Raw genomic sequence first — 288,358 nt, 5'->3', positions numbered from 1 at the left:
GAAGTAAACTATCACTGCAGCCCTCCACCAATTGGGCCTTTATGGCAGAGTGGCCCTACAGAAGCCTTTCTTCAGTGCAAGACATATGAAAGTCCGTATAGATTTTGCTAAATAAAAAAACACGAAGGACTCCCAGACTATGAGAAATAAGATTCTCTGGTCTGATGAGACGAAGATAGACCTTTATGGTGATAATTTTAAGCGGTATGCGTGGAGAAAACCAGGCACTGCTCATCACCTGCCCAATACAAGCCCAACAGTGAAACATGGTGGTGGCAGGATCGTGCTATGGGGGTGTTTTTCAGCTGCAGTGACAGGACCACTGGTTGCAACTGAAGGAAACATGAATGCGGCCAAGTACAGAGATATCCTGGATGAAAATCTCTTCCAGAGTGCTCTGGACCTCAGACTTGGCCAAAGGTTAACCTTCCAACAAAACAATGACCCTAAGCACACAGCTAAAATAACAAAGGAGTGGCTTCAGAACAACTCTGTGAACATTCTTGACTGGCCCAGCCAGAGCCCTGACCTAAACCCAATTGAGTATCTCTGGAGAGACCTGAAAATGGCTGTCCACCAACATTCACCATCCAACCTGACGGAACTGGAGAGGATCTGCAAGGAAGAATGGCAGAGGATCCCCAAATCCAGGTGTGAAAAACTTGCTGCATCATTCCCAAGGAGACTCATGGCTGTACTAGCTCAAACGGCTGCTTCTACTCAATACTGAGCAAAGGGTCTGAATACTTATGAGCATGTGATATTTCAGTTTTTCTTTTTGAATTTGCAAAAATTTCTACATTTCTGTTTTTTTTCAGTCAAGATGGGGTGCAGAGTGTACATTAATGAGAAAAAAATGAACTGTTTGGAATTTACCAAATGGCTGCAAAGAAACAAAGAGTGAAAAATTTAAAGGGGTCTGAATATTTTCGTACCCACTGTATAACACCCACCAGATCTCAGAGATGCCATATATACGCACGAAACCTTGGAGATTATACAGAACGCCGCACAACTGAGATCAGCACAAGGAAACAGTGTGGAGTGTGAACAATGACTCCGCTCCTGGTAGTCAGAATAATACAGTTTTTCTTGCTGTCCTGGCATTTGGATGTGAAGAATTTGACCTCTAAAAGGGAATGTAAGGGAATGAACCTGTGAGGAGCGGTGGTGGGGGGCTGGGAGGCGAGACAAAGAGTGAAGCCCCCTCCTTGTGCGGAGAGCAGCAGATGAGGTCATTCCGACATCCAAGACGATTCGGGATTTTCCCCCTAAAGTTTGCAGAGAGCAGGTCGTTCTCCTCTGCGGTAATTTGCTGTCTGTGCGGTCATCCATCGCATGCGTTTCACAGAGCAGACAATAGAACACTGAAAAAGTGCCGCCATACAATAAGAGGCCGTTATGCCGCACACAACAGAAAGTTGCCAATGCAGTGCTGATAGCAGAAATGGCTGCTGTTCGGCTGCCACCCAGCTTTCCAAAGATACAGAATGGCAAAAAGACGAATGTCGAGGTCCCCCCTTCCCAACTGATCTGTACATGAAGACTCGTCCAGCACTGAATTCAGCCACCCACAACACTATAGGAAATCCACACTGGTCAAAGAGATGCTGATTCGGCCTAATGCGGGTACATGGGGCCTGTAGACAGGTTATTATCAGACAAGGGGTTTCCTGGCCTCCGTGCTGACTGGAAATGACAAAAGGACGTAGAAATAGCCCCAAAAAATGTTAAGATCGAGCATTTCATATCCTGGCTGATCAAATACAAAGTCTCAGGGGAGGATGAACAGAAAGCACCGACACGTGCACAGCACAATGAGCGCCGCTCCGGCTGTGACCGAGGAAGCCACCATCTTCCTATAAAGCCTATAAATATAGGCCGTGCCTTTCATCCCACGGCGGGGCTGCTCCAGACACGCAGCCTTGTTTATGGAGATGCTGGGTGGATACTTCTGGTTTTCTCTTTCTTCTTCTCGCTGCTACATGAAAGGGCCCCAGTATATTGTTGCGATCTGTCCTCTGCTCTAATGCGCACATGACACACCTTAAAGGAAATCTGCCACCAGGTTTTAGCTGCCCTATCTGAGAGCAGTATGATGTAGAGACGGAGACCCTGAATCCAGTGATGTGTCACTTACTGGGCTGTTTGCTTTTGATTTGATAAAATCATTTTTCACTGCTGCAGATCTAGCAGAGCGCTGATGCAGAGCTGTTTATTAACAGGCCCAAGCAACTGATTGACAGCTTACTGTGTACACTGTGCATAGGCAAAAAGCTGCTAATCAGTGGTGGGAGCAGTGTTATACAAAGAACATGAATATGGAGGACTACATAGCACAAAACAACTAGTCCTCTGGTGATAATCTCCTGCTGATAACACAGATTTTTATCTAAATTACAGCAAGCAGCCCAGTAATTGAATATTTCTGGAATCAGGGTCTCAGATTAGGAGGTGAAAATCTGGTGACAAATTCCCCTTAAATTTATTACTAAAATCCATGTTAAACCTGTGTGGGAACATGTACATTCGACTGATCATCACTAAGCGACTCTGTGGTGTTCACAGCAACGAGCGCCCGATTTCATCCTTACGATCATGGAATGTGGCCATGTGTAATACTATCTCTGCGGCCAAATGTGAACAGACAGCAAAAAAATAAAATGCTGCAGTCATCACTTTTGCCATTCCTGTAAGATAATGGCGGCTGCATGTGACCGCCATTACTATTTATTTCCACTGCACATGGATGAGGTTTGGAAAAATAAGAATACACTGCAAATCCAAGCAAAAAAATCCACAGTGGAACCGCCAAATGTGAGCATACCCAGAGACTGCCTGGACCCGGTCACACACTCGAGACCCAGAAAAAGGGGCATGCATTAATACATATATGAAAAAAATGTAAAGAAAGTGACCAGGCGACTGTGCGGGGGTTGGGTGGGGTGGCTAGAAGGCACAGCAATGAATGCACACAATAAAGAAACCTGTTTTATTAGTCGGTAATTACTAGGACATCAGTAATTATACGTAGGTCATGACACATATTGCACATGATGCACTCCTAAGAGTAACAGGAGAGTCCAAATTTTACAAAAAAAAAATATGAGATCAGTAAAATGTCTCATTTACTAGAAGTCTGAGCCTCACTGGACCAAAGGAGGAGACGATTATGGCGCCAGATCTGCAATTAGGGAAGCAGGTTGGTCACCACTGATTGGCTGCAGCAGTCACATGCCCGTACGGGTGGAAACCAGCAGTATAGAGCCTGGCAAGGGACCAGGCAATGTTGGAAGAAAAGCAGAAGGAGATTGTCACCTTACCAATATCCTATTTTATTCTAAAAGGTTTGAAAAAAAACTTAAGAACGGACAATCCATTTAAATCAAATCCTGCACTGATGAACGGGATAAAAGGAAATGCGAATCCGTCTAGGGCCTGATCGGGGCACAACCAACAATCAGATCATGATACGGAGCCATAGTGCGGACAGTAACATTTCTCCATATTATGGACGCCATGTGAACGCGGCCCTACAGATGCCAGACCTGGATCACCTCACAGTTCTAGAGGACTGAACGTCGTCCTATAATTTGGTTCTTGGTGTTGCGGGCGTCAGAGAGGGGTGTATTCCAGCCTCAGATTCCACACTGATATCCCACATGCCGCGAAGAATGAAGGACACAGATCTGGGAGACGAATGATGGGAATTCCACATGTGCAAATGTTAATGCCGAGTAATGTAAGCAAATTGCCGAAGAACGCGCAGAAGGATTGGCTCCCACCGCAGATTATAGGAGGCGCCCTGCCTGTCAGGATACACCGCCAACAACCACCAGACGTCCAAGAGCCACCGAACCGAACACGTATCCGTTACCTGATTGGAGGCACTGAGCAGATGCCCAATTCCTGGTTTTAGATATTTTGCTACAAATGTATCAAATCGACAAGAGAAAATATTTACAATTGTAACGAAACATAGAAGGATTGCAGATCCAGGGCACAGTCACTCCAGAGAACCAGCACAATTACACTTCATTTATAGCGCCAACATAGTCTGCAGCGCTGTACAGCGATCGCCATCACTCACAATTTAATCAAGTGTGGGAGAAAACTAAGCAAACATTTGGATAGCATGCCAACTCCCAGCAGACTGCGCCCCTGGATGGAGTCGAGCTCAGGACCGATGCTGCAAGAACCCTCACGAAATTTGCCTTAACCGGAAAGAGACAACTATACATTCAGACGGCAAGGGATTTACAGCTGCATCACCCGTCACAGGTGTCAAACATCGGCCTGATCCCGTCTGCACAATCGATTCGATGACACGATCAAAAGTGATCGCAGCATCCAAGTGGTTAGGTATCTAAAAAGTCAACCTCATTTGAGGGTGTGAAGTGCGGGACCCTAAGGCCAACTTCAGGCGTCCACTTTTCATCCATAAAACATGGACCTGTGAGAGTCTAAGGTCACATGTACAAGTTTTTTTGTGGATTTGTTTCTTGCAGAACAAAAAAAAAAAAAAAAAAAAAAGCACCCATGTCCGTTTTTGAACCAAGTCATAAATCAAAATAATCTGTGGACGTGTGTCAGTGAAAATGATGGAGAGCGCACGGACGTCATCTATGCATGGCCTGTGTGCTGGCCGTATTTATCCTTGTAATGGACGGGAGACGCTTTGTCGCTTTTTGTGGGGCATCCAAAAAAAATAAAAAATCACCGTTGGTAAAAACAGACCAAACGCTGATGAAAACTACACCGACTAAGCTATCGCTATTCCAGGGCACAACCATATCACAAGGCCGCAGCCCGGTGCCACCTGACTAGGAGGTTTATCATCCTACATCATCGGAATAAATTAGGAGCACCCAGTCTGTAAGGCGTTTTACATGGGACTGCAGGTAAATCTAGTGCATTATAACTCTGCTTTCCAGAGCTGGTGAACACGTCAGTTCCTTTCTGCCGATCAATGACGAGGGGGATGACTCACAGACGACGTCATGTGACGCCAGTGAGAGATCCTGTCTTAATAACTCATTAGTCTGTGCCGGGAACATTAACATTCTGCGATTTCTGCCCATCAGGTTCCCCTTTCCGTCATTCTGTTTCTATAGAAACCGGTCACTGACATCATAGGACGGTACTTGAGTCTGGCAGAGATGCGAGCCACAGTAGCACCAATGGAGCCACCAGCAGCCAAGCAGGTGCCGGGGAACGTTTCATATGCAAAGTGACCATCCTGCTGCGAATCTGCGCTCATCAGCAGCGATCACAGGGTCCGGATAACACACCCAGCTAACCAGAATAATGTAGCAGAGCCAAATGTGTCACTAATGAAAATAGAGTCTGTCAATCTGCAGTCCTATGTAAATCCAGGCAGCAAACCATGAGCTGTGTCACTAAGTGCAAACCTACAAATATAGCAGAGTCAAGCTCATCACTGAGCGACATCCGTACCACGTCAGGACGTGTTCGGCCTTTGGTATATATGTAGCAAGGCCTTACTCAGGACTGCAGGTAATCCCACGCGTAGCCTTATATCAGTCATGATCTATTAGCAACCGATACACAGCTCTGTCCGTCCAACCAGACAATCCGATGTAGCAGAGGTGAAGACGCTGTCATCATTTCATTTCCCGCACGTTGGGATCAATAACCGGAATTATCTGCAATCCTATCCCGAAGCCACAAGGATTTATTGATTCCTCATTGTTATATAGATCAGAGCCGGGCAGCAGGAGAGAAGCTGACATCATACGGAGCGGCGCCAAGTGGCAAACTCAGCTCTGCTACATTTGTAGGCCAAATCTCACCATTATGGAGACTGATCTACATGGATAGATGTTAGACAAGTGGACAGATACGTACGAGATCGATCGATCGGTTGATCCATCACGTTTCCGGTTATTCCCCAGTTACCAGCCGGTGGCTGATAATAGCAGAGGGATGTGACATGATCAGGGAGGCCGGGGCCACGCACAGAGCTGCCATCTTGGGCTCTCACATAATATGGCTGCTGGAGCTGCCGAGATCCTGGCGGCAGACGTCGGCTCACACGATGGGGAAAAATATGCATAAGGGGAAGGACAGCGACGCAGGCAGAAAATGCACCAGCAGCCAAAGACGTGATAATGGATCACGGAGGGTTAATCCAGACGCTCACTGAGCAGAGAAGGGGTTAATACATTAATATCCACATCCCTGGGATACAAGGTGTTAACAGATTCCACGGAGAAAGGGTTAATATCTCCCCAAGGAAATGCAGGGAGAAGCCGCAGCTGACGCCCTGTAGTGTCTGCAGACCCCCAGTACAGAACACAGACCACCACCCCCAACATCCACCCCTGCAAGGGGGAGGGGGGGGGGGGGGGGGCTGCAAGGCAGGGGTTAAACGGGAGGACCCCAAACCGTACCCGCCATGATATCACCCGGCAGTGACGTCATATTCTGCACCCATCCATTATAACAGCCCAATAATAACCCTCCCCGCCTCCTGGGGTCGCAGCTGTCATCAGTATCGTGACAGAGGATTTCCCACGACAGAGGTGACGGCCTCCTTCCGCAGTGACGTCCCCTGATGTCACCCTGTTGTGCTCCAGTCAGGATGCCACACCCCGACCACTATCCCGATTCTCTTCAGCAATAGGACGAGCAGTCGCGACTTACCGTGGTCTGGGACAGTCATCCAACAGAAGGGAGCCCCGCCATGGAGTTACCGGGGGCACCAGGAGGACTGAGTCCGGGGTGTGCTGTAGCGTGAGGGTTTCCTGACCCGCCCGGGCCCCGATCCTTCCTCCTCGGCGGTCTAGCTCTAACTGAGGCCCCTATGCCGAGTGAAGACAGCGCCGGGACAGACGTTCTGCGTCACACGGCTGACAGAGGAAGCAGCCAATCGCTGAGCGCGGTATGGAAACAGCAGCCAGTCAGATTTAGGGAAGAAGAAGGGGCGTGGAGTTAGGATGACGTCGGCGGTTGCGGAGATTGAGAATGCGCCTACTGAGACCCCTAGCGGTGAGTGTGAGGAATGCAGGAGAGCTGCAGCATCAGCACCAGAAGAGGAGAAGCAGCACAGAGCAGCCTGGAAGAAGAGGCACAGCGCAGCCGAAGCCGAGAGGAAGAAGAGGCACTGAGCAGCCGAAAGGAAGAAGAGGCACAGCGCAGCCGAGAGGAAGAAGCTGGAGGAAGAGGCACAGAGCAGCCAGGAAGAAGAGGCACATAGCAGCCGAAAGGAAGCAGGAGGAAGAGACGCAGAGCAGCCAGGAGGAAGAGGCTGGAGGAAGAGGCACAGAGCAGCTGGGAAGAAGCACAGAACAGCCAGGAGGAAGAGGCACAGAACAGCCAGGAGGAAAAAGAGGCACTGAGCAGCAGAAAGGAAGAAGAGGCACAGAGCAGCCGAGAGGAAGAAAAGGGACAGAGCAGCTGAGAAGAAGAAGCGGCACAGAGCAGCCGAAAGGAAGCAGGAGGAAGAGGCACATAACTGCCAGGAGGAAGAGGCACAGAGAAGCCAGGAGGAAGAGGCACAGAGAAGCCAGGAGGAAGAGGCACAGAGAAGCCAGGAGGAAGAGGCACAGAGAAGCCAGGAGGAAGAAGCAGGAAGAAGAGGCACAGAGTAGCCGGGAAGAAGAGGCACAGAGCAGCCAGAAGGAAGAGGTAAAGAGCAGCAAGGAGGAAGAGGCTCAACGCAGCCGAAAAGAAGAAGCAGAAGGAAGAGGCACAGAGCAACCGAGAGGAAAAAGCAGAAAAAAGAGGAATAGAGCAGCCAAGAGGAAGAAGCAGGAGGAAGAGGCACAGAGAACCCGGGAGGAAGATGCAAAAGGAAAAGACACAGGGAAGCTGGGAGGAAGATGCACAGAGAAGTCGGGAGGAAGAGTTAAGAGGAAGAGGCACAGAGCAGCCGGGAGGAAGAAGCAGGAGGAAGAGGCAAAGAGCAACCGAGAGGAAGAAGCAGGAAGAAGAGACATAGAGCAGCCAAGATGAAGAAGCAGAAGGAAGAGACACAGAGCAGCCGAGAGAAAGAAGCAGGAGGAAGAGGCACAGAGCAGCCGAGAGGAAGAAGCAGTTGGAAGAGGCACATAACAACCGAGAGGAAGAAGCAGGAGGAAGAGGCACAGAGAACCTGGGAGGAAGATGCAAAAGAAAGGGACATAGCAGCCAGGAGGAAGATAGACAGAGTAGCAGGACAGAAGAGGCACAGAGAAGCTGGGGGAAGAGGAAGGAGGAAGAGGCACAGAGAAGCCAGGCGGAAGAGGAAAAAGGAAGAGGCGCAGAGCAGCCGCGAGGAAGAGGCACAGAGCAGCCGGGTGGAAGAAGCCGGAGGAAGAGGCACAGAGTGGCCGAGAGGAAGAAGCAGTAGGAAGAGGCACAGAGCAGCCAAGAGGAAGAAGCAGGAGGAAGAGGCACAGAGCAGCCGTGAGGAAGAGGCACAGAGCAACCGAGAGGAAGACGCAGGAAGAAGAGGCACAGAGCAGCCGAGATGAAGAGGCACAGAGCAGCTGAGAGGAGGAAGGCACAGAGCAGCCGAGAGGAAGAAGCAGGAGGAAGAGGCACAGAGCAGCCAAGAGGAAGAAACAGGAGGAAGAGGCACAGAGCAACCAATAGGAAGAAGCAGGAGGAAGAGACACAGAGCAGCCAGGAAGAAGAGGCACAGAGCCACCAGGAGGAAGAGTCCAGAGGAAGAGGCACAGAGCAACTGGAAAGAAGAGGCAGGAAGAAGCAGAAGGAAGAGGCAGAGCAGGCAAGAAGAAGAGACACAGAGCAGGAGAGAGAGGAAGAGGCATGAGAAAAAAAATCACAGCAGGAGAGAGGAATAGGGAGGAGAAAGAACCACAGAGCAGCTGGGAGAAAGAGTCACAAGAAGCCGGGAGTAAGAGGCAGGAGAGACAGAGCAGATGGGAGGAAGAGGCAGGAGGAATAAGCACAGAGCAGCCGGGAGGTAGAGGCAAGAGAAAGTGGCACAAAGCTGCCGGGACGAAGAGGCAGGAGGAAAAGGCACAGAGCAGGAGGGATGAAGAGGCAGAAGGAAGAGACACAGAGCAGATGGGATGAAGTGGCACAGAGCAGCTGGGAGGAAGAGGCTAGAGGAAGAGGCACAATGCTTCCGGGACAAAGAGGCAGGAGGAAAAGGCACAGCGCAGGAGGGAGGAAGAGGCGGAAGGAAGAGACACAGAGCAGATGGGAGGAAGAGGCACAGAGCAGCTAGGAGGAAGAAGCAGAAGGAAGGGGCACAGAGCAAGGAAGAGGCAGGAGGAAAAGACACAAACAGCAGGAGAGTGGAAGAGGCAGGAGAAAGAATCACAGAGCCGCCGGGAGGAAGATTAAAGAGGAAGAGACACAGAGCAGCTGGGAGGAAGAAGCACCGAGCAGTAGGGAGAAATAGGCACAGAGTAGACGAGAGGAAGAGGTAGGAGGAAAAAGGACCAAGCAGCTGTGAAGAAGTGGGACAGAGCAGGCAGGGAGGAAGTGGCACAGGGCAGGCAAGAGGAAGAGACACTTAGCAAGCAGAAGGAAAAGACACGGAGAAGAGGCACAGAACAACCGGGAGTAAGAGGCAGAAGGACAAGGCACAGAGCGGGCCAGAGGAAAAGGCACAGAGCGGGCAGGAGGAAAAGGCACAGAACGGGCGGGAGGAAAAGGCACAGAACGGGCGGGAGGAAAAGGCACAGAACAGGTGGGAGGAAGAGGTACAGACTAGTCAGGGGGAAGAGGCACAGACTAGTCGGGAGGAAAAGGCAGGAGAAAGAGAGACTCTCCAGAGAGACATAAAGCACAATAGGGTCTTATCCTAGTAGAATAGAGTAGGTAAACATATGAAATGCTCACCTGGCAGGAAGATGCACAGCGTAATTAGGAAGCGGCAGGAGGAAGAAGAGGCACAGAGCAGCCAGGAAGAAGAGGCAGGAGGAATAGGAACAGAGCAACCGGGAAGAAGAAGCTGGTGGTAAGGGCTAAGAGCAGCCAGGAAGAGGCAGGAGGAAACAGCACAAAGCAGCTGGGAAGAAGAGCAGGTAGAAGATACACAGATCAGCCACAAGGAAGAGAGATAGAGCAGCCGGGAGGAAGAGGCAAGAGAAAAAGTGACAGAACAGACAGGAGAAAGATACACAGACCAGCAGAGAAGCAGAGTCAGGGGAAGGAGCAACCGGGAAGGAGAGGCAGGAAGAAGAGGCACAGAGTAGCTACTAGAAAGAGGCAAAAGGAAGATACACCGCTGCCAGGAAAAAGAGACAGAGTATCCCGGAGGAAGAGGCAGGAAGGAGGAAGAGTGACAAAGCAGCTGGGAGGAAGAGGCAGGAGGAAGAGACACAGAGCATCTGTAAGGAAGAGGCATAGAGCAGGCAGGAGGAAGAGACCCAGAGCAGCCGGGAGCATCAGTCACAAGGAAGAAACCCAGAGCAGCCGGGAGCAACTGGAAGGAGGAAGAGACAGAGAGCAGACAGGAGTAACAAGCAGGAGGAAGAGACACAGAGCAGCCGGGAAGGAAGAGACACAGAGCAGCCATTAGAAAGAGGCAGAAACAAGAGACACAGAGCAATGAAGAGGAAGAGGCACAGAGCAGGCAGATGGAAGGAAGAGGAACAGAGAAGTCGGGAGGAAGAGGCAGGAGAAAGAGACACAGCAGGAGAGATTATCACAGAGCAGCCGGAAGGAAGAGGCAAGAGAAAGAGACACACAACAGCTGGGAGGAAAAGACACAGAACAGTTGAGAGGAAGAGACAGGAGAAAGAGGCACAGAACTACTGGGAGAAAGAGGCAAAGGAAGAGGTACAGAGTAGGGAAGAGGCAGGAGGATGAGATACAGACCAGGAGAGAAAAAGCAGAAGAAAAAGATACAGCAGGAGAGAGGAAGAGGCAGGAGAAAGAATCACAGAACAGCCGGGAGGAAGATTCAAGAGGAAGAGACACTCAGCATAGCTCCCAACCGTCCCAATTCTCTCGGGACAGTCCCGTTTTTGACCCCCACCCACGTTCCCGGGACTCTATTTTTCCCCGCACTGCACTGAGCTGCCACGCCCACCCATGCACCGACCACTTCCTCGCCCTCCCAGAGAGCCATCGCAGCCTGCAATGACGTCCTAGGCTGTTCTGTGGCTGTGTGCACAGGACCTGTGATGAGGTCACAGGAGGGGAGGAGTCAGGGGTCACATGATCAGGGGCCTCCTGTCTACACTCTGCAGGACTCTGCTGTGCTGGTTATCATGGTGCTGGATGAGGTGAAGTTTACATGTGGGGTCAGGAGGGGTTTACAGGGTGGTTGTAGCAGAGCTGTGTGTGTACAAGGTGTACGGAGCGGAGCCGCGTGTGTACAAGGTGTACGGAGCGGAGCCGCGCGTGTACGAGGTGTACGGAGCGGAGCAGCGCGTGTACGAGGTGTACGAAGCGGAGCCACGTGTACGAGGTGTACGGAGCGGAGCCGCGCGTGTACGAGGTGTACGGAGCGGAGCCGCGCGTGTACGAGGGGTACGGAGCGTAGCCGCGCGTGTACGAGGGGTACGGAGCGTAGCCGCGCGTGTACGAGGGGTACGGAGCGTAGCCGCGCGTGTACGAGGGGTACGGAGCGTAGCCGCGCGTGTACGAGGGGTACGGAGCGTAGCCGCATGTGTATGAGGTGTTCGGAAGGGAGCCGCGCGTGTACGAGGTGGAAAGAGCAGGGTGTACGGAGCGGAGCCGCACATGTACGAGGTGTATGGAGAAGAGCCGCGCGTGTACGATGTGTATGGAGCTGAGCCGTGCGTGTACGAGGTGTACGGAGCGGAGACGCGCGTGTACGAGGTGTACGGAACGGAGCCGCATGTGTACGAAGTGTATGGAGCGGAGCCGCGTGTGTACTTGGTATACGTAGCCGCGCGTATACGATGTGTATGGAGCGGAGCCGCATGTGTACGAAGTGGAGCCACGTGTGCACTTGGTGTACGGAGCGGAGCCGCGCGTGTATGATGTGGACGGAGCAGGGTGTATGGAGCGGAGCCGTGTGTGCACGAGGTGTACGGAGCGGAGCCGCACGTGTACGAGGTGTACAGAGCGGAGCCGTGTGTACGAAGTATACGGAGCAGAGCCATGTGTGTACAAGGTTATGGAGCCGAGCCGCGCATGTACGAGGTGTACGAAGCGGAGCCACACGTGTACGAGGTGTACGGAGCATAGCCGCGTGTGTACGAGGTGTTCGGAACGGACCCGCGCGTGTACGAGGTGGAAAGAGCAGGGTGTACGGCGTGGAGCCGCACGTGTACGAGGTGTACGGAGCAGAGCCGCGCGTGTACGATGTGTATGGAGCAGAGCTGTGCGTGTACGAGGTGTACGGAGCGGAGCTGTGCGTGTACGAGGTGTACGGAGCGGAGACGCGTGTGTATGAGGTGTACGGAACTGAGCTGCATGTGTACAGAGTGTATGGAGCGGAGCCGCGTGTGTACTTGGTGTACGTAGCCGCGCGTATACGATGTGGAGCCACGTGTGTGATTGGTGTACGGAGCGGAGCCACGTGTGTATTGGGTATGCGGAGCCGTGTGTGTGTGGGGTGTGTGGAGCGGAGCCGTGTGTGTACGAGGTGTATGGAGCCATATGTGTACAAGGTTATGGAGCCGAGCCGCGCATGTACGAGGTGTACGAAGCGGAGCCACACGTGTACGAGGTGTACGGAGCATAGCCGCGTGTGTACGAGGTGTTCGGAACGGACCCGCGCGTGTACGAGGTGGAAAGAGCAGGGTGTACGGCGTGGAGCCGCACGTGTACGAGGTGTACGGAGCAGAGCCGCGCGTGTACGATGTGTATGGAGCGGAGCTGTGCGTGTACGAGGTGTACAGAGCGGAGCTGTGCGTGTACGAGGTGTACGGAGCGGAGACGCGCGTGTATGAGGTGTACGGAGCGGAGCTGCATGTGTACAGAGTGTATGGAGCGGAGTCACGTGTGTACTTGGTGTACGTAGCCGCGCGTATACGATGTGGAGCCACGTGTGTGATTGGTGTACGGAGCGGAGCCACGTGTGTATGGGGTGTGTGGAGCGGAGCCGTGTGTGTACGAGGTGTATGGAGCCACGTGTGTACGAGGTGTACGGAGCGGAGCCGCACATAAATGAGGTGTACGGAGCGGAGCCGCGTGTGTACAAAGTGTACGGAGCGGAGCCGCGCGTATACGAGGTGTACGGAGCGGAGCCGCGCGTGTACGAGGTGTACGGAGCGGAGCCGCGCGTGTACGAGGTGTACGGAGCGGAGCCGCTCGTGTACGAGGTGTACGGAGCATAGCCGTGTGTGTACGAGGTGTTCGGAACGGAGCCGCGCGTGTACGAGGTGGAAAGAGCAGGGTGTACGGAGCGGAGCCGCACGTGTACGAGGTGTACGGAGCAGAGCCGCGCGTGTACGATGTGTATGGAGTGGAGCCGTGCGTGTATGAGGTGTACGGAGCGGAGACGCGCATGTACGAGGTGTACGGAACAGAGCCGCATGTATACGAAGTGTATGGAGCAGAGCCGCGTGTGTACTTGATGTACGTAGCCGTGCGTATATGATGTGTACGGAGCGGAGCCGCATGTGTACGAAGTGGAGCCACGTGTGTACTTGGTGTATGGAGCGGAGCCGCGCGTGTATGAGGTGGACGGAGCAGGGTGTATGGAGCGGAGCAGTGTGTGCACGAGGTGTACGGAGCGGAGCCGCACGTGTACGAGGTGTACGGAGCAGAGCCGTGTGTACGAAGTATACGGAGCAGAGCCGTGTGTGTACAAGGTCTATGGAGCCGAGCCGCGCATGTACGAGGTGTACGAAGCGGAGCCACACGTGTACGAGGTGTACGGAGCGGAGCTGCGCATGTACGAGGTGTACGGAGCGGAGCCGCGTGTGTACGAGGTGTTCGGAACGGAGCCGCGCGTGTACGAGGTGGAAAGAGCAGGGTGTACGGAGCGGAGCCGCACGTGTACGAGGTGTACGGAGCAGAGCCACGCGTGTACGATGTGTATGGAGCGGAGCCGTGCGTGTACGAGGTGTACGGAGCGGAGACGCGCGTGTACGAGGTGTACGGAACGGAGCCGCATGTGTACGAAGTGTATGGAGCGGAGCCGCGTGTGTACTTGGTGTACGTAGCCGCGCGTATACGATGTGTACGTAGCGGAGCCGCATGTGTACGAAGTGGAGCCACGTGTGTACTTGGTGTACGGAGCGGAGCCGCGCGTGTATGAGGTGGACGGAGCAGGGTGTATGGAGCGGAGCCGTGTGTGCACGAGGTGTACGGAGCGGAGCCGTGTGTGCACGAGGTGTACGGAGCGGAGCCGCACGTGTACGAGGTGTACAGAGCAGAGCCGTGTGTACGAAGTATACGGAGCAGAGCCGTATGTGTACAAGGTGTATGGAGCCGAGCTGCGCATGTACGAGGTGTACGGAGCGGAGCCGCGCGTATACGAGGTGTAGAGTGAAGCCGTGCGTGTACAGAGCAGAGCCGCGCATGTACGAGGTGTACGGAGCGGAGCCGTGTGTGTATGAGGTGTGTGGAGTGGAGTCGTGTGTGTACTTGGTGTACGGAGCGGAGCCACGTGTGTATTGGGTATGCGGAGCCGTGTGTGTATGGGGGTGTGTGGAGCGGAGCCGTGTGTGTACGGAGTGGAGCTATGTGTGTACGGGATGTGCGGAGCGAAGCCAAGTGTGTACGAGGCATACAAAGCAGGCTTTTCCCACGGACACAGGAGTACACGGCGGAGCACTTTAAAACTCGCACATGACGTTCCACCGGAAGTGACGTGCTGGAAGCTGACCGGAAATTAGGTAATTTAATGAAGAGATTGTGATGGAACCATGGAGACACTTCAGGGAATGCTTCAGATCCATCACCATGTCCTCCTCCGACAGCACGGACAGGTCGATCGCCGTGGAATCGGGGATGCCGGCCATGTGAGCGGATCATGATATGTCCTGCATCGGGAGGCTCAGCTGGGCATTACAATGGGAGCTGGGCTGCTATAGTATCTTTATAGAATCTTTATTTCTTTCTCTCTCTGTTTCTAATAATAATAATAATTTTATTTCTATAGCGCCGACATATTCCGCAGCACTTTACATTTCAGAGGGGATTTGTACAGACAATAGCCATTACAGCATATCAATAATCACATAGATCATAACAGATACCAAGAGGAATGAGGGCCCTGCTCGCAAGCTTACAATCTCTGTTCTTTCCTTCTCTCTTTCTGTTTCTTTCTTTCTCTGTTCTTTCTCTCTCTGTTTCTTTCTCTCTCTGTTCTTTCTTTCCCTCTGTTCTTTCTTTCTAAGCTTTCTTTTTTCTTTCTCTCTCTGTTCTTTCTTTCCCCTTTCTTTCTCTCTGTTCTTTCTCTTTCTTTACTTCTTTCTTTCTCTCTCTCTGTTCTTTCTCTGTCCTTTCTTTTGTTCCCCTCTTTCTTTCTCTCTATCTTTGTTCTTTCTTTCCCCTCTTTCTTTCTCTCTTCTTTCTTTCCACTCTTTCTTTCTTTCTATTGCTGTTCTTTCTTTCCCCTCTTTCTTTCTCTCTGTTCTCGTTCTCTCTCTCTATTCTTTCTTTCCCCTTTCTTTCTATCTGTTCTTTCTTTTCCCTGTTTCTTTCTCTCTATTGCTGTTCTTTCTCTTTCCCCTTTTTCTTTCTTTAGCTCTCCATCTGTTCTTTTTTTTCTGTCCCCTCTATCTTTCTCTATCTGTTCTTTCTTTCTCCTCTTTCTCTCTCTGTTCTTTCTTTTTCTCTCTCTGTTCTTTCTTTCTATCTGTTCTGTTTTTTTTTTCTTTCCCCTCTTTCTTTCCCATCTTTCTTTCTCTCTCTGTTCTTTTTTTCTGTCCCCTCTTTCTCTCTGTTCTTTCTTTCCCCTCTTTCTTTCTCTCTGTTCTTTCTTTCTCTTTCTTTCTTTTTCTCTATTCTTTCTTTCCCCTTTCTTTCGCTCTGTTCTTTCTTTCTCTTTCTTTCTTTTTCTCTGTTCTTTCCCCTCTTTCTCTATGTTCTTTCCCCCCTCTCTCTGTTCTTTCTTTCCCTCTCTTTCTCTTTCTCTCTGATCTTTTTCTCTCTCTAATCTTTCTATTTTCATTCTCTCTCTGTTCTTTCTTTGCCCTCTTTCTTTCTTTTCTTTCTTTCTTTACTTCTTTCTCTCTCCTTTCTTTCCCCTTTCTTTTGCTCTCCCTCTGTTCTTTTTTTCTGTCCCCTCTATCTCTGTTCTTTCTTTCGCTCTCTGTTCTTTCCCCTCTTTCTATCTGTTCTTTCTTCTTTCTCTCGCTGTCCTTTCTTCTGTCTGTTCTTCCTCTCTCTGTTCTTTCTTTCTCTCTCGCTCTTCCTTCTTTCTCTATCTCTGTTTTCTTTTATCTCTCTCTGTATTCTTTCTTTTCCTCAGTACCAGCCACTTCCTCAGTACCAGTCAGTGTGATCAGCAGTGCTAAATGGGTGCGGTTGGGTGTGGACTTGGGTGTGACTAGTTGTGAAATGTGTGTGGTACAGGGTGTGGCCTAAAATTTGCCTTTGTCCCTCTTTCCCTTCTTGAAAAGTTGGGAGGTATGGACACCGAGCAGCCGAGAGGAAGTGGCACAGAGTAGCCGGGAAGAAGAGGCAAGAGGAAGCGGCACAGAGCAGCCAGGAAGAAGAAGAGGCACAGAGAAGCCATTAGAATGAGACAAAAGGAAGAGACACTGCAGCCAGAAAGAAGAGAGGCAGAGTAGCCGAGAGGAAGAGGCACAGAGCAGGCAGGAGGAAGAGTAACAAAGCAGATGGGAGGAAGAGACAGAGCAGGCAGAAGGAAGAGAGGCTGTGGAGAGACACATAAAGCACAATAATCTTATCCTAGCAAAATAAAGTATAAATATATGGAATGCTCACCTGGCATGAAGAGGCAAAGAGCAGCCAGGTGGAAGAGGCACAGAGAAGCTATTAGGAAGTGGCAGGAGGAAGTGACAGAGCAGGCGGAAGGAAGAGAAAGAGCAGCTGGGGAGGAAGAGACACAGAGCAGCCGGGAGGAAGAGGCAAGAGAAAGAGGGACGAAGAAGCCAGGAGGAAGAGGAGCCAGGAAGACCAGCCCGGAGAAAGAGTCAGGAATAAAGGCAAAGAGCAGGCAGGAGCCAGAAGAAGTTGCAGTATCAGACTGCCATTACTACTTCAGGTGTAGTTGAACATATAAGATCTCAGTGTAAGGGAAAGGCCAGGAAGTCAGACTATCGTAGCAGAACAGGACAGCAGGCAATGGAAGTCATGGTGTAATCAAATTCTAAGTTTGCCTTTAATACTTCTATTATGCGGCTCTTACCCACTTTTCACCCCACACCATGGGTGGCACTAAGTGCACACTATGGTGCCCATCACCAGTCACACGCTGTTATGGGCCATAGCACAGTTTAAGTATACTGCAGACTGGTACAGTTTTCTCATTCTTTCTGTTCACAGCCATTTCAAGTTTTACACCTTGGAGGAATGAAGAATGTACTGTTTAATTCTTGTCTTTAGTATTCTTGCTGCAGTTCCCACCAGAAAAGTGAATCCTTGAACTGCAGTCAGTCTGGTATTGGCTAAAGTGAGTCTTAGGAATATTCCAGCGCTGCTCACATCCACATCAGGAGGTGAGCAGCACCGCAGTTGTAAAGTCTACAGATACCTGCTGGGATACATGCACACATGTAAGTATTGATCACCAATCCCATTCATTAAAATTGGCTGATGCATAATACTTGCCCCATTGTGCTTATCCAAGCAAGTGGCTGTACACGTGGCATCTGAGGTGCCACTCATGTCCTGGTGCCTGAATGACTCATTACCCCATGATTATGAAAGTAGGCACCGACTAGGATAAGGTACACGGCTTGCAAGGTGCAGTTAGAAATCCTGGAGTCATTAGTGGGAAAGAGCTCAGTATTCACAAAAAAACAGGAACCAAGAACTATCGCAAAACTAGGTTGGTGGAGTACAAGTACCAGTAGATAAATCCAAAAATCAAGACGAAAGTAGAGTCCAGTGGCACAGCTAAAGATAAGGTCAGAGTTTGAGTCACCCACAAGTTAAGTCGTGGTACCCTAGTGGTCTAGGATCAAATCCCCCTAAATGTCAAAATAGCATGCAAGGCTGGTAATCACATCTGCAATCATAATATCCTCACTGGAGGAGAAGCGAGCCACAAAGCCTCTTCCTTCTGATGTCCCAAGCAGCACCCAGTCACCTTCTTGACCATGACAGCACGTTTCCCAAGTATATGTGGAAGCTTTGATCCAGAACTACAAGACCCTTGTACCATGGTGCATGAAAAAACTGCCAAGCCAGCGTACAGAAACGCATAGGCAATACAACCAACGTCGGACTGGCATTCGCCCAAGTAGAAACGTTCCCACTTAGACCACGTCATAGATCTCTCATCCAGTCAAATCAGAACTCTTTCTTTGCACTAATGAGGGGCAAACACGTGTCTGCAAATGGAGGGTCTGTTTTGGCTTCTTATGTTAAGTCATGTGACAAGGCTCTTTTAAAAAGATGACATTGACTTTTAGGATTGCTACTTCCAATAGGTGGCACCAAGATTCAAGTCTTCTTTCTCTCTGAAGAGGCTACTTGCACATGGTTCATGAAGTGATTACTGTACCTCGATAGGTAATTCATACTGTCCACAGTTTTCCTGACAGTACAACGCCTGTCCATCAACAAGATTCTTCACATCCTCCTCTGATCCTTGCATCAGAACGATTCTTCATAACCTCCTCTGATCCTTGCATCAGAACGATTCTTCACATCCTCCTCTGACCGCTTACATTTATGTTTCTCTTCAATCTCTCTTCAGATCGTGGCATGAGAATAACGTGGCCATTTCAGTGCATAACCCATGGACACACTCAGGAGTAGGGCCATAATGGGGATTGTAGTGCTATAATGAGTAATAGAATTGCATCATGGACATGTACAGTAGTTGGGTCATGCTGGGAGTTGTAGTGTTCTTTGTATAGAATATCATATAGTTGTATTATGCTCATGTCCAGCAGTTACACATAAGCTTCTTATAATCGGCAGTGATGCAGGATCCAGCTCATATTAATGATCCGCCGGCTAAGTAACACTATGAGCCATTATAATTTCCAGCTGACATCATCACTAGTGACTTTACTAAATGAGCGCCACATAGAAAATCGCATCAAACTTTGATTAATGGCAGAGTTCAGTAATCTCCTCCTAACAATCCGAAGTCCATGACTCACTGTGAACATCGTGTATGTGACCTTACATAAAGCCGCACTTCATCATTGGGAAATGTTATACTGAAATCCTACATTACATTCAGAATTGAGAGTCCTCAGTGGTTGATACCTTTTAATGGCTAACTGAAAAGATGGTAACACATTGCAAGCTTTCGAGACTACTCAGGTCTCTTCATCAGGCTAGAATAATACAACATATGAAGAATCACAAACTGTATTTATACCCAAAACAGCGCAGAAATAACGCAATAGATGAGACAAGTGATGTGAAGCAGAATTGTCATTATGGGAGAGGGATAATTATCTGCTGGCTAACACGGTACAAAGATATATATCTTTCCTGTACATTACTTTTAGTGATACTTTTAAATAGCTAATTAAAAAAAGGGATAAAATACTTTTTTTTGCAAGTAAGAACAGCAGCTAAGCAGTGCTATAGTGTAAAGAATTGGGGATGGATACAGCAGCAGTCTCTAGTGACCCAGAACGTGAATATCAGAACTCCCCAGACATTTATGTGGAAAATGCATTTGTAGGGCGTGGGCAAAGGAGCAGAGTTCTCTCCATACAGGGCAGGTGGCGACTGCACTATGCAGCCAGCACCTGCCTCCAATCGCTGCTTTTTTATTATTCGCCCCTCTATTACTATCCAAAAATGGACATTTAAAAAATAAATAATTCTCAAAATATATAATTAATCCCTAAATTACATATTGTCAAGAAAGCAAGAATCAAAACTCTAATTGCCACTTTTAGTTAGCTACACCTCACCCCAAATAAGAGGTGATCAAATCAATCATTTGTACCGAACAATTATACAACTTAGCAATAAACAAGCCCTAAGTTGTAAGTTTTGGAAAATGGCAATACAAACTTTTTTTTATAAATGCAAAAGTTATTGGGGTACTGGGATTTAAAAAAAAAAAAAAAATGCAATTTGGTCTAGGAATTTTTAGAAGGACCTGCACTATCAACAGACTTTGCGTAAATCATTAAATCCGGGGAATATAAGAAACTTTGCAATGTATCAAAGTTCTTTTTCCACTTCTCACTGAACTCACCAAACACTCTAAAAACAAAAATTTCTCAACTTGTTCAAGAGAAGATATATTACCAAAACAGTGAAGTGTCGGGCTACACAAGTCAGTATTGCCTATGAAGAGGTGAGGGAATAAGCAAAGGGAGACACAGAAAGATCAAGCTGGGCTTTCTAACTAGTCTTTTACCTCAACTAAAGCTGGATTCATATCTACACTGCTCAGTACTGCTGTATAACATCTTCCAAGTCACTGATTCTTACTATGTGCTAACTAAAAAATGAAGAGCAGGAATACATCTAGCCGTGCTGTGTATGGGAAACCATGATATTCTTGATAGAAATTAGAATCGGGACTGAAACATGACGAGATAGTCTCAATTATTTTTTTTCTATTTTTTTCTTCTTTCTCTGGAGACAATTTGATTGACATGAGTCGAGAATTAAATACAACAGAAGAGGACATTATCACATTGTTCAGACTGTGCCGCAGTAAATGAGAAGACTTTAATGGGCCAAAATTCTTTAGTGTTTCAACGCTTTTCGTCACCTTTCTCAAAGTAAAACGCTGAATGAGAGCAAGATAAAATGTCTTCATATCGATAAGAAACCCATGGCTGGTCAGGGTATCCAGGCTCCGCTGTAAATGAAGGTCATGTCAAGTTTCAGTCACCCCCAGAAATTTAGAGTTTGGGGTGCTGTGTAGTAATAATCCCCAATGGCAAAAAAGTGTCTCAACTACTGGAAAGTGCAGATAATCATCAATGATATTTATTGGATCCATGTAACTGAAGAATGGAGACAAAGAGAATTGTCTCCACCTTTTATTTCTTCTTGACCATGAATTTTTGTGGTAGGTCATACCTATAACCACCATTATTTTTGGTTTTGGCAGTGGAATATGCTTCCTCCTGGACATTTAATAATGCAAAACGTCTCCTGATGCTCTAATGCACCAAGGAGCAGCTGTGTGAGGACAGACTTTATTGAAGGTATGAAAAATATGGAGGAAACTCTCAGAGTTCGTCCAAGAATTGCTATTACTTAACATAGGCTTAGACCTCATTCAAATGTCCATGTTTCACAGATACAACATGCATCCATTAGTCTATGGTGCACTTCTCGTGTCCATGTTGTTTCAGGACCAAGGGTCTGAAAAAAAAAAAAAATCACGGCATCATGCCCCAGATTACAGTCTTCCATACAAGTCTATGAAACCATAAATATCACGATCAGCACATGCATATCATCCGGGGGCCGCCGTTTTTAATATTGTACCGTAATTAGCTTTATTTTTTTTGTTTCTTACATGAAAATCGCAGATGACACTCACCAAACACTGATGAAAATCAGTCCGCACCCTTGGGAAAAACACCCTACACAAAACGGACTTCTGAACGAGGCGTTAGACTATGCAGGCTTGTTTAGACTGCAGCCATGGACACATATGTACTTACTAGTGATGAGCGAACATGCTTGCCACTACTCGGCACTTGCCCTAGTATCGCTATACTCGCGGTACTCGTCGAGCACCGAGCATTTCCGGGATTATTTGGCGGGAGCTCGGGTCTCCGCTCTGCAATTTTGGCACTCTTTAGCGTGCCAATCAACATGCAGGGATTGTCTTCCACGCACTGTAATGTCGCAGCCATCTTTGTTGTGGTATTACAGTGATTGGCTGGCCGTACAGCGTCATCAGGTCTATATCAGACATGGCGCTGCCCTGCTCGTCACAGTCACATCTGCAATTAGACAGTGTAGGGAGAGCAGCTGCTGAGATAGGGACAAATTTGTGCTTTTATTAGTTAGTGTTATACTATCATATAATCCACAAATCCAGCTAAATTCTGGGGTATATAGATTGCAGTGCTAGGTAGGCAGGGAAGGTATGTGCATATATACACATCAGTGCAAGGCATGCAGGCACTATATGTGGGTATATATAGTAGATATCATTGCATACATCAAAAGGGTGCATTAATGTCTGCTGCTGCTTATTACATATATACCTAGCTCCAGGTATCAGTGGCTAGGAATAATTTTTTTTGGCACCTTAATTCTGATTATTTTAATCCAAAGCAATCCAGACCCCCTTTTTTTCTCCATTTGCTTGTTGACACTGCAGACTACAGCCAGATTCTTTTAATACTACAGCGTGAAAATCCAGCAATTTTAAATGGCTTTGCCCATCCCAGGCATCACATCTGAGTGCGCAGAAAATTTTGTCATTTTTCGTGGTACTGTAGTATTTTTGGAGTGTCTTATCAAAAATTTTGACACCATTTTGCTGACAACAAAATATTTAGGTGCCCAAAAAAATGTTTTACCGGCCGGAGCAGCCCTTGGGATTTCTTTTACAATCACTTTTCTTATATTTTTTTGTTGCTTCTTTGTTCTTTTATCCTAATTGCTGGAGCAGAAAACTTTACCCTTCACCTCCACCGCATATCTCAGCAAGGACTTCATATCTACAAAGGTACCGCTCTCCTATTTCACTCTACATTATTGCAGGCACTATGTTTTTAACTGTTCATGGCCTGCCGCCTCTTTGACTCCTACACCCGCTGGAGTGCCAGGTGGTACTTTTATCTGTATCTCTTACTGCAGTAACAACTTTTTTTTTTCTTTTCTTTTACTTTTGTGTGTTTAGCCTCCCATAGGCTGTAGCTTTATATTAGTATATCTGCCGACGCTGTAGTGTGAACTGTTACTTTTATTTACACTGCTTTTGACAATATTACAGTCAATCCTTATTTGCATTTGTATTGTGACTTTCCTGCAGAACCCTCCAGAGGGGATTGTCTTGTACTAACTAGCTTTGAGGCACTAACAATATAGTCTTTTAGGGACCTTTTGAAGCCCTTTAACTATTACTGTTATTACTCTAAAAAACCTCTGCTATTAGTCAGATTCACAACGTCCTAATCAGTTTTATTCTTACTCATCCCCCCCTTCTGATACCACCCATATTTGAGTTTATCCAAGCGCACACTTTTTCTTGGTTGATTTACCAAAAAAATATTTATCTGCCAAAAAATATGCACCTGCTCAAAAAATATTTAGCTGCCCCAAAAAATATATTTAGCGGCCAAAAAAATATTTAGCTGGAAAAAAATATTTAGCTGCCGAAAAATATTTAGCTACTCCAAAAATATTTAGGTGCCAAAAAAATATTTAGCTGCCCAAAAAAATATTTAGGTACAGTTCATATATTTAACACTGTTTTGTCCGCCACACGCATCGCATATCATTGCGCTAAATATTTTACAATTTTAGTCCTCCAAATAATTTTTTTTCTAGTGTCATAGCCTACTTATTGACACAATTTTGGTGGACAAAAAAAATCAAGGCCACATATTTAACAGTGTGCTATCTCCGTCAGACGCCTGATCTATCTGTGGCCTACAAATTGTGCCATTTCAGGGCTACATTCCACTGTATTTGCTGTCTGTGACCCTATTTCTATACACTATTTTGGGGTACAAAATTTAAAAATACAGGCCACATATTGAACAGTCTGCTATCTCTGCTAAACGCCAGATCTATCTGTGGCCTACAAATTGTGGCATTTCAGATCTCCATGAAACATTTTGTTGCTGTGTGTTACCCTATTTCTATACCCTATTTTTCTGTCAAAAAAATAAATAAAGTCCACGACATGCCTCATGCATCTGTGGTCTACAAAATGTGGCATTTTAGGGCTCCATTCAACTGTTTTTTTTTTGCTGTGGCTTACCCTAGTTCTAAACACTATTTTGCTGTAAAAAAAAAAATACTTCTGTTTCAAATTGTTATGGCTGCTTCATGACTGTGTCTTAAATGCACCAAATACTACCACCATCATCTTCTTCTGCCTAGAGGCAGTTACTGTGTTGTACTCTGTCTCTGGATTATGAATGCAAAATCTTCTATATTAAATCATGACTGGAAGAGCCAGAGTAAGAGCACGTGGACGAGCACAGGGCCAGGACTCAAAACTACCATAGCCTGTTTTTCCTGGGCCGGATTATTACAATCCATCACTTACTAATATTGAACTTTTTGGACGAGGACGTCAAAAAGGAGCCCCTGCAGTTTCTAGAACAGAAGCTAGAGATTTTGACATTTCGGCTGGATTTCAAGATGTTTCAATTGGAGTGCGTCGTGGTCCAAGATGTGATTTCTATGATATGGGTGTTTCCACTAGACAATCCATCCAACATGTTATTGATTAAAATTCTGGTTTTGCTCACAACTCTATTCAGCTGTGCATAAACTATGTAAAATTGATAGCTAGACCCCAGTTGGTCATGTTGACTACAGTCCACAGATGTTATCTAGATCTCTGATCTCACCTGTACTTTACCAGCATGATGAATTAATAGGAAAAGTGTCATGATCCAGGTGGAATATGACAGAGTAAATGCACAAAGTAACCTTTTTTTTTTCCTTTGGCTTTGTGCCAAAGGTGGGTTTGCCCCCGGTGGCCATTAGGGTCATTGCACTGTGGTGATTTCAGTTAGTTTTCCCCCCGGTGGCCATTAGGGTCATTGCCATCTGGTTACCTTAGTTTGTGCACGTGATTATGTAACAGGTGTGATTGCTCTATAAAAGAGTATCAGGTGTGTTAATCACGGTTGGTGATAATGTCACGGTCACGCGCGGCTGGACACAGCGCCTCCAGCAGGGCAGATTTAGACGACACGCGTGACCCTGGATACACCGCTTCCAGTTGGGTGAATTGAAATAATAACACGTGCAGCTGGATACGCCGCCTCCAACAGGCGAATTTAGGTAATACACGTGACACGTAAATCTGGAAACCCCGACTCCAGTAAGGCGAATTTAAACAATAAGGGAAAACCTGGGTAACAATAACAACGGTGGGCCCTGCGATAGGGTACGGGGGGTTGGAGACCTCCTGCACTCCCCTGAGTCAGTGTCTCTAGAGTCCTAACGTTCAGGATACCATTTAACCCTAGCTCACCCTGCACCTAAACCCTCACTAGGGAATTGGTCGGCGCAGAAACTAATCCCACCACTGCACTTACCAAACATAAGGAAAAGTGACAAAACAGGGGAAACACCACTTAGCTTTGCTCTGTTGCTTACACTCCTAGCAACAGAGCCCACCACCTGCATGCATCTTTTCCTCCGACCGGGTCCAACACCATAGTGCAGCCTTGAAGCAACCAGAGTCCACCACCTGCGTGCAGCTGTCCAGAGACAAAGTCCAGCACGTGTCCAGCTTTTCTGCCAAAGAGTCCAGCATTTTGAGTCCAGATTTCCAGCGACAGAATCCAGCAAACTGAGTGCAGCTCTACACCGCAGCTGGCACTCCACCAAGTTTCGAAGGCATTCTTCACTGGCACCATAACTGCGACTCCACCAATCCATGCCAGCCCTCCTTGCAGACACCATAGCTGACACCCCAGGACTCTCACTGAGCTGCCTGTGACTATCAGCTCCACCCTTCACCCAGGCTTGCTTGCAACTGAGGACTTATCACCAACAGTGATTAACACACCTGATACTCTTTTATAGAGTAATCACACCTGTTACATAATGACGTGCACAAACTAAGGTAAACAGAGTGCAATGACCCTAATCGCCACCGGGGGGAAACTAACTGAAATCACCACAGTGCGATGACCCTAATGGCCACCGGGGGCAAAACCACCTTTGGCACACAGCCAAAGGAAAAAAAAAGGTTACTTTGTGCATTTACTCTGTCAGATCCCACGTGGATCATGACAAAAAGCACGTGGTTTTGCTGGAGCTGTTCTTTTCTTGCCAACTAAACTAAATAAGGTCAATGAGGAGGTTAGCTGCACATACAATGTAGAAATAGTAAAGATTACAATTACTTTCATCAATGAGTTACCACACACTTCACCAACTTGCTTTCACTTTTACAACATTATATTTCGAAGCATTGAAGAAGATGATGAATATATTATGAAACAAATAGATATGAATAATTATCACACAAATGATGTTACAGAAGTCTGAACATATACAAACTATTTGTGTGGCACTGAGTTACCACCGTAATTTTGAAGTATGAGACTAGTATCATCTTGTGAATTGATGTGAGCCACAAAGTCCTTCAAAGTGAAAGACTGGTCAGGATGAAATGTACAATTTGCTTGCAAAAATTAGAACATGCCTTCTATGATGCTTGCATTAAATAACTTATTGGCCAAATATGTACGGACTCAGGAAGACCGGGCTCCGGGTACCTGTGCTGCTGAATTGTCAAGGCTGCGTCCCGTTTCCCGGGGGAAGGAATAAGGGAACGGACAGGCCCAATTACCCAGGAAGAGGGGACGTATTTAGACAGGAAATCTGGTTGGAAGCTGAGGGAAAAAAACATGCAAAGTAGGAGTGAGTCCCCCTTTGACAGAGTGTGAGCAGCAAGGGGGCAGCGCACTACGCACCCAAAGCGCCTGCGCTGCGACAGACTGCAGCAGACAGACCCAGTGACCTAGAGGTAAGGGGTCGAGCATAAGAGAAAGCGGGCACGACAGCAGAGTTTTTTTGGCGGGGTCAAGAAGCGTGTAGGTTGTGCAGCGTGCTCCGTCCTTAGAGCACTGGCACCATGAAGGACTGTTCCCGTCAGCTCCCGCCGCTACAAGCAGTACTGCCAGAGAGCGAGGTGCCATGCGCTGTACAGAGAGCCAGTTCATGCCACGTGTCCAGCGTGGATAACCAATAATCATAAGGCACAGAGGAATGATGGAGGACGTTGGAAAGGTCAGCATGGTACTCCCTCAGCATCTTCCAAAACTTTGCACTCCTTATGAGAGTACCCCGTGCCTCAGGGCCAGGGCGATGGGAGGGTCTGAGAAAACTCTCCCATAACTTTGCCAGTGTTCCACTGCCTCTGCTGGATTGGAGTTGTGTCTCTCTCACCTGTACTCCTTTGTTGTCCAACGAACTGTGACCTCTGCCGTCAGCATTTTGAGGTGGGAATTTTTTTAATAATTCCACTAGAAGGGCCCTCTGGTACTGTAACATTTTTGTACACCTGTCTGATCATTTTAAATACACCCCTGTACTTTGTATCTCCCCCACCTAATTGTAGATTGTAAGCTCTCACAAGCAGGGTCGTTATCTTTTGATTTAATTATTGTATTATTTTTAACGTTGTTATTGTTACTTAGGACTTGTGATTGAAAATGTTAAACTGTAAATATGTTTTATGCTATATAAAAAATGATTAGTATTATTAGCACACAAAGAAGCGGGATGGTGATGCTAATTATGTCGTCATCACCTCTCTCCATCATGGTGGATTCCTCAAAGTTTTGGAGGATGTTACATATGTCTGACATCCATGTCCACTCCTGAGATCTTATGTGTAAAGTCTGAACTGAATGCCGATGGCCTTGTTGATGCTGGTAGTCAACAACTGCCCTCTTCTGCTCACAAATCCTTTCCAACATGTGCAGTGTAGAGTTCCAATGTGTGGGCACATCACACACCAGTCGGTGAGCCGGAAGTTGCAAATGCTGCTCAAGCACATCAAGGGCGGATGAAGCTGTTGCTGACTTTGTAAAATGGGCATGCAGGGCGGCGTACTTTCACAAGCAGATCCGGCAGCTTCGGGTCGCTTTTGAGAAACCGTTGAACAACGAGCTTTAGCACATGGGCCAGGCATGGCATGTGTGTGAGATCGCTTCTCCTAAGAGCCGCCACCAGGTTCCGGGCATTGTCACACACGACCATGCCTGGCTGTAGGTTCAGCCATAGATCTGCCTGCTCTTTCACAGCTGTCCACAACTCGTTAGCATTGTGCGGTTTATCATCTAAGCATATTCGCTTCAGTTCAGCCTGTTGAAGCTTGGCTGAGGCACTGCTGCAAGCTTGTGACTGATGTGGTCATTTCAGAGATGGAGGCTGAAGAGGAGGAGGAAAAGGTGCAGGAGATGTAGACTGTGGGGGCAACCCTGATTGACGTAGGGCCTGCAATTCTCGGCATCGGGAGGATGTGTTCCATTCCAAGGTCCGTCTGGGTCCCAGCTTCCACTGTTAACCTAGTGTGCCATCAGTCAGATGTACCATCCCTGCCCACAATCACTTGTCCACGTGTCCTTTCCCAGTAACAGCATGGTTGAGGGCCCGGGTAATGTAGTGGGACACGTTCTTGTGTAATGCTGTGACCCCAAACCGGGAGACATAGTGGCGGCTGGGGACAGAGTCCTTTTTTAAGACGGACGCCGAAAGCAGGTTAAAGTCAGTAGGGAATATGTTGTTCACCAGTAAGTCCTCTGATCTGACCGATCCATGTAAGCAGGAAACACAGCCACCCGTCGGCTGGGTGCATATATAAATCCAAAGAAAAAAAGAGTTGTGCTGGATCCTTGAATTAAAAATATCCTTGTTTTTATTAGAAAATAATTTTAAAAAATCACATCAGGGTAGACAGTAACTGGTTGACGCGTTTCGGCGGAAGCCTTAGTCGTTAAGGCTTCCGCCGAAACGCGTCCACCAGTTACTGTCTACCCTGATGTGATTTTTTTACATAATTTTCTAATAAAAACAAGGATATTTTTAATTCAAGGATCCAGCACAACTCTTTTTTTTTGCCGAATTCAGGTTGCAGAAAGCTTCCGTCTCCACGAGGCTAAAAGGCAATATTTCAAGCGCAAGCAGAAGAGAAATGTGTGAATTTATTACTGTGTTCTTTGGGGCTTTGACTGGATATTTCCGCTTGTGTTCGAAGGACTGGGGTATGAACAACTGAACGCTGTGCTGGTACAAGGATGTGGACGTGCTTGTTGACAGCGCTATTTGAGTTTGTGTACAACAGCAGATGCAGGGCAGGAGGCATCTTCGCATGCACCATGGACAGGGGATTTGCTTGCACGCACAACAGCGGAAGAAACAGAGGTATCACCCGCAGACACCGTTCCTGGAGCCTGTTGTTTGGCCCACAAGGTCGGGTGCTTTGATGCCATGTGCCTGATCATGCTGGTGGTGGACAGGCTGGAATTTTCGCTACCCCTGCTGATGCTGGCATAGCTGGTGGTGCAAATGGCCTGTTTGAGGTTATCGGCGGAGTCTTTAAAAAACCACCAGACTCGGGAACACCTAATAGTTGCACTGGCAACTTCCGTTGTGTTAGTGTTACAGGGACATTCAGTGTCTCCCTCTCCCACACCACCTCCTCACCTCGCCCCCTGTGTTTCAGAGGTTCCCCGGTTCAGTTCTAGAACCCCTACTCTACTCCATCTCCACCTTCGGCCTGTGACAGCTCATTGAATTCCACGGTTTGCAATATTATCTCTACGCTGGTGACACGCAGATCTAGCTATCTCGACCTGACATCACCTCTTTACTGACCAATATCACACAATGTCAGGCGGCTATTTCCTCCTTATTTTCTGCTCGCTTTCTAAAAGTGAACATGGACAAAACATAATTAATCATCATCTTTCAACCATCTCACTGTACCCCTCCACCAAAACTAACCATCAATATTAATGGCTGATCACTTTCCCCAGTGTCGCATGATCGGTGCCTCGGGGTGATCCTCGACTCTGCCCTCTTTTTCAAGCCACATATCCAAGCCCTTGCCTCCTCCTGCTGACTCCAAATCATCATTACATTCCTTGACCAACAAACTGCACAAACGATTTAGCACGCCTCCATCATCTCCCACCTCGACTATTGCAACCTTCTACTGTCTGGCCTCCCCTATAGCACTTTTGCACCACTACAATCTATCCTGAACTATGCTCCCCGACTAATTCACCTGTCTCCCTGTTATTCCCCATCCACAACATGTCTCCTACATAAATTTGTGACATGGTCTCCCTGGACTTACCTACACGCAACCTTCGGTCCTCTTAACATCTTCTCTACTCCCCTCTTATCTCTTCTTCCCTCAACCGCATACAAGAATTCTCCTGTGCTTCACCCATACTCTGTAACTCTCTACCCCAACACATCAGACTACCCTCTACCATGGACACATTCAAAATGAACCTGAAGAACAACCTATTCCGACAAGCCTACAACCTGCAGTGATTCTTGGTCTACTGAACCTCACGACATGCTCTACCCTCTCCTACTGTATCCATAGCCATCCCCTGTAGACTGTGAGCCCTCGTGGGAAGGGTCCTCTCTCTCCTTCTGTACTTGCGTGTGCCTTGTATTGCTCATGTTTAGTGTACTTATCTATGTTTGCCCCATTTTCACATGTAAAGCGCCATGGAATAAATGGCCATAAAAAAATGACTAATAATAATATAATCCACAACCTCGTCTTCTACTTCCCCACCCTGGTCCTTCTCCTGACTTTGACAATTGTGTCTAATCATTGTCCACCTCTTGTGATACATTTCCACCGTCACCTTTGTGTGACCGTGGTTGCTCAAATATTTGGGTAGCACTACATGCGATATCATCTTGCCCCACTTCAAGTGTACGATGCAAGAGGCCCGAATCTATAAATGGTAAAGTGAACAACTCTTGGAAGTGTCCAAGTGTGGGATCAGTTGTCTACAGGCAATCGGCATGGTGGGAGGAAGGAGGATCAGGGTGAGGAACATGCGGTCCAGACCCACGGATACTCAGACTTGACCGTGTGGAAGACAGGGTGCTGGTGGTAGCGGCAAAGTGACTGGAAACGTTATCCAACAAACAACCTTTTTACACTGGTGTGGCTTCAATACATGGTGTGCTGATGCGTTCCCCTAGTAATTATGACAGGAAGGTCGAGGGAGAAAATGTGGGTGTTTGTTGTGGCCCAATTTCAGCTTGCCAACAGCCTCAGCCTCTGCATGTACCATCACCAACACCTCCACTTTCCCGTCCCTTGACACATGCCTTGCCCCTTTTAAATGTACTACATTATTTTCCACGTTCACTCCAAATGTCAGAATTTTTAGCGAACAAACTTATATGTTATCCGTGTGTGCGTGAAACCCACAGATTAAAATATCTGGCCTGTAGTTAAAAATTTTTTTAGTCATCAAATTGTTGTCAATAACTTTAGTAAGAGACAGGAAAAACAGTTCAATGGAGGACTCAAATACCACAATTTGTAGCACACAGATAGATAAGGCGTCTGACAGAGACAGGCCACTCAAATATCTTGCCGGTATTTTGTTATTTTTGGGCCAGAAAAATTATGTGAATAACTAGGCTGAGACACAACCAAAAAATTCGATGTAGGCATGATACCTTATGCATATTAAAACAGAGCTTGGTCACCTCATAAAGCCTGAGAGATTAACCCTTTTTGTGCTGCCTGTGTATTTAAAATGACCAGTCCACGTAAAAATGGAGAGCACTTATATGAAAACGCACAATATATACGGTATCCCCATAGAAATGGCTTCTTAGTGGGATACCACACATCCTCCACATCTCTTCAGACACCACCACTAGAACACCAGGGTGAACGTGTTCCGTGATGCAACAGCCACGTTATTGTTTGCAAAGGGATGTTTGTGGACTCAGCAGAGTTCACCTACTGTTTCTTGTGTCTCCCACCCCCCTTCCAATGAGGAGTACAAATAAATATTAATTATTAAAAGATTATAGGGTTGTACAGGAAGAGCAAATAGATAGTCGTGGTATGGCACTGCGCCCTGTCAACACTAGAGTACCTTTTGTTTAATTACCAGCATTACATAAAAATTTTCAAATGCAGATGAAGTTGATAGAAACCACAATCTATGTCCTCTCAGCATTCCTCTGTACACATCTCTGTATTTTGATCACTATTAGCGTGATCTATTTCCCTTTTACATTTCTCGGTCTAAAGACCACAGATATGACAACATGCTTCAGACGCACGGCAATGAGTATGGCCTACGATAGAACAGTTCTGGATTACATTTTTACAGTGTGAAACATTAATTAGTCCTAAATAAAATTATTTCTCTAGAACACAGTCGGTGGACACTTGTTAATTCACCCCCCCATTTAGTGGAATATGAAGGTCGAGATCCATTTGTAGGAATTCAGATATTAAAGGTACTAAACAATAAACATTATCTTTTAAGTTTAAACAGATTATTGAAGACATTTAAACAAGTTATTCAACATTTATATAGCCTCCCTTGACAGAACAGTAGAACCATAATTGTGCTATATCACAATACTAGACCAAGGGGAAAACAGAAATTCTTGATGGCAATAACTCAACTGCCCCACGACAAAGGTGAAATGTACTACAATGCTGTGAACACGAAAAATTGTATACTATCTGATGTCAGACTCCTTCAGACTTCAACTACCTGCTGGTGTTCATCTCTGGGCCCATATGTGAAGTGTGAATGTTATTACAGTCTCCAAGTTGTGTTTGTGTCATCAGAGCTTGATCTCAAATGCAGGTGGTTAGATGATTGCTGATGACCCTGAAGATTTAAGGAGTGCTTTTAAGATAGTATCAGGATCAACTTCAGCTGGAGGATTTTAAGCAACAATGGAGGAGGAGGAGTTTGTGTTTCTTCAACATTAACTTTCCTTCTTTGATGGGGTGTCTGATGTTATCACACTACCATTCAAAGGAAGACTGCATTTCATTGGTTGTCCATCTAGGTATCTGTTGTTGTATTTTATGTAGGCACCAACTGCATCTTCCTTTCTTACAAACACAACCTCTGCAATTCCGAAACTCAACAAGCAGGTGCACTTCAAGGCATCGCATACACAAAAAAGCTCTACGCTATCTTCCTCGGTGACTTTTGGATGCAAATTATTAATGGTCATTGTTGTGCCTTCTAAAGAGCTAAAGACAGACTCTTTATGAGTGGTCCCTACTGATGAACTGGCCTCATTTGTGACAAGTGTCCGTGACACGTTGGTTACAGCCTTTGTGTGTAATAAAGGTGGTGGTTGGCGAAGTGTCTTGCTGAGTAGACATGGGAGCTGTGTATGCCTCATTCTGTAACACTTTAGAGGTAAAGTTTGCCCAAGAGAAAATGGATTTCCAGAAAATCACAACCTTTTTTGAACTTTGTTTACAGCTGTCATCTTCAGCTTATTGGTGGGGTTGTGTTAAAGTTCCAAGTTGTCATCAATACCATAATCATCCATATCTTCTAAAGAGGAAACGAGGATATCAGTTGTTTCCCAGGTTCTTTGTATCTACGTTTATTGACATTCCGTTAACAGTGTTCGTTACACTGGAACAAATATTTATCAGCTGTAACATTTGGATATTATTGGTAATATGTATGGGTGAAGATGAAGAATCTTGTGACATGGGTGTGTTGATAGTTCCAGCCGATGCACTCCTCTTTAAACTTAGTTTTTACCGAGCATCCATCAGTTTGTTTGATTTTCCTCCAACACTGATCTGCTTTGTATAATTCAGCATCTCACGAGCATGTTGCACTTTGCCCTTTATACAGACACGTGCATGTTTGGCAACATATTTCTTACGGGCATCTTGTATGCAGAGCTTCAGACGCGCATCTGTTACACCGATCTTCTGACAGGCATGAAACGCATTCTGCTAATTGGTGGTGGGCGGCTAAACGGCTAATCATTGTAGGCTGTATCCTGGATCTCATACCTCCCATAGCCGCCGCTGTTATTAATCCTGTACGTTCCCATTCCTGCCGTCACCATGCCCCTTTTCCTGATTACTTCATCCAACGACTCATCCGCCATATTTTTGCTAAAAACCTGCACCTTCCCTGCAGGAACTGTAGGAAACCACATTTCTGTTTTCCAGGGTGTTTATGATGTCCGTAAAAAAAAAAAAAAAAAAAAGGTTACACACTATGTTGATGTGTACCCCGCAGGGGGTAATGTTCGTCAGCCCATACACTTAGTGTATGGGCATTCCAAGTATAGGAGACCCGCTCCTTTGTAATGGGAAAAAAATTTATGAGGCCCTTCACCACGTAAATTCCAAGGGGAATTGGGGTACGTGCAAATGTGGGCCAGGCCTTGCATTCATTCCATGGGCAAACTTTATGGTAGTTAGAAAAAAAGTAATAATGGGAACTTTTGTTTCATGTGGCCATCCAGTACGTGGGTTCAAAGGCTTATTGGGGTGCGTGTAACTTTGTGGCAAGGTGGGCCTTGCATTCAATGCATAGGCTAACAGTATGGCAGTACGAAAAGAATAATGTGAACTTGTTTATCCTGTGGCCATCCAGTACGTGGATTCAAAGGCTTATTGAGGTGCATGTAACTTTGGTGCAGGGCAGGTCTTGCATTCAATGCATAGGCTATCAGTACGGAAGCACAAAATGTATAATGTGATTTTGGTTTTCCTGTGGCCGTCCAGTACATGGGTTCAAAGGCTTATTGGGGTGCGTGTAACTTTGGTACAGGGCAGGCCTTGCATTCAATGCGCAGGCTATCAGTATGGAAGCACAAAATGTATAATTTGATTTTGGTTTTCCTGTGGCCGTCCAGTACATGGGTTCAAAGGCTTATTGGGGTGCATGTAACTTTGGTGCAGGGCAGGCCTTGCATTCAATGCATAGGCCAACAGTATGGCAGTACCAAAAGAATAATGTGAACTTGGTTTTCCTGTGTCCATGCAGTCCGTGTGTTCAAAGGCTTATTGGGGTGCATGTGATTTTGTTGCAAGGTGGGTCTTGCATTCAGTGCATAAGCTAACAGCATGGCAGTACCAAAAGAATAATGTGAACTTGGTTTTCCTTTGGCCTTCCAGTTCGTGGGTTCAAAGGCTTATTGAGGTGCTTGTGACTTTGGTGCAGGAGGGGCCTTGCATTCAATGCATAAGCTAACAGTATGGAAGCACAAAATGTATAATGTGAACTTGGTTTTCCTGTGTCCGTCCAGTACATGGGTTCAAAGGCTTATTGGAGTGCATGTAACTTTGTGGCAAGGCAGGCCTTGCATTCAATGCATAGGCCAACAGTATGGCTGTACCAAAAGAATAATGTGAACTTGGTTTTCCTGTGGCCATCCAGTATGTGGGTTCAAGGGCTTATTGGGATGCATGTAAACTTTGGTGCAGGGTGGGCCTTGCATTGAATGCATAGGCTAACAGTATAGCAGTACCAAAAGAATAATGTGATCTTGGTTTTCCTTTGGCCACCAAGTACATAATTTCAAAGGGTTATTGGGGTGCATGTAACTTTGAGGCAGGGCAGGCCTTGCATTCAATGCATAGGCTAAGAGTATGGCAGTACAAATGAAAAATAATGGGAACTTTGGTTTCATGTGGCCATCCAGTACGTCTGTTCCAAGGGTTATTGGATGTGTGTAACTTTGGAGCAAGGCAGCCCTTGCATTCAATGCATAGGCAAACACTATGGAAGACTCACTTTCTTATAATGGGAACATTTTTTCAGGAGGACCCCCCTGTACGTCTCGTGAAAGGGGTATTTGGGTGTGTCCTAATTTTTGGCAGCCCAGCCACTCAATGCATAGGCAATAACAGTATAGGAGACCCACAATGGCTCTTTAAGAATAGTAATGACGACTGATGCCCATATAAAAATAGGCTTTGTGACTTTAAGAGTCACTCCTTCATAAATGAAACAAGATGTGTCTGATGATGTGTCACGCACCACATGGCCAGTTAAGGTTGTTAAATGCTACAATGACATTTCCCAGTAAATGCATTAGTATTGGTTGAAAGCAATGGTAACGTTGAAAAACGCATCAAAAACGCTACGTGTGAACATAGCCAAAGTGGTGGAAGAGCATTTTTTTTTTTGGGGGGGGGGGGGGGGTTATTCCTTTTGCCTTACATACAAATTATTACCCTAGAAAAGATGTCCCTTGACATATTGCCCTGTAAAATCCATCTTGGTTTCGTTTTTGTATGTTTTACTGTGCACCTGTTAAAGTGGCATCACACTCTGACAACAGTACCCTAGAAAGACCTCTGGGGGGGGGGGGGGGTTACAGCAAAAAAGCTTGGATTTCCCATAGACTATCAGTGGGCTCGTTGCTCGGGTACCAGAATATTCCAATTTGCTCGACCCGAGCAACGAGCACCCGAGCATTTTAGTGCTCGCTCATCACTAGTACTTACATATTTTTCCTTTATCATAAAGGACTGTAAATGGATTTTTTTTCAATTTTTCACAAACTGTGACCATAAAGAATAAATACAAAAGGGAAGACAGTTCCTTAACATTTTGTAAATATTCAGCAGTGCCAATGATGGCCGAGCATTTTTCACTTTTATCTACTTGTGTCACTGCAGATACGTCTTCCGCTCTGAATATCATGAAGGTGCAGGAAGGAGTTTTCCTGGAGTCTCCTGTTGTGAATTGGGCAGCGTCGCGTTATTAGTCTGCTCCGCATGTTAGATTGTGCCAGAAGCAGCCTCCCCGGTGACCCTTTTACTGTCAGAATGAGATCAATGCAGACTCTGGGCTGGGATTCTGTACAGGGGACGCTGAATGATTTTCATGCAAGCCGCTAATCTTTTATTTTGCAGTCACAAGCCACTAAACAGGGATTACACTCCCCCTGGTGTAGAGGGAATGGTTAATTGCTTCTTATAGAGAAGGATTTGTGTTTGTCCCGACTTGTAATAATATAAGCCTGTATGATCTCCCACCTTATCGCGCACAGCTTCTTCGTCCACATACAGTCACATGATAAATTAACCATTCCAGAATAGGGACACGTTCCGGCAAATAAATGCAATAACAAAAACAAATTCTTCATGGAATTTGCTGTAGAGATCAAGTCTGGCGTAAAGATGAGGGGTGCAAACCATACCCGTGACAAGTAGAGGACGCCTCATGCAACATGATGTCGAAAATACGACTACAACCTCTATCAGAATTACTAAAATTCATAAAATATGGTCCCAAAATTTATGCCATACAGATAAACCCCCCCCCCCCCCCCGAAAATAGAACAGCACAAATAGTTCCACCAATTAATGTCAATATCATATACTGACCCTTTATTAATCTGTATAATAACAGTGCCCACCAGAATGCCCTCGTGATCATGCTACAAAAAACTTAGGTTATGTTCACACTTGGCAGATTTGCCATAGACTTTACTCCACGCATTGCAAAAGGGAAATTCTCCAAAAGAAATCTCCTTTTAAAATCAGCACCGAATTTCCAATGCAAAATGTTGCCGGAGTGTGTAGATAAGATTTGTTGTAACTTTGTACTGCAGAGTCTGTGTGAACGTACAGGCCCCCATAGTAATAATGTCACCCCCCGGAGTCGATTTACCCACACCGGCAGCACAATATGGCAGCACAATATGGCAGCATTAACACTCACCGCACCTTCTCTACTTCATCCCTTTTCTGATCACCGATCCCCATGTATTCTCCGCTCCCACAGCCCAGCAGACAGAGGTATGAATCAGTCACTTCTCACTTAACTATTAATAATCGGGGCGAAGACTGCTTTGTTTTATAAAGGTCTCGGTGATGAATTTACTACTCAGAGAACCATTCATACACATGAGGCACAGACACAGAATTAGCTAGATTTAATACTGTCAGCACAATCAGCTCTGCTACATTCCACTGTAACAAAGTATACGGATAATACAGATACTACATCATCGCACATTAGTATGCATTAATGTTATAAAAATTCCTATGACTACAAAGTCAAATCTTCCTGCAAATATGTAAAAAAAAACAAAAACTAGCCTTAAAGGGGTTGTCTCATAAGGATGCTATGTGTACAGTGAGTGGGCCCTATGTCACGCAGACACTGAGGAGTTACTAGCACCATCTCCCACCAAAAATCCCCTAATGAGGAGCAAGATCGTATTCTAAAATGGGGTTTAAGCCTTAATATATACTGGCAACTGCCGTTACCCCACAAGTGTATCTATGGAGAATAATCTGTGGCCAGAGAAGGGTTAAACCTACTAAGAACACCAATCTCTAAAAGGTGTTTCTGAGGGTTAAAAAAAAATGCATGGAAAAGTGCAAGAAAAATAAATAGTGTTCTGGACACATTTATTTTTAGAAGTTAGAGGAAGTCATGGAATTTTTTTTCTTTTTAACGATAAACTTTTTATTAATTTTAATAAAGTCATATTTTACAACCATTTAGCCTCCGGTCATTGTACATCGTTACAATATCTTTCTCAATCATTTGACAGCTAAATATATTAATTTAACATAACTAAATATGGGAAAAAGAAGGGGGAAGGGAAGGGGTGATGGCGTCAGATTACTATACCGTACACTCACTGGCCACTTTATTAGGTACACCATGCTAGTAAGGGGTTGGACCCCCTTTTGCCTTCAGAACTGCCTCAATTCTTCGTGGCAGAGATTCAACAAGGTGCTGGAAGCATTCCTCAGAGATTTTGGACCATATTGACATGATGGCATCACACAGTTGGCGCAGATTTGTCGGCTGCACATCCCTGATGCGAATCTCCCGTTCCACCACATCCCAAAGATGCTCTATTGGATTGAGATCTGGTGACTGAGGAGGCCATTTGAGTACAGTAAACTCATTGTCATGTTCAAGAAACCAATCTGAGATGATTCGAGCTTTAGGACATGGCGCATTATCCTGCTGAAAGTAGCCATCAGATGTTGGGTACATTGTGGTCATAAAGGGATGGACATGGTCAGCAACAATACTCAGGTAGGCTGTGGCGTTGCAACGATGCTCAATTGGTACCAAGGGGCCCAAAGAGTGCCCAGAAAAAATTCCCCACACCATGACACCACCACCACCAGCCTGAACCGTTGATACAAGGCAGGATGGATCCATGCTTTCATGTTGTTTACGCCAAATTCTGACCCTACCATCCGAATGTCGCAGCAGAAATCGAGACTCATCAGACCAGGCAACGTTTTTCCAATCTTCTACTGTCCAATTTCGATGAGCTTGTGCAAATTGTAGCCTCAGTTTCCTGTTCTTAGCTGAGAGGAGTGGTACCCAGTGTGGTCTTCTGCTGCTGTAGCCCATCTGCCTCAAAGTTCGACGCACTGTGCGTTCAGAGATGCTCTTCTGGCCACCTTGGTTGTAACGGGTGGCAATTTGAGTCACTGTTGCCTTTCTATCAGCTCGAACCAGTCTGCCCATTCTCCTCTGACCTCTGGCATCAACATGGCATTTCCGGCCACAGAACTGCCGCTCCCTGGATTTTTTTTCTTTTTCGGACCATTCTCTGTAAACCCTAGAGATGGTTGTGCGTGAAAATCCCAGTAGATCAGCAGTTTCTGAAATTCTCAGACCAGCCCTTCTGGCACCAACAATCATGCCACGTTCAAAGGCACTCAAATCACCTTTCTTCCCCATACTGATGCTCGGTTTGAACTGCAGGAGATTGTCTTGACCATGTCTACATGCCTAAATGCACTGAGTTGCCGCCATGTGATTGGCTGATTAGAAATTAAGTCTTAACACACAGTTGGACAGGTGTACCTAATAAAGTGGCCAGTGAGTGTATATTACCATTAATAGCTCTATTACGTCTCTATGACCAGTGTTTAGCCTGAATGATAGCCAGCTGTCCCATCTCCTGAGATATGATATTGTATTATTGGTGGAGGAAGTAATTATCTTCTCTGATAAACAATTGTCATTCACCAAAGCCACGATCTCAGTCAATGATGGACATTGGGGGTTTTTCCATTATCCTGCGATTTTAATTCTAGAAGCTATAAGGATATGCGCAATCACTGTCCTGAACGCGCACAGAATTAAATCCAGGTCCATGGCCAGGAGTGCCTGCTCTTTCCCAATTTTCATTGGGATGTCACTAATTTGAGACACTAGGTGGGAGATTGCGTCCCAGAGCTGCTCCACCTTATGGCACTTCCACCAGACATGTAACATCGGCGTTGGCGTCTCCGCACCTCCAGCACACATCTGGGGAGCTGCGGTAGATCTTAGACAATCTGTATGGTGTGAAGTACCACCTGTACAGCAGCTTTCTGGCATTCTCCAGGTGACTGGTGCACTTAGAATGTGTCCCCATCATTGAGAAGGACGTCTGCCACTGAGATATTTGTGGAGATACGAGTCCAGAGCGGGGAACGTCTCCTCCAGCATATGGTTGTAGCTTATGGATAATGCTCTCATCTGCCGCTCTGGGGTAAGGAGCATTGTATATAGATTGGAGGGTAGTGAGATTATCTTTTTTTCCCTGTAGAAAATGTCTTATTTGTAGATATTTATAATGGTCTTTATATGGAAGGTGGTATTTCTCTCTGATCATAGAGAAGGATAACAATATTCCTTCTTTGTACGTGTCCCCCATCAGTAGGATTCCCAGTTACGAATCTGGAGGACCGGAATACACCTCTCTAAAGTCTCTATGGGGGTTTTAGAGAGCGCCTGTTTAATAGTATGCAGTTTGATTAGAATGCTCCACACTTCCACCGTTGGTAGCAGACACAGTTTTCTATCATCGCTGGGGTTAGGCCCGGTAAGGATACACGAGTAAAAAACCGATGCAACATTTGGGGATTTTGAGATGTTTCTCTATTTCTATCCAGTGTTCGTTATCCTCATCATTCCACATCGACCTCAGTTATTCAATATGGCTGCCCTATAATCTCTCACCACTGAGGGGCAGCCCAGACCTCCCCCTTATTGTGATACATAGTATGTCTGCTTTGATTTTCTGCTGTTTTTCCTGCCATATGTACTTTAGTACAATTGTTTGGAATTCTTTGAGCATTTTCACGGGGTCTGTGATAGGGAGATTGTGGAATACGTCAGGGCTGAGGAGTCGGTAAGCCAAACCTGCGACTCCGACTCCTCAATTTCCCTTCCACCGACTCCCACATATATTGCTTATATTTAAGTGAAAAATGTATTGTAGTACAATGTGAACATCATCAGACATTTAATCATTTTTATGATACAATAATCAAGACATTTAGATAGAACATAATATATATTTATTGGAATATAACTTTAGAACACAAAAAACTGTAATAAATTGTAAATATGTAATACACTATGTAATATCGATTATATAAATATATATTTTGTGTGTATATATATATATAAATAACACTATGTAATAAACTAAGTGGCAAAACATGGATTTTTGTGAGTACTCACCGTAAAATCCTTTTCTCCGAGATGCTCATAGGGGGACACAGACTGTGGGGTGTGTGCTACTGCCGTCTGGAGGCTGACACTAAGCATACAAAAAACAAGTTAGCTCCTCCTCCGCCGCATACACCCTCGCCCCGATAGCGGGCGGAAACCAGTTTAGTGCAAAAGCAGTAGGAGAACATCCAAAAATTAGCCTTAACGCAGAAAATCATATGTCTGAAAAAGGACCACCCTACATTAAATAAGAATTATACTAATTAAATAAACAAGAGCCAACTGGCTATCAGGGTGGGTGCTGTGTCCCCCAATGAGCGTCTCGGAGAAAAGGATTTTACGGTGAGTACTCACAAAAATCCATGTTTCTCCTTCATCTCATTGGGGGACACAGAGACTGTGGGACGTCCTAAAGCAGTCCCTGGGTGGGAGGACAACTCACCGATCCAAGCCGCATGCCCTCCTGTCTAAAGGTGTGCCACTGCTGCTTGGAGAATTTTCCTACCCAGGCTCGCATCCGACGAGGCCTGAGTATGCACATTGTAATGCTTACAAAAAGTGTGCAGGCTGGACCAGGTTGCTGCTTTGCATACCTGCTCTGCCGAAGCCTGGTGCCGAAGCGCCCAAGAGGCGCCCACTGCCCGAGTAGAGTGCGCCCCTATCCCTGTTGGAATCGGTGCGCCTCTAATACGGTAAGCCTCCTGAATAGTTAGGCGAATCCATCTGGCTATGGTTGATCGTGAGGCTGCGAGACCCTTCCTGCGCCCTTCAGGAATCACAAACAACGAGTCCGTCTGGTGAAAAGGTGCTGTCCTTGACACGTACCTCCTGAGAGCTCTTACCAGATCTAAAGAGTGGAGCGCCCTTTCCACTCTGTGTACTGGCGCTGGACAAAACGAAGGCAGAACAATGTCCTCATTAATATGGAAAGAGGACACGACCTTCGGCAGAAAAGGCGGCGGTGGTCTAAGGACTACTTTAGCCTTAAAAAAAAAAAGTCAGAAAAGGAGCTCTGCAAGATAATGCTCCTAACTCCGAGACCCGCCTAATGGAAGTTATGGCTATCTGGAGAGATATGACAATGAAATTTCCTGTAAGGGTTCAAACGGGGCTTCCTGTAGGACACCCAGGACCAGGTTAAGGTCCCAGGCGTCTATGGGTGCTCTATAGGGGGGCACCAAATGAGAGACCCCCTGAATGAACGTCCTGACCTGCATATTGGTAGCGATCTTTCGCTGAAAAAGGACCGACAAGGCCGAAATCTGCCTCCTAAGGGAACTTGGCGCCAACCCTGCGTCCAGGCCGGACTGCAGAAAAGCCAGGATGTTGGGTATCGAAAAGGATAATGGCGCAACCCCGTGTTCTCGACACCAATGAAAGAAAACCTTCCAAGTGTTATGATAAATTTTCGCCGAGGCCGGCTTCCGGGCGCTAACCATTGTCGCAACCACTTCACGCCCAAATCCCGCCTGGGTCAGAATCCAAGATTCAACGGCCATGCCGTCAAACACAGGGCCCCTAAGTTCGGGTGGCAGATCGACCCCTGAGACAGTAAGTCTGGCCGTTCCGGTAGACGCCAAGGCACGTCTGCGAGGAGCTGCACTAGATCCGCGTACCATACACGACGGGGCCAGTCCGGGGCCAGCAGAATTGCCGGGACCCCCTCTGTCTTGATCTTTCTGATGACCCTTGGGAGAAGCGGCAGTGGGGGAAACAGGTATGGGAGCCGAAACTGGCTCCAGGGTAGGACCAACGCATCCACCGCGATCGCTCGCGGGTCCTGAGACCGAGCGACAAACGTGCTCACCTTGGCGTTCTCCCTGGACACCATCAGATCCACGTCTGGAGTCCCCCACCGTTGGCAAATCTGCTGGAAGACCTCGGGGTGAAGGGACCATTCCCCGGCCGCGACGCCCTGTCGGCTTAGGAAATCTGCTGCCCAATTTTCCACACCTGGTATGTGAACTGCTGAGATTACCGAGTGGTGCCTCTCGGCCCAACGGAGCACATGCTCTATCTCGCGCATGGTTGCCCTGCTGCGCGTGCCTCCCTGGTGATTCACGTACGCCACTGCCGTGGCGTTGTCTGACTGAACTCGGACTGGGCGTCCTGCTAGCAAGTGCTGAAAACGCTGCAGCGCCAACCGCACCGCTCGAATCTCCAACAGGTTGATCGGCAGACGAGCCTCCTGAGGCGACCATTGCCCCTGGGCCGTGTGATGCCGGAAGATTGCCCCCCAGCCGAAAAGACTTGCATCGGTCGTGATCACCAACCAATGATCTGGGGGGAAAGGCTTCCCCTGACGAAGAGAGGAGTCGTGTGTCCACCATTGAAGCGCCCGTCGAACCTGAGAGGGCAACCTGCACTGATCGAGGGAGAACGAACTCCCATCCCAAGCCGCTAAGACAGCATGCTGCAGGGGACGGAGATGAAATTGAGCAAACGGAATTGCTTCCATCGCCACCACCATCCTTCCTAGAACCCTCATCCCGAACCGGATAGTGTGAGGGCCCGGTTGTTGAAGACTTCGGACTCCCTGCCGGAGCGCCCGAGCCTTGTCCTGAGGGAGAATTACCAACCCTCGGGAAGTGTCGAAAATCATCCCCAGGAATAAAATCCTCTGAGCTGGGGTAAGGGAAGATTTCTTCCCGTTGATCAACCATCCTAGGCGAGATAGGGTATCCAGTGTGATGCTCACATTCTCTTTGCATGCCCGAAAGGACGGCCCCTTTACTAAGAGGTCGTCTAAGTACGGCAAAACCACTATGCCCCGAGAATGTAGAACGGCCATGACGACCGCCATCACTTTCGTGAATATCCTGGGGGCCGCGGCCAACCCGAAAGTTAGGGCCACAAACTGAAAATGTCGGCTCTCGATTGCAAACCGAAGGAACCTTTGATGTGGGGGAAAAATAGGGATGTGCAGGTAGGCATCCTGGACATCGATCGAGGCCAAATATTCTCCGTGCTCCATGGACGATATGACTGACCGGAGAGATTCCATGCGAAAACGCATGACCCTGATGAACCTGTTCAGGAGCTTTAAGTCCAGAACCGGCCCTACTGTTCCGTCCTTCTTGGGGACTGCGAACAGATTGGAATAAAATCCTTGGGTCTTCTCGCACTCTGGTACAGGGACAATGACCCCGTTGCGCCGCAACACCTCGATGGCCCCTAGCAATGCCTCTGCCCGGGATTCCGTTTTGGGAAGCCGGGAAAGAAAAAATAGTCTTGGCGGATCTTTGACAAACTCTATTTTGTACCCGGAACACACTAATTCTGCCACCCAGGCGTCGCGCGCCACCGCGACCCAGACGCAGCAGAACCTGCGCAGACGTCCGCCTACTCTGCTGTCCTCGGGTACTGGATGCCTCGAGTCATTTCGCTGAGGGCTTCTGGGACCTGGCCCCCCTTGATCTGGGCGGGCGGCCCCGCATCCTACCCAGCGGGTTGGTTCTATACGTGACCTGACGCTCCTTGTCATGGTTATAGCGAGCTGGGGTGGAGGTACTGGCCGCTGCCATCCACCCGGGGGTGCGAAATGCTCGAAAGCGCGCCTGAGGTTGACGAAAAGGCGGCCTAATCCTTTGCTGTGGAAGGAAGCTGCTTTTTCCCCCTGTAGCATCTGAAATGAGCTTGTCTAATTTCTCCCCAAATAGCCGATTACCCTGAAAAGTTAGGGAAGTCAAAGACTTCTTAGAAATAGAATCAGCTCGCCATAACCTTAACCACAAGGCTCTCCTAATGGCGATTGCATTTGCTGCCGCTACAGCCGCGCCATTAGCCGCATCCAAGGATGCATTAATTAAAGTCACCCGCCATTGCGATCTGACTTGCTATCTCCGCCACTTCCGACGGCAAATCTCTATCCTGTAGGACCTTGTTTAAAGAATCTGACCATGACATCATGGCTTTGGCTACCCATGTTGCCGCAAAAGAAGGAAAGAGCGCTGATCCCGATGCTTCATACACCGAGCGAGCTAAACCTTCTATGAGTCGATCCGTGGGGTCCTTAATGGAAGAACCGCTAGGTACTGACAACAAGGACCTTGAAGCTAGGCGTGACACTAGGGGATCCACTACCGGAGATTCCGCTCATTTTTTACAAAGTTCCGATGCAAACGGATATCTCGTTTCCAGCGTTTTTTGTCCTGAAAAACGTTTGTCTGGACATTCCCTATGCCGCTGCACTATATCCTTGAACTCAGGATGAGTGCTAAATACTCTATATGGTCTCCTGGTCTTCTTAAAGGATACCTTATGACCTGCGGTTAGGGAGACATCATCGTCAATACCCAGAGTCTGATTGGCTGCTTCAATAAGACTGTCTACCGTCTCCCGGTACCCCGGGGTATCCAGGTCCAAGGACTCTTCCCAGTCATCACCTGAACTCTGCTCGCTCCCAGAAAATGGTGACGGTGAGCGAGATGCCGCACTCACGGATGCTGAGGCACCGGAGGGGCCAGGAGACACCGTACGGGCGCTTTTCCTGTGCGCCTGCCTAGAGAGTGTGCGGCCCCGGCAGGCCGGAGGCTCTTGTGAGGTGGATGACCCCTCCCAAACAGGCGAGCCGTCATCTCTACCCCTATCCGGGGCCTGAATGGTCTCAATCGCCTTCGTGAGCGAAACCATGGACCGAGAGTGATAACGCCCATTCTGGGGGATCCAGACCCCTGGGCTCTGTCACAGGGGAGGGCTCCTGGGCGCGTTCGGAGTCGCAGGCTTCACATAACTTAATAGTTTGCGCTCGTGGGAACATCACCCCACAGGAAACGCATGCGGCATAAAGGAACATGTGCGTTTTTCCTTTCCCAGACATACTGCTGGCATCGGCCCACACACAAAAAATCCCTTAAAGGTATGGGGGGGTAGGCGGAGGGGGAGGAGGGTACGGTGTAGTGCCCTAGTGTGGCTCCGGGACGGGGTAGCACTTACCCGCCCCTGCACGTCTCTCCCCGTGCTTCAGTTCACGCCTCACTCCTGGTAGGCTGCGATTCCTCTGTGATCGCGGCCTACCCTGCCTTGCCGCCGGGGCCTCAATTTAATCCGGCGCCTGCCCTGGAGATGGGGGGCGGCGCCAGAAATGACGTCACGCGTAGGGCGGCGCTTCCGCCCGCGGCCCAGGCCGAAGCCGCGGGCTAAATTTAGAAGCGGTCCGCCCGACCGCTACCCCGGCCGCCCGCCTCCCCATGCCCGGCTGACTACGGGGGGCGGCGCCGGAAATGACGTGCGCCCAGGGCGGCGCTTCCGCCTGCGGCCCAGCCCGAAGCCGCGGGCTAAATTTAGAAGCGGTCCGCCCGACCGCTACCCCATGCCTGACGGGGGGCGGCGCCGGAGAAGACATGCGCCCCGCGCCGAAGCCGCGGGCTAAATTAGAACCGGTCCGCCCGCCTTGGCACGCCGGCAGACCGATCTCTACCCCTCTACCTCGGCCATCTGGCTGCAGCTCCCCACAGTCTCCCGGCTGCGCCAATACCCGGAGGGAGGCGAAGCAGGTTAGAGGAGCGGAGGGAAAGGTGGGTGGGTGGGGGGGGGGGGGGGGGAAGGGGAAAGCGTGCCTTTCCGAAAACGCTGCCCAGGCCCCTCCACTCGCTCCAGCACATACCTGAGGTACTCTGTTTAAGACGGTGCAGGCACCCTAGCTCCGACCGCCTTGCCGGGGCGAGGAGAGGGACCGTCTGCCGCCATGCAGCACCGCCGTCATGCGTTGGTGGAGTCATGGGGGCCGCACAGACTAGTCTTGTGCCTCTGTGCAAGCCCATGGTTTCAATACCTAGGGGTGGACAGGGCTAAGTCTGGCCTAATGTCCCACGTCGCGGGAGAGGAAACGTGGAGGGATACTCGCACGTGGTCGCCCGATGCTGGTTTGGGGAAATCGGATCCTTTCAATAGGATGCGTTGCCCCTGTCTTATCTTCTTAAAACAAAAAAAAAAATAGATGTCTGGGGAAAAGTCCCAGATATGTCCCTCGGTGCGGGAAAGGATACGCGGAGGCGATACTCAACGCGTGCTCGCCCGTTGTTGGTTTGGGGAGATCGGACCCTTTCTATAGGATCCGTCGCCCCTGTCACATCTTCATGGTAAACTAGAAAAAATTAGTCTGGAGAGATCCAGACTGCGTGTGCCTCCATAAGACACTAAGCAAAAAAACTGGTTTCCGCCCGCTATCGGGGCGAGGGTGTATGCCGCGGAGGAGGAGCTAACTTGTTTTTTGTATGCCTAGTGTCAGCCTCCAGAAGGCAGTAGCACACCCCCCACAGTCTCTGTGTCCCCCAATGAGACGAAGGAGAAAAAAGAGTTTTCAACAAAAACATACTAAATAACATTTGTGCAGTCTATGAATTTGTTCTAAGAAATAGAATTGCCTCCATCAGATCCTCCTTCATAGATGACCTAAAATCTGACCTAATAATTTTAAGGCCAGAGAACAACCTCTCTACACCAACTTGGGTTGGAGGCAAAGCCGTAACCACATGGGCAACATCTCTAACAATTTCCTAGTATAAAGGAATTGCCTCATGCACAGTCAGTTTTGATGAACGGTTGAATTTTTCTCTCTCTTTGAGAGCAAGTGAAACATTTTGCTGTAATATGGTCAATCTGCTTGCTATAGGAGACAGAGTGAAATCTTTTTCCTTGCGGCAACGCTTTGCCTGCTCCATATCATCCAAATACTTGTCAAAGTCAAACTCCTCATCTGATGATGAAGATATGGCAGCAGTAGCACTGTCAGGACCCAAGTCCTCTTGCGCCTGGCAGGCCTACTGTAGGCCACTCATCCTAACTGCTACCTCAGTCAGAGCTTCTTTTCCTTTAGTAACCTTTTGATCATCAAGCAATATACGATGACTTGGGTCCACATAAACAGCTGCCATAAAAATTTTATTTTCCAATAGCTGTCTCTCTCTCCGTTTCATTGAAGCAGAAATGTCATCTGCGATTAAATCTCCTCTTTGGGACAGGCAAAATAGCAAGTTCTTCCACTCCCTTATGAAAATGCCAGGAGTTAAATCCTCAGCTTGTAATTTTTTAGTCACGGTAAATAGGTGATTAAGCAATTCCTTCAATTCAGCCACCTGTGTCCATTGACCTTCATTTAGGGTTACCTGAGGGTTCGCCGTATCTATAAGAAACGGTTTTAGCCAGGACCAAAACTAGGGGGGGCAGAATCTCATACTGCACACCTCAGCTGCTGCAGAACCTTATACTGCACACCCCTACACTTGAAAATAAAGCCTGCACCTTAAGATGTGGTGAATGCAGTCTATTTATTCCAACTAGCAATTGATGTTGATGTGTTACTGAAGATGAGCAATGCCTGTCCTGGGCGTCCTTTTGGGCAGCTATGAGGTGTACCTGACTAGTACTAAAAAAAAAAAAAAAAAAAAAGGAGTGTTAATCTGTGTGCCACCCGGCTTTCATTCTTTTTGGTACAGATAAGATATGGATAGACAGCTATGGATAAATGGATAGATAGAGCAAGAGCTATTGAAAACATTATCTATGAGCTCAAAAGCCTTTCAGGTGATGCAGTTTTTTAAAAAGCTGGTCTGCTTTTGCAGCTGAAAAACATATCCTCAAAACGCAGCAAAAACGCTGTGTGTGAATGTAGCCTTAGGTCAGGAATAGAACAGCCATTTATAAGACATTTCATAACTTTCCCAAATTCCTATGAAAAAATATTCAGCACATTCTGCATTGAACTACTGTACCCAATTTATTATATATTTTAGGAGTCGGACCATTTTATACCGACTCCACCAAAATGAGCTCCGACTCCGACAACACAGCCCTGGAATACGTACAATATTTGGGGATTATGAACATTTTTACGGACGCTATTCTTCCTAACCAGGACATGTCGTATTGCTTCATGCGCAGCATGTCGCCTTTGATCTTTTGTCTCAGAGCCTCATAATTTAGTGAGAGTATCCTATCTACTGAGGGGGTCAAGCGGATTCCAAGATAGGTAATATTTTCATTGTCCCATCTAAAGGGATATTTCACTTTTAGGTTTACAGCATGTGGTACGGAGGATGTGAGATTTAGAATTTAGGGATATTCAATTTATACTTGAGTAAAGGAGTCCATCACTTCCATTACTCTATTGAGTGACTCTCCGGGATGGATAAGGGATAAAAACAGGATTTTTGGGTTGCATACCGTAAAATCTGTTTCTCGGAGCCTTCATTGGGGGACACAGACCATGGGTGTATGCTGCTGCCACTAGGAGGCTGACACTATGCACAAAAAAAGGTTAGCTCCTCCTCCACAGTATACACCCCACCAACCGGCAGTAATTTCTTCAGTTAGTGAGAAAGCAGTAGGAGAAGCAACAAAATAGATTGAAACAGAACAGACAACTCAACTGTAACTAACAAACATAAGAACAGGAGTTGCAGAACATGGGAGGGTGCTGTGTCCCCCAATGAAGGCTCCGAGAAACAGATTTTACTGCAACCCAAAAATCCTGTTTTTTCTATCGCTTCATTGGGGGACACAGAGACCATGGGACGTCCCAAAGCAGTCCCTGGGGAGGGAAAGCAAACTTCCATCGGGCAAGCGGACTCACCACCGCTGCCTGCAGGATCCTTCTTCCTAGGCTGGCATCCGCCGTAGTGGACCCTGTAAAATTTCACAAACGTGTGAACAGATGACCAGGCTTCAGCCTTGCAAAGCTGCAGAGCAGAAGCTCTGTGGTGCACTGCCCAGGAGGCACCCACTGCCCGGGTAGAGTGAGCTCTAATTCCAGGAGGGGCCACTCGATGCTTGACCCAGTAGGCTTCCAAAATTGCCGATCTAATCCAGCAAGCAATAGTAACCTTGGAGGCCGGCTGACCTTTCCGCGCACCGTCTGGAATGACGAAGACAGTGTCTTCCGCAAGGGAGACGTCCTAGCTAGGTAGACCTTCATCGCCCTGACCAGGTCTAGCTTGTTCAAGGAGCGCTCAAGGGGATGAGTTGGACCCGGACAAAAAGACGGGAGAACAATATTCTCATTCGGGTGAAAGGTGGACACCACCTTAGGAAGAAAAGAGGGCAGAGGCCGCAAGACCACCTTATCCTGGTGGAGCACCAAGAAAGGGGAGCGACAAGAAAGGGCCGCCAATTCCGACACGCGCTGGATGGAGGTGATGGCCACCAGGAAGGCTACTTTCCAGGAGAGAAGGGATAGGGAAACTTCCCTGAGAGGTTCGAAGGGTGGACCTTGCAGAACCTCGAGAACCAGATTAAGATCCCATGGATCCACAGGCGCGAAGGTGCCGCATGAGCCACTCCCTGAAGAAAGGTCTTAACTTGGACGGGAGGCCAGCGTCTTGTGGAACAGAATGGAAAGCGCTGAGACTTGACCCTTTAAGGAACTGAGGGCAAGGCCCGCATCAAGGCCTGTCTGGAGAAATGCCAAGACAGAAGGGAGTGAGAAGGACATGGGCGGAATGTCATTGGCCTCGCACCAAGTGAAATAGGCCTTCCATGTACGATAATAAATCTTGGAAGACGGTGGCTTTCTAGCCCGGATCATGGTATGAATAACTCAATCCAAAAAACCTGATTGCCACGCCGTTAAATTGAGCGTCCGAGAATTGGGGTGGCAAATCGGACCTTGAGACAGCAGATCTGCCCTGTCTGGAAGCTTCCAGGGGGCGTCCGCCAGCAGGTTGACGATGTCCGCGAACCAAGATCTTCTGGGCCAATCCGGAGCGATCAGGATGACTGGAACCCCTTCCGCCTTGATTTTCTTCAACAGCTTGGGAAGAAGAGGAAGGGGAGGAAACAGGTAGGGGAGCTTGAACTGAGACCAGGGAATGATCAGAGCACCGGCGCCCACTGCAAGAGGATCTCGGGCCCTGGATACGAACTGTGGGACTTTCCTGTTCAGGCGAGATGCCAGTAGATCTACGTCCGGAGTCCCCCAACGGCGGCAAAGCTGATGAAAGACATCTGGATGTAAGGATCACTCTCCCGCCGCGAGAACCTCGCGGCTGAGAAAATTGGCGGCCCAGTTGTCCCGCCGGGAATGTGCACCGCGGATATCGCTGGGACTGATACCTCTGCCCAGTGAAGAATCCTAGACACTTCCGCTAGTGCTGAGGGACTCAGTGTTCCCCCTTGGTGGTTGACGTATACCACCGCTGTGGCATTGTCCGTCTGAATTCGGATTGGCTGACACTTGAGAAGCCTTTCCCAGTGAATGAGAGACACATAAATCGCCCGAATCTCGAGGACGTTGATAGACAGTGTTGTTTCTTGAGTCGACCACCGACCCTGAACAGTGTGATGGCGAAACACTGCACCCCAGCTGAGAAGAATGGCATCCGTTGTCACAATCTGCCAGTGAATCGGAAGGAATGATCGTCCCAGAAAGATATAGGTGACGTCAGCCACCAATTGAGGGACTGTTTGACCCGTGGCGAAAGGCGAATCGGACGATCCAGGGAAAGAACAGACCTGTTCCACCGTGACAGGATGGCCTGTTGAAGCGGTCTTGAGTGAAATTGGGCAAAGGGAACCGCTTCGGCCGTCGCCACCATCTTTCCCAAGACTTTCATGGCTGACCGTAGAGATGGAAGGCGTGTGCTCTGCAGTGATCGTACATCTCGCCGCAGAGGGATCATCTTCTCCTGTGGAAGAAAAACCCTTGAACGATGGGTGTCGAACAATAGGCCTAGAAACACAAGACGTTGTCTCGGAACCAGGCAGGACTTCTTTCTGTTGACGAGCCACACGAAATTGGACAGGGTGTCGAGAACGATGATAAGACTTTGTCGAGTCTGGTGAAAAGACGGAGCTTTGATTAGAATGTCGTCGAGGTACGGAAAGAGGACAAGACCTCTGATCCTCAACAATGCCATCAACGCTGCAATGATCTTTGTAAAAACTCTGGGCGCCGTGGCGAGACCGAACGGCAGGGCGACAAACTGGTAGTGGTCCTGATGAATCGCGAAACGTAGGAATTTCTGATGTCCGGAAAAGATGGGAACATGCAGATAGGCATCTTGAATGTCTATTGAGCACATGAATTCCTGCGCTTCCATGGAAGCGATTACAGAACTAAGACTCCATCCTGAAATGTCGTAGGCGGACCCTGCTGTTTCAGTAACTTGAGGTCCAGGATGGGCCAAACCACGCCCCCTTTTTTCGGTACTACAAACAGGTTTGAATAAAACCCTGTAAAGCGTTCTGACTCTGGAACGGGCACGATCACCCCGGAACTGAGGAGGGAGGCGATGGATGCAAAGAAACCCGGAACTAAGGCAGGATCTTTTGGAGGTCGGGACTCGAAAAAACGATCCCGGGGACGAGAAACAAACTCTATCTTGTATCCTGAGGATACAACTTCCCTGACCCAAGCGTCTTCTACTGAGGCAAGCTAGACGTCTCTGAAGAAAAGGAGTCGACCTCCTAGTTGGGAAGGCGGCTCGGGATTTTGATGATGGTCATGCTGATGTGGACCGTCCAGTTCTGGACCTGGAGGATCTGCCTTGGGAGGAGTGAGATCGCCAGGAGGGAGTGAGTCTAAAGGAGACTTTCTTCCTATCCTGGCGTGCTTGCGGCCTCTGTTGGTTAGAAAAGGTTTCTGCCGTAGCGAAGCGGCGGAAAGACCGAAAGGGCCGAAACTGACGCCTTGGAAGAGGTCTGCAAGGCTTGGACTGAGGAAGAAGGGAGCTTGTGCCTCCAGTAGCGTCCTTAATAATCTGGTCTAGCTGTGATGCAAATAGACACGCTCCCTGAAAAGGTAGATTGGTGAGGGACTTTTTTGAAGACAAATCCGCTTGCCAAGCCATGAGCCAAACTGTACGCCGGATAGCAATCACATTGCTGGACGCTTGAGCTGCGCAAGACGCGACTTCCAAGGAGGCAGAGAGCAGATAATCTCCTGCATGGGAAATCTGGTTGGCCAGTTCGGCCAATCGCTCTGGTTGGGCTCTATCTAGGATGCCCTGGCGGAGATCCTCCGCCCAAGTAACTATGGCCTTTGCTACCCAAGATGAAGCGAAAGCCGGGCTTAGCACCGTCGCAGCCGCTTCGAATGCCGACTTTGCTAAGGACTCTGTGATTCTATCGTTAGAATCGGCTAGCTTAGTTTCACACTAGCTTATTTTCCACGCAGCCCCTGCCGGTTCCCTGCCCGCCCCATCCGGTCATCGTCGCCTATCATCGCACACGGCTGCATGCGATCTGCGCACCCTATCTTTAGCATAGGGTGTGCAGACCGTGCGCTGGCAGGATTTTAGCGTGCGCTGCGCACTTTTGAAGGTGCGCCGAGCGCGCCAAAATGCAACATGGTGCGTTCGGCGCACCTTCAAAAGTGCGCAGCGCACGCTAAAACCCTAGTAGTGCACGGTCTGTGCACCCTATGCTAAAGATAGGGTGCGCAGATCGCATGCAGCTGTGTGCGATAGTAGGCGGCGATGACCGGATGGGGCGGGCAGGGAGCCGGCAGGGGGCAGGGCTTAGCGGCGATGTGCGCTGCATGGAAAATACGCTAGTATGAAACTAGCCTTAGAGACGCCACACCTGAAATCGGGAGGACCGTGTTGTTAGATAGTCTGGACGCTGGAGCGTCTACAGAGGGGGAAGCCGACAAGTTGTCGGTGAGCTCCTGAGAAAATGGATATAGCACGCCGAGGCGCTTCCCTCTTTGAAAGCGCCTGGTCGGATTTTCTCTTTCCCTGGTAAGGATCTTGCCAAACTCAGAGTTGGAGGCGAAGACTCCGGAAGGCGTTTCTGCCGTCTGAACGAAACCTCCTGATCTGAGGATTTCGCAGGGGAGTCTGTGATTTCGAAGGTGTGGTTAATCGCAGCAATGAGGTTCTGTACCGTAACCTTCATGTCCGCGTCATGGTCCGAATCCAGCTCTAAAATCTCTTTAGATGACGCCTCCAAGAACGCTTCGCCTGACTCGGGTGAGGAGGCACGGGAAGGCGACTGCTGGGAAGGACTATGTGGTGAGATGGGGCGAGGAGAGGATTCCGGCCGGAGATACTGTCTGGATCTTTTGCGGCTCCTGCTGACTGGCTCAAATGGGACCTCTCGAGACCTGCTAGGCCCTGTAGAAGAGTCCAGGGGCAACTTATCAAGAACGGCCACTAGGGACTGAGACACCCTGGTAAGGTCCGCCACTGATTGTGATAGAGAAGCCCAGCCAGGGATGGGGGTTTCACTCTCACGTGGAACAATGGATGGCTCCTGTGCAGCATCGGGCTGAATGGGATTGCTGCGGTCTAGGCAGAAGGGAGTGGACCTGAGGGAAGTTTGCGATTGCAAGAGGACCATGCAAAGAACTTGACTAAAGTGCAAGCGGGAGCCGGCTGACGGGCACGGTCAGGCTTAGAATTAGACATAATGAAGAAATGCCGGAAGGTTGGGGGACGGAAGGCAGAGGAGGGTGTCAGTCTGCAGTTGCAGAGTTACTCACGATCCGGTGTCCCCAAAAGTGCTGATACACGGCTCGTCTGAAGATGCAGGGCCCCAACAGAGAACGTGGAATCCCTCCGTGTCCGGCTGACAGGCTGAGAAGATGGCGGCAGCCTGAGGGAACAAGGAGAAACGCATGCCTTCAAACCAAGAAGATGGGCGGAGCTAGCCGCCGAGCCAAAGAAGGTACGGCCCGCTGCCCACCGTAGGCTGAGAGGCGGTGGGTGGTCCTAGAATGGGCGGGAGAAGCCCGCCTATGAGAGAGAGCGGGGGCGTGGCTGCAACGTCAGAGAAGGCCCGAAATGAAGCCGGGGACTAAATTAATGGCGGCGGCCGCCTGTCAGCGCGGAGGTCTCGCAGCGTCGCCGCGGCCACCTCCCTATCGCCGCCCGATTCCTGCGCTACCCCTGCCGAACTCCGAAGAAAGAAGGAGGTGGGGGAAGCGAAGAACAAGCGGCACAGAGACTCTACAGCACTCCCTCGGCGACCGCTCCCAAGAATCCTGAAACCGCCAGGGGGCCGAGACTTGGACTGCATACTCACCCTGTGATCCGTTTGCCATAAAGGTACCTGATATATACCACGCTGTCTGCGTCTTTTGTGGTATCCGCGCCTCATCCAACCGACAGGCTCTGGTAGGCGAGTGGGCGGGAGGCGAGGACCCTCTGGATCGCTGGCACGCACCCGTGCTAAGCCCTGGTCCTGCTAAGGAGAGCTATGAGGATACGGGGTGGCAGTACACACCGTACTCAGTCTCTTTGTGGGAGTACAGTTGTGACCATTCACACGGTATCCCTCCGGAAACCTGAAAAGGAACGACGCACATCGAGGTAGATAGGAGTCTAATGAAAAACCCGTGTCCACCTCCTACTGACACTAAGCTAAACTGAAGAAATTACTGCCGGTTGGTGGGGTGTATACTGCGGAGGAGCTAACCTTTTTTTGTGCATAGTGTCAGCCTCCTAGTGGCAGCAGCATACACCCATGGTCTCTGTCCCCCAATGAAGCGATAGAGAAATAATGTCGTCGGCAAGCAAACCGATTTTGTGCTCTACATTACTCTTTCAATGCATCCACAGTAACACTTTCTGGTATCCCCCTGAAGCGCAGATTGTTGCGTCTGGCGCGGTCAGTTTTAGAGCGGTGATCTCCTCATCTGCCTCATTATGAGCATCCACTAAGTGGTTGTGGTGAACTCCTCCAGCTTCTCCTCAGTGTGGGCTTTTCTGTCCCCAATGTGCACAATGTCCTTCTGTAGTGCAGTGAAGGCTGAGGTGATGTTGCTATGTAGAGCCTGCTTTAGATCGCCCAGCAGGGACTTTAGCGGCCTGTCATGGGAGTGGAGCTGTGCCCTGTGTCAGGTGCATATACTTGCGGTTTGTTGCCTGATGATTTCTCCGAGTAAAGATTTGCCCGACTCCTCCTGTGCCTGCTACATTCCGCTAATGCTCCTCTCCGGTGAGGTCTGACCCGGTGTCAGATCAGACACCCCAGAGCACTCCACACCGCTGGCAGCCACATGGTGAGTGCTGCAGCAGCCATCTTGGATTTTCTCAGGCACCGATACAAAGACCGTGATCCTGCTTGGCACTGTCCCCTGCTTCTGGTAGAGCGCCCCATCGATGCCCGGAGTGTGCCTGAGGCTCCGGTGAGCGTTGGTGCGGGTTTCTCCCACCGTTATCTACTGCTTTGAGATGTTAAAGGTCTGCAGAAGCACGGAGCTAATGCTGCCTGCGACCGCTCAGCTCCTCATCCGGACAGACCCCCCAAGTTATGGAAATCTATTAACTCCTGAAATAGGAAGACAAAATTGCAAATCTTGATAGTCACTGTTCCCACTTTGTTCTAGGATATGTGGACAAAAGTAAAATTTAGGCTCCACTAGCAAAAATGTGACTATTAAATGTAGGAAACTATGGATCTGGACTCCTAAAAGCAACTACACCTATTACAGATTCAGAAATTACCATTTTCAGATTTTTACCTCTTCATAAAGGGCCCTCTACCCTCCCAGGCTTTATGGATTTCTTTATGAATTTCCCGGACTGCCATCCAGCAATAGTGTCTGAATGTAACAGATTGTGAACGCATGAATTAGGAAATTTATGGATCAAACATCACAGGGCACAAAACCGCTTGAGTAATGAATGAGTGCTGCTTCAAAATCAAGTACCGTATTCATGCACCCCCTAATAACATGGTCATGCACCAGGCAGGACTGTGTGCATTATGTTTATATCCCTATGGCTCTGGACCCCTCCACTTGCCACCCTGTGGTACCTTGAATAATCGCTTTATTTTGCTGTCATTCTTCTATTACATAAAACTGCTGCATTGTTGCGTCCAAATGGAGCAAGACACAAATTTCCAAACAGAACCCAAGAAAAAGAAAAACCGTCTGTATGAGCGTAATGTCATAGAATCATAGAATCGTAGAGTTGGAAGGGACCTCCTGGGCCATCTGGTCCAACCCCCTGCTCAAAGCAGGATTCGCTAAATCATCCCAGTTAGATGTCTGTCCAGCCTCTGTTTGAAGACTTCCATTGAAGGAGAACTCACCACTTCTCGTGGCAGCCTGTTCCACTCATTGATCACTCTAACTGTCAAAAAGTTTTTTCTAATATCTAATCTGTGTCTCCTCCCATTCAGTTTCATCCCATTGCTTCTAGTCTTTCCTTGTGCAAATGAGAATAAAGTTGATCCTTCTACAATGTGACAGCCCTTTAGATATTTGTAGACAGCAATTAAGTCTCCTCTCAGTCTTCTCTTTTGCAAACTAAACATTCCCAAATCCTGCAACCTTTCCTCATAAGACAGGGTTTGTCACAGACGTCACCAATACACTGACAAGAGCTGGTATTCCTCCACGACGGAGCAGTGGCAGTCGGCCACTTCTGCAGGGAAATGACAAAAGAAAGAAAAATTCCATGTGATGAACCACACTGGGGAGCTAGTATTGTAATTTTTTTCCCAATTGATGGCAGATATTTCATTATATTTATACAGACTATATGAAGAAAAGGATGTTGTCCTAGAATCACCAAACCCAGACTCCATCAGATGCAGATAGAGAAGTGCGATCCGTCACTGCACAGAACACGTCTTCAAAAGTTCAATGGTGGCCGCTTTACACCACTCCATCCAACTCAGCATTGTGCTTGGTGATGTACGGCTGCATGCAGCTTCTCAGCCATGAAGCTGCCGGCAGTGGCGTAGTTTTTGTGCTGATGTTAATACCAGAGGAGGTCTGGACTCTGCAGTTATGGGGTCAGCAGAGCGGTGGTGACCTTTCTGCCCTCTGCTCCTCAGCCCCCTGGTCTGTAACATTACGGGGGCTCCACTTCGTGGCCGAGTTGCTGCGGTTCCTTTCACTTCTCAATGGAGATGGAGAATATACACCGGTGGGCGACAGGTAGTCATTTACATGGCATTTACCACAATTGGACATTTTCTTTTATGCAACCAGCATTGCTCTTCATGTGATAAGTTACACTAATACTATGGCTAGAGAGGAGTCTCGGTGCAGCCTCTGCTGCACACGGGGCGTCCTGGTGTTGTGAGATTAATGCAGCCTGGCCGACTCTGAGAACTGCAATAGCAAGAAAATGAAGATACGACACAATCTCTGCAATGTCATCATTTATTGTTTTTTTTTTTTTTCTTTTTTCCCTTCCCAGACTCCATAACTCATTGGGAAGTAGAAAGTAAATTCTGCAGGAAAAAAATGAAAATATAAGGAGAGGGAAAACACACGTCTTTTTTTTATCTCTTTTTACAAGTTTCATTTTAAAAGTTTCCTGCCATTCCACATGAAGAGAGTACAGGAATTCAAGTATGTCGTGGAGGGCAGTAATACAAAAAGATTTCGTAAAAAAAAAGAAAAAAGAAAAAAAAAAAAAAAAAAACAACAAACCTTTGCACATGCCAGTCCCCCTGGCACCAATCACTTTGGTAAGGCTAAATAATAGGTGCAAACAGATTTCACATACAGGGCAATTATCCTCTCACATGTAAGCAGGAGGATGGGGGGTGCAAAGTAACGCTGGGGTGTAACCTGGCAAACCGCTACCACCCTCGAATCGCAAGAAAGTCAGCAATTAAAAACAAATCCCAGTGCTGCTTTTTCGAAAAAAAAAAATAATAATAATTTTGCACATGAATGCATGAAGGAAAAATAGAAGGAAAAAAAAAAAAAAAAAAAAAGAAAGCCTCTAAAGCCTGTGATAAAACATCTGCAGTCGCTAAGCTTAAAACAAAATATATAAATATATATTTGGTAATATATATCATATATTATACAGCCATAGATCATAAAAGAGCGGTCCACAAATCAGACTTTGCTTCGGGTCCCAAAATTAGAACAGCGCATCTTGGAGGAAGGGACGTGGTTACGACGTGAGTGGCAAAGAAAAAAAATAGATCTCAGCCCAAATACGGATTTTCAGATATTTTCAATATCTTTTCAGCCTGGTGTCCTGGTGGGAAGAACAAAATGGGTGAAGGAAAACAAAAAAGAAAAAAAAAAAGAGGGATGTAGCAGCAAAAAAAAATACAAATAAAAAAAAAATATATTATATATAAAAACTGATACATTGTTGTAGTCAACTTGTCGCCAGCTTGTAGTGAAAGCTTGATGTTTCCCATCCGTCTGCTCTCTGGCATGGATGAGCCCGACGGTCTCCGGACTGTAGTTGTCAGCTTTTATTAAGAAAATATAATCCCCTTTTCATGTATTCCTCGCCGGGTGAGCTTCTTGTTGCGCGTGACATTAGTTAAATATATGTACAGAGTTTCATCTGCGGTGGTCTCCAAAATGACAAACCTCTCTGCGATTCACGGCCGCGTCATTGGTCGGCGCTCTGCTTCTCTCTCATCCATGCGTGGATCCTCTCCTTAAGTTCTGGCACTGAAACAAAAGTATTCAAAAAATTTTAAATTCTTGGGAAAAAATAATGTATAATACTTATCCTAAGCATAGGTGAGGAACTTGGGTATAACTGGTTGTCCAACCTCTGGCACATTTTACTTAAATGCATGTATTTGGGGCAAAAATTATTTTTCTACTTGGGTATCATTAAAGAGTCTGCCCCCCTTTTTTATTCCTCAATTTTGATGCGGTCATAAATCAGCTGAAGTGAGCTTTAAAAAAAAAAAAAAAAAAGCTGCAACTCTGGTCACACACTGGGAACAAGCTCACTGATGGATTCTCAGTTAACCCATTCTGCAGCTGGCAATAGACAATACAGCAGCTGTAGAAAGGAAAATGTGCAATTTATTGCAATTAAACACAATTACAAAAATTATTTTTAACTAGTAATACACTCATTTAAGAAAAAAAGTCCTCAAACAACCCATTTTAATGGTCAATCGAAGTGCATCAGTGGCTATGCATCCATGTATACTCCGCTACATTCATTCGCGATGGCACTGTCGGATCGAGCTGAGCGATGCATTTCGTTATCTCCAGTAGTCCCATAGATGGCTGCACCCATGCATAGTCTATCGTTCCTTTTCAAAGCCTTGGGAGTCTGAGCAGTTGGACCCCACACTAAGCAACATGTTATTGCCTGTACTTTGGATTGACCATATAAACAGATCAGACCTGTGTGGGGTGGAGATTTGGTCCTTTATTTAAATGTACAAATAAGAGACACCCCGCCCATAGTCAGTCTGGACGGTAACACCCTGATGAAGGCAACTAAAGCCATATTAAGACGGCTATATATCAGGTGTTCTAGGAAATGTGGCCATTAAATGCCTTTGTTAATGATTCAATTATTGGTCAGGAATGCAACTCCCTTACATGACAGATTACGGAGAGTCACTGCACCGATAAAACCGGCGGCAGACAAAGTAATGTGGGTCACAAAGTCTCCAGTGTAAATGAAGCACCTGTGACTGCTGCTCTGTTCACTTCTATGGGACAAGTTGCGATATCTTTGGACAGTGATAAAAGTATAACGCGAGACAACACATTGGGAAATAGTGTGCATCATACCTGGTTCAAGCATGTTCTCTGTGAGCGTTTGTCTATTGAAGGGATCTGTAGATGAATTAAGGAGGTGTCTCAGGATGATCGAGCGGTCCATGATGGTCCCAGACGGCAGTCTCACTGGCTCTGACATCAAAGTGTCCATCAGTGGATCTGGGTATGATTAACAAAACTCATTATTCTGTAAAAGCAGTGTGTAAAAATCCCAATATTTACCCCTAATAGACTGTCACCTACAGGTTGTGACACCAATCTGTAATCTGACGGGAGCTAGGGAGCAGCAAAAAGGCCCATAATAAGATTAAATTTCATGCATTTAAAGGGAATTTGACGTTAAGGCATATCCCTTTAACCAAAGTCATGTTGTTTAGATGCATTTGATGGATGCAAATTTCCTTTTAGTTCCCATGTAGACACATTATTTAAAGGGCCCTTTCCAAATAAATTCACTTTTACTTTATTTTATATTCCCTCTATACACTTGAACCTGCAATCGTTGGAATACTTGCACATACAACAATACTCCAGTATTACAATATGTACAAAAAATGGTGGTGACAGGTGCTTTCAGTAGGTCTCCGGCTGTCAAGGCAACATATCACTCCTTGATTGAGAGCGGCTTTTAAGAGGTTAAACAGCAGTGATCAGAGGAAGCTCTGAGGCAGCAATCCACACTCCGGCACCGAAAGCAAGACGTAGATATAAATCGCAAATCAGAAAGGGGTTAAATGACTTTAGTTAATGATGCAGAGACACCACTTAAGGCTTTCTGACATCACACTTATTTTTCCTAAGTAATAAAATACCTCTGAACTCATCAGGAGCATCACTATAGTCGATCTCTGCCCGGGCGTTTCGTGCCACAATCTCCTCCACCTTCTCCGCCAAGAGCTTGAACTTCTCGATGGCGATCGTAGATTTAATTCCGGCCTTCTTCATTTTGGATATAACCTCTTCAAAAAGATCTTTGCTATAGGATCTCTGGGGAAAAGGCACAAAGGCATTTGCTTTTGCTACTGGATCTACGACCATATCTGAGTGCTGAATGCCTGCAGATGGCTATCCATAGGCAAACAGACGTATGGTTGTCGTACAGACCTGGTCATCCGCTATGGCCTTTGCAAAACGAGCACAGTCTAAATGTAGGTAGATATCAGTGAGCTGATCCAGAAGTTTCTTTGGTTCAAAACCGTACTTCTCTGGGTTCTCTACCTTCAAGTCTCGACACTTCGGTCCACATAGCTGCTGCAGGTTAAAATTGAGCATGGCTGCTAACCGGGGACCAAGCTCCTGCAGAGTAAAGCAGAATATACACCGGCAAGGATTAGGGAGGAATACAACAGGATCCACAATCAGAAAATCAATGATGCAGCACTCACGGGTCTAAGGAACGGCTTTTGCACTTGTTTGGTAAGAATGTGGAACATCTCAACAGTCTCGGTGGCTAAAGCAAGATAGGACCGAGAGACGCGCTCATCTTGGGCCAGCTGGGACTGGCGTGCTTGCTGCTGATCCTGAAAAGAAAATGCAATGGTATCATAACTGCCTGCAACAATCATCAGGCTTCCTACGATATGACACCAGTACAGCACAGGGCACGCGAGAGCCTGATGCCACCAAGCTGTGCCCTCCTCCACTCCGAAAGCCCCATGACGCAGAAGGCAAATTGCATCGTGACACTAACCCGAGGCAGCTGATCCCAGTGCTCTTTGTTCCTCATCTCCTCTTGCATTTCATGGATTCGCTTTAGGGACTCTAAGCTTTCGTCCAGCAGGAAGGTGGTGTCATTAATCAGCATGTTTATGTATCGCACAAACTGCTTCCCCGAGCTGCAAATACAAGAACGTGTCAATATCGATCCTTACCCAAAAAGCAAAAAATCAATAAGGCAGCACAGCTAAACAGGTCATGACATTAGCAGATTTAGGAGACTAGATACATTGCTTATATTTTCTGCCACGTGAACACTCGGTTTTTCTTGCTTATTAATCGGTCATGCAAATGTTTCTACCAATATCAAGGCATTTCAATGACCTGCATTATGACGAGTAACACTGGGGTAATTGTGAGTGACGGCCTCCAAGCATCAAAACTCCAGATACAAACATGTCTGCTTTTAAGACCTTGATAAAATTTCAAGGAGCACCATGGATGTGATTATGTGAAGACAAATAGTGAACAGTTATATAAGGCGCATGAAATATGGGCCTATCTGGAACAAATAGTGTTAGATATGGAGAAAGTACACTGCTCAAAATAAAGGAAACACTCAAAACAATGTAACTCCAAGTCAATCACACTTCTGTGAAATCATCCTGTTCAGTTATGAAGGAACACTGATTGTGAATCAATTTCTCTGGCTGTTGTGCAAATGGAACAAAAAACAGGTAGAAATGATAGGCAATTAGCAAGACAACCCCTTTAAAGGAGTACTTCTGCAGGGGGTGACCACGGACCATTTTTCAGATCTCATCCTTATTGGCTATTTTGGTCACTTTTCCATTTTGTCATTGTTCTCAGAGATACAGTAGCATGAGGAGGTCACTAAAACCCACAAAGGTTGCTCAGATATTGCAGCTCATCCAGGATGGCACATCAACTGAGCTGTGGCAAGAAGGGTAGTGGTGTGTCAGCACAGTGTCCAGAGCATGGAGCAGGCACCAGTAGACAGGCCAGTACACCAGGAGACGTGGAAGGCAACATCCCAGCTGCGTGACCTCTACCTCCTCCTTTATGCAAGGAGGAACAAAAGCAGCATTGCCAGAGCCCTGCAAAATGACCTCCAGCAGGCCACTAACATCCATGTGTCTGCTCAAACTGTCAGAAACAGACACTAGAGGCTGGTAGGAGGGTCAGATGTCCTCAAGTGGATGTTGTGCTTATAGCTTAACACCGTGCAGGGCAATTAGCATTTGCCAGAGAACACCAAAATTAGCAGATTCAACATTGGCACCCTGTGCTCTTCAAGGATGAGAGCAGGTTCACACTGAACACATGTGACAGTCTGGAGACACTATGGAGAACATTCTGCTACCTGCAACATCCTCCAGCATGACCGGTCTTGGCAGTGAGTCAGTAATGGTGCGGGGAGCCATTTCTTTGGAGGTTTGCACAGTCCTCCATGTGCCAGCCAGAGTTACATTGACTGACACTGGGTACCAGGATGAGATCCTCAGACCCATTGTGAGACCATATTCAGGTGCACTGGGCCCTGGGGTTCTTATGATGCATGACAAAGCTAGGCCTCATGTGGCTGAAGTGTGTCAGCAGTTCCTGCATGATGAAGGCATTGAAGCTATGGACTGGCCTGCCCGTTCCCCAGACCTGAATCCAATTGAGCACATCTGGGACATCATGTCTCTATCCATCCACCAACCACAGACTGTCCAGAAGTTGACTGATGCTGTAATCCAGGTCTGGGAGGAGATTCCTCAGGAGAACATCCGTCGCCAGGAGTTGTAGGGAGGTCCTACAGGCACGTGGAGGCCACACATACTACTGAGCATCATTTCCTTTTCTTGAGGCATTTCCACTTACAGTTGGATCAGCCTGTAATTTGATTTTCCACTTTGATTTTGAGTATCCTTCATGGGATACTAATTTTGATTTACATTGATAATTTTCATGTTTTGTTGTTCTCAAGACATTCCACTATGTAATGAATAAAGATTTACAACTAGAATATTTCAGTGATATCTAACATGTGGTATTTTAGTGTTCCTTTTTTTTGTGTGTGTGTGCAGTGTATGTGGTAGGAAGTACTAAAGCTCCAGCAAACCAAGAGCAACTCTACTGCAGGCAAAACCTGCATAATGGAAGCTAAGCTGGCGGTAAAAGCAAACTACAAAAGTCCATTTGTATATGGGCAAAACAGGGGGCGTGGCTTGCAGGGGAGCGGAGCGGTCGTGTTCCTCGGGAGCTCCTGCTCTTCCCTACTCTAAGCTAACTAAAGATTATCAATTCGTGGAATATTTTAACTTCAGACCAAGAGCGGCATGCCTGGAAGAAGAATAAGCAAGAAGAGAACAGTTCCTGTGAGGAGGGATCGTGTGACAGGTCCAAGAAGCCTGGGGAGCTTGTCAGGCCCAAGCCTCCGTCGCACTGGAAGTAAACAAAGCAGGCCGATACTCCATGCAGTGGAATCAGGCGGCGGGAGCAGGAAAGAAGACTCTGGTGGAGACCGCCCGACAAGCTGGACATCAGCGGTGGGGTCCCCTCGGATTGGAGCAGTCCCAGACTCTATTGACATAGAGCAGGAGGAAAGCCGGGAGACCGCGGTGAGTGAAGCAGCCGCGCTGATGGAGCTCCTGCTCCGTCGCAGAGTGAATGTGTCGGGCGGTCTGCCGATCGACATAGGAGGGGTCCGGGTCCTTCTGACATCCGGGCTGACAATCGAACATGGATGACGGGGTCCCCTGGGCTTAGCGCGGTCCCAGCTTCAGCTGATGAAGAAAGCCGGGACACTGCAGTGTGCGTCGGGGCCGCCCGGCTGCAGGGGACTATCAGCGATGTAATTCCTTCTTCTCCGATACCTGGACTTCTTGGATCACCTTCCCACAGCCATAAGAGAATCCCGGGTATGTATGGAAATGCAGCCGATCGTCGCTTATTAGCATCGGAGCCCCCTGACCTTAGTGTGGTCTCGGCAACAGCGGTGGATGATTTTAGGAAGCATGAGGAGATTGCGGTAATAGCCGTGGGCCCACAGTTACAGGGGATTATCAATCATGAAGCTTCTGATCGCTCATTTATTGATTCTGATGGATCCCCAACCTACAGTGGGTATGTTACCAGTAATCTACGATATGATACAGTGGAGTTTTGGGCCCAGTGCCGCGGGCATAGGGGAAAGCCGGCTGTTACGGGGGAAACTGATGGTGGAGGGGACATCCATGCAGCTGCATATAATTTTAGGAGGATCTTTTAATAACAACAAAAGAGAACCATAGTCTCATATTCAGTCCGGTTATAGGGAGAATCTCCCCATTAATGCCTCTATTAAAGAGGTAAAACAATTAGGAAAGGACTCTACTCAGTTACTAAATGGGGAATTGAATGGGAAATTACTACTAGGTTACGGTGAGATCCATCCTTCTCCTGGAGACAATAATCATGTTGAATATCTAAATATTGTAAGGAGAAAATTAGTAGTGGATAATTGCACTAACGAGGGAAAGCAAGCTAACAGATCTATAATCCTATCGAATGGGGTACGGGAAGAATTACCTATAGTTTCTTTGGCAAAGGAGGAATTTAATGATGCTCCGTTTAAACATTATAATTATGTTAATTCAACAGCTACTGTCAAAGAGCTTATTACAGATGCCTGTAAAGTGTCAACTGACTGCTTAAATGCTTTTTTTGAAAAAAAAAACCCAGATGTAATGGACATCAGGATCCTCCTTTGGCACATATTTCTAAGGAGCTTCAAATTAGTGAGCAGCCAGACATAATTAACAATACAGATTGCGAATCAGACCTTTCTTCGGATAGCGGGGAGGATTCGGAAAGGGTTTTTTCAGAGGAATCATTGGGGGGGGAGATATTTACTAAAAATTCAGAAAACGACTTGACTGACGGGAGCGATCCTGATGAGGCTTCTTCGCTTGGCTCTTATTCATCGAAGGGTTCTGGTAATAATGGGGATAATAGAGACAAACTGATATTTCAAGCTGATAGACCTGTTATAGCCCAAAAGAAGTCTGAAGCGGGCTTTGAAGAGACTTTTCTTTATTAATATCCCGGTTTCTGAAGTCTATCCCACGGAAAATTTCCTAGTAAAGTTATGTAAAGCTTTTTTAACCTCTTTGAATAAACTGGGAATCAATAATGAGGGTAATTCAGGAACTGACGAAGTTAAAACATCAGAAAATCTAATTAAGCAACTTTTTAAAGATATATTATCAAAAATTGTTAAAGATATTGAAGAAAAATCTAACGGTACACCCGACATTTCTCTTCAAAAAGGGAAATCTATGTTTAAAAATCAGGAAGTCTCATGTTCTAAAGAAGTCTGATCTTCGTGAGGTCTCAAACTCTTTGATTAACATTCAGAAAGATATTGCCTCTTTTAGAAGCTGTTTAACAAACTATGAAGACATAAAAAGGAAAAATAACGTGAAAATTATGGGTATCCCTCAGTCGATTCAGTCATCCCGACTGAGAGAATATATCTTCTCAATGGTGTGCTATCTAATACCTGGAACTGAGAAGAAAAACTTCATTGCGAAAGCTTATAGGATTCGAAGGCCTTCTTCCTTGCCGTCTAACTTATCTAGCGATGTCATCGGCTCATTTTACCCTACATGGGTGAGGAATTCCCTCCTTGGAATTTCTAAGGAATCAATCTTCCTCTCATCACCATATAAGAATTTAATTTTCTTTAAAGATTTATCCTGGAATACTATATTAAAGCGTAGATCATTCCACCAAAAACAACTGAACTCCGACGTGCTGGAATAAATTATAACTGGTCCCATACGTCCACATTGCTCCTAAAATATGCCTCCAAGATAATTCACATCCAATCTCCAGAAGAGGGTGGTGACTTTCTAAAAAATGCCGGATTGATCTCTCACATATCTTCCTCCAACGCTTTCCATCCATCTGCGCAGGATCTTCGCCTTCATCATACCTGAACGCTGTGGACTACCAAGGGTTCTCGTTATAGTGGACTGTCGAAATTGGTCTCTCTTCGCATGGATTACAATCAATATTTACCTAAAAATAGTGACTTTAATGGTCTGTGGTTCGTATTTCACGAGTATAATTTGAGAATGAAGCTGAACTTTCCTCCATTTTTGGTCTATGGGTACTGGTGTACTCAGACCAGTCGCGACAAGTTTACATATAGATCATTATGAGGATATTTTGTAAGCATTTTGGCTAGATTATAATTACTTTTGAGCATCTCTGTTTATAAGCAGTTTATTAAGCGGAATTAATATTCTAAGCGGTTATATTTTTTTTCTTTACAGGTATATTGGTGTATGTATGCTTGTCTTATTACTTTCAGGGGTTTATTTAATCCCTAAAAACATTGAAAGACACAATACTGTTAGTTTATTGTCTTTTCTCTTCTTTATGGGGTTTGTTCAATCCCAATCATATCGAAGAGACACGACACTGTTAGTTATAGTTATGTACCTTAACTATTTCTTTATATATAACATTACTGTTATATTTTCCCTCCCCTTCCCTCCTTTTGTTTTGCCCTTTGTATGTCTTAATAAAGCAACTTAAACCCATTCCGAACCCCTTATCCTTCCCTTCCCTTTGTCAGGTATGTATAAATGTAACATCTACATTTAAATGTCTTTGCTAAATATTACTGTTATTTTTAAAATTTTAATAAAGTTATTTGGAAAATGGGCAAAACAGATTTGCTTCCCAGCCAATGCTTGTCAAGTAACAGTAATTAAAGACAATATGTCATCAAAATTTCACTCCCTTTCCAAGGCAAATCCAGCAATAGCTTTACATGGCCTCCATTAATGAAAAATCAGTGTTTGAATTGATAAGCATATGAGTCTGGAGGGCTACGGTAGATCTGAAGCCTCTCACTCCAGGTCTATGCCTTGTCCAGCGCCACCGCCTCCTGCTTGACCGACAGGTCCTTTGTCTGAAATCAAACAGCGAAGTGTGTCTGTCAGGCAGGAGGAGGAAAGAAATAGAGCTGGACTGAGGCTTTAGATGTAGCGTAACTCTTTAGACTCATTTGCGCATCAATTCAAATACTAAATTTCTCAGTAACGGATAACAGACCTGCCTTGTAAAGGGATTGCTGTACTTGTATTTGAAAGCGCATAAATTTGAATAAAAATAGTTTGGGAGACGATTCCCTTCAAGAGTATAAACACATTGAGCATGTACAAAGATGGCAGCCTACTAACCATGTAATTCTGCTGTATACTTGCTGGTTGCACAATCTTGAAGGTAAAACAGCAGTTCTATCCACTAAAAGACTAAGCATCTAAAATAGGGATTTTTGTGTACTCACCGTAAAATCCTTTTCTCCGAGCCAATCATTGGGGGACAGAGACAGTGGGTGTTATGCTGCTGGCCACTAGGAGGACACTAAGTAAACCAGAAAAAAGTTAGCTCCTCCCCTGCAGAATACACCCTCTCGCTGGCTGAGATTTCTCCAGATCGGTGAAAAAAGCAGTAGGAACATAAACAGTCAACAATAACCATAACTATGTCAAAACCTAAAAATGCTACAGTGAGCCAATAGGCTAAACAGGGGGGGTGCTGTGTCCCCCAATGACTGGCTCGGACAACGGATTTTACGATGAGTACACAAAAATCCCTATTTCTCCTACGCCTCATTGGGGACACAGACAGTGGAACGTCCTAAAGCAGTCCCTTGGTGGGGAGCATACATCTGCTAATATCCCATGTACCACTGAGTCAATACTGAGGTACTGCCGACTGCAGGCTGTGTCTGCCGAGAGCTGCGTCCGCAGGGGCCCGAGAATGAATTAGGCAATGTTTGTAAAGGTATGCAGGCTGGACCAAGTCGCAGCCTTGTGGAAAAGCCCGAGAATGAATTTGGTAATGTTTTGTAAAAATATGCAGACTGGACCAAGTCGCAACCTTGCAAATCTGTTCTGCAGAGGCCTGGTGCCGAATGGCCGAAGAGGCACCCACTGACCGGGTAGAGTGCGCCTTAATCCCCACTGGGACAGGCGCGTTCCTGACACAGTAGGATTCCTGAATCACCAAGCGAATCCACCTGGCTAGTGTTGCTTTTGACGCAGCTAGACCCTTCCTATGCCCCTCTGGAAGTATGAACAGGGCATCTGACTTGTGGGAGGGAGCCGTCCGCAAGATGTACCGTCTCAGCGCCCTAACCACATCCAGGGTGTGGAGGGCCTTCTCAATCCGATGGACTGGCGCCGGACAAAAGGAAGGCAAAACAATTTCCTCGTTGAGATGGAAAGAGGAGACGACCTTGGGCAGGAAGGACGGGGACGTCCTGAGAACTACCTTGTCCTGATGAAAATTCAGGAACGGAGAACGGCAGGACAGGGCTGCCAATTCCGGAACTCGTCTGATTGACGTAATTGCCCCTAGAAAGCCCACCTTCCAAGAGCGGATGGTCAGTGACACGTCCATCAGCGGTTCGAAAGGAGCCACCTGTAAGGCCTCGAGAACCAGGTTAAGGTCCCATGATTCCAATGGCCTTCTATAAGGAGGCGCCACATGGGAAACTGCCTAAATGAACGTCTTCACCTGAAGTTTAGTGGCAATTTTGCGTTGGAAAAGCACTGACAAGGCCGAAATATTGCCCTTGAGCGAGCTAAGCGCGAGGCCTGACTTTAATCCGGATTGAAGGAATTCAAATATGGCCGGAATGGAAAACACCACAGGTGATCGACCATGATCCTTGCACCATGAAAAGGTTTTCCACGTGCGGTGATAGATGCGAATGGACACAGGCTTCCTAGCACTAATCATGGTGGAAATCACGTCATGAGAGAACCTAGCCTGTGTTAAAATCCAGGATTCAACGGCCGCGCCGTCAAAGACAGGGCCCCGGAGCTCCGGCGGTAAATCGGGCCCTGCGAGAGTAGATCCATGCGATCTGGAAGTCGCCAGGGGACGTCGGCGACTAGGTGTATTAGTTCTGCATACCATGCTCGGTGTGGCCAATCTGGCTCAACTAGGATCACTGGTACTCCCTCCGCTCTGATCCTCTTGATGACCCTTGGAAGCAAAGGAAGGGGGGGGGGGGGGGGAGAGATGTACGGGAGCCGGAACCAGTGCCATGGCAGAACTAGGGCGTCCACTCCAATGGCGCATGGATCGCGCGATCGGGCAATGAACCAAGGAACCTTGCTGTTTAGTCTTGAGGCCATGAGATCCACATCCAGAGTCCCCCAAAGATGACAAATCTGCTGAAAGACTTCCGGATGAAGAGACCACTCTCCCGAGGCAATGCCTTGGCGACTGAGAAAATCTGCCGCTCAATTTTCTACGCCCGGGATGTGGATTGAGGAGATGGGCGAATGGTTGGTCTCGGCCCAATGGAGGATGTGACTCACTTCGTGCATGGCCATCCTGCTCCGGGTAACTCCCTGGCGGTTGATATAGGCTACAGCCGTGGCGTTGGATTGGATCTCGATGGGGTGACCTGCGAGGAGATGGTGGAAACTCCATAGAGCTAATCTGATAGCTCGCATCTCCAAAATGTTGATGGGGAGACGTGACTCTCGAGTTGACCAACGACCCTGTGCCGCGTGGTGACGAAAGACCGCACCCCAGCCGAGAAGACTTGTGTCGGTGGTTACTACCAACCATCTTACAGAAAGAAAAGACCTCCCTTGATTCAGGGAGGACCTCAGTGTCCACCACCTGAGGGCTTGCTTAACCCGTAGGGACAGAAGGATCTGACGATCCAGGGAGAACGGGTTGTTGTTCCAAGCTAACAGCAACACATGTTGTAAGGGACGGATATGAAACTGTGCAAATGGAACTGCTTCCATTGCTGCCACAATCTTTCCGAGAACTCTCATGCTGAAACGAATGGAGTGAGAAACCGCTTGGTAAAGAGTCCACGCTGCCTGTTGTAAGGCTTGGGTCTTTTCTGGAGGGAGAATGACCAACCCCGCAGGATGTGTCCAAGATCATTCCTAAAAAGGAAATCTGCTGAGCCAGTTTTGGGGAAGACTTTTCGAAGTTTATCTTCCACCCCAGGCGAGAAAGTGTATTTACTGTTATATCCACAGATTCCTCGCAGGCTGGAAGGGACGGACCCTTGATGAGCAGGTCGTCCAGATACGGTAACGCCACCACTCCCCAGAGTGGAGAATGGCCATGACAGCTGCCATGACCTTGGTAAAGACCCTGGGGGCGGTGGCGAGTCCGAAGGGCAAGGTAACGAACTGGAAGTGTTCCTCGTGAATTGCAAAACACAGGAACTGCTGGTGGGACGGGCAGATCGGAATGTGAAGGTCAGCGTCCTTGATGTCGATGGATGCTAGGAACTCTCCTTTTTCCATGGAAGTGACAACTGATCGAAGAGATTCCATTCGGAATCGCCGTACCTTGACAAACTGATTTAACAGTTTGAGATCCAGAATGGGTCGCATCGTCCCATCCTTTTTTGGAACCAAAAAAAGGTTTGAATAAAATCCCCTGAACCTTTCGTGATGAGGGACTGGAATGATGACTCCGTCCCTTAGCAGAGCCTGAACAGCCCGAAGAAGGTTCTTGTCTTTTTCTTGGGGGGAGAGGAAAGGAAAAAACGAGTTGGAGGGGGAGAAGAAAATTCTATCTTGTATCCGGAGGACACTAGCTCCCTGATCCACTTGTCGTGGACGACCGCGAGCCAGGTGTGGCTTAAGGAAAGTAGGCGACAGCCAACTTTGTCGGTGTCCGCCGGATACCGCAACAAGTCATTGGGTAGATCTATGATATCTGGCTCCACTAGATCCAGAATCCCTAGGCCTGGGTTTCCAAGAGCAGTTAGGTCTGTATGAGACCTGGGAGCCTCTGTCTCCGCACGGGGAGCGACCTGCTCCGGAAGGTAGAGGAGGACCAACCGGAATTGTTGCGAAAAGATCGAAAACGCGTCGGCTGTTGGTTGCGAAACGGTCGAACAGCCTTTTGTTGAAGGAATTAACTTTTTCCCCCGCTTGTATCAGAAATGAGCTGGTCCATTTTCTCCCCCCATTTGAAAGGGGAGAGAAGTCAAGGATCTTTTAGATGTGGCATCCGCCCACCAACCATGGAGCCACAGGGCTCTTCTAATGGAGATCGCATTAGTGGCAGTTTGAGCAGCGCAATTAGTGGCATCAAAAGAAGCATCTACTACAAAGTCCGCTGCGTGAATTATCTACCTGGTGACAGTGGTTGCCTCCGGAGGAAGATTGGTGCCCTGGAAGTAAGTAATCAAGACTTCGGCCCAAGCGGCCATTGCCTTAGTTACCCAAATTTCCACGAAAGATGGAAAAAGCGCTGCTCCTGAAGCTTCAAAAAACTGAACGGGCAAGGTAGTCAATTTGACGATCGGAGGGGTTTCTGACTGAGGAACCCTCAGAAACAGATAGGTGCGTTTTAGAAGCAAGACATGATGCAGGAGGGTCCACCGAAGGGGACTGTAACCAATCCTTCATTAGGTCTGGATCAAAAGGGTATTTAGCCTCAGACTTTTGCCCTGTGAACAGCTTATGTGGCCGATCCCTATGTTTCTGGACAATTTCCTTAAATACCGGATGGCTGGTAAATAACCTGCGCACACGATTGGTCCTCTTAAATGAGATAGGGTGTGCTGGAGAGGGGATATTTTCTGCATCCAACCTCAGAATCCTGTTGACTGATTCTATAAGAGAATCAAGCGACTCTTGATCAGTTGGGGGATTCTGAGGGGCTGACGTGTCAGATTCGAATTCAGAGCCGTGCTCGCTATGAACCTCAGGAGAGAAAGAGCGAGAGACAGGAGTCACCGATGCTGAGGCGTGAATGTGACTAGGGGACGCGTCATGGGTCCGCTTCCTAGAGACCTGACCATCCCTTGAACGAGTATGGTCCCTGCTGGTGGACAGTTCCCGGCCGATGCCAGAGCCCTCCTCGGGAGGTAAGGACGCTTTCTGACGAGTCCTCCCGGAAGGAGAATGTAGCCTGGGTCAGAGACTCCACAGATCGTGACAGGGACGCAGCCCACTCAGGGGTACTAAACGCAGGAGGCCCGTCAGCAGCGGCGGCGAGGGGCATTGGAGTGCAGGCCGAAGCACAGACCGGGGAGCAGGCCGGGACGCAGTCCGTGCAGAACGGATTAGTCAGTGCACTGGGTAAGGCAGACTTGCAAGTGGTACACACGGTAAAAAAAAAACAAAAAACAGTGTGCTTCTTAGAAGCCCGTTTAGCCTCCTTAGATTGAGACATAGCGCTCCTGAAAGGGTTAACGGCAGAGTCTGTCTGCAGCTGCAGGGAATGTGTCGGGAAGGGGTTAAGCTTTAATCTGAGGGCAGACGCAGCTTACCAACGTTCCTATGCTGTGTCCCCCGGGAGGAAAGCGGTGGCCGTGTGGTGTCACCCGGTATCTGGCTGTCCAGAGCAGGCTGAGGTAAAAGACACGGCCCCCGAGATTAGAACTGCACGTCTCGTAAGGAATGAGAGGCGCCAAGAGGAGGGGGCGGTGACGTTAGCGCGGGCAGCGCTATTCAAATTGCGTCCAAGTAGGCCGGAAAAGCCTGGGACTAAATTTTTGGCCTACCTGCGGTAGGCGCCGGGGGCGAGGAGGGGCGGCGCTAGCGAGGGCGGCGCTATTCAAATTGCGGCCTAATAGGCCAGAAAAGCCGTGGGGGATGCGACTGGGCACCAGTGTACCACCGCTGACGCCAAGTCAGCGCTTCTCCCGGGGACAAGGACCCGACCCCATACCTCCACTCCTGTGCTCAGGCAGGTCGCGCTGTCTGGGGTCTTCCAGCTGCAGGTGTCTCATCCTCTGGGCGATGTAGCAGAGCTGGAAGAGGTCTTAAAGGGGTATTGTTCAATCGATCCACCCTGTGGCAGGGGGATGGAGAGCTCTGGGGCTGATTCAGGGCATCCGAAAAGCGCTGCTAAAGTCCTCTCCATGCACTCCTGTGCTTCGTCCTGTTGCGCTTGCCCTCGTATCTGGGGTGTACCGACCGTAAGGGAACCATCGTCAAGAGGAATCAGCCCCATTCTTCACAGGAAAGTGTACAGGGAGGTATACTCCGCGTGCTTGCCTGTTGGTTCGGGGGAGAGTGGGCCGAAGAAAAGGAACCGTCGCCCCCTTCCCTCCGTTAATTAAAAAATAAAAATTTACAGAAAATCAAAAATTAAAATAAAAACGCCAAGTGCCTCCTATAGACACTAAGCAAGAACTGGAGAGATCTCAGCCAGCGAGAGGGTGTATACTGCAGGGGAGGAGCTAACTTTTTTTCTGGCTTACTTAGTGTCCTCCTAGTGGCCAGCAGCATAACACCCACTGTCTGTGTCCCCCAATGAGGCATAGGAGAAAGGGTAATTATGTTCTTAATAGGGGCAAAATTGAAAAGTGTTTGTAAAAACATGCAACTTTGCAATTTACTACTTATTAACCCCTTTCCAACCTTAGATGGCCTGATACTTACTGACCTGGGATGAATGGATACGTCCAGATTTTGCGCGCATAGACTCTGCACGTGTGATCGCCGCCGGGTGTCAGTTGATTCTGACAGATGACGCCCGGCACTCAGTGTCAGGAGCGGTCCCGAACTGCTCCCGGAACTTTAACCATTTAAAAGCTGAGATCGAACTCAATCGCAGCATTTCGGGAGCAGGCAGAGGGAAGAAAGACCCTCTGCCTTTGGATCGAAGACTCCGTGACATCTTCAAGAGTCCCGATCGTTGCCATGGTGACCCAATGTACTCATGTCAACACCCGTGTCACCAGAGCTAGCAAAGTTGCTTGATCATGCTTAGTGTATGATGAAGTTTGCCTGTCAGTGCAGTGCTGACAGCTTGCATAGATGTGTAAATTGACCCTTGAAGACAAGGATACTTGCGAGATAATACTAGGTAATCCTACTAATGGTTATACTGAGTCCCTATTGAAAATACTAGATAAAGGATTTGATAAGAGATTGATTGCTGAAAATTAATACAAATTCATGTCCCCGAAGTGTCCTACAATTCCGACATTATATGCCCTCCAAAAAGTGCACAAGGGTCTTAACACACCCCTTCCCTAAGGTGTGGGCATTTATATTATGTTATGATCCGCTGTAATCTCGCTGCCCTCACATGGCGGGATACATCGGACCGGCTACCGAAAATTGATGGTGTTTCAGTGGAAAAGGAAACACTATTGGGCTCGACCGATGTCAAAGTCCTTTATAGTAATGGGCCTCAAAGCCTTTGATTTTTATCTCAAGACAAGGGCTGCCTACTTTAACCGACACAATGATTTTGTGTTGGAGCTGATGAGTTTTATAATAACCCCAATTACTTTCTGTTCCACAGTAAGTACTTCCACCAGCGCAGGGAGACAGGCATGGGGTGCACCATCGTATGCCAATGACCTCCTGGGCTGGTGGGAGGAAACTGCCATGTTTCCTGGGGAAGACAGATGGTGGTAAGGGAAACTTTCGGCATGGCACCGGTACATAGACGATGTCCTTGCTATATGGAGAGAGTCGAAAGATGAATTTGGTAAGTTCATACAAGAACTTAATTGTCAATAGCATAGGTTTAAGATTCACATCAGAATGTAACCAACATGAACCTTTCCTTGACGTAAAAACAATGAACAGCCAGGGTCTTCTTCCTGAGCACCTGTATCTTTTAGAAGCCAACGGCCACAAAAGCCCTTCTTTGGTGGGACAGCCACCATTCGATCCCATGGAATAAGGGCATTACTAAGGGTCAATACTTAAGAGTTAGAAGAAATTGTTTGGAGATGGAAACCTTTAGAGATCAAGCATTTGACCTCAGATAAAGGTTTAGACAGCGAGGTTACCTTAAAGAGACACAAATTTTGGCAGACAAAAAAACCAGTAGATCAACGACTCATTTAGAATCATCGACAAACCAGATTTTTAGGATTCTGAAAAAATATTGGGGTATCCTTCAAGAAGAGGGTGATCTCGTAGATGCCATTCTAAGGGACCCAAAGGTCACATTTCAGAAAGCACAGTCTGTAAATGATCGGGGTTTGTACATATTCACTACATCAAACCAAAACCGGAAGGGGCCTGGCTTGATAGGATGATCTGTGGGACATATAGATGTGGTAGTTGCTCTTTCTGTAAGTGGGTTGTACCTTGTTAAAGCTTCACTAGTGATTCTACTGGAAAGAGATTTTTTATTAAAGATTTTGCAAACTAAGACCACAGGGGTTGTTTATATGGCTACGTGCCCCTACCCCTGAAACTATATAGGAAAATCTAAGCGGGAACTAAACAATTTTGCGTTTCCGTCCGGTAGCCGCACATGTCAAATCTCCGCATACAACGCATGTCCCTGCGCACCCAATGTTAAAGATAGGTACGCAGGAAAACGCAGGACGCATACAGAAGTAGGCGGAGATTCATGGAGGAAGAAGGCAGTCATCTGCAGCCCTCCTGAACGCTAGTGTGAAACTAGCCTAAGGGGTACTTCACACTAAGCGAGATCGCTAACGAGATCATTGATGAGTCATCGATTTTGTGACGCATCAGCGATCTCGCTGTGTGTAGCACGCATCAACGACAGGCCCTCCTGCCGGGTATCGCTGATCGTGCAGGGATGTCCTGGGCTATTTTTTGATCGTTGGTCTCCCGCTGGCCAGCATGCATCGCTGCGTGTGGCAGTGGGAGACCAACGGTCAGCGAGCTCCCAGTGCTGTAAGCAGACACTGGGAGCTGGTATCCAAGGTAAATAGCGGGTAACTAAGCGCGCGCGTCGCTTAGTTACCCGCTGTGTTCCTTGGATACCAGCTCCCAGCGCGAGCACGCTGGTATCCAGGGTACACAGCGGGTAACTAAGAGACTTAGTTACCCGCTATTTACACTGGTTACCAGCGTTCTCGCTGGTCCTGATCGCTAGTGAGTGTGCCTGTTTGAGAGCTCACCAGCGATCAAGTAGCGACGCACCAGTGATCCTGACCAGGTCGTATCGTTGTCGGGATGACTGGTGTGTCGTTTAGTGTAACGGGACACTAAGAAAAAGAGTTTATGAACAATTAGGCTATGCAAGACACGAAAGAGCCACCCCCATAGCACACGTTTGGGAATGTCATCAGGGAAATGGTGATGTTCTGTCATTCTGTGTTCTATAAGACGGGCAAAAATGGTAGACCAAGGGATTGGGATAGACATTTATTCCACAGAAAGAAACTCAGCGGATATTTAGGATGGAGTCAGTTGCCCCTAGGAATTAAACAATTAACTTTTTTTTTTATTTTAGGGACACCCTTACATCTGTATGCCCAAAAACCCTTTTACCTACTATCATATCTGGAAAGCCAGCCAAATCAGGCATACTCCTTATGAGAGGGATCATGCTGGTCACACTTGCCCTAACATGATCATCAGGGCCACTTGTGTCCCCCCAATGAAGCGATAGAGAAAGTATGTTTGTCTGAGGGGGTTTCTGAAGAGATTTTAGACTGGTGCCCTGAGAAATGTTACAAATTGGTCACGGAGATGGAATGCCACACATGCCATCTTACTCACATGGGTCGGACTGATGTCTAGCGCATGCGTAGCCTATATGCTATAATTGTTGACACTGACATGACTAGCGCATGCGCGATACAAGCTATGCTGACTATAAACCATTGGGCTGCATTAGCAACTGATCATGCGATGCATCGGGAAGTATAGACTTGCATGATGCTGAGCGCTGTCAAGAGACCTTTGGCGCGTGCATGACAGGATCATGTGGTAACGTGCCTTTGCGCGCAATATGAGACTTCACCTTATCCGTAAGTCTAGCGGTGCATTGTACTTGGATTTGCTGTGTGTGCTATGCGTATGCACAAGCCGCACCATTTGGTGACGCAGAGGAAGTGTTTTGGTGCAGCGCCTGTGCACTGCCCTATGAAGGACTTTTAGTGTCTATGTATCCATATGATATGCGCAGAACCCAATGTGGGATGAATTTTACGATATTTGGCGAGTGGACTCTTCTTCCTGCATCTATCCACCTGAATTAATGATGAATGGGTGGGATATTTAATCACTTCATGGAGTGCCATTAACCCAGACCTACATGCTACCAGGCTGCTACTCCATTCAGATGTCGAGATCATGGCACTACTTTTTCCTTGAGCCTCATGAGGAACTATATCATGGAAGGGAGACGCATTGAGGCCGTCTATGTACATTAGGATGCGGAAGATAAGTTTCACATTTCTGCTGGCTCCATGATTATATGCTACTAGCTATGAACCAGTTCTACGCCCGGGTGGCAAGCATTTTTATTCACCCCCCCCATCCTGGTATGCATGGTCCTCTCACCCCCCCCTATCCTGGTATGCATGGTCCTCTCACCCACCCCTATCCTGGTATGCATGGTCCTCTCACCCCCCCCTATCCTAGTATGCATGGTCCTCTCACCACCCCCCCCCCCATTCTGGTATGCATGGTCCTCTCACCCCCCCTATCCTGGTATGCATGGTCCTCTCACCCCCTCTATCCTGGTATGCATGGTCCTCTCACCTCCTCTATCCTGGTATGCATGGTCCTCTCACCTCCTCTATCCTGGTATGCATGGTCCGCTCACCCCCCCCCATCCTGGTATGCATGGTCCTCTCACCCCCCCATCCTGGTATGCATGGTCCTCTCACCGCCCCCCCCCATTCTGGTATGCAAGGTCCTCTCACCCCCCCCCATCCTTGTATGCATGGTCCTCTCACCTCCCCCCCCTATCCTGGTATGCATGGTCCTCTCACCCCCCCCCCCCATCCTGGTATGCATGGTCCTCACCCCCCCCCTTCCTGGTATGCATGGTCCTCTCACCCCCCCCCCCCCCCTATCCTGGTATGCATGGTCCTCTCACCCCCCCCCCCCATCCTGGTATGCATGGTCCTCTCACCCCCCCTATCCCGGTATGCATGGTCCTCTCACCCCCTCTATCCTGGTATGCATGGTCCTCTCATCCCCCCAATCCTGGTATGCATTGTCCCTTCACCCCCCAATCCTGGTATACATGGTCCCTTCACCCCCCTTTCGTGGTATGCATGGTTCCCTCACCCCCCAATACTGGTATGCATGGTCTCCTCACCCCCCCTTATATCCTGATATGTATGGTCCCCCTCACCCCTGTTAAACTACACACATAAAAAAAAAAAAAAAAAGATTTTTGTGATAAACTCACCGTAAAATCCTTTTCTCCGTGACGCTCATTGGGGGACACAGATACTGTGGGTGTATGCTTCTGCCGCTTGGAGGCTGACACTAAGTGAAAAAAAGAGGTTAGCTCCTCCTCCGCCGTATACATCCTCGCCCCCATTGCGGGCGGAAATCAGTTTGGTGCCAAAGCAGTAGGAGGACAACAAAATCAGCCTTATACAGGTACAACATGTCCAGAAAGAGACCACCCTAATATCACAAATAAATGCGTACTAAACAAAACAGACTCCAACTTGGCTATCAGGATGGGTGCTGGGTCCCCCAATGAGCGTCTCAGAGAAAAGGATTTTACGGTGAGTTTATCACAAAAATCCAGGTTTCTCCTTCGCCTCATTGGGGGACACAGATATTGTGGGACGTCCTAAAGTAGTCCCTGGGTAGGAGATTGACTCTCCGATCCAAGCTACATGCACAACTTGTTTAAAGGTGCGCCACCTCTGCTTGGAGAATCCTTCTACCCAGGCTCGCATCCGCTGAGGCCTGAGTATGGATATTATAATGCTTGGCAAATATGTGCAGGCTGGACCAGGTTGCTGCCTTGCAAACCAGTTCCGCCGAAGCCTGGTGCCAAAGCGCCCAAGAGGCGCCCACTGCCCGAGTAGAGTGCGCTCTGATCCCTGCTGGACTCGGCGTGCCTCTAATGTGGTAGGACTCCTGAATAGTCAAACAAATCCATCTGGTTATGGTCGATTTTGAGGCGAGTCCCTTCCTGCGCCCTTCGGGGAGCACGAACAGCGTGTCCGTCTGACGAAAGGGTGTCTTCCGCGACACGTACCTCTGGAGCGCTCTTACCAGGTCTAACGTGTGAAGAGCCTTTTCCACATGGTGCACCGGTGCTGGACAAAATGAAGGCAAGACAACATCCTCATTAATATGAAATGAGGACATGACTTTCAGCAGAAAAGGAGGGGCTGGTCTGAGCACCACCCTATCCTTATGGAAAGTGAGGAAAGGAGCTCAGCAGGATAGGGCCGCCAGCTTCGAAACCCGCCTGATAGAAGTTATGGCCACAAGGAACACCACCTTCCAGGAAAGGTACCTGAAAGAGACCTCCTGAAGAGGTTCAAAAGGACCTTCCTGCAGAACACTTAGGACCAGGTTAAGGTCCCAGGTGTCCATAGGCGCCCTATAGGGAGGTACCAAATGGGAGACTCCCTGGATGAAAGTCTTCACCTGCAAATTGGTAGCAATTCTACGCTAGAATAGAACAGATAAGGTCGATATTTGTCTCCCGAGGGAGCTTGGGGCTAACCCAGAGGCTAGACCTGACTGGAGAAAAGCCAAGATGTTGGGGATCGAGAATCTCAGTGGAGAGACACCCCGGTCTCGACACCAAGCAAAGAACACCTTCCTGGTGTGATGGTAAATTCGTGCTGAAGCAGGCTTCCTGGCGCTAACCATTGTAGCGACCACCTTGCTCCCAAAACCTGCCTGGGTTAGGATCAAAGATTCAACAGCCATGCCGTCAAATACAGGGCCCCCGAGTTCGGGTGGCAGATTGGCCCTTGAGAAAGTAGATCTGGGCGCCAAGGATCGGTAGACGCCAAGGGACGTCGGCGAGCAGCTACATTTGATCTGCGTACCACGCTCGACAGGGCCAGTCTGGGGCCAGCAGAATCGCCGGAACCCCCCTTCCGTCTTGATCTTTTTGATGACTCTCGGAAATCATGGCAGCGGGGAAATAGATATGGGAGGCAGAATCGGTTCCATGGCAGAATCAATGCATCCACAGCGATTGCCTGCGGGTCCCTGGCCCGAGCGACATATGTGGGCACCTTGGCTTCCAGAGTGAACGCCATCAGGTCCACATCCGGTGTTCCCCACAGTTGACAAATCAGCTGGAAGACCTTGGGATGCAGTGACCACTGTCTGGACGCAAGACCCTGCCGGCTGAGAAAGTCTGCCGCCCAATTTTCCACGCCCGGGATGTAGACTGCCGAAATCACCGAGTGGTTTGCTTCGGCCCATTGAAGCACGTGCACGTGGCATTGTCCGATTTAATTCGGACGGGGCAGCCTGCTAAGAAGTGATGAAACTGTCGCAGAGCCAGGCGAATTGCTCGTATCCCCAATAAGTTGATCGGGAGGCGGGCCTCCTGCGGAGACCATCGGCCCTGGGTCGTGTGGTGGCGAAACACCGCTCCCCAGCCGAGGAGACTGGCGTCGGTTGTCATCACCAACCAATGGTCTGGGGGGAAGGGTTTCCCCTGGGTCAGAGAGGAACTGGTCATCCACGACCCGAGTGACCGCCTGACTTGAGGGGACAATCGGCACCGCCAATCGAGCGTGAAATGATTCTTGTCCCAGGCTGACAAGAGGGCGCGCTGCAGAGGGCGAAGATGGAACTGGGTGAATGATATTGCTTTCATTGCTGCCCCCATTTTTCCTAGAATCCTCATCCCGAAACGGATGGTATGAGGGACTGTGAAAAATGAGGATGAATGAACTCATGGAGATCAACATCCAACACTGCGGAGACACCATCACATGTTTCTCAACGCAGTAATTCTAAAGCAAAGCCCCCATCCCTCTTCTACTAGGCATTGCTCCTACTGGCCAGTTTCCTACTCCACACTGATGAGGGGCAATACCCCGAAACAGCTGTCTGTGGATGGATACCATGTTTTGGCATAGGTGGTTTCCTTCATTGGAGACTGCCCTTCCTGTGGTTGTTCCTTCCCTGGGAAAGACCTGGCTATTCATTGCTTGTGTTGAGAAACATGTGATGGTGTCTCCGCGGCTTGCGTTTTGCATATTTCTAAATATTTCCCATAAGGGATGGGGGCTTTGCTCTAGAATCACTGCGTTGGAATGAGAGCGGCCCCTGCAGGCCGAAGGCTCTTGTGAGGTGGAGGTTCCCTCTAAGGCCGGCGAGCCACTGTCCCTGCCCCTATCTGGGGCCTGAAGGGACTCGATTGCCCTCGTAAGCGACGCCATGGACTGTGATAGGGCCCACTCTGGGGGGTTCAGGACCTCGGTCGTGGTCACAGGGGAGGGCTCCTGGGCGCGTTCGGACTCGCAGGCCTCGCATAATCGCTTGCTCTGCGCCCATGGAAACGCAGTCCGACAAGAGATGCATGCAGCGTAAAAAAAAGTGTGCATCTTTGCTTTTTTCGGACATGCTGTATCTGTCCGCTGCTGGGGAGGGAGCACCTTGTTTTCCCTGTAGCGTGGCCTCTCGGGCAGCACTTACCCCAGTTCTGTGCCCCCACGTGTCCTGGATGCCTCTTCACATCAAAATCGCGCGCCACAGCTGTGGGGCGGGCCTGGCAGCATATGGACCGCTCCAGGGGAGGTACTTCCAGCTCTGCGGCCTAGCCGCGCTCCGAAGCCGGGGACTAAATTTATTCACCGCCGCCCGGGCCTGAGGGGTGGGCCGCCGGAAGTGATGCGCGGCCCGTAGGTGGAACTTCCGGCCGCGGCCTAGCTCTGGCTAAAGCCGCAGCCTCAATTACCCACTGCCCGCAATGGGGGTGTGGGGGTGTGTGGACCTTCCACGGCGCCGAAAAATGGCGCTACTTACTGGTGCGGGCTACTGCTGCTGCCGCGCCCGCTGGCTAAGGGCTCCAGCCCTGGATTTTCGCTGCAGGAGCCCTCCCAGGCCATCTTCCTCTGACGACCCTCTTCGGCTCCCTGAGCTCAGGTATGTGGGGTGGGCCTCGAAAAATAGGATGGTGCAGGTACCCTAGATCCATCTAACCCCTTCAGGGGGTGAGGAGAGGGACCGATTTTATCTTTTTGACCACTCGTGGGATCAAGGCAAGAGGCGGGAACAGATAAGGAAGTTGGAACTGGGACCACGGAATTACTAGGGCATCGCATGCGACGGCTAGAGGGTCCGTGGACCTGGCTACGAAACGCGGAACTTTGTGGTTCATCCGAGATGCCATGAGATCGACGTCCGGGGTGCCCCAACGGTGGCATATCTGATTGAAGACTGGGGTGAAGGGACCATTCGTCAGACGCTAGGCATTGATGACTCAGAAAGTCGGCTGCCCAATTTTCCACCCCTGGAATGTGAACAGCGGAGATTGCCGGAACGTAACGTTCTGCCCAGCGCAGTATCCTGGCCACTTCTGACATTACTTGCTTGCTTCGCGTGCACCCCTGGTGGTTTATGTACGCCACAGCCGTGGCGTTGTCCGACTGAATACGGACCGGCTTGCCGGAGAGGAGAGGCTGCCAGTGAAGAAGGGCCAAGAAGATTGCTCTGATCTCCAGAAGAGCCTCCTGTGGATTCAAGCGTCCTTGGGCCGTTTTCTGAAGGAACACGGCTCCCCATCCTAGAAGGCTGGCATCGGTGGTGATGACTTTCCACTGAGTCGGAAGGAAGGACCTCCCATAGAGAACTGACGCTGGCATTGACCACCAAGTGAGTGATTGCCTCACTCTGAGAGGGAGGAGAATGGGACGGTCCAGGGACATCGTGGTCTTGTCCCAGGCTGAAAGCAGAGACAACTGGAGGGGGTGAAGATGAAATTGTGCAAAGGGCACTGCTTCCATGGAAGCCACCATCTTCCCCAGAACCTTCATGCAGGACTGAATGGGAGTTGGCCGTTTGAGGATTCTGATGCCCTTGGAAAGAGCCGCAAATTTTTCCCTCGGAAGAAACACCCGGGTTAGATTCGTGTCAAATTCCATGCCCAAAAAGGTCAGACGATAAGTGGGGATCAGAATGGACTTCTCCTTGTTGACTATCCATCCGAGGCGGCAAAGAGTGTCCAGGGTTATCTGAAGACTCTGAAGGCAGTCCTGACGGGACGAGCCCTTGATCAAGAGATCATCCAGATAAGGGATGATGAGGATCCCCCTGGAGCGAAGGATGGCCATGACGGTCGCCATCACCTTCGTGAAAACACAGGTAGCGGAAGCTAGGCCGAAGGGAAGAGCCGTGAACTGGTAGTGATCTTCCTGAATCACAAATCAAAGATATTTCTGATGTTGCACACAAACAGGAATGTGCAGATAGGCGTCCCGTATGTCCACAGAGCAGAGGAATTCCCCGGGCTCCATGGAGGCTATCACCGACCGAAGGGACTCCATTTTGAAATGAAGAATCTTCATGTGGCGATTGAGCAACTTAAGGTCCAGGATTAGACGAAGGGAGCCGTCTTTCTTCGGGACTTCGAAGAGATTTGAGTAGAACCCTGAAAACCGTTCGTTTGGAGGAACGGGAACAATCACTCCGGCGGAAAGGAGGGAGGAAATGGCCTGAAAAAACCCAGGAATCTGGGACCGCTGTCTCGGGGGTCCAGACAGGAAAAATCGTCTGTTCGGGGGGGGGGGGGAAGCAAATTCAATCTTGTAACCGGATGCGACGATTTCTCTGACCCAAGCGTCGTCAACAACAGACAGCCAAGCATCCACGAAAAAGGAAAGTCTGCCTCCCACCCTGGAAGAACTTCCAGGTGGGGGTGACCCGTCACTTGGAGGAAAACCTGCCGGAACTGGCGCCTGAAGACCTGGAGTATTCTCCTCTAGATCTCCAGCGGGGAGCGAGCTTGTAAGATGGTTTTTTCTGTTCCCGCTCTCTAGTGGCAGAGGGGCGATCTTGCTGGGCAGATCGGTCCGTGGAAGAGAAGGGACGAAAAGGCCTAAACGGCCGAAAACCCTTTCTATTAAAAAAACGTTTTGGTCGAGACTGGGGAAGAGAGGTGCTTTTACCACCAGTGGCATCGGAAATTATCTGATCCAGCTTGGCTACAAAGAGCCTAGAACTGTGGAATGGCAGATTAGTAAGGGACTTTTTTGAAGTGGTATCCGCATTCCATGACTTTAGCCAAAGGACTCGGCGTATAGCTACTATGTTGCTATTAACCCTTGCTACGCACCCGGCCGCGTCCAAGAAAGCGGCCAAAAGGTATTTACCGGCATGGTTAATCTGATCTGCCAGATCTGCCAACTCGTCTTGAGGAGCTGTCGCCAATATGCCCCTGCGAAGAATTTTTGCCCAAGCGGATATGACTTTCGCTACCCAGGCGGATGCGAAAATAGGACAGAGGGAGGCACCGGATGCCTCAAAAATTTACTTAGCCAGAGATTCAATCTGCCTGTCTGTAGGATCTTTAAGCGATGCCCCATCTGGAAGGGATAGAACCGTTTTAGAGGCTATCCGGGCAACTGGGGGATCCACCTCGGGAGCTTTGGTCCATTTTGCGAGCAGGTCTGCCTCAAAAGGGTACAGCACGTCTAAGTACTTGCGGCCTGAGAAACATTGCTCAGGACGCTCCCAGTGTTTGGACAAGATAGTATCGAACTCTGTGATTGGGAAAGGTTCGAGACGGAGGTCTTGCTCGTTTAAGGAGCACAGAGCATTCCTGAGGGGGAGCCTTATCTTGCTTAATTTTAAGGGTTTGAAAGATAGCCGAAATGAGACTATCGACCATGTCCCGTGTTTTAGAAACGTTGTCTGCTTCTGAACTAGATTCCGATTGAGAGTCATCGCCAGACTTGGGGTCGTCATCGGAGGAAGGGGAATGAAACCTGGCAGACTCAGAAGGACCCTGCGAGCTAGAGGACGAAGTAGACAGAGCTTGCTTCCTAGAGCTCCTGCCCTGTCTGTCTCTCCGAAGGTCGCGGTCAGGAGCGGAAGACTCACCCTGAGAGGCGGTCGGCGCACAGGTGGCAGTAGATAGCTGTGGTAATCGTTCTAAGACCTGGACCAGAGACTGAGAAACCTTAGTCAAGTCCAAGACTGACTAAGGAGTGGGGAGTGTCCTCAGCCCAGGACTCAGTGTGCTCCAGAGATGCAGACATAGTAGGAGAACTGCAGGACGGGCAGAAGGGGGACGACCGACCCGATGCCCACTTCTTTTTACAGTGCGCACAGGCGTATTGAGTAGCGGTGGGCCTGAAGCAGAGATCCCTTGAAGGGTTGGGCATAAGTAAAACTGCGCTGAGTGTCCGCAGTAGTTAGGGAAGAAACTGCAGAGGGGAGCTAATTTGAGCCTCAGAGCAGCGCCTACACAGATTCAGGCGAGCAGCAGAAGGCCGAAGTGTCCCCCAAGCAGCGCAGGAAGAGAAGTGAAGACCAGGAAATACTCGATAATGGGAGAAGGGGGCGGAGCTTAGCGGCTGAGCCGCGATTGGATAAAAGCGGTGGAGGGGCGCGGTAAAGAGGGGAGGCTGGCATATCAAAAAAGAAAGGAGCCCTGTGATGGGCTAGTAAAGGCGCTCAGAAAAACGCGCTCAGAACGGGGGAGGGAGCGCGCTGAGAGGGTTGAAACGAAAGTGAACCAAGGACACAGCAGCCCCGTACTGACATGTGCAGAAAGGAAGGAGCGCCGATATAACTGGTATTGCCCGTAAGGTACTTGCTGTGGCTGAGTAATGATCAATGTCCTGTGTCCCCTTGAAAGGTGCAGTGAGAGAGTGAGAGGCGCGCGGCTGTGAGATCGCCGCACGGCAGGCAGGGGAAAAGAGACGGGAAATTTAAACTCAGGGAGCCCAGTAAACGTTGCCTATGGTTTATCTGGAGATAATGCGGGGCTGGAGAGATCGTACAGGCACTTACCTGACATCCCTGAAGAGGATGACCACAGGGGCACACGAGGAGAAGGCAAGCCACTGGAGAGAATCCTCTGTACCCGCATCTTGCAGAAGACGGCGTAGACCTCCTGCGACCGCCATCTTCCTCTCAGCCCTGTACCGAGAGAGGGGTGAGGAGGGGGATTGGCAAGGACCAGCCACCTGTCCACAGCCCATAGCACCGGAAGGTGATAGGATAAAAGTCCTGCCTGCGGTACTGAGAGGTGCGATGTGGGTCACACCACACTGCTCGCTCAGCCGCCTGATATGGGAAATCAGGGTGATAGCTACACCCTGTTTCCCGACAGAGAACCTGAAAAATAAAAGAGAAAAGATTAAAAGGTTCGACTAAAACCCTAAAAGAAAAAAAGGAATTAAGAGCGGATGTGGGAAGATCCCGGTCCGCCTCCTACAGACACTAAGCACAAACTGAGGTGCTTGGTGCCTGTCGGTGGGTGTATACTGCGGGGAGGAGTTAATTTTCTTGTTTTTCATAGTGTCAGCCTCCTAGCAGCAGCAGCATACACCCATGGTAATCTGTGTCCCCCCCCAATAAGGCGATAAAGAAAAACATTTATACTCACCCTTCTTTCCTGTGCTCCACCGCTGTCACGTTCTGCTGGAAGCCGGGGGAGGAGTCTGGCGCCGGAGTACGCGCATGCCCATAGCGCTGTCCGGCGCCATATTGCTGAAAACACACTGCAAATGTGTATTCAATAAAATGGCGCCGGATCGAGCTATGCGCATGCGCGATTCTGGCCGCACTCCTGCCCCGGTCTCCGGCCGAAGAGAAGCGCCGCGGCAACGCTCCTCCCGGTCAGGTAAGTATGGCGCCCGAGATCACGGTATGTACGCATACCGCCATCTCCAGGGCGCCTTACACACTCCTCACCCATGGATGCCTCATTCTGTCTGGAGCCAGACTGCGCAGGCGCGTCGCGCTTGCGCAGTCAATAAAGGCTTCGGACAGAGTGACGCTTAGCCCGTTATATTATAGATTTTCTGCCTATGTCCAGGATAATTGCTTTATGAATGGACTGATGAGGATGTCCATTTTATGGAGTCATGCTTGTAACCATTGGCCAAGGAGGGAAATCAAAAGGGTTAGTTTAGGGATAGCAGTTAGTGAGCGGGGGGTGCCACAAGTTGTTGTTTGTCTGTTTGAAGAAATAATAAAAAGTTAGGGGCAGGTGGGTCTCATTCTAAAAACCAATGAGAAAATCTCCACTCCTGGATTACCTGAACAGCCAGTTTATATCACTGCTTTTGTTTTGGTTTGAAAACTGTCTGCCTCTCCCAGGTGGTGTAATGCCCTACAACTGTGAGATCTTTACCTGTGTAAATTAGGGGATTGTAGGGGTCACACAGTGCGAGTCACTGGTGAGCGGGGGGGGGGCGCCATATTGCATTTAAGATAGGGTGCCAACCTCCACAGTAACGGCCCCATCACACATACAGATGCACCAGCGATCCCGACAACGTTACGACCTTGTCAGGATCGCTGGTGCATCGCTACATGATCGCTGGTGACCTGCCAAACAGGCAGCTTCACCAGCGATCAGCACCAGCGAGGACGTTGGTCTCTAAGGTAAATATCGGGTTACGAAGCAGCGCTTGTCACTTAGTTACCCGATGTGTACCTTAGAAACCTGCGTGCTTGCGCTGGGAGCTGCCAGCATGCAGGTTTCTAAGGTACACATCGGGTAACTAAGTGACGCGCGCCGCTTAGTAACCCGATAATTACCTTAGAGATCAGCGCCTGCTTAGAGCGCTGGGAGTCTCGCTGATCGTCGGCTCCCGCTGCCACACGCAGCGATGCACGCTGGCCAGCGGGAGACCAGCGATCCAAAAATGGCCCAGGCCGATCGAACACGATCAGTGATACCCGGCGGAGGGGGGGGGGGCGGTCGCTGATCCCCGTCACACACAGCGATCTCGCTGGCGAGATCGCTGTGGCGTCGCGAGATCGCTGTGTGTGATGGGGCCTTAAGGCATGGTTGTCCTAGGGTGTCATAAGCCATAAGAATGAATAGCCAAAGCAGAGCACCACATGAAGACTCCCACCGGCCGCCCCGGAGCACGAGCATACCATTAACAGAAAACTGCAAATACAGATTAAACGACCACCACAAGTCAGATTTCATCACTAAATATCATCGTAATCAGTATAACTGCGCCGACCTGACACTGTCTGTAGGTTACCGAGCACAATCCTGCTGATAGGGGCACTTTAACCATTTTGTATGACATACAGTTGTGGCCAAAAGTATTGACACCCCTGCAATTCTGTCAGATAATACTCAGTTTCTTCCTGAAAATGATTGCAAACACAAAAGGTACCGTCACACTAAGCGATATCGCTAGCAATATCGCTATAACTTGTGACGTTATAGCGATATTGCTAGCGACATCGCTATGACTGATACTTACCTACGACCCGCTCCCCCGCTGGTTATCGCTGATCGCGAGAGAATGTCCTGGACTGTTTCTCGCCGTCAGCTTCCTGCGGCGCTTCCTGTGGAGAGACGAGCGTGGAGCCGGGCGGGAGGACGCAGGATCGCCTAGTGTGACAGGTAAGTAGCGACCCCCGTCCCCAGCGATGTCACTGGTGAGATCTGCCTGTGTGGCAGCTAACTAGCGACCACTTAGCGATGTACCAGCAATCCTGACCGCGTCATATCGCTGGTCGGGATCGCTGGTACATCGGTAAGTGTGACAGTACCTTTACAGGTGTTGGCAATAGCTAAATCATACTTGCAGCCAGTTGACATGGATTAAAGTTGACTCAACCTCTGTCCTGTGTCCTTGTGTGTACCACATTGAGCATGGAGAAAAGAAAGAAGACCAAAGAACTGTCTGAGGACTTGAGAAACCAAATTGTGAGGAAGCATGAGCAATCTCAAGGCTACAAGTCCATCTCCAAAGACCTGAATGTTCCTGTGTCTACCGTGCGCAGTGTCATCAAGAAGTTTAAAGCCCATGACACTGTGGCTAACCTCCCTAGATGTGGACGGAAAAGAAAAATTGACAAGAGATTTCAATGCAAGATTGTGCGGATGTTGGATAAAGAACCTCGACTATCCAAACAAGTTCAAGCTGCCCTGCAGTCCGAGGGTACAACAATGTCAACCCGTACTATCCGTCGGCATCTGAATGAAAAGGGACTGTATGGTAGGAGACCCAGGAAGACCCCACTTCTTACCCCGAGACATAAAAAAGCCAGGCTGGAGTCTGCCAAAACTTACCTGAAAAAGCCTAAAACGTTTTGGAAGAATCTTCTCTGGTCAGATGAGACAAAAGTAGAGCTTTTTGGGCAAAGGCATCAACATAGAGTTTACAGGAGAAAAAAAGGCATTCAAAGAAAAGAACACGGTCCCTACAGTCAAACATGGCGGAGGTTCCCTGATGTTTTGGGGTTGCTTTGCTGCCTCTGGCACTGGACTGCTTGACCGTGTGCATGGCATTATGAAGTCAGAAGACTACCAACAAATTTTGCAGCATAATGTAGGGCTGGGTCTCCCTCAGAGGTCATGGGTCTTCCAGTGCTTTGAGAGAAAGCACTGGAGACTTCTAAGGTGGCCAGCAATAAGTCCAGACCTGAATCCCATAGAACACCTGTGGAGAGATCTAAAAATGGCAGTTTGGAGAAGGCACCCTTCAAATATCAGGGATCTGGAGCAGTTTGCCAAAGAAGAATGGTCTAAAATTCCAGCAGCGCATTGTAAGAAACTCATTGATGGTTACCGGAAGCAGTTGGTCGCAGTTATTTTGGCTAAAGGTTGTGCAACCAAGTATTAGGCTGAGGGTGCCAATACTTTTGTCTAGCCCATTTTTGGAGTTTTGCGTGAAATGATCAATGTTTTGCTTTTTGCTTCATTCTCTTGTGTTTTTTCATTTAAGACAAATTAAATGAAGATAATACCAAAGAATGTGTTTGCAATCATTTTCAGGAAGAAACGGAGTATTATCTGACAGAATTGCAGGGGTGTCAATACTTTTGGCCACAACTGTATTTCTCTGTTTTAAGAGCATAAGAATTCAAAGTTTGAAAACATTTCCATTTTTTTCTTCATAAATAAACGCAAGTTATATAGAAGAAATTTCACAATACAATATGTCATGAAAAACACTCTCAGAATCGGTGGGCTACGTTGAAGAGTTCCATATGTCCCAAAGAGGTTGAAGCGCTACTCTGAAGCCGACAAGTTCACACTTTTTTTTTCTTCAGCACGTACTTCCTAGCTGCCGAGCTTCAGTGATCCTGCACTCCTCTGATACTGCGGAGGCAAAGATGCCTCTGCTCGCAGCCTCAAAGACTGCACCAGTGGCGCAACAAGTCTGAACTGTTACTGAAGCTAGACCACGCTGTTCCCCCGGAAAAAAGCCAGGAGGCCGGGGAGTAGTGGCCACTCCATCTTGACAGTTTAGACCAGCGGCCTGTCACGCTGCTGGCTAAAACTAAGCGCTTCTATAATGCTGCAATAAAAATCATTTTAATATTTGATCAGTTGTGAATTGTACATCATGTCTAGTAGGGATTTATCCATTAAAAAAAAAAAAAACTTGCCTTATACAATTCCAGGCTAACTCGTGGTTTTTATACTGAGCTACTTACTTGAATTCTTCCATAAATGTGCCGTGATGTGCCGGATTCTGCCAGAGGCTTTTAAAGATAGTGCTTATGTGGTAGCGGATGGTGAACTTATCGTAAAACTCACTGGTGGCACCCGTGTGCTCGACATCTGGGAAAGAGAAGCAGAAATGTTTACAGATAGCCCAGCCTGAGAAGAAGCAGGTCATGAGACCGAGCTTTTTTTTTTGTTAGAAAAGCATGCCAGTGCCCCCCGAAGCTATGGAGGAGCTGAGACAGAGAGAAGCAGAGAAAATCTGATTTCGCAAGTCAACATAGGGGAACTAATGGAGGGAATCGCTGTCGCAGAATCCATGAAAGAACTGTTCAAATGAACGCAAGGTCAAGGCATGCGAGGCTCACGCATCTCTCACATTCCCGGCCATTAGCTACTGAGGAGGCCACGAGATGTAGGAACCAAACATATACAACACCCAGCAACCAACAGGGACCTCCGCAAAATAATACGCCACACGTACATTAACACATAAATGTCGTGTGTTACTATAGATGGCATGTGCAGTGACATTAAAAAAATTAAAAATATACATATATACATATACACACACAGATTATATATATATATATATATATATATATATATATATATATATATATATATATATATATATATATATATATATCTATCTAACTATATCTCAGGATTTTTGGGTTGCTTACCGTAAAATCTGCTTCTCGAAGCCTTCATTGGGGGACACAGCACCCTCCCATGCTCTGAAATTCTTGTTCTTATGTTGTTTGGTGTTTACAGTTGAGTTGTCTGTTCTGTTTTCATTCTGTTTTGTTTCTTCTCCTACTGCTTTCTCACTAACTGTAGGTCTCTGTCTCCCCCAATGAAGGCTTTGAGAAACAGATTTTACGGTAAGCAACCCAAAAATCCTGTTTTCTCAGAGCCTTCATTGGGGGACACAGCACCCTCCCATGTTCTGCAACTCCTGTTCTTCTGTTGTTTGTTGGTTACAGTTGAGTTGTCTGTTGTGTTTTTACTCTATTTTGTTACTTCTCCTACTGCTTTCTCACTAACTGAGGAAACTAGTGCCGGTCGGTGGGGTGTATACTGCGGAGGAGGAGCTAACCTTTTTCTGTACATAGTGTCAGCCTCCTAGTGGCAGCAGCATACACCCATGGTTCCTGTGCCCCCATGGTTCCTGTGTCCCCCAATGAAGGCTCCGAGAAATCCTGTTTTCTCTATCGCTTCATTGGGGGACACAGACCATGGGACGTCCCAAAGCAGTCCCTGGGGAGGGAGAGGCAAACTTCCATTAGGTCTGAGGACTCACCACCGCCGCCTGCAGGATCCTTCTGCCTAGGCTGGCGTCCGCCGAAGCGTAGGTCTCTGTGTCCCCCAAGGAAACGATAGAGAAACAGATTTTACGGTAAGCAACCCAAAAATCCTGTTTTCTCTATTGCTTCATTGGGGGGACACAGGAACCATGGGACGTCGAAGCAAACTTCCATTAGGTCTGAGAACTCACCACCACCGCCTGCAAGATCCTTCTGCCTAGGCTGGTGTCCGCCGAAGCGTAGGTGTGGATCTTGTAAAATTTGGCAAACGTGTGGATTGAAGACCAGGTTGCAGCTTTGCAAAGCTGCAGCGCGGAAGCTCTGTGGCGCACCGCCCAGGAGGCGCCCACTGCCCGGGTAGAGTGAGCTCTAATCCCAGGGGGGGCACTCGATGCTTGACCCAGTAGACTTCCAAAATTGCCGATCTGATCCAGCGAGCAATAGTAGCCTTGGAGGCCGGCTGACCTTTCCACGCACCATCTGGAATGATGAAAAGTGATTCTGTCTTCCGCAAGGGAGTCGTCCTAGCCAGGTAGACCTTCATCGCCCTGACCAGGTCTAGCTTGTTCAAGGAGCGCTCAAGAGGGTGGATTGAACCCGGACAAAAGGACAGGAGAACAATATCCTCATTTAGGTGGAAAGTGGTCACCACCTTAGGAAGGAAGGCGGGGGCCGCAGGACCACCTTATCTTGGTGGAGTACCAAGAAAGGGGGGGGGGGGGGACAAGAAAGGGCCGCCAATTCTGACATGCGCCGGATGGAGGTGATGGCCACCAGAAAGGCTACTTTCCAGGAGAGAACGGACAGGGAAACTTCCCTGAGAGGTTCAAAGGGTGAACCTTGTAGAGCATCCAGGACCAGATTGAGATCCCATGGATCCACGGGTGCCGCATGAGTCACTCCCTGAAGAAAAGTCTTGACCTGCGGACGGGAGGACAACGTCTTCTGGAAAAGAATGGAAAGCGCCGAGACTTGACCCTTTAAAGAACTGAGGGCAAGGCCCGTAACTAGGCCTGGCTGGAGGAACGCCAGGATAGAAGGGAGTGAAAAGGACATGGGCGGAATGTCTATGGCCTCGCACCAAGTGAAATAGGCCTTCCACTTACGATAAATCCTGGAAGACGATGGCTTTCTAGCCCGGATCATGGTGTGAATAACCCGATCCGAAAAACCTGACCGTTTCAGAATCGCGGTCTCAACAGCCACGCCGTTAAATTGAGCGGCAGAGAATTGGGGTGGCAGACTGGACCTTGAGACAGCAGATCTGATCTGTCTGGAAGCTTCCAGGGGGCGCCCGCGAGAAGGTTGACTATGTCCGCGAACCAAGACCTTCTGGGCCAATCATCTGGAGCGATGAGGATGACTGGTACCCCCTTCCGCCTTGATTTTCTTCAACAGCTTGGGACGAAGAGGAAGGGGAGGGAACAGATAGGGGAGCTTGAACTGAGACCATGGAATGGTCAGAGCATCGGCGCCCACTGCGAGAGGATCTTGGGCCCTGGATACGAATTGTGGGACCTTCCTGTTCAGGCGAGACGCCAGCAGATCTACGTCCGGAGTCCCCCAACGACGGCAAAGCTGGTGAAAGACGTCTGGATGTAAGGACCACTCTGCCGCCGCGAGACCCTCACGGCTGAGAAAATCGGCGGCCCAGTTGTCCACACCGGGAATGTGCACCGCGGATATCGCTGGGACTGATACCTCTGCCCAGTGGAGAATCATGGACACTTCCGCTAGAGCCGAGGAATTCCGTGTCCCCCCTTGGTGGTTGACGTATGCCACTGCTGTGGCATTGTCTGTCTGAATCCAGATCGGCAGACCCCTGAGAAGCCTTTCCCAGTGAATGAGAGACAGATAAACCGCCGATATCTCGAGGACGTTGATCGGCAGAGTTGTTTCTTGAGTCGACCACCGACCCTGTACAGTCTGATTGCGAAACACTGCACCCCACCCGAGAAGGCTGGCGTCCATTGTCACAATCTTCTAGTGAATCGGAAGGAATGACCGGCCTAGTGAAATGAGAGGTGTCGTCAGCCACCAATTGAGGGACTGTTTGACCCGGGACGAGCGGCGAATTGGATGATCCAGGGAAAGGTCAGACCTGTTCCACCGAGACAGGATGGCCTGTTGAAGCGGTCTCGAGTGAAATTGAGCAAAGGGAATAGCTTCAGCCGTCGCCATCATCTTTCCCAAGACTTTCATGGCTGACTGGAAAGATGGAAGCTGGGGGCTCTGCAGCGATCGTACATCTCGCCGCAGAGAGATCATCTTCTCTTTGGGGAGAAAGACCCTCGGATTGACGTGTGTCGAACAATAAGCCTAGAAACACAAGACGTTGAGTCGGAACAAGGCAGGACTTCCTTTTGTTTACGAGCCGCCCGAATCTGGACAGGGTGTCGAGAACGATGGGAAGACTTTGGTGAGCCTGGGGAAAAGACGGAGCTTTGATTAGAATGTCGTCGAGGTACGGAAAGAGGACGAGACCACTGATCCTCAACAGGGCCATCAACGCCGCCATGATCTTTGCAAAAACTCTGGGCGTGGTGGCGAGACCGAACGGCAGGGCGACAAACTGGTAGTGGTCCTGATGAATAGCAAAACGCAGGAATTTCTGATGCCCGGGAAAGATGGGGACATGCAGATAGGCATCTTGAATGTCTATTGAGCACATGAATTCCTGCGCCTCCATGGAGGCGATTACTGAACGAAGGGACTCCATCCTGAAATGTCGCAGGCGGACCCTTTTGTTCAGTAATTTGAGATCCAGAATGAGCCGAACCGCGCCGCCTTTTTTCGGTAATACAAACAGGTTTGAATAAAACCCTGTGAATCGTTCTGTTTCGGAAGTGGGCACAATCACCCCGAAACTGAGAAGAGAGGCGATGGACGCAAAGAAACCCGGAACTAAGGCGGGGTCTTTTGGAGGTCGGGACTCGAAGAAGCGATCCCGGGGCCGAGAAACGATCTCTATCTTGTATCCAGAGGATACAACTTCCCTGACCCAAGCGTCTTCCACTGAGGCAAGCCAGACGTCTCTGAAGAAAGGGAGTCGGCCGCTCAGTTGGGAAGGCGCCTCAGAACTTTGTTGATAGTCATGCCGATGTGGACCATCCAGTTCTGGACCTGGAGGATCTGCCCTGGAAGGAGTGAGATCGCCAGGAGGGAGGGGGCCTAAAGGAGACCTTCTTCCTACCCTGGCGTGCTTGCGGTCTTTGTTGGTTGGAAAAAGGTTCTGCCGTTGCGACGCGGCGGAAAGACCGAAAGGGCCGAAACTGACGCCTTGGAGGGGGGGGTCTACGAGGCTTGGACTGAGGGAGAAGAGAACTTGTGCCCCCAGTGGCGTCTTTAATAATCTGGTCCAGCTGGGATCAGAAGAGACGCACTCCCTGAAAAGGCAGATTGGTAAGGGACTTTTTTGATGACAAATCCGCCTGCCAAGCCTTAAGCTGGAGTCACACTTAGCAACTTACCAGCGATCCCGACAACGATATCAACGTGTCAGGATCGCTGGTAAGTCGCTATGTGATCGCTGGTGAGCTGTCAAACAGACAGCTTCACCAGCGATTAGCACAGCGATGCCGAGCGCGCGGCATCGCTGTGTTCGTTAGCGCTGATGCCATGGATCCATGTAAAAAATAGAATTAAAATAAAAAATATTGTTATTCTCACCTTCCGATGTCCCGCGCAGCATTCACGCCTCTCTCCACGCTCCGGTCCCAGAAAGCCTTTGCGAGAATGACCGCGATGACGTCCGTTCTCGCGGGATCGCGTAGTCTCGCGGTCATTCTTGCAAAGGATTACTGGAACCGGGAGCATGGAGAGAGGCGGGAAGACTGCGCGGGACGCCGGAAGGTGAGCATAACAATATTTTTTTTTATTATTTTACAGCTGATCGCTGGTCTCCCGCAGCGATGCATGCTGGCCAGCGGGAGATCAGCGACGAAAAAAATGTCCAGAGGTTTCTTGCAGCGATCAGCGATACCGGCAGGGGAGCCGGTCGCTGATCGCTGTCACACACAGCGATCTCGCTGGTGAGATCGCTGTTGTCTCACAAAAGTTGTGACTCAGCAGCAATCTCGCTAGCGAGATTGCTATGTGTGACGGGGCCTTTAAGCCAAATTGTACGCCGGATTGAAACTACGTTGCTGGATGGTTGAGCTGTGCAAGATGCGGCATCTAAGGAGGCAGAGACCAAATATTCCCCTGCATGGGAGATCTGGTTGGATAGCTCGGCCAGTCGCTCCGGTTGGGCTCCATCAATAATGCCTTGGCGGAGATCCTCCGCCCAAGTAGCTATGGCCTTTGCTACCCAAGTGGAAGCAAAGACCGGACTTAGCACCATCGCAGCCGCTTCGAATGCTGACTTTGCTAAGGATTCTATGATCCAGTCGTTAGAATCCTTCAGAGACGCCACACCTGAAATCGGAAGGACCGTGTTGTTAGATAGTCTGGACACAGGAGCGTCCACAGAGGGGAAAGCCGACCAGTTGTCGGTGAGCTCTTGAGAAAATGGATACAGCACGCCGAGACGTTTCCCTCTTTGAAAGCGCCTAGTCGGATTTTCTCTTTCCCTGGTAAGGAGCTTATCAAACTCAGAGTGAGAAGCGAACACTCTGGAAGGTGCTTCTGCCCGTCTGAACGAAACATCCTGATCTGAGGGTTTCGCAGGGGAGTATGTGATCTCAAAAGTGTGGTTGAGCGCTGAAATGAGGTTCTGCAATGTAACCTTCATGTCCGCGGTATGGTCCGAATCCAGCTATAAAATTCCCTTTGGATGGCGCATCCAAGAACGCTTCGCATGACTCAGGTGAGGAGGCACGGGAAGAAGACTGCTGGGATGGACTATGTGGAGAGATGGGGAGAGGGGAGGATTCCAGCCGGAGATCCTGCCTGGGCCTTTTGCGGCTCACGCTGGCTGGTTCAGATGTAGCCTCTTGTGACCTGCTGGATCCTACAGAAGTGTCCAGGGGCAAATTATCAAGAACGGCCACTAGGGCCTGTGACACCATGGTGAGATCCGCCACAGGTTGTGATAGAGAAGAAGCCCACCCAGGAATGGGGGATTCACTGTCACGTGGAGCAATAGGGGGCTCCTGGGCGGCAGGTTCAATGGGATTGCTGCAGTCGAGACAGAGGGAGTGGACTGAACTGAGGGAAGTTTGCGTTTGCAAGAAGAACATGCAAAGTACTTGACTAAAGTGCAAGTGGAGGAAGGACAACGAGCACGATCAGGCTTAGAGTTAGACATAATGAAGGAAAGTCACTGAAGCAGTGCCGGAAGGTTGCGGGACAGGAGGCAGAGGAGGGCGTCAGTCTGCAGAGCTGTTCACGGTCCGGTGTCCTGTAGATGCTTCCAGCAAGCGATGCTGCATGGCTCGTCTGGACCTGCAGGGCCACAGATAGAGGAGACGGAGTCCGGCTGACAGGCTGAGAAAATGGAGGCAGCCTGAGAGGAGCAGGATAGAAAAGCGTGCGCTTCCTTGAGGAGACAGGGAGGAGTGGGCGGGGCTAACCGCAGTAAGGAGGCCGAAGATGGCGCCACCCGCTGCCAATAGGCAGGCTAGGAGTGGGTGGGCCGAGCGCCGCCTCAGGAACGCAGACACCGAGGGATAGAGCGGTGGGCGGGCCTAAAACGGGCAGGAGAGAAGCCCGCCTAAGGAAGAAGGTGGGGGCGTGGCCGCGACGCAGAGCAAGGCCCAAATTGAAGCCGGGGCCCGGAGTAAAAGCGGCAGCCGCCGGGAAGAGCGGGGTGGCGCTGAGACATCGCTGCACTGCCACGGCGACCACTCCCCAATGGATCCCTGCCTGAAGCCCGGCTGCAGAGATGAAATGAGAAGTGCAGCCAGGAAGGGAGGGGGGCAGGGTGAGGAAGAGGCTGCTGAGAGGAGCCGTGATACCTCGGGAGACATGCCACTCAGGGGTCCCATACTTACCCTCTACCTGTTCCTGTCTTCTGAGGGCAAAAACCTGTGGAGGAAGATGGTACCTTCATCATCTAGTGTAGAAGGATGTCCGCGTCTCTTCCAGACCGACAGGCTCTGGTGGGCGAGTGGGTGGGAGACGGGGGACGAGGACCAGTCTGGATTGCCTGACACGCATCTGTGCTAGGGGCTCTTGGTCCTGCTGTGGAGAGCTATGAGGATACGGGGTGGCAGTACACGCCGTACTCATTTGTGGGACTACAGATGTGACCATTCACTCTGTATCCATCCGGAAACCTGAAAAGAAACGACGCACACTGAGGTAGATATGGGTCTAATGAAAGGCCCGTGTCCACCTCCTACTCACACTAAGCTAAACTGAGGAAATTAGTGCCGGTCGGTGGGGTGTATACCGCGGAGGAGGAGCTAACCTTTTTCTGTACATAGTGTCAGCCTCCTAGTGGCAGCAGCATACACCCATGGTTCCTGTGCCCCCATGGTTCCTGTGCCCCCCAATGAAGCGATAGAGAAATTTTTATTCTGATATAAATCTTTTGGATTAGGAGAAGCATAAAATTCATGGGATTCCCATGCTTCGTCCTGTTGTAGTAAAAACTGTGCTGCCCCTCACTATACTGTTCCATTATACCCATCAATGAGACTGACCATGGTGAGCAGCCGTATGGTCCCCTTACCTGTGTAAAACTTCATCAGAGAGGGCACGAGAAGTTTGACTGACGAAGGGTGACCTTCGATCATCTCAAAAAATTTCTGAGTCCGATGCTGGATAGCCGGATTAGTCACAAACATAACCTCCACCAATTTGGCCACCAGGTACGGGTTTCGGATATAATTCTGGTTGCATAGCAGAACCACCAGGAACGTCGCAACATCCTGAGTACAGGACTCAAAGAGAACCTGAGGAGCATATCTGGGGAGAGAAACCAAAAAAAAAAATCAGTGAGCAAAGCCGCCCAAGCAAGATGTACAAAATCAATATAAAGAACATGAAGAGCATTGCACAAACATACAATTGAGACAAAGGTTTACTTACTGCACAATAAAAAACAAAAATTCAGCTACATCTTCTACATAAAACTCAGGCAGTGCAGCGAATGTCTTGGGAATGTCTGGGTTTAAAGGCAGCGTTACACTGGAAGAGAAAAAAAAAATAGACACATTCATTGCCAATTCAGACAAATTGAAGGATGGGGTTTTCCTAGTTTAACAATACAAATGACTGACTTGTTACTCTTTCCACTTTTGCCAAGTATATTTGGAGGGAAAGTCAAGGCAGCTGAAGGAAAACTGACCTTGGGTAAGCAGGCTCTACCATGCGTAATAAAAGTTGTATAACCATCCCGTAGAAATTGAGGCACCTTCTGAGGAAGTTTTCATCCAGTAACCCAGCATCGGCACAGGCCTTATAACGTACTAGTTTCTGCAGTAAGAACAGATCGAGGAATCTTTAACTTCAATGCATCGAAAACTAAATGAGGTTAATGCATTAGAAAACTGCACAAAGCAAAATGAGGGCAAAAAAAGAATCAAATGAAATAAAGTTAAAAAGGATCTGTCACTGCATAAATAAATTTATGAGTCTAAAGATAATTCTGAGTCTCTTCTCCGTCGAGTCGCTCTATTGCAGAGATAGTCACAATTACATTTGGAGCACAACATGTGAAATCTCAGCATGTAGCTCAAATGGGGGCTTCTTCAGAGTCTTCACCCCTCCCTCCCAGATGCTCCCAATTACAGCTCTGCAGCACCTGAGACTACTACATCAGCTGCAGAGCAGTGATTGACAGTGTCTGCGAGAGAGGGGTGAAGGCGCACACTCCCATAGAAAACTTTGAAGAAACGCCCAGTTGATTTATAAAACAGATTTCACATTCTGCACTGCAAAACAAATCTGAATATATCTGCAATGCAGCACAAAATGGTAAGGAGTAGCAGAATCACGGTAGCTCAGGGATTTTTACACGGTAATTAACAATTCTTTGGAGCAAGTGACTGCTCTTATTTAAAGTGGGTGAAACAATGAACACCGCTCTCTACAATATAATATATTCCGTAAAGATGTGAACAAACCTTGAGCTGAGTTTTACAGCGTTTTAGCATCTCTCTGTGCCTGGCAGCAAGTGGAGAATCTTTCCACTGACTTTCATTGTTCTTCAGCTCTTCCACTGTTCTAAGGTTGGTAAAAACATAAGGATCAAGACGGTATCCCTAAACTGCACACACTATATGCGACTACCGTGAACTTAATTTAGGCAGAATTGACGAAGGAGGCTTTTACACTGAAGAGCTGCTCACCGGTTCAGCTCACGAATGGCCCTTAATCGCCGGATATAACGGCGGCAGCTAGGCAGGATGGCGAGGTGATGAGCGTGCAAGGTCAGAAAGAAGCATTCTGTAGGGAACTTGGCCTCAGAAAACGAAGAAGAATCTTGATCTACACGAAAAAAAATATAAATTGATATACAATATTTATTGCAGTCACAAGTACAATGGTGAACTGTTCCATCCATTAAAAGGGTTGTCAGGAGCTGGTCATTTCCAGGTGAGCAACGCTGATGTCACATCTGTACATATCTGCCAGGATGTATAAAGGATCCGAGGCTGTGTGCAGACTTGAGGAAAACAGGATTTTTGGGTTGCTTACCGTAAAATCTGTTTCTCGGAGCCTTCATCGGGGGACACAGAGACCATGGGTGTATGCTGCTGCCACTAGGAGGCTGACACTATGCACAAAAAAGGTTAGCTCCTCCTCCACAGTGTACACCCCACCGACCGGCAGGAAATTCCTCAGTTAGTGAGAAAGCAGTAGGAGAAGTAACAGAATAGATTGAAAACAGAACAGACAACTCAACTGTAAACAACCAACCAACATAATAACAGGAGTTGTAGAACATGGGAGGGTGCTGTGTCCCCCAATGAAGGCTCCGAGAAACAGATTTTACGGTAAGCAACCCAAAAATCCTGTTTTCTCTGTCCCCTCATTGGGGGACACAGAGACCATGGGACGTCCCAAAGCAGTCCATGGGGTGGGAAAAACAAACTTCCATCAGGCCAGCGGACTCACTACCGCAGCCTGCAGGATCCTTCTACCTAGGCTGGCGTCCGCCGAAGCGTAGGTGTGGACCTTGAAGAATTTCACAAACGTGTGAACCGATGACCAGGTTGCAGCTTTGCAAAGCTGCAGCGCAGGAGGCACCCACTGCCTGGGTAGAGTGCGCTCTAATTCCCAGAGGGGCCGCTCGATGTTTGACCCGGTAGGCCTCCAAAATTGCAGATCTGACCCAGCGAGCAATAGTAGCTTTGGAGGCCGGCTGACCTTTTCGCACTCCATCTGGAATGATGAAGAGAGAGTCCGTCTTCCGCAAAGGAGTCGTCCTAGCTAGGTAGACCTTCATCACCCTGACCAAGTCCAGCTTGTTTAAGGAGCGCTCCCGAGGGTGAGTTCGACCCGGACAAAACGACGGGAGAACAATATCCTCATTCAGGTGGAAAGTGGACACCACTTTAGGAAGGAAAGAGGGTGGAGGCCGCAGAACTACCTTGTCCTGGTGGAGTACCAAGAAAGGAGAGCGGCAAGAGTGGGCTGCCAATTCCGACACACGCCGGATGGAGGTGATGGCTACTATGAAGGCTACTTTCCATGAAAGGAGAGATAGGGAAACCTTCCTGAGAGGTTGAAAGGGAGGACCTTGCAGGACCTCGAGAACCAGGTTAAGATCCCAAGGATCTACGGGCGCTCGGTACGGAGGAGCCGTATGAGCCACTCCTTGAAGGAAGGTTTTGACCTGAGGACGAGAGGCCAACGTCTTCTGGAATAAAATGGACAGCGCCGAAACTTGACCTTTTAAAGAGCTGAGGGCAAGGCCTGCATCAAGCCCTGCCTGAAGAAACGCCAGGACTGAAGGGAGCGAAAAACGCATGGGCGGAATGTCGTTGGCTTCGCACCAAGTGAAATAGGCTTTCCAAGAACGGTAATAAATTTTGGAAGACGATGGCTTTCTGGCCCGGATCATAGTATGAATAACTCGATCCGAAAAGCCTGATCGTTTCAAAACCTCGGTCTCAACAGCCACGCCGTTAAATTGAGCGGCCGAGAATTGGGGTGGCAAATCGGATCTTGAGACAGCAGATCTGCCCTGTTTGGAAGTTTCCAGGGGGCGTCTGCGAGAAGGTTGACGATGTCCGCGAACCAATCCCTTCTGGGCCAATTCGGGGCGAAGAGGATGACTGGAATTCCTTCCGCCTTGATTTTCTTCAGCAGCCTGGGAAGAAGAGGTAGGGGAGTTCGAACTGCGACCAAGTGATAGCCAGAGCGTAGATGCCCACCGCGAGAGGATCTCGAGCCCTGGATACAAACTGTGGAACTTTCCTGTTGAGGCGAGAAGCTAGCAGATCTACATCCGGGGTTCTCCAACGACGGCAAAACTGAAGAAATACTTCCGGATGTAGGGACCACTCTCCCGCCACGAGACCCTCGCGGCTGAGAAAATCGGCGTCCCAATTGTCCACGCCAGGAATGTGCACCGCGGATATTGCCGGGACTGAAACCTCCGCCCAATGAAGAATCTTGGACACTTGTGCCAGGGCTGAGACACTCCCTGTCCCTCCCTGGCGGTTGACATATGCCACCGCCGTGGCATTGTCTGTCTGAATCCGGATAGGCAGCCCCCTGAGAAGTCTCTCCCAGTGAACGAGACACAGATAAATCGCTCGTATCTCGAGGACGTTGATTGGCAGGGCTCACTCCTGAGTTGACCAACGACCCTGAACAGTGTGGTTGCGGAACACTGCCTCCGGCCGAGGAGGCTGGCATCCATTGTCACAATCTGCCAGTGAATGGGGAGGAATGACCGTCCTAGGGAGATGAGAGGAGACGTCAGCCACCAATTGAGGGACTGCTTGACACGGTTTGAAAGACGAAATGGGCGATCCAGGGAAAGGAAAGACCTGTTCCGCTGGGATAGGATGGCGAGTTGGAGAGGTCTGGAGTGAAATTGGGCAAAGGGAACCGCCTCTGTTGCCGCCACCATCTTTCCCAGGACTTTCATGGTCGTCCGGAGAGATGGAAGTCTCATGATCTGCAGCATTCGTACAACCCGTTGCAGGGAGCCAATTTTCTCTTGAGGGAGAAAAACCCTCGATCGACGAGTGTCGAACAATAGACCCAGAAACACAAGACATTGTGTCGGGACAAGACAGGACTTCTTTTTGTTGATGAGCCACCCGAAATTGGACAGGGTGTCTAGGACAATGGTAAGACTTTGGCGAGCTTTATGAAAGGATGGAGCGTTGATCAGAAAGTCGTCGAGGTACGGAAAAAGAACGAGACCTCTGATTCTCAACAAGGCCATCAACGCCGCCATGATCTCTGTAAATACTCTGGGTGCGGTGGCGAGACCGAACGGCAGTGCAACAAAATGGTAATGTTCCTGGCGAATCGCGAAACGCAGGAATTTCTGATGCCCGGAGAATATGGGAACATGTAGATAGGCATCTTGAATGTCTATTGAACACATGAACTCCTGCGTCTCCATTGAAGCGATTACCGACCGAAGAGACTCCATTCGGAAATGACGCAGTCGGACTCTCCTGTTGAGTAACTTGAGGTCCAAGATGGGGCGAACTGTCCCGCCTTTTTTCGGCACCACGAACAGGTTTGAATAAAACCCTTGTGAAACGTTCTGATTCGGGAACGGGCACAATCACCCCGGAACTGAGGAGAGAGGCGATGGATGCAAAGAACCCCGGAACTAAGGCTGGATCTTTTGGAGGACGGGACTCGAAGAAGTGATCCCGTGGACGAGAAATGAACTCTATCTTGTACCCTGAAGATACAACCTCCCTGACCCAAGCGTCCTCTACCGAGGCCAGCCAGACGTCCCTGAAGAAACGGAGTCGACCTCCCAATTGGGAAGGACCCTCAGGAGTTCGTTGATAGTCATGCTGACGTGGACCGTCCAGATCTGGACCTGGAGGGTCTGCCCTGGGAGGAGTGAGATCGCCAGGAGGGAATGGGTCTGAAGGACACCGTCTTTCTATCCTGGCGTGCCTGTGGTCTTTGTTGGTTAGAGAAGTTCTATGCCGTATTGAAGCGACGGTAAGACCGAAATGGCCGAAACTGACGCCTTGGCGGGGGTCTGCGAGGCTTGGACTGAGGGAGGAGAGAACTCGTGCCTCCAGTGGCGTCCTTAATAATCTGGTCCAGCTGGGACCCAAAGAGACGCGCTCCCTGAAAAGGCAGATTGGTAAGAGACTTTTTAGAAGACAAGTCCGCCTGCCAAGCCTTGAGCCAAATTCTACGTCGGATTGCCACTACGTTGCTTGACGCCTGAACAGCGCAAGACGCGGCATCCAAGGAAGCCGAAAGCAGATAAACCCCTGCATGGGAAATCTGGTTGGCCAGATCAGCCAATTGCTCTGGTTGGGCCTTATCTAGGATGCCCTTACGGAGATCCTCTGCCCAAGTGGCTATGGCCTTTGCCACCCAAGATGAGGCGAAGACTGGACATAGCGCCGCTGCAGCCGCTTCGAATGCTGACTTTGCCAAGGATTCTATAATTCTATCATTAGAATCCTTTAGTGACGCTACACCTGAAAGCGGGAGAACCGTGTTATTAGAAAGTCTGGACACAGGTACGTCCACCGATGGGGAAGCAGACCAGTTGTCAGTGAGCTCTTTAGCAAACAGATACAGCACTCCGAGGCGCTTCCCTCCTTTTAATCGCCTGGACGGATTTTCTTTTTCCCTGGCAAGGATCTTGCCAAACTCAGAGTGGAAAGCGAATACCCTGGATGGTGTTTCTGCCCGTCTGAACGAAACCTCCTGATCTGAGGATTTCGCAGGGGAGTCAGATATTTCGAAGGTGTGGTTAATCGACGCAATGAGGTTCTGTACCGTAACCTTCATGTCCGCGTCCTGGTCAGAATCCAGCTCTAAAATCCCTTCAGAAGACATATCCGAGAACGCTTCACCTGACTCGGGTGAGGAGGCACGGGGGGGCGACTGCTGGGAAGGACTAGGTGCAGATGAGAGGCCAGGAGAGGATTCCGGCCGGGGATCCTACCTGGGCCTTTTGCGGCTTATGCTAGCTGGCTCAGCTGGAACGTCTTGCGCCTGCTGGACCCTGCAGAAGTGTCCAGGGGCAACTTATCAAGAACGGCCACTAGGGACTGAGACACCCTGGTGAGGTCTGCCACAGATTGTGAAAGAGACAAGGCCCAGCCGGGGATGGGGGGTTCGATTTCACGTGGCGCAGTAGATGGCTCCTGGATGGCATCATGCTGAACGGGATTGCTGCAATCCAGGCAGAGAGGAATTTGCGATTGCAAGAGGAGCATGCGAAAAACTGGACTAGGGTTCTCGTGGGGGCTGGCGGACGGCCACGTTCAGACTTAGAATTAGGCATGGTGAAGGAAGAAAAGACGAAAACCTGCGGAAATGCTGGAAGGTTGGGGGACTGAAAGGCAGAGTAGGGTGTCAGTCTGCAGTTGCAGAACTACTCACGGTCCGGTGTCCCCGAAAGAAACGTATTAGGCTCTTGTAACTGGCCGGGGTCCGACAGGGAGCGCTCGCATCTGCTTTAGTCTCCGGGTGTCAGGCTGCAAAGATGGCGGCAGCCTGATATAAGGAAGCAAAAAACGCAGTTTTGGTGTAAGAAGAAAGGCGGAGCTAGCCGCCTGCACCAGAGGGAAGAACCACCTCCTCCCCCTCCCAGCCACAAGACTAGAGAGGCGGTGGGAGGGCTTAGGAACGGGCGGGAGCGCAGCCGGCCTATGATAATGAACGGGGGGCGTGGCCGCGACGGGTGCGAAGGCCCAAACTGAAGCCGGGGACTAAATTTGAAACGGCGGCCGCCTGTCAGCACGGGGCGGCGTGGAAGAACTGCGGCGCAGCCGCGTCCTCCCCTAAAGAAGACGCCACCATAGCCCTGCTCCCAGACGCAACCCTCGCAAGAATACCGGCGGTGGGGAGAAGAAGGCCCGCACCGCAGCCGGGGCCAAAAGGGATGCGGCGACCGTCGGAAGGCGCGAGCAGGCGAGAATCTGCGGCGCTACTTTGGCGCCGCTCCCAGGTCATTTTGAGGCTTCATGTTCCGGTGCTACAATAAAGGTACCTTCTGTATCCCACGCTGTCTGCTCATCTTCTACGTATTCGCGCCTCGTCCAACCGACAGGCTCTGGTGGGCGAGTGGGTGGGAGGCGGGGGGGGGCAAGGACCATCCGTTTTCGCTGGCACGTCACCTGTGCTGAGCCTGTGGTCCGCCCGGAGAACTAAGAGGATACGGGGTGACAGTACACGCCGTACTCATAGCCTCTTTGTGGGAGTACAGTTGTGACTGTTCACACTGTATCCCTCCTGAAACCTGAAAAGGAACGACGCACATCGAGGTAGATAGGGGTCTAATGAAAGACCCGTGTCCACCTCCTACTGACACTAAGCTAAACTGAGGAATTTCCTGCCGGTTGGTGGGGTGTACACTGTGGGAGAGGAGCTAACCTTTTTTGTGCATAGTGTCAGCCTCCTAGTGGCAGCAGCATACACCCATGGTCTCTGTGTCCCCCAATGTGGTGACAGAGAAATTAGCTTTGTGCACCTCCCGATCTGGAGGAGAGTGGAGCCAGACGACCTCTTTACTAATAAAATGAATTTCTTGTAACAAGGATATGACACTTACTTAAATCTGTCATCCAGATGGCGACCTCCTCCATTGTGGCTTTGATACGGGTCTCATCACTGAGTAACGTTATGCGACATTTTGGATGGAAAATATACATGGCGTCCACAGTCTCCAGCTTAATCTTGGTGCTGAGCTGCTGTAGCACCCAGAGGAAGTTCAGCATGAATCCATCTGTTGACACCAGCCTGTCATCTGTCTGTAATGCACAAAGAATTAGAATTAAAAACTGTGCTCGCTCCTAGAAGAAAGGTAATTGTGGACAGGTTTGTACCTGCATCTGTGCCTTCTTCATATTGCCATTGACTATGGCAGCCATGTAATTCAGTGCAGATTCCCTGGTCTCGCCATTTAGCAAAATACTGTGTAAAATCTTAAATAACTCTTGCTAGAAAAAAAATAAAAGACATGTAAGAAAGCCTTACAGCATTAAGCCTTATAGTGTTGCCCTCATCTGCTCACATCATTAACCTGTGCAGTGTATTGGCCTCCCGAAGATTCACTATTGATGAATTATTCTAGGGAAACATCATCAATATTAGAGTAATGGAAAGCCCCTCTAAGTGTATATTCAAAAAAGCGTTTCATCGCAGAAATTTAACAACGCTTCTCTACATTTTTCCCTTTGCATTACAAAAGGTGACATCTGCACCAAAAATTTACTGGCTTTTAAAATCAGCATCTCTGGTCAATTTACGCTGCAGAATTTATCCTCAGCATTTGGATGTGATTCAATGGTGGCAAATCCATAGCATATACGGCTCACGCAAAAACAAATGGGTTGTCCCATCATTGGGGCACAGCAATAACATAGTATCAGCGTACAATACTCACCCGTGCCGACTCCAAGTAATGTTGAAGGGACTGGCTGACCACTCGTGTGTTTTCCAGAGTAATTGCCGGACCAGAGAAGTATTTTTCTACAACTTTATTCTGTATGGAGATAGATTTATCCCGGTCATATAAAAAATATGCTACGTAAATCATCTGTGACCATTCAAGACAACGTAAAAAGTCAAAGTCACATCAAATAAAAGAAAACGTACGTCATCCTCAGCAAAGACGGAGAGGGTGAAGAACGAGCCAAGGTAGGAGAGACGCTGCAGCTCCCGGCCACTCGCAGGGCTCAGGGACTTGGGTAACCAGAGGGGCAGGGAGGCCATCTAAAATGCAATGTACTGCAATGAGGCGTATTATAATTCTATACAAAAATATAGGAGGCGCTGGACACATTACTGGATTCAGCATATATTTCTGAGAATAGTAAACAATTGAGAAAAATGGTAAAAAATATAATGAATCACTCACCAAGCAACAGATGGGATGAGTCTTTCCAAATTTAATCTCGCACAGTTCACCTAAAGCCTACAGAAAAGAGGAGACATCTCTGAAGTCCAAGAACTACAATCAACAATTTGCAACAGAAACCATTCCCAGTAAGAGAGCGCCGTCCATGTGCAGCAATCTGTGCAAATTAACAGACAAATCCTACAAAAGAATACTGCAGTAGCGGGAGAACCATGACAGCACGCTTATGCGAATACAAACGTGTCCGGCCTCGCTGTCATCACTGGGTGTGAATATTCAGAAAGTGGCACGGTCCTCACCATTAATGGGTATTTGAAGTTGTCACTATCCAAAGAACAATCTTTAGCTGCCAGTGCCAATCCTTGCAGAATTGGAATGAAGATCTGTGTACAAAAAAGGGGGCTATCTTAGGGTTTTATTAACGTGTCCGTGTAATGTATTGGCATCAACTTTTTATAAAGCAATCCTGAGGGGTGAAGGGCTCACGACTCCCCGTACCTGTTTGAACATGTCCTCGTCTTGGTAGGTCGTCCTTACGAGTTCTTGAATGAAGCCGAACGGCAGGTTCCTACAGAGCATATATGGCACCAGGAGAGACTGCTGCTGTACAGACCTGAACGAGAAAAAATTATTACATATGGAGAGCAGGACAACTGTGCACTCATTTATACTGATTTCCGTACATCGTAAGAGATCCACATATGGCACTTGTGTCCCTTTAAAGGGGTATTTGCTAACATGTACTGCTAGGAACAAGCATTAACATCCCGACGATGAAGGATTAACCTCTGGGACTTTGCAGATCCCATTGTTTCTGTCCACATCAGGTGGTGAACGGTGCACGGAAGTCAATGAATCTACAGATAGCTCCGGGATCTATGAACCATCAGCAAATATCATGCATGTGTCTAATTCTAATGAACGACACCCTTTCTTGTCTTGCACCCACCTTGGCTGGGTGAGTGCTCCCTGTAACACCAGAGCAGCATGGCAGATACACTGCGATCGAATGTTGCTCAGGAGCTGGCTCACATCTGGCTGACTGCACATCTGCAGGAAGAAACAGATCAGTATTATTTCTTCTGCATTCATTATATGGCTGCCACAATCCATGCAAACTACACAGAGCTGTGGTGCCATCCAGAGGCCGGAGGATGCACTTACAGCTCATCGCTGAAATTTTACCTTTGGTGCTTTCCTCTCCTCGATTCCCACTCTATCGAAGCACTCGATGAGGTAGTTGAGCATCTCGGTTTCTTTGCAAGTTTCTATAGTGAAGTGATCGCCGCACAACTCTGTACTACTATTTCCACTGCAGGAGAAAGAACTATATCAATGTAGTCTCAGATTTAATAAAAAAAAAAAATTCACAATCTTGGATCCTGAGCACAAGATCTTATAATTGCAGGGTTAACAGTATCAGTGAATCACATGAGGAAAAACAATATATTAATAAGATTAAATAAAACTAAGTTAGTGAGTAAAAGACGCCTGGAGAGTTAGTCTTTAGTTCACACAGCGGTTTAGTCATCTCCATCCAGTGTAAGAATACAGATAAGGACGCGTTCCCAAACTAAAGGGAAACTGGGGTCTGAAGGACAACAGGGTCACAGCCGGACCATTGCACAAAATGAGCATTTTTTTTTTTTTTTTTAACCTTTTGGGTCATCCCAAAATACATAAAGGGGAAAATGCTGCAAAAAAGAAAAAAATGCAATAGTCGACGCAAATGAATATTTTGGCGCGGGTACATGTAGGAAAGTGCAGCATTTCTGCACATAGGAGCGTGGCCTAGGGGTTTGTTCACATGTAGACAGCTTGCTGTGATTATGCCGCCTACTGCATTTATTACAGATAAATGTATTGCACATTTTACCCCCTTTCAATTGCAAAGGGTATATAGCTAGGAAAATCCCAATATATAGACAGTGCTCCGGTATAGAGATTCTCATAAATGTTATATATAAATGAAACGTGTTGTCCTGTAATTATTTTATTACCTCAATAAAGCAGATATTTATACAGTATATAATATCTATGAGAATCTCTATACGGGAGCGCTGGCTATATACTGGGATTTTCCTAGCTATCTATTGCTTTACCACGATGTCTGAGGGCCTTTTCAGTGTGCCCAGTCGGCCGAGATGCAGACCATTCCCCTTGGATTCCTGTCGGATCCCCTTTCAATGCTTAATTTTCGCCTTTGACTAAGTGAGTGCAATTATATAAGTGTGCAATTTACACCTAGTTTCTACTGCACTTAGATTGTTGTGCGGCGTTGTTCCCTTTTTTCCCTTATCATCAGGGTTGTTTGGATTCATAAATTGCAAAGGGTAAAATTTGTGAAACTTTTGTGATTTATGTGCAGAAATTTTCAGCAACTTAGGCCAGGTTCACATTGCATTAGAGCAGTCCGTTCAACGCATGCGTTAAACGGACAGCGCTAACACTACTGTTTTCTGATCGCGTTATGTGATTGCGCTTAGCAGTGACGGACCCTTGAATGCTGCAGACCGCGTCCGATGGTCCGTCACAGAATGATGGCACATCGCTAACGCATGCCGATTATGATATGCGTTAGCGATGCGCTCGGTTATAGCAGTCTAACGCATCCGTTACATAGCGTTAATGCCGCTAAATAACGGATGCGTTAAACGCAGCCCCCTAACGCAATATCAACCTGGCTTTATAGATGAGATTTGTTGTTAACGCACTTATCCCCCTGGTGTTAAAATACACTATGGATTTCTCCGTACGCAAACCCGAGAGAAAGAAGTCCATAACTACAGAACAGTCAGTTAAGATATTGCCGCACATTTTCCTGTGGATTTATAGCGGAATTCAATTCATCGCATGACTTTCCTGGCTGAAAAGATGGCAAAAAGAGGGATTTTGGGTTCTTACCGTAAAATCTCTTTCTTGGAGCCTTCATTGGGGGACACAGAATACCATGGGTGTATGCTGCTGCTGCTAGGAGGCTGACACTATGCAAAACAAGAAAATTAGCTCCTCCCCGGCAGTATACACCCACCGACAGGCACCAAGCACCTCAGTTGGTGAAAAAGCAGTAGGAGAAGCAACCAAAAACCATGAACATATGTACCAACCCAACAAGGGACTCGAAGACCCAGCACGGTACAACTTAAACAGGGAGGGTGCTGTGTCCCCCAATGAAGGCTCCAAGAAAGAGATTTTACTGTAAGAACCCAAAATCCCTCTTTCTTTATCGCCTTATTGGGGGACACAGAATACCATGGGACGTTCCAAAGCAGTCCCGAGGGTGGGAACAGCAATAAAAGGAACGACAGAAGGGCTTAGGTCGGCCGATGCGCAACCGCCGCCTGCAGAACCTTCCTACCAAGAGCTGCATCAGACGAGGCCTGGGTATGAACCCTGTAGAACCTCGCAAAGGTGTGCAAAGACGACCAGGTCGCGGCCCTGCAAAGTTGTGAGGCCGAAGCCTGGTGTCGCACAGCCCAAGAAGCCCGAACAGCCCGGGTGGGCTTTCACTCCCGGAGTGGGCCGTTTCTCCTGAAGTCGATAGGATTCCAGGATGGTAGACCGAATCCAGCGAGCAATAGTGGATTTGGAGGCCTGAAGACCTTTCCGGCGACCCTCAGAAATGAGAAGCAAGGAATCAGATTGGCGAAAAGAAGCGGACCTGGCAAGGTAAACACGCAAGGCTCTCACTACGTCCAGTTTGTGGAGCGACTTTTCCAGAGGATGAGCAGGCGCAGGACAAAACGAAGGAAGGACGATATCTTCGTTAATGTGAAAGGGAGATACCACTTTTGGAAGGAAGGAAGGAACTGGCCTGAGAACAACCTTATGTTGGTGGAGGATAAGGTACGGAGACGACAGGATAAGGCCGCCAGCTCAGAAACTCTCCTGATGGAAGTAATGGCGATTAGAAAAGACACCTGCCATGAAAGAAAAGACAGAGGGATGTCCTGGATTGGTTCGAACGGCGCCTTCTGGAGGGCGCCAAGAACAAGATTGAGATCCCATGGATCCATCGGAGAATGATGAGGAGGAGCCACATGGGCGACTCCTTGGAGAAAAGTCTTCACTTGCGGTAAGGAAGCTAGATCCTTCTGGAAGAGGATTGCTAGGGCAGACACCTGGCCTTTGAGAGTACTGAGGGATAGGCCCGCATCCAAACCAGATTGGAGGAAACGAAGAATGGATGGAATGGAGAATGACAGTGGAAGAACATCGTTATCATCGCTCAAACGGAAAAAGGCCTTCCAGTACCTATGGTAAATGCGGGAGGAAGCTGGCTTCCGAGCCTTGATCATGGTCTGAATGACCCGGCTGGAAAACCCTGAATCCTTCAGAATTGCGGCCTCAACGGCCATGCCGTTACACTCAGAGACTGAGAATTCTGGTGGTAAAGAGGGCCTAGCGAGAGAAGATCTGGACGGTCTGGAAGCCTCCAGGGGACGTCCACGAGCATGTTCACCAACTCCGCGTACCAAGGGCGTCTCGGCCAGTCTGGAGCCACTAGGATGACTGGGATGCCCTCTATCTTTTTGACCACTCTTGGAATGAGGACAAGGGGAGGAAACAGGTAAGGCAGCTGGAACTGGGACCACGGAATTACTAGGGCGTCGCAACCGACGGCTAGAGGATCCCTGGACCTGGCTACAAAGTGAGGAACTTTGTTGTTCATCCGAGATGCCATGAGAGCGACGTCCGGGGTGCCCCAACGCTGGCATATCTGACTGAAGACTGTGGGATGAAGGGACCATTCGCCTGACGCTAGACCTTGGCGACTCAAGAAGTCGGCTGCCCAATTTTCCACCCCTGTAATGTGAACAGCGGAGATCGCCGGAACGTAACGCTCTGCCCAGCGCAGTATCCTTGCCACTTCTGACATTACCTGCCTGCTTTGAGTACCGCCCTGGTGGTTTTTGTACGCCACAGCCGTGCCGTCTGACTGAACGCGGACTGGTTTGCCTACGAGGAGATGCTGCCATCGAAGGAGAGCAAGGAGGATTGCCCTGATCTCCAGAAGGTTGATGGGCAGAAGAGTCTCCTAGGCATTCCAGCGCCCTTGGGCCGTTTTCTGATGGTAAACCGCCCCCCATCCTAGGAGACTGGCATCGGTGGTGATGACCTGCCACCAAGGCGGAAGAAAAGACCTTCCGCGGAGAACTGATGCCGGCAATGCCCACCAAGTCAGCGATTGTCTGACTCTGAGCGGAAGAAGAATGGGGCGGTCCAGAGAAAACAAGGTCTTGTCCCAGACTGACAGGAGGAACAGTAGGAGATGGCGAGAGTGGAATTGTGCGAAGGGCACTGCTTCCATGGAAGCCATCATCTTCCCCAGGACCCTCATGCAGGACCGAAGGGACTTGATCCTCGAGCGTTGTAGGGACTGGATCCCTTTGGAAAGGGTTGAAAACTTGTCCCTCGGTAGAAACACCCGGGCTAGATTTGTGTCGAACTCCATGCCCAAAAAGGTCAGACGTTGGGTAGGGCGCAGGATGGACTTCTCGTTGACTATCCATCCGAGTCGGCTGAGGGCATCCAAGGTTATCCGAAGACTGTGAAGACAGTCTTGGCGGGACGAACCCTTGATCAGGAGATCGTCCAGGTAAGGAATGATAAGAATCCCTCTGGATCGAAGGATGGCCCTGACTGTTGCCATCACCTTCGTAAAGACACGGGGAGTGGAGGCTAGTCCAAAGGAAAGGGCCATGAACTGATAGTGATTGTCCTGAATCGCAAAGCGGAGGTATCTCTGATGCCGCAGAGAAATGGGGATGTGGAGGTAGCCATCCTGTATGTCCACAGAGCAGAGAAACTCTCCGGATCTTCACGTGGCGATTGAGCAACTTGAGGTCCAAAATTGGACGAAGAGAGCCGTCCTTTTTCGGGACTACGAAGAGATTTGAGTAGAACCCTAAAAACTGTTCGTTTGCAGGAACGGGAACGATGACCCCTGCGGAAAGGAGGGAGGAGACGGCCTGAAGGAACCCTGGAATCTGTGATCGCTGTCTTGGAGATCGAGACAGAAAGCAGCGACTGGGGGAGAAGAAAACTCGATTTTGTATCCGGATGTGATGATTTCCCTGACCCAAGCGTCGTTGATAATGGATAATCATGCGTCTTTGAAAGAGGAAAGTCTGCCTCCCACCCTGGAAAGATTTCCAGGTGGGGGTGACCCGTCACTTAGATGAAAATCTGCCGGATCGGGAGCTTGAGGACCTGGAGGGCTGGCCTCTGGATCTCCAGCGGGGAGCTGGCTTATAAGAAGGCTTTCTCCGGTCTCTGGAAGCAGGATGCCGGTACTGCTGGGATGAACCTTCTGCGGGAGAGGAGGGGCGAAAGGACCTAAATGGCCGAGAAGCCTTCCTGTTAAAGAACCTCTTAGGGCGGGACTGGGGAAGGGAAATGCTCTTTCCACCAGTGGCATCCGAGATTCGCATTCCACGACTTCAACCAAAGAATGCGGCGTATGGCTACTAAGTTGCTGTTAGCTCCTGCTACGCACCCAAAAGGTATTTGCCCGCATGACTAAATTGGTCTGCTAAATCCGCCAGCTCGTCCTGAGGAGCTGCTGCTGAAATGCGTTTGCGCAGAATCTTTGCCCAAGCCGAAATGACCTTCGCCACCCAAGCGGAGGCGAACATAGGACAGAGGGAAGCGTCGAATGCCTCAAAAATTGACTTAGCCAACAACTCTATTTGCCTGTCTGTTGGATCTTTAAGAGAGGCTCCGTCCGGACGGGAAAGAACCGTCTTAGAGGAAATCCGAGAAACTGGTGGATCTACCTCGGGAGCTTTGGTTCATTTCGTGACTAGATCTGCATCGAAGGGATATAGTACAACTGAGTACTTGCAGCCTGAAAAACGTTTCTCAGGACGTTGCCAGTGATTGGCTAAGGAAGTGTCGAACTCTTTGTGATTAGGAAAGGTTCGAGATGGAGGCCTCGCTTTCTTAAAGGAAACGGCATTCCTGAGGGGGTGCCTTATCTTCCTTTATCTTGAGAGTTTGGAATATAGCCGATATGAGACTATCTACCATATCCCGAGTTCTAGCTATGTTGTCCGCTTCTGAGTCAGATCCAGATTGGGAATCATCGTCTGACCTAGGATCGTCTGTTGAGGATGGAGACAAAGAGCGTAGCCTGGGAGAAGCGGAGGGACCCTGCGAACTGGAAGAAGAGCCAGACAGGACCCGCTTCCTAGAGCCCCTACCCGGCTTGTCCGTCTGAGGGTCGCGGTCAGGTGCTGGCGACTCACCTTGAGAGGCGGTCGGCGCACAGGTGGCTGCAGATAGCTGGGGGAGATCAGAGACCGACAGACATCGCCACGGCCCACTCAGGGGGTGGGGTGCTCTCAACCCGGGGCTTGGAGTGCTCCTGAGGGGCAGATATGGAGGAAGGGCTGCAGGACGGACAGAAGGGAGACGACTGACCTGATACCCACTTCTTTTTACAGCGCGCGCAGGCGTATTGAATAGCGGTGGGTCCTAGAGGAGAGAGCCCCTGCAGGATTGGGCATATGTCAAAGGGGTAGAAACACTGCCTGATGTGGAACTGCGGAGGGGAGCTAATTCTAGCGTCAGCTGAAGCAGCGCCGAGCCTACCGAGGTTCAGATGCAGAAAAACCAGCGTTGTGTCCCCCAGGAAGAAATCTTGTGAAGAGAGAGGCAGGAAGAGACGCTAGCGGTGGGCGGGGCTTAATCGCCAAGCCCTGATTGGAAGAGGACCGAGGAGGGGGCGCGGTAAATGTCCCACTGACAGGGTTGAAGTGAAAGCAGCCCTGTGATATGCTGTAAAAGTGCGCGAAGAAAGCGCGCGCAGGGAGAGGGGAGAAGCTTCCTTAACTTTTTTTTTTTTTAAACGAAAGTGAAAGTGCTCCCTCTGCCCTCATGAGCGACGGTGCGCCCGGAGCAAAGAAACCACAGGGACAGGACCCACAGAGACCGGGAGGCCACAGGGATAGGAAAGTCATAGGGACAGGGCAGCCACCGGGTAGGATGCTGCATGTGGAGGCCACCGCTGAACCCCCCGATGATAAGCGCGTCTAACAGCGCTTGGAGAAGGAAACTGGCGGGAAATTCAAAAAGGGGTACTGATCCTGATAGCGTGGTGCAGGGCTGTATTTTAATACAGCGCAGTACTGGCTGTAACGCTGCAGGGCTGATGGGTCGGCTAGGGTCCATATTTGAGAGCGGGGCTGGAGGGGACATCTGGATCCGCTTACCTGACGTTCTTGAGGAGGATGACCGCAGGGGCCCACGATAGCCAGCAGGCCGCTGGGAGAAACGATCCTCAGTACCCGCACTATGTCAGTATGGTGCAGAAGACGGCTCATGGTAGGGGAAACGTCACCGCTGGCGACCGCCGTCTTCCTCTCAGCCCTGTCCCGGGAGAGGGGTGAGGAGGGTACTCTGCTAGGACCGGCCACCGTTATAAGCCCATAGCACCCGAGGGTGATAGGGGACGGTCCTGCCTGCGGTCCTGAGAGTTGCGATGTGGGCAATACCACATTGCTCGCTCAGCCGCATTAATAGGAAAAGCAGGATGAACTCACATCCCGTTTCCTGATGCTGTATCTGGAAAAGAAAGGGGAAATCATTAAAAAACACAACTAAAACCTGAAAAGAAAAGGATTAAATGCGGATCTGGGGAGATCCCGGTCCGCCTCCTACAGACACTAAGCACAAACTGAGGTGCTTGGTGCCTGTCGGTGGGTGTATACTGCCGGGGAGGAGCTAATTTTCTTGTTTTGCATAGTGTCAGCCTCCTAGCAGCAGCAGCATACACCCATGGTATTCTGTGTCCCCCAATAAGGCGATAAAGAAATGTGATTTATCATCAGTTCTGATCTCGATAACATGCATAAGATGTTACGCTTTTTTTTGGAAAGAGAGTCATCTCGTTCTCATCGTGGTGGTTGGACTAATCAGGAGCAGATCTGCTTTACCCGTAACAATATAGATTTATTATACTTTTTCCCCAGATGTACGTTTCAGAGCTATGCATCCACCTCCATTTCTGGAGAATTTTTTTACATCCTGACTTCTTCCTTTGTAATAATTTCCTCAAAAGCACATTTGGCCCCTAAAAGTAGCATGCGGCCCAGATAGAAAGCCCACTCATATACAAAAACGCCAACGCATTGGACAGGCACAGCAAATGGTATGTGAGAGTTAGTGAGCGGGTGGGCACATCCACATGCCGCATGGCAAGTACCTGGACCCAAAGTGCAAACTAGAGAAATCCTCTTCATCGCTCTCCTCGTCACTGCTGTCCTCAGCCTCGTTGACGTGGGTGAGGAAGAGGAGGGACAGAGGGTTGTCATACGCACTGGCACAACATGAAAACACAGTCAATAACTGGGAGGGTGGGAAGATATGAAGAGCCAAATATAAGGGTGGCAGCAGTACGTCCCATCTGTCTACCTCTATATACATTAGTACTGGAGGCCGACAGACGGCACCAGATAACCCTACGGCATTGGCGTCTGGAGGATAGCTACAAATTAACTGAATGGCACCGGGTATTTAATTCTGACACTAAATACAATCCAGTCTCACACAGTGCATGCAACGGCACTGCAAACCCCAGCAAGCACAGAGGTAGTGAACATGACACAAAGCACGACCCCAATCTGTAAAGCCACACACAGCTCGGGTTTTGTTTTCGCTGCCATTATCCAGACCGCCAGCTGGAATGTGAGAAACCTTTTACCAAACACAGAGGAAATGTGTGCAAGTGGGTGACAACCTTTGTAAGAGTGATAACAGAAGCCATATTGGTTGTCAGTACATGGCAAACTAGACAAAGAAAATGATGCGTATTGTGCAGCAAACCTATGGCACATTTAGACTCAAATTACATACATCCTTGCCCCCCCAAAAAACAGCAGAGATGGACGCAGCCTGGGGTCTACAGTACACCCCTCTCCTACAACATCCTTGTCTTATAATAAGGATGATGGCATTTCCATCATCATAAGAGGTGCAAATTATAATCTGAGATTTCAGCTACCATGCAGATTTCTCATGCTTCAGAAATCAGTCAGTTAAGAGAACAGACAACATACAGGGGCCATGCACACACCAGCAACCTGCAGAGAAAATACCTAGCGGGAATCCGGTTTTGCCTCGGGGACACTCTGGGAGATAACAGAGACCTCCGTCTAGGTGAGCTTGCCGGCACGGCTCGAGGACTGCTGGACAAAGTGCGAGGGCTGGGTGACAGGTGCAAGACAGGGGAGAGGCTGGAAGTCCTTGGGCTGGAAGGAATGGGCACTGGCCCTGAATGGGTGACAGTGTAAGGCCAATAATGAGGGGAGGACGATGCATGGCCTATGGATGGGCTTGGCGGTATTGGCCGAGATTGCGCAGTGTTGCACGACTGGGCAATAGAAATGGATGGCAAGGGTGAGTGCGGCGCTGGCACAGGAGAAGTATTAACAGGACTAGCATCATAAAGACTGGATAAAGAGAGAAAAACAGGAAGTGAAAACAATGTTTAGACAGGAGCAAAAAAAAAAAAAGTAATAAATAGTGAATATTGTATAGGAGCTGACATGTTACCAGAATAAAAAAAACAGTAGTTTAATGGGGAAAAAAATAGATCAAAGTAGGATTTGCAGGAATTATTTCCCTCCAATCCTTTCAAAGTGTATAAAATATTTACTGATTACAGTTTTTCCCATTTTCAAGGGCTGCTCCAGTCTTCTTCAGGACCACAAAACCTCAGCTCAGTCTTCACGGATCACACAGAGGTTTATGTGCAGAGCGGAGGTCACTTTTTCCATTCAAGTCATTGTGAGTCAACAAAGCTCCTGTGTGGGTACGTGGGCCAGCAGGGGACCGGAGTGGCAATGAAAACCGGAGAAGACGACGATTGCTAAGCATTTAAATACACTTATACTACATTGCATATAGATTTAAAGAAAGAAAAACGTGCGGTGATTGAGACCCAAAACTTCACAAGAACAGATCTCAAGATCCAAGTGTGACACTTACGGATTGCATATCCCCGCTACTTACAGTTAAAGAGGATTGTCTGGCGCCATTCACTTCCGCATAAAGAGGTGGGCAGCGTTGAGAACGTTTCATTTGCACATACTTGTATAGCCGTGTGCACATTACCTGTCGATCATGCACGAGACGAGTCACGGCAGATGCAACGTCAGTCCCAATGTGCAAGTGAGTAGCACCAAGAAATGTCAACTCTCGTTAAATATCTGTACCAGTAAATACTTTAATGCCTAAATAAATAATCCTGGAACATCTTTTCTTAGAACTCTGGATTGTAGTTCTCCTCTATTATTCTTCCTGGTAATGTATAATAAATTGACAAATAGGTGTAAATTTCTCTTGTCAATAGAGAGAGTTCCTGCACAGTAGGATACCTACAATCAATTTCTTCCACCTCAGCGTAAAGAAAAACCCCACTAACATGGGGAATGCTATCAGCCACTTGTATACATAAATTGGCATTACTACGAGGAATAACAGAGGAATGGGACATCACCGGGATCTATGAAGAGATGCTCAGTTTTGTTTTATGCTAATATTTCCTAATGTCAGGCAAGGTTGCAGGTCTTCTTTAAAGGGGTTGCCTAACTAAAGACAACACTCGGGGTCTTCCTTCCAGCAAACATCTGATTTAACCCGGGGAAGATGTCCAGTTGCTGAAGGGGAAATGTTAAAAAAAAAAAAAATAAAATGATTGACTAGGTAATACATAATTAGGCAGGATAATTAGTAAAAGCTACTAATTATTACTGTCTCTCCTTCCTAGGTGGGAGATCGTCCTCTGTGCCATATTATGTGCCCTAATAGAGAACGGAGAGGGGTTGTTTTCATGAGACAATTCCCTTAATGTCACAACAGACTGCTTGATCCCTCCTAGTGACTCCATTATTCTCTGGCAGATTTGGATCAAGGTGACATTTTCTGTAATTACAAGTTGCAGGAACACAATAGAAAATATTTTAATTCTGGAGGTGCGATGGTGTTACTACAGATGACCCTGTAACAATATCCTACAGGCTGACTCCACTTGCCTCGATAAGGAGCTGGCACCAAAGGATCCGGAGTTACATAACATGGGGCTGGTGCCAGGTGTAGACCCAGTGTTCAGCAATAAAGTCTTCTCTGGGATTCGCGTGGCTGCAATTGGCTGCGACGTTGCGGTCAAGCTGGCAAAAGGGTTGTCGTCCTTAGATTGCGAGGACATCATCAGGACTTCCATTAAAATCTGCCCTATTAAGTCTTTAAAATTGGAGAAGACTGCGGAAAAAAAGAGTTAGTAAACCGTAACTGAACATCAGGTAATCACTAAAAGCTGCAACGGCATGAGTTTAGTCAAAGTTCAATTTTGGAGGCGAGATGTATGCTACAGACTTAAAGGAAGCAGAATTGGAACCAGCACAAATAGCAAACAGCTTTTGAAGATCCGGCCAGTGAGCAGTAGCCGGCCAGCTCTTCCCAGCGCCGCTGCAAGTGATGGACAGGTTTCTCCCTCGCATGTACATAGGGAGAGACTTGTTCATCTCCGGAAGAAACGCTGGGAAGAGCTAGATGCGATTCATCCACGGCTTTGGCAGCATGAATTGTCTGACAGGTTGCCTTTAAAAGAGGTTGTCCAAGATCAGAAAAACATGTCTGCTTTCTATTAGACATAGCATCACCCTTAACCAGAGATTTTGAGAAATTACCGTGTCTGGTATCACAATTCAGCCCTATAGAAGTGAATGCAGCTGCAATATCATGCACAAACCATGGTAAGAGGAGGAACTCCTTCGGAAAGAAATCAGCCATGTTTTCTAATTATGGACAACTCAGTTACCCCTTCATTACCCAGCCTATTTTGACCTTAATGACCTGGCCATTTTTTGCAATTCTGACCAGTGTCCCTTTATGAGGTAATAACTCAGGAACGCATCATAGCGATTCAGAGATTGTTTTTTCGTGACATATTGGGCTTCATGTTAGTGGTAAATTTAGGTCGGTTTATTTGTGAAAAAAACGGAAATTTGGCGAAAATTTTGAAAATTTCGCAATTGTCAAATTTTGAATTTTTATTCTGTTAAACCAGAGAGTTATGTGACACAAAATAGTTACTAAATAACATTTCCCACATGTCTACTTTACATCAGCACAATTTTGGAAACAAAATTTTTTTTTGTTAGGACGTTATAAGGGTTAAAACTTGACCAGCGATTTCTCATTTTTACAACAAAATTTACAAAACCATTTTTTTAGGGACCACCTCACATTTGAAGTCACTTTGAGGGGTCTATATGGCAGAAAACACCCAAAAGTGACACCATTCTAAAAACTGCACCCCTCAAGCTACTCAAAACTACATTCAAGAAGATTATTAACCCTTCAGGTGCTTCACAGGAACTAAAGCAACGTGGAAGGAAAAAATGGTCATTTTAATTTTTCCAACATAAATTTTCTTTTAGCATCAATTTTTTCATTTTTACATGAGTAACAAGATAAAATGGATCCTAAATTTTGTTGGGCAATTTCTACTGAGTACAACGATACCTCATATGTGGTCATAAACCACTGTTTGGGCGCACGGCAGGGCTCAGAAGGGAAGAAGCGCCATTTGACTTTTTGAATGAAAAATATGCTTGAATATTTAGCGGTTGCCATGTCGAGTTTGGAAAGCCACTGTGCGCCTAAACATTGGAGCTCCCCCACAAGTGACCCCATTTCGGAAACTAGATCCTCCAAGGAACTTATCTAGATGCATAGTGAGCACTTTGAGCCCCCAGGTGCTTCACAAATTGATCCGTAAAAAAAAAAAGTACTTTTTTTTTTTCTTCACAAAAATTTTATTTAGCCTCAGTTTTTTCATTTTCACATGGGCAACAGGATAAAATGGACCCTAAAATCTCAGCATCTCTGAGGAAGGAATCCGGTGATTCCGAAACGCGTAAGATAGCTTTTTGGTCTTTTTTGCGCTCACTAGCCAGTCACGTGGTGCTCCGCGTGACCGTGACGTCACGCAAGGTCCTGCACGTTTTGCTACCTTGCCGGCTTTTGAATTCTATTCGCGCGGTTATACTCGCTGGGTGTCGGCGGCGGTCACGCGATTAGAAGGACGCTTGCTACCGGCCGGAGCAGCGTCCAATACCTGCATTTTCCAACTGAGCTTCAACGTTCTAAAGCTTACCACCGTCAGCATCACTACTGCTTGCATCGTCACCTCTGCACCGGGACCCTGCTTGAGGAAGGAGTCTTCCACTAGTTCCTAATTCATCGGAACGAAGGTATCGTTATATACATTTTGTGAACCAGTCCCACTGTGGACATTTCCTTGCAACGTCTGAACGGTATTACCCCTGGTGTGAGAAGGGGAGAAGTGTCCTGTGTGTGTCTATACACTGTGTGCGTCTACACACTGTTTGTTCAGGATTTTTTTCTGCTAGCGCAAATTACTTATTTTTATTAATTGACTTTTACTGTTGGACAAATTGGGTGGTTGTTGTCCATATTTGCAGCTGCAGGCATTATCACCTAGGAACTTGCGCCTTTGTGCATATGTTTTTAAGGACCCTAAAATTTGTTGGGCAATTTCTCCTGAGCACACCAATACCTCATATGTGGTCATAAACCACTGTTTGGGCGCACGGCAGGGCCCGGAAGGGAAGGAGCGCCATTTGACTTTTTGATTGGAAAATTAGCTCCAATCGTTAGTGGACACAATGTCGCGTTTGGAGAGCCCCTGTGTACCTAAACATTGGAACTCCCCCACAAGTGACCCCATTTTGGAAACTAGACCCCCCAAAGGAATTTATCTAGATGTGTGGTGAGCACTTTGAACCCCCAAGTGCTTCACAGAAGTTTAACGCAGAGCAGTGAAAATAAAAAATGATTTTTTTTTTTTTTTTGCGCAAAAATGATTTTTTTTTTAGCCCGCTATTTTTTATTTTCACAAGACTAACAGGACAAATTTGACAACAAAAGTTGCTATGCAATTTGTCCTGAGTACACCGATACCCCATATGTGGGGGGGAACCACTGTTTGGGAGCATGGGAGAGCTCAGAAGCGAAGGAGCGCCATTTTGGAATGCAGACTTTGATGGAAAGTTCTGCGTGCGTCATGTTGCATTTGCAGAGCCCCTGATGTGCCTAAACCGTAGAAACCCCCCCACAAGTGACCCCATTTTGGAAACTAGAACCCCTAAGGAACTTATCTAGATGTGTAGTGAGCAGGGCTGTGGATTCGGAGTCGGAGTCGGAGTTAGTTTTGGCTGGAGTCGGAGTTGGTAGAAATGTATCGACTCCAGCTTTAAAAAAAAATGTATTAATATTTCATAATTGAACTTTCATATGAATTTTATAAATGTTACTCAAATATATATGTTCTATCAAACTATGAACAACAGTGATAAGCAGTTCTGCTGGAGATAGAGACATTTCTTACTTCTTGTGTGTCACTGTTCTCCACTGCCCTTATCTAATCTTATACTTGGTTAACTCATGCTGCCCCAACCCCCCTACTTACAATGTATGAAACTGAAAGTGAAAATGTGTTGCAAATTCTTAGTAGTAAAGCTCCTCCTCTAGACTAGATCATACTAGGTGTGCATCTTCCAAGCATCTCACAGCTGCCTGCTACTCAGAAGAGGAAGACTGTGAGAAGTATTATCCTTTCAACAAACTCTGCATCAGTTAACTGTGAGTACATGAGGAATAATAACAGTATTACTGACCACTATATCAGTTGTACGACCTGGCAATAATTTTGTACAATTGTTTTTAGGAAAAACAATTGTCATTTGGATTGTGAATGCAGAATTAAAAACCTGAGAATGTCAAAGAAGCATCACATTAAATCAGCTGTATTTGAACATTTCACCATCACTCAAGATAGAAAACATTATGTCTGTCAGTGTATGACAAATGATCCAGACGAAAACAAATGCTGTGAAGCCAAGATGAGTGCATATTCAGGCAAAGATAAAAATGCTCCTACCAGAGCTTCTAATCTAAAGAGACATTTACAGCACTTTTATCCAGAAGTACTGTAAGCAGTGGATGAGAAAGACTGCATCCAAACCAATGAACCAGTGCCCAGCTCTTCCAGCCAAACAAAGGAGCAGAGAACTTTGCAGCCATCAGTTGCAAGATATTTTGTCAGTGACAAAGTTACTGTGACAATGACAGTAGATACATTTAAAAAACAGATCATAGAGCTTGTTGTAAAGGATAGTGTGCCTATTTCATTATTTTCACGACCAGCTTTTGTGTGTCTGAATGGGGAAATGGCCCGCAAGCTTGGTGTTTCTCTGGAGAGAGAGAGTATTAGAAAATTAGTAATCGAAGAAGCTTTTAAACAAAAGGAAGAACTTAAAAAAACTCTCAAGGGACGCTTTCTGTTTCTTAAAATGGATGCCTGCACACGTCACAGAGTGAACTATTTTGCCATCAATGTCCGATTTGTTTGTGACAAAAATGAAATAGTTACCAAGACATTGGCAGTAAAAGACACCAAAGCTCATCACACCAGTGAGTTTCTCCAGGTCTTGGTGGAAAAGTTTCTGCAAGACTATGAACTTAAAAAAGAGCAAGTTCTTTCTGTCGTAACTGACAATGCTTCAAATATAAGTACTATTAAGCTAAAGAATGAGAGTAATGATGGTGACCAGCAGCTAGAAGAACATTCTGGGTCCACAGACACAGAAATGTTTGAAATAGAGGAACACAGTATTGTAACTGAGGAGCAAACTGAAGTTGCTTCAGATGAACAGCAACATGATAGTTTAGATGATCTTGTTGAAACTGTGTCAATATGTTCTTTCATTCATCACATGCGCTGTGTTGTGCATACGCTACAGCTGGCTATAAGAGACAGTCTGCAAGAAGGACATGCTGCTGCACTGATTGGCAAGGTGAGAAAATTGGCTACTGTTGCCAGAACCCCTAAAGTTGACTCAATTTTGAAGAGACGTGCTGGAAAAGGGGCAATTATTGATGAAGCCACACGATGGGGCAGTACTTACTTAATGATTCAGCGCTTGGTTGAACTGAAAACCTTTCTTGTAGACATGGCTAACCCTCAACTGACGCTAAATGAAAGTCAGTGGAATCAGGTGACTGAGCTGGAAAAATTGCTAGAGCACCCATTTACAGTGACTAAAAAATTACAAGCAGAGGTCTTAACTCCAGGTATTTTCTTAAAGGAGTGGAAGAACCTGATGTTTCGCCTGTCCCAAAGAGGAGGGTTAATTGCAAGTGGCATTGCTACATCAATGAAACGGAGAGAGGAGCTACTATTACAAAATAACATTCTTTTGGCAGCTGTTTATGTAGACCCAATGCATCGGATTCTTCTAGATGATCAACAGCTAAGTAAAGGAAAAGAAGCTCTGTTTGAAATAGCAGTAAGGATGAAAGGGTTGCAGAACAGTCAGGAGGAACAAGAAGAATTTGGTCGTCCTGCCACATCTTCACCCTCATCATCAACTGATGAAGAATTTAATTTCGAAAAATATTTGGATCACAAGGACCGTGCAAAGCGTTCCCGCATAGAAGAAGAGTCATCCCCATCAAGGATCACAGCCAGTACATTTCAGCAGAATTTTTCATGTGCACTAAAAGAAATTGAGAAATTTGACCGTTCATCAAAAATAACAGTGCAACAAGCGATTCCTCTGTATCCTGACATTGTCAGCGATGTTGCCCGAGTGGTTACTGCTTTGCCACCAACACAAGTTAGTGTAGAGAGGTTGTTCTCTGCTCTCAAAATAATTAGATCAGATTTGAGGGCATCCATGAAGGAGGATCTGACAGAGGCAATACTTTTTCTGAGGACAAATTTATAGATTTCTTCTTATTAACTGCATAAAAGTGTTTATTGCATATTTACTTACAGTTTAGAAAAGTTTATAAAAGTTATTTGCTATATTCTAACTGTATTCTAATAAATGTAGTTTTTGCTCTAAGTGGTCTGATTACTTATATGATGGTGAGAAACTGAATAAGCACGATGTTTAATATTTTACAACAGTAAATTTGTTGTTATGAATTGGCCATTTATGAAGGAGTCGGAGCCGGAGTCGGAGTTGGAGCCTGATAAAATCCAGGAGTCGGAGTCGCAACTGTGGCTTACCGACTCCACAGCCCTGGTAGTGAGCTCTCTGAACCTCCAAGTGTTTCACAGAAGTTTATAAAGCAGAGCCGTGAAAATAAAAAATATTTTTTTCCTCAAAAAATGATTTTTAGTCCACTATTTTTTATTTTCACAAGGGTAACAGGATAAATTGGACCCCAAAAGGTGTTGTCCAGTTTGTCCCGAGTACGCTGGTACCCAATATGTGGGGGTGGGGACCACTGATTGGGTACATGTTGGGGCTCGGAAGGGAAGTAGTGACGTTTTGAAATGCCGACTTGATGGAATGGTCTGCGGGTGTCATGTTATGCTTGCAGAGCCCCTGATGTACAGTCATGGCCAAAAGTTTAGAGAATGACACAAATATTATATTTTCACATGATCTGCTGGCCTCTGGTTTTTATGTGTGTTTGTCAGATGTTTTTATCACATACAGAAATATAATTGCAATCATATTATGAGTAGCAAAAGATTATATTGACAGTTAGAATGAGCTAATGCAGCAAGTCAATATTTGCAGTGTTGACCCTTCTTCTTCAGGACCTCAGCAATTCTCCCTGGCATGCTCTCAATCAACTTCTGGATCAAATCCTGACTGATAGCAGTCCATTCTTGCAAAATCAATGCTTTTATTTTGTCTGAATTTGAAGGTTTTTGTTTGGCCACCCGTCTCTTGATGATTGACCACAAGTTCTCAATGGGATTAAGATATGGGGAGTTTCCAGGCCATGGTCCCAAAATCTCTATGTTTTGTTCCCTGAGCCATTTAGTTATCACCTTTGCTTTATGGCAAGGTGCTCCATCATGTTGAAAAAGGCATTGTTGATCGCCAAACTGCTCTTGGACGGTTGGGAGAAGTTGCTCTTGGAGGACATTCTGGTACCATTCTTTATTCATGGCTGTGTTTTTAGGCAAGACTGAGAGAGAGCCCATTCCCTTGGCTGAGAAGCAACCCCACACATGAATGGTTTCAGGATGCTTGACAGTTGGCATGAGACAAGACTGGTGGTAGCGCTCACCTGGTCTTCTCCAAATAAGCCGTTTTCCAGATGTCCCAAACAATCGAAAAGGGGATTCATCAGAGAAAATGACTTTACCCCAGTCCTCAGCAGTCCACTCCCTGTACCTCTTGCAGAATATTAGTCTGTCCATGATGTTTTTTCTGGAGAGAAGTGGCTTCTTTGCTGCCCTCCTTGAGACCAGGCCTTGCTCCAAGAGTCTCCGCCTCACAGTGCGTGCAGATGCACTCACACCTGCCTGCTGCCATTTCTGAGCAAGCTCTGCACTGCTGGTAGCCCGATCCCGCAGCTGAAACACTTTTAAGAGACGGTCCTGGCGCTTGCTGGTTTTTCTTGGGCGCCATGGAGCCTTTTTGGCAATAAGGGAACCTCTCTCCTTCAAGTTCTTGATGATGCGATAGATTGTTGACTGAGGTGCAATCTTTCTAGCTGCGATACTCTTCCCTGTTAGGCCATTTTTGTGCAGTGCAATGATGACTGCACGTGTTTCTTTCGAGATAACCATGGTTAACCCCTTCACGACCTTTGACGCCACGTAGGCGTCATGAAAAGTCGTGTCAGAACGACCCATGACGCCTATGTGGCGTCATGACTTTAAAGCCCCCCCTGCGGGTCGGGTGACCTAGGTCACTGAAAGGTCACCCGACCCGCAGATACAGGGGGCTTTGTTCTTCGCCACAGGGGGTGTGGCTTCGCCCCCACGTGGCTACGATCGCTCTGCTTGGCTGTTAAAAGTGAAACAGCCAATCAGAGCGATAGTAATATTTCATCAATGAAAATTGATGAAATATTACAATCCAGCCATGGCCGATGCTGCTGTAGCATCGGACATGGCTGGAGACACCGATTCCACCCCCCCCACCGGCGATCGCCCCCCCCGCAACTGAATGACAGCGGCGATCTGCCGCCGCTGTCATCATCTGCCCCCCCTCCCATTCCCTCCGCTCCCCGCCAGCTTCCGATCCCCCCCTCACCCACTCTCACCTCCCCCGGCACCTTCTAAGTCCCCCTGTCGCTCCCGGTGTCCGGCGGGTCTGGTTCATGGGCGCCGCCATCTTAGAAAATGGCGGGCGCATGCGCAGTGCGCCCGCCCGAATCTGCCGGCTGCAGATTCCATTCTTTCATTTTGATCGCTCTCACAGTGATCAAAATGAAAGAAAAAGTAAATAAACCCCCCGATTATCACCCCCATAGGTAGGCAGAACTAATAAAATAAAGAAAATATTTTTATTTTTCCATTAGGGTTAGGGTTGAAAAGAGGGTTAGGGTTAGGGTTGAAAAGAGGGTTAGGGTTGAAAAGAGGGCTAGGGTTAGGGTTGAAAAGAGGGTTTGGGTTAGGGTTGAAAAGAGGGTTAGGGTTGGGGTTGAAAAGAGGGTTAGGGTTGGGGTTGGAAAGAGGGTTAGGGTTGGAAAGAGGGTTAGGGTTGGAAAGAGGGTTAGGGTTGGAAAGAGGGTTAGGGTTGGAAAGAGGGTTAGGGTTGGAAAGAGGGTTAGGGTTGGAAAGAGGGTTAGGGTTGGAAAGAGGGTTAGGGTTGGAAAGAGGGTTAGGGTTGGAAAGAGGGTTAGGGTTGGAAAGAGGGTTAGGGTTGGAAAGAGGGTTAGGGTTGGAAAGAGGGTTAGGGTTGGAAAGAGGGTTAGGGTTAGGGTTGGAATTAGGGTTAGGGTTGGAATTAGGGTTAGGGTTGGAATTAGGGTTAGGGTTGGAATTAGGGTTAGGGTTGGAATTAGGGTTAGAATTAGGGTTGGAATTAGGGATGTGTTGGGGTTAGGGCTGTGGTTAGGGGTGTGTTGCGGTTAGGGTTGGAGTTAGAATTGAGGGGTTTCCACTGTTTAGGCACATCAGGGGGTCGCCAAACGCGACATGGTGCAACCATTGATTCCAGCCAATTTTGCGTTCAAAAAGTCAAACGGTGCTCCCTCCCTTCCAAGCCCTGACGTGTGCCCAAACAGTGGTTTACCCCAACATATGGGGTATCAGCGTACTCAGGAAAAATTGCACAACAACTTTTGGGGACTAATTTCTCGTGTTACCCTTGGGAAAATAAAAAATTGGGGGCTAAAAAATTATTTTTGTGGAAAAAAATGATTTTTTCATTTTCACGTCTCTGCATTATAAACTTCTGTGAAGCACTTGGGGGGTTCAAAGTGCTCACAACACATCTTACATACGTTCCTTGGAAGGTCTAGTTTCCAAAATGGGGTCACTTGTGGGGGGTTTACACTGTTTAGGCACATCAGGGGCTCTGCAAACGTAATGACGACCGCAGACTATTCCATCAAAGTCTGCATTTCAAAACGTCACTACTTCCATTCCGAGCCTTGACGTGTGCCCAAACAATGGTTCCCCCCCCACATATGGGGTACCAGCGTACTCAGGACAAACTGGACAACAACTTTTGGGGTCCAATTTCTCCTGTTACCCTTGTGAAAATAAAAAATTGCGGGCTAAAAAATCATTTTTTGAGGAAAAAAAAGATTTTTTATTTTCACGGTTCTGCGTTATAAACTTCTGTGAAGCACTTGGGGGTTCAAAGTGCTGCTCACCACACATCTAGATAAGTTCCTTGGGGGGTCTAGTTTCCAAAATGGGGTCACTTGTGGGGGGTTTCCACAGTTTAGGTACATCAAGGGCTCTGCAAATGTAACATGATGCCCGCAGACCATTCCATCAAAGTCTGCATACCAAAACGTCACTACTTCCCTTCCGAGCCCTGACGTGTGCCCATACAGTGGTCATCCCCCACATATGGGGTATCAGCGTACTCAGGACAAACTGGACAACAACTTTTGGGGTCCAATTTCTCCTGTTACCCTTGTGAGAAAAAAAATTGCGTGCTAAAATTCATTTTTTTTGAGGGAAAAAAGGAGATTTTTGTGTACTCACCGTAAAATCTTTCTCTTAGCCTTTAATTGGGGGACACAGAACCTTGGGTGTTATGCTGCTGTCCACTAGGAGGCGACACTATGCATAATCTGAAAAAGATTAACTTTGGCTCCTCCTCTGCAGTATACACCCCTGGACGGCGTCAGCCTTCTCCAGTTTTGTGCCAAAGCATAAGGAGGAACGTAACCAAATAACGTAACCATGCCTGTAAGAAGGCTACTATGTACGAGCTCAAAGAACAATATGAGAACTCAACAGGAAACAACGGCCCGTAAGGGCAACAGGGTGGGAGCTGTGTCCCCCAATTAAAGGCTAAGAGAAAGAGATTTTACGGTGAGTACACAAAAATCTCCTTTACTCTGTCGCCTAATTGGGGGACACAGAACCTTGGGACGTCCCAAAGCAGTCCCTGGGTGGGAAGCACTGGACGAATATTGTGCTGACAGTCCCCTAGACTTGGGGTACTGCCGCCTGCAGAACCAGTCTACCCAGGCTCGCATCCGCTGAGGACTGGGTATGAACACTGTAGTGTTTCGTAAACGTGTGTAGGCTAGTCCAAGTGGCCGCCTTGCACACTTGTTGTGCCGAAGCCTGATGCCGAATGACCCAGGAGGCCCCTACTGCCCGTGTAGAGTGTGCCGTGATACCGGCCGGAAGAGGGGAACTGTTAAGTCGGTAGGCCTCATGTATGGTGGACTTGATCCACCTGGCAAGGGTAGCCTTGGAAGCCGGCAACCCCTTGCGACTACCTTCCGGAAGAATGAAGAGGGAATCGGATTTCCCGGAAAGGTGCAGTCCTGGACACGTAAATCCGCAATGCTCTGACTAGGTCAAGCGTATGCAGAGCCTTCTCCACTCTATGGACCGGAACCGGGCAAAGGGAAGGCAGTGAAATCTCTTCATTAAGGTGAAAGTTGGACACAACCTTCGGAAGGAAGGATGGTACCGTGCGGAGAACCACCTTGTCCTGGTGAAAGGCTAGGAAAGGTCGTCTGCAGGAAAGTGCTGACAATTCCGACACTCTGCGTAATGAGGTGATAGCCACTAGAAAAACCACTTTCTGAGACAGAATGGAGAGTGGAACTCCTCTAAGAGGTTCGAAGGGTGGAGCTTGCAATGCTGTCAGGACCAGATTGAGGTCCCATGTATCCAGCGGACATTTGTAGGGAGGAACCAATCGGGAAACTCCCTGGATGAAAGTCCTTACTTGCGGTTTAATAGCAATGCGCTTTTGAAAAAGGACTGAAAGCGCCGACACCTGACTCTTAAGCGAACTTAAAGATAGCTTGGCATCTAGGCCCGATTGAAGAAAACCTAGTACCATCGGGAGGGAATAAGGGAGTGGGACTTGTCCATGAGATTCGCACCAAGAAAAGAAAGCTCTCCAGGTACGATAATAGAGCTTGGCGGAGGCAGGCTTCCTTGCCCTGATCATAGTTGCAATGACTGCCGGTGAAAAACCTGCCTGGGTTAGAATCCAGGTTTCAAGGGCCATGCCCTCAAATTGAGAGCCCCTGAATTCTGGTGGAAGAACGGACCTTGAGACAGAAGGTCGTGACGGTCGGGTAGACGCCAGGGGGCGTCTGCCGTAAGTTGGACGATGTCGGCGTACCAAGTACGTCTGGGCCAGTCTGGCGCGATGAGGATGGTCGGAACTCCCTCTTGCTTGATCTTCCTCACGACCCTGGCGATTAGGGGGAGGGGTGGAAAAATGTACAGGAGTCGGAACTGGGACCAGTTCTGGACCAGGGCATCCGCTCCGAGCGACCGCGGGTCGTGTGTCCTGGCCATGAAATTGGGAACCTTGGTATTGAGATGGGATGCCATTAGGTCCACATCCGGGGTTCCCCAGCGTTGACAGATCTGGTAAAAAAAATCTCGGGATGGAGAGACCACTCCCCCGAGTCCATTCCTTGCCTGCTGAGGAAGTCGGCTTCCCAGTTTTCTACACCCGGAATGTGTACTGCAGAAAGTACCGACCTTGTGTCTTACGCCCAGCGGAGGATATGAGCCACTTCTCTCATCGCCTGGGCGCTGCGGGTCCCGCCTTGGTGGTTCACGTATGCCACAGCCGTGGCATTGTCCGACTGTATCCGTATGTGCGAGGCTGCAAGCAAGTGATGAAATGCTCTCAGTGCCAAGAGAATGGCCCTGATTTCCAGAACATTGATAGGCAATGTCACTTCCATCGGTGACCACTTGCCCTGTGCCCTGTGATGTAGGTGCACCGCCCCCCAGCCTGTCAGGCTTGCATCGGTAGTCAGGATCTTCCATTGTCCTGAGAGGAATGGCTTCCCTCGTGTAAGCGAGTTTGGTTTGAGCCACCAATGCAGGGACCTCCTGGTTGATGACGTCAACCTGAACTCCCTGTCTAGGGAGAGAGGGTTCCTGTCCCAAGATCTGAGTATGGCTAGTTGAAGGACCCTGAGGTGAAACTGGGCAAATGGCACTGCCTCTATTGCTGCTGCCATCCTGCCGAGGATTCTCATGGCAAACCGGAGAGATCGAGGAGGACTGCGAAGGAGTGTGCGAACTCCCAGACGGATGGCCAGTGTCTTGTCCTTGGGAAGGAGCACCAGGCCCCTGGCGGTGTCGAATACCATTCCCAGGAATGTTAGAGTCCGAGTTGGGATGGTCGACGATTTCTGTAGGTTGACTAGCCATCCCAGGCGACTCAGAGTGTCTAGAGTGATTGAGACACTGACCTCGCAGTCTTTGAAAGTGGGAGACTTGACGAGGAGGTCGTCCAGGTACGAGACGACTAGGATGCCTCTTGAGTGCAGGACGTCCATGGTGGCCGCCATGACTTTGGTGAACGTTCTTGGAGCCGTGGCGAGTCCGAACGGAAGGGCGACAAACTGGTAGTGGTTTTGGTTGACCGCGAACCTGAGAAACCTTTGGTGGGCGGGAGCAATTGGTATGTGGAGATACGCATCCTGTATGTCTATGGAGGCGAGGTATTCTCCCTGCTCCATGGATGCAATGATGGAGCGGAGGGACTCCATGCGGAAATGACGGACCCGTACGTAATTGTTGAGCTGTTTTAGGTCCAGTATGGGTCGGACGCCGCCTCCTTTCTTGGGGACTACGAACAAATTTGAGTAGAATCCTCGGAATCTCTCGTTTGCGGGAACCGGCACCACAACTCCTGATTGAAGGAGAGAGGAAACCGCTTGGTGGAAAACACGAGCCTTTTCTGGTGGTGTTGGAGGAACAGAAAGGAAGAACCGGTTCGGTGGAACGGAAGTGAACTCTATCTTGTATCCGGAAGACACTATTTCCCTGACCCACCTGTCTTCTGTAATAGGCAGCCAGACTTGCTGAAAGAGTAAAAGTCGGCCGCCTACTGGTGGGGTGTCTTCCGGAGGTCTCGAGTCATGATGAAGTGAAGTTCTGAGGCTTTCCTCCCTTGGGTCTCGCTTGGCCTGCTTTCGACTGCCAAGCCCTGTCCGGTCGCTGCTGCGTCCGTGGGTTGTCTCTGCGTGGAGAACGGTTGCGGTTTTGCACTGGGCGCGAAACGGACCAGCCCGAGGAATTCCGAAAGGATCGGAATCGCGTCTGGTTTCTTCGTTTAAACGTGCGTTTCGGTTTTAGTTGAGGGAGAGAGGTACTCTTACCCCCAGTGGCATTGGCTATCATGGTGTCCAACTTTTCGCCGAAAAGTCTTCCAGTAAAATACGGAAGTCGCGTGAGGGACTTCTTTCAGGCCGCATCCGCTTTCCATTCTCGCAGCCAGAGGATGCGTCGGATCGTGATGGCGTTTGATGAAAAAAAGGAAAAAAACGGAAGAAAAAAGGTGTGCCTCCTTGCGACACTAAGCAAAAACTGGAGAAGGCTGACGCCGTCCAGGGGTGTATACTGCAGAGGAGGAGCCAAAGTTAATCTTTTTCAGATTATGCATAGTGTCGCCTCCTAGTGGACAGCAGCATAACACCCAAGGTTCTGTGTCCCCCAATTAGGCGACAGAGTAAAATGATTTTTTATTTTCACGGCTCTGCATTATAAACTTCTGTGAAGCACTTGGGGGTTCAAGGTGCTCACCACACATCTAGATGAGTTCCTTGGGGGGGTCTAGTTTCCAAAATGGGGTCACTTGTGGGGGGTTTCTACTGTTTAGGCACACAGGGGCTCAGCAAATGTAACATGACGCCCGCAGACCATTCCATCAAAGTCAGCATTTCAAAATGTCACTACTTCCCTGCTGAGCCCCAACGTGTGCCCAAACAGTGGTTCCCCCCCACATATGGGGTACCAGCATACTCAGGACAAACTGGACAACAACTTTTGGGGTCCAATTTATCCTAGTACCCTTGTGAAAATAAAAAATTGCCAACTAAAAAAATTTTTTTTTAGGAAAAAAAAAGATTTTTTATTTTCACTGCTCTGCATTATAAACTTCTGTGAATCACCTGGGGGTTCAAAGTGCTCACTATGCATCTAGATAAGTTCCTTAGGGGGTCTAGTTTCCAAAATGGGGTCATTTGTGGGGGAGCTCCAAAGTTTAGGCACACAGGGGCTCTCCAAACACGACATGGTGTCCGCTAACGATTGGAGCTAATTTTCATTTCAAAAAGTCAAATGGCGCTCATTCCCTTCTGCACCCTGCCGTGCACCCAAACAGTGCCCCCCCCCCACATATGGGGTACCAGCATACTCAGGACAAACTGGACAACAACTTTTGGGGTCCAATTTCTCCTGTTACCCTTGTGAAAATAAAAAATAGCGTGCTAAAAAATCATTTTTGAGGAAAAAAAAATGATTTTTTATTTTCACTGCTCTATGTTATAAACTTTTGTGAAGCACTTGGGGGTTCAAAGTGCTCACTACACATCTAGATAAGTTCATTAAGGGGTCTAGTTTCCAAAATGGTGTCACTTGTGGGGGGGAGCTCCAATGTTTAGGCACACAGGGGCTCTCCAAACGCGACATGGTGTCCGATAACGATTGGAGCGAATTTTCCATTCAAAAAGTCAAATGGCGCTCCTTCCCTTCCGGGCCCTGCCGTGCACCCAAACAGTGGTTTATGACCACATATGAGGTATCGATGTACTCAGGAGAAATTGCCCAACAAATTTTAGGATCCATTTTATCCTGTTGCCCATGTGAAAATGAAAAAACTGAGGCTAAAAGATAATTTTTGTGAAAAAAAGTACTTTTTTTTTTTTTACGGATCAATTTGAGAAGCACCTGGGGGTTCAAAGTGATCACTATGCATCTAGATAAGTTCCTTGGGGGGTCTAGTTTCCAAAATGGGGTCACTTGTGGGGGAGCTCCAGTGTTTAGGCACACAGCGACTCTCCAAACGCGACATGGCAAGCGCTAAATATTCCAGCATATTTTCCATTCAAAAAGTCAAATGGCACTCCTTCCCTTCTGAGCCCTGCCGTGCGCCCAAACAGTGGTTTTTGACCACATATGAGGTATCGGTGTACTCAGGGGAAATTGCCCAACAAATTTTAGGATCCATTTTATCCTGTTGCCCATGTGAAAATGAAGAAATTGATGCTGAAAGAAAATTTTGGTTGGAAAAATTAAAATGTCCTTTTTTTCCTTCCATGTTGCTTTAGTTCCTGTGAAACACCTAAAGGGTTAATAATCTTCTTGAATGTAGTTTTGAGTAGCTTGAGGGGTGCAGTTTTTAGAATGGTGTCACTTTTGGGTATTTTCTGCCATATAGACCCCTCAAAGTGACTTCAAATGTGAGGTGGTCCCTAAAAAAAATGGTTTTGTAAATTCTGTTGTAAAAATGAGAAATCACTGGTCAACTTTTAACCCTTATAACTTCCTAACAAAAAAATATTTTGCTTCCAAAATTGTGCTGATGTAAAGTAGACATGTGGGAAATGTTATTTAGTAACTATTTTGTGTCACATAACTCTCTAGTTTAACAGAATAAAAATTCAAAATTTGAAAATTGCGAAATTTTCAAAATTTTCGCCAAATTTCTGATTTTTTCACAAATAAACGCAAAAATTATCGATCTAAATTTACCACTAACATGAAGCCCAATATGTCACGAAAAAACAATCTCAGAATCGCTAGGATGCGTTGAAGCGTTCCAGAGTTATTACCTCATAAAGGGACACTGGTCAGAATTGCAAAAAATGGCCAGGTCATTAAGGTCAAAATAGGCTGGGTCATGAAGGGGTTAACAGAAGAGAAACAATGATGCCAAGCACCAGCCTCCTTTTAAAGTGTCCAGTGGTGTCATTCTTACTTAATCATGACAGATTGATCTCCAGCCCTGTCCTCATCAACACCCACACCTGTGTTAATGGAGCAATCACTGAAACGATGTTAGCTGATCCTTTTAAGGCAGGGCTGCAATGATGTTGAAATGTGTTTTGGGGGATAAAGTTCATTTTCTAGGCAAATATTGACTTTGCAAGTAATTGCTGTTAAGCTGATCACTCTTTATAACATTCTGGAGTATATGCAAATTGCCATTAGAAAAAATGAAGCAGTAGACTTTGTAAAAATTAATATTTGTGTTATTCTCTAAACTTTTGGCCATGACTGTACCTCAACAGTGGAAACCCCCCACAAGTGACCCCATTTTGGAAACTAGACCACCCAAGGAACTAATCTAGATGTGTGGTGAGCACTTTGAACCCCAAAGTGCTTCACAGAAGTTTATAACGCAGAGCCGTGAAAATATTTTTTTTTCCCACAAAAATAATTTAACCCCCAATTTTTTATTTTCCCATGGGTAACAGGAGAAATTAGACCCCCAAAGTTATTGTGCAATTTTTCCTGAGTACGCTGATACCCCATATGTGGGGGTAAACCACTGTTTGGGCACACGTTGGGGCTCGAAATGGAGGGAGCACTGTTTAACTTTTTGAACGCAAAATTGGCTGGAATAAATGGTGGCGCCAAGTCGCGTTTGGAGACCCCGTGATGTGCCTAAACACTGAAAACCCCTCAATTCTATCTCCAACCCTAACCCCAAAACACCCCTAACCCTAATCACAACCCTAACCACAAGCCTAACCGTAATCCCAACCCCAACCAACCCCTAACCACAACCCTAATTCCAGCCCTAACCCCAACCCTAACCCTAATTCCAACCCTAACCCTAATTCTAACCCTAACGGAAAAATAAAAATATTTTCTTTATTTTATTATTTGCCCCTACCTATGGGGGTGATAAGGGGGGCGGTGATTTACTTTTTTTTTTTTTATTTTGATCACTGTGAAAGTGATCAAAATAAATGAATGAATCTGCTGTATAATAATGAATAATGCTGTAGATAAGCCCCCAATCCAAACTGCAAAAGAAGAAAAATAAGTTTTATTATACTCATTTGCAGGGCAGTCCGGTCCGATGGGTGTCACAGGTCCTGGTCCTGTGCCTTACATCTTCTTGCGATGCTGCCCTCCTGCTTGCTTCATAGCTCCCAGGCATCGTGTTCCTGCGCAGGCGTACTTATCTGCCCAGTTGAGGCCAGAGCAAAGTACTGCAGCGCGCAGAAGCCAGGAAAGGTCAGAGAGACCCCAGCGCCTGCGCACAGTACATTCCTCTGCCCTCAACAGGGTACATAAGTACACCTGCGCAGGATCGCGATGCCGGAGAGCCACGAAGCAAGCAGGTGGGCGGCATCACAAGAAGATGGGAGATGCCGGACCCGGACCTGCGCCACCCACGGGACCGGATCGCAGTATCATAAAACTTATTTTTCTTCTCTTGCAGGCCGGATCAGGCGCTTATCTACAGCATTATAGAATGCTGTATATAAGGCAGTGGCCGTATCTTATATCGGCCACACCGGGTTACAGGTTCGCTTTAGGCAATCATATCCTAGCCCTATGCGGTCACTCAAGGTCCGTATACATGGGTAAATTCCTAATGAGCATTGATCGGTGCGCCTTTCAAGGCCAATTCACAAAAGCCAATGTTTATGATAATACCACACGCATGTTATCAGCAGCACAGCCCCTATGTACAAAGGAAGACAAGCTGATAACCGATGATTTACTGGCCTGTAAAAATGACCCGATTAGCTGACTAAGGAGAATTTTCCTGAGCAAAGGAATGTTTGCACGAAAGGACCATCGGAAGCAAGCTGAAGTTATAAGAACCTTTACTAAGATGAGAATTACACCTCTAAATCATCCGTATCCTGGTTTATTGTTTACCTTCTTTAGAGTTTTGCTTGAATTGAGCAGATAGAGACCTCAGGAAAACAACATCTCTGTCTCTGTCTTTCCAAGATACTCTGAAGATTTTGCAGACCAGCTGCAGTGACTGTTCTTCAGATACCTCAGATCCTGAAGAGGACTCCTGCAAAAGATGGAGGCACCAAATGATTAAACAGGAAGAAAACACCCCAGCTGTCCAGTATGTACACTGCATAGATGTGTACTTTTCAGTTTTGTCCTGTAGATTGATGCAACACACGCAAAATTAGCTCCCTCATCGTCCTCTGTGCTCATCGACCTGCAGATCCGAGAGTCTACCCTACCTTATCATTAAGGCTTCTCTTCTCCCTGCGATCGCTCTCGTCTACCTCCATGTTCTCGATCCCTGAGTCTACATCCACCTGGGACATGCTGAAAAACAAGGAACAGGAAATGAGGTCTTCTTCAGATTGATGTGAAGTGCATTAACATAATGAAAAGTTGTGTTCCTCAATAGAATTTTACTAAATGTAAGGAGCTTAAACTAGAGTGGACTGTGGATATTAGACTGATTCTGCCGCCACATAGTAATGATGCAGAACCACAGGCAGGATGAATCAGAGCAGGGATGCGTCACTGCAATCATGTGTTTTAGGGCTCATGCAGGCGTCTGTGTAACAGTCTGAGCATGGATTGCAAAGCACGGACTGGACGCAGGACTCCTGACCTGAATGTGACCACTTTATATAATTCTATGAGGCTGTCGTGCTTCGATCAGGAAACTGGCGACCATGTTGCTCAGACACCTGCATGAGCTGTTACTCTGAAAAGCTGTGGTGTTTCAGAGAAAACATGCAGGCGTGTTCCCATGTGTGAATAAGGAGAGACCTGTCAGTCTAGGGGAGGAGTTGTTGGGGACAGTTCTCGGACTAGTCATTCAAGATGCATATTCCCTGTCCGATATCTCCAAGTGTTTTCTTGCAGCGTTGCAGAGTCAAGCCCCCGTCACACACAGCGAGATCGCTGCTGAGTCACAAGTTTTGTGACGCAACAGCGATCTCACCAGCGATATCGCTGTGTGTGACACTTCTCAGCGACCGGCCCCCCCGCCGGGTATCGCTGATCGTGCTCGAATGGCCTGGACATTTTCTTGATCGTTGGTCTCCCGCTAGCCAGCACGCATCGCTGCGTGTGGCAGGAGGGAGACCAGCGATCTGGTAACCAAGGTAAACATCGGGTTTCTAAGCACCTTGGTTACCAGCGCGCTGGTGCAGGGAGCTGGTAACCAAGGTGAACATTGGGTTTCTAAGCGCCGCGAGGCACTTAGAAACCCGATGTTTGCCTTGGTTACCAGCCCCCTGCACCAGCGCGCTGGTATCTTAACGTACACTGCAGGTAACTAAGTGACGTGCGCCGCTTGTTACCCGCGTGTCGCTGTCCTGATCGCTGCTGAGATCTGCCTGTTTGCAGCTCACCAGCGATCATGTAGCGACACCAGCGATCCTGACAAGTTCATATAGTTGTCGGGAAGGCTGGTGAGTCGCTATGTGTGATGGGGCCCTAAGATCCTGACAAGTTCATATCGTTGTCGGGATCGCTGGTGAGTCGCTATGTGTGACGGGGCCCTAAGACATACACAGCGGCAATAGCTCAGACTCTGTTTCATGCTGAGTGGGTTTGAGCAGCATGAACCAGCAGACGAGGTCCTTTTACTTATAATAACCACTACTGAGTTCTACCTTTTTTCACAGGCAACGCTGTCGATGTCCATGCTCTGAGAACGAGACAGGGACTGGGACTGTGTTTCGAGGCTATTCGATGGGGAACTGCTGAGCGAGCTGACGCCTTCGCTACTCTGACTCCGGTGGGCCACCCCTGGAACAGAGCACAGGACAAAATTAGCAAGAAAAGACAATAAATCCTAACTTTTATTGCTGCAAAGAAGAAAAACTAAGACCTGCAACTTCTCTACGACTTTAGACGTATCCATAATTATATTACCTATATATACTGTACATAAAAATGTGTATCAAGCCCTCCCACTCCGCATAGCCACACTCACTCCACACGCAATGAGTGTGTGTGTGTCAAGTCCCGGCCACTCCACAGGCAATGTGTATGTGTGTATCAAGCTCCGCCCACTCCACACGCAAAGCCCTGTATAAGCACTGGACTATGAGATAGAGGAGATGTATGATGGGTATATGGGATAGAGGATATGTATGATGGGTATATGGGCACTGGACTATGAGATGGAGGATATGTATGATGGGTATATGGGCACTGGACTATGGGATGGAGGATATGATGGGTATATGGGACTATGGGATGGAGGATATGTATGATGGGTATATGGGCACGGGACTATGGGATGGATGATATGTATGACGGGTATAACATTTGATATCACCACGTCAAGAACAAACCGATCTATAAAGCTGTTCCACTAGTTAAACCCTTTAGTGAATGTAAAAAAAAAAAAAAAAAAAATTAAATTAGAGAAAAAAAACAGAGGGAAAAATCAATGCGTTATAATGCCGAACAAATAGTGGAATAAAATGCAATCAAAAGACAAATGTAAATAATGGTACCGCTTTAAGGCTGAAAACGTTGTCTTGTCCAGCAAAAAAAAAAAAAAAAAAGTCTTCACGGCTCCATCAGTCAAAAAATAAAAAAAAGTTATAGCTCTCTGAATAAAGTGATGCAAAAATAATTTTTTTTATATAAAAGTTATTTTGTAAAAGCGCTAAAACAAAAAAAATGATAAGTATAAATGGGGAATTACTGTAATTACACTGACCTGAGGAATATAGCTGTCTTATTAATTTTACCATACAAGGAACGGCAAAAAAAAAATTCCTGAATTGTTGCAAAAATGGTACCAGTAAAATGTCAACTCGTCCCGCAAAAAAGAGGGATTTTGGGTTCTTACCGTAAAATCTCTTTCTTGGAGCCTTCATTGGGGGACACAGAATACCATGGGTGTATGCTGCTGCTGCTAGGAGGCTGACACTATGCAAAAACAAGAAAATTAGCTCCTCCCCGGCAGTATACACCCACCGACAGGCACCAAGTACCTCAGTTGGTGAGAAAGCAGTAGGAGAAGCAACCAAAAACTCTCAACATATGTACCAACCCAACAAGGGAGTCGAAGACCCAACACGGTACAACTTAAAACAGGGAGGGTGCCGTGTCCCCCAATGAAGGCTCCAAGAAAGATTTTACGTTAAGATCCCAAAATCCCTCTTTATCGCTTCATTGGGGGACACAAATTACCATGGGACGTTCCAAAGCAGTCCCGAGGGTGGGAACAGCAATAAAGGAACGAAATAAGGAAGGGCTTAGGTTGGTCGATGTGCCACCGCCGCCTGCAGAACCTTCCTATCAAAAGCTGCATCAGATGAGGCCTGGGTATGAACCATGTAGAACCTTGCGAAAGTGTGCACAGACGACCAGGTCGCGGCTCTGCAAAGTTGCAAGGCCGAAGCCTGGTGTCACACAGCCCAAGAAGCCCCTACAGCCCGGGTGGAGTGGGCTCTCACACCCGGAGGGGGCTGTTTTTCCTGAAGTCGGTAGGCTTCCAGAATGGTAGAACGAATCCAGCGAGCGATTGTGGATTTTGATGCCAGAAACCCTTTCCGGCGACCTTCAGAGATGACAAGCAGGGAGTCGGATTGGCGAAACGAAGCGGTTCTGGCACGGTAGACACGCAAGGCTGTCACTACATCCAGTTTGTGGAGCGACTTTTCAAGAGAGTGAGCAGACGCAGGACAAAACGAGGGAAGGACGATATCCTCGTTAATGTGGAACGGGGATACCACTTTTGGAAGGAAGGAGGGAACTGGCCTGAGAACGACCTTATCCTGGTGGAGGATTAGGTACGGGGAACGACAGGATAAAGCCGCCAACTCATGTAATGGCGATTAGGAAAGCCACCTTCCATGAGAGAAGGGACAGAGGAGAGCACCAAGAACGAGATTCAGATCCCACGCATCTATTGGAGAATGATGAGAAGCCACATGGGCGACTCCTTGGAGAAAAGTCTTCACCTGCGGTAAGGAGGCCAGATCCTTCTGAAAGAGAATCGCCAGAGCAGATAACTGGCCTTTGAGGGTACCGAGGGACAGCCCCGCATCCAAAGAGGACTGGAGGAAGCCAAGTATGGATGGAATGGAGAATGATAATGGAAAAACATCGTTATCGTCGCACCATCGGAAAAAAGCCTTCCAGTACCTATGGTAAATGCGGGAGGAGGCTGGCTTCCTAGCTCTGATCATGGTTTGAATGACCCGGCTGGAAAAACCTGATTCCCTCAGAATCGCGGCCTCAACGGCCATGCCGTTAAACTAAGAGACTGAGAATTCTGGTGGTAAAGGGGGCCTTGTGAGTGAAGATCTGGATGATCTGGAAGCCTCCAGGGGTCGTCCGCGAGCATATTCACCAACTCCGCATACCAAGGTCGTCGTGGCCAGTCTGGAGCCACCAGAATTACTGGGATGCCTTCTGACTTAATCTTCTTGACCACCCTTGGGATCAGGGCAAGGGGAGGAAACAGGTAAGGCAGTTGGAACTGGGACCAAGGAATTACCAGGGCGTCGCAACCGACAGCTAGAGGATCCCTTGACCTGGCTACAAAGTGAGGAACTTTGTTGTTCATCAGAGATGCCATGAGGTCGACGTCTGGGGTGCTCCAACGCTGGCATATCTGATTGAAGACCGTGGGGTGAAGGGACCATTCGCCTGACGCTAGACCCTGGCGACTTAGGAAGTCGGCTACCCAATTTTCCACCCCTGGAATGTGAACGGCGGAGATCGCCGGAACGTGACGCTCTGCCCAACGCAGTATCTTCGCCACCTCTGACATTACCTGCCTACTGTGAGTACCGCCCTGGTGGTTTATGTATGCCATGGCCGTGGCGTTGTCTGATTAAATGCGGACTGGATTGCCTACGAGGAGAGGCTGCCAACGGAGGAGAGCAAGAAAGATTGCTCCGATTTCCAGAAGGTTAATGGGAAGGAGAGTCTCCTGGGCGTTCCAGCGCCCTTGGGCCGTTTTCCGATGGAAAACCGCCCCCCATCCTAGGAGACTGGCATCGGTGGTGATGACTTGCCACTGAGGCAGAAGAAAGGACCTTCCCTGGAGAACTGACGCCGGCAATGTCCATCAAGTCAGCGATTGCCTTACTCTGAGTGGAAGGAGAATGGGACGGTCCAGAGAAACTGAGGTCTTGTCCCAGACTGAAAGGAGGAACAGCTGGAGAGGGCGAGTGTGAAATTGTGCGAAAGGCACTGCTTCCATGGAAGCTATCATCTTCCCGAGGACCCTCATGCAGGACCGAAGGGGAATGGGCCTTGAACGTTTTAGGGATCGGATTCCCTTGCAAAGGGCTGAACATTTGTCCCTTGGTAGAAACATCCGGGCATGGTTCGTGTCGAATTCCAAGCCTAGAAAGGTCAGATGCTGAGTAGGGTGCATGATAGACTTCTCTTTGTTGACTACCCATCCGAGGCGGTTGAGAGTATTCAGTGTTATCTGAAGACTCTGAAGACCGTATTGACGGGACGAGCCCTTGATCAAGAGGTCGTCCAGATAAGGGATGATGAGAATACCCCTGGAGCGAAGAATAGCCCTGACTGTTGCCATCACCTTCGTAAATACCCAGGGAGCGAAGCTAGGCCGAAGGGAAGGGCCGTGAACTGATAGTGGCTGTCCTGAATCGCAAAGCGGAGATATCGCTGATGTTGCAAACACACAGGGATGTGAAGATAAGCATCCTGTATGTCCACAGAACAGAGAAACTCCCCGGGTTCCATTGAGGCTTTCACCGAGCGCAGGGACTCCATCTTGAAGTGGAGGATCCTTATGTGGCGGTTGAGCAACTTGAGGTCCAAGATTGGACGAAGGGAGCCGTCTTTTTTGGGAACTACGAAAAGATTCGAGTAGAACCCTGAAAACCGTTCGTTTGAAGGAACAGGAACGACAACTCCGGCGGAAAGAAGGGAGGAAACAGCTTGAAGGAATCCTGGAATCTGGGACAGCTGTCTGGGGGATCGCGACAGGAAGAAGCGCCTGTTTGGGGTGGGAAGAAAATTCGATTTGGTATCTTGAAATGATGATTTCCCTGACCCAAGCGTCGTCAACAACAGACAGCCATGCGTCCATGAAAGAGGAAAGTCTGCCGCCCACCCTGGAAAAATTTCCAGGTGGGGTTGACCCGTCACTTTGAAGAAAATCTACCGGAACGGGAACCCGAGGACCTGGAGGGTTGGCCTCTTGATTTCCACGATGGTTTTCTGCGATCTCTGGAAACAGAGGACCGGTCCTGCTGGGATGATCCTTCTGCTGAAGGGAAGGGACGAAAGGACCTAAACGGCCGAGGAGCCTTTCTGTTGAAAAAGCGTCTAGGCCGAGACTGGGGAAGAGAGGTACTCTTACCCCCAGTGGCATCGGAGATTATCTGATCCAGCTTGGCGCCAAAGAATCTAGAGCCGTGAAATGCCAGGTTAGTGAGCGACTTCTTGGAGGTGGTGTCCGCACTCCAACACTTCAACCAAAGGATACGGCGTATAGCTACTATGTTGCTGTTAGCTCTTGCTACACACCCGGCCGCATCTAAGGAGGCGGCCAAAAGGTATTTACCCGCATAATTAATTTGGTCTGCCAGATCTGCCAACTCGTCCTGAGGGGCAGATGACAGGATGCCCCTGCGAAGAATTTTTGCCCAAGCTGAAATGACTTTTGCCACCCAGGCAGAAGCGAAAATAGGGCAGAGAGAGGCGCCAAATGCCTCAAAAATTGATTTAGCCAAAGATTCTATTTGTCTGTCGGTTGGATCTTTAAGGGATGCCCCGTCCGGAAGGGATAGAACCGTCATAGAGGATAGACGGGAAACTGGTGGGTCCACTTCAGGAGCTTTCGTCCATTTTGTAAGAAGGTCCGCATCGAATGGATACAGGACGTCTAAGTACCTGCGGCCTGAGAAGTGCTTCTCAGGGTGTTCCCAGTGTTGGGATAAAGTAGTCTCAAACTCTTTGTGATTAGGAAAGGTTCGGGAGGGAGGTTTTGCTCGTTTAAAGGGGACGGAGCCGTCCTGAAGAGGAGCTTTATCTTCCTTTATTTTGAGCGTTTTGAAAATGGCCGATATGAGACTATCGACCATGTCCTGAGTCTTAGACATGTTATCTGTGTCCGAGTCAGATCCCAATTGAGAGTCATTGTCTGACCTAAGGTAGTCTTCCGACGAGGGAGATGAGGAAAGCAGCCTGGGTGGAACGGACGGACCTTACGAACTGGAAGGCGAGCTAGAAATAACGCGCTTCCTAGAAATCCTACCCGGCTTGTCCTTGTGGAGGTCGCGGTCAGGTGCAGAGGTGGTTGGACCACAGGTTGCTGAAGATAGTTGAGGAAGCCGTTCTAAGACCTGGACCAGGGACTGAGATACTTTAGTTAGGTCAGAAACCAACTGAGACATTGCTACAGCCCACTCTGGAGGGGGTGCACTCATCCCGGGACTCGGGGTACTCCGGTGGGGCAGACATCACGGAAGGACAGCAGGACGGGCAGAATGGAGACAACTGACCTGACGCCCACTTTTTGCAGCGCGTGCAGGCGTAGTGGGTAGCGGTGGGTCTAGTGTAAGGAGCCCTTGCAGGGTTGCTGCGGGAGCTAAAATTAGGGGCTCAGAAAAAAATAAGAGCCTACCGTGACCAGCACCGCTATTTGATGCACAGCAGATGTGTCCCCCAAGCTGAGATCCCTGGCGTGTCTCACACTAGGAATCAGAGAGGCGCAGGACCTTAGATATGGGCGGAGCTGGGCGGCAGCGTTGCGCGACTGGCTGTGACATGCGGGCGCCAACAAAGCGCGTGCTCTGCAGTGGGCATGCACCGGAGCACAATGGAAAGTGAAACCAGCGCAGCGCCGGTTTCTGCTCCCGGAGCCCTTGATCCTGGCGCGATGAGCCCGTGACGCCGCGGTGGAGAGGGAGGTAAGGGAGAGAGGCACCGCTGCCTGCTGCTTCAGAGAAGGGCACCCGGCGTGTGGGCTGAGAGGCGCGCGGCTGCAGAGAGGCGCGCGGCTGCAGAAGAATGGGCGGGAAATTCAAAGGAGACTCTGCTACCAGCCTTGTAAGGAGTGAGCATGGGACTGATGGTAGTCTTTAGGCTGCTTACCTGACGTCCACATGCTTCCTGAAGAGGATGACCACAGGGGCCCGCGATGAGGGGGGGCCGCTGGGAATAAATGTCCTCTGCACCGCACTATGTCCGAATAGTGCAGAAGACGGTGCCAAACTTTTCTGCACGAAGGGGATAGTCACCGCCGGTGACCGCCGTCTTCCTCTCAGCCCTGTCCCGGGAAAGGGGTGAGGAGGGGAATTGGCTAGGACCCGCCACCTGAAGTCAGCCCGTAGCACCCGAGGGTGGTAGGGAAAGGGTCCTGCCTGCGGTCCTGAGAGTTGCGATGTTGTTAACACCACATTACTCGATCAGCCAGATGATATGGGAAAGCAGGGTGAACATGTACCCCTTTTCCCGATGTAGAATCTGGAAAATAAATGGGAAAAGATTAATACACACACACACACACACACACACACACACACACACACAAAACCTAAAGAGAATCGATAGATGTGGATCTGGGGAGATCCAGGTCCGCCTCCTACAGACACTAAGCACAAACTGAGGTACTTGGTGCCTGTCGGTGGGTGTATACTGCCGGGGAGGAGCTAATTTTCTTGTTTTTGCACAGTGTCAGCCTCCTAGCAGCAGCAGCATACACCCATGGTAATCTGTGTCCCCCAACGAAGCGATAAAGAAAACAAGCCCTCAAATGACTGTCGGTCAAAACATGAAACAATTATAGCTCTCAAAATATGGTGATGCAAAAATTCGTAAAATGTGTCTTTTACTGTGTGACAGCAGGCAAACAAAAACAATATAAATCTGGTAACGCTGTAATCACACCGACCTGAAGAATAGTTGCCTAATCAATTATGCCGCACAAGCAATGGCGTAAAATATTAATAAAACCAAATCTTCAACTGCTGATTTGTTCATTCTGACTCCCAAAGATCGCAGTAAGGCTCGGCACACATTTTTCCTGCGCTCACACTGGGCATTCCATGTAAGGCTAAGTGCACACGTACCGGAACTCTCGCGGAAATTACCGCGAGAATTCCGGAATTCCATTCCGCGGGAAAATCGCATTTTAAATTCCCGCGGAAAACTAGCATTTTGCAAGCGTATTTAGCGTGCAAAATGCTAGCGTTTTCCAAGCGATCTGTAGCATCGCTTGGAGAACTGATTGACAGGTTGGTCACACTCGTGTTTGACAAGTGTGACCAACTTTTTACTACTGAGGCCGCCTATGCAGCATCAGTAGTAAAAGATAAAATGTAAAAAAAAAATAAAAAATACTGTTATTCTTACCTTCCGACGTCCCGCGCAGCCGTTCCCAGTAATCCTTTGCGAAAATGCCCGCGATGACGTCCGTTCTCGCGGGATCGCGATGTCTCGCGGTAATTCGCGATGACGTCGCGCGAATGACCGCGAGACTTCGCGATCCCGCGAGAACGGACGTCATCGCGGGCATTTTCGCAAAGGACTACTGGGAACGAGAGCGTGGAGAGAGGCGGGAAGGCTGCGCGGGACGTCGGAGGGTGAGAATACAATATTTTTTATTTTTAAATTCTATTTTTTACAGGGATATGGTACCCAAAGCCCGGAGGACAGTCTCCTCTCCTCCGGACCGTGGGTACCATCCGCAAATGTTCTGCTTACTTTCCGCATGGTGTGCACAGCCAATGCGAGAAGTAAGCGGAACAATGCATTCCTATGGGTGCGGGACCGCCGCGATTCCGCAAATTAATGAGCATGCTGCGGTTTTTACCGCGAAGCGATTCCGCCGCGGTAAAAACCGCAGCATTAGCACAGCATTGCGGAATCCCATAGGAATGCATGGGATGCTTATTTTTTGCGTTTTCGCGGCAAAATCGCGCGGTTAAAACAGCCGCGGAAACGCGAAAAAAACGCCACGTGTGAACTCAGCCTAAATATCTTAAATAGGCAATTCAGATGGAACCCTCAGCAGAAGACTCCCTGTAATGAAGCAGATGGAGGCACTGTAGACGCCTTCTGGCCTGTGATTCGGCGGTGTCCACCTAAGAAAATTGGCACCGCGGAACACAGGCCTAGGGGAGCCCAAAGTAACTTTGCTGCCTCATTATAGTGAGTGGATCCCTCGAGCGTTTAATCTCTATCACGTCACTCGGATATTTAAAGGGACACCACGATGTAAGAGCTCAGCGTAGAGTGCCGGATAAATGTGATCCCAAACGTTGTGTAAAATGTTCCCAATAAAAGCTTCAACTCAATCCACAAAAAAGCAAGTCCCTACTCAGTTCTGTGGTCTGTTAACAGAAATATAGGGGGCTTCCACTTTACTAAAGGCTCAGGAAAAGCAAAATGGGTCCTTGCTGCTCAAAAGAAATTCAGCAATTTCTGCACTCCCAAATCCAAATGATCCCCCTTCCTTCTGAGCCCCAGTGTCGCTAAACCGCAGTTAGTGTCCACGTTTGGCATTTCTGTAGCAATGAGAGACCGCCTAATTTACGGGTGCATCAGCTGGGCACAATGTATGTACGGACACTACAGCGACCGTTTGCAATTTGCACTCAGCAACATTCATTGCTGATGGCTTCTGGTAAACACTCCATGGAGTCAAAATCATCACTACATCTGTAGATAAATTCCCAAAGAGGTATAATTTAAAAAATGGGATCACTTGAGGGGAAATTCTGCTCTTCTAGCACTTAGGGGCTCTGTATATGGAGTCTGCAAACTATTCTAGAAAATTCTGCGCTCCAGGATGCCTCCTTTATAACAATACTGCTTAGCGATTCAGTGAGACTCGGGAGGGACTGCCAAAAGCACGCCATCCCTCCCGAGTCACTCAGTATAGCTAAGTAGAACTGTATAGCCACATATGGAGTATGTCTACATTCAGCAGAAATTGTGCTGCCATTTTTACCGATTTCCCAGAGTGAAAGTGTAAATTTTGGGGTAAAAATGTAATTATTTATTGTCCAATGGTTTAAAATTCTGTGATCCACCTGTGGTGTCAATATTATCACTGCACACAGAGGTGTAGTTTGTAAAATGGGGTCTCTTATTGGGTGGGGGAGGGGTTCTTCTGTTCTGGCTCCCCAGGAGGTCTGCCAATGTGACATGGCACGTTCAAATCAGTCCAGCAAAATGTGAACTCCAATATGGCGTGTAATGGAAATATTTGTAGGCGATGTAGGACCAGCAGTAAATTAGTATCTGTTCTTAGGGTCCCGTTACACACTTCAATGTCCCAGTGATTCCACCAACGATCCGATGTGAATGGGATCGCTGGGACATAGTTAGCTGATCGCTGGTGAGCTGTCACATAAGCAGACTCACCAGCGTTCAGGACCAGCGAGCACGCTAGTATCCAGGGTAAACAGTGGGTAACTAAGCGCCGCACGGCGCTTAGTTACCCACTGTTTACCCTGGATACCAGCTCCCAGTGTCTGCTGTATGGCGCTGGGAGCTCGCTGATCGTTGGTCTCTCGCTGTCACACGTAGCGATGTGTGCTGCCCAGCAGGAGACCAACAATAGATTTATGGCCCAGACCATTAGGCAACAATTAACGATTAGCCAACTGATCGTTTCTACGTGTCACAAGCAACGATGTCGTTCCGACATCGCTGCAACGTCGAACTGGTGACGTTGCAACGATATCGTTCACAATATCGCTGCGTGTAACGGGGCCTTTAGGCTGCAGCTCTTCACAAAAGGTCATAATCTATGTTATATATCGCAAAGGTAGCTTTCCTGGCCTCAGGGTCTCAGACCCCAGGGGGCCTTCCTGAGAACACAGAATTGAAAACATTTCACACCTCTGATGCCTTGAATGGGACCTATTTGCAGCCTGGCAATTTCTATTTACTATGGGAAAGAAAAGCTAAAGGTATTGTCACACTTAGCGATGTACCAGCGATCCTGACCAGCGATATGACGCGGTCAGGATCGCTGGTACATCGCTAAGTGGTCGCTAGTGAGCTGCCAAACAGGCAGATCTCACCAGCGACATCGCTGGGGACGGGGGTCGCTACTTACCTGTCACACCAGGCGATTCTGCGTCCTCCCGACCGGCTCCACGCTCGTCTCTCCACAAGAAGCCCAGCAGGAAGCTGACGACGAGAGACAGTCCTGGATGTTCTCGCGCGATCAGCAGCGGGTTGTAGGTAAGTATCACACACAGCGATATCGCTAGCTATATCGCTATAACGTCACAAGTTATAGCGATATTGCTAGCGATATCGCTTAGTGTGACAGTACCTTTAGACAAGAACCTTTAGAAAAATAATGTATTCATTGAGAAAGTAGCCATGGTCTAGTCACAAACCAGGAATTAGAATACTCACATGAGCGGCTGGTCTAGAAATCTGATCTCCAGGCTGAGTCTATAACTTGGGCCATACACAAAGAAAATTGTACACAGATTGAGGGCAGACAAGCTGATGTGATCCATTTCATATCCCCCCCCCTCAGGGAACAGAATACCAAACTGCAAAGTTTAGATATATCTGTAAGTTTCTCCTTTTGATTTTATTATTTATAAAGCACCATTGGTTCCATGGTGTTGTACATGAGAAGGGGTTACATACAAATTACAGATATCACTTACAGTAAACAAACTAACAATCACAGACTGATACAGAGGGGACCCTGCCCTTGGCGGGCTTACATTCTACAGGATGGTGTTTTACATATTTGTATATTTGTATGTCACTGTTTACTTCCATATTTTTGTATCCTTTTATAGTAAGCACTGTACCTTTTCTATTAAAGCTTAAAACTTTAATAAGTTTGAACCTTGTATTCTCTAAAAGAATCCATAGCCTTAGAGTGTGTGCTCCTAGTGATTGGCAGACAGTAGTAGTGGTACTTCCGGGACTCATCACCCATGTGTTCGGTGAGTGGTGGCAGCGTGTGTGAAGCGGGGCAGCGCGGTCTGTGTCGGGGTGTAATTTATGCTCCCATTGCAGAATAGGACAGAGGTTGAATGCTGGACTGAGTAAGAGAAGATAGATTAACCCTTGCAAGCACAACCCCAAGTCACGTGCTGAGAAGCCGGTACGTGACATGGCACTTCTTCCCTTCTGAACTTTGCACCATGCCTCAAAAGTAGTTTTCGACCACATATGTTATTGGCATACTAAAGAGAAATAGCACAACACATTTTGGGGTCAATTTTCTCCTGCTGTCATTGTGACAATAAAAAAGTGTGGCTAAAATTACATTTTTTGAGGGAAAAAAAACTTTATTTTCACGCCTCTACATTCTAAACTTCTGTGAAGCAGCTGGAGGTTCACGGCGCTCGCAACACATCTAGATACCGTATATACTTGTGTATAAGCCGAGTTTTCAGCACATTTTTTGTGCTGAAAATGCCCCCCTTGGCTTATACACAAGTCACTGTCCCAGAAGCCGTGAAGTAGGGAGTGCGGCGAGTCACAGGAGGCAGAAACCGGAGGTTGCTATTGTGCCCGCTGCTAAAGAGAAATGAATATTCACTGCACTGGCAATGAATATTCATTTCTTTTATAAACGCCCACAGCCTCCGGCTTCCAGCTGCTGCACAAAAAAAAAAAACAAAAAAAAAAAAAACACAAACTCCTACTTACCTTCCCTGCTCACCCTCACAGCATCCTGTTCCAGCTTCCAACAGTTCCAGTGGCCAAGCGATTATGTGTCCCCGTTGAGTGGAGAGAGGTGAATATTAGGGTTGATCAAATAGCTTCAGATAAGTGCTTATCCAAATAGCTTTAGCGCTTCCCGAATAGCTGCATTAGAAATCTGGATACCTGGAGCGCTCCCGATAATCAGCTCTTCGGCGCCGCAGCTACATGCGTCGCAGCTGTGTGACTGTGCCTATTTGTTGGGTTAGCCGTGGCGCCGAACAGATGATTAGTAGGAGCGCACAAACAAGAAGTATTCAGCTCACCCCTCTTCACTCCTGATCACACCTCCAACGCACGGAAACACCCTGACCCGGGTGTATAGTGCATGCACAACATAAAGAAGGATTTTTCCAGCGTCTCCAGGAGATAAAATAATAATTGCTTTATTGAGAATATAAAATCTTCATACCATCAGGTAAAAACGACATAAAGAGGCGTATGGAGGGGAGCAATTTCCTACGCGTTCCACCCTGAAAGGGCTTAATCATGGAATGATGGAATCATGGAATTAGTAGGAGCGCTCCAGGTATCCAGGTCAACCCAGCTATTCGATCAACCCTAGTGAATATTCATTACCTTAATGAGCAGGGGCACGTGATCGCTCGGCCGCAGGCATTGCTGGAAGTCCGAACAGGATGCTGCGAGGGTGCGTAATGAAAGTAGAAGGTTTTTTTTATGCTTTTCTCACGGGGGGGGGGGGCATGTATTCAAGGATAGGGATGAGGAACCATGCATACAAGGTTAGGGATGAGGAGCAATGCAGACAAGGACAGAGATATGGAGCCATGCATACAAGGATAGGGATGGGGAGCCACGCCGGGGATGTGAATTGCTGAGATGGAGGAAAGGTTGGTCTCGGCCCAATGGAGGATGTGACTCACTTCGTGCATGGCCATCTTGCTCCGAGTACCTCCCTGGCGGTTGATATACGCTACAGCCGTGGGATTGTCCGATTGGATCCTGATGGGGTGACCTGCGAGATGGTGGAAACTCCGTAGAGCCAATCTGATCGCTGGAATCTCTAAGATGTTGATGGGGAGACGTGATTCTTTGGTTGACCAACGACCCTGTGCCGTGTGCTGACGAAAGACCGCACCCCAGCCGCGAAGACTTGCGTCGGTTGTTACTATCAACCATCTTACTGGGAGAAAAGATCTTCCTTGATTCAGGGAGGACTTCAGAGTCCACCACTTGAGGGCTTGCCTGACCTGCATGGACAGAAGGATCCGACGGTCCAGGGAGAACGGGTTCTTGTCCCAAGATGACAGCAACTGGTGTTGTAAGGGACGCAGATGGAAATGTGCAAACGGAACTGCTTCCATGGCAGCTACCATTTTTCCAAGAACTCTCATGCTGAAACGAATGGAGTGAGAGGCTGGACGGGAAAGAGTTCGCACTGCCTGTTGTAAAGCTTGCGTCTTTTCTGGAGGGAGAATGACCAACCCGCGGGAAGTGTCCAAGATCATTCCTAAAAAGGAGATTTGCTGAGCCGGTTTTGGAGAAGACTTTTCGAAGTTTATCTTCCACCCCAGGCGTGAAAGTGTATTTACTGTGATCTCCACAGATTCTTCGCAGGCTGAAAGGGACGGACCCTTGATGAGCAGGTTGTCCAGATAAGGTAACACCCCCCACTCCCCAAGAGTGGAGAATGGCCATGACAGCCGCCATGACCTTGGTAAAGACCCTGGGGGCAGTGGCGAGTCCGAAGGGCAAGGCCATGAACTGGAAGTGTTCCTTGTGAATTGCAAAGCGCAGGAACTGCTGGTGAGACGGGCAGATCGGGATGTGAAGGTAAGCGTCCTTGATGTCGATGGATGCTAGGAAATCTTTCTCCATGAAAGCGACCACTGACCGGAGAGATTCCATTCGGAATTGCCGAACCGTGACAAACTGATTTAACAGTTTGAGATCCAGAAAGGGACGCATCGAGCAGTCTTTCTTTGGAACCACAAAAAGGTTTGAATAAAATCCTCTGAACCTTTGGTGATGAGGGACTGGATTGATGACGCCGTCCCTTAAGAGAGCTTGAACAGCCAGAAGAAAGGCTCTTGTCTTTCCTTTGGGTGGAGAGGAAAAACGAGTTGGAGAAGAATATTCTATCTTGTATCCGGAGGACACTAGCTCCCAGACCCACTTGTCGTGGACGACCGCGAGCCAGGTTTGGCTGAAGGAAAGTAGACGGCCGCCTACTTTGTCGGTGTCCGCCGGATACCGCAGCAAGTCATTGGGTAGATCTGAGACCTGGCTCCTTTGGAACCAGAAGCCCCAGGTCTGGGTTTCCACGGACAGTTAGGTCTGTACGAGACCTGGGAGCCTCTGTCCCCGCGCGAAGATGGACCTGATCCGGAAGAGAAGGTAGAGGAGGACCAAACGGAGTTGTTGCGAAAGGAACGAAAGCGCGCCGGCTGTTGGTTGTGAAACGGCCGAGCAGCTTTTTGTTGAGGGAGAAATTTACTCTTCCCCCCCGGTAGCATCAGAAATGAGTTGATCTAGTTTCTCTCCAAAAAGGCGACCTGTCTGAAACGGGAGAGAAGTCAAGGATCTTTTGGATGCGGCATCCGCCTGCCAGTAGCGGAGCCATAGGGCTCTTCTAATGGAGACCGCATTAGCGGCAGTTTGAGTTGGCGGCGTCAAAAGAGGCGCCCACTACGAAGTCCGCTGTGTGAATTATCTGCCTGGCGACGCGATTGCTTCCGGAGGAAGATTGGTGTCCTGGAAGGAGGTAATCAAGACCTCTGTCCAAGTGGCCATTGCTTTTGTGACCCAAATTGCTGCGAAAGATGGAAAAAGCGCTGCTCCTGAAGCTTCAAAAACTGAACGGGCAAGGTAGTCAATCCTATCGGAGGGATTTTTGATCGAGGACCCCTTGGACACAGACAGAAGTGTCTTTGAAGCCAGGCGCGATACAGGCGGGTCCACCGGAGGGGACTGTAATCAATCTTTCATTAGGTCTGGGTCAAAGGGGTATTTAGCCTGAATAGTCTTGTGCCCTGTGAATCGCTTATGCGGACGATCTCTATGTTGCTGAACCACATCCTTAAAATCCGGATGGCTGGTAAATAACCTACGCATGCGCTTGGTTTTCTTAAGAAAAATAGGATGTGTTGGAGCGGGAACATTATCCTCATCCAACTTCAGGATTTTGTTAACTGATTCTATAAGAGAATCAAGAGACTCTTGATCAGATGGAGGATTCTGAGGGGCTGACGTGTCAGAATCAAAATCGGAGTCGTGCTCGCTGAGAACTCCAGGAGAGGGAGAGCGAGAGACAGGAGCTGCAGAAGCGCGAACAGGGCTAGGGGAAGCGTTATGGGTCCGATTTCTAGAGCCCCGACCATCCCTTGACACGAGAACAGCCCCTGCTGGCGGACGGTTCCCTTTCAACGTCAGAGCTTTCCTCGGGGGGGCAAGGACGCCTTCTGGTTTAAAGAGCCCTCCCGAAAGGAGAATATAGCCTTGGTCAGAGACTCTACCGATCTTGACAGGGACGCAGCCCACTCAGGGGTACTAGACGCAGGAGACCCGTCGGCACCGGCAGCAGGGTGCGATTGGGCGAAGGCCGGGTCGCAGTCAGTGCAGAACGGATTAGTCTGTGCACTAGGTAAGCCAGCCTTGCAAGAGGTACACACAGTAAAAAAACGCAGTGTGCTTTTTAGCAACCCGCTTCGCTTCCTTAGATTGAGACATAGCGCTCCTGAAATGGTTAACGGCAGAGTCTGCTGCAGCTGCAGGGAACGTGCCGGGAAGGGGTTAAGCTTTGATCTGGGATAGATGCAGCTTACCTGGTCCTATCTTGTGTCCCCCGGGAGGAATGGCGGTGGCCCTGCGGTGACACCCGGTATCCGGCTGCTCACCTCACAGCTTGCTGAGGAAGAAGGATATGGCCCCCGAGATTAGGAGCGTGCGTCTCGTGCAGGCTGAGAGGCGCGGCGCCAATAGCGCGGGCGGCGCTATTCAAATTGAGGCCTAGTAGGCCTGAAAAGCTGGGGCCTGGATTTTTAACCTACCCGAGGTAGGCACCGGTGGGCAGGCTGGGGCGGCGCCAGTGGGCAGCGCCATTTAAATTGCGGCCTAGCAGGCCAGGAAGCCGGGGACTAAATTTTTCGCGCTACCCGCGGGGGGGTGCGACGGTGAGGGCCACGATGGACGCTGAGAAGGTGCACCGCCGCTGACTACATCAGCGCTACCCCCGGGGGACAGGACCCGACCCCATACCTCCACTCCAGCGATCAGCGCTGTTCGGTTCTCTATGCAGGCTCTCATCCTCCAGGATGAAGCAGAGCTGGAGGAGTTCTTAAAGGGGCCACGTGCTCAATCGACCCTCCCTATGATAGGGGGATGGAGAGCTATGGGGCTGATTCAGGGCGTATGTCGGTATCCAGCTGCTCTGTCCTGCTCCGGACGGGAACTTCCATCATCGCCAAAGGTAGAGGAATCAGCCCCAAAAACGTTGCAGGAAAGGGGAAAGGTACGTGAAGGGTTACTCCATGTGCTTGCCCTTTGTTGGTTCGGGGGAGAGGGCCGTAGAAAGGAACCGTCGCCCCCTTCACTCCGTTAATTAAAAAATAAAAATTTACAGAAAAATTCAAAATTACAATAAAAACGGTGGGGTCTGAAACCAGACCCAAGTGCCTCCTACAGACAATAAGCAAGAACTGGAGATATCTCATCCAGCTGCGGGGTGTATACTGCAGGGGAGGAGTTAACTTTTTTTCTTTCTGAATACTTAGTGTCCTCCTAGTGGCAGCAGCATAACACCCACTGTCTCTGTGTCCCCCAATGAGGCGTAGAAGAAATGATATTTATTAACCATTTTGTGGGATATGACTGATTTTAAGGCAGAAAAAATTGAAGTTTGAAAATTGCGAAATGTGTCAAATTTCAATTTTTAACAAATACAGTAAACACAAGTCATATCGAAGAAATGTTGCCACTATCATGAAGCACAACATGTCCCAAAAAAAAAAAATCTCAGAATCAGAAGAATCCATTGAAGATATACGCTCAAAGTGACAGTGGTCAGAGTTGTAAAAATAGGCCTGGACATTTTTGTGCAAACAGACTTGAGGTTTTAAAAAAAAAAAAAAGAAAAAAATTTCAATATTTCTGACAAATTATTGTAAATGCAGTGATGACGAATGGTAAACATTTTTTCACATCCCTGAAAACATGCTTTTATGGCCGGGGTCAGACTTGCGAGAAACTCGCATGAGTCTCGCACGTCAATAGCTGGCCCTGCCGCCGGCAGTCGGATCCGAGTGTGCGGCTGCATGTATTTCTATGCAGCTGAATTCTCCGGTCCCGAGTGCCAGCGACAGTGCCAGGTATTGACGTGCGAGACTCGTCAGAGTTTCTTGCAAGTCTGACCCCAGGCCTAACAATGTGTTCGCCTCATTTCTAGGAGGAGTTGTCCAAATCTGCTTTATTTACATAAAACAGGACAAGCCCTTTTTTCTTACATATAGTGCCACATAATTAATCTTGGCACAAAAGAATCAATGAATACAAAACAGCTTAGTCAGGCCTAAGCCGACAGTGCGCCAGCGATGATAATAATCTATTTATATAGCGCCAACATATTCCGCAGCGCTTTACAGTTTAACAGTTTCAAAACACAAGTCATGAGTAACAACGTTAACAATACAATACAGCGATCTGCAGGACTCGTATGAAGTAGCTCCGGGATATTAGAGCTGCATTCTCTGAATAGCAGGAGGATTTACAAGAGTTGTATAAAACCAGATTGATGGCCTATTTATAAACTTAATGCGGTATCTGCGTCGTGCATACACATGGCCGGGACACTAAGCAGCAGTGTGACCGCTCATCACGGTTAACTAATATGTAATGGAGCAGTGCCAAAAGCCGGAGACAGGACTCGTCAGCGGAGGTTTGGAGATGGAGGATGCCATGTGGATTTTAAAGGGAAAGCGCCCGTCATTAGTTCGTCCTCTTTGTAGGAGGATTCAGGCAGAACAACGGGACAGTGTGAACAGGGATTTAGATGGTGCTCGGTGCACACAGACGTCTTTTTATCAGTAAATCGATCACCCCAATTTAGTTCGCATTGTGAATTTTTATTTAGGTTTTCTTACCTAGTAATACAATTTTTCTCAACTTGTAATATGCAGCAACCTAAGGAGACAAGGACTGATTCAGACCTGTGCTAGGATAGCTGATCACTATCAAGTCGGTGGCGGTCCAGCTCCCACAGCAGCTGGATGTAAACAGGAACGGCTGGAACACAACAGCACCGCTCAATGTATAGTGGCCATTCTCTGTATTCCACCTCAGACCACATGTTCTTCAATAAGAGATGAGCCCCTGAGAACAGCCACAACACTGTGTACGAGCTGCGGTGTCCCGAATCAATACACTGTACATCTGGCGGCGGTGCCACTTGCTAACAGTTGATCGGTAGAGGCCGGCTGCCCTGATATTGCTCACCTGTCGCCAGTTCTGGAAACCCTTTTAATGTTGATTGGAAAAAAAAACAACGTGACTGACATAAGGAAGCAATCTGGCTACTCTGAGCCAGCGACCAGGATCAGGTACTGAGGCTTAGGGTATGTGCACACGCTGCGGATTCACCTGCGGGTTTTTTCCCGCGGAAACGCAGGTAAAACCGCAGGTAAAGTGACCTGCGGTTTTGCTGCGGTTTGGCCTGCGGTTTTGCCCTGCGGTTTCACACCTCTACTATGTTAAAGGTGTGAAACCGCAGCAGAATCCGCAGAAACAATTGACATGCTGCGGAAAAAAAAACGCAGCTTTTCCGCAGGTAAAAAACCGCAGCATGAGCACTGCGGTTTTGAAAACCCATAGGCTAACATGGTGAAGTACCATGTCTGCGGAACTGCTGCAGTTCTGCAGGGCCAAAACCGCAGCAGAACCGCAGCAAAACCGCAGCGTGTGCACATAGCCTTAACACACCACGTATCCAGCATCACTCATGGGAGCATCTGGAAACTCTCCTGACCAAGCACTATCAGACACGTGAAAAGGAAAAAAAAAAAAAAAGGAAGTGTCTGAACATCTGACCAAACCTGTGTTTCTGCTTCCACAGCTGTTTACATCCTAGAGAGCAGCCAGAGATGGTGCATTACCCTACAGCCACCCCCACCGGGACACAATGTTCTGTTTACACTGCTCACAGGAACATCCATTTTTAAACCTGCTCCTCCTCTAGGAACAGGATCACATCAATAGCAGCGGTTCGGGGGACACGCAAGATAGCGGTGTTGGGGGGGGGGGGGGGGGGGTGCAACAGGTACCCATGTTAAAAAAAAAATTGACGTTAAGAAAACTGCATCCACATATAATGCAAAAATAAGTGAATTTTTTTTTTGTTTCCAATGCATAAGGGAAAAAAGGCAAGATCCAGGTGCATCATGTGCATACTTTTCTGCAGATTCACGGAGTGAATTATCCACCACATCTGGACTTATGGCTGATTGTCCGCTATGATGTAACCCCAGCAGGATACTTGTATTCTACACCTCTGCACCAGGTCATCCTAAGCACAGATATCTGATAGAGGCAGATCCAACACATCTGGGGATTGGAGCCCCGTCTGATGACACTCAGTGAAAAGGTAGCCACATTTCGCCAGCTATTTAGAGCTCAATTCATGGCCGCACGAGACAGGACCCCTTTATTAGTCTCCAGCCAGGTGGACGGATTATAAATCCCAACTGAACATTGCAATATGAGTTGGTGCCGTCCATCCCACCCCCCATGTATTCAGGACACCGCTATTTACAATGCAGAGTCAGTTCTGCAGAATCAAATAGGTTATTGTAGAGATGTTTTGCAATAACATTACGGAGGGGAATTTTTAGCTCCAACCAGAATGATATCAGTAGCTGCAAAAGACCTCACCAATTCAATGTAATTAAATTGCAAACTAAAAAAAGCAATTATTTTTCTACTATTTTCCCTCCAGAGGGTCATACAGAGGACCATGCGATTCACAGAAATGCAGCAAGATGCAGACGTGTTATACACAATCTCCGCACCGTTGTAGTCTCCGCCGCAGTACCTGATGCTCCTATGGGTGAGGTAGCTGGGGTTATCCCCTGAACATTTAGGCCAAGCTGGTGGGACACACTGGGAACGGGTCCTGCTACTGGTGGTCCAGGTGGGTTCTCTCTTTGTGGAGATGTAAGAGGAGTCGTGGGCTGCGAAGAAGGCCCACCAGCAAGCCGAGCCAGGCGCCTTCGTCTAATCTGTAAATGTGAAAAGAAACATGGAGTAATGTACAAATGCTGAAGAGATCTCCGGTACTGACAGAAGCTGTAGGGTGGGTTTCTGTGGTATACATGGCCCCAATAACAGACCACCTCCCATAAGCAAGTATATACACAATACATATAAGTCCTGACAGGCCCCCTATAACTCCTCCTGGAAAAGCTTTCATTTTTATGAAGTTCTGTGCTGCACATGCACCAGAGCTGTAGGCACCAGGTACGTACAAATTACGGGACCAATAGCCTGCAATACTAGCGCTCATTACAGCTCAATAACTCCATGTGCATACAGACCATTTTGTGCAGGAACAAGTCTTAATTTCATGGCCCTTATACGATACCTAAATACGTCAGTCTCCAGTCTTCATTTTTGGCGCATACATACATAATAGCTAATGCATTTCACACGATAATAAAGGAACACTGTTTCCAAGCACAAAAATCAAGGTCCGCAGCGGAGTTGGGTACGATGCAATACTGGAAGAGGAAGCAACAAACCGCTTCTATACAGCTGTCCTCCTGCACCCTTAAGGGAAAATGTCAGGATGATTTTACTACTGAAACTAGTGCTATGGCTGTTACGGTCCTAGTACAGACACTAAGTAGTACTGTGATGTGCCAATGCTGAGAAATCTCACTTTAAAGCAACATGCAAATTAACCTGGAGGTAAATTAGGGCATGCCACTACACTAAGTGCATAAACACACCCACAAAGCACTTTCAGGCTAATTTGCATGTAGCTTCGACGTTCGATTTCTCAATAATGTCACATCGGATTATTAGAAGAGAGGTTTTTTTACTTCATAATTCATCATCAAATAAAAAGACAATAGTTACACAGCTTCATGTGCTTAGGCACTAGCATCATGGCTTCGGTGCCATTGCGGAATTAAAAAGGGGGGGCAGTTATTCCTCCTGAGGCAACAAGCAGAACATGCTATTTTTACAGTCAAAAGGAACCAGAAACATGGACAAATTAGCAAAAACACCAGTGTGCATAGAACTAAAAATGTTCAACACAAGAGTGTCTATGCCTACTGATTTTGAGAGAATTTGCAAAAAGGGGCACGTCAACCAGACGATTAATTTTGGATATATATCGGATACTAAATTGTCCTCAAGAGGGCCAAACAACTTTAACACCCTGACATGAGTAGATGGGAATCTATCATAGGGAGAAGAATATTACCCCTGGGTTGGCAGACCATATGGGAAAAAGTTTCCAAGTCATCTATTAGCACTCTCTACAAGGAAATTCAGTATAAAAATTAATGTTCTGGTATCATACCTCTGATTTCCTCCACAGGTTGAACCCCTAAACTCAAATTTGTGCTGTCGTTGTGGGTCTGAGGTAGGCACTCAATACCACATTTTATGGTCTTGTCCCAAGATTGTGGGTTTTTGGGATTATTATTATAGAGCCATTTATTCCATGACGCTTTACATGTGAAAAGGGGTATACATGATAAAAACGAGAAAAGTAATCTTAACATAAGTCACGACTGGTACAGGAGATAGGATTCTGCCAGCGAGAGCTCACAATCTACAAGGGATGAAGTAAGAATCTTGATAAATAGGGTTCTCTATGTAGAAGAGGGGATTGACTCGGCTATCTATTTGCCTAACGATCCTCCTAAAGGGATGGGGAAAAATTCAGCCAGATTGTTACTTCATATTCTTACTGCAGCTAGGTGTACGATTGCCCTTAACCAGAAGCAGTCTTCCCCTCCATCTCAGCAGCACTTATTGAATAGAAACAGCTGACATTCACAGGATTGAGTATATGATGGCTTTGATGGGAGCGAGAGTGGACAGTTTCGAATGTTTGGACCCCTTGGGATTACTACTGGGCTCAGAGAAATGGTTAAGGTTTATCCTGCCTCTTATCTTTTGGAACCTGCACTTTTCCCAATTCTTTACCCTTGTTGTGTACATCTTGTCTTGTGTTTTTGTGGGACTCATTCATTATTATTATTATTGTTGTTGTTTCACTCATTTAATTCTATAATGTGAATTTCAGTACATTGTATACTGGAGGTAGCTAACGGTGTCACTAGAAGTTTATGTTTATAGGATTGTCAGTTTTTCTGAACATAATGCTTGATTTTACTATGTGGCGCTCCAGTGCTAGAGGATGTATTAGAATATATTTGTATAACATTTCTTCACACCGGAGGCTTTCCTTGTTTAATTTGATTACTTTTTCTATCAAGATACTGACTTTCAATGTTTGTTCAGACTTGTGTCTAATTGTTAAACTAAAAATTCTCTCAATAAAAATTTACAGTTTTAAAAAAAAAAGTTCAACACCAGCACACAATCATGCAAAAAAATATATATGGTACATATATAATCATCGTAATCTGTGCAAGATGATGGCATTAGTGTTTTTTATAATCCTTATAGCTTTGCAGGCATTGTATAGTATCTGGTTACCGTTCTGCAGTGCAGAAGAAATGTGGAGACTTAATGAGTTAAAATACAAGGGGCTAATAGATTTGGGAATAAACCCACTGCCATACGGGATCACAAAGGTGTTCTCTACTGTGCTGTCCTCGAGACTGGTGAACGGGGCCGCATATAGCCGGCAGCGTGACTGCCCCGCATTGCTCAAGACTTGGATCCCAGATATTATTTCAGTCCTGTGGAAAGCATGTGACAGCGGATGCAAAGAATCACGCCATGTGTCACAGTGAACGCTGCATTCTGGGAGAGGGAATGCAAGTCACAGCGAAAAAGCAAGCGACAAAGGTTTCTTCAGGTCACCTTTATACACGGGATTTGTGCACCTCTTTTCTGCTCCTCTATTTCATCAGGGATAAATATGGGTCTATTGTTCGTTAGCGGACTGTTCATACATGTAGGGCGTTTGCTGCAGATTTTTACTAGGCCATGTGGACTTTCAAATTGGCATCAGGTCAATTCTTTTTGAGGAAATCCTTGCAACGCAACAATGCATATGTAACAATGATGCAGCTAATCACTAGCTGCAGCGTTCCGGCGACTGATGGAAAAGTGACATCACAGCTTCCTGTTTCTGCACAGACCACAAAGCGATCTGAGATGGATCAAGGCAGGTAACTGTCGGAGGCTGAATATATATATATATATATATATATATATATATATATATATATATATATATATATATATATATATATTTTAGCTGAAGAGCCCGGCGCTGCCCGGGCATAGTAACTAACTGTGGTTAGTTATAACAAATTATAATTATCCTCCATCCCATAGTCCCATGCCCATATACCCATCATACATATCCACCATCCCATAGTCCCATGCCCATATACCCATCATACATATTCTTCATCCCATAGTCCCATGCCCATATACCCATCATACATATCCTCCATCCCATAGTCCCATGCCCATATACCCATCATACATATCCACCATCCCATAGTCCCATGCCCATATACCCATCATACATATTCTTCATCCCATAGTCCCATGCCCATATACCCATCATACATATCCTCCATCCCATAGTCCCATGCCCATATACCCATCATACATATTCTTCATCTCATAGTCCCATGCCCATATACCCATCATACATATCCTCCATCCCATAGTCCCGTGCCTATATACCCATCATACATATACTCCATCCCATAGTCCTGTGCCCATATACCCATCATACATATCCGCCATCCCATAGTCCCGTGCCCAAATACCCGTCATACATATCCTCCATCCTATAGTCCAGTGACCATATACCCATCACACTTCCTCCATCCCATAGTCCCATGACCATATACATATCCGCCATCCCATAGTCCCGTGCCCATATACCCATCAAACATATCCTCCATCCCATAGTCCAATGCCCATATACATATCCGCCATCCCATAGTCCCGTGCCCATATACCCGTCATACATATCCTCCATCCTATAGTCCAGTGACCATATACCCATCACACATCCTCCATCCCATAGTCCCGTGCCCATATACATATCCGCCATCCCATAGTCCCGTGCCCTTATACCTGTCATACATATCCTCCATCCCATAGTCCACTGCAAAAATATACCCATCACACATCCTCCATCCCATAGTCCCGTTCCCATATACCCATCATACATATCCTCCATCCCATAGTCCGGTGCCCATATACTCACACACATCCTCCAATCCATAGTCAACCATTATGACATCATAATGAGCGGCGGCGGGGCTTGCAACCTTTTATGACATCAGCGTCGCCACGGCAACCATTGTGACATCATAATGAGGGGCGGGGCTTGACACGCACACACTGCTTCCCCAGTATGCAAATAGGGGCATTGTGACATCATAATGAGGGGCGGGGCTTGACGCGCACACACTTTTCCCCCCAGTATGTAGATAGGGGCAAAATTGTTTGGTGAATTGGAACGTGCGGGGTTAAAATTTCGCCTCACAACATAGCTTAGGACGCTCTCGGGGTCCAGACGTGTGACTGTGCCAAATTTTGTGGCTGTAGCTGCGACGGTGCGGATGCCTATCCCGGACATACACACACACACATACATACACACTTTGAGCTTTATATATTAGATATATATATATAATATATAAAGCTCAAAGTGTGTGTGTGTGTGTGTGTGTGTGTGTGTGTGTGTATGTGTATGTGTGTATGTCTGGGAAAGGCATCCGCACCGTCGCAGCTACAGCCACAAAATTAGGCACAGTCACACTTCTGGACCCCGAGAGCGTCCTAAGCTATGTTGTGAGGCGAAATTTTAACCCTGCACGTTCCAATTCACCAAACAATTTTGCCCCTATCTACATACTGGGGGGAAAAGTGTGTGCGCGTCAAGCCCCGCCCCTCATGTCGTCACAATGCCCCTATTTGCATACTGGGGAAGCAGTGTGTGCGTGTCAAGCCCCGCCCCTCATGATGTCACAATGGTTGCCATGGCGACGCTGATGTCATCAAAGGTTGCAAGCCCCGCCGCCGCTCATTATGATGTCATAATGGTTGACTATGGATTGGAGGATGTGTGATGGGTATATGGGCACTGGACTATGGGATGGAGGATATGTACGACGGGTATATGGGCACGGAACTATGAGATGGCGGATATGTATGATGGGTATATGGGCACGGGACTATTGGATGGAGAATATGTAAGATGGGTATATGGGCATGGGACTATGAGATGAAGGATGTGTGATTGGTATATGGGCACTCGACTATGGGATGGCGAATATGTATGATGGGTATATGGGCATGGGACTATGGGATGGAGAATATGTATGATGGATATATGGGCATGGGACTATGGGATGGAGGATGTGTGATGGGTATATGGGCACTCGACTATGGGATGGAGGATATGTATGATGGGTATATGGGCATGGGACTATGAGATGAAGGATGTGTGATGGGTATATGGGCACTTAACTATGGGATGGCGAACATGTATGATGGGTATATGGGCACGGGCCTATGGGATCGTGGATATGTATGATGGGTATATGGGCACGGGACTATGGGATGGAGGATGTGTGATGGGTATATGGGCACTGGACTATAGGATGGAGGATATGTATGACGGGTATATGGGCACGGAACTATGGGATGGCGGATATGTATGATGGGTATATGGGCACGGGACTATGGGATGGAGGATGTGTGATGGGTATATTGGCATGGGACTATGGGATGAAGGATAGGTATGACGGGTATATGGGCACGGGACTATGGGATGGAGGATGTATGATGGATATATTGGCATGGGACTATGGGATTGAGGATATGTACAGTGCCTACAAGTAGTATTCAACCCCCTGCAGATTTAGCAGGTTTGATAAGATGCAAATAAGTTAGAGCCTTCAAACTTCACACAAGAGCAGGATTTATTAACAGATGCATAAATCTTACAAACCAAAAAGTTATGTTGCTCAGTTAAATTTTAATAAATTTTAAACATACAAGTGTGGGTCAATTATTATTCAACCCCTAGGTTTAATATTTTGTGGAATAACCCTTGTTTGCAATTACAGCTAATAATCGTCTTTTATAAGACCTGATCAGGCCGGCACACGTCTCTGGAGTTATCTTGGCCCACTCCTCCATGCAGATCTTCTCCAAGTTATCTAGGTTCTTTGGGTGTCTCATGTGGACTTTAATCTTGAGCTCCTTCCACAAGTTTTCAATTGGGTTAAGGTCAGGAGACTGACTAGGCCACTCCAACACCTTGATTTTTAGCCTCTTGAACCAGGCCTTGGTTTTCTTGGCTGTGTGCTTTGGGTCACTGTCTTGTTCGAAGATGAAATGACGACCCATCTTAAGATCCTTGATGGAGGAGCGGAGGTTCTAGGCCAAAATCTCCAGGTAGGCCGTGCTATCCATCTTCCCATAGATGCGGACCAGATGGCCAGGCCCCTTGGCTGAGAAACAGCCCCACAGCATGATGCTGCCACCACCATGCTTGACTGTAGGGATGGTATTCTTGGGGTCGTATGCAGTGCCATCCAGTCTCCAAACGTCACGTGTGTGGTTGGCACCAAAGATCTCGATCTTGGTCTCATCAGACCAGAGAACCTTGAACCAGTCTGTCTCAGAGTCCTCCAAGTGATCATGAGCAAACTGTAGACAAGCCTTGACATGACGCTTTGAAAGTAAAGGTACCTTACGGGCTCGTCTGGAACGGAGACCATTGCGGTGGAGTACGTTACTTATGGTATTGACTGAAACCAATGTCCCCACTGCCATGAGATCTTCCCGGAGCTCCTTCCTTGTTGTCCTTGGGTTAGCCTTGACTCTTCGGACAAGCCTGGCCTCGGCACAGGAGGAAACTTTCAAAGGCTGTCCAGGCCGTGGAAGGCTAACAGTAGTTCCATAAGCCTTCCACTTCCGGATGATGCTCCCAACAGTGGAGACAGGTAGGCCCAACTCCTTGTAAAGGGTTTTGTACCCCTTGCCAGCCTTGTGACCCTCCACGATCTTGTCAATGATGGCCTTGGAATGCTCCTTTGTCTTTCCCATGTTGACCATGTATGAGTGCTGTTCACAAGTTTGGGGAGGGTCTTAAATAGTCAGAAAAGGCTGGAAAAAGAGATAATTAATCCAAACATGTGAAGCTCATTGTTCTTTGTGCCTGAAATACTTCTTAATACTTTAGGGGAACCAAACAGAATTCTGGTGGTTTGAGGGGTTGAATAATAAATGACCCTCTGAATAAACTTTTCACAATTTAAAAAAAAATTAAACAAAGAAATAACATTCTTTTTTGCTGCAGTGCATTTCACACTTCCAGGCTGTAAACCTGCTAAATCTGCAGGGGGTTGAATACTACTTGTAGGCACTGTATGATGGGTATATGGGCACGGGCCTATGGGATCGTGGATATGTATTATTATTATTATTATTATTTATTGTTATAGCGCCATTTATTCCATGGCGCTTTACATGTGAGGAGGGGTATACATAAAAACAAGTACAATAATCTTAAACAATACAAGTCATAACTGGTACAGGAGGAGAGAGGACCCTGCCCGCGAGGGCTCACAATCTTCAAGGGATGGGTGATAATACAGTAGGCGAGGGTAGAGCTGGTCGTGCAGCGGTTTGGTCGATCGGTGGTTACTGCAGGTTATAGGCTTGTCGGAAGAGGTGGGTCTTCAGGCTCTTTTTGAAGGTTTCGATGGTAGGTGAGAGTCTGATATGTTGTGGTAGAGAGTTCCAGAGTAGGGGTGATGCGCGAGAGAAATCTTGTATGCGATTGTGGGAAGAGGAGATAAGAGGGGAGTAGAGAAGGAGATCTTGTGAGGATCGGAGGTTGCGTGCAGGAAAGTACCGGGAGACGAGGTCACAGATGTATGGAGGAGACAAGTTGTGGATGGCTTTGTATGTCATGGTTAGGGTTTTGTAATGGAGTCTCTGGGAAATTGGGAGCCAGAAGTATGATGGGTATATGGGCACTGGACTATGGGATGGAGGATATGTATGATGGGTATATGGGCACGGGACTATGGGATGGCGGATATGTCTGATGGGTATATGGGTACGGGACTATGGGATGGAGGATGTGTGATGGGTATATGGGCATGGGACTATGAGATGAAGGATGTGTGATGGGTATATGGGCACTCGACTATGGGATGGCGAATATGTATGATGGGTATATGGGCATGGGACTATGGGATGGAGGATGTGTGATGGGTATATGGGCATGGGACTATGGGATGGAGGATGTGTGATGGGTATATGGGCACTCGACTATGGGATGGTGGATATGTATGATGGGTATATGGGATGGAGGATAATTATAATTTGCTATAACTAACCACAGTTAGTTACTGTGCCCGGGCAGCGCCGGGCTCTTCAGCTAGTGTATGTGTATATATATATATATATATATATATATATATATATATATATATTCAGCCTCCGACAGTTACCTGCCTTGATCCATCTCAGATCGCTTTGTGGTCTGTGCAGAAACAGGAAACACACATACATATATATATATATATATATATATATATATATATATATATATATACACACACACATACCAACCACTGGGCAAAATTTCAATTGTAACCCTTTTAATACGTGGTGTGAAAATAGCCTTTAGGAGGCTGAATTTCTCTTGCGACCCCCCCTCCCGAAACTAAACAAAGTAACTGACAAAGTTGGTAAACCTAAGAATAAGTCGTGGTTTATGGGCAGTTGTTTCTAAAGTGTACCTACACTGGAACTCACAATAAACACTTCCATAATCACGTGTAAGTGACAAGCGAGAAAGCAAAGTAGGTCACATAACAGGGACAGCAGTGCTTTACCTGGAGCGGCGCTGTAATTACCGGCATCAGTCACTGCACCGGCATGACTCACAGTTTATATCCAGAGCTCCAGCAGCCAATACAATAGTCCTCATGTCTGACATGCACCAGTATGGAAAAACACACTGCACTGGTGTCACTGGGAGAACAGCAGCCAAAATCCCTGTTATTTATTTCCTCTTCAACAAATCAATGCCGTGAGTAGCGTCTTACGGCTGTCAATCCTCATGTGATGCAGACTGGATGCACACGAACATAATGATCTGCCTTGTGAAGTCTCCCTATAACTTCATACTTAGGATTGTGGGGTGTAACCATCGAACAGATAATCACATGTTCTAGCAACATGCCATTACCGTTAAAAAAACAAACACTTAAGGGGTATTCCCATCTACAAGATCCTACCCAATATGTAGTAGGTGTAATAATTAATACTGGCAAATATTTCTAATTAGAAATGTATAGTTTTTCTGATTCGCTATGTCTCTTTCCTCATGTGTAGGCATTGCAGGACCTTGGGTATCCATGGTTACAGCCACTAGCAACTAGTTGTCACTATATCAGTGGTCGTAACAATGGATACCCAAGGTCCTGCACATGAGTAAAGAGACATAGCAAATCAGAAAAACTATACTACATTTTTAATTGGAGGCATTTGCTAATATTATTACACCTACTAAATATTGGGATAGGATCATCGAGATGGGAATACCCCTTTAACACCATTAACTATTGCCCCACTCACACTTATGCCTAAGTTTATACAAAAGTTTAAAGTGTTCTTCTAGATTCAGAAATCTTTCGACATTTCAGAAGTTGTAGTCTAAAGGCCCTTTTACATTTAGCGATGCACCAGCGATCCGACCAGCGATACGACCCGGTCAGGATCGTTGGTGCATCGCTAAATGGTCGCTAGTGAGCTTTCACACAAAGATCTCACAGCGATGCAGCAGCGACGCAGCGGACGATACTCACCTTTCACACACAGCGATCCTGGCGTCTTCCCACCCGCGTCTAGCATCGCTCGTCTCACACAGCAGGAAGCCCAACAGGAAGCAGACGACGAGAAATGGAGCCGCCCAATCTTGCGCGATCAGCGATGGACAGCGGGGGAGCCGGTCGGAGGTAAGTATCACACATAGCGATATCGCTATAACGTTACAAAACCAGTGACGTTTTAGCGATATTGCTAGCGATATCGCTATGTGTAAAACCCCCTTAAGGGTATGTGCACACGCTGTGGATTGGGGTGCAGATTTGGCCACGCGGATTTTGTAAAATCCGCAGGTAAATCTGGTCAAAAGACCTGCGGTTTTACCTGCGAATTAGCCTGCGGTTTTGTCCTTCGGTTTTTCATCTCCACAATGGAGGAGATGGCAAACCGCAGTGGAATCCGCAGAAAGAATTGACATGTCAATTCTTTCTGCGGTTTAGAAACCGCAGCAAAACCGAGTGGAAAAATCCGCACCGTCTGCACTGCGGTTTTTAATATCCATGGGATATTATGGTACTGTACACCGCAGCAAAAACTGCTGCGGATCTGCACCGGCCAAATCCGCTACGGAACCGCAGCAGAATCCGCAGCATGTGCACACACACCCTGAGATTCTGGGTGCTGAAAACCTAATGAAAACAAAAAGGGCAGAAGTGCCTCTATGTGAGTGGTGCGTTATCAGGGGGGTACAGGGCCTCCTTGGCTGCTCCTCAGAGACATCAGTTTGACAGTATAGGGACATCTTTACTTTTTATGAGGCCACACACTGCTTACACTCCTCTACCGGAGCAGATGTGAAAACAGCGCTCAGTTAGACACTTCTGCCAATCTGTCGAAACACCCGACCCCAGAAACAAAACTTAAGTGTTTTAACATGTCTGAAGTTTTCTGACCGTAGAAGTAAACTTTACCATTGTACTTCCCATACTACAAATACTAATAAAAATCAAATTTAATTCAGCATATCAGCTCACCGGACTCCCCAGGCCACATGTAGGAAAGAATGGTCTAAGTAATGACAGCATAGTTCCTATAAAACACTTTTCCCCTAAAAGATCAAATACCAGTGACGGCACACAGGCTCTCAAGCATATCAGGACAACTACACTTGTAAAGCCAGCTTCAGTAATCTATTGTGTTTTATAATAAGCCAACGGACCAGTCCCTCCACAGTCCCGATAGATGTGGCCCTGGTATCCATTCTTACGTGTAATCTGATGACCAGTCCCTCCATACAACCAAAAGCTGGGGCCCCCAACAGTATTTTTGCACTGTAACCGGCCGATGACTAGTCACTATCATAAACCCAATAGATGCGGCCCCTGGTAGTTATTCTAACTTGTAACCTGCCGATGACCAGTCCCCTCCATGGACCACATAGCCGTGGCCCCCAGTACTATTTCTGACCAATAACCAGGGAATGACCAGTCCTTTCATAGGCCTGATAGCTGGGGCCATTGGCAGCTATTCTGAGTTTCTGACCCATAAACTGACTAGCTTTTCCTACAACATCCTAATGTAAAGACAACAGGCCCTGAGTGCAAATCACACACCTAACAATGAACAGTGGGAAATTTCAGCTCTGTAGCCTGTAGAACTGTGAATGCAGCTCCTGGAGATAAGTTTGAAGCAAAAGACTATGCTCTGTGGCCAATTAATGGGAGGAATGGGGAGTCAATATGCAAACAATTGCAGAAATGTGACTTCAGATGCTAGAAAAATGATAATTACTTACCGGTAATTTGATTTTCCAGAGCCATGACAGCACCGCAGACATGAGAGATGGTATCCGCCCCAGAAAACCTGTAGCAGAGACATAAGAAGGCGGCAGCACCTCTCTCCTCAGTTTGTTTCAGAGTATGCAAAGGTAACTGTAACCGCCTTATTAGTTTATATACATGTTATATAACAGTGTCACTAATATTCACCTTCTTTTCCATATATATATATATATACACACACACACACACACAACCTTAAATTTTCTAGTGCACCACACAACCATCACCAAGATAGGGTGGGAACAATGCGGTGCCGTCATGGCTCTGGAAAATCAAATAACCGGTAATTATTTTTTCCCTTCCCCATGACAGCACCGCAGATATGAGAGGAAAGATAGATTAGACTCCTAGGGTGGGACAACAGCAGACAACACTTTTCTCCCAAAGGCCAGATTTGAGGGTCCTAGGTCTAGTCTATAGTGCCGGAAGAAAGTGGATGGTGAGGACCATACTGCTGCCTTACAAATCTGCTCAACCGAAGCATTTGCCCTTTCAGCCCAGGATGTGGCTATCGCTCTCGTAGAGTGAGCTGTTACACCCAGTGGGGGAGTCTGATCTAAAGAAGAATAAGCCAGTGCAATACCCATACGTAACCATCGTGCAATCGTTGACTTTGAAGCTTTCTTACCCCTGTTTGGCCCCTGAAAGGAGACAAAAAGGGCTGAAGACTGTCGCCATGATTTTGAGGCTTCTATATATTGAAGCAGGCAACGTCTGACATCTAGACAATGAAAGGTTTTTTCTCCCTGGGATTTGGGGTTTTGACAAAACGAGGGCAAAATTATCTCCTGCTCCCTGTGGAATTTGGAATTTACCTTCGGTAGGAAGGCCAGATCCGTTTTTATGATCACTCTATCATCCAAAAAGGTGGTATATTGTGGATTTACAGATATTGCCTGCAGCTCGCAGATACGCCGAGCTGAGGTTAGGGCCACCAGGAGTACTGTTTTTAGCGTTAGCGCCTTTATTGAGATGGAAGCAATAGGTTCAAATTGAGACGCTGTCAGTGCCCTTAATACTAAATTTAGATCCCAGGGAGCTACCTTATATGGTAATTTTGTGGGCCTGGATGTAAAGGAGGCCCGAATGAATCTATAGATCCATGGGTGATCAGCCAGTTTTTGATCAAACAACGCCCCCCAGGGCCGATACCTGCACCTTTAAGGTGCTTGTGGACAGTCCTTTTTCCAGTCCTTTCTGGAGGAACTCTAGGACCTATTTTATTGGTATTTTTTGGGCTGTCCCAGTCCATTGTCGGCCCGTGAACTGTAAGAATTTTTCCCAAATTTTTTGGTATTTACGTGAAGTTACCTCCTTTCTGCTAGCGAGCAGGGTGGTTACTAACGGGACTGAGAACACTTTTGCTAGAAGGAGTCCCCTCTCAAGTTCCACGCAGTGAGGTGCAGCCCATAAACCCGGGGATGTTCTACTGGGCCCTGGCATAGCAGACTTGGGGTATCTGGGAAGATCCATGGGTCCGAGATAGACATGCGTCTGAGCCACGTGAACCATGCCCTCTTCGGCCAGAAGGGCACAACCAGGATTATTCGAGCTTTGTCATGTCGGATCTTTTTCAAGACTACTGGAATCAATGGAAACGGGGGGGGAGACGCATAGGCCAGACGAAATCTCCACTGGTGTAGTAGCGAATCCACCCCCTCTGGCCATTCTCTTGGGTTTATTGAGTAGAACCTGTCCACTTTTCGATTTTCCCTGGTAGCAAATAGGTCTACCTCTGGTGTGTCCCAGGCAGAGCAGATTTCCCCAAATATTTTTTGATTTAGGGACCATTCTCCCTGGTGTAGTACATGCCGGTTTAAATAATCGGTCAGATAATTGTCTGCCCCTTTTAAATGTGTACCCGATAAGGATAGAAGATTGTTTTCTGCCCATGCAAATAATTCCCTGGCTTCTGTCATAAGGGTTGCCGACCTTATGCCCCCTTGTCTGTTTATGTATGCTATGACCGTGTTGTTGTCGGATAATATGGTGACATGTCTCCCTTGCAATTCTCGCTTTACTAGGGGAAGGGCTCGCCTTACAGCCGCCAGTTCTTTTAGATTTGAGGATGCATCCCTTATTCTGGGTTCCCACTGGCCCTGTAGGGTTCATTTCTCTATGTGTGCCCCCCAGCCACTCGGACTTGCGTCAGTGGTCAGTACCACCGAGTTTTGAGTAGTCCAAGGCACTGATCTGTTTAAGTTTTCGGTGCTCAGCCACCATTTTAATGACTCCTGCTCATGAGGTGAGAGAATGATCTCCCGGTTGAAATTGGAGGGACCCCTCTCCTGCTCGGATAGGATCTGCCACTGTAGTTCTCTCGTATGGGATTGTGCCCACCGGACCGCTGGGATTGTTGCTTGTTAACGTGCCCAGGAGTGACATTGCCTCTCTTACTGATATGGCTTGACCGGATTGTATCCGTTGTATTTTTTGTTGGATAGCCCCTATTTTCCTTTCTGGAAGAATGTATTGCTGTTTTAATGAGTCCAATAGAATTCCAAGGAATTTTTGTGACTGAACTGGAGTCTGGATTTTTTTAGATTGATCATCCAGCCTAACCTGGTCAATATTTCCAGGACCTTTGTAACTGCACTTTCGCAATTTTGCTTGTCGTTTGCTATAACGAGGAAATCGTCTAGATAGGGTACCAATAGGATATTTTCCCTCCTTATAAAAAACGCTACTTCCCTGATGAATTTTTGTAAATATACGAGGGGCTACTGATACCCCGAAGGGTAGGCACTGGTACTGGAGATGAGTGGGGACTTGAGCAATCTCTACTACCAATCTTAGATATTGTTGGTGTTCTCCCCATATTGGCACATGGTAATAGGCAACCCGGGTCGAGTAACTTTACTGCTGATCCCAAGGTCTCCATTTTGAATTTCTCTGTCCTGATGTATTGGTTCAGGGCTTTGAGATTGAATATGGTTCTTAGTGACCCATCTGGTTTTGGCGTGAGGAACAGAGTGCTGTAAAACCCTTTCCCTTCTTGATGATACGGTACTTTTATTAGTACCTCTTTTTGTATGAGGAGTTGAATCTCCTTTTCTAGCGTGGCCTGAATCTTTTTGGCTACCCGGGTCACTTTTACTCTTTGAGGTGGAAGGCTTAGAAAACGTAGTCGTAGGCCCCCAGCTAATAGGTCGGTTACCCACTTTGAGGCGGGCAATGCTACCCATTGATGGACAAAGAACCGAAGCCTTCCCCCAACCACCCTGGCGTCATTGCTTAGTATCGGGTCTCGGGGTGGTTTTACTAAAGAGGAATCCTTTCTCTTTTCCCCTCCAGGGTCTGCCCCGCGTGGCTCTATCGTCTGGCCGCCCTCGGGTCCCTCTATTTCCTGCTCCACGAAAGGACGAGCGAGCTTCAGTCCACCGACGCCTAGGGAAGGGGGGTGTAAACAGTTTTTTCTTATCTGACGCTTTTTCCAAAATTTCGTTCAATGCTTTCCCAAACAGGTATTGACCCTCACAAGGGACGGCGCAGAGTTTAACCTTTGACTGGAAGTCTGCCGACCAGTTTTTTAACCATAGTGCTCTGCGGCCTGAATTTGAAAGGGCGCATGCACGGGCGGCACCTGGGACGGAATCTACTGCGGCGTCAGCCAGGAATCCTGCTGCCTTCTGCAAGGAAGGTATTGCCTCCAGCAGTATCTCCCTTGGGCATTTATTACTAATTTGGTCACTTAATTCGTCTAACCACTCGACCATGGCACGTGCTGTACAAGTGGCGGCCACCCCCGGCTTAAACGACCAAGCCGATGCCTCCCAAGCAGATTTTAGAAAAGCGTCTGCTTTCTTGTCAAGGGGATCTTTTAAGGCGCCCATGTCCTCAAATTGCAATGCTATTCCTCTGGATGTACTAGCAATGGCAGAATCTAGTCTGGGTGCTTTTTCCCATTTATCGCATGCCTCCTCATCAAACGGGTATTTACGTTTGAGCGCCTGCGGTATGGACATTTTTTTGTTGGTTTTTATCCATTCCCTCTTGATTAAATTTAACAGGTTATCATGAAAGGAAAAAACCCTTCGTTTTTTCCCCTCAAGATTACTAAACATAGCATCTTGAATTGATTTTGGCTCTTTTGGCGTTTCCAGTCCCATTGTGGACCTTACAAGTTTTAGTAATTTCCCAATGTCCTCAGGTAGGAAATATGGACGACCCTTTTCCTCGTCCGAGGAATCCAGGTCCGAGTGTGAGGGCCCTATCTCTCCTTGCTCTTCCTCAGACTCTATGTCGGTAGTTACTGTATTTCTGTGGGAGGAAGAGGAGGAGGTGGGGCCGGGGGTGAAGCGAGTGTTACATCGGAGCTAAGTGTAGTCTGCTCCTTCAATTCATCTTTGATTGTCGACTTTACTTGATCCCGGATCATAGTTTTAATGCTCTGGAATAGGGATGGTGACTCTTCGGCCACTTTTAATGCATGAGCGAAAGTCGCTTCTCATAAGTTTTAGCTAGGGCCTTTTTGCATAATGCACACACCTTGTTCTTTTGTTTTGATGTGGCCTTTCCCTAAGGAAGACATACAAAGGGCAGTTGTTAATATAATGTGTTGTCTTACCAAGGCACTCACCCGGCCCTCTGGGTACCCCGGTGGCCTGTGGCTCTTCCTCCTGCGCGCGCATCTCGCCTTCAGCATCCATCTGCGCTCTGCTGCTGATCTGGCTCTGCTATTCTGGAGCCTGTATGCAGCTTCTCAGGAACCGGTGGCACCTGCCTTGCTTCCCTTTTTATGGAGGAGCGGTGTGCGCTTCTGGGACTGCTCCCTCCCGGAAGTGCCCAGTACACCGCTCCCCCGGCGTGTGACGTCACAGCCTGCGTCATGGTGGCCACGCCTCCCCCGACCCAGCCTCCCACTGGAGCGGCCGCCGGGGAGTCTCACGAGGAGGACATCATTCACAGCGCCCACCGAGCTGGGCCGATAGGCGCACGCCACCGTGCCCCGCTGCCATCCTCTCCTCGCGGACCTCGGCCTCCTGACTGGCTGATATCAGAGGGAGATCCCTCCGGAGGTACGGACTCTGCCCCCCTGGCATCCGCCTGCGGGAAACAGGAAACCAAACTGAGGAGAGAGGTGCCGCCCCCTTCTTATGTCTCTGCTACAGGTTTCCTGGGGGCGGATACCATCTCTCATGTCTGCGGTGCTGTCATGGGGAAGGGAAAATTGAGACAGCAATCTGTGGCTCTCAGGACATGCTGTGAGTTTTAGTTTTCCAACTGGGAAGGGAAACTTTTTTTTCCAAATGTTAAGTACAAGCTTCTGGTATTATATGCACTTTCCATGATCAGTAGATGACCTGGTCACCAGATAGGCATAATGTGGAGGAGATCCAGCTCTGGAGTCAGCGCCAAGAGCCAGGACCTGTTCTGCTAAAGGTGGGCACGTGACTGAAATCACATGGTCACTAATAACACCACAGGTCCTCCCGGGTCATCTGCTAACCAAATAATGATGCGATTCATTCAATTGTAATTGAATCTCTTCTTCTCGTCCGACTACATGCACTACCGACCCCATTCCCTCACATCTCCTCCAGTCGTCACAACTCACCTAACTATAATCTTTAATCTCTCCCTCTCCTCGGGCTTTTTACCATCCTCCTTCAAACACTATCGTTACTCCATTACTAAAGAAACCCGCTTTCGACCCATCCTGCACAAACAACTACAGACCAGTCTCCCCTTCATCTCTCCACTCACTCCCTCCTATAAACTTCACAGTCCGGCTTCCACCCCTACATTCGACTGAAACTACACTCAAAGTTAGACTTGTTTCACATTTGTGTAAGGAGGAGCTGCAGAGGGAAGCGGACTTCCTCTGTGAAGCTCCGCCCACTGCCGCACCTCCTCCGTCAGCTCCGCCTCTGTAAGCATGCGGCCTGCGTACCCTATCTTTAGCATTGGGTACGCAGGCCGTGCTGATGCATGCGGATGCCTCTGGTGACCAGGTCATCTACTGGTCATGGAAAGTGCATATAAACCAGAAGCTTGTACTTAACATTTGGAAAAAAAAGTTTCCCTTCCCTAAAGATAGGGTACACAGGCCGCATGCCGACGGAGCAAGAGCTGACTGGAGGTGTGGCCATGGGCGGAGCTTCATGGAGGAAGTCCACATCCCGATGCAGCTCCTCCATATGCAAATGTAAAACCAGCCTTACCAATGACCTTCTGACAGCAAAACTTAACGGTGACCACTCTCTGCTCATTCTTCTCGACCTTTCTGCAGCTTTCGACACTGTTGACCACCGTCTCCTACTATCTAGGCTCCAGTCACTAGGCATTAAGGACACTGCTCTCTCCTGGCTCTCTTCCTAGCTTTCTGACCGCTCCTTCAGTGTTTTGCTCACTGGCTCCACGTCATCTCCTCTTCCTCTCGCTGTTGGGGTAACCTCAGGGCTCAGTCCTTGGCCCCCTTCTCTTCTCTCTTTACATGGCCCCAACTGGACAGACTATCAGCAGATTTGGCTTTTAGTACTATCTTTATGCTGATGACACACAACTATACACGTCATCCCCTTTGGTCTCATCTGACCAGAGCCCCTTCTTCCACATGCTCTGTGTTCCATTCATGGCTTTTTGCAAAAGGAGCTCCTCGTGGTTTGCTTTAAAAAAGTCTTTCTGCTTGCCCCTCTTCCCTAAAGGCAGATCTGTGAAGTATACGACTAATAGCTACTCTGTGGACAGATTCACCCCGCTGAGCTGTGGATCTCTGCAGCTCCTTCAGTGACCATGGGCCTCCTGGCTGCTTCTCTAGTTAGTGCTTTCCCTGCTTTGTATGTCAAGTTAGGTGGACGGCCATGTCTTGGTAGGTTTGCAGTTGTGCCATACTCAATCCATTTTTGGATGATGGACTGAACACTGAACTGTGAGATATTCAGAGCTTGGGCTATTTTTTTTGTTCATATAACCTCACCCTGCTTTACTCTTCTCCAAAACTTTATCCGTGACCTGTCTGGTGTGTTCCTTGGTTTTCATGATTGTGTTTTGTTTGATAGTTTATGTTCTCAAGCATCTGAGGCCTGCAGTTATACTGAGAAGAAATTACACCGAGGTGGACTCAATTTCCTAACTATTTTACTCCTGGAGCCAATTGGTCACTCAAGATTTTATTTAGGATTAACAGACTACAGGCGACTGAATATAAATGTACACCACAATATATATATATTATTTAGAAAACCATGTATCCTTTCCTTTACACTTCACAAATAGTTACTTATCATATAAAAACCCAATAAAATAAATGTAAAGTTTGTGGGTATAACATGAAATAAAATGTGGAAAGGTCCACAGGGTATGAAAACTATCAAGGTACTGTATATAAGGGCAGTTTCACACGTCCAGATAATTCCGGTACCGGAAAAACCAGTACCGGAGGTATCCGTGTCCATGTGCATACGGAGGTCATCCGTGTGACATCCGTGTGCTATCCATATGTCCGTGTGTACCATCTGTGTGCTGTCCGTATGCTGTCCGTGTTTTTGAAAAATTATTTTTAATGTTAACCCTTTGACTTTTAAAAACGCACACGGACAGCGTCCGTGTGCGGTACGTGTTTACACGGACCCATTGACTTGTATGGGTCCGTGTGATCCGTGCTGTTGCACAAAAACAGACATGTCAGCGTGTTTTGCACACGGACACATGGTCCGTGAAAACATGCTGACATCTGCATAGACACATTCATGAGAATGTGGCTACGTGAGTCAGTGTCTCCGGTACGTGAGAAAACTGTCACTACACGTACCGGAGACACTGACGTGTGAAACTGGCCTAAAGGAAAGGAGCAGTATACCATAGAAACAAGGCAATAAGCACCCTTCAGGAAAGCTGGGTGATAACCCTTCACTGGCAGCAGCCATGTTGTTGGTCATCCACCTTTTCCAAAAGCAAAAAGGATAAAAGTGTTTTATATACAGTATAATAGGTATTTTTAAAGCTTTTCCTAGCCTACAAATGTTAGAAAAAATGTATAAAATGGTGTGTGTGTGTGGGGGGGGGGGGGGGGTAAACCCAACTGAGGCAGAGATGCTATGTCCTGCCACTAAATCTGTATCAGGACACCATTTATAAGCGCACAGGGGCTTAGATCTATTATAGCATATTACAGACCAGCATCAGATTACAGTACAGCATTATATCATATATGACACCCTATGCACCATATTACATATATTACAGCATTTCATGTTAGTCTACAACTATAATTTTATATACACTTATAGTCTAGTAGCTTATAGACTATAATATACTGTGCTATTAGTCTAGTCCTATATCATCCTATATTACAATACAGTAACAGTCTAGCACACTAATATATCATAGGACATAGCTTGCAAGCATGGTCCTCACTCCTTTTGTAAACTACCTTTTGTACACACACATTAAGCTCCGGCCCAAGACATTATACGTATCTATTACACCTCAGCCCAGGACTGTATAACACATATTACACTCCGGCCCAGGACATTATATGTATATATATTACACCTCAGCCCAGGTCCAGGCTCGGATTGGCCCACAGGGTAACAGGAGAATCCCCTGGTGGAGCCGTGGGCAGATCTGGGCCCCCAACCCCACTATATGGATAGTACTTGTCATAATTCACTTGATTCAGAAAAAAAAGCATCTCATCATTCACTAACCAAACTACCCAGTTTATTATTATATAGAGATATAGGTACATTTGTGAATGAGGGCAATGTAATATTTGTATACAGGTGAAAATGGGCCCCCAAAGCCATTGTTACTGGTGGGCCCTTGGCACCCAGTCCGACACTGCCCAGGTCTGTACATGACATTATATACACACACATATTACGCTCAGGCCCAGGACATATATGTATATATTACACCTCAGCCCAGGACTGTGCATGACTGACACACACAACCTGGTGGTCTTCTCACCTCGTCAGCGCTCAGCTCCTCCATGATTTTCCTTTTAATGGTGGCAGAGTTGTGGGCTCCGTGTGAGGGGCAGGAGGAGGGGGTGGCAGGGCCGGGGGCCTCCGGCTTCAGGGCTGCATTGTCTCCGGCAGAGTCTGGAGAGAATGATGGTGGATGAGGAGAGGAGCCGCTCTCTGCGCCGCCGCACACTACGCTCCTTCCGCTCAAACGCCGTGAGGTAACGCGAGCAGACCGGGGACACGGGGGCGGGGCCTGTACACCGGGAGCGGCGCCGCTTCACACACGATTATTCATCAAAACAACCGGGCGGCCATCTTGCGAGGAAGCTCATGTGACATCAGTAGACCCCACCCACCGAATGTAAGAGGTGGCCAATCAGCGAGCTAGAGAGGCGGGGAATGTGCTTATAGGGGTGTGGCCAATGTGAGACCGCAGATAGGGCAGAGAAAGGGGGGCCGCCTGGCAACAGGGGAAGAGTCGGGTGTCCATGGCAACCAGGCCTAGTCCTTCCTGTTCGGGGCCTAAATACAGTGTTGGGGGGTAACAGCCATTTTCTGCCAAGAACTCAGTGTAGATATAGTCATTGCTGTAGTATGCAGAGCAGAGAGTGTAGAGGTCAGCCAGGGCAGTAGTCCAAGAATCACCCACGTGCACACGGGTGATCCTTCTTGTTGGGTTGACGCTATATACAAGCAGGAGCCCAGAAAAAGTTCTTCCGTTGGCACCGTCAGTCCATCACCTCAAGCTTGTACCTGTGGGTACTCTGTCCCTAAGTGTGGCGTCCCCCTCCCATGGGCGAGCTGCCTGGCCCTAGAGCACCCTCCGTTGTGGCCTCCGCACCCGGTCCATCAGTCCATGGACCCATTATTCCTTCAAGGTCCAATCTTGCTATTCAGCAGAAGGGGCGCAACGAAAAAAACATAACAATTCACCGTTCTCTTTAGGCCGCAATTGCTCCAGTCTCTGGAGCACAACAGGGCTCCCTTGCCTGTGAGGACGCAGAATAGTCCTAAGTAGAGTTGAGCGACTTTGGTCGGATCGGGTTTCGTGAAACCCGACTGAAACAAAATTTGAGTCGGATGAAACTGGTCTGACTAGGGCAAAAAAAGTCGGCGTTTCGTCCGAAACCCGACCCCAATGTAAGTCAATGGGGAATAAAAGTTGGCATTGAGTGGATGAATGTCATCCGCTCAATGCCGACTTTTATTAGGCATTTCAGTAACATTCACAAAATCTTCATTTTTTTTTCTCTATGGTCACATCTGTTACATTCAAATCATCATCTTTCTTTGCGGTTCCTCCACAGTGCAAGGTAGCGGCATCCTGCCCACTACGCCACGTGTAGAGGTCAGCCGGGACAGTAGTCGTGGCTAAAGCTTATCTGGCTTTCCAGGCCCTGGCCTCCCTTTACATAAGAATCACGTTTCACTTTCGGGTTGCTTGCCTCTTCATTCTCTTCGCTGTCAGGGTTCTTCCTTTGCTCACTAAGGTCACCATTGGCCGTTTGTGGAATAACAGACACACAGTCCAGTTGTAACTCAAAATGCAAAACTTTACTCTCATAACTTCGCAGCACATCTAGGTTCAATACAACATCTTCAGCAGGTTTTAGATTACGTCACTTCAGCTTTCCCTTCACTTCTGTCCCTGACACACGACTCGAGATTGGGTTGTACCGCACTGTACGTTTTCTTGGCATCCTCCCTGTCCAGACTTACTGCCACCGGGTGTTCCTCAGCTGTTTCACCCCAGATCTGATGGCATCAGCCAAAGCTAAGACCTGCCACATGGTGAGTGACCCGCCCGTCTGTTCTGCCTTGTCCATTTCTGCAGCTTCACACATGTAGCTCCAACCTCTGTAACCCCTGCAGCTGTGCTGTTCCCCATACAATGGATGCCTGGACACTTCCTTGGTATCAACATTACGGGGTCTTACAGTTGCCCAGGCTAATAGCCCACCCAAGCTCTATGGGTTCCCTCGCCCTTCTGCCTCTGTTCATGAAGCTCCATTCCTCTAACCACAGTGACCCCTCCTACAGTTAACAATTTACACTATTGCTAAGCCTAAATCCTATGTTATACCCTCTATTTCCATCTATTGGTCCAATACTATTATTACTCTCTCCCTGTATTAGACATATTTAGAAACATATTTACACATTGAGAAGCAGCATACGATACGCATCAGCGATATATATAAATATACATTATGTACACTCCACACCGGGACATGTTTAGGGGCCCAGGACGGCTACTGTGAGCCACTTAAAAGAGGCCACACTGTTCCATGTTGAAGTGCAGTATGACTCCTGTGCACAGCCACATACATGAGCCTTAAAGGGGAGATCATGGAAATAAAGCAGCTGCAGTAAACATACCAACCATTGCTCATCTGTCTTGTCCTGCTCCAGTGCTCCTCCCTCCAGTCCTTGTCCTGGAGCCATGATGTCATGTACATCCGCATTAACCGTGCAGCCAATCAATGGTCACACGTGATGAGGCTAGTGATTGGCAGCAGTGATCACGTGTACTTAGGGGAACATTATTAGCACAGGTAAAGTAAACAAATACATGAAGCATTTATTGGGGGGGTCAGAGTTGTCAGTTACGTCACACCCCCCCACCCCATTACCCAGCAGTGTGTGGCGACCATGTCCACACCCTTTACCCACGCTCTGCTCTCCTTGCCCGTCATCTGCATCTAATGCCTCTGAAACCACATGTGCACACTTTGCCTCACCATTGTCAGGAAGACTGTGGACACGTTAAGCATATATTATTATAGCGCCTTTTATTCCATGGCGCTTTAAATGTGAGGAGCGGTATACATACAAGTACAGTAATCTTAAACAATACAAGGCACGACTGGTACAGGAGAGAGGACCCTGCCCACGAGGGCTCACAATCTACAAGGGATGGGTGAGGATACAGTAGGCGAGGGTAGAGCTGGTCGTGCATCGTGTTGGTGGATCAGTGGTTACTGCAGGTTGTAGGCTTGTCGGAAGAGGTAGGTTTTCAGGTTCTTTTTGAAGGTTTCCATGGTAGGCGAGAGTCTGATATGTTGTTGTAGAGAGTTCCAGAGTAAGGGAGATGCGCGGGAGAAGTCTTGTATGCGATTGTGGGAAGAGGAGATAAGAGGGGAGTGTAGAAGGAGATCTTGTGAGGATCGGAGGTTTCGTGCAGGTAAGTACCGGGAAACAAGGTCACAGATGTATGGAGGACGCAGGTTGTGGATGGCTTTGTATGTCATGGTTAGGGTTTTGAACTGGAGTATTTGGGTAATGGCGAGCCAGTGCAGGGATTGACTGAGGGGTGAGGCAGGGGGATTAGTCTGGCAGCAGAGTTTAGAATAGATTGGAGGGGTGCGAGAGTGTTAGAGGGGAGGTCACAGAGCAGGAGGTTGCAGTAGTCAAGGCTGGAGATGATGAGGGCATGGACTAGGGGTTTTGCAGATTCTTGGTTGAGGAATGTACGGATCCGTGAAATATTTTTGCGTTGAAGTCGGCAGGAAGTGGAAAGGGCTTGGATATGTGGTTTGACAGAGAGATCAGTGTCAAGGATAACCCCGAGGCAGCGAGCTTGTGGGACTGGAAAGACTGCGCAGCCATTTACTTTAATGGATAGATCCGTTGGGGTGGGGGGGTGTAAGGTGAGATGGGGGAAAGATGATTAATTCTGTTTTGTCCATATTAAGTTTTAAGCCGGAGTCACACATAGCGACTTACCAGCGATCCCGACAACGATATCCCTGGCAAAATTCACAAAAAAAAAAAAAAAAACCCACCTGCCTTTCTGCAATAGTTCGGAAAAAAAAAAAATATTCAAGGTCATCGCCTTCCTTAGAAGATGAGCAACTTTGTGCAGAGTATAAATCCAGCATCTACATTCCACAGTATATACCAGATGACTACAGATGTATATACACTAATAGAAGGCAGTGAAGATTACTAACAGGCGACATACGGCCTGCACCCCAGGGACTTCTGCCACCACCTCCCCCACCATGTGCCTGAAGGAGCAAAGTCCGCCGTGATTTACCATCTGAGCGTTATCATTTGTGCTTGTTGAGCACTGGCACATTCCTGTTGTAGGCCTACATTCTACAAGACTGAAAGTGCTAAAAAGGGAGTTTTCTGCTCCAACTGGAAGAATATTAAAATACTAGGTTGCAATGGCCATTTTGTCTTTATTGCCGGGGTGTTGGTGCTATTGATCAGGACTTATCTGAAAACGATCAATACCATCACCGTCCACACACAGACTGGACCACTGATGCCCAAAACCAACCTAAGGGCCCATTCAGTTTTAGTAAACCTTATGTGACTGTCACAGAGACTAATAAATGCACATTAGTCTACCTGGCTGGTCGCATATGAAAAAGATACGAATTTTACAAAAGTTGCAGTTTTGGGATATTACAGGGATTTTTTTTTTGAGAAGGTGGCACGAAAGTTGCATCACTTGTAAATTCTGAATCTAATCGCACCTGCAAGATACTTTCAAGGTAAAACCTTCCTGGCTGGAGATGATCAGCTTGGTGCCGCTGACTCACCGCCGCTATGTACAATGCAAATAGTGAGATGGTCAAACAGAAACAAATACCACAGGTCAATAAAGTTTCCAATAGTGACCTGAAGAGGCATCAGTCATTGTACTTGCAGTTCTTAGAGTGGGCCCTATATCCAGCAGCAAAAGAAAAACAAAAAAAAAACCACCAAACTATATATATATATATATATATATTATATAGAGAAATTTCTTATTTATACGTCACATCACAGAAGAGGCATTTGTGCAGAGAAGCGACAAAAGTTGATCTGTTCTGGTTGAGTATGTTATACTTGGAAGGGGCCCAGAATAGGGGAGACGGCGCCTTGACGGGACACACCCCACCAGAGTGCATATGCATACCACCTAACTATCCACAAACAGGGGTAAAACATGGAATTAAACCACAGCCCCCTCCATACTCTGACAGAAGACTCTGCATTAACAAAATTACTCAGTTATTTCAGATTCCCAAATGCTTTAATAGGCAACTTTAAAAAAAAAAAAAAAAAAATCCTTTTGTGAATATTTATAATCACTACAAGTGTCATACAGAGTCAGGAAATGAGCAAGAAATATAAATATACAGAACATTTATTGCATAGATACGTCTACTATCCAGAATCGATGGCGTGGGGGGTCTTCAGCCAGCCTCCTCCGCTCTTCTGTACACTTGCTTACACACCTGATCTTCACAGCTTAGTTCCTGCAGGATGGAAACAAATTAAAGCCCAAGACATTGTATTTTTTTGTTTTATCATAGAAGTCGATTGGTCCTGTAGGTTTTGCCGGCTATACTTTGCCTTTGAGAGGAGATGGCATTGCCAGGTATTACATGGCTGGCATGTAAGGGTTATGGGCATGTGGTATTATCCGCTGCAGAAGTTATCACAATGCCAAAGTTAGTTTGTGTTTCAATGGGTGAAAGAAAAATTGGCAGCACTGGTCAGCTTCAGCTATGGGGGTTTCTCTGGAGGGGGAGAGGGTGTAAAATCTAATCCTTAGCTCTGATACTGTAATAGAGAGTGCCCCCTCCGCCCCCCATAAGACCTCCTGCCGACAACTTTCAGGACCACATTCTTTTAGTAGTCTAAAGGTACTGTCACACTAAGCGATATCGCTAGCAATATCACTATAACTTGTGACGTTATAGCGATATCGCTGTGTCTGATACTTACCAACAACCCGCTCCCCCGCTGGTTATTGCTGATCGCGCGAGAACATTCAGGACAGCTTCTCATCGTCAGCTTCCTGTGGAGAGACAAGCGTGGAGCCGGGCGGACGTCAGGATAGCCTAGTGTGACAGGTAAGTAGCGACCCCTGTCCCCAGCGATGTTGCAGCTCACTACGACCACTTAGCGATCCTGACAGCGTCATATCGCTGGTCGGGATCACTGGTACATCGCTAAGTGTGACAGTACCTTAAGGCCATGTGCACACGTTGCTGATTCTGCTGCGTTTCAGGCTCTGCGGGTCCGCATCAGATTTAGATGTGTTGTACAGTACCATTGTTTTCAGTGGTAAACTGAGAACGCTGTGCACATGCTGCGGATTTTTCCACGCGGATTTGCTGAGGGTTCAAATCCGCAGCATGTCAATTCTTTGTGCGGAATCCGCAGCGGTTTCACACCTTCTCCATTGTAGAGGTGTGAAACCGCAGGTCTTTTGACCTGAGAATTTACCTGCGGAATTTTCTAAATCCGCGCAGAAAAATCCGCCACACCTAAAACTACGTGTGCACATAGCTTAAGGGCGAGTTTCCACTAAGCGCATTGCCTGCCCTTTGGATGGAGCGGAAACACAGCGCCGCCACCTGTTGTACACGCGGTGGTTCCAGATGTGCCCATTGAACGTCTCCACAAGGTAAACAGACAAGACATGCTGCTGTCTAAAGACAACGCGTGTCCGGTTTCAGGGGGGCGCGTCACCTGCGTATTAGGATGCATAGTGGAGACGGAATTTCATAAAATCCTGTCCACTATGCTGTAACATCTGAACCCTGCGGCAAGATGCAGCCTTCAACCCGCAGCTAATCCGGATGTAATCCAGAAAGTGGAAACATACCCTAAAAGATGTAATAAGATGAACCCCTTGAATTGCAATTTAACCCAAAGTGTACATAATAGACCCATATACTATTACTGAGGAGTCGCTTTTGCATCTCCAAATACGTCCTTTTTATAGCAATTTCTCTCCTCCACCAATAATGACATGTACATGTGATTCTGCAGGTGGAAGGCACTAATACATTTCGGGGTGCCTGCTGCACCATGAAGCCACCATCAAGCTTATGAGGGGCAAATCTACCCAGCAGCACGTGCATCAGCTGCCACCGTCCCTCCCCGTCCACCAGCATGGTGTCTTGGCATTTCACATCGGTGCGCAGCTATGCAGCAGAGGGAGCTCAGACAATATGAACCCCAAGGCTGATCACAATGCAATAGTCAGGTAGTAAGAGTTACCCAAAATGTAGTTATAGAAGAAAGAAAAACAGCCATAATACCCCTGCTTTGTAAAGTCACAGCAATTTTTGGACTTCTGTTATAGCCATGAACCAGGGAGATCAGTATGGGCAGCTCCATAAAGTGATATATTTTATTATAGAAGAGTAGGATTTTTTTTGGCGAATGGTCCCATTTTATCCTGGCAGTGTCATCACCATCATTTATCTGGATGCACCAGTAGGCAATACATACCAAATGTAGGTCATCACCATTGATCCAGTGTGTCCACCCTCGATTCTTCTTTTCTCCCTTCTGAACACAAGTGAGACGCCCATTGTCCAAGGTAACCAGACTCTGGGGAAAGAAATACAAGTTACATTAAGCAGCTGCCCCTTCCTACTAATCTACTTTTGAGATATGGCTGGAAATAAGTGCTCTACCCAATTCCCTAAAGCTTTGGTGTTCTACCTGCAGTGCTAGACTTTCACCTGATCCCGTAGCCCCCTTACACCACCTTATGACATATGCAAGCCAGAACAGAATTTTGAATGAAACCCTGTCACAGAGAAGAGATAGGATTGGAAAGTTTCTCCAAATTCAGGTAAGAAGTGATGGCACCAGACTAGAGATGGGATGCCCCCTGCTGGCCAGTAGTGAAACTGACCATGGATCACAGTGGATTTAATACATCCAGTATACAATCAGGACAAGTAGTACATCTTCAGCCCCTTCACATGTCTGTATGAAACTGGAGTCAGGGTTTATCTGGCATGCATAAAGAAAAAAAAAAAAAATAAATAATAATGTTATAAAGTATCTGCTATACTTTGCAATGTAAAAATAATAGTATGCAACACACATACATGTGAAGAGGGCCTTAAAAAGGGACTTGACTCTTTAGTTTATTTTTTCTCCTCTCCATGAGAGTCACAGGACATGGCTGGAAAGTAGAAGATGAAATACCGCACATTTGTTTTTTTAATGGCAGAAAAAATAAAAATGCACCATGTGAATGAGGTATTAGGCATGTCAGGTTTTGCTGTTCCTGTACAACACTGTTTCCGTCACCCACAATATAAGTGAGGAGGCATTCTGACTTTACCTTGCATTTCCGGTTATCCAGGCCCTTTGTGTCCTCATCAAACTCTTGTCCCAATGTGAACTGAACCAGATAACTGCGCAGGCTGCTCTGGGTCTGGATCTCGAATGAGTCTCCATTTTGGACGATGATTTTTTGAGGCTTGATTAGTTTTGCCAAGTTCCTGGTGACAATGTCAATACCTGTAAGCAGTAGAGAAGTTAAGATTCTGTGTTCTCCAGTCACCTTGGGTGTCAATCTCTCTGCTGGCTGTCAGCACCTCATACAGTCATAGGCTGCACGGTCCTGGTCCTGCACATAGTGACCTTTACGGCAAGTGACAGGTCCCTTTAAGGGTTTGTTACATTTGTGGATCCAGTGTCTGGTGTAACATGGAAGATCCTTGGTCCCATTGCAGAGTCAGGACACTAGTGTCTCATGTAGCAGAGGAGCCTTTAGGTTCCCCAGTGCAACAATTGGCCCTTCAGCTTTTACAAGGACAGGACAAAGGCACGTGCAGCTGCTCCCAGAGGATTAGAGCCACAAACACCAGGAGGAAAGCAGCCAAGAAATGGTTATTGAAAATATGAGAGAAAATATATATATATATATATATATATATATCCTTCGCTGGGTGCCACAAGCAGTGTGCTGGTAAATACTATCAGGCCATGGTCACACGTTGCGCTTTTGCAGTTTTTTTTTTTTTAAAGCACATTATCAGCTGTGTTATATAGTACCAGCATTTTTTTTGCAAAGTGCAGCATGTCACCTTCAGCATTTTTCACCCATTGAAAGCAATGGGCAGTGCACAAAACACAGGTATCAGGTTCTGCTGCCTCCTTAGTGCCAAGACAAGAGTTGATTTTTTTTAATGCACTAAACTTCATTAGCATACACAAGAGTCAAATGTACTTTGACAAAAACACGCTTTACTGCCAGGAGAGCTGGTTTTGCCTGCAGATAAGCAACATGTGAACAGAGCCTTAGAAGGGGGCAGATTCCATCCAGCAGCTATGAGTCAGATGAAGGCAATCTGTGCTTCTGTCATTGCACCAAGATAAAGACTCTGCCAGACAGCTCCTCTGTGCCACTGACTCAGCAAGACTTCACAGATTAGATCAGTTACAGAGAGAAGGAAAAAAAATAAAACCACACACAAAATTAAGTTTATATCTATCCATCAATACTAAACGCATTCCATCTAACAGTTCTTGCCTTGTCCTCCTTTTTTACTCTTGCTTATTAGGATCATGGATCCATATCAGAACTGTTGTAATTGTTGTGTTATCACTATTGTACCTTTTGGTGACATTAAAATTCTGTATTGATTCTTAATGGTATAAATGACAGATTCTCCTCCCTTCTTTAGGGTGTGGAGCAGTCAGCTAGGCTGTGGCCTCCTCCTGCCCTTTTCTCTCTGGTCCCATTTACCTTCACTTACTTCCATTACTGTGAACCATGGACAAGGAATTCACAGAATCACTAAGGGATTTTTTTTTTTTTGTTACTAATGTTGCAAGATAGTTTATTGCAACAGTCACAAGGCTTAATGCAATCAAGACCCCTGTGTCTGCTGTGGTGGGGGGCATCATGCCCTGCAGGGCCTTTGGCACATTGCAGGGGGGCACAGCACTGAAGGTTGCATTTAGGCAGGTGAATGCTCCAATGACCTGGAGTAACCTACAAACCTCTTAGGTCACACAGGTAACACCATGGCAGCAGCACCCCCTGGTGGAGACAACTACATGAGAAGTAAAGCTGCCAAATCTAGGGCAATGTGCCCTGAATGTCAGCACCCACTTACCCAGGCTCTGCAGGTAGCGGTCAAAGTTTTCATTGCTGACCATGTTCCAGGTGCCACTGAAGTCTTGAGGAGCCATGAGAGCTGTAGAGCCCCAGCACAGCCAGGCAGTTATATACTCAATGTGGAGGAGTGTCACAGCTCAGCAGGGAGGTCCACATACTAATCAGCTGATTTTAACCCTTTCTCTACAGCTTGTGCATGGATGGGGGTAAAACATTAGTGTCACTTTTCTCATGCAAAACATGATCTATCCAAATTGTATGTAAAGCTCAGAATTCACAGCAACCTTGTCACGCAAAGCATCAAAACCACACATGCATCCTAGATCCACTCTTTCCAGTCGAATATTAGCAACCACAGAATTGCGCAGGTAACCTACACTTTTAGGCCACGTTCGGCCGATGAGCTTTTTGGTGAGTTTTTGATGTTGCAGATTTTCTGCACCATTTCGCCACCTATTAAGCAACATATGTTACTTGCGTTTTTTTTTTTTTTTAAATCTGCAACATCAAAAACTCACCAAAAGCTCAGGGCAGTTTCACACGTCAGTGGCTCCGGTACGTGTAGTGACAGTTTTCTCACATAACCGAGACACTGACACACATAGACACATTCTAATGAATGTGTCTATGCAGATGTCAGCGTGTTTTCACGGACCGTGTGTCCGTGTGCAAAACACGCTGACATGTCCGTTTTTGTGCAACAGCACGGATCACACGGACCCATACAAGTCAATGGGTCCGTGTAAACATGTACCGCACACGGATGCTGTCCATGTGCTGTCCGTGTGCGTTTTTAAAAGTCAAAGGGTTAACATTGAAAATAATTTTTCAAAAACACGGACACGGACACACAGACAGCACACGGACAACACACGGATGGTACACACGGGCATACGGATAGCACACGGATGTCACACGGATGGCATACGTATGCACACGGATAGCTCCGGTACCGGAATTATCTGGACATGTGAAACTGCCCTCATTGTGTGAATGTAGCCTCAGGTTGGATTTGCACATCCATGTTTCATGGCCGGAGTATGGATGACGCCCGCAACAGCCACGCGTCTCCTGACCTGAACGTGACACAACCATATTCATCAGTCTGTCATTGCAGTCCGTACTTGCTCTGCTAAAAATCGGTGCATGACTCCATCCTCAGCTATTAACAGCACTCAATGGACTAAAGCTGGAGCTCAAGAGATAAATCAATAAGCGGCGTTATGGAAAGCATCAACGTGGCCTCAAAGAGTAATGACACAAGTCAGGAGAAGATGAGACATTTTGTAAAAGATCTTATCAGAAAAACATCTGCTTCTTTCTCCACTTATGATCCACTCAGATCTGTCTGCAGTGAGGGATCAAATTACACCTGCTGCCTATAGAAGTCTACGGAGAAGGGAGAGAGAAGGAGGTGGAAAGAGAAAGAGGCGATGAAGCACACAAAGAGAAAATGCTGAGACTTCTAGTGCTTAGAGCCTGGAGTGGGGAAAACTGCTAATGCTGGAAACAAGTCATATAATGGCCAGAAATAGTATTCGTATGTATTCTGCTCACGTATATGGCGCCATTAATTCCACAGCGTATAAAGTGAGTCATCTAAAAGGGACATTTTATCCTGTACCCTGTCATCATTATCTAGTACCCCAATTATCATTATCCTCTACCCCAAATATCATTATCCTGTACCCCGAGTGCTAGTTGTTATCCTTTACCCTTATCATTGCCCTTTACCCCCAGTGTCAGTGTCTTTATCCTCTACCACAAGTATCATTATCCTGTACCCCCAGTGTCAGTGACATTATCCTGTATCCCGAGTGCTAGCGTTGTTATCCTTTACCCTTATCACTGTCCTTTACCCCCAGTGTCAGTGTCATTATCCTCTACCAAGTATTATTATCCAGTACCCCTTTGTTGGCGTCATTACCCTGTACCCGTGTCAGTGTCATTATCCTCTACCCCAAGTATCATTATCCTGTACCCCCAGTGTCAGTGACATTATCCTGTACCCCAAGTATTAGTATCCAGTACCCCATTGTCGGTGTCATTACCCTGTACCCCCAGTGTCAGTGTCATTATCCTCTACCCCAAGTATCATTATCCTGTACCCCCAGTGTCAGTGACATTATCCTGTACCCTGAGTGCTAGCGTTGTTATCCTTTACCCTTATCATTATCCTTTACCCCCAGTGTCAGTGTCATTATCCTCTACCCCAAGTATTATTATCCAGTACCCTATTGTCTGTCATTACCCTGTACCCCCTGTCAGTGTCATTATCCTCTACCCCAAGTATCATTATTCTGTACCCCCAGTGTCAGTGAGATTATCCTGTATCCCGAGTGCTAGCGTTGTTATCCTTTACCCTTATCATTGTCCTTTACCCCAGTGTCAGTGTCATTATCCTCTACCCCAAGTATTATTATCCAGTACCCCATTGTCAGTGTCATTACCCTGTACCCCCAGTGTCAGTGTCATTATCCTCTACCCCAAGTATCATTATCCTGTACCCCCAGTGTCAGTGACATTATCCTGTACCCCGAGTATTATCCAGTACCCCATTGTCGGTGTCATTACCCTGTACCACTAGTGTCAGTGTCATTATCCTCTACCACAAGTATCATTCTCCTGCACCCTGAGTGTCAGTGTTGTTATCCTTTACCCTTATCATTGTCCTTTACCCCCAGTGTCAGTGTCATTATCCTTTACCCCAAGTATTATTATCCAGTACCCCATTGTCGGTGTCATTATCCTGTACCCGAGTGTCATTCTCCCAGACCTGCACATATACACTTTGCAGACACATTACACAGTATAAAAGCTCTTGTATATTCACATTGTGCCACTGACTTCTGCGGAGCTGTGATTCACCAGTTCTTGGTCACGTACAGCAGTGAATATTTGTTTGACCTGGTAAACATAGACAGTTGTGGCGTCTGCTCCACTTTGCACCATCGGCGGCTGCATGGTGTGAGAGGGCAGCGTACAATAGCCAATAGCAGAGCGTTCACACTGGCAGTAGAGACTTCATCCAGGGGTCACACAGGACTGATGTAACCCAAGGACGAATTGCAATTGTTAGTGTATAGAGCTGGACGCACCATCCAGCACCCGGCCTTCCTTATATCACCTCAGTAGTGATGTGATCCACCCAATGGAGAACTGGCATTACTAATAACAAGGGCCCGGTGCAGGGGCCACATGAGAAGACAATAGTAGTAGAAGTGATGCAAGATGGGTGGGGGCTTATTAGAGACCCCACAAATGGTTACTTGTCTAGACCTCAATGTTGCTCTCCTTGTTTCCGTTCTTGCAATTTTTGTATATTTGCATTATTTTGTGATCTGAAGTCGCATCCCGCTGTTTTTGTGTCAGTGACGTCAGCGACCATTGTATCCTGAGTACTGCCTGCTGATCCCCCGCTGTCACAGGAAATCCCCCACAAACCGCATGGATGAAGCTGCAGTCACGGGCACAGGCTAAGAAGCAACAAAGTCCCTTCGTGTACGGCCCACCCTCTGTACGATAGAAATGGAGGGTCAATGCACAGGGATATAATCCTATACTCAGTGCTGTCTGGGCACCATCATAGGGAACAGAAAGTCTTCCCCAAACTGATCCCACAAAGCTGGAAGCTACAATCATCTACAATGTCTTGTGCTGAAGCATTAACATTTTCCTTCCCTGGAGCTAAGGGGTCGAGGCTGCCCCCTGATAACAGCCCATAGCATTATCCTCCTCCACCATCTGTTCAGCGGGCTCAATGCAGTCAGGGGGTAACGCCCTCCTGGAATCACCAAACCCAGACTCTTCCAGAAAGAGAAGTGCGATCCGTCACTGCTCAGAACTCATCTCCTTCAGAGTCCAGTGCTGGCAGCTTAAGGGTGTGTGCACACGTTGCGGATTCTGCTACGGATCCGCAGCGGATTTGGCCGTGCGGATCAGCAGCAGTTTCTGCTGCGTTGTACAGTACTATTTTAGTCAATCTAAGATGGAAAACGCAGTGCAGACGTTGCGGATTTCCCAGATTTGCTGCGGATTTAAATCCGCAGCATGTCAATTCTTTGTGCGGATTCCGCAGCAGTTTGACACCTGTTCCATGACAGGTGTCAAACCGCAGGGGAAAACCACTGGCTAATCCGCAGTAAATCCGCAGATAAACGGCAGGTCATTGGACCTGCGGATTTTGTCAAATCTGCGAGGAAAAATCCGCAGCAGAATCCGCAACGTGCGCACACAGCCTTACACCACTCAATCCGACACTCGACATTGTGCTTGGTGATGTACGGCTGCATGCATCTGCTCAGCCATGAAGCTCCCGGTGGGGGCGCAGTGTTTGTGCTGATATGAGAGGAGGTCTGGACTCTGCAGTTATGGGGTCAGCAGAGCGTTGGTAAATTTTCTGCCCTCTGCTCCACAGCACTCGGCCTCCTGCTCTGTAACCTTATGGGGTCTCCACTTTGTGGCTGAGTTGCTGTGGTTCCTTCCATTTCTCCATAATATCACTCACAGGTGAAGGGGGAAGATTTAGGAGGAAAAATTGTCATGGACAGACTTGTTACCACAGCATTACGGAACCGCCGCTGGTATCAGTGAGCTCCGCACCACCCATTATGTCATGTTAGTAAACGCAGATGGCATGACGGGGGGTCGGGTGTTATACATCTGGGGCAATGGGAATGGATGCTGTGTGGAACACAGTCATGTTAGGGTTAAAGTAGAAATCATGAATGGACGCATGCAACACCCGGGCCAGACAGTGACCGTCCTGATCTGTCTGCCAGGACCGTGAGATCAGTAATCACATATTAACTAACAGACAGGATACTGTACAGAAGTTAGGGGGGTTAATCTCTCAGGTGTAACCCTTTGAATTCCAAGAATTCCCAATTTTTTTTTTTTTTAATATTACAATATTGATAGGATCAGGACAATAAATGAAGAATCAATCATCTCATTTATTTAAAGTTCACATAAAAGAAACAAAGTACCAAATCCTCCCCTCCTCTACAGCAGCAGGAGTCCAGCATTGTGATACTGTAACAATATCATGCGTAGTTACAGATGGGAACCCGAAACACGGAGGCGTCTAATCCTGTAACACCGGCACATCTGCATCTGAAGCAACTAAAGCACTAAGTGACCACAGCAACCTCCCATGTAACTTCATTTATGGCCTGAGGAAGGAAACGGCGACCACTCCACAGTATTAGCACCTACAATCAATAGTGCATCCACCGTACAGATAATATATCAATATAATCTACAGAAACATCGGAGTCACCGAGTACATGCATTACATCTCTCCAGAGCTGCACTCACTATTCTGCTGGTGGAGTCTGCGTGTTTAGGCTGCAACCCAGGATCAGTGCCGGATAAGTAATGTAATGTATGTACACAGTTACTGCACCAGCAGAATAGTGAGTGCAGCTCTGGAGTATAATACAGGATATGACTCAGGATCAGTAATGTGATGTATGTACACTGTGATTGCACCAGCAGAATAGTGAGTGCAGCTCTGGGGTATAATACAGGATGTAACTCAGGATCAGTAATGTAATGTATGTACACAGTGACTCCACCAGCAGAATAGTGAGTGCAGCTCTGGAGTATAATACAGGATGTAACTCAGGATCAGTAATGTAATGTATGTACACAGTGACTCCACCAGCAGAATAGTGAGTGCAGCTCTGGGGTATAATACATCAGTACAGGGTAAATAAAGCAGTGACAATATTTGCTGTAGATCATAGTTATATGTATCCTGTACAGTAGATAGTGGTCATATACTTAAAATATAGCACAGATTTTAGCGTTCTCCAACCCAAAAATAGTGTAACTTCCCCCCTCACGTGAGCCTCCCCCGGGTCTTATGCTGTTACATTTATGAGGACCTTTATGTGGCTTATACAGAAATGTCCATCAGCTCCTGGTAGCTCCGTGTGGCCCACACCTACCCTTTTAACCAGCTAAGTAGGGGGTTGGTTTGACCTCTAGAAGCAGATGGGCTCTTTCTATCATCTGTCTGGGGACACCAGAAGTAAGACCCAGGCAGCAATGAGGTAAAAGAAGCTCAAACCCTAAATCATAGGTATAAGAAAAATTGATTGTTTCTACTATGTGATCAACATATTTGGAGACTCCCAAACATTGCGGCAGTGACGGTGCGACGGGTCCATCATTCCTGTGGATTGGTGGAGTTTCTTAGAAAGGGTTCTAGGATGAGATTGGAGTTCTTCCCCTCGCTTTCCTCACTGTACAGGTCGTGTTTCTTGATGTAGTCCAGGACTGGGTCGGGCACCAGGTATCGCACGCTCATGCCCCTCCGCAGGGCTCGGCGCACCTTGGTGGAGGAGATATCGTTGGTAATCCACTCCTCCACCAGGTGGATATTGTCTCGGTGCTTCCACAGGACATCAGACTCGTAGATGAACTTGCTCGCATCGCTGCCCATCCTGGTAATGCAGACCAGACCGAACGACGACACAATTTCTACAACGTGTTCCGGTTTCCAAAGTTTCGGGACCCCGAGAGACTCAAGCATGTCGGCTCCACAAAGAAGCATAACTCTAGGTGGCGCTGAAAGAAAGAAAATACTGGGCAGCATCAGATCTGGGATATCTCCATCCATCCCTCACTCCCTGAAGATGGCTGGACCATCATTGTAAGGCTATGTGCACACGGTGCGGATTCTGCTGTGGAATTTTCCGCGCAGATTTTGCTAAATCTACAGGTAAAATGACCTGCGTTTTACCTGCTGTTTTAGTGCAGTTTTTGTGCGGATTTCCCCTGCAGATTTCTATAATGGAGCAGATGAAAAACTGCTGCAGAACTGCACAAAAGAAGTGACATGCTGCAGTTTTAAATCTGCACCAAATCTGCGTGGAAAAATCTGCAGCATGTGCACAGCGGTTTTTGTTTTACATAGCCTTAAATGGTACTGTACATCACTTGCAGTTCTGCTGCAGTTCTGCAGGGCCAAATCTGCTGCAGAACTGCACCAGAATCTGCACTGTGTGCACATACTCTAAATACATCATTGTAAATACACACCAGTACTTCGTATCTCCCCCACCTCATTGTAGATTGCAAGCTCTCTCGAGCAGGGTTGTCTAATTTTGCTTTAATTATTGTATTGTTAACGTTGTTACTTATGACTTGTGTTTTGAAACTGTTAGGCTATGTGCACACGTAGCGGAACTCTCGCGGAAGTTACCGCGAGAATTCCGGAATTCCATTCCGCGGGAAAAAAAATTGCATTTTAAATTCCCACGATTTTCCCGAGGAAAAACTAGCGATTTGCAAGCGTAATTAGCTTGCAGAATGCTAGCGTTTTCCAAGTGATCTGGAGCATCGCTTGGAGAACTGATTGACAGGTTGGTCACACTACTTGTGTGACCAACTTTTTACTACTGATGCCGCCTATGCAGCATCAGTAGTAAAAGATAAAATGTAAAAAATAATAAAAAACATTATTATTCTCACCTTCCGGCGTCCCGCGCAGCCTTCCCGCCTCTCTCCACGCTCCCGGTCCCAGTAATCCTTTGCGCGAATGACTGCGAGACATCGCGCTCCCGGGAGATCTCAACGTCATCGCAGTCATTCTCGCAAAGGATTACTGGGACCAGGAGCGTGGAGAGAGGCGGGAAGGCTGGGCGGGACTCCGGAAGGTGAGAATAACAATATTTTTTATTGTAATTCTATTTTTTACAGGGATATGGTACCCAGAGCCCAGAGGACAGTCTCCTCTCCTCCGGACCGTGGGTACCATCCGCAAATGTTCTGCTTACTTTTCGCATGGTGGACACAGCTACATGCAGAAAGTAAGCAGAACAATGCAATCCTATGGGTACGGGATCGCTGCGATTCCGCTAAATTAATGAGCATGCTGCGTTTTTTACTGCAAAGCGATTCCGCCGTGGAAAAAAACGCAGCATTAGCACAGCATTGCGGAATCCCATAGGATGCTTATTTTTCGCGTTTTCGCGGCGAAATCGCGCGTTTAAAACCGCGTAAATCGCTGCGGAATATGTTGGCGCTATATAAAGATTATTATTAGTTTATTATTTGTACAGAAATACACAATTATATTATAGCTGGAGTTGGAGCATGTTGGGGGTTGTAGTGTTCTGTATATACAGTATAACTCTACTGTGGCAGTCATATCAGAATCCATGTAATGTGGGATTCCGGTCCGTGTACCTCTACTCTCCGGACAGTAATAGTCGGGGACATCTTGGTTGACGTGATTTCTCTTCCTCTTCTGACCCTTTCTGTGCCACGGTTTCTTCTCCAGCACTCCAGTGTTAGCAGTACACGTCTGCAGCTGCTGGTAATGTCTGGTGAGGACAAACAGTAGCACGTTTCTTACCTTGTATATATTGTAAGGCAACGGTAGCACTGGTACGCAGTGAAGAGGCAGTGACCCACGAAATTCAAACACAAAAGTCTCTTTAATATGTTTCCTCACAGCATTAAAAGTCCAATCCACACAAGTGCCTATGATTTCAGTGCCTACAATTTCAGTGCCTACAACTTCAGTGCATATAACTAGTATCCATTTCACCATTTGCAGCATATATATATATATATATATATATATATATATATATTTATATATTTTATATGGCATCCTTCATTTTACAGACACTAAACACGCCAGTCTTCCTCTGACTAGTTCCCATGGGTGTCTATGCGCCGCATCCAAGACTATTCACACAGCATTACATGTTGCAGGCACTACACACGCTAGTCCTCCTCTGACTAGTTCCCGTGGGTGTCTTGCACCGCTGAATCACAGTCTCTTTACTCACACAGCCGTACACAGTCCAGGATATCCTCCGGATCGCAGCCAGGCACCATAACCGCCTATTTTGCAATCGTTACACACGCCAGTCTTCTTTCAGGCACAGGACATCCACCTCCGGGCACAGGACTGTCCACATCCGAGACCAGTCACCGTGGACGCTCTTGCATCTCTGTGTACACTGCGGGTTGCCAGGCCTCACTCTGGCCCTAACACAACTGAGACTGACTAAACATTCACTCAGTCTTACTCAGACCTCCTAACCCTTTCCTGCATGGCTTTTATCGCAGAAACCTGTGGCTTTCAGCCACATGGAAAACCTGGATCCGGAATGGAACAGACTGCACAAACTACTATCATACTGCAATCTGTTTCAAACACAACATCCAGAGCAGGTTTTCCCTACCTCTGCCTTGGACAATAACATGTCCAAGACTAAACACTTACTTTTATTATCAGTCTGCATTGCAGTCACAGCTACGCCCATGACTGCCTTGCACACCTATGGCCTTCATACACCTCCGTGCATATTCTGGGGAAACTACACAGCGACCTCTACCTGTGACATCGGTCACTGCTTCATCATTGCAATCCCAGCTACGCCTGTGACCGCAATGCATTCCAATAGCCTCAATATGCCTCAGTGCGTATTCTGGAGAAAACATACAGCGCTCCCTAGCTGTAACAGAGGTCACTGCCTCACAATATACAGTTGTGCTCAAACGTTTACATACTCCGGCATAATTTTTGCTTTCTTGGCCTTTTTTCAGAGAATATGAATGATAACACCAAACCTTTTTCTCCACTCATGGTTAGTGGTTGGGTGAAGCCATTTATTGTCAAACTAGTGTTTTCTCTTTTTAAATCATAATGACAACCCAAAACATCCAAATGACCCTGATCAAAAGTTCACTGATCAAAAGTAAACTTTTGATCAGGGTCATTTGGATGTTTTGGGTTGTCATTATGATTTAAAAAGAGAAAACACTAGTTTGACAATAAATGGCTTCACCCAACCACTAACCATGAGTGGAGAAAAAGTTTTGGTGTTATCATTCATATTCTCTGAAAAAAAAGGCCAAGAAAGCAAAACTTATGCTGGGGTATGTAAACTTTTGAGCACAACTGTATGTATATGACTGCGGACCAGTGACTGCTCCGTGCCCCCTTCTCTTACCTTAATGCCAGAGCGGTCTCTGTCCATTCCTTCTTCAAACATTCCCAGGGGTCCACCTCTATCCAGTCACAATTCTCAGTAGCCAGCTGAGCCATGGCCAGACGATGAGACCCCTCAACAAGCCCCTTCTTCTTATACCCATCACTCACTGGAGAGATAATACCTTTCACAACCTTGTATTTTCCTGCAAAAAAAAAGAAAAAAAACATGAAAGTATTTATCCTGACTTATCATACTCCAGAGCTGCACTCACTATTCTGCTGGTGCAGTCACTGTGTACATACATTACATTACTGATCCTGAATTACCTCCTGTATTATACCCCAGAGCTGCACTCACTATTCTGCTGGTGGAGTCACGGTGTACATACATTACATTACTGATCCTGAGTTACATCCTGTATTATACCCAACAGCTGCACTCACTATTCTGCTGGTGCAGTCACTGTGTACATACATTACTGATCCTGAGTTACATCCTGTATTATACTCCAGAGCTGCACTCTCTATTCTGCTGGTGCAGTCACTGTGTACATACATTACTGATCCTGAGTTACATCCTGCATTATACCCCAGAGCTGCACTCACTATTCTGCTGGTGCAGTCACTGTGTACATACATTACATTACTGATCCTGAGTTACCCCCTGTATTATACTCCAGAGCTGCACTCTCTATTCTGCTGGTGCAGTCACTGTGTACATACATTACTGATCCTGAGTTACATCCTGCATTATACCCCAGAGCTGCACTCACTATTCTGCTGGTGCAGTCACTGTGTACATACATTACATTACTGATCCTGAGTTACCCCCTGTATTATACTCCAGAGCTGCACTCTCTATTCTGCTGGTGCAGTCACTGTATACATACATTACTGATCCTGGGTTACCCCCTGTATTATACTCCAGAGGTGCACTCACTATTCTGCTGGTGGAACCATTCTGTATTATACCGCACGTATCTTCTTACCCTTCCCATGCAGATAGTCACGTGCCAATTCAAACAGTCTTAGGTGCATCACAGTGATAGGGTTAAAAGATCCTGTAGCAAGTAGTACAACCTCCATCCTCTCATCGGATTTCTCCATCACGTCTGCAGAATACTCGGATGTTAGGTGGAAGGCGTCAGTGTTACTGATGTAATCTACAGAGGAGGAAATGAAAAGAAGAAAAAGGAGCAGAGTGAAGACGGAATGACTCAGCCTTGGATTACCTGAGAAGTCACCATAAATCTATTACACAGGCGCCTTCTTGCGCAGCATTTCCTTTGTCTGCCTGCTGCGCAGGGAACCGCAGCAGAGACCACTGAAGTGAATGGTCCTCTGCTATTGTTCTCTGCCAGAAGCCTCATAGGGGGATTCTGAAAAGGAACCACAGATATTAAAGGGTTCCTCCACACATGGCCAGGAATTAGTGACAGATGTGGCCACATCTTCATTCTCATGGGGCATTTCAGACCCCCATTCTGGGGATCAATGGGGTTCCAGTGGTCGGACATGTCGCAAAGTTGGGGAATAACCTATAAACTATTGCTGCAGTCTCTTGATGCTGAGAAATGGTGGGGACCCCCCTCCCCTGCTGATCAGGAAGAGATGGCAGACCCCAGAAATCAGGGGATGAGGAACCCCTTTAAGAATTAAATAAATCCAGACTTGCAGTGATACATTCATTCTGTCATAGCTTTTCCTGTTTTTTTTTATCCATCCACTCAGAGACCCAGGAAAGCAAGGACCAGGCAGGAAAAGGGTTAACCTGTCTCATGCCATAATCAGGGTGTTGTAATCCGGTCGGTTCTGCGTTATTACGCCAGGCACTGTACATGTATTCACACTGACCCCTGCACACATCGCACTTGGGAAAGGAAAAATGGGGTTAGAGGTAAGAAGATAACCAGACGGCGGCCAAAACCGCGCAATTATTTCATCACAGCCGGACGGGATCATGTCGCCCCAGATGTACAAAGATCAAAAATCCAAGGGTGACCCATGTCTGGGCGTCTGGCTAACACCGCTGACTGTATATGGACAGTGCAGTTTTAGCTCCCATGCCAGGCTCAGCCACCCGTCTGTCCGCTTTGGGCTGTTTTTTTTACCCTGATGATAAGCAAAATATAAGATGTCATGGTAATAGGACCTGCAGCGATCATCTGTGACCGGTGGAGGAACTCAGAAGTGCTCAAGTGTTCTGCAGCGTCTCCGCAGGGGGGAGGATGCATTGCACAGCTTCTATGGATACATTGCCAGACTGGATCCTCCAGAGGCTGTTCTTTGCTTTGTTCTGTCCTCAGACACCAAGGACAGACAGCGTTACAGGTGCATATACTACAATATGTGCATATACAGGTGCATGCATGCTGCATATACTGGTAAACATACTATGTGAATATACAGGTGCATATACTACAGTATGAGCATATACAACAGTATGTGCATATGCAGGAGCATATACTACCGTGTGTGCATATACAGGAGCATGTGCATATACAGGAGCATATACTACAGTATGTGCATATACTACAGTATGTGCATATACAGGAGCATATACTACAGTATGTGCATATACAGGAGCGTATACTACAGTGTGTGCACATACAGGAGCGTATACTACAGTGTGTGCATATACAGGAGCGTATACTACAGTGTGTGCATATACAGGAGCGTATACTACAGTGTGTGCATATACAGGAGCGTATACTACAGTGTGTGCGTATACTACAGTATGTGCATATAAAGGAGCATATACTACAGTATGTGCATATACTACAGTGTGTGCATATACAGGAGCGTATACTACAGTGTGTGCATATACAGGAGCGTATACTACTGTGTGTGCATATACAGGTGCATGCATGCAACATACACTACCGTTCAAAAGTTTGGGGTGACCAGACAATTTTGTGATTTCCATGAAAACTCATACTTTTATTAATCAAATGAGTTGCCAAATGAATTGAGAATCTAGTCCAGACATTGACAAGGTCCGAAAAAAGATTTTTATTTGAAATAATAATTTTCTCCTTCAAACTTTGCTTTCGTCAAAGAATGCTCCCGATGCAGCAATTACAGCATTGCAGATCTTTGGCATTCTAGCAGTTAATTTGCTGAGATAATCTGGAGAAATTTCACCCCATGCTTCCAGAAGCCCCTCGCACAAGTTGGTTTGGCTTGATGGGCACTTTTTGCGCACCATACGGTCAAGCTGCTCCCACAACAGCTCATTGGGGTTGAGATCTGGTGACTGCGCTGTCCACTCCATTACAGATGAAATACCAGCTGCCTGCTTCTTCCCTAAATAGTTCTTGCATAATTTGGTGGTGTGCTTTGGGTCATTGTCCTGTTGTAGGATGAAATTGGCTCCAATCAAGCGCTGCCCACAGGGTATGGCATGGCGTTGCAAAATGGAGTGATAGCCTTCCTTATTCAAAATCCCTTTTACCTTGTACAAATCTCCCACTTTACCAGCACCAAAGCAACCCCAGACCATCACATTACCTCCACCATGCTTGACAGATGACGTCAGGCACTCTTCCAGCATCTTTTCAGTTGTTCTGCGTCTCACAAATATTCTTATGTGTGATCCAAACACCTCAAACCTGGATTCGTCTGTCCATAACACTTTTTTTACTAATCTTCCGCTGTCTAATGTTTGTGTTCTTTTGCCCATATTAATCTTTTTCTTTTATTCGCCAGTCTCAGATATGGCTTTTTCTTTGCAACTCTGCCCTGGAGGCCAGTATCCAGGAGTCGCCTCTTCGCTGTAAACGTTGACACTGGTGTTTTGTGTGTATTATTTAATGAAGCTGCCAGTTGAGGACCTCAATCTACAGACTCTAATGTACTTGTCTTGTTGCTAAGTTGTGCAGCGGGGCCTCCCAATTCTCTTTCTACACTGGTAAGAGCCTGTTTGTGCTCTCTTCTGAAATTTTCAGTTTCTTGGCAATTTCTCGCTTGGAGTAGCCTTCATTTCTAAGAACAAGAATAGACTGTTGAGTTTCACATGAAAGTTCTATTTTTCTGGCCATTTTGAGAGTTTAATGGAACCAACAAATGTAATGCTCCAGATTCTCAACTAGCTCAAAGGAAGGTCAGGTTTATAGCTTCTCTAATCAGCCAAACTGTTTTCAGCTGTGCTAACATACTTGCACAAGGGTTTTCATGGGTATTCTAACCATCCATTAGCCTTCTTACACAGTTAGCAAACACAAAGTACCATTTGAACACTGGAGTGAGGGTTGTTGGAAATGGGCCTCTATACACCTATGAAGATATTGCATTACAAACCAGACGTTTGCAGTAAGAATAGTCATTTATCACTTTAACAATGTATAGAGTGTATTTCTGAATCATTTAATGTTAGCTTCATTGGAAAAAACTGCGCTTGTCTTTCAAAAATAAGGAAATTTCTAAGTGACCCTACCCTTTTTATCAGTAGTGTATACAGGTGCATATCCTACAGTATGTGCATACATACAACATATATACGGGTGCATATTGTTAGGCGTCAAGTTTCCCCCACTGCACAGGGAGAATCTCAAGCCATGTCCTCTGCGGTCTCCCATTCTTCTGCGGCCGCAGAGGTTCCTGCTCAGCAGAGACATCGGTCCCAGCGTCTTGCCCAGGCTAATGCTAGGCATCTGGTTGCTCCTCCAGGCTCAGCTATTGTACCATGCATGAGTCAGCGGCGAGCAGACGCTCCTGGGACTAAGTCCTGCTTTTCTCCTACTGAGCATGCCCGTGGGACGATCTCTCATTGGAGGTCGGAGGTCACATGCTCAGGTCCTGTTGCTGCTCCGATTGGACCACCAGGAAGGTCCTGGAAGGCTGCATGTTACAATATGTGACTGGCCCTGCGTGACGTGACGCGACGATCGGTCGGTCACCAAACAACAAGACAAACAAGGGGACACTGGGGACACAATTACAACGGTGGGCCCTGCTATAGGGAACAGGGAAAGGGACACCTCCTGCACTCTGCTGCGGCTGAGTCCTGGACTAACCTGACGTCCCTATACAGGTTCTTTCAACCTGTCGCCGAGCAGGGTACCTCCTCCCTCACTTATTATTATTTATTTATATAGCGCCATTAATTCCATGGTGCTGTACATGAGAAGGGAGGTTACATACAATGTTATAGATATCTTTACCAGTAAACAAATTTACGATGACAGACTGGTACAGAGGGGAGAGGACCCTGTCCTTGCGGACTTACATTCTACGGGATGGTGGGGAAGAGACAGAAGGTCGGGGGTGCAGCAGCTCTGGTAGTGATGAGGCGGCAGAATGGTTATTGCAGGCTGTAAGCTTTCCTGAAAAGATGGGTTTTCAAGTTCCGTTTGAAGGATCTGAGGGTGATGGATAATCGGACGTGTTGAGGCATGGCATTCCAGAGTATAGGGGATATACGGGAGAAATCTTGGAGGCGGTTGTGTGAGGAACGAATATGTGTGGAGGAGAGTAGGAGGTCTTGGGAGGATCAAAGATTACGTGAGGCAAGATATTGGGAGATTAGTTCAGAGATATAGGGAGGGGAAAAGTTGTGGATGGCTTTTTGGCTTTGTAGGTCAGTGTTAGTAGTTTAAACTGGATTCGTTAGGGAATTGGGAGCCAATGGAGGGATTTGCAGAGGGGGGAGACAGGTGGATTAGTCGGGCAGCAGAATTGAGGACTGACTGGAGTGGTGCAAGACAGTTAGCAGGGAGGCCACAGAGGAGAGTGTTGCAGTAGTCAAGGCGGGAGATGATGAGGGCATGTACAAGAGTTTTAGTAGATTGAGGACTGAGGAAGGGATGGATTCTGGAAATATTTTTGAGTTGGATGCGACAGGAGGTGGCAAGATATTGGACGTGTGGTTTGAAGGACAGGGCAGAGTCGAGAGTTACTCCGAGGCAGTGGATTTCAGGTGCGGGAGAGAGCGTGATGCCGTACCCTGCACCTATCCCTCAATAGGGAATTGGTAAGTGCGGACACTGGTCCCACCGCTGCACTAATATAACACCAAGGAAAGATAACAGACAAGGTAAGACAAACAACACTTAGATTTCTCTGCTGCAATGCACCGAGCAGCAGAGTAAGGCACCAGATCAGCATTCAGCAGAAGCACCACTGCTCTCAGCCAGCTCCTGTCTTGACCACAGTTGGTATCCAAATGTAAGTGTATCATCAACAGCAGCTGATGCCTCAGGTGACCTTATAGCAGCAGACTAACTAAACATGTAGTAACACCAGCGGCCACCGGGGGGAAAAACTGACCTTAACCCCCGATGGCCATAAAGGAAAAAATTTTAAATGTGAGCAGCCCAAACTGACACAGATCCAAAAATGGATCGTGACACTGCAACCATGCGCTAATATAGAAAAGGTTTATAGAGCATGTGGAGTGAGTGTTGTATGCATGTATGAATGTTTCAGGTGAATGACTCATTATGAAACCCCTACCCTTGGTACACATGTGTTGTGTAGCCTAGCCTGTTAGCGCCCAGGCTGAGGTGCAAGTAGGAGGCAGAGTCAGAGACTGGCATCAACGCCAAGTGGTGGCTTGGTTGGCACTCCACGGTAGCCAGCGTCAATTAGTGGCGTCCGCAGTTGCGACGCTACACGCTTTGTAGGTCTAGAGGGACTCTGACCCTGTGTCCTTTTGGACTGAGTTCTGTGACCGTATACTGAGCGCTTACCTTGCTAAGCTCTGTAAAGTTTAATAGGCTCCTGAATTTATGTTCAGCGGTAGTGTGGCTCTGTGAAGCAACAGAGTCCGCCTCTGTACACACCGGGTAATGTTAACCCGCGTGTGTTCTTCTATTATACCGTATACCATATACAGGAGCATATACTACAGTATGTACATATACAGTTGCCTGCATACAGCATATACAGGTGCATATACTACAGAATGTGCATATACAGATGCATATACTACAGTATGTGCATATACAGGTGCATGCATGAAACATATACGGGTGCATATACTACAGTATGTGCATATACAGGTGCACACATGATGCATATACTGGTGAATATACTATGTGCATACAGTATTGTGAGGTAGTGCTGTCATTCAAGTAGGGGATACTCGCTCAGCAGCCACAAAATCTGATCCGGCACAAATTTTCCATAAATTCATAACAGTCCATGCGGTTTATTCAGCAGCATAAACCCATAGCAACATAAAGTTCTTATAACAGCATAGCGTCCATGACAGAGTTCAGCTCTGTAATCCCTGTGGTCACACAGGTTAAACATACACAGGCTTTCTAGCCTCAGTTATCTCACCCCAGTCAGGGTTCACTCATGGTTCCTTTAGCATATTGCATTCAGAGTGAATCTACAATTTTCATAGTCATGAAAATAAAGAAAACTCTTTGAATGAGAAGGTGTGTCCAAACTTTTGGTCTGTACTGTGTATATACAGTTAGGTACATATACTACAGTATGTGCATATTCAGGTGCATGCATGCTGCATATACTGGTGAATATACTATGTGTATATACAGTTGCATGAATACAGCATATTCAGCTGCATATACTACAGTATTTAAAAAATAAGGACATTTCTAAGTGACCCTAAACTTTTGAACAGTAGTGTATACGGGTGCATATACTACAGTATGTGCATATACAGGTGCATGCATGCAACATATACGGGTGCATATACTACAGTTTGTGCATATACAGGAGCATATACTACTATATGTGCATATACAGGTGCATGCATGCAACATATACAGGTGCATATACAGGTGCATGCATGCTGCATATACTGACGAATATACTATGTGTATATATAGTTGCATGCATACAGCATATACTACAGTATGTGCATATACAGGTGAATGCATGCAACATATGCTATGTACACTCCTACTGAATGGGAGTAACATAATTCGAGCCTGTGCTGCTTAGCAGATGGTCCAAATATTCATTACACTTTTGAATCTAATGTATTTTCTTTAATACATATGGAAAGTAAAAAAAAAATACTTTGTATATAGTCTTGAGTGAAAATCTCCTATATATACAGCCCCTATAAAGAGCATTGTGCCTCCAAGAGGACCGACTACAAAGACTTTGGCTTCTTGCTAATCTGCAGACAGTAGAAAAGGGGCAGATGGACCGTCAGCATCCTCCTCTGACTCCCCTTTACTCATGCACACTGGAGTCGACCGAGCATGCACGTTTTCAATTAGAAGAGCGGAGTATTTCCTCTCCGAGTTGGGAGGAGGTTCGGGAGGCCCCCATAACCATTGGATGGGCAATATATCTGTAAGGTTTATGGCCACCTATACACACGACTGCCCGATCAGATTCTAACCACCTTTGCACAAGGATTGTCCATTTTTCCATGCAGCTTTGGAAGCAACTGAAGTATAAGATATAAAATAAATAGGAAAGGAAAACTCCGATTCTGCAAAGGGCAACAAAGCAAATGTGGAAGGCGGCAACGTATAAAAAGAGGAGAAATAATGTAAAATTTAAACAGTTGGCGATGTTCACTCACCCTGTGCCCGCTGTGAGCTCCTCGTACTGGCGTCACCTTGAGGAGGTATTACCAGGCCTCTGATCGGCACTCGCCTCTGGATATTACACCGCCAGGTGTAGACATTAATGGGGTCCCTACGTCTGCACCTGGACAGTCTGGGGCACAGGGCTAAAATTATTCTGGATAAACCCAACATAAGAAGCCGGGAGGATGGGTCACCCCAAATCCGCGGTGCTATATCCCATCACTGATAAAATAAAGGGGAGAAATCGGCAAATGATACAAAAACAAACAAAACAATAGCATAAAAGAATTAAACAAAGAATAAGGTGCAGTGTCTGGATCACAACACAAAGGTGGGGAGTTTTAGTTTATATGTTTTTATTCAATGGGAGATCTGTAATGTGGAATAATAGATAAGAAAATTCCCTCCTTAATACAACAAAATTTGCATAAATTAATAGAACAAAGGAATATAAAAAACTTTGCAATAAATCTTATCAGAGATTTCGTCTTCTTTATCCACTTATGAGCCACTTCTCCAGCTCAACTCATCATTTACCCTAAAATCTATCCTGCAAAAACAGACTGTCAGCTCACAGAGATCAGATTACAGCTGACATTGAAGTTTTTGGAGAGGAAACAGAGAGTAGATAAAGAGAGGCACAGGTAGACCCATGGGGGCAGATTTGTAGTGTCCAGTGCTGGATTCACAGCTTCACTGTTTAGTATTGTAGTATAATGTCCTCCATGCTGCTGCTATCTAGTGCGTGTTTTATCTCACCCGACACCTCGATTTATAGCTACACTGCTTAGTACTGCAGTATGTCCTCCATGCTGCTGCTATCTAGTAAGTGTTTTATCTTACCTTAGACCTGAATTTACAGTTACATTGCTTAGTATTGCAGTATGCCCTCCATGTTGCTTCTGTCTAGAAAGTGTTTTACCTCACCCCAGATCTGGATATATATCTACACTGCTAAGTACTGAAGTATGGCCTCCATGTTGCTGCTGTCTAGTAAGTGGTTTATCTTACCCTAGGCCTGGATTTACAGCTGCACTACTTGTACTGCAGCATGTCCTCAATGCTGCGTCTAATACGGGTTTCATCTCATTCCAAAGCTGTATTTACTGCTACACTGCTTAGTACTGCAGTATGTCCTCCATGCTGCTGCTGTCTCATAAGTGTTTTATCTCACCCCAGACCTGGATTTACAGCTACACTGCTTAGTGCTTCAGCATGTCCTTCATGCTACTACTGCTGTCTAGTATGTGTTTTATCTTTCTCAAGACTTGGATTTACAGCTACACAGCTAAGTACTGCAGTATGTCCTCCATGCTGTTGCTGTCTAGTAAGTGTTTTATCTCACTCCAGGGCTGGATTTACAGCTACACTGCTCAGTACTGTATTATAATGTGCTCCATGCTTCTGCTCCTGAACATGCTACATAGAGACAGGGGAGCAGGAATCCCCCATTTCTGTGTGTTGTGTATGGGAAAAAAAGCAGCTCGTCTACTCCCATAGGCTCAAAGACAACTTGAAATTTTAGGAAGAAGCTATTGATGGGAAAACATGCTAAAAAATGTTAAGATACAAGTCATGTATTGAATCATGTACACACATGCAAGTTTATTTTAAAAAGTGACCCGAAACTTTTTTATTATTTTTTTATTATTTGCTTCCTGAATGTAAAATGACGCAACCTTGTAAATATTCTTCATTTTGCTGCTGCAGTCCTTCACTAAGCTGGCTGCTCTGCAGATTCCGTAAGAGCTCTGCTCCTGATTGTGAGGGCTCTTTCTGCTCTCCCCCCTGACTTCTCTCAGTGTTAGAAGCAGCAGCAGTGAGGGGGTTATACATGGCATAGTGGAGTGAAAAAGCATCTATAGTCTCAGGTAGGGTGGAGGTAAGCACATATAGGGAAAATCATTTCAGGAATGAAGCTGTGCTGATATATAAGAGCTAATGAAGGTAGCAATATCCAGGATAGTATTAAGTTACGTACCGGTAACGGTATTTTTCGGAAGCCCATGACAGCACCACGAGAGAGGGAACAGGAAACCTACAGATACAAAAAGGGCGGCACCTCTCCCACGCATCAGTTGGATTACAGAGCTTGAGAGGCTACCATGGTTAGTACACCGCATATACACAATATATACAACCTATCTATCCTATTTACAATTCTTTAAACCATCTCCCACATAAGGTGAACTCGCAAAAACAATCCTCTAAAGGGGTGCACCCTTCTACGTGAACAAGGGAGGGAACTAAGGGTGCTGTCATGGGCTTCCGAAAAATACCGTTACCGGTACGTAACTTAATACTTTATTCAGACTCCCATGACAGCACCACGAGAGAATTACAGAGATGTAAACTAAATTAGGGAGGGACTACAGCCTGCAGCACCCTTAGCCCGAAGGTGAGGTCTGAGGAGGCACACATGTCTAACCGATAGTGGTTAAAAAAGGTGGAAGGAGATGACCAGGTGGCCGCCTTACATATTTGGTCAATTGATACTCCCGATCTCTCTGCCCAGGATGATGCCATGGCACGGGTGGAATGCGCCCTCAGGTTCTGTGGAGCCGGACCCCCACCTGCTGTGTAGGCAAGAGAGATAGCCTCCCTAATCCACCTTGCTAACGTGCGCTTTGACACTCTATACCCTTTCCTGGGACCTTGGAAGGATAAAAATAATGAATTCTCCTTCCTCCAAGGATCTGTGGCTGCTAAATATTTAAGTAGGCATCTCTTAACATCTAGAGCCTGAAGTCTTTGTTCTTTAGGATTGGTTGGATTAGGGAGGAAGGCAGAACTATCTCTTGTGTCCTATGAAAATGAGATGCTACCTTGGGAAGGTATGCCGGGTCTGGCCTTAGGATTACTCTATCCTGTAAGAATTCTGTGTATGGAGGTAATCTGGAAAGTGCCTGTATGTCGCCTATTCTACGTGCAGATGTTATTGCTACCAAAAAGGCTGTCTTAAGTGATATCATCTTTAGTGAAGCAGAATCCAGAGGTTCAAACGGTTTCTCTGTCATGGCTGTCAGGACTAAATTTAAGTCCCAAGGCATACACCTATCTTTGAGTATGGGTCTTGATCTGGTAACTGCCTTAATGAATCTCGCTACCCAATGGTTACCGGCAATGTCGCATGCAAATAGGGCCCCTAAAGCTGAAACTTGCTCTTTCAATGTGCTAGTGGAAAGGCCCAACTCGAGACCCCTCTGGAGGAATTCTAGGATCTGTTTTACAGGTATTCCATCCCTGATATTAAACTCACAGGTGGACAGGAATCGCCTCCAGGTTCTAGCATATATACCTGTGGTGGTTTGTTTCCTACTTTTTAGGAGTGTATCGATTACATTTTCTGAGAACCCTCTATCCCTCAATAGTGTCCTCTCAAACACCATGCCGTCAAACGGAGTCCCGCTACTTGTGGGTGGTTGACTGGCCCCTGGTAGAGGAGATCTGGAAGGTTCGGCAGTACCCAAGGATCGCCTACTGACATGGTCCTCAACCATGCAAACCAGGTCCTTCTGGGCCAGAAGGGGGCAATCAATATGACTCTTGCCCAGTCTTCCCTGATCTTCCTCACTACCAGAGGTAGAAGGTTCAAAGGCGGAAAGGCGTAAGCCAGCGAGAAGTCCCATTTTATTAGGAGGGCGTCCACTGCCAGTGGATTTTCCCTGGGATTTAGGGAACAAAGTTTTTTCCTTCCTGTTTTCCTTGGTGGCAAAGAGGTCCACCTCCGGTCGACCCCATTTGCGGACAATCTGATTGTAGATGTCTGAGTTTAAGGCACATTCTCCCTGCCTTAGGGCCCTGCGGCTTAGAAAGTCTGCCTTCATGTTGTCTTTTCCGCTGATGTGGAGCGCGGTTAAAGATAGAAAATTTTTCTCTGCTATCTGAAGGAGACGTTCCGTTATCCGCATCAGGGCGTTGGAGCGGGTTCCACCTTGGTGGTTGACATAGGCTACCGCTACCTGGTTGTCCGAGAGTATCCTCACATGATGGCCCTGTAGATACATAATGAGTTTTTTAATGGCCAATTCAATCGCCAGCAGCTCCCTCTGGTTAGATGAGATCTCAGCATCGGAGTCCCACTGTCCCTGTACCACTATGTCCCCCATATGGGCCCCCCAACCCCAAGGACTAGCGTCTGTGATTACTACGCGGGATATCTGTATCACCCAGGGCACCCCCGAGGCTAAATTTCCGACATCGAGCCACCACCTAAGAGATGTAATAGTTGAGGAGCTTAGCAATACCTGACCCTGCAAGAAGCCCTCTAAGGTTCTGCTATTAACCAGGACGTCATTCTGAAGGGCCCTAGTGTGGAATTGTGCCCACTTGACCGCTGGGATACATGAGGTTAGGGAGCCTAACAGGGACATGGCCTGCCTGAGGGTCATGGAGGGTCTATCGATTGCCCGAAGAACCTGCTGCTGTATCTGCTGTAATTTATCTACGGGTAACAGACACTGCTGGGTTTCTGAATTTAACAGCAAGCCTAGAAACTTCTGGACCTTTAAGGGCTGAAATCGGGACTTTTCGTAATTTATAATCCATCCGAGGTTCTCTAATCTGCACTTAGCTTTTTTAATCTGAGATAGACAATGGTCCACTGAATTTCCCACAATCACAAAATCATCCAAGTATGGGATAACTAAGATGTCAACTTCCCGTAAATGAGCCATAACCTCGGCCACTATTTTTGTAAATACCCGGGGCGCTGCTGAGAGACCAAAGGGAAGGGCCCTATATTGATAATGACGGATTATACCGTCTATTGATATCGCCACTCTCAGGAACTGCTGGAAATCTGCGTGGATGGGCACATGATAGTATGCGTCTTTTAAGTCCACTACTGCCATAAAACACCCTTCAAACAGCATCTTTATTGTAGAACTAATGGATTCCATTTTAAAGGTGCGTTTAACCAAAAATTCATTAAGAAAACGTAAATTAATAATCGTTCTGAATGTTTTATCCGGCTTTTGGATTAGGAATAAGGGAGAGTAGAATCCTCTTCCTCTCTCAGATTCTGGAACCTCTATCAGAACGTTTTTTAGACACAGGTTCAAGACCTCTGCTTCTAAAGCCGCTTGCTCGAAGGGTGAAGACCTTAAGGGTGTTGGTTTAAAGGTATCCCGTGGGACTTGAGTGAACTCCAACCTGAGTCCGGTGGATATCACATTCCGCACCCAGTCACTATTGGTGACCTGTAGCCATGCTGGGAGGAAGGATGACAGTCTACCCTCCATGGGAATCGCTAGTCATTGGTTTTGTCTTTTTCGCTCTCTCGACGAGCGTCTGAACATGAAGCCCGTACCTCTTCTCCTTCTATCCTCCCATCTGGGACGGTCTCTATTAGGTGAAGGGTTACGCCTTCTCCCTTGACCAAATCTCCTCCTATTAAACGGACGACGGTAAGATGCGGACCAAAGGTTTGGGAATTTCTTTTTATCATCCCCGGCCTTCTCCAGTAATTCGTCCAGGACTGCTCCGAATAAATATTCCCCCTCACACGGGATAGTACAGAGTTTCGCCCTGGACTGAATATCTCTCGGCCAGCACTTCAGCCACAGGGTTCCCCGAGCCGCATTAGAGAGTCCTGCTGCCCTGGCGGCCATTCTGACTGCATCAGCCGAGGCATCCGCTAGGAAGGCTGCGCCATCCTGGATTATTGGAAGGGCCCCCAGGATTGCCTGTCTAGATGTTCCCTGTTTTAACTGCGACTCTAACTGGTCCAACCAGACCATCATGGACCTGGCCGTGCAAGTCGATGCTACTGCTGGTCTTAAGGAACCGGCTGCCATCTCCCAGGTATTTTTAAGGAAGGTATCTGCCTTCCTGTCTAGAGGATCTTTAAGGGACCCCATGTCCTCAAAGGGTAGCGAGGATTTTTTCGATGCTTTCGCAATAGCTGCATCTAATTTGGGGGCCTTGTCCCAAGTATTCATTGCTGTATCGTCAAAGGGATATCTCCGCTTGAGGGCTGGTGGTAGCGACCCTCTTTTCTCTGGCTTTTTCCACTCTCTGCGGATGAGATCCTGGATCTTTTCGTTTAGTGGGAAGACCCTACGCTTCCTCTGCTCCAGACCCCCGAACATCACATCCTGCATGGATAATTGAGGCTTCGGCTCCTCCACCTCCATTATTCCTCTGACCGCTTTTACCAATTTGTCTACTCGGTCGAGTGGCAGGCAAAACCGACCAGAGTCCTCTTCTTCTGAGGAGGACGAGGGAGATGAAATATGGGAGCCCTTACTTCTCCTCCACTCTGTCGAGGAATCCGACTCCACCGGGTCTTCACCCCTTACACTCTCTGGTTGGGACAGGGATTTTAGGGTTTCCTCATCTCTGCCCTTACTATATCCCTTAAACACGCCGCTACTGTGGGCGATTCCTCCGCCACTGTCCGCTGGATACAGGGGGGGACATAACTTTTTGGGGCATGAATCTGGTAACGGGCATGCACAGAGTGCGCATTCCCTGTGTCTGGTTTTACTCGTAGCTTTCTTCCCCTAGAATAAAACACAGGAGGCCCCATCACTGAGTGAACATTCACGAAGATCACTTACCAGTGCCACAATCAAGTACCGGAGAATGAGGGGGATTTTTGTCAGTCGATGCTCCTGTCCGCCTAGCGGAGCTCTTATGACTGGACTGGTCACTTCGTCCCGGACGTTCCTTACTGTCACGGGCCTCTTTCTTCTTCTGTTTGACCTGCCTAAGGTCATCCAGGGGCGGCAGTGAAGATTGTCGCTCTTGCCGCCGTTGCTGCTGCTTTTGCTGCTGCTGCTGCTCCTGATCGCTCTCCATTACTGGCTTGCAATAATGTGGCCAAGGCAAGGCACCCATCTAGGGTCCTGCTTATATACCCCTCCACCGGACAGCAGATATCCTCCTGCCGCGCCCCCCCCCTAATAGGGCCCCCCTCCCCAGCTGGCGCCGCTTTTGGCAGGGGAACCGGCGCTCCCGATGGGCGCCGCCATCTTGGGTCTCCGTGCCTGCGCAGTGGCGCCTTCTGACGTCACTGCGACTCCGACGTGACCGGAAGTCACGCGGGACGCCCGGGCACTGCACTATGGAGCGCTCCCCGACCCCAACGCTCTGCAGCCGCGCCGCCCCCCCCCCCCGACCACCGCGATCGCGCCGCTGGAGTTAGGAGTCCCCGGGGGGCATACTCACCGGCGCGGTCTGCTTATGGAGACGGACCTCCTCCGGACGCCGCTCCCTGCTGCCTACGCCACCGCCGTGCCACCCATCCTGGGCCACCGTGGCGTCTTCCAGGAGCTCCGCACCAGGCCGAGGTAGGAGACCCCCTCGCTACCTGTACCAGCCGGCCGGCCTGGGATCCGGTCATCTGCAGGATCCCGTCCCCTCAGGAACAGGAAACCAACTGATGCGTGGGAGAGGTGCCACCCTTTTTGTATCTGTAGGTTTCCTGTTCCCGAAGGGCGGATCCCCTCTCTCGTGGTGCTGTCATGGGAGTCCGAATAAACATTACTGACAGGGGCACGTTCACAAGTGAAAAGTCCGAACCTGTGAGAAGACTGTAAACTGGATTCAGGAGGTCTGAAAATGAATGATAATTGCAGGATGAAATTTTTTTAACTAACTTTATCAACTAACATATGTAACAATCATTTTTTTCTGCACTCTAATTACTGAAAATAATGAAAATGTTTCCACCTATGACAAGCCACCTCCACAAATTCCACGCGTGTGTACAGCAGAGGGCGCTGCTTGCACAGTTTCACAGATTGGAGAATGGTCCCAGTGTGCAGCCAGCAGATGCCCACACATCACATAGCTCTGCTGAATACTTTTGTCTGCATCCAACCAACTGTATAAACCATTGAGATGCTAATCCGTCCCAGCCTCTCCCTTCCCCCCTTTCAAAGATGCCACGTTGCCCCAGTGCCACTACAGTCCTGTAGCTGCATCCACCATGCTCCATTGGGTGGCTCAGTCTCTGGCTATCACAGTGATGGTCTGTGTTATAGTCACTAACTGGCTCGTGGTGAAGAGTGCTGAGCTCCTGCACGGTGTCATCCGCAAGCTCCACTGGTAACCGAGACTGGAGACTGGTGCAATGGTGAAGAATTAATCCATGCAACACCAGAAGCAAATTTTGCATCCTGTTTCCAAAAGGACAGACAATGCATCATCAGGCCGAAGTGACAATTGCAAAAGTGGTGCAGAAACTATGAAAACCGAACAAATCTGGAAAGAGAATGAAAGAAAGTAGTGCTGGCCAATGCAGGTGGGTACGAGGTGATATTGGGCATGTTCCCGGAAATGTCTCTGGAAACTTAAGGTGCAACTCTGCAACTTTCTTATTAAGGCCGGAGACACAATAACATTTGTAAAATCTGTCCGATTTTTACATACAGTAATTCTCTATGTCATATAAAGATAGTTTTCAAAGTAAATATTCTCATATATATTAGTACAGTGAATCTGTAGCTTACTGTACATGTATATTAGTAATTGATAAATACATTTCTGAAAAAAATGATGTGGAATCCCCTGAAATTTTCTTAACCAGCAGAGGGAAAGCTAACAGCTGGGGGCAGATGTTTATGGCCTGGGAACGGGGTAATATCCATGGAGCTTCCCAGGCTATTAATATCAGCTCACAGATGTTTGTTTAGCCTCTACTGGTTATTAAAATAGGGGACCCCCACAAAAAAAGTGATTAGGGTCCCACATAACTAATAACCAGCAAATGCTAGGCAGACAGCTGTGGGCTGTTATTAATAGCCAAGGAAGGGGCCATGGATATTGGCCCCCTACCAGACTAAAAACATCAGCTCTCAGCCGAACCAATTCTGACGCTTAGCCTCGCTTGCCCTGGTGCGATGTGGGGTAATAATATTGGGGCTGATGTCAGCTTTGAATTGGCAGCTGACATCAAGCCCAGGAATTAATAATGGAGAGGCGTAATTTGGTCAGTATTTGACACCAGTATTTGTAAGCCAAAACCAGGAGTGGAACAATCAGAGGAAAAGTATAATAGAAACACGTCATGCCTTCTGTATTTATCAGCCACTGCTGGTTTTGGCTACAAATACTGATGTAAAATACTGACCATGTGAATGTGGCCTTTTAAGTCCCCTCTGCCGCGTAGGAGGAGAGCAGGACTACAATGGGCACAGAATGAGCCGGGAGCCACGTTACATTATTCATAGCTGAGGATCAGGTGACAGACAGCATGATCTTCTACTTTCTAGCTCACGTCTCCCACCATCTCAGCCGCTGGTTACCCCGAACCCACAAATTCAGACTGTAAGTGCGCTCCCTATCTGCTACATGAACAGCAACCCGCCATGATGATCCCTAATCTCTCCTAATTTCTCTCTTTCCTCCAGGCTGGTGACTGTGGCATCCTCAGGGATCACCCTAACCGTCCCGCAGGTGTATATACTGCTCAGGTCTGTGTAAGTCTATACCATATATAATACCTGATGAGATACTTTCATGGATTTTGCAGACACGATGCATTTTATAATTGTGGCTTCCAGAATATGAACCTCCATTGTTTATGCTGGCTGCAATAAAGGTGTTGTATGGGGTAGGAAAAACACGGCTACCTTCCTCCAAAAGCAGCCATTGGAATATTACAGTTTTTACATCCAAGCTTCCGGCATGTGGGGGTATCTTACCTGTCCTCTCAGCTTGGCTTGTGGTCCTACATAATTTCGGGATGATTGACGCTGCGGCCTGTCCCATAGCTCTACTTCCCATTCACCGCATCCTCCATGATAAACCTGAGCACTAAATACTACAAGGTATAAAACCTCCATAAAGATGATGCCATTATAGGAAGGTAACACAATGACATACTACACAGAGCAGTGCAGTTGAGGGATAGAGGGGTTTTTGAATATGTCCCCATCCTAGTCCTGTAGGGGCAATGGCAGAGCAAACGCTCCTATTCTATAACATAGGTCAGCAACTCGCAGCACTCCTGCTATAGTTACACTACAGCTCCCAGCATGCCCTGACAGCCTGTACAACAGCTGGCGTCCTGCAGGTGTGGACCCCGACATAGGTGATTCCTCTCCACAGCCCAAGACACCGACTGATGAAAGAAGGTCGCATCATTTAGCACGTATGTTACAGAGCTGCGCCCCTTCCTGATCACTGCCAGGGGCCAGTACCTCTTTAAAGTGTTGTCTGGTTTAGATAATCCTTTTTTTTTTAATAGGGTTCATTGTTGATAAACTGTATGCAGGTCAGGGGTCCGCATCTCAAGCTGGTGTTTGTAGATCGAACTAACCCCAATATTTTCCCCACAGGCCGAGCTCATCGCGATTTTGCAACCAACCTCTTCTCAACAACCTGATCTGCAACATTGGCTTCACCCTATTCACAACTGGTGAGAGTCTGCACTGCATTACATGTAGCATTTAAAGGGGGATCTAGTAAAAGAAAACAAAGGGTCTCATATGTGGGGGCTACAGGGGTGTTTTTGAAAAATCTAAACTTTTTGAATATTCCTTAGACTGGTTTCCAACCTGAGACTCTCCAGCTACTGAAAAGCTACACTGCCATACATGCATAAACAGCCGCATCCCACTGTCAATCACCTTGTATTACTGCCAGACCAAATTCTATTATTGCCCTGCACTGATAGTCCACCTTCTATTATTGCCCTGCACTGACCGTCCACCTTCTATTACTGTCCTGCACTGACCGTCCACCTTCTATTATTGCCCTGCACTGACCGTCCACCTTCTATTACTGTCCTGCACTGACAGTCCACCTTCTATTATTGCCCCGCACTGACAGTCCACCTTCTATTATTGCCCCGCACTGACAGTCCACCTTCTATTGCTGCCCTGCGCTGACAGTCCACCTTCTATTATTGCCCTGCGCTGACAGTGCACCTTCTATTACTGCCCTGCACTGACCGTCCACCTTCTATTATTGCCCTGCGCTGACAGTGCACCTTCTATTATTGACCTGCACTGACCATCCACCTTCTTTTACCGTCCTGCGCTGACAGTGCACCTTCTATTATTGACCTGCATTACCGTCCTGCGCTGACAGTGCACCTTCTATTATTGACCTGCACTGACAGTCCACCTTCTATTACTGCCCTGCGCTGACAGTCCACCTTCTATTATTGACCTGCACTGACCATCCACCTTCTATTATTGACCTGCACTGACCATCCACCTTCTTTTACCGTCCTGCGCTGACAGTGCACCTTCTATTATTGACCTGCATTACCGTCCTGCGCTGACAGTGCACCTTCTATTATTGACCTGCACTGACAGTCCACCTTCTATTACTGCCCTGCGCTGACAGTCCACCTTCTATTATTGCCCTGCGCTGACAGTCCACCTTCTATTATTGACCTGCGCTGACCGTCCACCTATTACTGCCCTGCGCTGACAGTGCACCTTCTATTACTGCCCTGCACTGACCGTCCACCTTCTATTATTGACCTGCGCTGACAGTCCACCTTCTATTACTGCCCTGCGCTGACAGTCCACCTTCTATTACTGCCCTGCGCTGACAGTCCACCTTCTATTACTGCCCTGCGCTGACAGTCCACCTTCTATTACTGCCCTGCGCTGACAGTCCACCTTCTATTATTGACCTGCGCTGACCGTCCACCTATTACTGCCCTGCGCTGACAGTGCACCTTCTATTACTGCCCTGCACTGACCGTCCACCTTCTATTATTGACCTGCGCTGACAGTCCACCTTCTATTACAGCCCTGCGCTGACAGTCCACCTTCTATTACTGCCCTGCGCTGACAGTGCACCTTCTATTATTGACCTGCACTGACCATCCACCTTCTGTTACCGTCCTGCGCTGACAGTGCACCTTCTATTATTGACCTGCGCTGACAGTCCACCTTCTATTATTGACCTGCACTGACCATCCACCTTCTGTTGCCGTCCTGCGCTGACAGTGCACCTTCTATTATTGACCTGCGCTGACAGTCCACCTTCTATTATTGCCCTGCGCTGACAGTCCACCTTCTATTACTGCCTTGCGCTGACAGTGCACCTTCTATTATTGACCTGCACTGACCATCCACCTTCTATTACCGTCCTGCGCTGACAGTCCACCTTCTATTATTGCCCTGCGCTGACAGTCCACCTTCTATTAATGCCCTGCGCTAATAGTCCACCTTCTATTATTGACTTGCACTGACCATCCACCTTCTATTACCGTCCTGCGCTGACAGTGCACCTTCTATTGCAGCGTTTGCTCTCATCCTCGCACTCGTGGAGCCGATACCATGTTGGCTGAAGACCCTTTTTCACATATTTGGGGTGGCCTCCTTCATCGAGGGGATCTGCACTGTCCTAATGACATCTCTGGCTGCAGAATGTGTAAGTGCTCGAGTTGTTGATCTCAACCCAAGAATTACTACATAAAGAATGAGCAAAAATTTACAGAACTGAATCTATAAGGAAACTGAAGTATATTTTGGATATATCCCCCACCAATAGGAGCCCCAAGCTGTCCTAATGCCATATAATAGCTGTCGGGCTGATGCAAAATGTACAACAGGAACCACCTCAACCAACATGTGCAAATGGCTTTCTTTCTAGTTAACCTGGGATGTTTAGCACACCCCTGTATCGCGGCCCTGTAGGAACTTTCAAGTCTGCCATACTATTTATCTTCAATTTGCATTTGACAGAACACTATAAACGTGAAGTCTTCCATCTCTTGCAGGCCATGAGCACTCCAGCTCTGTATTACCTGTCTGTGGTGCAGTCCTACATCAGTGTCTTATCTACAGGTGTGTACATATCTCTATATACAACCACACAAAGACATGAGGACACGTGATAATCCTACAGCCTATGACGTACCAACAGTCAACCTTCACAAAGCAACCGGCATATATGATCTGTGTGAACAGGGTGGTATCAGAAGGCGAGTTATTTCTGGAGGTTTATCGGTCATTTCTGGCTACTTTGGGGACACTCTTACTGGCACTTATCTTTTCTTTATGCTATTATTATTGGCACTGAGAAGAATTACCCCAAAAAGCTTATTGCAATTCTTTATCAAAGGCTTAAACCAAATCTCTGCCTTTGCCCCAAGACAACACGTCCTGTTCCTGTGTCTACACAGCTCTGTAACACAATGGGAAGAGATAAAAAGAGTTGTACCCCGATTAATCAGACAATGATGACATTTGTTATTGATATGCTAGGAAACCCCCTATAGCACTGCTCCCCAACCTGCAAAACTGCAACCCCCATTGTGATTGGAGAAACACCCGGAGTGCCTTGTAGAGACGATACGCCTAAGATCGATTATCGGTGTATGTGCTGTCCAGGCAAAAGTGAGCTATTGCTCTCGGATATCATCCACTTAAAGCTAGAAGAAAGAATCCATGCCCTCTCCACTTTATCATGCGTCTCCTGAGTTGAGCAAAAATGATTTGTGCAGGACCCTACTCCAGCAGTCATGTCAGTAATCCATGGCGGATGGACCAAAGCCCTGTGAACCGCCTTCTAGCTGCTGACACCCCTGACGCCTCTTCTGCTATGTGATTCCAGCGTGATGTCATGGGGCAGCATGAGTCCCTACAAACCAGAAGAGGTCCTGATGATGCCAGCAGGGGTGTGGTCGATGGTAATGGACCACTCATGTCCCCGCTGAACCTGAGTCCTACAAATCTTTTTTGCTCAGCTCTACACATCTCCATTGCTACAAACCCTTAGGTAGGAATCACACGGGCAGTGTCAGAAGAGGAACCAGCAGAAAGAAGAATAAGACCTTATTCACACCACCATGTAGTGGTCCTATTTTACGGTCCATGTTATGGCTGCAATTCCTGACCTGACTGAGAACTGACATCACTGTATAATCTGCACCAAGAGCTTTGGAATAAATGGGAACTTAAATATATCAGACACTAATTTTGGAACTATGGACTTTTTTTTGCAGTGTTTTTCCTGATCGTTGGCCCTTTCTGGCTCTACAACTCCATTTTTCCTGGGCTGGTCCTTAGTAAAGAAACTAGAACCGGCATCTGCTATGAAGTAGTGACCTGCTGCCCATGTACATGGCACATCTGAGGAGTTGTAGCCCCCCGGAGTCGCTGCTTCATAAAGAACTACTGTACTTGTGGACAATGGAAGGGGGGGAACGGACTGAGAACAGTGAGGACTAATGCGCTTCATACCTATTGGTCCTGCAAATCAGTCCACAGAGGCGGCAGAACAGGAGAGCAGTCAGTTTCTATCAGAAACAATGGTCCCTTCCCACTATGAAATTGAGGAGAGAGATTCCAGCAGCAGCCAGTGGTGGGGGGCTCCTGATTACTGAAGTCTCCCAGTGATTGGCAGGTTCTGTGCTGACAGTTTTTGGCTATGTTCCCAAATGGACAAATTATTGTGTCATTCAGAGATTAGAGGGGAAATAAAGGAGCAGAGACAAGGGGGGGGGGGGCATTTTTCACAGCAGAAAACCACAAGCCAAGGCTGACAGCCTGCAGTAAAGCAGGGCTCCCACCGTCACACACCTGCTCATGTATGTGGGTGCTCTCATCTCTGCATATCATGAGCCTTTTAAAGTTATATTATAGTAAATGATACAATTTCCATTCATAACATACAGGCTAAACATAGTGCTTTAAGTCCTAAAAATGCCCAGCTCTTAAAGGGGATATCCAAGTTAGGGTGACCCTACAACTGATTGCTGCAGGACTTGTTGTTGGCATACCTAGTGGTCAGTGTGAGGCTGCACCTTTTTCAGGCTTTGTGTTTTACAGGACCCACTAAGTCTATGCCTAAGAATGGGTCACTGTGTATTAAATGTTTAACCAATGTTAAGCTATTCATGACAATGACTCCCACTCGGGGTAATATAATGGGGTCCATCATGTCCCCCACAATATCTGCTAGAAGGCACTAAAGCAGACAATAGCTATAAAATGTATAAAGTAAAATAATATACAACTCCACAATGTAGTTAATTATATACTGTACATCTTTCCCCTGAGCTACTGCATCTGCCAAAAGGAAAAAATTGCTATACTGTAGTTATATCCAAAGTCGTGCCATAAAGCCACTGACCATTAGATGGTGCTGCTGTAATTGTGGTTTACATAAAGATGCTTCAGATGATCCTAAACTACAGAAAGTTTGGAAAAGTTGAGTCGCTTGTGATTGGCTAGCCCAGTGTTCCCCAACTCCAGTCCTCAAGGCCCACCAACAGATCATGTTTTCAGGATTTCCTTTGTATTGCACAGGTGAAGCAATTATCACCTGAGGAATACTAAGAAAATCCTGAAAACATGATCTGTTGGTGGGCCTTGAGGACTGGAGTTGGGGAACCCTGGGCTAGAAGACCTCATGTTGATCTGGGGGGGGTGCACACAGTGATGTATACCAAGAGATGAGAAGACTGTGACCCCCACCCTCCATACATGTTCTGTACTGACTAATCTTATCACATTTGGACAAGGTGACTGCCTTCCACTAAATCAGTACACTCCTCTCCTGAAATACTCTGTGCTGCAGGGAACCGCATAAAGTTCAATTTCTCATTAAATACAATGACCATAAATATATCTGATCTCATTGGTTTATTTTAAAAGCGTTTCTATTTGATTAGTCAAAAATCACCACGTGAGTCGCCACCACACCGAGGGAACTGGACAGGATCTATGTTATAGTGAATATATGTATAAAGCCACCTGCAGATTTGGGTCTCTTACTTAAATAACCTCAGGGACATTGCATCCAGCTAAATCAGGGTTTTTCATTTAGAAAATCGTTACCCTCGACAAGGTGATCACAAAGTTTCCCCCTGCCGGGACCCCCAGTGATCAGCTCTAATCTGTTTTCAATTTCTCTGCAGTGCCCCTAGAGGAAACATATTACATTGCGCCACTAATTTTATCATGTTATCTGTGTAATGCAAGACAGGACAGATCCTCCAGAGGGTGAGACACTTTCTAGAACCGCTCCACTCTGACCATGCTATGAGGGTGCTAATTAGAGGACCCTCATCTAGTAACTGTTTATTTATTTTCAATCTTTAAAACATTACAATGTAGAGTCCTGTTTTTTGGGGGGAAAATAAGTAATCAGTTTTGTCACTGGTAATGCACTTTAAAAAAATGTCCTACAGGGAAAATGTCCAATATCTCTGAGAGGCCCTGGAAGGAACCAGGTTTATAAAGCCATCAATCACAGATGAAAGACAAGAAGGTGACATGGAAAGGATGAAACTTGTGGCCATAATGTTTGGGCTACTCAGAGGAAGAACAAAACAGACACATGCAACACAGAGGGTCCAAAAAAGGTTTAAGAAAAGTGGATGACCCCACAAGACCCCACAAGAGTAGGAGATTGAGGCCCCACAAGGGCCGATAGAGACAGGAGATGGGGCCCCACAAGGGCAGGTAGACAGACAGGAGATGGGGCCCCACAAGGCCTGGTAAGTAGATAGATGGGGCCCCACGAGGGCCGGTAGGGGGACAGCAAGCGGGGCCAAAAAATGGGAAGAGATGAGACCTCACAAAGGCAGTGAGGGCAGGAAACAGAGCCCCACGAGGGTCGATGAGGGACAGCAAACTTGGCTAAAGAAGGGCCCCCACGAGGGCAGGAGACCCCATAAGGCCACAGACAAGAGAAGCAGTACACAGTGAACATCATACGGAGGCTGTTCTACAAGGATAATGACCACATATTTCCAGGACAGTCAGAAGGCCTGCAGTCTTAGAACAACCTCTGTCTAATGCTGGAGGAACCTGGGACAGTGGGGAGGAGTGTGGGATCCTCCATGACAGGAGCATAACTCCATCACCAGGCCTAGGGGACACTCTCGGATTTAGGAAGCCCTCTCGCTCTCCCGGAGGTCGGTGGCAGATCCCCGGGTCAGCTGGACCAGGCCAGGGTGTGTGAAGCGCAGTCTGGGCTCCATCCACCTCCATTGCCAGCCATGATCTTTGGCCGTGCCTATTTCTTACTCCTGCAGAACTAGTGAAAGTGAACGGGACGTGGACAGGGGGCGTCGCTGGACAGGTCCCAATGAGAAATGCAGGTGAGGACCAGGAGTACAGGGCGGTGACTGTCACCACTGCACGGGGCCAGAGTGGGCACCTGGAGGTCGCTCCTCCTGCACCTGACGTGTACTGCCCTTGTGCTTCTCTGAGTCTCTGTCTAGTCGTGTAGCTGCACTGCAGGCTGCTCCACCTGCACAGAGACCACAAGTGCCACAGAAACATAACACATCTGTCACCTGCGCTCCCCCAACAATACACCCCCGGTACTCACCGTCCACATGGGGGAAGATATTAAGCGATGCACAAGAAAAGAAAAGTGCTTTCTTATTGGAGGAAACCTCAGCCCCGCTCGTCCATTGGTTGACGTGCAGTGACGTCATCAGGATGCGCGCACCCTAGTGAAGCCAGCGCTGGAGCCAGGTAGGGAGCAGTAATGTGGCGGCGGTGTGTCTGTGTCACCTGTAGGGTGTGGACTGACGGTTCTGGTCGGGGGCACTGCCCTCACCCTGCACCCGGCTAGGACCATGGCTGCAGTGTAAGGAGGGAGGGGCAGGTCATTGTCTGCAGTAGCCCAGGACGCGTCCTGCATCCGTCATGCTCCGTGTTCAGGATCTTCATTGCTGATTTAACCCTTCACCGGCGTTGGGTAAAATCTGCAGCAACTCCCACCAGTATGTGCAGCTCCGGATTGGTTTTCACATCGCCGGTTTCTACGTTGCAATCTGCTGCGTTTCTGCACAAATTCCTTCTCGTGTTTTTATGTGCGTTTTTGTATTGCAGAAACGTAAAAAAAAAAAGTTTCAGAGCAGCCATCTAATTCTGGGCTTTAGGATTCACTTTAAAATAAATGGGGAAAATCCAGACTAGAAAAAGCCGTTTGTGAATGGAAAAAACTATCTGAACATAGTGCCGGATATACAGTCCATCCACTCTGTGCCCGCTGTATGACCTGGGTGCCCTTACGTAGTACCTGCTGTATGGGCACTTGCACCGTGCCCTCTGTATAGTCTGAGACACCTCGTACCGTGCCTGCTGTATGGTCTCGGAACTTCCGTGCTGTGCCCTCTGTACTGTCTGGGAACTCTTGGACCATGACCTCTACAGTCTTGGACACCTTGCACTGTGCCCTTTCTACAGTTTGAGATCTCTTGCACCCTGTCCTCTGTATATTCTAGGACACCTCACATCGTGCCCGCTGTATGGTCTGACATCTCTCTCGTGCTGTCTGTATGGCCAGGGACACCTTGCACTGTGCCCTCTCTACGGTCTGGGAGCCTTTGCGATGTGCCCTCTGTACGGTCTGGGAACTCTTGGACCATGACCTCTACAGTCTTGGACACCTTGCACTGTGCCCTTTCTACAGTTTGAGATCTCTTGCACCCTGTCCTCTGTATATTCTAGGACACCTCACATCGTGCCCGCTGTATGGTCTGACATCTCTCTCGTGCTGTCTGTATGGCCAGGGACACCTTGCACTGTGCCCTCTCTACGGTCTGGGAGCCTTTGCGATGTGCCCGCTGTACGGTCTGGGATACCTTGTACCATACTGTCTATATAGTATGGGATCTCTCGTACCAGCCCTCTATATAGTCTAGGACACCTCACACTGTGCCTGCTGTACGGCTGACATCTCGCTCGTTGTGCCGTCTGTATGGTCTGGGACACCTTGCACTGTGCCCTTTGTATAGTCTGGGAACCCTTGTGACATGCCCTCTGTATAGCCTGGGACACCTTACACTGTGCCCGCTGTATGGTCTGGGACGCCTTGCACTATGCTCTCGCTATGGTCTGGGATCCCTTGCGATGTGCCCGCTATACGATCTGGGATACCTCGCACAGTACCCTCTATATGGTCTGGGATCTCTCATACTGTGCCCTCTGTATAGTCTTGGACACCTCACACTGTGGTCTGGGATCTCTCTCGTCATGCCGTCTTTATGGTCTGGGACACCTTACACTGTGCCCTCTCTGCGGTCTGTGATCCCTTTCACCGTGCCTGATGAATGGTCTGGGAACCCTAGTGCCATACTGTGCGCTTTGCACGGTCTGGGAACCCTCGTGACAGGCCCGCTGTCCAGTCTTGGATCCCTTGCGCCGTGCGCTCTGTACGGTCTGGATCCCTTGTGCCATGCACTCTGTACGGTCTGGGAACCCTTATACCATGCTCGCTGTAAGCTTGGGATCCTTCTTGCCTTACCAGCTGTATGGTCTGGGGACCCTTATGTCGTGCCGGTTGTACGGTCCAGAGATTCTCACTCCATATCCGCAGTATGGCCTGGGGACTTTCACGTAATATCTGCTGTACGGTCTAAGAACACTTGAGCCGTACCCCCTGTATGTGCTGATGTGCGCTCCTTCCTGGCCCACTCCTGCATATGCATCATACTTCAGTAAGTCCCAGTGCACATATTTGTACGTTTGATGTATTGCATTGTACATGGTACAAGATGCCCCTGTCATATGAGTGGCAACTGCAATGCCATTTTCCTAACTGTTGACTGACGACTGGCTTTCAGGTTGCAAATATCCTGGCATTTTCTGTCCAGATAAGTGTCACGTCCCATAGCGGCTGCGCACAATACGATGTCATCATACAAATTGACTTAGAATTATGTCACTCCCATAATCAGCTGAGATCATTACAGCCTCAGGCAGAAATACTCTATCCTCACCTTCTGCTCATCCCCAGTCTGGAGCTCCTTCTCACTTCTCACGTGCTGCTGGCGTCTCATTCCTCACTGTTGTTCCACTGGTAGCACTTATCAGAATATGGCGCTTCTAGTCTTTGCAGCTCCAGTGCTGGAGCCGGCAGCCATCTTTCCACATGACAGTACTTTTCCCCAGTTCCTGTAAGATGTGGCCACACTTATCCGCAGAAGAGCCTGGACATTCAGCGTGGTCATATTTGCCATGATGATGCTGCTGCCAAGCCCTAATGTTTGCGCCAACATGACACCTAGTGTCTTACATTCTGGGTCTTGCGGAGGATTATTACACTTGTCATTTCCTCTTCTTAGTGACAAGATGGCGTCGAGAGGGAAGAGTGAAACCGGTAAACTCCGCCAGAACCTAGAAGAGCAGCTGGATCGTCTGATGCAACAGCTTCAAGACCTGGAGGAATGCAGGTATCGTACTGGTATTATACAGCAGCATGAGGAAAAACATCACCGTGCAATATGTCAGCGTGCCGTGGAGTAGTATCCTCATTTTCCTCTTAGAGATGAGCTGGATGCTGATGAGTATGAGGAGACTAAGAAAGAGACGCTGGAGCAGCTGAGTGAGTTCAATGACTCTCTGCAGAAAATCATCGCAGGGAACATGACACTGGTGGATGAGCTCGGCGGGATGCAGCTGGTGAGGAACCTGTAAATTCACAAGAACGTGTTATGGCTGCAGTCCCAATTACTGGCCTGACTGTGAGTCTCCTGAGCCGGACTAGGAACCTCGTAGTCAGGTCTGATGCTGTTAGATCAGGTCCAGAAACCCGCGGAGGGACCAGGAATTACCATCACAGGAATCATAATATCCTTCATGTGAATAAGTCCTAAATCAGGGATCACAAACCTGCGGCTGTCCAGCAGTTGGGGAATCTACAATCCACATCTAGTTTTGTCTGCCTTCCTGAAGGTCCCCTATCTGTTCTATGACCCTTCTATACCCATCCAGTAATCCAGAATGTCTGACAATCCAGATCCAATCTTGTCCCGTTGATACCGGATTAAAGGCATTTTTCTGAGCTTACTATAATGTACAGTGGGCACGAAAAGTATTCAGACCCTCTTAAATTTTTCACTTTTTGTTTCATTGCAGCCATTTGGTAAATTCAAAAAGTTCATTTTTTTTTTATTCATTAATGTACACCCCATCTTGACTGAAAAAAGCCAGAAATGTAGAAATGTTTGCAAATTTATTAGAAAAACTGAAATATCACATGGTCATAAGTATTCAGACCCTTTGCTCAGACACTCATATTTAAGTCACGTGCTGTTCATTTCCTTGTGATCCTCCTTGAGATGGTTCTACTCTTTCATTGGAGTCCAGCTGTGTTTAATTAAACGGATAGGACTTGATTTGGAAAGGCGCACACCTGTCTATATAAAACCTCAGCTCACAGTGCATGTCAGACCAAATGAGAATCATGAGGTCAAAGAAACTGGGCAAGGAGCTCGGAGACAGAATTGTGGCAAGGCACACATCTGGCCAAGGTTACAAAATAATTTCTGCAGTAGTCAAGGTTCCTAAGAACACAGTGGCCTCCAAAATCCTTAAATGGAAGAAGGTTGGGACCACCAGAAGTCTTCCTAAACCTGGCCATCCAACCAAACTGAGCAATCGCGGGAGAAGAGCCTTGGTGAGTGAGGTAAAGAAGAACCCCAAGATCACAGTGGCTGAGCTCCACAGATGCAGTACGGAGATGGGAGAAAGTTCCACAAAGCCAACTATCACTGTAGCCCTCCACAGTCGGGCCTTTATGGCAGAGCGGCCCGAAGGAAGCCTCTCCTCAGTGCAAGACATATGAAAGCCTGAATAGAGTTTGCTAAAAAGCACATGAAGTACTCCCATACTATGAGAAATAAGATTCTCTGGTCTGATGAGACGAAGCTAGAACTTTTTGGTGATAATTCTAAGTTGAATGTGTGGAGAAAACCAGGCACTGCTCATCACCTGCCCAATACAATCCCAACAGTGAAGCATGGTGGTGGCAGCATCATGCTATAGGGGTCTTTTTTTAGCTGCAGGGACAGGACGACTGGTTGCTATTGAAGGAAACATGAATGCGGCCAAATACAGAGAAATCCTGGATGAAAACCTCTTCCAGAGTGCTCTGGACCTCAGATTTGGCCAAAGGTTCACCTTCCAGCAAGACAATGACCCTAAGCACACAGCTAAAATAACAAAGGCGTTGCTTCAGAACAACTCATTGACCATTCTTGACTGGCCCAGCCAGAGCCATGACCTAAACCCAATTGAGCATCTCTGGAGAGACCTGAAAATGGCTGTCCACCAACGTTCACCATCCAACCTGATGGAACTGGAGAGGATCTGCAAGGAAGAATGGCAGAGGATCCCTAAATCCAGGTGTGAAAAACTTGTTGCATCATTTCCAAGAAAAGACTCATGGCTGTACTAGCTCAAAGGGGTGCTTCTACTCAATACTGAGCAAAGGGTCTGAATACTTATGATCATGTGATATTTCAGTTTTTCTTTAATACATTTGGAAAAATTTCTACATTTCTGTTTTTTCAGACAAGATGGGGTGCAGAGTGTACATTAATGAGAAAAAAATGAACATTTTTGAATTTGACAAATGGCTGCAATGAAACAAAGAATGAAAAATTAAGGGGTCTGAATACTTTCTGTACCCACTGTAGTTTGCAGTGGGCGCAGCAGCCATAGTGCGCTCTCTCTGTGTCATAGTTTCATATATTACAGCCCCTTTTGTCTTTGAGGCCATTCAAGCAGCAATCAGCCAAGCGTTCAAGACCCCGGAGGTCATCAGGATGTTTGCCAAGAAGCAGCCGGGGCAGCTGAGGACAAGGTTATCCGAGGTGAGAGAGAATTTTAATTTTCTTCATAATTAAGGCTAAAATGGTAGAGGACTAGTCATTGGGTTTTCTCACAGATTGTTTCCAAAAAATGCTGACAATGTGATACGTGACCTCCTACAATTAGGTATTTTGTCTCATTTTACAGATGGACCGAGATCTAATGGTGGGAAAATTAGCCCAAGATGTTTACACTCAGCAGAAAGGAGAAATCCTGACCGCACTGCGGAAACTGGGAGAGAAGGTGAAATGTCTAAAGATAATTATATAGTATATGGCTGTAGACAGGATCATGTATCTCTGTATACAGAGAGCTCCCCCTAGTGGTTGCTGCAGACAGAATTTTCTCATGTATCTTTGTATACAAGGAGCTCTCCCTAGTGGTGGCTGCAGACAGAATCTTATCATGTATCTTTGTATACAGGGAGCTCCCCCTAGTGGTGGCTGCAGACAGGATCTTATCATGTATCTCTTTATACTGGGAGCTCTCCCTCTAGTGGTGACTTCAGACAGGATCTTATCATGTATCTTTGTATACAGGGAGCTCCCCCTAGTGGTGGCTGCAGACAGGATCTTATCATGTATCTCTGTATACTGGGAGCTCTCCCTCTAGTGGTGGCTGCAGACAGGATCTTATGTATTTCTGTATACTGGGAGCTCTCCCTCTAGTGGTGGCTGCAGACAGAATCTTATCATGTGTCTCTGTATACAGAGCGCTCCCCTTAAGGCCCCTTTACATTTAGCGATGCACCAGCGATCCCGACCACGATACGACCCAGTCAGGATCGCTGGTGCATCGCTAAATGGTCGCTAGTGAGCAGCCAAACAGGCAGATTTCACTAGCGATGCAGTAGCGGTCGCTCTTACCTTTCAGACGCGGCAAGGGTGACCGTCTTCCATCTGCGTCCATGGCTCGCTCGTCGGCGCCAGCAGGAAGCCGACGACGAGAAATGGACCAGGCCGATCTCGCACAATCAGCAATAGCCTGCGGGGAGCCGGGTCGGAGGTGAGTATCACATGTAGCAATATCAGTAGCGATATCGCTGCTGCGTCACAAAATCCGTGACGCTTTAGCGATATCGCTTTGTGTAAAGGGCCCTTTAGTGGTGGCTGCAGACAGAATCTTATCTAATGTTTATGTGTGGGATTTGAGGACTCTGGGATTTCTGGTTGATAAATTATAAATATTAAAACTCATTCCATCATTTTTTCTGTTTAGTTGACTCCAGAGGATGAGGCTTTCTTAGCAGAGAATGCAGGTGCAGCCCTCAGCCAGTTTCAGAAGGTGTCAGACGGATTAGGTAAATCATAACGTATATTATTGTTTTAATCCAATGCTGATTTTGTTTTAAAAGTGGCAAAAGGGACAAATTGAATTTTAACATGATCGATACTTAGGTCTTGAGGGAGATAAGTCACTGTCTGAACCAAGCAGGCATATGATTGGTGGAAGGAGGGAAGACCAAGGAAGAATAGTTAACGGACGCGTGAGCGTTCAGTTCTAGTGTATGGCCAGATTTAATAATCGCCTAAAGCACCTCACTGAATGATATCACACATGCCAATGAATATGACACGTGAATGATACGTTCTGACATGACTGGCCTTACCTGTGTGCGGTCGCACAGGGCACTGGTTGTCAGACGTCAGAGGGGGCGCTGCAGGAAGAGTTAGGCTATGTGCACACGTGTGGAATTGCCACAGAAATTTCCGCGGGAAATCCGCATGCGGAATTCCCGTGAAAAACTAGCATATTGTAATTAGCTTGCAGAATGCTAGCGTTTTCCAAGCGATCTGTAACATCGCTTGTAAAACGGATTGACAGGTTGGTCACACTCGTCAAACATAGTGTTTGATGAGTGTGACCAACTTTTCTCCTACGCCTCATTGGGGGACACAGAGACAGTGGGTGTTATGCTGCTGGCCACTAGGAGGACACTAAGTAAACCAGAAAAAAAGTTAGTTCCTCCCCTGCAGTATACACCCTCTCGCTGGCTGAGATTTCTCCAGTTCTTTGCTTAGTGTCTGTAGGAGGTACTTGGGTCTGGTTTCAGACCCCATCGTTTTTATTTTATTTTTGAATTTTCTGTAAATTTTTAGTTTTTAATTAACGGAGTGAAGGGGGCGACGGTTCCTTTCTACAGCTCGCTCTCCCCCGAACCAACAAAGGGCAAGCACGCTGAGTATACCTCCCCGTACACTTTCCTGCGACGAATGAGGCTGATTCCTCTGACGATGGTTCCCTTACGGTTGGTACTCCACGGATATGAGGGCAAGCGCAACAGGACGAAGCACAGGAGTGCATGGAGAGGACTTGAGCAGCCCTTTTTCGGATGCCCTGAATCAGCCCCAGAGCTCTCCTTCCCCCTACCACAGGGTGGATTGACTGAGCAATAACCCTTTAAGACCTCCTCCAGCTCTGCTACATCGCCCGGAGGATGAGACACACACCTGCAGCTGGAAGCCCCCGGACAGTGACGACCTGCCTGAGCATAGGAGTGGAGGTATGCGGTCGGGTCCTGCCCCCGTGAGAAGCGCTGACTTAACGACAGCGGCGGTGCACCGGCGCCCAATCGCGGCCCCCCCCGCTCTCGGCGCCCCGGTATTCCAAAAAATTTAGTCCCCGGCTTTTCCAGCCTGCTAGGCCGCAATTTGAATGGCGCCGTCCACTAGCGCCGCCCCCTCCCCGCCCCCAGCGTCTACCTCGGGTAGGCCAAAAATTTAGTCCCCGGCTTTTCCGGCCTACTAGGCCGCAATTTGAATAGCGCCGCCCACGCTAACGTCGCGGCCCCCTCCTCTTGGTGCCTCTCATTACTTACGAAACGCGCAATTCTAATCTCGGGGGCCATGTCTTCAGCTGCCGTTAACCCTTTCAGGAGTGCTATGCCTGCTCTGGACAGCCGGATACCGGGTGACACCACAGGGCCACCGTTTTTCCTCCCGGGGGACACAGCACAGGACCGTGGGTAAGCTGCATCTGCCCTCAGATTAAAGCTTAACCCCTTCCCGGCACATTCCCTGCAGCTGCAGACACTCTGCCGTTAACCCTTCAGGAGCGCTATGCCTCAATCTAAGGAGGCTAAACGGGCTGTTAAGAAGCACACTGCGTTTTTTACCGCGTGTACCACTTGCAAGTCTGCCTTACCCAGTGCACAGACTAATCCGTTATGCACGGACTGCGCCCTGACCTGCGCTCCAACGTCCCTCGCCGCCGCTGCTGACGGGCCTCCTGCATTTAGTACCCCTAGGTGGGCTGCGTCCCTGTCACGGTCGGTAGAGTCTCTGACCCAGGCTATATTCTCCCTCCGGGAGGACTCTTTAAGTCAGAAAGCGTCTTTACCTCCCGAGGAGGGCTCCGGCGTCAGCTGGGAACCGTCCACCAGCAGGGGCCATACTTGTTCAAGGGATGGTCAGGTCTGTAAAAAGCGGACCCATGACGCGTTCCTTAGTCACGTTCGCGCCTCAGCATTGGCGACTCCTGTCTCTCGCTCGCCCTCTCCTGAGGTTCACAGCGAGCACAACTCTGAATTCGAATCTGTCACGTCAGCCCCTCAAAATCCCCCAACTGATCAAGAGTAGCTTGATTCTCTTATAGAATCAGTCAACAGGATTCTGAGGTTGGATGAGGAAACTATTCCCGCTCCAGCACACCCTATCTCATTTAAGAAAACCTAGCGTGTGCGCAGGTTATTTATCAGCCGTCCAGAAACATAGGGATCGTCCACATAAGCGGTTCACAGGGCAAAAGTCTACTCAGGCTAAATACCCTTTTCATCCAGACCTAATGTAGAATTGGTTACAGTCCCCTCCGGTGGACCCTCCTGTATCGCGTCTTGCTTCTAAAATGCTCCTATCTGTTTCTGAGGCTTCCTCAGTCAGAAATCCCTCCGATCATCAAATTGACTACCTTGCCCGTTCAGTTTTTGAAGCTTCAGGAGCAGCGGTTTTTCCATCTTTTGCGGCAATTTGGGTCACTAAGGCAATGGCCGCTTGGGCAGAAGTCTTGATTACTTCCTTCCAGGGCACCAATCTTCCTCCGGAGGCAACCACTGTCGCCAGGCAGATAATTCACGCAGCGGACTTTGTAGTAGCCGCTTCTTTTGATGCCGCCAATTGCGCGGCTCAAACTACCGCTAATGCGATCTCCATTAGAAGAGCCCTATGGCTCCGCGGCTTCTCTCCTCTTTCAAACGGGTCGTCTTTTTGGAGAGAAACTGGACCAGCTCATTTCTGATACTACCGGGGGAAAAAGTAACTTCCTTCCTCAACAAAAGGGGCTGTTCGGCCGTTTCACAACCAACAGCCGACGCGTTTTCGATCTTCTCGCAACAAATCCGGTTGGTCCTCCTCTACCGTCTCTTCCGGATCAGGTCGGTCACCGCGCGGAGACAGGCTCCCAGGTCTCATACAGATCTAACCGCTCTTGGAAACCCAGGTCTAGGGCTTCTGGATCTAGGGGAGCCAGATCTCATAGATCTACCCAATGACGACAAGTGGGTCAGGGAGCTGGTGTCCTCCAGATACAAGATTAGAATTTTCTTCTCCTCCTCCAACTCGGTTTTTCCTTTCGTCTCCCCCCAAGAAAAAGACAAGAGCCTTGCTTCGGGCTCTGCTAAGGGACAGAGTCATCATTCCGGTCCCTCATCACGAAAGGTTCAGGGTTTTGTTTTTTTTTCAAACCTTTTTGTGGTTCCAAAAAAGGACGGGACGATGCTACCCATTCTGGATCTTAAACTGTTAAATCAGTTTGTCAAGGTACGGCGATTCTGAATGGAATCTCTTCGATCAGTTGTCGCTTTCATGGAAAAAGGAGAGTTCCTAGCATCCATCGACATCAAGGACGCTTACCTTCACATTCCGATCTGCCCGTCCCACCAGTAGTTCCTGTGTTTTGCAATTCACGAGGAACACTTCCAGTTCGTTGCCTTGCCCTTCGGACTCGCACCGCCCCCAGGGTCTTTACCAAGGTCATGGCGGCTGCCATGGCCATTCTCCACTCTCGGGGAGTGGTGGTGTTACTGTATCTGGACGACCTGCTCATCAAGGGTCCATCCCTTCCAGCCTACGAGGAATCCATCGATAACAGTGAATACACTTTCTCGCCTGGGGTGGAAGATAAACTTCGAAAAGTTTTTCCCAAAACCGGCTTAGCAGATTTCCCTTTTAGGAATGATCTTGGACACTTCCCGCGGGTTGGTCATTCTCCCTCCAGGAGAGACCCAAGCCTTACAACAGGCAGCGTGGACTCTTTCCCGACCGGTTTCTCAATCCTTTCGTTTCAGCATGAGAGTTCTCGGAAAGGTGGTGGTAGCGATGGAAGCAGTTCCATTTGCACAGTTCCACCTCCGTCCCTTACAACACGTGTTGCTGTTCGCTTGGGACAAGAATCCGTTCTCCCTGGACCGTCAGATCCCTCTGTCCCTGTGGGTCAGGCAAGCCCTCAGGTGGTGGGCACTGAGGTCCTCCCTGAATCAAGGGAGGTCTTTTCTCCCAGTAAGATGGTTCGTAGTAACCACCAACGCAAGTCTTCTTAGCTGGGGTGCGGTCTTTCGTCGCCACACGGCACAGGGTCATTGGTCAACCCGAGAGTCATGTCTCCCCATCAACATTTTGGAGATACGAGCGATCAGATTAGCGCTACGGAGTTTCCACCATCTCCTTAGGTCACCCCATCAGGATCCAATCCGACAACGCCACGGCTGTAGCGTATATCAACCGCCAGGGAGGTACCCAGAGCAGGATGGCTGTACACGAAGTGAGTCACATCCTTCATTGGGCCGAGCGTAGAAAATTGGGCGGAAAATTTTCTCAGTCGCCAAGGCATTGCCTTGGGGAAGTGGTCTCTTCATCCGGAAGTCTTTCAGCAGATTTGTCATCGTTGGGGGACTCCGGATGTGGATCTAATGGCCTCAAGACTGAACAACAAGGTTCCTCGGTTCATTGCCCGATCCAAGCACCATCGGAGCGGACGCCCTAGTTCTGCCATGGCACCGGTTCCGGCTCCCATACATCTTCCCTCCTCTTCACTTGCTTCCGAGGGTAATCAAGAAGATCAGAGTGGAGGGAGTACCAGTGATCCTAGTCGCGCCAGATTGGCCGCGCTGAGCATGGTATGCAGAACTAATACAACTAGTCGCCTGGCGACTTCCAGATCGCATGGATCTACACTCGCAGGGCCCGATTTACCACCAGAACTCCGGGGCCCTGTCTTTGACGGCTTGGCCGTTGAATCCTCGATTTTAGCACAGGCTGGGTTTTCTCACGACGTGATTTCCACCATGAGTAGTGCTACGAAGCCTGTGCCCATGTGCATCTATCACCGCACCTGGAAAACCTTCTTTTCGTGGTGGAAGGATCATGGTCGATCACCTCTGATGTTTTTCCATTCCGGCCATATTGGAATTCCTTCAATCTGGATTAAAATCAGGCCTCGCGTTTAGCTCGCTCAAGGGCCACATTTCGGCCTTGTCAGTGCTTTTCCAATGCAAAATTGCCACCAAACTTCAGGTCAAGACGTTCATTCAGGGAGTTTCCCATGTGGCGCCTCCTTATAGAAGGCCATTGGAATCATGGGACCTTAACCTGGTTCTCGGGGCCTTACAGGAGGCTCCTTTCGAACCGCTGCAGGACGTGTCACTGTCTGTCCTCTCTTGGAAGGTGGTCTTTCTAGTGGCAATTACGTCAATCAGACGAGTTTCGGAATTGGCAGCCCTGTCCTGCCATTCTCCGTTCCTGAATTTTCATCAGGAAAGGGTAGTTCTCAGGACGTCCCCGTCCTTCCTGCCCAAGGTCGTCTCCTCTTTCCATCTCAACGAGGAAATTGTTTTGCCTTCCTTTTGTCCGGCGCCAGTCCATCGGATTGAGAAGGCCCTCCACACCCTGGATGTGGTGAGGGCGCTGAGACGGTACATCTCGCGGACGGCTCCCTTCCACAAGTCAGATGCCCTGTTCATGCTTCCAGAGGGGCATAGGAGGGGTCTAGCCGCGTCAAAAGCACCGCTAGCCAGGTAGATTTGCTTGGCGATTCAGGAATCATACCGTGTCAGGAACGCGCCTGTCCCAGCGGGGATTAAGGCGCACTCTACCTGGTCAGTGGGCGCCTCTTCGGCCATTCGGCACCAGGTCTCGGCAGAACTGGTCTGCAAGGCTGCAGCTTGGTCCAGTCTGCATACTTTTTACTAAACATTACCAAATTCATTCTCAGGCCTCTGCGGATGCAGCTCTCGGCAGACGCATCCTGCAATCGGCAGTACCTCAGTCTTAACTCAGAGGTACATGGGGTGTTAGCAGATGTATGCTCTCCACCCAGGGACTGCTTTAGGACGTCCCACTGTCTCTGTGTCCCCCAATGAGGCGTAGGAGAAATAGAGATTTTTGTGTACTCACCGTAAAATCGTAGAAATTTGATCAGAGTATGATCATAATAATTGCTCGGTTTTTCCCATGTATGGCGTTATGCCAATGTTTGTGCATATTAGTCTAAGCATAGATCACTACTGTACGGACTGACTAGGGGACTACTGAGCCGAGCATGACTGCTTCATGTATTACTATGGAGACACAGTGGAGGCTATGTGAGGGGGGGGACAAAAGCATCACATGATCGCTCACGTGATTTGCAGACTTGTGGTTGTGTAATGATAACGATAGCAGCTGAGGTGTGTATTACTGAGGGTCTGCAGCAGCTGTGTTTATTATGTGCAATGCATTGCATATTTTTCTGTGAATTTCAAAATCCTTGGTTTTATCTTTTGAAAATCAGAGGACAATCTGCACCAATATGCACATAATTTGGTGTGGATTTGTTTAACATATTTCAAAACCTGCTATTGCCAACGGGTGTGAGCCCAGATTGGTTAATAAAGGGGTTCTTCGTAATTAGCATGGCAGTGTTCTTCTATAAACAGCGCCCCCATTCCCCATGTTGTGTATGTGGTACTGCACCCCATGCCTGTTTAAGCCAATGGAGCTGAGAAGTAGAACCAGGTGTAACCCACGAACTCTACATTATGCAGGAAAGCAGATATTTTTCTCTAGTTTTGTAGAATCCCTACGTGATGGAAGAAAACTGAAGAAAAGTGTGAAGAAAGCTGAAATTAGTTTTATAGGATATTAAAAAAAAATGTCCGGCTGCTCTTATTTGTGCTTTGGGTGAAAAAACAATCTGGTGGGGGCATTTTTCCATGGGGCACCATTCAGGCTAATGCCGACCCTGTCCGCAGATCGTCAGTGATGAATTAATGCGCATATTGCCGCCTGTCGGTGCCGAACAGGTGATTGGAGGATCACTCTACTAGGGTTAAAAAAATATATATATTTAAATGGAAAAAAAACAACCTGCATAAAACTTTATTAACAAAAAACTAAAAGTAATACCTTAGTTGCTTATTTTTCATTAATTCCCTTAAAAAAAAAACAGCAGTTAGCGTTGGTCTTTCTAGAAATGCCCTCTCACCCAACCTCTGCTCATGGAGGTGGTTTGTTGCCCCTAGTTTGGTTTTTGTTGCCCTCAGTGGCTGATCTGGGTTAGGACTAGTTTTAACCCTTGTTTGTTTGCAGTCGTTCTCATTGCTTTTTGTGTGTTTTGTGTTGTAGGATCGGGGGACAAAGTTTTGGCTCTGGCGAGTATTGAGGTGGAGAACGCTAAGAAGTGAGGTGTCATGGCAGGACGTGGGCGATGTTTCGCTTTGCACAGGCCGGATGGTGTTGGCTGGGGGACGTACGTGTTCAGTTTTGTATCTGCAGTTTTCATACTTTGGGGATTTTTCTAGGATCCATCCCATGGATAATGGCGTTACCGTCCGTGTAGATTTTTTTATTTGAACATTTTTACAATGTGCGGGAGTGTTCGATGTCTTCTCCACGCACATTTTTTCATAGACTTGTTCTTTTGTAATGTGACTGTACAATAATAAATTATACCAATATCAAATTTTCTTCTCCTTGGATTAAACAGGATTTCATTCAGCCATTGGGGGGTGCGAGGGTTACACCTGGGACCCCACATTTTTAACTCCAGTACTTAAAGCGATCTCCTTGACTAATGTCCTTTTATTTCACGGATATCCGGTGCTCAATTATTCTATATTTGCTATAAGAAAAGTGGGGGAAGGGAAGCGACAACGGCATCAAGCTCATTTTTCGTTTTGTAAAATTGTTGCCATTAGCCCACTCGGTGCTGTAGCTTTATGGTATGCAGAGGGTGATGGGCAACAAACCTGGCGTCTGACTGAGAGGTCCAAATCATGTCACACGATCTGCCAATTTCACCCCTTCTATAGAGAAGTCACTTGTACATTGTGACGTCCACATTACTGATATCTTCCTCTCCGGCCCACACATTCAGCCTCCTCCTCGGCTCCTGTGCTCTGCAGATGAGGATTAAGCATAATCCCCCTTGTTCGTGCCGCCACTGTCATCTTCTGTGCCACAAATTTGTAAATTAAATCCCCCATTAAGTTAATTGTACAGCGTCAGGTGTGCGCCGAGCTGGCGACTTGCTGGGAACGTCTAGAGCACATATTCCAAGGGCGGCTGGCATTGTATTACCAAACTAAGATGTATCCAAGACTTTTCTGTATACACACCGATCAGCCATAACAATAATAACAACAATACAATGTAGCTCCCCCTGTATCACCCGTCGATATCCGGATGTCACAAGTTCCCTGAAGGCGTCTTGTAGTATTGGCTGCGGATCCTGTAATTCCTGTGAGTTGCTCATTGCGGCCTCAATGGACCCAACTCGTATTTCCAGTTCTTCACACAGATGATTGATCGGACTGAGATCTGAGAATTTGATGAGAAGGCGTCACCTGGATCTCTGTCTACCAGAAACACCCCACAAGACCCGCCGTTTACTGGGAACACCCCACAGGACCTGCCATATACCGGGAGCACCCCACAGGACCTGCCATATACCGGGAGCACCCCACAAGATGATATACCGGGGACGCCCCACAGGACCTGTCGTTTACTGGGGACGCCCCACAGGATCAGTCACTTTGGAGACGTCTAACCTCTGCTTTCACCAGATTTCCAGTGTTAATCACTCCTGCTCTCAGTGGTTTATGACTGTACAGAGATAAGTGGCTCTACGTCGGCGCCGCTCATCTTTTCCTCTTTCCCTGCAGATATTTTACAGATTTTTCTTCAGGTCGTTCTTCCTCCTGTTCTGTCATAAGAAAGAATGAGCATAAAGGAAGCATTTATTGTGTATGGCTTTCTTGGGCAGATGACTACTGCAGCTGCTGCAGAACTTTAATTTTAAGAGGTTTTTTTTGATTATTCAATCTGTGATTAACCTGAAGTTCTTTATAAAAAATGAGGTTCTGCAGCAGCCGAAGTAAGCAGTTAATGGATTAATCTCTCACTTATCCTTTATGTTAATCTCCCAATAGTTTTTCTTGCAGCAGAATCCCTATTTTCTGGTCTCTCTCGGTGTGCCTGGTTCTTGGTGGTCCGTGGTGGCACGCCAGGTCAGGGTGATTGGGTTTCTCTTGGCATCACTGCTCTCAGCAGTTTTAATGGAGGTGTAACTTGAGCTTGGGGCAGTCAGCTGCAGGGTTTTGTTTGGGGTGTGAAGATATTCCTAATATCGGGGTCAGGATGGTGTCTGCAATGTCTAGCATGTTGCAGGTTTAAATATCTGCCCGGGATGAAATTGAAGACGAGTCTTTACAATTTGTTTAGACATTGGTGGAGAAAATGAACTTATTCAATAATAAAAGTATTTTTCAGAAACCCAGTACCAAGTTCTGATGGAGACATGCTGCTATTTATAGTTCTACCATTGCAGTAGATGTTTAGCCAAACAGATTAATCTGTATTTGCATGAAAAGTTGTACAACTTAGTAATAAACTTTTTTTTTTTTTTTTTTATCCTTTTCAGTATTACTGCTTGCTGTATGCTTGCTGTATGTAACTATTCCCACTGGATACAATTGTATCTAGTGTAGACGATACTGGACTGATACATTGTAACAAACCCTCTGCGAGCTGTGCAGCTGGTAATAATGGGTTTAGCTGACATCTTGATTGATATAACTGTGTCCACTCCTTAGTGCAGCATAAGGACGGGTATAGATGAACAGACCCCAACACCTGGACTGACCACTAGTCTCCTGATCCATATTTATACCATCCTATATGCTTATGATTTGGTAAGTTCGGGTTGTTGCTGTCCATATACAAACCTTGAAGCATATGACTGTCTGAACTCGGCTTAAGTTTAACTATACTATAGTTGGCTGAACCTGCTGCTTTTCCAGCCACGGGGGTCACCTCTCCATTGAAGTATATATAGACAGATCCAGTTCTTCGGTTTAGGGTTCACAGCCCCATATTTGCAGCTATCAGGTCTTTATAAAATGTTGTAGATGGAAAATATGCTGGAAAAAATCCAAGATAAGAGTATCCCTTTAAGAAGCATCCCCCAGCACTGTACTGTTTGCGGTGGCCATAAATGGTACTGCAGCTCTTTTCCATGCAAATGATTTGCATGGAGCTGCAGTACCATTCCCGGCCACTACAAAATGTTCTGTATAGCGCTGTGCTAGTTCCGGTGCGACATGGCCCCTTTAATTACCCGATTGGTGGGAGTGTCACAGTCGGACCCCCATCGATCTGATATTGAAGATGTATCCTAAGGATAGTTCATCAAAATTACTGTCTCCCCTTAAAAAGGTCAGTGTTTATCTGCTATATCTATGTCCTCGATGTTGTAGTCCAAGCTAAATTTTCATTTTAGGAGACTGAAAACGTCCCTTGTTCTTACAGTTCATCTGGTAATTGCCCCCTCCACCTGGTCATCTGCCGCTGCTCCTCGTAGATTATGGCTGTCATGAAAATGGGGCTCAGAGATGAAGTAACATCGTGATAACATTACCAGATGCTGGACCGAGCCCAAGATGTTTGTGGTGAACGGCGGCTAAATATAAACTAGTGAAAAAGAGTTTCACATGTAAATATACAGGGGGCGATTTATCTCTCGGACCCTCTACCAATGTATATCTTACGACTGCATGAATGTCACTTCCAGAATATATTGTTTCCTTGGTAGTTTCGGCTGAATTTGGATGCGACGGACCGTCCAGGGATCACACCGTCCTCATCATTATTTCCTTTTGCACCTGACGCTGTGCAGACACGAGGGATCTGATACTAATGGCACAATAATCTGCGACTCTCCAGGGAGCATGCGGCTAATAACGAGCTGTCAGAAGTCATTTGGCTTTTGCCATTTGTATATGTGCAAGTCAGGACAAATCAGTAAAATATGTGTTCTGCATGCGATGATGAGCAGGAAAATTCTGCCAGATGGATATTGTCAGTGGATTGTTATTGCCGATCTCTGGATGACATTGGTTCTCCTTTACATGACTTACATGATACTTATACTTGTGTAGTAGGGAACTGCCTATAAGGCCCCATCCATATTCATTCATTCAAAGACCTGGAATCAGTCCCCAGGTTAGGGGAAAGCAGCCAAAGCCTATGTCCCTCTTCCGCCTTGCACCCCTCTGGCTATGAAGTCGTCTCATCCGGTGGCTTTGTTGCATCCCGGTTCCCTTTCTGCACCTGCTGCCAATTGCTGACCTAATATCAGATACAAGAGGTTTTGTTCAAACGAGTCGGCTATGCAATATATTTTCTGTCTGGATTTACAGGTGCAGCATCTTACAGTAGGACAATTCAATCTTTGGTGCAGAGTTGTCGTTCTCAATCTTGCAGCTCAGATCATATTCACATCAATAGGAGCTGAGCTGTAGTACCGAAGATGGCCACAACACAGTGTACGGCGCTGTGCTGATCTGACTTTGTACACTGTGTATATTTGAACTGCAAACTGCTGATCGGTGGGAGTACTGGGTGTCGGACCCCATTGATCCTGATATTGATGACCTATCCAAAAGAGAGATCATTATTTTATATGTGCTGGCAATTCCTATAAGGGGCAAGAAAAAGGAGATTCCATATATTTATTATCTGTGTACGCTGCTTGGAAGAACCACATCTCTGTCGAGAAACGTAACCGATAGCAACTACATTGATGGGTTAAAGAAGACGCGCCCACTCCTTGATCCCTTTTTTAGCAGGAAGATGCCAATTGTCAAAATATTTTTCCAGTAGGAATAACCGGAACGGCACAACAAGAAATCATGTTATTACATAAGGAGTATGTCTGCAGAGCTGAGCGGAGCGCTTTAAGAATTGCTGTATAAGCACTTCTCCGATATATGGGCCTTCGCTGTCTAAATCCCGGAGGCCGAGTGATCTGTAACTCGGCGCTGCCTGCGCTGTGACATTCCCGCCTTCATCTTCTTGTGAGGTGAAAGCCATTGTTATAGGGCCATGTGGAATATGCTGCGCTGAATGTGACATACGCCAGGAAGAAACCCTCTGCTCATCCACATCTAAATTAACCATCACGGGGCACGCGGCCGCCTCCTCACCGGCTGTAATTAGTCACAGAACCGCTGCCTATTCTTGTCACCGCGGATCTGACGGAATTAAATTGCTATTCCCAAGTGGCGTCTTCCAGCGAATGTTCGCAGAAATCAAAGTGACCTTCTTAAGATCTGACTGAGGGCAACCGGCAAATATTCCTATCTCAACAGCATCAAATAAAAGCTACAAAGGCGAGAAGCCTCCATTACAGCGTGTTCAGTGCAAAAATGAAAAATCGGCTGACGGCGCCAAGGTGAAATGTGAGCCCTCTAACATGTCCTGTGTGCCCCCGCCAGAGCTAATTATATACGAGAATAATACAATAATGAATCAAAGGCACCACAACGACACCTAAAAGACATCATGGAGTGGATCTGCAGAACATCAGCTTCATCTGTGGCATGGAGGGGGCTGAGAAAGACATATGGCCAGTGGCTTCCAGTTTGGGGATGATGGGGCACACAGTACAATTTTGGTGGCCAGACACATTTTCAAAGCATGAGCCTTTGCCATTTTTTTCAGGTTTAGGAAAAAAGATACAATTTGGGTAAACAGTGGGTCTTGTGGGGCGCTCCCAGTATTCAGCAGGTTTATAAGGGTGTTCCTAGTATACTGCAGATCTTGTGGGGTGTTCTTGGTATTCGGCAAATGTTCTGGGGTGCTCCCAGTATATGGAGGGTCTTGTAGGGTGTTCTCGATAATATTCAGCAGGTGTTCCCAGTATATGGAGGGTCTTGTGGGGTGTTCTCGGTTTTTGGCAGGCGTTCTGGGGTGTTCCCTGTATATGGCACATCTCATGGGGCTTTTCGGTAATCAAAAGGGTTAATGGGATGTTCCTGGAATACCGAGGATCTTGTGGGGTGTTCCCAGTATTTGTCAAGTCTTGTGCGGTGTCACATATAATAGCAGAGAGATCCCACTTCCGTCACCAGTTTGACAGCGTACGCAACTACGCTGCCTGAAGTCGTCGGAACAATTACGCAATTGACTGACGAGTGATTGATTGAGGCCGCGGACACTTAAAGTACTAGACTGGTTATTGGGATAGTGAGCGTATGGTGTACAGTGGAATGTAAAAGTTTGGGCACCCCTGGTCTAAATTACTGTTATTGTAAACAGTTAAGCAAGTTGAAGATGAAATGATCTCTAAAAGGCCTAAAGTTAACGATGACACACAGTGAAGTGGGGAATAGTAAATTAAAAGAATACACAAACCAGACTAACAAGGGAAGACACACAAGGATAAATGAAAATGCCAATCCTAAAAATATACACTAAGGCTGGTTTCACACTTGTGTTTTTTTGCGCTGTTTTTTAGCGCAAAAAAACGCATGCTTTTTTTCCCCTATCTTTTACATGGGTGCGCATACACATGTGTTTGTACGCGCATGCGTTTTTTGTAGTGTGCGCTCAGGCGCACAAATTGCATCCTGTTGCATTTTTTGTGCGTCCGACTTTCCCCAAAAAAAAGCATGCGCATGCAATTGGATTTTTTTACAGCCAAACACCCATTATAGTCTATGGGTGCGCAAAAAAACACACCAAAACCCGCAAAAAAGCGCACACAAACGCATGATGCATTTTTTATATGCGTTTGCACTGCACACGGAGCGCAGCGCAAAAAAACGTAAGTGTGAAAGTAGCCTAAGAAACGACAGAGTGGAACACCGGGAAGAAAAAAATCAAATTGGAGAGGATGAGGATATGCAGACAGACAAATCACCAAGTAATAGTCTTCTGAACAACACTCCAAACACCTCCTCAAACAACCAATGCCTCCAACTCGAGAACCAGGCAGTATGAAACGAACACTGGCAATCCCTGATTGCCAGAGCGGAGTGTAGGTCAACATAAAGTCTGGAAGACCAAACAAAATTTCAGTGAGCTGCTCATAGGATTGCTAGAGAGGCAAACCAGAACCCCTGTTTGACCGCAAAAGACCTTCAGAAAGATTTAGCAGACTCTAGAGTTGTGGTACACTGTTCTTCTGGTCAGAGACACGTGCACAAATATGGCCTTCATAGAAGAGTCCTCAGAAGTAAACCATAACATTCAGCATCAGAAGTATGCAAAAGAACATCTAAACAAGCCTGATGCTTTTTGGAAACAAGTCCTGTGGACCGATGAGGTTAAAATAAATCTCTCAATGATCAAGGGGAGAAAGGGGAGAAAAAAGTGCACAGAATTTCAGGAAAAGAACATCTCACCAACCATTAAGCATGGGGGTGACAAAATAGGGACATGGAGCAGATTGCATATCTCAGTGGTGGGGAGAATCAATTTGATTAAGATGATTCTGAGCACGGTGGCTCAGTGGTTAGCGCTGCAGCCTTGCAGCGCTGGAATCCTGGGTTCAAATCCCACCAAGGACAGCATCTGCAAGGAGTTTGTATGTTCTCCCCGTGCACTCCGGTTTCCTCCCACATTCCAAAAACATACTGATAGGAAATTTAGATTGAGCGCCCCATCGGGGACAGTGATGATAATGTGTGCAAACTGTAAAGTGCTGCGGAATATGTTAGCGCTATATAAAAATAAAGATTATTATTTATTATTATTCTAATGCCTCAGCTATTATATATGCTGCATAATGCCCCTATCTGGATTCCCAAAAAGTGGTTCGTACCATTAGTTCCATTTTCAGAGATCTGGTTTGGGGGAAAAAACAGGCAAGGCTTCGACTGGAAATTCTGCAGAGACCTAAGAGTGAAGGAGGATTGGCGCTTCCGAACCCTTGGATTTATTATCTAGCTGTGCAGGGTCAACATATAAGGGGCTGGAGAGAATTGATAATATGGGTTCAACACAAAGGGTCTTGGCTCATGTTTTGGATAGGAGTCCACTGGTCCAGGGCCTGGAAGCAGGATGCTTTAGGAGGGTTGGTTTTGTCTATCCCACCTGTTTACTGATACATAAGGTATGGGAGGAAATTAAGAAGATTAGAGGGGTGGAATATCTAACTGACTTCTCTCCAATATGGCAAAATTACAATCTACCGGAGTTTGTTAAAATGGGGGACTTTAAAATTTGGAAGAGTTTGGGAATATGTTACATTGGCCAGGTACAAGACGGGCAGGAGTTGTTATCTTTTGATAAACTACAGGAGGTTTATGGGCTGCCGGAGATCTGTAGGTTCCAGTACAGGCAATTTCATCATGCTTACAGGACCCAGAGTAAAATGGTTAATATGAAGGTTCAGGCGGATATTCTGGTAAATTATGTTTGTGCAAAAGGGGGAACAAGAGGTATGGTTTCCGGAATATATAGAGACCTACTGTTTGCCTTCTTACAAAGGTATCCAATTAAAGCAAAAGAGAAATGGGAGAAAGAGGTAGGGGACATAGATGAAGATAAAAGGGAAACAATAATGGAATATATACCTAAGCTATCATTGAGCGAACCGGCCAGACTTTCTCAGTTGTATGTGCTTCATAGAGTGTACAGGACCCCGGATAGGCTATACAAGGCCGGGTTGAGAAGACCTCCGAATGCCATAGGTGTCGGAACGAAGGGGCTAGGATTGTTCACATGCTATGGCAATGCCCAAAGCTAAGTTCGTTTTGGATGGAAGTGACAGCCGCAATTGAAAGAACATATAATTGTAGAATGAAAAGGGACCCGCTGATATGTATTTTGGGATATGTAGAAGAGATTGGGGTATCGAATTGTCATAAACTAGCAATAGCTAGATTGTTGTATATTGCGAGGAAACAAATTGCCAGATGTTGGATAAGTGAAGATCCACCGTCAATGCGGGAGTTCTATAGGCAGTCTGATTATATTATGAGTATAGAAAAGAGTATATACGAGAAAAGGAAAAGGGCTGGTACCTTTGAAACAATATGGAATCCCTGGGTGGAGAGGTGCTGACCTCGGGAGATTTATGCTGCATTACTGTGTACTGTTATTTAAATGGTTGTATATGTGCTTTACAGAGGGGAAGGGGGTGGGGGAAAGGAATGGGGAATATATTGGAAAATGTATAACCTGTCTACTGTTGACAGACTGAATGTTTGTTGTTTCGAATTTTGATATGCAATAAAAATTTCTGATTTAAAAAAACAAAAAAAAACAAAACAAAAAAAAAAGCATGGGGGTGGATCAATCATGCTTTGGTGTTGTGTTGCAGCCAATGGCAGGACGAACATTTCACGGGTAGAGGGAAGAATGGATTCAATGAAATTTCTACAAACTCTTGATGGAAACATATCACCATCTGTAAAAAAAAGCTGAAGCTGAAAAGAGAGGATGGCTTCTACAAATGGATAATTATCCTAAACACATGTCAAAATCCACAATAAACTACCTCAACAGGCACAAGCTGAAGGTTTTACAATGGCCCTCACTATCCCCTGATCTGAGCATCATTGAAAATCTGTCTAAAGCTCAAAATAGCAGAGGATGGAAGACGACCCAGGAATCTCCCAGAACTGGAAGACTTATCCAAGGAAGAATGGAGGAAAATCCCTCAAACAAGAATTGAAAGACTCTTCGTTGGCTACAAAAGGCGTTTACAGGCTGTGATATTTGCAAAAGTGGGTGCAACCAGGTACTAGCCATGTAGGGTGCCCAAACTTTTGCTTCAGCCCATTTTCCTTTTTGTAATTTTTAAAATACATATTTTTTTTGCCTAGCATACAAAGGAAATGTGTCATCTTTAACTTTAGACCTTTCAGAGATCATTTCATCTCCAACTTGTTTAACTCTTCAAAAGAACAGTAATTTTGACCAGAGGTGCCTAAATTTTTACATGCTGCTGTACATCTCTGATTCCAATGCATGGTATGTGTGTATATATATATATATATATATATATATATATATATATATATATATATATTATGTATATATACAGTGCCTCGCGAAAGTATTTGGCCCCCTGGAACTTTTCAACCTTTTCCCACATATCATGGTTCAAACATAAAGATGCCAAATGTAAATTTTTGGTGAAGAATCAACAACAAGTGGAACACAATTTTGAAGTTGAATGAAATTTATTGGTTATTTAAAATTTTTGTGGAAATTAAAATACTGAAAAGTGGGGCGTGCAATATTATTCGGCCCCTTTACTCTCAGTGCAGCAAACTCACTCCAGAAGCTCATTGTGGATCTCTGAATGATCCAATGTTGTCCTAAATGACTAATGATGATAAATATAATCCTCCTGTGTGTAATCAAGTCTCCGTATAAATGCACCTGCTCTGTGATAGCCTCAGGGCTCTGTTTGATGCACAGAAAGCATCATGAAGACCAAGGAACACAACAGGCAGGTCCGTGATACTGTTGTGGAGAAGTTTAAAGCCGGATTTGGATACAAAATTATTTCCAGAACTTTAAACATCCCAAGGAGCCCCATGCAAGCGATCATATTGAAATGGAAGGAGTATCATACCACTGCAATTCTACCATGACCCGGCCGTCCTTCTAAACTTTCATCTCAAACAAGGAGAAGAATGATCAGAGATGCAGCCAAGAGGCCCATGATCACTCTTGATGAACTGCAGAGTTCTACAGCTGAGGTGGGACAGTGTGTACATAGGACAGCAATCAGTCATACACTTCACAAATTTGGCCTTTATGGAAGAGTAGCAAGAAGAAAGCCATTTCTCAAAGATATCCATAAAAAGTGTAATTTAATGTTTGCAAAAAGCCACCTGGGAGACACGCCAAACATGTGGAAGAAGGTGCTCTGGTCAGATGAAACCAAAATCGAACTTTTTGGCAATAATGCCAAACGATATGTTTGATGTAAAGGAAACACAGCTCATCACCCTGAACACATCATCCCCACTGTCAAACATGGTGGTGACAGCATCATGGTTTGGGCCTGCTTTTCTTCAGCAGGGACAGGGAAGATGGTTAAAATTGATGGGAAGATGGATGGAGCCAAATACAGGACCATTCTTGAAGAAAACCTGTTGGAGTTTGTAAAAGACCTGAGACTGGGACGGAGATTTGTCTTCCAACAAGACAATGATCCCAAACATAAAGCAAAATCTACAATGGAATGGTTCACAAATGAACGTATCCAGGTGTTAGAATGGCCAAGTCAAAGTCCAGACCTGAATCCAATCGAGAATCTGTGGAAAGAGCTGAAAACTGCTGTTCACAAACGATCTCCATCAAACCTCACTGAGCTCGAGCTGTTTGCCAAGGAAGAATGGGCAAGAATTTCAGTCTCTCGATGTACAAAACTGATAGAGACCTAACCCAAGCGACTTGCAGCTGTAATCGCAGCAAAAAGTGGCGCAACAAAGTATTAAGTTAAAGGGGCCAAATAATATTGCACGCCCCACTTTTCAGTTTTTGAATTTCCCAAAAAAATTTAAAATAACCAATAAATTTCGTTCAACTTCACAACTGTGTACCACTTGTTGATTCTTCACCAAAAATTTACATTTGGTATCTTTATGTTTGAAGCATATGTGGGAAAAGGTTGAAAAGTTCCAGGGGGCCGAATACTTTCGCAAGGCACTGTATATATACCCCAATATGGTCGCTGCCAGCTCCACAATAAAAAAAAGAAAAAGGAACTACTCGCTGCCACCACCAATCGTGTATGCAGGCCGATTTGATGCCCATTACAGGTAGTGTATGGCTTCAGGGGTGCAATTTACAGAGCAAGAGGAACAGAGCTATTCAATTTTATATATTTAATCTGGAAAGGTAGGCAGTTTTTTTTTTTTTTAAATATACAAAGATGATGCAAAATAGGAACAAAACAATACGGTATAAACTGATAAAATAAAAGGGATAATGAAAGAGAAGTACTAAACCTAATGTTGCAAGAACGGCTCTTATCTTTATGGAGGGAAGCGCTCCGATTAGGAAAATAAAACAGTCTCACAGAAAACTGGCTTCCAGAATAAACATTGAAAGAAACTCAAACTCTGTTTTTTTTAGCTCAAGATTACGCCCATATACCTCCCCTTGGTGAGTTGATATGGGGGCTGGTTGTGAGATGTGTTAAGTCTTTTAGAAGCTTATGACATCCCCAAATTTCAGTATATCTTCACCCCTGGAGGTCCTAGGAAGCATAATATCTCCCGCCTATCACGAGTTTACCCTGCTATAGAGATTACATCATGGCATGTATAGCATCATGCATCAGTCCCAACGATTAAGTCGGAGGGGTTAGCATGGCCCTATGGTGTGATGAGTGAATGCGTGTTATGTTCCTCCCTTCGCTATGATGCTGAAAATGTATCTCCCATAAATAGCAGATCAATGCAAACCCCAATATTCATCACTAACCACTGGCACCAAAGTTTTTCAGACAAGCCCTTAGAACAGAGGAAGCTCTTGCCTTGGAAGTGTACTTCTCTGTCTCTGAGTAAACAAATCCTTGGCTTAGTGTCTGGTTTCCAGATCAGATCTCCTGTTGTAATTTTCTGGTCCCTACTTCAATGGAGGTTGAAGTGTAAGCTCTCTCACTTCCCAGTTAGAATTAGTTTCTCACTTCCCCAGTTATAATTAATCCCATACGTTCAATGTGAGGGTGATATGTCCTCACTCTGGAAATGTCTTTATGGATTTTAAATTGTTCTCTACGACATGAGGTGTTCTCGGTATTTGGCAAGCCTTGTGGGGTGTTCCTGGTATTTGGCAGATCTTGCGTGTTCCCAATATATGATGGGTCTTGTGGGGTGTTCCTGGTATTTGGCAGATCTTGCGTGTTCCCAATATATGATGGGTCTTGTGGGGTGTTCACAGTGTTTGGCAGTTCTTGTGGGGTATTCCTGGTATACGGCGGGTCTTGTGGGGTGTTCCCGGTATACGGCGGGTCTAGTGAGGTGTTCCTGGTATTTGGTAGCTCTTGTGGGTTTGTTCCTGGTATGTGACAGTTCATGTGGAGTGTCCTAGTATTGGGCGAGTCTTGTGAGGTGTTTCCAGTGTTTGGCAGGTCTTATGGGGGTGACTTCAGTGTTCAACAGTTCTTGTGGGGTGTTTCCGGTAAACAGCGGATCTTACGGAGGTGATTTTAGTGTTAGACAGGTCTTCTGGGTGTTCCTGGTATATAGGAGGGGTGTTCCTGGTATTAGGCGTCTTTTGTGGGGTGTTCTTAGTCTACGGTAGTTAGTATGTACCAAAAATGGTTCAAGGACGGCCCTCTCCTGAGCTCGTGAAAGGCTCATGGGTTTCTGAGACTCATTAATGTGTTTGGGGAGAGGAGGCGCCATCTTGTCTGATCCTTATAAGATTGTAGCCCCACATCAAAGAACGTGCCATCGGCTGTGAATATGGAATATGCTTGAAATATCAGTCGTCTTCATGGAGGCCGCAGCAGGCAGCGCGCAGGACTTGGGGTTCTGCAGCCGACCTGATGACATGGCGCCGAACACCGCAGGACCAGGGTTTCTATCAGGGCTCACACGCCATACTGGATGGAACGGTTCCGTCCGATGTCTTCCATCTTTCTGCAGCATTTCTTTCTTGGTGTATTGTTAGTGGTGAGGTGGATATACTGTTTATAGATATACATGTACCACATCACTGCTCTACTTTCGCCCCCGGTTTTCCTGTACAGAGCCGGTTTGCCCCTGTGCAGTCCTCACTGCTGTCTGTCAGACACTTCCTATACACAGTTAGGGCCTTGTGAAGCTTTTCACAAATCAGCCAATCACATCACTCCTTTCATATTTTAACCTGCTAGGCAGCAAAGAAAGCTGGATTCTGATTGGCTGATAAGAGTACATATGATACCATATCACCATGGTAACAGGTGAGGGCGGTCCATTGTACCCGCTCGCCGGCTCCTCCCCGCGCCCCGCCCTCTGTTCCCCTCCTCCACCACTGCCGCCGGTGACTCCCAGGCTGTGGCAGAGAGAAGCTGCCGGACACCCCTGCTCACAGGCCTGAGCCTGCCACCGGGAGCGGCCGAGGTGGAGCCACGCAGCCGGCTGGACGGAAGAGCCGCTCCGGAAACGGTGAGTGACTGCGGACGAGGACCCGGCCTGCGTCTGCTCCATTGTCTATGCGCATCCGGAAGAGAAGAGTGTGACCGGCCGGTAATGCTCCACGGACTGCGGGCACACTGCGCATGTGTGAGATATACCGTGTATACACATCAGATATACTGTGTGTAATCTATATCCTCTGCAGGCCACACGTAGTAGCTCCGGTGTGTGTACAGTGTGCGTGTGTATGGTCTGTGTACATCATACATACTGTGTGTAATATATATCCCCTGCAGGTCGCATGTGACAGCCTCCGGTGTGTGAGTACAGTGTGCGTGTGTATGGTGTGTGTAATATATATCCCCCGCAGGTCACATGTGACAGCCTCCGGTGTGTGAGTACAGTGTGTATGGTCTGTGTACATCAGATATACCGTGTGTAATATATATCCCCTGCAGGTCGCATGTGACAGCCTCCGATGTGTGAGTACAGTGTGTATGGTCTGTGTACATCAGATATACCGTGTGTAATATATATCCTCTGCAGGTCGCATGTGACAGCCTCCGGTGTGTGAGTACAGTGTGTATGGTCTGAGTACAGTGTGTATGGTCTGAGTACAGTGTGTATGGTCTGTGTACATCAGATATACCGTGTGTAATATATATCCTTTGCAGGTCGCATGTGACAGCCTCCGGTGTGTGAGTACAGTGTGTATGGTCTGTGTACATCAGATATACCGTGTGTAATATATATCCTCTGCAGGTCGCATGTGACAGCCTCCGGTGTGTGAGTACAGTGTGTATGGTCTGTGTACATCAGATATACCGTGTGTAATATATATCCTCTGCAGGTCGCATGTGACAGCCTCCGGTGTGTGAGTACAGTGTGTATGGTCTGTGTACATCAGATATACCGTGTGTAATATATATCCTCTGCAGGTCGCATGTGACAGCCTCCGGTGTGTGAGTACAGTGTGTATGGTCTGTGTACATCAGATATACCGTGTGTAATATATATCCTCTGCAGGTCGCATGTGACAGCCTCCGATGTGTGAGTACAGTGTGTATGGTCTGTGTACATCAGATATACCGTGTGTAATATATATCCCCTGCAGGTCGCATGTGACAGCCTCCGGTGTGTGAGTACAGTGTGTATGGTCTGTGTACATCAGATATACCGTGTGTAATATATATCCTCTGCAGGTCGCATGTGACAGCCTCCGATGTGTGAGTACAGTGTGTATGGTCTGTGTACATCAGATATACCGTGTGTAATATATATCCTCTGCAGGTCGCATGTGACAGCCTCCGATGTGTGAGTACAGTGTGTATGGTCTGTGTACATCAGATATACCGTGTGTAATATATATCCTCTGCAGGTCGCATGTGACAGCCTCCGGTGTGTGAGTACAGTGTGTATGGTCTGTGTACATCAGATATACCGTGTGTAATATATATCCCCTGCAGGTCGCATGTGACAGCCTCCGGTGTGTGAGTACAGTGTGTATGGTCTGTGTACATCAGATATACCGTGTGTAATATATATCCTCTGCAGGTCGCATGTGACAGCCTCCGATGTGTGAGTACAGTGTGTATGGTCTGTGTACATCAGATATACCGTGTGTAATATATATCCTCTGCAGGTCGCATGTGACAGCCTCCGGTGTGTGAGTACAGTGTGTATGGTCTGTGTACATCAGATATACCGTGTGTAATATATATCCTTTGCAGGTCGCATGTGACAGCCTCCGGTGTGTGAGTACAGTGTGTATGGTCTGTGTACATCAGATATACCGTGTGTAATATATATCCTCTGCAGGTCGCATGTGACAGCCTCCGATGTGTGAGTACAGTGTGTATGGTCTGTGTACATCAGATATACCGTGTGTAATATATATCCTCTGCAGGTCGCATGTGACAGCCTCCGGTGTGTGAGTACAGTGTGTATGGTCTGTGTACATCAGATATACCGTGTGTAATATATATCCCCTGCAGGTCGCATGTGACAGCCTCCGGTGTGTGAGTACAGTGTGTATGGTCTGTGTACATCAGATATACCGTGTGTAATATATATCCTCTGCAGGTCGCATGTGACAGCCTCCGGTGTGTGAGTACAGTGTGTATGGTCTGTGTACATCAGATATACTGTGTGTAATATATATCCTCTGCAGGTCGCATGTGACAGCCTCCGGTGTGTGAGTACAGTGTGCGTGTGTATGGTGTGTGTAATATATATCCCCCGCAGGTCACATGTGTGTGCATGATACATACTGTGTGTAATATATATCCTCTGCAGGTCGCATGTGACAGCCTCCGGTGTGTGAGTACAGTGTGCGTGTGTATGGTGTGTGTAATATATATCCCCCGCAGGTCACATGTGTGTGCATCATACATACTGTGATGCATATAAGCAAAAGGTAATCACAAGTGATGATACTAAGTAGGAGTAAAATAGAAAAACATCACTTGTTGTTTGGCCTCAAAAATCTCCCTAGAAAATAGTATAAAGCTATTGAAAAAAAAGTATATCAGAAGGCAGATGTTCTCCTGAGGGATCTCCTCCCAGACCTGGATTACAGCATGTCACCTCCTGACAGTCTGTGGTGCAACGTGACGTTGGTGGATGGAGCGAGACATGATATCCCAGATGTGCTCGATTGGATTCAGGTCTCGGGAACGGGCGGGCCAGTCCATAGCATCAATGCCTTCATCATGCAGGAACTGCTGACACACTTCAGCCACATGAGGTGTGCCGTTGTCATGCATCGTAAGGAACCCAGGGCCCAGTGCACCTGAATATGGTCTCACAATGGGTCTGAGGATCTCATCCCAGTACTTAATGGCAGTCAGGCTACCTCTTTTTAGTACATAGAGGGCTGTGCGTTCCTCCAAAGAAATGCCTCTTCTGACCATTACTGACCCACTGCCAAAACGGTCATTCTGGACAATGTTGCAGGCAGCAGATCGTTCGTTCTCCAAGGTGTCTCCAGACTGTCACGTCTGTCACATTTGCTCAGTGTGTACCTGCTCTCATCCATGAAGGGCACAGGGTGCCAATGTCGAGTCTGCCAATCTTGGTGTTCTCCGGCAAATGCCAATTGCCCTGTGCGGTGCGGCGTCACCCACTTGTGGATGTCGGGCCCTCGTACAACCCTCATGAAGTCTGTTTCTGACCGTTTGAGCAGACACATGGATGTTAATGGCTTGCTAGAGATCATTTTGCAGAGCTCTGGCAATGATCCTTCTTGCACAAAGGAGGGACAAAGCAGTCCTGCTGCATTGTTGCCCTCCTACGGCCACCTACACGTCTCCTGGTGTACTTGCTTGTCTCCTGGAATCTGCTCCATTCTCTGGACACTGCTGACATACACTGCTACTCTTATTGCTACAGGTGGCATTGATGTGCCATTCTGCTGCACTACCTATGCAACTTCTGTGGATTGTAGTCACCGCCTCATTCTACTGTACAATATCTCTAGGGGTGAGAACAATGACAAAATGCAAAAGTGACCAAAATAGCCAAGAAGGATGAGAGCAGAGAAATGGTCTGTGGTCACCACCTGCAGAACCACTCATTTTATAGAGGTTGTCTTGCTAATTTCCAATCAGTTGTACCTGTTGTCTGTACCAATTGCGCAACATATATGTGCATATACTGTATAGGCACACACATATACAGTAAAGACCAAAAGTTTGGACACACCTTCTCATTCAAAGAGTTTTCTTTATTTTCATGACTATGAAAATTGTAGATTCACTCTGAAGGCATCAAAACTATGAATTAACACACGTGGAATTATATCATTAACAAAACATTGTGAAACAGCTGAAAATATGTCTTATATTCAAGGTTCTTCAAAGTAGCCACCTTTTGCTTTGATTACTGCTCTGCACACTCTTGGTATTCTCTTGATGAGCTTCAAGAGGTAGTCACCGGAAATGGTCTTCCAACAGTCTTGAAGGAGTTCCCAGAGATGCTTAGCACTTGTTGGCCCTTTTGCCTTCACTCTGCGGTCCAGCTCACCCCAAACCATCTCGATTGTATATAGATTGTAAGCTTGCGAGCAGGGCCCTCATTACTCTTGGTATCTGTCATGATCTACAGTGCCTACAAGTAGTATTCAACCCCCTGCAGATTTAGCAGGTTTACACATTCGGAATTAACTTGGCATTGTGACATTTGGACTGTAGATCAGCCTGGAAGTGTGAAATGCACTGCAGCAAAAAAGAATGTTATTTCTTTGTTTAATTTTTTTTTTAAATTGTGAAAAGTTTATTCAGAGGGTCATTTATTATTCAACCCCTCAAACCACCAGAATTCTGTTTGGTTCCCCTAAAGTATTAAGAAGTATTTCAGGCACAAAGAACAATGAGCTTCACATGTTTGGATTAATTATCTCTTTTTCCAGCCTTTTCTGACTATTTAAGACCCTCCCCAAACTTGTGAACAGCACTCATACATGGTCAACATGGGAAAGACAAAGGAGCATTCCAAGGCCATCAGAGACAAGATCGTGGAGGGTCACAAGGCTGGCAAGGGGTACAAAACCCTTTCCAAGGAGTTGGGCCTACCTGTCTCCACTGTTGGGAGCATCATCCGGAAGTGGAAGGCTTATGGAACTACTGTTAGCCTTCCACGGCCTGGACAGCCTTTGAAAGTTTCCTCCCGTGCCGAGGCCAGGCTTGTCCGAAGGGTCAAGGCTAACCCAAGGACAACAAGGAAGGAGCTCCGGGAAGATCTCATGGCAGTGGGGACATTGGTTTCAGTCAATACCATAAGTAACGTACTCCACCGCAATGGTCTCCGTTCCAGACGAGCCCGTAAGGTACCTTTACTTTCAATGCATCATGTCAAGGCTCATCTACAGTTTGCTCATGATCACTTGGAGGACTCTGAGACAGACTGGTTCAAGGTTCTCTGGTCTGATGAGACCAAGATCGAGATCTGTGGTGCCAACCACACACGTGACGTTTGAAGACTGGATGGCACTGCATACGACCCCAAGAATACCATCCCTACAGTCAAGCATGGTGGTGGCAGCATCATGCTGTGGGGCTGTTTCTCAGCCAAGGGGCCTGGCCATCTGGTCCGCATCCATGGGAAGATGGATAGCACGGCCTACCTGGAGATTTTGGCCAAGAACCTCCGCTCCTCCATCAAGGATCTTAAGATGGGTCGTCATTTCATCTTCCAACAAGACAACGACCCAAAGCACACAGCCAACAAAACCAAGGCCTGGTTCAAGAGGCAAAAAATCAAGGTGTTGGAGTGGCCTAGTCAGTCTCCTGACCTTAACCCAATTGAAAACTTGTGGAAGGAGCTCAAGAATAAAGTCCACATGAGACACCCAAAGAACCTAGATAACTTGGAGAAGATCTGCATGGAGGAGTGGGCCAAGATAACTCCAGAGACCTGTGCCGGCCTGATCAGGTCTTATAAAAGACGATTATTAGCTGTAATTGCAAACAAGGGTTATTCCACAAAATATTAAACCTAGGGGTTGAATAATAATTGACCCACACTTTTATGTTTAAAATTTATTAAAATTTAACTGAGCAACATAACTTTTTGGTTTGTAAGATTTATGCATCTGTTAATAAATCCTGCTCTTGTGTGAAGTTTGAAGGCTCTAACTTATTTGCATCTTATCAAACCTGCTAAATCTGCAGGGGGTTGAATACTACTTGTAGGCACTGTATGTGATTATTGTTATGCTGTAATGTCTATTGTCTGTACAAGTCCCCGCTGAAATGTAAAGTGCTGTGGAAAAAGTCGGCGCTATAGAAATAAAATTTATTATATATGTATGTGTGTGTATGTATGTATGTATATGTGTGTGTGTGTGTGTATATATATATATATATATATATATATATATATATATATATATATATACACACTCACTGGCCACTTTATTAGGTACACCATGCTAGTAACGGGTTGGACCCCCTTTTGCCTTCAGAACTGCCTCAATTCTTCGTGGCAGAGATTCAACAAGGTGCTGGAAGCATTCCTCAGAGATTTTGGACCATATTGACATGATGGCATCACACAGTTGGCGCAGATTTGTCGGCTGCACATCCCTGATGCGAATCTCCCGTTCCACCACATCCCAAAGATGCTCTATTGGATTGAGATCTGGTGACTGAGGAGGCCATTTGAGTACAGTGAACTCATTGTCATGTTCAAGAAACCAATCTGAGATGATTCGAGCTTTATGACATGGCGCATTATCCTGCTGAAAGTAGTCATCAGATGTTGGGTACATTGTGGTCATAAAGGGATGGACATGGTCAGCAACAATACTCAGGTAGGCTGTGGCGTTGCAACGATGCTCAATTGGTACCAAGGGGCCCAAAGAGTGCCAAGAAAAAATTCCCCACACCATGACACCACCACCACCAGCCTGAACCGTTGATACAAGGCTGGATGGATCCATGCTTTCATGTTGTTTACGCCAAATTCTGACCCTACCATCCGAATGTCGCAGCAGAAATCGAGACTCATCAGACCAGGCAACGTTTTTCCAATCTTCTACTGTCCAATTTCGATGAGCTTGTGCAAATTGTAGCCTCAGTTTCCTGTTCTTAGCTGAGAGGAGTGGTACCCAGTGTGGTCTTCTGCTGCTGTAGCCCATCTGCCTCAAAGTTCGACGCACTGTGCGTTCAGAGATGCTCTTCTGCCTACCTTGGTTGTAACGCGTGGCAATTTGAGTCACTGTTGCCTTTCTATCAGCTCGAACCAGTATGCCCATTCTCCTCTGACCTCTGGCATCAACAAGGCATTTCCGCCCACAGAACTGCCGCTCACTGGATTTTTTTTCTTTTTCGGACCATTCTCTGTAAACCCTAGAGATGGTTGTGCGTGAAAATCCCAGTAGATCAGCAGTTTCTGAAATACTCAGACCAGCCCTTCTGGCACCAACAATCATGCCACGTTCAAAGGCACTCAAATCACCTTTCTTCCCCATACTGATGCTCGGTTTGAACTGCAGGAGATTGTCTTGACCATGTCTACATGCCTAAATGCACTGAGTTGCCGCCATGTGATTGGCTGATTAGAAATTAAGTCTTAACACACAGTTGGACAGGTGAACCTAATAAAGTGGCCAGTGAGTGTATATATATATATATATATATATTGTGTGTGTGCGCGTATATATCAGGGGTCTCAAACTCGGCAGAGTAAATGGGCCACACAAAAAAAAAATTTAAGCTGGTGGGCCGCATTCCTTTCAAACTTAATACAGTCACGATTGATAGCGGTATCTAAGAGATTAACCAGCCGCGATCGGTGCTAAGACCGATCGTGGCTGTTCAAATAGGTTGTGAGCTTTGATGTACAGCTTACCTCAGCGGATGATAGTGTCGGCTCTGCATGTGAGCTGGCGCTATCATCTCACTGTACACGCACAGCCACCTGCAAAATCCAGCAATGGGGGGAAAGTCACGCCTCCCCTCTCTGTGCACTGGCGTGATGTCATTACACAGCGCCAGAGGGATGTCATCAGGCAGGGCCACAGCCACTACAGAGCGGCGCACTCTTCCTCTCTTCTAGCGTGAGCAGTGGCATAACTACAAAGTTATGGGCCCTGGTGCGAACTTTCAAATGGGGTCCCCATGCCAAAATACACGCACATCTCCACTCAGCACACCTCGTACACGCACATCTCCACTCCGCACACCTCGTACACGCAGCTCCGCTCCGTACACTTTATATACACACGGCTCCACTCCATACACCTCGTACACACATGGCTCCGCTCCCTGCACCTTGGTCCTCGTACACACACTGCTCCGCTCAATACATCTCGTACACACACGGCTCCGATCCGTACACCTCATACGTGTGGCTCCGCTCCGTACACTTCATAGACACGGCTCCGCTCCATACACCTCGGTCCTCGTACACACGCGGCTCCGCTCCGTACACCTCGTACACACGGGGCTCCGCTCCATACACCACGGTCCTCGCACACGCGCGGCTCGGCTCCTGACCCCACACAAACTTACCCGCATCCAACACAGACATTAGCGTCCTGCATACACGAGGCCACTGATCATGTGACCCCTGGCTCCTCCCCCTCCTGTGACCTCATCCCAGGTCCTGTGCACACAGAACACACAGCCTTCGCGCGCTCCTGAATGCGTGCCTTCCCCGTTCTACCTGCCTCAGGGAGCGAGTAAGACATGTGGTGCACCGCGGGCCGCAGATGACTGCCTCAGGGGCCGCGTGTTTAAGACCTCTGACATAGATCATAACAGATACCAAGAGGAATGAGGACCCTGCTCACAATAAATATATATACCGTATTTTTCGCTTTATAAGACGCTCCGGATTATAAGACGCACCACAATTTTTGAGGAGAAAAATAAGAAAAAAATATTTTTTAATAAAATGGTGGTGCCTCTTATAATCCTTGCATCTTATTGCTTACCGCGGTTGGTGGCTGCGGTGTAGAGGGATCCCAGGCTCGCTGCTGGAGGAGGCAGGCGTGGAGTGATGCTGCAGGCCGCATTCAGGGATGAGGGGGGGCTCCGATGTGTGCTGTTGCTGCTGCAGAGTCTTGTGCTGGTGTCAGGTTTCTCCACTTGTCCGGCGGTTGGAGGCCGGTGCTGCGGGTGCTCCGGTGCGGCGTTGTGTGCCCATCGATGCCCGGGGCTCTGCCGACATTGTTTGACAGACCAGAGCCCCAGCATTTCCTCGGTTCCCTGTATATGTGCGCTGAAGTGCCGGTAAAAAAAAAATGGCCGCCGGCGCGTGCGCAGATGGGATCTCGGGACCAGTTCTCGAGAGATGAGATCTGAAATCTCATCTCTCGAGAGCTGGATCCCGAGATCCCATCTGCGCACGCGCGGCGGCCATTTTTTTGCAGGCACCACCGCGCGCACACAGGGAACCCAGGGAAAATGGCCGCCGGCGCGTGCGCAGATGGGATCTCGGGACCCACCTCTCGAGAGATGAGATTTCAAATCTCATCTCTCGAGAACTGGGTCCCGAGATCCCATCTGCGCACGCGCCGGCGGCCATCTTTTTACCGGCACACAGGGAACTGAGGAAATGCCGGGGCTCTGGCCTGTCGCTCAATGTTGGCAGAGCCCCGGGCATCGACGGGCACACAACGCGGCACCGGACACACCCGCAGCAGCGGCCAGCAACCGCCGGACGCCCCCGATCACAGCCTAGGTAAGGCATGTCCGCTTTGTAAGACGCACCCCTGTTTTCCCCCCAAATTTTTGGGGGAAAAAAGTGCGTCTTACAAAGCGGAAAATACGGTATATATATATATATATATATATATATATATATATATATATATATATACATACATACATACATACATACATACATACACACACACACACACACACACACACACACACACACACACACACACACACACACACACACACACACACGGTACGGGAAGTATTCAGACCCCTTTAAATTTTTCACTCTTTGTTTCATTGCAGTCAATTGGTAAATTCAAAAAAGTTCATTTTTTTCTCATTAATGTACACTCTGCACCCCATCTTGACTGAAACAAACAGACAGGTAGAAATTTTTGCAAATTTATTAAAAAAGAAAAACAAATATCACATGGCCATAAGTATTCAGACCCTTTGCTCATTATTGAGTAGAAGCACCCTTTGAGCCAGTACAGCCATGAATCTCCTTGGGAATGCTGCATCAAGTTTTTCACACTTGGATTTGGGAATCCTCTTCCATTCTTCCTTGCAGATCCTCTGCAGTTCCGCCAGGTAGGATGGTGAACGTTGGCTTGGTCTATTGGGGTGTCTGTCACTGTGTGTTGCATATTATAGTGCTGGAGCAGCCCGCCTGATAATACTATGGGCGTCATTAATAGGTTGCATGCCAGACACTTTGCATAACACTTGCCTGTGTGACTGGCGTCCTATGCAAGCCTTATCTATGTGCATTTTTTCTACTAGGCAGCCAACCCCTCCATGGTCTGGTAGGTGTGGGGTGGTTGTTTTTATCAGTAGTTTGCACCTGAGCTGCCCCTTGCCTTTATTAGTGGAGGCCTGCTGCATCCTGCTATATGTGCATTTGTCATCAGACAGGGTTTTGGGAAGGCCATATCTTGTGGTATGAGTTTTTTTTGTGAACGTTGGTGAACAGCCATTTTCAGGTCTCTCCAGAAATGCTCAATTGAGTTCAGGTCATTGCTCTGGCTGGGCCAGTCAAGGATGATCAGAGTTGTTCTGAAGCCACTCCTTTGCTATTTTAGCTGTGTGCTTAGGGTCATTGTCTTGTTGGAAGGTGAACCTTTGGCCAGGTCTGAGGTCCAGAGCACTCTGAAAGAGGTTTTCATCCAGGATATCTGTACTTGGCCGCATTCATGTTTCCTTCAATTTCAACCAGTCGTCCTGTCCCTGCAGCTGAAAAACACCCCCATAGCATGATGCTGCCACCACCATGTTTCACTGTTGGGATTGTATTGGGCAGGTGATGAGCAGTGCCTGGTACTTACATGCACATGATGTGATCTACACTAGAGTCACATACATACATGTTATATATGTGTTTGTTCTGTGCATTGTACATACAGGACCTGCTTTCTCACAACACATGAACACATCTATGTGCCAGTGACGGTATATTATGTGATGTGCATACAATGAATGAGTGTTTACATCTAATATTGATAACGTGGAGAGAACGTGTTCTTTAATATACGATTTTAATTCAAAATAGTGGTGCCACAGAAAGTTTCACAAATGTTTTTTGTCGTGTAAGTTTTCCAAGAACTTGAACAATATGCAGCCCCCATCCCTAGACACGTGCCCCCTATGTCTGATGAAGATCGTCTAGATTATGCCAGGTCTGCACAGCCAAGAATCACAGCATTGAGCTACCTTACAGCATAGTGACATGTGCAAGTCTCCACAGCTGGGATGTGTCACCATGGATCCCGCAGGTTTAGATTTCTGACGATTTTTGCAAACTAACCAAGCGCTTTTTCACAATGCTTCAATTCTGCAGTCTTTGGCCTGGCGGCTCACCTAGGTATGTCTATTATATGATGAGTGATTTTACATTGCATTTTTGCTTATCGTGAAATATATGCAAATGCAGCATTTCAGACTTCAAATACCATAAACCCTTATAATGACCCAAGTCAGGGAGAATGGATCTGTGTCAGGTCCCGGGCCTGCATTGGGCTGAATGTGGCAATACTAAGGAAATCCTGAAAACATGATCTCTTGGGGACCACTGCTCTACAGGCAAAGGGGCCTTATAACACGGGAGAGCGGGTCTGGCAGACTCCAACCATCATCTTCATGACTGCTGCAGTTCATTGTCATTTCCTCCAGTAATATTCGCTATGTTCCTGGCGTGACCTGGGCCAAAAAGGGGGCGTCTTGATTAGATCAGCTTTTTAGCTACTTTACAATTGGGCAGTTTTTGCACTTTTGTTTTTTCCTTATTTTCTTCCAAATGCCGTAACAGCCCCTTTTTGTAGCGCCCTTCACTTTGCCAGCATTCACACAGCCGCTCTGATGGCACCCCGCACTGAGTGCCATCTTATGTCCACATCAGACACCGGCCATTGTGTTACCAGCGGCAGATGTAGTTGGGTATTAGTGCTGCTGGCGCTGAGCAAGAGGGTCTCTGATCACACGGGACATTATAATCGTGCTCTTCCCACACAGTCCTGAGGTGCGACCCTGGCAGCAGACTGGCACACTGTCATCAGCGCTGTCACTCTCATACAGACAGCTGCTGTCTTTCACCAGGGCAGGGGATTCGGCTCCGCAGCTGCCTGTAACATAAGCTCATCCTGAGGATGGAGGTCTTCATTTCCAGTAGGAAGCTATGGGTCGCTTACATATTCTTCTAGAGGCAGGGCTCATTAAGTTACTCTTCTCACAGCCACTTGCCCTGTGATATGAATGACGTGCACCTCTCTAGGATCTTCCCACTAGGCCCAGCTAATGACCGGGCCGCGGTGCCAGACCTAGTGTTGTGCCCATGAATTTCTAGACTATTCCAGCGTCTCCAGACCTGTGTTGTGTAATAGTACATGCCTATTATAATATTTGGACCTTGTCTTTTATCTCTGTGTTCTGTTGTGCAGTCATTTTGTGGCAAAGAAGATTCATGGTTTCTAGCACAGGTGTGCCTTGAGCTCCATGACAGCAGTGTGAACAGAACCTCACCGTGATATTGGAAGCATAGGGGGTCTTCATGTTTATGTCAATAAAGACTTTATTAAGAATCATATAGGAAATTTTGCAATTTTATTTCCTTTTTCTAACCCTGTTTTCTGCAGTTGTGTTCAGTCAATGACCTGGGAGATAAAGGGGATTTGCTGAACAGTAAATGATGTGATAATATAGTAACTGCTGCAGCCAATCTCTGGCCACAGGGGTCTCGTGCTTTAGGTGTCACTTGCCTTTCTTTGTGACTCTGTAATTATGAGTCCTCCATAGTTCTCCAAAGCTAAACATCATGTCAGATGATGGCTGACCGCCTTGTGCTGTCACCACGTGAAACACAAATGGACAGTTCTTAAATAGTTAAAATTGGGGATTGGAAACACGCAACTTTGTATTTTACCTCTTGTTAAAAATCTTCTTTGTTATAAAGAACAGAGGCATTTGTAATTTGGTGGTGTACAGTTCTTGCGTATGTTACTGGCCACCTCTGCAGTCTGAGTGGCTGGAGCTCGCGGCACGAGCAGAGTCCATGCTTTACAGCCTACAAGTGCTGCCGTGAAGCTGAGCGGATTCAGTCATCTTCTGTCCCCTTGTGCTTCTGCTAGCAGCATAGGAAAGCAGTTGGGCTGGACCACCGCTGCAGCTAGTCTGAACGGTCCGCACTGGACACCAGGAAGCCGGGAGGAAAAGTAGCAGCGTGCTCCTGAAGACAGAAGATTACAACACCTCCTTTTAATGGTCCCAACACACGTTAGATTAACATTGGCCAAACCCATTGGAATGAGCTGACAATCTACTGTGTATGGGGGTCTGCCTGACTCACCCCCGGCAGATAATGATAACCTGCACTGATGTAGCAGCTGCCCCTTCACTGTGCAGTGCCATATTGCTAAACATGTATGAGTAGATGCACCCCGCACATGGTATATAGGGGGCCTGACTAAAAATGAAAAAAGCATATACAGAATGGGAGGAATAGGGCTAAGCAACAGCACATGTGAAAAAGACTTGGGTATACTAATAGATCACAGACTGAATATGAGTCAACAGTGTGATGCAGCAGCAAAAAAGGCAAATGCAATTCTAGGATGTATTAACAGAAGCATACAGTCTAGATCACGTGAAGTCATTATTTCCCTCTACTCCTCTTTGGTCAGACCTCATCTGGAATACTGTGTCCAGTTTTGGGCACCACATTTTAAAAAAGGCATCAACAAACTGGAGCAAGTTCAGAAAAGAGCAACCAGAATGGTGACCGGTCTGCAAACCCTGTCTTATGAGGAAAGGTTGCAGGATTTGGGATTTTTTAGTTTGCAAAAGAGAAGACTGAGAGGAGACTTAATAGCTGTCTACAAATATCTAAAGGGCTGTCACATTGTAGAAGGATCATCTATATTCTCATTTGCACAAGAAAAGATTAGAAGCAATGGGATGAAACTGAATGGGAGGAGACACAGATTAGATATTAGAAAAAACTTTTTGACAGAGAGATCAGTGAGTGGAACAAGCTGCCACGAGAGGTGGTGAGTTCTCCTTCAATGGAAGTCTTCAAACAGAGGCTGGACAGATATCTGACTGGGATGATTTAGAGAATCCTGCTTTGAGCAGGGGGTTGGACCAGATGGCCCAGGAGGTCCCTTCCAACTCTACGATTCTATGATTCTATGACTGCAGCGGCGTAATATCGGGGGCTCCTTTTATAAGCGCAGAATTTGTCTGAAACTAAGCTCCCTCAGCGCTCGTTTAGGCTCATTACCACTGAGCAATCACCGGCCCTGTGTATGACCGAGGTGTTGGCATTTGTTTGCTTAGTTTCAGTAATGTTTGCAGCACATGGCAGGCTTACACAGGGTGACGTGGACCTGCCTGCTCTTGTTTTGCAGGCCAGTAATCAGGCACATGATTACATGGTCCTTTTAAGTGTGTCTGATGACCGGCGAGATCATTGATAAAATGCTTGTTGGCGTTGCCCCTTGTAAACCGGCAGCTGACAATGAAGCTGTACACCAAGGAACAATGGCACACTCTGTGTCATATTGGGGCTCATTCACACGTCAGTTTTTCTTTCTTTTCTTAGTTTTTCTTGTGCGTGAATAAAAAAAATAAAATAAAAAGATTACCAGTCTGAGTTTGGCGCAGATTTCATCAGTTTTCCTCATACATGAACAAGTGTCTCCACTGTCTATCAAACAGTTTGTGACAATCAGACTGCACTTGGATGGTAACCGAGTGCCATCAGATTGATAGATATATATACAGAGAGAAAGATATAATTTTTTTTTGGTCCTCTGAAAATCGGATATTTAACCAGCCTTTATTCACTATTGTAGGTACTTTGTGAAGCCTTTATTGTCTGTACATGTCCCCGCTTAATTGTAAAGTGCTGCTGAATATGTTATAGAAGTAAAATTATTACTATGTTTGTACAATGTAATTGGACGTGTGTACGAGGAGTCTTACGACCGATGAATAATCTTTCATGGTTCGGTTGTCATCTCTGTAAGGCCAGCTTAAACGATGAAGGGTTATATTCGATGATTGCAAAGAGTTTTTCGCTGATGCGACAAGTCTTTTCCAATACTCCTCTTAATGATGTGACCTGGTGAATGTGATCTCCGGGCCGAGGGGACGGGCGGATTCTTAGGCTGCCGGACAGCTGCTATCGGAACTGTAATTTAAGAAGCGATATGAGAAATGTGTTACCATAAGAGCTGAATGTATGGACGTCTCCAGTCCTGAGGGATTGCCGTCACCAGCAGTAATAACCTCTTGTGGGAAGGTCGTTGGTTTTGTGCCATCATATAACATTGGGGGTGACCCCTCTCCAGTGCTGCCGATGACTGCCTGTCCTGTATGTGACAGTTTAACCCTCGCTTCAGATTGCAGTTTAGCCCTGTCTGTGATAGGGACTTTGCGCCTTCCTGTGCTGTGTGAAGTACTGATGTCTCTGGGGGATACTTGAGGGTTTTATTCCTGTTATGTGGTTTACCCATTATTTTTTTTTTGCAGGGTCCCCCTCCATACCATCCTACTGGCTGCACCTAGAAGACCCATCAGGAAAGAGGTATGTCTACACGATTCCACCAGATCTCACATGTACATTAAAGGGAACCTGTAACCTCTAAAAATATTATTTACCTGCAAATATAGGGTTAATCTGCAGGTAATTGGTATTAGACCGGCGTCACACTACTGTATAACACGGCCTAGTAGAATGTGATGAAACATTGCATAGCACTCGATTCAGTGTTATACTATGCGGCAGATCACATCTGCGATTATTTTCTCATGATAATTCGGCAGCATGTTGAGATTGGCATCGAAACTCTGTTCACACACCCATACAAGTCTATGGGTGCGAGTGAAACATCGGGCTGCACTCGGATGTCACCCCAGTGCAGTTCAATATACAGCGCAGCGCGTCAGGCCATGGAGGAGATGGGGAAATTACTTTCTCTATCTTGTTCGTAGCTGTGCTCCGATCCTGTAATGCAAGAGGATCGGAGCACTTACACTCGGCTCCCGCTCGCTGCGGAGTTTGAGCCGAATGTCGTTATCATATTGCATCCGATGCCAGATGCTGGTGTGATTCCAGCCTTCTACTGATACTTGGCCACCATGCTGAAAGTGCGGCTATCTGGAGAAAATGCATTTTTATCCTCCTGGGAGCCGCTGCTTTCAGTCACAGTGATGAGGCTGGGGTGGCTACAGTCACCGCTCACTAAACCGTGAGCAACGGCACTCTGACATCTGTGTAAATCAAGGGGTCAATGTGCTGGGGCGAGTGGTGTGTAATTACTATGGCCGTGCCTATAGGACTGAAAGGAGTCAAAAATGTAAAAAATCCTGCGTAAGGCTAATTTCCCACTGAGCTTTTTGGTGAGTTTTTGATATTGCAGATATTGCAGATTTTCTATACCCATTATGTAAGATGGGTCACTTGCATTTTAAAAAAGAAAAAAAAAATACAAACTCATCGTGGGAACGTAGCCTACATTTGATATTTTTGTAATCGCACTGATCTCAAGAATTATGTTATGGGGTCATTGTTACTGTACAGTGAATGCTGTAAATACAAAACTGGTTGATTTTGCCTGAAGCCTTTGCTGGATATGGTGTTAAGGTACTGTCACACTTAGCGATGCACCAGCGATCCGACCAGCGATATGTGGCGGTCAGGATCGCTGGTGCATCGCTAAGTGGTCGCTAGTGAGCTGCCACACAGGCAGATCTCACCAGCGACATCGCTGGGGTCGGGGGTCGCTACTTACCTGTCAGACGCGGCGATCCTGCGTCCTCCCGCCCGGCTCCACGCGTCGCTCGTCGTCACAGCAGGAAGCTGACGACGAGAAACAGTCCAGGACGTTCTCCAGCGATAAGCAGCGGGGGAGCGGGTTGTAGGTAAGTATCAGACACAGCGATATCGCTAGCAATATCGCTATAACGTCACAAGTTATAGCGATATTGCTAGCGATATCTCTTAGTGTGACATGCCCTTTAGACATGAGAACATTGCCATCTTGTGGTGATAAATGGCAGTGCGGCTGTGTCTGCTCCCTCTGACCATCACTATGTATGCGCCTATTGTCATTTTACTGAAGGCTTACTTCTTCTTACAGGGAGCAGGGCAGGGGGTATGAACCGTGAGGGGGCCCCCGGGAAGAGTCCGGATGAAATGTATGTTCAGCAGAAGGTGCGGGTCTTACTCATGCTGCGGAAAATGGGCTCCAACGTGAGTATTTGTTTCATGCAGTGGGAGTACCTTTGTTGGCTTTAGGTGCTGTTGTGTATGGTTGCTCAGATATCTGGATTCATAATTATATATTTGGTTGCTCAGATATCCAGATTCACTAAATTGTATATTTGGTTTATTATTTTTTTTCATTTTCACGTAGTTGACGCCCAGTGAAGAGGCGTTCCTGCGGACATATGCCGGAGTGGTCAATAGCCAGCTTAGTCAGCTGCCTCAGCACTCGATCGATCAAGGTACGTGCAACACAGCACCAATGGTGGGAGTGCAGCGTCTGCCCTCACACCATCATGGCTCTGGCGATGTCCTCACCTGTTTGTTCTTTTTCTTTTATTCTTATGTTCTATTAATAATATCTAATAGTAATTACGTTTTATGCAATTTATTTATTTTTTTAAACAGATACAAAGAAATTTTTTGAAAATTCTCCCATAACCCTGACCCTGTCTGGTCATTCTATGCAATTATTAGATTAAAGGGATTTCTCCACATTAGAAATTGTGTGAACCTATTTTATTAAAGCATGTAATGATCATGTGCAAATGTCATGAACTGGAGGAGGAGGTGAGGTGTGACATCATCTATTTTGGATGTTGGCTCCTGTGTTTGTACTGTATTTGGAGGTGTTATCAGTCATTGTACAGGAGGAGAAGGTGCCCTGTGACATCACCTACTGTGAATGGTGGATCCTGTGTTATCTACTGTATATAAAGGGGTTATCAGTCGTTGTACAGGAGGAGGAGGTGAGTTGTAACATCACCTATTGTGAATGGTGGATCCTGTGTTATCTACTGTATATAGAGGGGTTATCAGTCATTGTACAGGAGGAGGTGACCTGTGACATCACCTACTGTGAACGGTGGATCCTGTGTTATCTACTGTATATAAAGGGGTTATCAGTCATTGTACAGGAGGAGGAGGTGAGCTGTGACATCACCTATTGTGAATGGTGGTTCCTGTATTATCTATTGTATATAGAGGGGTTATCAGTCATTGTACAGGAGGAGGAGGTGACCTGTGACATCACCTATTGTGAATGGTGGATCCTGTGTTATCTACTGTAAATAGAGGTGTTATCAGTAATTATAATCCTGGCTGTGATGATGAGTCCCCTTTTAATATAAAAAAAAACACAAAAAAACAACATTGGACGTATGCGTCTAAACTTACCCAAATTGCCAGTGTGAAAACTGCATTTTCTGTTTTTTTTTTTTTTTTTTTTTTCCTCCTCATACAGATCATATGTAAAAAATGCCAAAAATTATTATAAAAAAAAAAAAAAAAAATTTGTAACTTAAACATGTGGTTTAAACAATAGATCTTCATTTCCTGATGAAACCTTCCCTTTTCATCTTTAATTTTGCCTGTCAATAGTGACAGCGACATTTAAGTAGCTAAAAACTATTTCATTTTTGTTACTTACTGCGCCTTCTCGGCATCCTGCGGGCCAATGGCGTGTATTATCATGGCAGCCGATTCCTATTGGAGACCCCCATCTCTCCCATATGTGTACACTAATGAAGCCCCCTGCACCTTTGCTTCGTAGGAGATAATGCAAAATCGCAGCCTAATGCAAAATTACGCGATCGTGTGATCACAGGTTCAAGTTTCCTAAAGGTACTAATAAAAAGCGCGTCTGTATAAAATGTGTTTATCGATCAGCATCCTTTAGATGGTGAAATATGGTTTTTGTTTTAAAGGGAATCTGTCACCTATTTTTTCATATATAAGCTGCAGCCACCGCCATTAGGGGCTTATCTGCAGCATTCTGTAATGCTGTAGATAAGCCCCCGATGTAACCTGAAAGATAAGAAAAACACGTTATATTATACTCACCCAGGGGCAGTCCGGTCCGGCGCCTCCCATCTTCATGCGCTGACGTCCTCCTCCTTGCTTCCTTGGGTGGCTCCTGCGCAGGTGTAATTCTCTGCCCTGTTGAGGGCAGAGCAGAGTACTGCAGTGCGCAGGCGCTGGGCCTCTCTGACCTTTCCTGGCGCCTGTGCACTGCAGAGCAGAGAATTACACCTGCGCAGGAGCCGCGACAGGCTGCAAGCAAGAGGATGTCATCGCATGAAGATAGAAGGCGCCGGACTGGACCCGCGACACCCATCGGACCGGACCCTGGGTTAGTATAATATAACTTGTTTTTCTTATCTTTCAGGTTACATCGGGGGCTTATCTACAGCATTACAGAATGCTGTAGATAAGCCTCTGATGGCAGTGGCTGCTGCTTATGTACAAAAAATAGGTGACAGATTCCCTTTTAAGTAGTAAAAAAAAAAAAAAAAAAAAAACTTGCACCCTCCACCAAACAATAAACTAAGTAAAAGTTCACATTACTGGGAACTCATTTCTAATTTTTTTTTTTTTTTAGTGGCTTATATGATGAATTGAATGGAGTCATTAAAATTAAGAAAACTGTCCTCACAAAAATCGGAGCCATCTCGTGACACAGATGTTTTTAATGTGCACACCTTAGTTGTAATCAGTGATGTGCTGCAGATCTGTTACTGATACTTCTGTGTATTTTGTGCAGTGTAAGCCCAGCTTTCATCTGTAGACAGTTCTCCCCAGTGATGTATTTAGCGTGTCTGCCCTAGTGTATGAATTGCAATGTGTCACCCAGTCCCCTGTTCTGATGGAGGATCAATGAGTGGCTGTAATGGAGTCGGGGTACATCCAGCAGTTACTTTGTGACATTGCAGCAGTTCTTTCTTTTTTGTTTACCTTTACTGACCACCAGGTGTCCCCGCAGCACTCTTCATGGATCAGGCGATCACTCATCATGTCGCTGTCCTCCCTCGCTCTGGGCGAGCGTCTTGGATTTTCTGCTGACGCACAATTATCCAAGTTACTGCAACTGAAGGAATCTGCTCTTACCTGAATGTGAATGTTTTATAGACTGAGACAATAATCCAGCAGTGGATGTTGGATCTCGTCACCACTGCGCAGATCATATACAATAAAATCGTGCAATTAGCAATGACTGTCTGTCCCGGGGGAGCAGATTACGCTAATCATTTAGATGTTCTCATAGCCTAAAATGTAGTATAAGGCTGACGGAGGACGGCCTGGTAGCGATGTCTGGGAATCTCATCACTGCGCTTGTGAAAGATCTGCTGAACGGAGTTTAATTAAGAAAGTGCAATTTACCGGCCTGGGCCGAACCCTCTCGACACATTTTAATTAACTGCAACGGGTGCCTTACGTGCAATGTCCTGACTTGTGATGGCGGCAGTCAGCTGTGATGCCATGTGAGCCAGGTAACGTCAGGAGCGGGAATGGGGAGATTATATGTCTGCATATAGACATATACCTTAAAGTAAAAATCTGACTGCTTTGTGTTCACAGTTCCTGCGCAGTGCAATGCCGTCTTTGACAGGCTGCATTGGTGACATGACGATGACCGCTGCAGCCAGTCACTAGGCTCAGAGTTGTCGTTTTCACTACATCAGTATCACTGTTGAGTCCAGTAACAGGCTGCAGCGGTCATACGTTGCAATGTTAACGTTGCAGCCAGTGAACAAAAAATAAAGCAGCGGTGGTCCTGAGGTAGATGATTAAAGCTCATTCACACTGGGCAGAAACCTGAGGAGTGTACATAAAATACCATAAACAAAAATATTCTAGGAAAACACCTTTAAAATATAATCACCGGCTAATCCGTCCTAAACTTCTGGGCTTGTGGGCAGTAGCGGAGGGCACTGTACAGAGGTGACCAGCTATTGTGAATGGGGGGGGGTCTCGGATCTCGCCTGCAGTAGCAGATATAGGGAAGGATTGGGCATGTTGATTCTCAATATGACCGAATTATTCTCCGAGGAGCTAAGCCTCCGCTAGAGATATCGGAAAACATGCTCACTCGATGATGCTGAGCGGAATAGTTTCTGCAGTTATTGAATTGACTGTAAGATGAATTGAGCAACTTCTCCCCCTAGAGGGCAGGATGCGTCATCACACTCCGGTCCTATTCGCTTGGGTGAGATTACGTAGTCGCTTTCCCCCTCCCCGGGATGTTCTGCTGCTTTCTACAAAGTGAAATGAAAACCGAGATCTGCAGACACAAAACTCAATGCCACAGTCAAGGGCAGCGATGAGGAGGCAGCGCTGTGCAGTCCGCACAAAACAATGACTGACTTTTAAAGGAACCCCGCTCCCTAGATAATGATGAAGCCCTGCAGCTGCTGCAGGGCCCCATGTCCCAGCATGCTCCTACCTGCCAGCGGATGAGACTTCCCATTCGTCAGCGGATGTCCAAGGATGACCTATAAGTATTTAATAGGATTAGAAAGCGCTAAGGGATTTTCCTGTCAAGCTTTACCCCTTATTAATAATCCTCCTTTATCTGACCAGAGCTTCACTACTTATGTGCAGGAGTTGGCCTGTTGTACCACATGCAACAACAAGGTGGCAGAAGCAAATGCGCCATGTCTTATCAATACCCCAATCTGATATTCGCAGGGCCCTTTCTATCCTTTGCCCCACACTCGATTTAAAGATGGAGATTTCTAAAAAGTTCTTCCTGTCTGAAGCATTTATTGCCTGTCCATTGGTTAAATGGGAAATAAGTGAATTGGTTCCCACCAAAGGAAACCTACCAACACCAAATCGTGGTACTGTAGACCACCGTTTCATCTGCAGGTCTGCTGCCCCATTTGGACCCCTCCTTATCATTGCGATCTAGGTTAATATAGCAAGGGACCCTTTATTCTGGCAATCGGAGGAGATCTCTGTTGTTGGACCACCACTAATCTAGTATTTACCATCCATTCAATCAGAAGTATGCCGAGTGTCATCCAAAATGCTACAAAAAAAAAATAATGCAATATATATACTGTGTGTGTGTGTGTGTGTATATATATATATAATATCTCTCTCTATCTAATTATTTTTTTTTATTTTATTTTTTTTTTGCTTTGCAAAAAATGTAATGAATGTAAAAAAAAAAAACCTCAGGTTTTTTTATACAATTCCGCAAAAAAATTCATCATTTTACCTTTCCAGCATGTGATTAGCTCAGATGTTATAAATAGTCTTGTTGGATGAAAGTTTGTAAAAAAATGAAATGAAGCAGATGGCGTGTCGGGTGTAGGTGGTGGCGGTGTGGGAGGACCTGTCACTCGCCTCTTCACGTTCTGCACCTTCACAGCTTTGTGCATTGCCAGTAGTATACCGCACGCACGTCTTCTCCCGGGTTATTGCTGCCACCGAGGGTCTGTCACGTAGGAGATTGTACAGGTCGGGCTTCATTCACAGGAGTGGATCCGACCGGAACAAATGAGCAATTCTTTTTCCTTTTGGATTTAAAGTGCTTAAGATTGTTTTCCACAAATCTGCTTTTAGCGGATACCGCCCAATGCAAATGGTAAAATCCACCACATTTAGGCACAAGAATGAGCGTGCTCAGATTTCTGCTGCATGTGAGCGGGGTTTTGAAAACCTGTCAACAAGTACATTAATGTAAATTTCTTCAAATCTTCAAATTTGCCTTTTTTTTTATTTTTTTATTTTTTTTTTTTTACAAATCCGCAAAGTCTGACCATGGCCTTAGGTTTGCATTTAATGGGTATGGCTTGCAATATCCTGGTCCCAACTTTTGGCTGTAGCGAGATGACAGCAAAAGAGCAAAAAGGTTTACCTGTCCAGGCTGCCAGACAAAAAACACATTAAAAAATGTGGAGTTTTAGCTGATATTTTGGCCAAAATACGTGAGCCCGCAACCTGCGCCAAAGGTCTCCTGAGCTAATAGAAGGGTGTCACTACTAGGCTGGCCTGGATGCTGTGCATGGCCATAGTGTGAACAGCGCCGCATGCAAGTGTTTTATTGTGCATTAACATTCCAGGCAGCCGCCCCCTCCATGAATTGGTAGGCTGTGAGCGGTTGTTTCATCGGTATTCTTGCACCTGTGTTGCCATCTTAATTATATGGGTCCACTGTATCCTGATAGTGCATTTGTCTGGAGGCCTGGACGGGTAAACCTTTCTGCTCTTTTGCTGTTTTCTATTATTGGAGGATTTTTAAGTCCTCTTTCTGTGCTATTTCACTGTAGCGAGATGAGCAGTCCTTCCCCGGCCAACATAATCTCCAGTTGTATACAAGCCACATGTTGGATGCAGAGGAGCTTGCACTCTAATCCGTGTCTGCCTGGTGACTACAGGCTGAGGTTACACCTCAGATTATTGCATTTTTGTGACTCTGGGATAGAAGCCCGGCCCCGGCATGAGGAGTTTCCAGATGCTGGGAGTTGTAGTGACAGCAGGAATGCTCGAGGTTGTATTGAAAGCAAGTGTAAGACCAAAAGTGTTACGTGATACTGACGCCTTTTCTTTTCCTGTAAGATGAAGATGGCTCTGCTGCCCAGAGTCATAAAAGCTCCCAATGTATTAACATTTTGCAACATTTTCAACCCAAATCTTTGGTGTACCTATTTACCAGCCATAAGGTGGTGCAGAAAGTAGTAAGTACTAAGAGACGCCATTATATCCTCCACAGCCAAATGGCGTGTAATTTTCTGTATTGCACCTTCCCTTAATTTTGATCATATGCCTGAAGGTCAGAGCAGGCTTTATATTTATGAACCAGGAGGCTCTGGATGAGAAGGGCAACTTGTTTTATAAAGGAACTCTGCCGGCGGCAGCGGTGATGTTCCCGGAGATGTACCCACAATCTTGCCTGGCGCTCGAGTCACTGTGGCGCATTAATCAGGCCGTCTGCTGAATCCTCTGTAATTCTCCGTCCTCATTAGGTATCCAAACGTCAACCTGCAGCTTTCCGTGCCCTCCCGGCTTATCCATCCGTCGCCATGGTAACTGAAGAGAGCGGTCTCCTCGCTCTGCTGGTAAGGGAGGCAGCCTCCTGTAGGATTGTGATGGGGGATTATTAAAGTGCTGGTTCTTGGCACATCCCCTCAACTGTCGGCGCACACACAGCTTGAAATACAAAGCCGCAGAGAAGTTGCGCGGCTCTTTGATACGATGTGAATTTCATTTCTCTGGCGTTGAAGGTGGTTGCAGTCGGGCATGTTAATTGGCATAGCGGCTATAAAAAGAAAAAAACAAGAAACTACGCTGTGCTGCTGCTCAGAGATGGGCCTTGTCATGGCTCCTATCATCTCTACGTAGTGCAGGCATCCTATGCACAAAATATACCATAAAAGCTGATGTAGCAGAGCTCAGCGTGTCTGTGGCTTAAGGACAAGGCGACAGACATGACAATCTTCCCATTTGACAATCGTTACGTGCGCGGTCGTGGTGCCACGTTACGATCCACAACTGTAATTCCTTGTGAAATTTTTGCAGCTTTTATCCCCGGTGTAAGTTGCTTGTGACCGCGACTCAGATGCAATTTGTGTTTTCTTTTTTTGCATCTATAAAATATTGATCTGTAAGGGATCTGGCATTGGGCAACATGGCGACTTTGGTCACGACACATGAGGCAAGCATCAAAGCTTAAGGTGCATGAGTGTGGTCGCATCGTGCCAGGTTAATGCAAGCAGGCGCGCCCTACAGAAAAAAATCCTGCAGGTTTGGATTCTTTGCGACTGCAAACTGGCCACATTCACCATGACACTACACACATTGCAAGTTTTAGCCGACACAATATTTGTCGCTTTATAAAACCAGCATTAAATGACACCAAGCACATGGCTCCTCAAAGTTTTACACGGGAGACAGAAGTCGCGTTCCATATGCAAACCCAACGCTGATGCATTTCAGTCCCTGTCTGGATCTTACTATTACAAACCATCAGTCAGAATTGGGGATATCTAACAGATGACATCACACAATGGTCGTGGCTGACATTTCTTAGAATCAACTACGCTCCCAACGATGAATCTTTCTTCAGTTTTTACCTTCCATCTTTCTCTTGCAGGTGCTGAGGATGTGGTGATGGCGTTCTCCAGGTCAGAGGCGGAAGATCGAAGGCAGTAACAGTGAAGCCACCATTGCCAAATCCCAGAGCACAGATGGTTGAGGCAGAGATGCCCCGGAGTTCTCCTTCTCGTCCTCCCGACAACTCTTCAGTCTCTCCCAAGTTTCTAATATGATTTAATTTCATCCTTCTACTTTTAAGACTCTTCCCGTCGTCTACTGACTACGAGAAACCAACCAAAACAACATGGTGGCCTGACACACGAAGAGCGGACTTTCTTCGTCAGCAGAAGCATTTTTCTTCCTATGTTGATGTTTTGGGGGGGGCGTTTTGCCATCACTCTTGTTTCTAAAATGAGAGGTCGATCCACACTCCCGCCTGATTTCCGTGGTGGGGAAGGCGACTGCTGAGGTCTGTGCTCTGCGTTGGATTCGCGTGTACAGACTTTTAGGTTCATATTGTAATTTTCTTTTTTAATTATTGATGATGTCAGCGCTTTGGCTGTTACACTGTGTTTTTTGACTTAAAAGAAGTAAGCTTTTGCAGTATTTATTACCAGTGTGGGGGAGGGCGATGTATGTGCTTCTGTCTTGATTTATTTTACCTTGGAAGCACAAGAAAATGGATTCATTTATTCATTTATTTTTTAATGTTTCTTTTGTCTGACATTGGGTAGGCACAGTCTGAAAAGTGGGAGGGATGGGTGGGCGGGCGGGCTGCTTCACTTTTTATTTTGATATGTCACGCTTTTTACGTTACTCCATCGTGTGCCATATGTGTAGCAGTGGTGCCGCTCCGACCAGACAGTGGCAACCGGCCGCTCTCTCAGCTAGACTGACATTCAGTTCTTTGTTGGTGGTCTCACTGAGGCATGATGTGCCTCCTACTCCATTAATGTGATCGAGGAATGGTTAGGTTGCATGGATTCTGGCTAGGTGAAGGGTCCTGGTCCTAGGAATGGTTAGACTGCATGGATTCTGCCTGTGGTAATAGTCCGGTCCTAGGAATGACCTACATGTATTGAAGTAATTACAAGGTGTCCTGACAGGTAGTGGGGTACATGCACAGGAGGTGGCTATGGAGAGTAATTTAAGCAATTTTAACCACATGATGCTTAAAATATCCGCAGCATATATTTACATCCTGTGGATTTGAAGGAAACTGCAGAATAATTACTGAGAAATCCGCAGCATGTCTGCAATAAAGTCCTTGATATGTGGTGTGTGGATGTAGCCTTGGAAGGGTTCTCCATCATTTCTCACTTCCACGGCCAGAGGTAAGAGGCGTTACATCAGAGACTCGGAATACGACGCATGTACGGTCCTGGACAGTATCTGCATCCCTTGATCCAAATGTTAGCTGCTCTTTTGTGCTGCCCATAGTCAGAAGCTGCAGTATCGGCCCTAAGTTAATGTCTCGCTGTATATGAGCCTTTGCCTGATGGACCCCACCTTTATAATATTCGCCAAGTGTTTATTTGGGTCTTGCCCCCCTACGCCCTTTATTACTTTCTCCTCTCACAGTAATATATTTGTATCGGTCACCTGAGACCCTTATTTTATGTAATGGCCATGAAGAAGATAATATCATCCTGGGTAGCAATGTCTTCTTAATGTCTGGTGCAGTCTTCCTGGTCATAACGGCACTCCTGTTCACAATGGGATCAGATAATTTCCTTTCTGATGCTTTTTCTTATAACTGAATTTTTGTTTACAGGGTCACTGATGCCGTATGAGATGTGATGTACTAACTGCTGGGTTGGGGATCTATATGCTCGATCAAGGGAGGTCACCTGTGAGCTACAACCCCCAGTTATCTCTAACTGTAAGAGACCATGATGCTTTATAAAACAGGGAGCTGCCCCATTGGGGTCTCAATCTTGTAGGACGACAGGTGTTGCTGCCATAATAATGACCCTTCAGATATACTGTTATATAGCACTGTCCTCTTCTGGAGCCCATTGGAAATGTGTTGCGCATTCAGTAAAGCCACCTTTTGTATTATGTGGGGTCTCTGCTCACAGACCCTCCCTCACAGATGTGATCTGCATATATGTGCCCTATCCTTAAATATGAGAAACTACTCCTACATATGTGTTTACAGCAATATTTTCTTTTCTCTTTGTGGTAAGAACTTTGTGCCTCCTACAGACAGTACACAGATGGCAGCTGATCCGTGTGCGCCAGAAACTAGATCCGTTCCTCGAAAACCTGGGGAGCGCACTGTCTCCAGTGCAGAAGCCACACATTTGTGAGATGTTAAAGAAGCAAAATTAGTAATCTTCCATTACTAGCTGCCAAAACTGAGCACAAAGCGTCACAGGACCCTGCTGCAGCGGCCACGTTGGTAATCCATAGCCACTGGACCAAAGGCCTGTGACCTTCCGTCTGCCTTCCAGCATCCCCACGCCTCTTCTGATGAGTAGGGCCGTGTGACGTCAAGCATCCATTGAGGCCTTCCTACTCATCAGTAGAGGTGTAGGTAGTAGGAGGTGTGCAGGACTTCCTAAGGTGGCCACTGCATCAGGTTCCTGCAAACTATTCTGCTGAACTCTACTTCCAGGCAATCATTGGGGTACTAGATGAGCTCCACCCCCTGACTACAGTAAAATTAAAATTCTCATTCCAAGAAGTCATAAGGGAAGGGCTTACAAAGAGGATTCAAGCTCTTTGAATGCTTTTTTTTTTTTTTTTTTTACTTGTCTTGCTGTTTCTCCTCGAAGGTTAGGCTTAGCTGTAGGCTGACGGAGAGACAGGGTTCCTTTAAGAATGAGTGTAGCCTCATGTTAGAATTTGATGCATATAAAATCCTAATCTGGAGACATCCCCTCCAAAGCGCCTCGTACCTCAGTGATATCACAACCCTGAATGAATCGTCTTCACAGCTTGTGGTCCCTGCCGTTCAGTGATGTGATGACCCGATCTGATAGAGGGTCCACATCTCCTCCTAGATCCGATGTCTCGTATTATTAGAGCAGATTCTCCGTCCCTTCTCCAACCTGATGTTTGCACAATAAGAAACAGTGCATCCTGTCTACCAATCAGTGTAAATCTCAGCAAGACAACATGAATCTTACTTTTAATCTTCCTGTGTGCACTAGTCTTATTTACTGCAAGCGATTATGTATGCAGAGTACGATGGGGGTGGTACAGAGGAAACCAAGGGTTACATGGCAAACTATTAATCCAGAAGAGGTCTGAACCCTGCTCACAAGAGCTCAATGATAATAGAAATCCCATATAGGCTGCTGCCATGCCAGAGGATAGAAGCAAAAAAGTTTGTCCACCTCAGGCAGAGGCCACATCAACTCCAATAATCAGTTATACACCAGAGAAAAAATAGAGCAAACGATGAGTTGCAAAAAATGTCAATAAATTTTATTAAATATCATATAAAGTGCACAACGTCATATGAAGCTGGGTTCCCAATGTACGGGAGTGTTCTTTTGCGCAATTATTTATTTACTTATCCATAAATGACTATGGATGTATATTGGGGGGTTCCTCTGCCAGGTGCCCACCCTCCCTCCGCTTCCTCTGGTAAGCCCCCACACTGTGGACCATTATTAGGGCTGACAATGAGTCCAATGTGTAACCTGTATCCTTGGGATAACGTGGGATGTCTGTAGATGTCTCCTCTATATTATTTTGTGATCTATCCTTGGGACCTACATTTTATAAGTGGCCACTAGGCGTTATATTCCAATAGGGCAGATATATATATACACAGTTAATTCATTGTGGGATTTACCTTCATCAGGGGTTTTTTTTTCCATCTTGGTCGGAGATGTGGGCTGTCGTGGGTATGTGTTTTCATCTGCAATTAAATTGGCACTTTATATGACGTGCACTTTATATGATATTTAATAAAAAAAAATTTGCAATTCGTTTGCTCCTCTTTTTTCTCTGGTGTATACGAGCTCAAATGTGTATACAGCTACATAATATATAAGGGTATGTGCCCCCCACACAGCCCTCCTCCAGGGTCTTCCCTGTGCTCCCATCCTACAGCCTTTCACATTAATATGGACTCGGCTCCTCTGCAGATTATAACGGCTCCGCTCATAATCTCCATTCTAGGTGTTGGTTGGGGTTTGGGTTCTGTGTGATGGGTCGGTTTCTTCCATCAAACCCCTCCCCCCCACCCCATGTCTGTATGGACCTTGCACACTGGACGCAGTCATGGGGAACAGAAAAGGGTCATCGCAAACTGTTCTCAAAAAGCTGAAAGCTACAATTGTCCAACCCTGATTACAAGCCCATAGCATTATCCTCCTCGACCATCTGTACAGGGAGCACAATGGAGTCAGGGGATAACGTCCTCCTAGAATAATAATAATCTTTGGAATCATCAAACCCAGACTTCTCCATAAAACGCAGATAAAGAAGCGCAATCTGTCACTGCACAGAACTCTTCTCTTCCAGTGGTGGCGGCTTTACTCCACTCCATCCAACGCTCGGCATTGTGCTTGGTGATCTACGTCTGCATACAGCTGCTCGGCCATGAAGCTATTGGAGAGGAAGCAGTGCTTGTGCTGATGTTAATACCAGAGGAGGTCTGGACTCTGTAGTTATGGGAATCAGAGCAGTCAGGGCTGTGGAGTCGTGGAGTCGGAGCTCATTTTGGTGGAGTCGGAGTTGGAGTCGGTAGACCGACTCCGACTCCTAAAATATATAATAAATTGGGTACAGTAATTCAATGCAGGATGTGCTGAATATTTTTTCATAGGATTTTAGGAAAGTTATGAAATGTCATATAAATGGCTGTTATATTCCTGATATAAGGCTACATTCACACACAGCGTTTTTCCTGTGTTTTTTGAGGATACGTTTTTCAGCTGCAAAAGCTGATCATCTTTTTAAAAAACCGCATCATCTGAAAGGTTTTTGAGCTCATAGATAATGTTTTCAATAGCAAAAGCAGATAAGAAATCTGCTCTATCTATATATCCATTTATCCATATCTGTCTATCCATATCGTATCTGTACCAAAAAGAATGAAAACCGGGTAGTACACCAATATATATTCTGTTCTATCTAAATATCTTGATTATTGGATCATAAAAATGATTAAATGTCTGAGGTTCACATTGTACTACAATAAATTTTTCACTTAAATATAAGCAATATGTGTGGGAGTCGGAGTCGGTGTAAGGGAAATTGAGGAGTCGGAGTCACAGGTTTGGCTTACCGACTCCACAGCCCTGAGAGCAGTGGTAACTTTTCTGCCCTCTGCTCCTCAGCACTTGGCCTCCTGCTCTGTAACTTTACGAGGTCTCCACTTTGTGGCTGAGTTGCTGCGGTTCCTTACACTTCTCAGTGATATCACTCACAGGTGATGGGGAAGATTCAGAAGGAAGAAATATCATGAACGGACATGTTACCCAGGTATTACAGGATGGCACTGGTATCTGTGAGCTGTGCACCACCGGCCGATCTATCACATATTAGGAATGGCAGGCGGCACGGAGGTGTGTGGCAAGGAGTCGGATATCAGAAATATTTTCAGGAGTAGAGAATTTAAAGTAAATCATGCAGGATAAGAGTGGGAATTTCACATTACAATATGGCAGCCACAATCGGGCTGTATACTACTCCCGCATGTGCAGTTGTGTGACACCTACGCACCACGGTACAGATTACATGATCGATGGCCTTCCTTAATATTGCCACCTAAACCAAAATTTTGAAATCTCTGCCTGCTGTCAATGAATGGAAGAATGCTTTTCTTCCTTTTCTTTACATCCAGACTGATGAGTCCCATTCCTATGTTCGTTTATTAAAAAAAAAAAATCTGCTTTTTATAATATGGCACCAAAGGGATCACACTAGAGCTTGCCAGGTTCATAGTCTTCCTAGTACATAGAGGAGTTTGGTGTGGCTGCTGTGGGTCAGTACAGTCTATGTACGTTGCCACAGAATACGTTGCCGCTATAAAAGTGTGCCATGGGTTCTCAGTTTTTGCTCTTTGGATTGTGAATGGCCTAGAGAAATCTCCAATGTATTTCTTCTGATTCACCATCGATCGCACTCTCAGCGGCCGCCTGTTTTCCTGTCCTTGCCATTCGCACACAGTGGGGGTGACTCCGTCCTGGGCGGATTTAGATTGCAGGCACAAGTATTATCTCAGCACTGCCTATGACTAATCCTGCACTCACCTGCTTCCCCCAGGGCTGCTGCTTCTTACAGTCTGGTGATGAAAACAGGTTATTTTCCTGTTGCTAAAAAGCAAAACTCAAGGAGAAAAATAGTAAGAAATCTGGAGCCTGAATGTGAAGTGTCCACGCAGAGACTTCCATGCGATCTCCGGTTTGACATAAATTGTGTCCCAGAATTTCCTGCATGTAACTTTATTTTACACTGTACCTTTGCCACAAATAAGCAAATTAGAATTGTTCATGAAAATAACAGTAAAACTACAACAAAGTGGACACGTAGAAAGCCTGAGGGAGAGAGACCGACCAGCTGCAGACTAAAATGTTGGAGGACTCTGTGCTGACCCATCATTGCCTGAACTTCACATTTCTTCAGCAAATCTTGAGCTTTGCTCATCCCACAGATGAATGATCGGATTGATATTTTACAATTTTGAATCATCACCTTTGATCTTTTATGTTCCTCATTAAATAATCACTATCTAATGAAAGAGATGAGGCGCTATCATTAGAGAATCACACTGCTATGAAAGGGATGCCGTAGAATGTGTACGTAGGTGGCATGTGTCACATCCCGATGATGCCAACAGAACATTGCACTATTGTAGTGCAAAATGTCCATCACTTTGTTTCCCCCAAAGTCCATGATGGAAAACGATTCATGAGACCACCTTTATCCATTGCACCATGGACCAGGTCTGATGCTCACATACCTAGTGTAAGAGCTTTCATCAGTGGAGAGTGGTCAGCAACTCTCCACAGGACCCGCCATATACCGGGAACATTCCACAATATCTGCCGTATATCGGGAACACCCCACAATATCTGCCGTATACTGGGAACACCCTACAGAACTTCCGTATATGGGAACACTCCACAAGACCCGCCGTATACTGGGAACACTCCACAAGACCCTCCATATACCGGGAACATCTCCCAAGACCTTCTGTATACCAGGAACACATCACAAGACCCTCTACACCGGGAACAACCTACAAGAAACACCATACACCGGGAACACCCCACGAAACCTTCCGTACACTGGGTTCCTCCACCTTTGGTCACAGGTGACATTTCTATGGCCACAGTCACTGGTGGCGTGGCACTTTGCTCCATTTTCTTATTTTCATGGCTTCAGGGGCCAAGCCATCATGTTCTCATTTGTAGGTGTGTTCTGTGTGAGCTCACAGTGTACTAACGAGTCCTGGCCTGTGCAAGCAGCTGGAGCTATGGTGTCACTGTCTGGCTATATAGCTCAGCTTCTATAAAGCCGGGGGAGTATTTCCAGTGCGTGATCCTATGTGAATCAAGTTTCCGGGTGGCCATAAGCCATCACATACAAAAGGCTGCTGTTCCTATACATTACGTATCATTGTGCAGCCATGACTGAACATTTACCTGTCCTTTGCTAAACTGCACGTATCCCACAGTAGAGTGGGAATGACCCTGTCACCACTGAGTCTGGAGGAGATACGTCCTAACTCTATAATGAAAACTTCTGCAACTTTTTGATACGTCTCATATACGGCATCACATACTCTCCCAAATGACAGGGCTGTTAGTTATCTCAAAGGTAACGAACCACTCCATAATGGGATCACCACTGTGATGGTGTGTGTGAGCAGGCAGGGACAGCAAGCTGATGAACACTCCAACAACTTTATTGAAACAGGGAAATGATAACACCAAACGTAGATTCCTTGGAGTCTGCAAGGTGGCCACACAAAAGGGACAATTCCGGGGGCACCAACTGGTAATCCGACGCCAAGGAATTTGTAACGACAAACTCTCGACTCGGTCCTCAAATCCACCTGGGTTGTAAGGCATCACAATCCCACGTGGCAAATGATCTATCTCCATTCATGACACAGGACCTGACCGCAACTGCAGATCCTCGCTCTTCCCAAGACACAGCATCAACTCGCTCAACATGTGGCTTATTGTCCTAACTCTCTTGCGATCAGCCCCCTTGTTGGGCAGATACTAAAGGGCCCGTTACACTAAGCGATATCGCTAGCAATATCGCTATTACGTCACTAGTTTTGTGACGCTGCAGCAATATTGCTAGCGATATCGCTATGTGTGATACCTCCGACCGGCTCTCCCGCTGATTATCGCTGATCGTGCAAGAACGTCCTGGACCGTTTCTCGTCGGCCACATCCTGCTGGGCTTCCTGCTGGCGCCGACGAGCGACGCGTGGACGCAGGTGGGAGGGCGTCAGGATCGCCTCTTCTGACAGGTAAGTAGCGACCCCCGACCACTGCTATGTCGCTGGTGAGATCTGCCTGTTTGGCAGCTCACTAGCGACCACTTAGCAATGCATCAGCGATCCTGACCGGGTCATATCGTGGTCGGGATCGCTGGTGCATCGCTAAATGTGACGGTACCCTTACACATAGCTCCAAAAATTAAGAATGTCCCAGAAACCCAGTCTTCAGCCTGTCTGCAGGTTTGCGTATTGGGGATGACCCCTGCAGAGAGGAACAAAAACATATATGACCACACCAGATACAGGACAAGGAATGCTAATGCAGACATGATTACAGTATGGTCCATGTATACAGGCTGGGGGTGACACTAGGTACTGTCACACTTAGCGATGTACCAGCGATCCCGACCAGCGATATGACGCGGTCAGGATCGCTGGTACATCGCTAAGTGGTCGCTAGTGGCAGCGACATCGCAGGGGTCGGGGGTCGCTACTTACCTGTCAGACAAGGCAATCCTGACGTCCTCCCGC

General features: G+C 47.3%; 5 protein-coding genes across 10 annotated transcripts; 2 read left to right on the top strand and 3 right to left on the bottom strand.

The window, feature by feature from the left end:
- Positions 1-58,186: 58,186 nt before the first annotated feature.
- On the bottom strand, positions 58,187-181,760 carry UBE4B (ubiquitination factor E4B). Of its 2 annotated transcripts, XM_073585015.1 has the most exons (29): positions 181,420-181,760; positions 160,728-160,914; positions 140,653-140,788; positions 139,258-139,345; positions 138,932-139,076; positions 120,822-121,047; positions 118,884-119,237; positions 117,992-118,105; positions 109,969-110,095; positions 109,733-109,833; positions 109,282-109,396; positions 109,083-109,166; positions 108,784-108,840; positions 108,522-108,638; positions 108,310-108,408; positions 107,750-107,863; positions 107,476-107,674; positions 101,096-101,234; positions 100,871-100,970; positions 100,093-100,220; positions 99,834-99,932; positions 99,475-99,710; positions 91,539-91,665; positions 62,237-62,381; positions 61,932-62,066; positions 61,651-61,842; positions 61,359-61,533; positions 60,559-60,705; positions 58,187-59,466 (listed from the first exon to the last, which is right to left on the bottom strand). In XM_073585015.1, exons 1-29 carry the CDS (start codon positions 181,441-181,443, stop codon positions 59,405-59,407), a joined length of 3,972 nt encoding a protein of 1,323 aa, XP_073441116.1. In that variant the 5' UTR covers positions 181,444-181,760; the 3' UTR covers positions 58,187-59,404. The 2 variants fall into 2 exon arrangements, with proteins under 2 accessions (XP_073441116.1, XP_073441115.1); XM_073585014.1 differs by lacking the exons at positions 117,992-118,105; positions 118,884-119,237 and having other exon boundaries at positions 181,420-181,757.
- Positions 181,761-186,159: 4,399 nt separating this feature from the next.
- RBP7 (retinol binding protein 7) lies at positions 186,160-191,451 on the bottom strand. Its single transcript, XM_073585013.1, has 4 exons — positions 191,297-191,451; positions 189,514-189,692; positions 188,664-188,765; positions 186,160-186,673 (listed from the first exon to the last, which is right to left on the bottom strand). The coding sequence occupies exons 1-4, from the start codon at positions 191,370-191,372 to the stop codon at positions 186,611-186,613; spliced, it is 420 nt and encodes a 139-aa protein (XP_073441114.1). The 5' UTR covers positions 191,373-191,451; the 3' UTR covers positions 186,160-186,610.
- A 4,782-nt stretch (positions 191,452-196,233) lies between these two features.
- Positions 196,234-227,182, bottom strand: NMNAT1 (nicotinamide nucleotide adenylyltransferase 1). 2 transcript variants are annotated; one of them, XM_073585008.1, is made up of 6 exons: positions 227,035-227,122; positions 209,769-209,997; positions 202,249-202,422; positions 201,279-201,462; positions 199,498-199,634; positions 196,234-197,874 (listed from the first exon to the last, which is right to left on the bottom strand). In XM_073585008.1, the coding sequence occupies exons 2-6, from the start codon at positions 209,944-209,946 to the stop codon at positions 197,474-197,476; spliced, it is 1,074 nt and encodes a 357-aa protein (XP_073441109.1). In that variant the 5' UTR covers positions 209,947-209,997; positions 227,035-227,122; the 3' UTR covers positions 196,234-197,473. The 2 variants fall into 2 exon arrangements, with proteins under 2 accessions (XP_073441109.1, XP_073441110.1); XM_073585009.1 differs by lacking the exon at positions 209,769-209,997 and having other exon boundaries at positions 227,035-227,182.
- Positions 227,059-241,096, top strand: LZIC (leucine zipper and CTNNBIP1 domain containing). 2 transcript variants are annotated; one of them, XM_073585012.1, is made up of 7 exons: positions 227,059-227,183; positions 229,781-229,888; positions 229,982-230,117; positions 232,214-232,312; positions 232,458-232,553; positions 233,529-233,610; positions 240,905-241,096. In XM_073585012.1, exons 2-7 carry the CDS (start codon positions 229,788-229,790, stop codon positions 240,961-240,963), a joined length of 573 nt encoding a protein of 190 aa, XP_073441113.1. In that variant the 5' UTR covers positions 227,059-227,183; positions 229,781-229,787; the 3' UTR covers positions 240,964-241,096. The 2 variants fall into 2 exon arrangements, with proteins under 2 accessions (XP_073441113.1, XP_073441112.1); XM_073585011.1 differs by lacking the exon at positions 227,059-227,183 and adding an exon at positions 227,196-227,298.
- A 13,388-nt stretch (positions 241,097-254,484) lies between these two features.
- On the top strand, positions 254,485-282,545 carry CTNNBIP1 (catenin beta interacting protein 1). 3 transcript variants are annotated; one of them, XM_073585005.1, is made up of 6 exons: positions 254,485-254,685; positions 269,850-269,904; positions 271,460-271,572; positions 271,736-271,826; positions 278,337-278,429; positions 279,464-282,545. In XM_073585005.1, exons 3-5 carry the CDS (start codon positions 271,477-271,479, stop codon positions 278,402-278,404), a joined length of 255 nt encoding a protein of 84 aa, XP_073441106.1. In that variant the 5' UTR covers positions 254,485-254,685; positions 269,850-269,904; positions 271,460-271,476; the 3' UTR covers positions 278,405-278,429; positions 279,464-282,545. The 3 variants fall into 3 exon arrangements, with proteins under 3 accessions (XP_073441106.1, XP_073441108.1, XP_073441107.1); XM_073585006.1 differs by lacking the exon at positions 254,485-254,685 and adding an exon at positions 254,708-254,766; XM_073585007.1 differs by lacking the exon at positions 278,337-278,429 and having other exon boundaries at positions 254,494-254,685.
- The last annotated feature ends 5,813 nt before the right edge of the window (positions 282,546-288,358 follow it).

Source organism: Dendrobates tinctorius, unplaced genomic scaffold (genome assembly GCF_039654945.1).
Source record: "Dendrobates tinctorius isolate UK_male_01 unplaced genomic scaffold, ASM3965494v1 ptg000086l, whole genome shotgun sequence".
Taxonomy (NCBI): Eukaryota; Metazoa; Chordata; class Amphibia; order Anura; family Dendrobatidae; genus Dendrobates; species Dendrobates tinctorius.
Note: the sequence above shows the minus strand (reverse complement) of the source record. Positions and strands in the feature narration are given on the sequence as shown.

Coding starts and splice junctions, on each gene's coding strand:
- UBE4B (XM_073585015.1), bottom strand. CDS start 181,443: ATGGAGGAGCTGAGCGCTGACGAG. Junction 139,346..140,652: donor AGCGTTGCCTGTGAAAAAAG/GTAGAACTCAGT, acceptor CTTGTTTTTCAG/CATGTCCCAGGTGGATGTAG. Junction 109,167..109,281: donor ACGAGGACATGTTCAAACAG/GTACGGGGAGTC, acceptor TTTTGTACACAG/ATCTTCATTCCAATTCTGCA.
- RBP7 (XM_073585013.1), bottom strand. CDS start 191,372: ATGGCTCCTCAAGACTTCAGTGGCACCTGGAACATGGTCAGCAATGAA. Junction 189,693..191,296: donor CCGCTACCTGCAGAGCCTGG/GTAAGTGGGTGC, acceptor TACTGCTTACAG/GTATTGACATTGTCACCAGG. Junction 188,766..189,513: donor TGGATAACCGGAAATGCAAG/GTAAAGTCAGAA, acceptor TTCTTTCCCCAG/AGTCTGGTTACCTTGGACAA.
- NMNAT1 (XM_073585008.1), bottom strand. CDS start 209,946: ATGTTGGGTTTATCCAGAATAATTTTAGCCCTGTGCCCCAGACTGTCC. Junction 201,463..202,248: donor TGACTATCTGCATGGGAAGG/GTAAGAAGATAC, acceptor TTTTTTTTGCAG/GAAAATACAAGGTTGTGAAA. Junction 199,635..201,278: donor GAGACCGCTCTGGCATTAAG/GTAAGAGAAGGG, acceptor TGTCCTCACCAG/ACATTACCAGCAGCTGCAGA.
- LZIC (XM_073585011.1), top strand. Junction 232,313..232,457: donor TGAGGACAAGGTTATCCGAG/GTGAGAGAGAAT, acceptor CTCATTTTACAG/ATGGACCGAGATCTAATGGT. Junction 233,611..240,904: donor GAAGGTGTCAGACGGATTAG/GTAAATCATAAC, acceptor TTTGTGTTGTAG/GATCGGGGGACAAAGTTTTG.
- CTNNBIP1 (XM_073585005.1), top strand. CDS start 271,477: ATGAACCGTGAGGGGGCCCCCGGGAAGAGTCCGGATGAAATGTATGTT. Junction 271,573..271,735: donor TGCGGAAAATGGGCTCCAAC/GTGAGTATTTGT, acceptor ATTTTCACGTAG/TTGACGCCCAGTGAAGAGGC. Junction 271,827..278,336: donor TCAGCACTCGATCGATCAAG/GTACGTGCAACA, acceptor CGTCCTCATTAG/GTATCCAAACGTCAACCTGC.